Below are 258,767 nucleotides of genomic sequence, written 5' to 3' on the forward strand. Positions count from 1 at the left end.
TATTTTGTTCCACAAAGTTACAGGCCACAACAAAGGCATCTGCAGTTCCTGTGAAGTGACAATGCTGCCCATCGATAAACATTAAACATTTCTATAAGCTCAGGTAGCATCCTGACCCCACTGTGCTGTAGCGTGCAGCTAATCTCATTTAAAGGAGCAGTTGGGCATGTATGCATATTTGCTTTCTTGCAGTGAGTTGGCTGAGCCGTCAAGCAAGCCTAATTAAAGCTTAATATCCTAATGTGTGCATCCTAATATATTACATCCCAGAGTATGTTATTATAACTTGAGGCACACAGAGAGTTTATGGAGAACATGCATGACCGAGATACTCCAGTCTGCTTTCCCCCTACACAACAGGCTGAACAGGTTTAATGTCACTTTTCCTTTTTATTACTATCTGACTGGTGTTGGCGAATATGGATGACATTCTGCTAAAATTTGAATTTGTGGAAATTGCAAGAAGAGAAGAAAAGCTTCACATAAATATTTAATGTATAGTCATGAGAGAGTTCTCAGTTATCTCAGATTTAGTCAAGGAAATCAGTAAGCATATCACAAAATGTCAAAATAGTCTTTTCACCTTTAACTATCATGTCTCTAATTCCAGGACAGTTGTTTATGCTTTTCAAGCATAACCTGGAGAGAACTGAAAGCTTCTCCTTTTTTTACCATTGCAGTCATTTCACAGGAAGTCACTTTGGTTTGCATTGTAAAACCTGGAATCCAGTTTGCCTGGAATCCATTATCTAAAGAATTAGACTCATTTGAAACTCTTTAATTGTTGTTCAGAGTGCAGGCAGTCGCAGGAGAGCTACAGTCATGGAACAAAGAAAGCACAAAGAAAGCACAAACTCTGTCAATTCTAAGGTTTTACATATCAGGACATAACAAAAACAAATCTGGTCCTCAGCAGGTCTTAAAATTAAGTTACTATAACCTCAGATGAACAACAAAATATGACACATTACACTGTTAGTATGTGTTTAGGAGGAAGTAAGAACATCAGCCATGATTTTAGATAAGCAGTTGTTGTGCTGCGCATCAACCAGGGGAGAGCTATAAGGTTATTTCTGAATATTAAAGCCTACAGTGAGAAAGATTATTCAAAAGTGGAAAATGTCCAACATAGTTGCCAGTCGTTCCCAGGATTGGAAGTCCCAGAAAATTCTCCTAAAGGTTAGGTAATATGCAATGCTCAGAGAAAATGGAAAAGCCCAAGAGCTACATCTCTATAGGCCTCACTTAGCATGTTAATAATGAAAGTCCAATGAGAAAACAACAGGACATCTATGGCTTGTTTGGAAAGGTTGCATGGTGAAAGCCGCTTCTTTCTAAAATGAGCTTGGCAGCAGATTGGCAGCAAGAGAGTAAAGTGGAGATGTTTGGCCATAATGCACAAAGCCATATTTAGATAAAGCCAACTGTCAAACATGATGGTGGAGGGCCAATGATTTTGGGTTGTTTTGCAACCACAGAACCTGGGCACCTTGCAGTCACTGAGTCAAATACGAACTTCTTTGTATACCAAAGTATTCTAAAGTCAAATATGAAGCTATTTGTACGACAGCTAAAGCTTGGCTGAAACTGGGTGATGTAACAGGGCAACAATCCCAAGCACAGAAGTAAATCTATAACAGAATGACAAAAAAAAAGAAAATAATCATGGTGTCGTAATGGTCCGGTCCAGTTTAAGAAGCACGCGAATAAACAAGTGCCCACAAACTTCAATGATCTGAAGCAACATTGTAAAGAAGAGTGAGAAAAAATTTGTCCACAATGACATGAGAAATATTGATAAAGTTCTAAACTGGTGCTAAGGGTGGTCCTACAAGCTATTAAATCATGGAGCGTACTATATTTACACACACTGCTTCTGCATTTTGGCTCAGTATTTGTTAAGCAAATAATGACACAGTGTAATATGTCATGTGTTCCGTTCATCAACGGTTACAATTACCTAATTCTAAGCCCTGAAAAGGACAACATTTTTTAATGTCCATACATGTATGATCGTAGAACAGACAGAGGGTGTACTTTTCTTTTTTTTTTTCACCATGACTGTACATTCAAGCAGATCATTTTCACAGAAATTCAGTACCTTAGAGCTTCAGGCAAGCTTCATTCACTGACAAAGGGTTTTCTGAAACACACAATGCAACACTTCAACCACTTCCTTTTTTGTCATTTCTCTTTATGCCCCAGTAACCTAGTTTTATCTAACTTTGCTTCAAACACAGCGCTACCCCACTCCAGTCCGTTTTGCTTGTCCAACCTGTTTTTTCAACGTAATCTGGGTGCTGTTAGTTCTAGTTAAATGAGCCGCCATAAATCTGACGTTTAAAAAAACAATAATAATAATGATTGAAGTTATGCCAAAAGCATGAGCAATTTTGTTTGCATTTATAATAACACTCTTAAAATAACACTCTCACTCATTTTTTTTAATATTAGAATGACAACACTATTTTCATAGTCACCAGGAAATGTGATTGATTAAATTCCAGTTGGCTTATTCCACCCTTTGGCTATACTGACTCCACTACAACAACATTTCATATTATCCCCAAGTTTTACTGATAAAAGTGCAACGTTTCAGTGTTATCTTTCCTTCTATATGGTCTCTTTAAAATGCATTTCATTATTTTTCATCCTTAACGGGAGGTGCGGGCCGTGCTTTTCCGCAGTATGTGCTACAGCTTCTTTTTTGCGGAGCTTCTTACACCTCATAATGATACTAAAAGAGGTTTCTATGTGTTACAGTGCACGCTGTTAAAAACCATCTTACTCTGGCCCTGAAACTCACCCACTCAGCACATGCAGAAGCAAGCAAAAGAAGAAGCTGGAGACCAAAGCTGAACCAAGAATATGTAAAGAGGAAATATGCAAAGGAGGGCTGCTGACATGGCAGTGCAAGTACATCAGTTACTGGTGGGTGAATCTTCATGCGATTTGAATGTATCTATATGTAAAACATAGTGCACAATAAACACAGTATGGGTTCTTGTGTCACGTGTTTGGTGATGTCAGAAAAAATCTGACCTTCCAAGCAAGTTCCAGCAGGCTGGGGAATTTGTCGAAACTTGGCTCAGGTAGTCAAAATAAGCCTGTATGTGTATCTTTCACTTAAATAAACACCAGGGTACATCTTCTTGGCAACCTGTCTTTGTCACTGCTGCATCTCTTGCATGGTAGATACACCAATTTTTATATACTCTTGCATTTTATGTTCCTCTTTAACTGTTGCATCATATATTACCGTAATTTGATCAATGTGTGAGGCCTGTGACCAATCAGATGCTGGTTGGCTGCTATGATTACTAACTAATGCTTCTCTGCACTTAAAAAAGAAAAGCTAGCATTTGACTAATTTCTTGCTATTCTAACTTTGCCTTCTGTGGGTGTGGAAACACTTAGACTTATTTAAACGACTAATTTCTGTATTTTGAGTGCACTGATCAAGGACTGGAGCAGAATTAACATAGGAAGAGAATAGCATGGTTAATGCTTTTAAGGTCCTTTCTTTCTTTCTTTTTCTGTTTTGCATCGAAACATTAGCTTACCCTAAACTTATTTGAATTACAGCTTCCAACGAAAGTGTGTGGGTGCTTCTGAGTGTCAAAGGATGTGCTTTAAAAGCTCTCATTTTGCAACACTGAACCTGTCACTTCCCTTCTCAGTTATACTGCATGCAGCTCGCACTTTCTTTCTCTCTTTCTTTCTGTGTGCCTTTATGTGTGTGTGTGTGTGTGTGTGTGTGTGTGTGTGTAGCTTTTAAAGAAAGCCTTGCACTGAGAAGGAAAAAAAAGGCTCAATGTCTGGATCTACTGTGCAATGTAGGCTAATGTTTGAGATAATTAACTAATTTAGTGGCGTGTACTTGCAGTCAAATGGAATTGAGGACTGAATAATTGTGCAATACATTTTATTACCAGGTAGTGACACTAAAGAGTCCAGTCTGTTATTGCCAAAGTTTGATTGCACTTTCACTCCATTCCATACATCTCCACACAGACTTGTTAGAAACCCATTACTCTGCTATATATATATATATATATATATATATATATATATATATATATATATATATATATATATATATATATATATATATATAAGAGCCTTCATCAGGAACTCAATGGGGATGTGGCGTACAACACTAGAGGCCAACTCCAAGCCCATAGCACAAGTCACCATCAAGTGCGGGATCTACCAAGGAGATGCTCTGTCCCCACTGCTGTTCTGCATAGGCCTGAACCCCCTCAGTGAGATCATTAACAAGACTGGCTACGGATACCGACTACGGAACGGAGCAGTTGTCAGCCACCTCCTGTACATGGATGACATCAAGCTGTATGCCAAGAGTGAACGAGACATCGATTCACTGATCCACACTACCAGGCTATACAGCAATGACATTGGAATGTCGTTCGGACTGGAGAAGTGTAGTCGGATGGTAACAAAGAGAGGGAAGGTAGTCAGAACTGAGGGGATTGAACTACCAGAAGGCAACATTGCAGACATAGAGGACAGTTACAAGTACTTGGGGATCCCGCAGGCAAATGGGAACCATGAAGAGGCCGCTAGAAAGGCTGCAACCACCAAGTACCTGCAGAGGGTCAGGCAAGTCCTGAGGAGTCAGCTGAATGGTAAGAACAAGATCCGGGCCATCAACACGTACGCCCTGCCCGTGATCAGGTACCCTGCTGGGGTAATAGGCTGGCCAAAGGAGGAGATAGAAGCCACTGACATAAAGACAAGAAAGCTCCTTACCATGCATGGAGGGTTTCACCCCAAGTCCAGCACCCTGAGGCTGTACGCTAAGCGGAAGGAAGGGGGCCGGGGACTGGTGAGTGTCAGCACCACAGTCCAGGATGAGACAACGAACATCCAAGAATACATTGGGAAGATGGCCCCAACTGACCGAGTGCTCAGTGAATACCTCAGGCAGCAGAAACCCAAGAAAGAGGAGGGAGACGAGGAACCATCATGGAAGGACAGGCCCCTGCACGGTATGTACCACCGGCAGATAGAGGAGGTGGCTGATATCCAGAAATCCTACCAGTGGCTGGACAAAGCTGGACTGAAAGACAGCACAGAGGCACTAATCATGGCAGCACAAGAACAAGCTCTGAGTACAAGATCCATAGAGGCTGGGGTCTATCACACCAGGCAAGACCCCAGGTGCAGGCTGTGTAAAGATGCCCCAGAGACAATCCAGCACATAACAGCAGGGTGCAAGATGCTAGCAGGCAAGGCATACATGGAACGCCATAACCAAGTGGCCGGCATAGTGTACAGGAACATCTGTGCCGAGTATAACCTGGAAGTCCCGAGGTCAAAATGGGAGATGCCCCCAAGGGTGGTGGAGAATGACCGAGCTAAGATCCTGTGGGACTTCCAGATACAGACGGACAAAATGGTGGTGGCTAACCAACCGGACATAGTGGTGGTAGACAAACAGAAGAAGACGGCCGTAGTGATCGATGTAGCGGTTCCGAATGACAGCAATATCAGGAAGAAGGAACACGAGAAGCTGGAGAAATACCAAGGGCTCAGAGAAGAGCTCGAGAGGATGTGGAGGGTGAAGGTAACGGTGGTCCCCGTGGTAATCGGAGCACTAGGTGCGGTGACTCCCAAGCTAGGCGAGTGGCTCCAGCAGATCCCGGGAACAACATCGGAGATCTCTGTCCAGAAGAGCGCAGTCCTGGGAACAGCTAAGATACTGCGCAGGACCCTCAAGCTCCCAGGCCTCTGGTAGAGGACCCGAGCTTGAAGGATAAACCGCCCGCAGGGGCGTGCTGGGTGTTTTTTTTTATATGATTACCTCTCATTTAGCTCTCCTTTTTTCTAATTTGCAGTTAAGAAAAAAACCCTACCATGTCATATTTAACCTGCTCATGTGCCCGCAAATGAGCACCTTTAATAGATGGCTGTGTGACAAATGACATCCAGTCACAATAATCCTCTGTATCTTTTTGCTTCCTGGTACCTCTTGGGTGTTAAATCTAAGCATTTACAAATACTTCATAGCTGAAAGGTTTCAATCGTAGAATTTGCTGGGATATTATTTAATGAAATCCAACTGCAAAATGCAGCTGAGAGAAGCCAGGACTCATAGCATGTGTGTGCTTGTTCACACCACTGTGTGCTCACATGTGCTGTAGTCTGCAGTCTGCCCTAAAGCCACATTGTAAAAATAACAGTGGCCATAAATGCCAAAGTGTTTTCATGAAATAAACTGTAAAGCCAATAACACAGGCTAAACCTTTCAGCTTTTTCCACTTACTAGGTTTGCTAAAGAGACAGCTCAAGGTTCAACTGTATCCTGTCAGAATAAATATAAAACGAGAGTGCAGAAGCTGTAAATGGGAGATGAACTGTGCCAGGGGCTCAACAACTGGCTGGACCAGACATGCAAGTGTTCATCAGAAAAGCAGTGTCACTGGATTAAAAAGGAGCGCGTAGCAGGTGAAATGTTTTACATATTACCATTTTTAAGATTTGTAACAACAAAGCAATGAGTGGGTGCACCATTTTTAATTATCTGCAGCTTTGTTTTAAAATTTAATTTCCTGTTTCAAAGGGAAAGTTAACTGAAGCCACATGAAAATCAGATTTCACTTTCGGAGTGTGTGTTTTTGTGCAAATAGATGTCTGCAAAATGTGTCCACTTCCACTTTACGCTTCAAGTAGGGGTAATTTTAGACACAAGAAGAGGCATTATCAGCAATTCTACAATAGGAATATCAAAGCATTTGCTTTTCTAAATTGTTGAGGACCTTTTATTCATATGAGCATGTGATTCATTTTGTATGCAGTCTGCGAGACGGTCTCCCACATTCAGTGCTTTGCCAACCTCTTTTATCAAAGCCCCCTTGCTGTGTGTGAGTCATTCAAATTTACAGCACCTTTGGAAACATCTAGTCATCATTGGAAGAAGAGTCTGCATCTTATAATAGAGTATAATAGATGCTGCGGGAAACCAGGCCAGAGACACATTAAATGAGTAACAATCAATTGTTGACCCATTTTTCTTTATAACTTTTCTAAAGCTGTCAAGCCTTGTCAGTGCTTTAACGTTCTGCTTGAATAGCAAAATAGTTGTGAAGGTAAAAGTAATAAAGAACAGAGCCGAATTTTATAAAAGGCTGACTGCACTCATAAACTATATTTAAACAGCTATCATTAGAAGTGGAGGGTTATACTTTTAAGTTGCTGACAAGACCACAGCCAAGATTTTCAGTTAATAGATTAATGTATGTTAAACAAACAGGATGTTGAGGTTTTGCAGAGATGTGACCACTAACCATGTGAAGTTAACTTGTTAACATTTTGGACCTGTATTGATAATGGTGACAACGTTGGATCAAGTTAATAAGGCCCAGTCACACAAGCCTAGAGACAAATATACAGGCATTTGGCAACCTCCAGTTATGAGGTTTGGCAGGATGGGCTTTAGATTCTGTTTTTCTTTTTTTTGTGTGTTAACGTATCTGCTTTTAGCCTCAGGTGGAGTTACTGGATTGGCACTGTGCCTGTGAGTGGAAGTCTTCCCCCCTGGCTGTTCTCCCCCCACTTGTCTCCTACTGTTTAATCAAGCTGGGTATTTCCAGGCAGATGGGTGCCACAGTTCTCTGCCAGATCATCCTCGCTAACGCTCAGGGCTCCAAAGTTTTCAGTAGTTTCTTGTGCTTACCCCTGTTTAACCTCCTTGCGATTACTTTGGTTCCAAGCAGACAGCCACAGAAACCTGTAATTTGCATGTATGACGTCAACTAGTCTATAAACTCTCACCAGCTACTCTCCGAGCAATTGCAAGACTGTAGAAAGTGAGGGACAAAACGTAATGTCTGCAGTTCTGAGGCACAATTTTCACTTTGATGGTGAAGGTTCTCTATTTCCAATTTGCGATGCACTTTTTCAAATTCTACTGCCGTTTGGAGAGTAGTTGGCAAGTGTTTGCAGACATTACAGGCAATTTGCCAGTGACCAGAGCAATCACAAGCAGGTTTTTTGCTGCAGCGCCCTCTTTGCAACTCATTTTACCTAGTAACAGTTAGCAACCTTCAGGAACCACTCACCACTCATTGTCTAATTGTTAGGTGATATTTATAGCTCAAAAAACATCATTCAAGCTTTCCATAGGTTTTAGGCAACATGATTGATATGTTTTTTTCATTACTTATACTTTCTTTAGCAGCAGAAAAACAAAAACAAACTTTAAACAGAGCAATTAGCCAAGACTATAAGTCGAACATTAAGCTGAAGTGACTGTAAAACAACTAATCACTCCCTAATAAAGAGTCTCCTCAGCTTATCCAATTTAACACCAGTTAGTGAACGCAGAAGAGGTTTAACAGTGTAGTTCCCACTCACTCTGACCTCTTTAACCCTTTAAAGCCGGTGGTGTTGTGCGCATGCGCTGCGTCTGCGCAGAAACATTGGGTAGGATGTTTTCTCAGATAGGAGGGATTCCCAGAACACCGGAACCACGTAAGGTAGCGCAATAATATTTTTTGCATATAAAACCAGAGGAGTTGTACTTACATCTTATGCCATCAGCTTGTCCTAAGTCACAGTTTCCTTCCACATATAGCTTTGCAAAAATTGCATAAAAAGCGCTTGCAGGAACAAAAACATAATTTTCCAGAGACACGCTTTGCCGACCCGATCAGCTGTTTGTAACACTTCCTAGTTGGAATAGACATCAGCGCGAACTATCGCATGTCTGCCAGTACCTGCCTGAAACCGGAAGTGACGTCATTTTCGCGGAAAATGTAGTTTTTTACTTGTAGGCCGCATAAGCCTTTACTGGTGTTTTTAAAAGTCATGTTTGACATTATGCTTTTCTGAATAGTTTCTGGGATGCTTAGAACTCAAATTGCACTGCTTTAAATAGTTTATTTTGATGCACATGCTGTTTTCTTTGCAAATTTGCATTCTAGGATTGTTTTTAGTTTTTTCTGCAGTATATAAAAATTGGTGTATCTCAAAAATAAAAATATGAAGACACTCAAAATAAATTTCCTGTTGTTGTAAACAATTTTGTGCAACTTTTTTGTATTTAAAGTTTTGAGGGATAAAGCTCTTAAATTTCTCTAAGTAGAAATATATGTAAAAGACAAAACAAAAACAATTTTCAATTTTTTTGTAGTTTATTGCACTTTTTTGCAATTTATGTAGTTACTATGGACTTAATGCATACATATTATTAAAATTTGGGCTATAACAGATGTATTGATGTATAGCAACTTGAAATGCTCCCAAAAATGGCACTACAGCATGTAAAAATATAAAGTAAGCTCTGGCGGACTTGGTTCTATGGTAGGTCTTAAAGGGTTAACTACTATAGGTCGAAGCATTGTTTTGTTCATTAATGCCAAAAACTTGTCACAGACCAAGCTTTAAAAACTCAGATGCACTATATGTATGTATGTATACTATATGCTTGTTTCATACAGAGATTAGTGTGCTTGTATGTGTATGAAAAGACTCAAGTAAAAATGGCAAACTACAACAAATGTCCTGAGCAGGTGGAAGATGAAAGTGTGCACCTGCTCATCTGTCAGTGAAAACAAACTAGCGCTTTGATCTGTTACACCGTCATCCCACAGTTCCCCGCTGCATCGGATGTGTATGTTTGTCTGCTAATGCGGGCATTACAGTGTGAGTTTTGTTCGGCCCAGCGATGCTTATGGTATCAGATCAAGTAACATGTTTAGATGTACAAATTCGCCTTATTAACTTTGAAATTGTGAAGTGTTTTATCCTTCCAGCCAGAGAGTGTGCGTATTATGGGTATTGTGGGGAAATTGTACTATTGGGTATCTGCATAATAAATCATAAATCAATGTAAAGGTTAAGACATTTAAGTTTAAGTAAAAGCTAGTGAAGCAGTATTTATGCTTTGGAGCACGTCATGGAATGTAAGTGGCTGTAATGGCTCCCGATGTGATGGAAACATGACTGTGTGCGCGCGTGTGTGTGTGCACGCATGCGCATTACTGCAGTGAAAACCTTTGGAGCATAAAGGCCCTTTTATCAGTGCTTGGATGAGAGACTGGTACTGTCTGCTTAGTGTGCATGTGTGTGTATGACAGCAATGTACAAAGCGAGAGGTCAGTACTGCCTGGTACTCAGCTGCTGAAGCCCTATCTTTGTGTGTGTGTGTGTGTGTGTGTGTGTGTGTGTGTGTGTGTGTGTGTGTGTGTGTGTGTGTGTGTGTGTGTGTGAGAGAGAGAGAGAGAGCGCGCGCGAGAGAGAGAAAGAGACAGACAGAGAGAGAAAAAGAGATGGGATGAGAGCATGAACAAATGACTAATGGCACAAAAACAATGCATAATGACAAAGTGTCACATCACAGCTGATTTTAGGTTTTTTGGAGTTTGAATCAAGTCTTAGGTCATTTAAGACAAGCCCAAGATAAGCTTCAAATGAGGTCTCAAGCATTGTCTCAATTAACTGTTTGCTGTGAGTGGAAGCAAACAGCCTGCTTTGTTATTGTTGCATTGTCTTTCACAGTTTCCATGCCCACATGGCTCACTTGCAGGCTCCTTGATTCCAGATAAGATTAAACAAAAGCAGCTTCCTGTGTCTTGCTGAGACTTGCCAACTAAAATGTCAGCTGTTGCTGACAAATTTTATGCACTGTAGCTTGCTGGAGATGAGCTTATATTAGCAATATACATTGGTTAATAAATTGCTAAAGTGTTTATAAGTACTGAGGTTAAAACCGATGTCGTATAAGGTGCTTGCCGTTGACATTACGTTGAGCCCACTTGTCTTTGTGCTCCTTTTTTGCGCAGGAGCACTTAGATGCATGAACAGAAGGAGCATTGCAAACCCCGAGTCAAAGATACATCCCATAATGCACCGGGACACATATTCAGTGTTGAATGTTTGGGGTCTTTCAACATCATGTAACCTCACTCAGCCAAGCCAGCCAGGGTTGATCAAGTCCTGGCTTGTGTTCCAGCAGCACTGGCCCACAGACCATTCCCCCTGATTCAAAGCCATCTGGAAGCCCTCCATGGCAGACTCGATTGCTTTCCTTTTTGTAGCCCTTGAGATCCCAAGTAGCTCATAGACCTTGCACAGAGGCTTACAAGAAAAGCCTCTGCACACCACTTCGATAGGCTCACACCATGCCTTCCAGATTCTCCTTCAATACAGGGAGAAGCCTCCTGTTATTAGTGGGCTGATACCCCTTAAACCACAGCCAGTCACTGGCATCACATCATAATTGGACAATCCCTATGTGGTTGAGATTTCACAGTATCCATAGTAGTCTGCAGTGAGCATTTCTTGAGAATAAACAAAATATTATTTCAATTTTGCATTAGTATTGTTAACTATTAATTATCTATTAGTAAATGTTCAGATAAGATGTCCCATGCTTTTTTAGAGGGCACAATACCACCTGGACCCAAACCCAGACTTAAACCTTTAGTTTGTGGATCACTGCTTTGAAGACTTTAGATTACATTTTAGCCATCTTGGGTTTTTTTGGAGGAAGAGACATGCCTACTTGGAAGACAGTGAAGTGTTAAATTATCAGTTAATATCAGTAAACTTGGTGAGAAAGGGCATCAATATGGATGCATTAGTGGTGAGGAACATTCAAATAAAATAGTGGAGTTTCACTCTCAAAAGTACAAAGTACAGAAGGACTGTTAGTGCAGTTAACTACACAGCATGCCGTAATGTTTGACCGATAGTTGCATGCTTCTCGAGGCACCAGCACTATAACCACAGTCAGGAGGTACAGTTCAATGATTTGAATTACCTTAAGTCATGCTCAGATGCCAGCATGATGATGAAAACCAATTCTTTCAAACTCCTTGCACCAGAAGTAATGAGGCATTTTTCTGTTGTTTATGTATGGCCTGTAAACTCATATCTTCTTGTAATTTTGTATCACATGTGCATTGCCTTTTTTTCTAATGGTTTGAACTATTTTTCCACCTAGCTTGAGTTAGTCAAATCAATCTCTCCCTAGGGTAACTTTGGTGTAGTTCAACTTTTTCCAGCTGGGTACATAGAGGTGTATTCAAAGTAGCCTCCCCAACACTGCTAAGACTGTAGATGGCATTAGTTGCCTCCATACATGTGTGTGTCCTCGTTCACGTACACAGGACGTCCCAAACAAGGACACTTTCATAGAAAAATTGCTTCAGAATGCTAAGTTTGCACCATGCTGCCATTTTAACATATTTACTTATGTTTTTCCTGCATTGCCTTAACCAAGATCTTGCAGGATAATTTTAGAAAGTGCACACTGCTTCTTTTTGTTTACAGCTTGCATATAAAAAGAAAGTCGGTAGTGCTCTCTAAAATGCCTCCCATTGCATTCCCAGTAAAGGGCTCACAGAAACAATTCATACCTTAACTCCTCATTATGAGTGTCATGCCTGCAGCTCTAAGTAGATTTAAAACACCACATGGTCCTTCAAGGGTTTCTGAGGGCGAACACTATTCACCCTGGTCCATGTGGTGTGTGTATCACTTTTACCTTGACAAGTAACATGACTCATTTTTCATCCAATTTAAATGGTTGCGTGCAAATCACAACAGAAATCTGCTTGGATGCTATAAATAAAATACATTCCATTAAAAGTATTCCAGTTCCGGGCACTGAAGTCTTTTAGCTCCCATTCAGTGTTTTGCACGGTATTGTAAGTGATTCACAACAAGTCAAGTCGGGTCAAGTCAGTCTTATCTATCTAATCCACTATCACATATCGCATTTGCCTTAAGGTGGTTTAGAATGTGTACAAAATTCAGCCCTCTTTTGTAATTCTATTATGAATTTGGAAAGGGAAGTAAATACCTCTAAAATACTCTGGGGAGGAGCACAGATCCCACTTTAAGTAAAGAAAGCAACACCTTCATACAGCATTGTTTACAGTCAAGCTAAACTGCTACACGAAGAGCTAAAGCAGCACAAAGCTCTGGGATTACTGAAGCAAAATGAAACACATGAGCTTAAGCGCTAACTGCTCTTTAGTTCCCATTTGCACATTCAGTAGTTAACCTCCTTGTTGAAGGTTTGAACTCAAGAAGCTTCTCCATAAAGTGCCATTTTATCTTTACAGTGAAACACTATTTTTGAGAGGGATTACACATTTAGCTGCTGGTCAAAAACCCACTGTAGGTCTCTGTAAACCATGGCAGTAAGTAAAGATTTTAGCCCATAAGTGGAACTATTTTGTCTCCACAGCAGGTATTATTTTAAGCAAGAACTGGGTTAAAGTCAGCGTGCTCTCTAGCTGGCACAGTCCAAAGACTCTCTGTTTCTAGGAACCGAAGAATGAAAAGGTTTGGCTGAGTAATGAGATGTCTCGTGTAAACAGTGGTTTCTAGGAACGATTACGGAATTTTAAAAAAACTTGTGGGCACAACAGTTGGCTTTTAACCTCTCATTTACGGATTAACTTGGAATCTATTACTTAAATGGGCCAACAAACTTCACATAAGTCAAGTAGCCCATTTCAGGCTGTTAAATAATTACTATTCATCTCCAAATCCCTTAAAGACGACAGATGTTTAATTCTGGAAAACCACAGAAGCAAAAATAATTCCTCGGACAGTGTCAGCTGAGATTAGTACAGTTCCTGGAAGCTGAAAGCAGCAAACTAAAAAAGAAGTGAAAGGGAAGATATTTCTGCTTTTAACCGCACTGACACATATCTAAAATTTGAGAGGAAAAGCTCTGTAGCAAAGATATATTGCATAATAATTCTAGTAAGCTGCTTATCTTTAATGCTGACACAACCATTCAGTGGTTGTATTGTCCTTTTATTTTAATTAAATGTCATCTGATTTATCTCTGGTGTTAGTTTCAGTTTCAAGCATGTTAGTGTGGCGACTGCTCCTAAAGGACATCTTTGTTTACAACGTCAGGCTATTTTTCGTTTCATGATGTGCCAAATGTTTGCAGTTGGTGAAAGGTCAGGACTGCAGACAGTCACTTTCTCCTATGAAGCCATGCTGCTGTAACAGATGCAGTTACATTAGCATTATCTTGCTGAAATATGCAAGGTTTTCCCTAAAAAGGAGAGCCTGGATGGGAGTGAATGTTGCTCTAAAACCTGTATCTGCCTTTCAGCACTCATTTTGCCTTTCCAGTGCAAGATGCTAATTCCATATGGTTTTGAACTGAAGGCGGGTCTCTCTCATCTTTAGTCTTGAATTTGCCTCAGTTGATTTTATTGAGCTTTGGCCCACAGACATTTCTGGATGATGTTCATGTACGGCCTCCTCTGTGCATGATAGCGCTTTGTAGATGGCGCGATAAACTGTGTTGATATACAGTGATTACTCAAAGTGCTGTGATTTTGATCAAAGAATCATCCCTGTTTTCGATGTAGTGCTACCTGAGGACTGAAGATCACGGCTATGCAATATATATTTTTTGCCTTTGAGCACAGAGATTTGGCCACATTATTTTGATGATATTAGGTACTGTAGATGCTGTGTTCAAACTCTTTTCATTATTTTACACTTAAAAATGTTCATCTTGTTCCACAAATTACAGAAAGGTTTTTGCAGTCTTGTGAACTAACTTCTATCTTTACTTCTGAGAAACCTGGATGCGTTTTTATATCCAATCATGTTAATAACCTGTAACCAATTAATCTAATTAGTTCAAAAGGTAGGCAGCACGGTGGCACGGTGGTTAGCACTGTTGCCGCACAGCAAGAAGGTCCTGAGTTCAATTCCAACATCAGGCCGGGGTCTTTCTGTGTGGAGTTTGCATGTTCTCCCCGTGTTTGCGTGGGTTCTCTCCGGGTACTCCGGCTTCCTCCCACCGTCCAAAGACATGCAGCTTGTGGGGATAGGTTAATTGGATAATCCAAATTGTCACTAGGTGTGAGTGTGCAAATGAATGTGAGTGCGAATGGTTGTCTGTCCCTGTGTGTTGGCCCTGCGACAGACTGGCGACCTGTCCAGGGTGTACCCCGCCTCTCGCCCTATGACAGCTGGGATAGGCTCCAGCGCCCCCCGCGACCCTGAAAAGGACAAGCGGAAGCGAATGGATGGATGGATGGATAGTTCAAAAGGTTCCTACAGCTCTTTCTTTTTAGTAGCACTTACTTACCAACCTTTTATTGTCTGGTCTCAACCTTTTTTTTAGATCTGTTGTTCAAAATGATTGAAAATTTTCCATGAAACAGTAAAATATCTCAGTTTTTTTGTATTGCTACATTGTTTCTGAATTTGCTGTGTGCTATGTTCTCTCACTTCACACAATGAAACTCTTCCCTTCTGAGATTTTTGAGGATTTGTGTTTAGAGCAGTTTATTTAGTTATTTTTGACCTTGAATGTTAATGTCTTTAAAAAAAGAGAGAAGAAAACACTTGCTTTGTTGAGTTAAATACGTATGAGTGAGAAAGAAAGAGAAGTAAAATAACAACAGATCATAAGTTTGTGCCGTTGCTGTATTTGTTTATGGAGGGTTATTTTTGGTGCCTTTTTCAGTTCCTGTATTTCTCAGTCAAGCTCTAACAGAGGCCATTAAATTATGTACTATAATAAACCTGTTTTTTTACATTATAAAAGTTTTGTTGTTCTAGTCCTAAATGGTCGCCAGCTAGTGTATCTTTGGATCTGAACAGATACTAATGGGTAACATATCGAGAGTAATCTGTAAGCCAGCTGGGCTAAATTTAAAGTCAGAATTTTTCAGTGTAAGTTTTTCTTGACTAGAGTTTAAAATGGGCTGGGACTGTCACATTTTGAATGATTCTTTTATTTACAGTATGTTTTAGGTACTATATAGATGGATTTAGATTTAGCACAGATTAGAAAGCTGGCCTGTTTATTTGTTGGATATTTATCTGGCAACAATATTTTAATATGTCTGGGCTATTGGATGGAGTCACACCTAAATTTACACAAAAGTCTTTAATATTTAAATGATCATAAAAATTGTAGCTGCCTGTAAAAAACAACAACCCCAAAACAAATTCTAACCAATAAAAAGTGTCAGGCTGGAGAATGATTAACAGAGAGCTAAGACGTAAGTTGCACCTTTGGGTGATAATCTTTTTAGGGTTGTCATTAGACTTGTCATTTGTTGTAACATAAAGCTGCTTTTAAAGCTTCACAGTTAACCAACAAAAAAAAATCACTGTCAATGTCAATAAATGACTCATTTGTATTCATTTAAATGAATAAAAATGCGATTTTAAGTCAACTACAGTCAATCACCTGTTAGCTAACATAGCAGCTAGCTGGCTAAACTTAGCTTATTTTTTTGCTAACATTGTCACCAGCAAGGTATTACCTCATGTCACATAATTATTAACTATGTGGAGTTTGTAATGTAATTTTTGTTGTATTTCTTTACTGACGTCACTAATTAGTAGACTCACTTTATCATTTTGTCAAGTCATTATAAGTCGTTGTTTATGTTTCTTACTTTAAGTGTTGTAGGTGGGGAGAGGAGGTGAATTATGTAAAGGGACTCTGATGTTATGTGGTAAAATAGGCTGAATGGAAATCAATACACAGGCTGTTAGAGGCAACCAAAACAGTTGTGGAAAGCCTAATATTTCTTAAGTGGTATGAAAAATGTTACAAAGTTAACCTTGAGAGTAGCAAAGCATTTCACTCATCAATAGTAGTCTGCAGCCAAGCAGATAGTTTTGGTATAACGTGTCCAGTTTTTGAGATAGCTGCATGTTGAAATTATATGGCCTGTGTCCACATAATATACACTCAACAAAAATATAAACGCAACACCTTTGTTACTGCTCCCATTCCCCATGGGATGGACGTAGAGACCTAAAATTCATTCCAGATACACAATATAACCATCCCTCCCAAACAGTGGTCACAAATCAGTCCAAATGTGTGGTAGTGGGCACATCTGCTATATTGAGATAATCCATCCCACCTCACAGGTGTGCCACATCAGGATGCTGATCTGACATCATGAGTAGTGCACAGGTGTACCTCAGACTGCCCACAACAAAAGGCCACCCTGGAATGTGCAGTTTTATCTCACAGCAAAATGCCACAGATGCAACAAGCAATGAGGGAGCGTGCAATTGGCATGCTGACAGCAGAAATGTCAACCAGATCTGTCGCCCGTGCATTGAATGTTCATTTCTCAACCATAAGCCGTCTCCACAGGCGTTCCAGAGAATATGGCAGCACATCCAACCGGCCTCACAACCGCAGACCTCGTGTAACCACACCAGCCCAGGACCTCCACATCCAGCAGGTTCACCTCCAAGATCGTCTGAGACCAGCCACCCAGACAGCTGCTGGAACAATTGGTTTGCACAACCAAACAATTTCTGCACAAACTGTCAGAAACCGTCTCAGGGACACTCAACTGCATGCCCGTCGTCCTCATCGGGGTCTTGACCTGACTCCAGCTCGTCACCGTAACAGACTTGTGTGGGCAAATGCTCACATTCGATGGCGTCTGGCACGTTGGAGAGGTGTGCGCTTCACGGATGAATCATGGTTCACATTGTTCAGGGCAGATGGCAGCTGAGAATGTCCCAGTTCTTGCATGGCCAGCATACTCACCGGACATGTCACCCATTGAGCATGTTCGGGATGTGCTTGACCGGCGTATACGACAGCGTGTACCAGTTCCCACGAATATCCAACAACCTCGCACAGCCATTGAAGTGGAGTGGACCAACATTCCACAGGCCACAATTGACAATCTGATAGACTCCATGCGACGATGTGTTGCACTGCATGAGGCAAATGGTGGTCACACCAGATACTGACCGGTTCTGGGTCCCCAGACCCCCAATAGCGCAAAAAACTGCACATTCCAGGGTGGCCTTTTGTTGTGGGCAGTCTGAGGTACACCTGTGCACTACTCATGATGTCAGATCAGCATCCTGATGTGGCACACCTGTGAGGTGGGATGGATTATCTCAATATAGCAGATGTGCCCACTACCACACATTTGGACTGATTTGTGACCACTGTTTGGGAGGGATGGTTATATTGTGTATCTGGAATGAATTTTAGGTCTCTACGTCCATCCCATGGGGAATGGGAGCAGCAACAAAGGTGTTGCGTTTATATTTTTGTTGAGTGTAGTATGGAGCATAGTTTCACAGAGCCTGGGCTCCTTGAATTTAAAAAGCTCCAAACTCCCAACAATGAAGCCTCAGTGCTTTACTGGGAGCACACCTGACCTCAGTTAATTTGACAGAAATACAGCAATGCGTTTGTTGTGCAAACAGGCACAAATAGACACACAAAATATGTATTTGTTTTCGAGCCTTTTAGAATTTTTTAATAGATTAAAGGAGAGAATACTGGCAAAAAAAAAAAGACAGTGGGAAACTGAAAGAGTGCAAAGCGAGAGTCAGGCACAGGGAGAGAGACCAGGGTAGGCTGAATAAGCTGTTTGTTTGTCCCTCTGTTGTCCACCCTGGGCTTGCCTTGTGCCTGGCGTCCAGGGTGATTTCCCTTCACAACGACCACTGCCGCTCTTGCATTAGTATTTTCACTGCTGTGAGAGTAGCATTCAAGGGTGTACTGTGTTTAGTTGCTTGCTCCTCAACGGGCCTCATTATGCAGGGAATGGGAAAGACCGAGAGAGGAGAGCAGGGCCGAGACATCGACCTGACATCGCTGAGATCCACCATGCCAGCCAGCGGGCCCCTTCAGGTTAGTATATTTAAAAAGGCAGAAAAACTTATAAATAACTATAGATGAATTGCTTATTTTATTAAGCAAAAGCATTGCCTTCCTATCTGCCTTCCTTTTATTTCACCCTCTTCCTTAGTTCCTATTTCCCTCACTCTTTAATCTGACTTTTTTCTTAGTCCTGAGAGTTTGTTACTCTGAATCATTGCTTCTATCTTGGCTTTACCACAAAGCTGTGGTATGTTCTGCCTGTGTGAGAGCTGAGGATCAAAAGGCTGCCCTGTGGTTCTCTTGGTTAGGTTAAGTGCCTGTACTCGATCCCAAGACTAAGACACAACTACAGCATCCATCAAATATCAATTAGGGCCTGGGTGCAAAGGTTAATAATACCTTTTAAAGTAGCTGTGGGTCAAAGAAACAGGTATGCACGAATATAGAGATAGAAAAGGGGTCGTAGTATAATTGGAGTTTTTAGAGGTTGCATTTATTTTTTGATATTCCCATACTTTACACACGAATTTAAGCTACATTTAGTTTATTCACAAATATTTTGGATTTTATTCAAAAAGATTGAAGCTTCTTTTTTCAAATAATCATCTGCCTCAATTTCACAGAAGTTATAGATATTTACATAACTGTTCCTGGTGTCTTCTGCTGGTCTGTAATAGAGGTAACAGGGTTCCTCCACATCAACCAGCAGAGCTATCAGTTACTGGCACAGTATTTTTAGCTACACAGTCTCCAGTGAACAAAGTGGGATTACTTAAGACAAGCTGTGTGTGTTTGTGTGCGTGAGTGTGTGTGAGACAGTGATAGATGTGGAAGACAGGGTATTCGCTCAGTTCATCAGCATATGTAAATGTCCATATTACATATAAATTTATTGTATATACATCATTTTGGTATGTAAATGATGTGTGTAAAATTCTCAATGAGATAAGCAGAATTCTGGATCTTAAATAAAGTGCTGTTTGCTTCTTTTTGTACATACATTTTTGGAAATGCATGCTTTTTCAACGCAGACAGTAAATGTCCTTTTCGGTGACCCCCTACTGTTATCACATTAGCGACAACTTTATTCTATCTCATAGGTTATCTGCCCGCTAACCACATCCAAATGTAGCATGAATGCTTGTACTGTTTATTCATAAAACTGAGATTCATAACACACTCTTTGACTTTTCACCAGTTCTGTTTTGATAAGTCGTAATCTGATAACAGTTAAACAGAGAACAATGTTACAGTTTATTGAAATGGTATTCAGCATATCTGTAGCACGGGTTATGAATATGAATGAATGTGAATATATTAGCAGCAACTAATAAGACAGGAAGGCTTGAAGAGAGAGAAGAAAAAGACTTGTTTGGATAAGCTGAGAACCTGTACAGTACCATTTGGCCACGTTCTGCCACTATAGTGACTCCAGTGATAATAACATCACTTTAATGTATATCTGCAGATGTCAAGTCCTCCCCGGAACTATTCATTTGAACCATAGTGGCATAATTATATGATGACAGACACAAGGAGGGAAATGTGGGATCTTCAGTAAAGCAGAAACAAGTTTACCAAAGCATGCGTGCACATGAATGCGTGTTTAAGGAAGCGTGTGTTTAAGAACTCACTCTTTCAGCACAATATGCATCCCGTATGTTATGCCAGCTCAAACTTGTGGTCTGTGTGTATATGACTAATGCTAATGCCTTTATTCATGTCATATGTATTTGTTGTGTTGTGCCAACAGCCAGTTTAAAATCAAAACACTTGCATCAAGGTACTTTATACTTTACAGTATTCTAGTAAATACCCCAACAATCAGATTAAATTTTCTGTGCAAGCACTTTGTGACTGTGGGAAAGAAAAGCTCTCTTTTAACAGGGGAAAATAACCAGCGAAACCAGGCTCAGCGAGTTGCAGTCATCAGCAGCGACAAGAGCAAAAAATTGCATCATTGAATTGAATAATGAAAAATGTTGGCAAATAAGGGTTGTCAGATATACACACAGTGCTTTTAGTGTTTACGGAGCAAACATCTGACCATCATCTGAATTTGTCTCAAGACACACTCAGAATATCTTTGTCATGTGATTAAAAAAATAGCTATAAATTGAGCTTGATATAGGCAGTAGGTGGTCATCCATGTAGTCACCTGTCCAGGCTTTACCTCACCTCCTGCTCAGTGTCATCTAGAATAATAATAATGTATACTTTATTGATCCCCGTGGGGAAATTACTTGTTTTTCTCTGCATTTGACCCATTCACTCAGTGAAGCAGTGGGCAGCCACTAAGCAAGCGCCCGGGGAGCAGTGAGTAGGGACGGTACCTTGCTCAGGGTAGCCGTTCAGTGGATTCGAACCCCCGACCTTCCAATCATGGAGAAACTACTCTACCTACTGACCTATCCCTGCTCCTAGAATAGGCTCCAGGCCTCCATAATGTTATCCACAATAAGGTAGTAGAGCTGAGGAATTGCTGGGATCTTTTTGGTTGAGATTTAGATTCATATATGCTACTGTGGAATAAAACAGGACTGTTGATACAGAATTATTACCCAGAAGGATTTCTTGGTCTTTGAGTTCATGACATCGTCACAATATCCTGATATAATGCAGTAGCATAGCTTCAGAGTGAGAGCTTCCCCAAAGAGAAGCATATTATTTTCTGAAATTAGATCTATGAGGCTTTCATTCAGTGTCTCTGTGAGCCTGTCATGATGAATCTATTTCCATGGTGTGAAAGCTTTACACCTCTAAGTCACTCTCTATGTATAGAGCACAGCAAGAGGGTGTGGAGCGCCAATACAGAATTAGGAGGAATCACACGGCCTCTCCAAGCTTGGCACTCATGTTTCAAAGAAAGAGAATGACCACACTGTTCGAGGAGGATGGTCACAGTATGTTTAGTGATTAGAAAAAACCCTCTTATTTTTAGTGTTTGATTGTGAACAAGCTCTTAAGATTACTTGGAGAAATCAATAAAGTGAAAATAACCTTAAAGCAGACATTAAAGACTAGAATTTGGTGTAAACACTTAAAATGTTGCTGTTCTTCCAACACCATGGATCTCCTTGGTTACCAACATTGCTAAATTTTACACTTATAGATTAAACCTTCCATGCTTTTTCAAGGATTTCTAGCTTATTCAGTGGTGACATTCAGCTTTCATAGTGTTTTTACAGACATAGAAATGGCATCAATATCTTAGTGTGAGGACATAATGCAAAAAGTGAAAATTGAAACACAGGCATAAGAATTATTTCAGAGAAGTGTAAAATCATCTGAGCAAGCCTGAGCTGGCCATCAACTGACTTTGGTAGATGTCAGGAAAGAAAGGTCACTTCAGAGCAAGTCTTGCACGCCAATCACAGAAAATAGTAGTAATATACATATTAGTTTACCAAAGATTAAATATAATAAGGGAGGTCTGCATGTGTCTTATATAGTACTATGAAAAATTCTTGAGTCACCCTAGTAGGTGCGACAGTTTATTAAAACATGCAAACGTACATAAAATACATTATCTAAGGCAAAAACAGGTTTTACAACTAGCTTGAAAGTCAATATTTGGTATGATCACCTTTATTCTTCAACTCAGCCTTGCCTCTTCTAGGCAAGCCTCCTTTGATTTCTTGAAGTAGTCTTCAGAAGTGATTCTCCAGACTTCTTGAACATCTTTCAAAGGTCTTTTTTGGACGTTGGCTTCCTTTTGTTCCATTCTCTGCCGAGATGATCTGACACTGCTTACACAATGTCGAGGTCCAGGCTCAACATTATTCACATGGCTGATAGGATTCCCTTGTGTGTTCTTCTGTCCAGGTGCGACTTTACTGCCCTGGCAGTGTGCTTGGGGTCATTATCATGCTGAAAAAGGAACATCCTGCCAATCAGACACTTTCAGATACTTTCCATGATATTGCGTGGTGAATCGAATTCTGACCATATTCTTCTGCATTCAGTCCAGGTTTTGTAACTTGGCATACCTCAGCTTTTTCTCCCTGTTTCTTTTCCTTAAGAATGGCCTCTTGGCAACCACCCTTCTACTGAGACCTTTTCTGAGGCTGTGGTAGATGAATCATCTGAAGGGTCAGATGCATCTCTCAAGTCCTGTGTCAGGTCTTTGCTGGATTTCCCCCCCCTATTTCTTAAGGACATGACTTTCAGATACGGTTCATCTGCTGTAGATTTTTTTTTTAGGCCTGTCACCTCTTCTTTTGTCCTCCACTTGACTAGTTTGCTTAAGTCCTAGACAATAACTCTTTGGGAAAACTCCTTGTTGACTCATAAATACTGTTTTACACCTGTCAGACTGTGTTATCTTGAGATTTTTAGATTCAACTAAAGAAAAAAAATTGTGACAGGCTATTAACAAAGTTCCTGAAGATAAAGTTCTTTGTTAGATAAGTTGCTTCATTAGGTTGTCTGTTACACTGGTTTAGTAAACACAAAATCATTCATCTGACAATGATCAGGTCCAAGAACTGGACTGAAAACGCGTGGAAAAGCAGCAAATATATATATAAAAAAGATGAGAGCTATTGCTCAAGACCACATTAAAAATTCCAGGAAAGTCTGGCTTCTTCAAAACAAAATATGCAGAGTGTACATTACTGTAGTGTCTATATAACAAGGACTATATCACAAAACTTTGTTTTTGATGCATGTTTATGCTTTGTCTTTCTTGTTTCTTGAGCTATGCATCACATCAGTTCAATTTTATTTATATAGTGCTAAATCACAGCAATAACTTATTGGGGAGATCTACATTTATTTGCACAAGTGTCTTCCTTATGGGCTCAAAAAGCAAGAACCCATCATAGTTGGGTTAAAGCTAGGTTAAATACTACGAGTACACAGTTGATTAGAAATGTAAATCAGTATAATGGCCTCTAAAGTTATGGAAACACAAGTCTGTGTGCATGTCTGTGATTGTGCGTGTAACCACCTCTTGGCCCCTACATGGCAAATGTTACATTCTGAGTGTAGGTGTGAAGTATGAGAGTGCATGCATGTCTCTGTAATTCTAGGAACCGTCATCTGACGCCCGGCCGAGCCTCATCTTTAACTGAAATGGAATGACTGTTGTTGTTTAATGACTCGTGTTGTGTAATAGGTGTAACCAAACTGTGGGTCACATTCTTTTCCATTGTATATGTGTGCAAGTAGAAAGAGTTGTGTAATTTACCAGATATGTACAATAGAGTGTGAGTAGCTTGTAATTACATGGTACAGCACAGAATATGTGACAACTTTGTCCAAAGCGACTTGTTTTTAAAAAGCTTATTACATGGTGCATCAGCAACGATTTGTCAGTTGCAATAGGGTAGATAACAGATAGAAGATAACAGATCAGGAAATTTTTTTAGCAAGATAATTTTTATAAACCACATTTTTTGAAGTTTAAATGGCATTGTCATAGATGAAGGTTAGTCTATAAATGAACTATACCACCAGTTTCAGAGATGACACGCAATCATTGTTTTTGTCGTCATAACCTTGAATATCCAGGCCTCTCTTATCTCTTGCTACTTATTATCAGAGACCTTTTCTGGGAGACATAAAAAAATCTAAATTTAGTTATAAAACTGTAGAATTAAATGTGAACGTGAAAGCGTTTGTTAATCACAGACATCTAACCAAAAACCCAATTTAAAAACTCTCTTTAAAATAAGGGAACTAGAGGTGAAAAATTCTAATGTCTGGGTTCAAACATGGCCGTTTTGGTAGTTTGCTGGTTTGGGTGTCAGACTATGCAATGCTCAGAACATTTTTAAAATAAGATCTCAGATTTTACAGATCTTACTTAGCATGATAATTGTTAAAGTTCATGACCAAACAAGTAGAAAAAACTGAACAAGTATGGCTTGTTTTAAAGGGTTACCAGGGGAATGCCTCTCCTCTCTTAAAAAGACAGGACTTTGCGAAGCTGCATCTGAGCAAATCACAAGACCTCAGTTACAGTATTCTTGGCCATAATGCACAGCATTACAAACACAGCATATCAGCAGAAACAACTCTTACCACCTGTCAGCATGGTGTGATGATTTGAGGGGTGATGATAGCCACAGGACCTGGGCTCCTTGCAGTCATTGAGTCAACCATGTGAGGACATTTGTTCAGCTGCTAAAGCAGTCAAATGATATCCTACAATAACAGGGAAAAATAACTCATTGTTTATTTACTTTACCAGAACAAGATCAAACCCAGTTCAAAAAGAGACTCCTGTAGAAGCCAATGGTTTATTCAGTGTTTTCATGCAGGACCATTTCCAAAATTGCTTCTGTTACAAGGATATATTCCTTCTCCAAGGTCAAGGAAAAAACGTGCGGCTAAGCAGAGCTTCCGGTGCTGTTTGTCTATCTGTCAGCACGATTGTGCAACAACTATTAAGCCAAATTTTTATTAAATTTGGCAGTAATGGAACTTGGACAAAGAGAGAACTAATTAAATTCTGATGCAGATCTAGATTGCATTTATATGTTATGTTCTTCTGTGTGGAGTTTGTATGTTCTCCCAGTGCTTGTGTGGGTTCTCTCTGGGTACTCCTGCTTCCCACAGTCCAAAGGCATTCTTGTTAACTGGTTATTCTAAATTAGCTGCAGGTGTGAATGTGGATGTGAATTGTTGTTGACGTGTCCAGGGTTATCCCTCTTCTTAAAATATGACAGCTGGGAAAGACTCCAGCCGCTCCCCCTCCTGCATGGACCAGAATTGGAGAAGTGGTTAAGAAGATGGATGGATGGATGGATGGATGGATGGATTGACCTTGATAGAAGATATGAAGAAATGCAACAGACCAATTTTATATTTCACTGTAGTTTAACAGTAATAATAGTACACACTGAATCCTTGGTTATGGGTTTCAAACTAGTGTCGGAAAATCATAAAATAAATTAATCTAATTGGTCTTCATTTCCTCAGATACCAGGTGTACTAGAAAATGCTGGTGTTTGCTCTTGTCACATTTGGCTGAGACTAGATTAGCAGCATGGCCTGGACACAAAACAGTGAAGCAGCTGTATTATGCAAATGTCTTACATAGTTGGTAGCCTTCAGGGGTAACTAAACATGTAATCACTCGTATTGTATAAGCCCCGATTCCAATAAGTTGAGACATTGTGAAAATATAAAGAAAAAAGAATGCAATGATTTGCAGCTCTCATAGACCAATGCTTTAGTTTACACAGCAAGCCAACCCGATTTACTTTAGTTAAGACAAAGACTGTTATTAAGACACTTAAAATACAAAAAGTATATTTTAAACTTGAGTAAATTTTAACCACTTTTTATTACAGTCCTAGTACTTCTACTTTGGAAGCCAAACCATCTTGTGTCTCACCAATTTCTCATATGCAGGAAAAAGTGATGCAAATAAGCTGTTTATAAAATGGCATTGCAAACGATTCAGCAGCCGTGTTTTTTGTTCGTGAGAGTAATACCTTTGGCGTTGACATTAGCCTTTGTGACTTTGCTATATAAAACACTATAAGAAAGAGAAACAACCTGAAAGCAGGATATGGGCCCATTATCTGCATATCTGCTTTGATCGTCTACCACTGAAAATATTATTTGAATTAGAAAATACATCATACTTGTCCTTGTCTGTGTGATTTACCACCATCCTTTTCTGTCTTTCCCTCATCTTTTTCTTCCATTTTTCCTTGTTACCCTATTCCTCCTTTCATTTCTCTCTATTCTTGTTCTTCCTCTCTTCTCTGTCCAGGGGGGATACTGTGTTTTCTTTTCATTTTGCAGGGGAAATGACAGATAACTCAGTTTGAATCTAAAACAGTTCTAAAAGGAGCCATGCCCAATTTTTGTGTGCGAGCGTGCATGTGTGCATGAGTTCGTTTGTGTGTGTGTGTGAGAAAAGGTTCTCTCAAAAGCGTTAAAGAGAGTATGTGTACAAAAAAAAGGGCAAGATGAGTGATACCAGATGAAACTTTAGATCCTACTGCATATAAACAATTAAATTATCACACAAGGACCAGTTGGTCTGTCTCCTGTTTTGTTCTATTCCCTAAACCCACAATTATAGTGTCACACTGAAAAAAGGCAGATGTACGGCACAAGTGTTCTCATGACACACACAAGTCCACCGTTTTACTTCCACTTCAGTGGGATTTAAAGTCTTTGTATATTAGGACTCGTCTGTTTTGACATATTTCATGAAGACATTGTTTGTCAAAGTAACCAACAAGCATCTTTAAAAATTTGAGCAGATTTTTACATGAGAAATAAATCATTAATAGGAGCTTTAAGGCCAAGAGTTTCGTGACAGACTTTTGTTCTTCATCCACTTGTTCCAGTCATAGTTGCCAAGAAAAAGCAGGAAACCCCCCCCCCCCCCCCCCCCCCCCCCCAATGCCGAGGGTTCCCTGCAGGGACAGTAACTCACAACACTTAAGTCATGCATGCACACACAGAGATGAACATAAATCAGAGATGAACACCAGGCTTATAAATCCGTACGCCAGTCTTCTCACAGGCTCTGTGTACACACCCTTCTCATAAAAACATTTTCGAGGAATTATGTATTGCTTCTCTGCAGCATTTACAACTATATTCAACTATATTTGAGCTGCCTGCAGCCTGCACGATGTGTACTGTGCTCAAATTGTTGCCACATAAATATAGAGATACCCACATATGCACAGATCTGTGAAAAAGCATTAACGTAAAAATAGGCATAAAAACAACATATGCAATACTTAAGAGGCTGCATGTGGTAGGGATTGTGATGAACAAAGCCTTTGTGTTTATTGATGCACAGTGAACCAGAACCTTTCATCTAATTCTCGCAGAAGATTGCGAATAAACATATTTCCCCAAAAGGCTGAGCTATTTCTTTAAGAGAGGGAAGTGATAGAAAACACATGAGAAAGCAAGAAGTAGGACCGAAGGGCGATGCAGCTTGGCATGTAGAGAAAAAGAAAAAGTAATTCGGGCCATGCAAACACACATAGAGAATCTGATTTCATCTTGATGAAATGCATGGCTGTGTGCCGGGCTGCTGGCCAGGGCGGCGCATGTGTCTGCATGAGCATGTGTGTGTTTATGTTAATTGGGGGTTGAAGTAGAGGTAAATACAGACCTCTCTTTATCTGTGTTTTCCTTTCCTCCAGCATGAGTAGTAGGTCACTGGACTGGACAAAGTTTGTGTGGGAAAAACACCCAGCCCTGAATGTTTCTGGTCAAGCTTGTATGGCTGCCAGTTTGTTTGTGTTCATACGTGCTACTGTCAGAGGTGTGTGCAGAGTTAAGAGTCCCAGTGAGATAGGGTTCTTTGTCTGCACTTATTTGCATCAAAACAATGGAAAAATACAACTCTAAAGTGACTCTTAATAAACATTTCAATTGAGGATAGATCAGACGTTTAATAACTCTGTACTTCACCTCCTCCTCTTCAGCTATATTAGGGTTTAGTTGTCTTCTAACCCACCTTTCAGATTATAAATCCTGCAACTTTATTGTTATTCGTTTTCTCATTGCTCACCTTGCATAGGCACTACCACGTCTTCAAATATGAAACTGGCATTTTTTTTTGGGCTTGTTTGTTTTTCTTTGTTAGAATTAGCTAATTTTGCAGCGTCCTTGGAAATGCGACTTGATAAATATCTTGGATATTCAAAGCGTGACAGAAACAATGAACCCATGGAATTCTATAATTGCACAGTATAGATACGAAAGATTCTTTTGAATCTATAGTACAAAAGTTTATTTTGCCTGCTCTATTATTTACAAGAGGACACCACAGTTCATACAATTGATTTAACGCCAAAGGAATTTGTGTCTCCTCCAGGGACCGAATTGGGAATCTTGTCAGTCAATTGTAAACCATACATTAAGAAAAACAAAACATCTTTTAAGAAACTCACAAAAATAGTTGAAGCTGAGTTAAAAGGCTTGAGCACTGTGTAAAATTGTTAACCAACACAGGGCAATTAAAAATATCAATGAAAAAGAAAGATGTTGTATTAACAAAATTGATGGATAAACTTACACTCAGTCAACCAAGTGATTTCTTATACATGATAATCTGAAAATGCTGGTTGAGTCTGCACCTATTCAACTTGCCTGTTTTCTTCAGCTGGACACAGCAGGACAATAATGTTTGATGGGAGACAAACATGAAAATCGACCTGTGCTACAGACTTTAGTGGAATCCAAGGCAAGCAAAGTTAATTCTGCTTCCAGAGGTCAGAGCCAATTGTTGCCACAAGGTAGCTGTAATCTAGAGGATGTAACAAACAGGCAACGAAAGAAGCTTACGGAACAGAAAACTCATTAAGAATGAGGATGAGAGATCACTTTCATTGTATTTTTAAGTCATGTCTAGATTTCAATGGACAAGCACTGCTCATCTTGCTTGCCCCAGTGGAACACTGTCAGGGCAAAGCAAGGCAAACAATAGCAGTCATGCATTAATAGGCAACACACAAACCTCCACCTCTAGTATATTGTTCATTTATTTCTCAACTGTAGAGTGCTATGTACCCAGCACCAAATGACAGACAGACAGAGCTGCCACTTATTGGTGGACATACTGTAGTAGTTAGTTTCTAAAGGGTGAGCTACTTTTGCCAAGCATAGAGGTCAAAAACAGCATACATGTAGAGTTAAGGTTATTAAATGAATCAAAGCAAATAAGTTCTTATGTTGCTCTGCATCTTTGAATAGTTACATAGTCAACAATTTACCTGGATTAGCTAGTCCAGCGGTCTCAAACCCCCGGGCCACGGACTGGTGCCGGTCCATGAGTCATTTGGTACCGGGCCGCGAGAGTTGAGGCTCGGGTGTGACATGTATAGTTTTCAGGGTTTTTATCATTAACTCGGTTTCCCTGGGTCTTTTCCCGTGTAGTAGTTGTGTGTCTTATTTTGAAAGAAATATTTACACGTTACCATAGCGACCAGAGAGCATTAAGGGGCAAAGAGGAGGATGTTACTCTCAATGCTGTTGTCGTATTTCAGGAGGACGCTGCAAATAAAGTTACACAACTACACAGTGAATTCACGTTTATTATTATATTTACAAAATACCACCGTTTTTATCTTGGTCATATCATTTTATTTTGTTGTATTTATCCGCAATCCGGTCTGTGAAAATATTGTCTGACATTAAACTTGTCCATGGTACAAAAAAGTTCGGGGACTGCTGAGCTAGTTTACATTTCGTCCAAGTGGGAAAATGGTTCTGAGGACAGGAGGTGACTTCATTTTTTTTGTTTAGATTTGTTTATGTTTGGTTGATTTTTCAATTGTACACAAATTTGGTGATTTGATAGGATATTAGGACGACTTCAAGCTCTGTTTAAACAACTCTTGTTTTAGTTTGTAATGCAGTACATTGTTGTGAGGTCATATAATTATCTGTGCTTAAAGAAAAAAACTGGGGGCAGGAAAGCAGTGATTCAGGGAAAGAACGAAAGTGCAGGCGGCAGGCAAGGGTCAGTCTTACCTCATCCAGGCTCTGTCACTGATGCCCCTTGGTGTATGTGGTGCTCATGGGACTATTGTTGAGCTCAGCCCTATGAGATCATGCTAAGTGTGAAACAAAGGCACCCACTTAATAACTGTTGTCTGTGTAAAGCCACGAGTCAATGCAACCCATTTTTGTTTACACACAAACTGTTATGATATTCTCTTACCGCTAGGAAAACTGTTTTTTATTAAGCAGTTATGTAGTTTTCCCAAAAATATTCCACATTTAAATGTTTTAAAGCTGCAGACTTTAGGTTTTACTGTTAACAAATTAGTTATACACATGTTGATTTTATGCTCCTTTAAAGCATACAATGTAGGCATTTTCTTCCACTCTAAACTGTTTTAACAAGCACATTGCTGTGCTCCTATTTGTTTTATTAAAAAAAAAATGCTCATAACCACACACATTAGATTTCCTGGGATATTTATTGTTTTTTTTCTCCACATAAGTTTACTCTGAACAAACATATATATCACATTTATGATCCTTAGAGGACCTAAATAAATTCCCAGACTGGTGTTTGGTCACTTATGTGTGTGTGTGTGTGTGTGTGTGTGTGTGTGTGTGTGTGTGTGTGTGTGTGTGTGTGTGTGTGTGTGTGTGTGTGTGTTGCTTGTTCAGGAATATCCTTCAAAACCAACTGAAATTTTGACCTCTTCACTGACAGCAAACATCCATAACTTCTTGAACCCAGCCATAAATCCTCTTCACACACACACACACACACACACACACACACACACACACACACACACACACACAGAGAGAGAGAGAGAGTTTAAAAAAAGGGCTACAGTTTAAAAAAATGTATAAAACATTCCAAGGAATAAAACTGTGAGATTTCTTTGTTCACTTTTGATTAGGGGCCGGGATATTCAAACTGAAGGAGACAATAGAAAGTATGTTGTCTCACTGTGCATGAAACATTTAATAGGTAAAACAGAGTCCTGTTCTTTTTGTTGTGTTACAGCAATGCCAATCAGTGAAACCCTCTATCCCATTTATAATTCAAGAAAAACTCTCCAGTATTGTAATAAGGACTGGGCGGACACTCAACATTATCAGTATTGTAGTCTTTCCAAGAGCAAAGCACTTTATATCTTGGCTTGCCAAAGACGTTATAAAATTGAATGAAAACTAGTCACTTTGTTTCACTTTGTGTATTATGCTTCAAGTCTGTTTGCAAGTCAAGTCAAGTCAAAAGTTTGGCAGTGAAAGAGCAAAATGATGTCTATACATATTCATTTCCAGGAGTGGCAGTGGGACATCACATTCTTGTGGTTATGGGAAATTATACAAGTGCTTATTGAGAAAGCTTTAGTCAGAGAGTTCTTAAATGTATGATGATCATTCCCACATTGCAACTGCGATACAAACCCTTTTTGTAATGAGATAGCTAGACTTTCTTTCAGGCTGATAATGATTGCACATAAACTCTGTAAAAGTTGTTCTCCACTGTGGCTGGACTGGTATCAAAAGTTTCTTGACTTCTTTAAGTTGCTTGAAGACGTTTCACCTCTCATCCGAAAAACCTCTTCAGTTCTAGGGTCAAATGGTGGAGAGTCCCAGATTTAATCCCTGTGGGAGTGTCCCCCCAAGAGAACATGGACCCCCTAATGATCCTCTATCTAATCACACGAGCCCAGGTGTGAAAACGGGTGTAGGTCACAATCAGCCAAGGTTTCAGGTGAGCTCATTGTGAAACCTAGCCCCACCCTATCGTGATTTCATGTGTGGGTCCATTTGGCCTCTCGGGGGGTTACTCCCACGGGGATTAAATCTGGGACTCTCCACCATTTGACCCTAGAACTGAAGAAGCTTCTGGGATGAGAGGTTCAAGCAACTTAAAGAAGTCCTGACACTTTTCTTTCCAAGCTCCTTAAACTACGATGACCTGGATGACTGAGAACCTTCACAGATGTATCAAAAGTTATTGCGCTGAAGTGCACCTTAATGACTTAGCTGCAACAGGAAATCCATTCTTTCACTTAATGTGTGTAAAATGGCTGTTGTAGAGTAAACCAATGTATCCACACAGTCCTGGGGCATTTGTAACTGCTCCTGCAAGTTTTCTTTTATATTACCTACATCGCGTAATGCATGACTTAGACACACTGTGCCTGTTGAATCTTGGCAATGTCAAATAAGGAAGTTTTTCATCATAATCTTATACTTCCACGTAGTAATTAGCCATTGTTGCTTTTCCTTACACACATGCCTAACTTGTGTTTTTAGCTCATCAAACATCCGGATAGAAAATAAAGTCAAGTGCAGGTTCAAGTGCTATGTATATACACAGAACCAAAGAGACCGTGACCGTGCCACGTGTTAAGTCATGTTTGACTGGTTGAGCAGGTATTAGGTTGCAAGCACCAACTGTATAACGTTCAGCTTCAGTAGATTTCCACTTGTCACATCTTGAGTAAAATGTTGACAGGGTTATAATTAACTCGCTAACTTAAAAGAAACCCAGTGGTGTTTACTGCCAGTCAGGTTGGAAAACAGAGGAAAAACACTTAATGCGTCAATAGCACGACTAGGTATGGACTTTTGCATGTTAGCACTGAAAAGGTGTTAAAGCAAAAGAGGTTGAACAATGACCCTTGTTGATTACTTAAAATGTCTAAGCCCAAGTCATTTGTGTATGAATATTAGTAGAGTAGAGCAGCTGGTTGTACACAGAGTGAAAACAGGGTTAAAGGTAAATACATGAAAATTAAGAGAAAGAATCATATTAATTAGGACAGGATGTGGGACTAGCGATTAACCCAAGAAGGGATCTGCTGATGAGAGATGTTTGAAAATATAACTAAACTTAAGTATAGCATGTTCTAAAATGGTATAATGAAAAAACTGGGTGTATTTTGGTTTTGTCCATGGTGATCTTCCTGTCTAGTCAGTCCATTTTCTCTCTCTTCACACTTCACACTGTTATTCTGGTACAGTTATGATTGCTCTAGTCAACAGCTTGCTGTACTTTCATGACTACATTGATATTATTGTGTAAAAAGTGCTCATTTAGACATATGTCCAATACTTAACTCTGCTTATAGTTTCTTACAAGGTATTTATTGTCTGTTATGCTGTCCCTTTATGACTAATGAAAGACCTTTACACAGTTTTAATATTATAGTGCCACAAAGTGTAAGTAATCTCTCCATAAAATCCTTTTCAGACACAGAATAAGTTATATTACTGGGTTTATCCAGCTCGTAAAGTGATGGCATTTTTTTCATTCAGACACGGCTCATTTTTAGCTCATTTCGGCAAGGAACTCAAATACTTACATTTGATGGTTCTGGGTATGACTGTACGTGAGCCTCCTTGGCTTCTCGGTACAATTTAATTGTCATTAGTTTATGCAATACAGCCAACCAATGACAAGAAAACATATTACTTTCTCTTGTTACATCACACATTACAGTAACTTGTAGTATGTGATGGATCGTGAGCCAGATGAGCTTTAATGTTAATGACATTCTGGTTTGTAGAGACCTACTTGTGATGGGGAGAGGCGTGGTATGTGTGCAGTTCTTGCCGTAAAAACAAGACATATTTATGGCAAAGTGAAGGCTGAATGTGCTTTCTAAATATTCTTTTTTCTCATTAAGAGAATGGTCTGTATCTATGCTGTGCTGGTGCTGCAGCGAGTAATATTCAAGCCCATTCCCTCACACATGGGCTCAGGATTGAGCATGCGCTCTATTAAATTGGGAATACTGAAAATGCACGATAGGCAAATATTTACTGGATATCGTAAATAGAGCTGAAAAAGATAAACCGTTATCACTGATGTTAATTGAATTCTACCAAAACATGTTTATCAGTTAACTCAGTAATGTGTGCGTCAGTCAACACACGCGGCCACATGGTTCACCTCAAGTAAGACTTTTAAAATGACCAGACAAGAAGTAACATTTTCAAAATGCTGTGAGATTAACAGAAAGCACTCCCTGTGTTTCAGTTATGTTTTGTTTTTTATGCATATATTTAATTTTCAACACCGTCTCTATCTGACTGCCTGTCTCTTTAAATGTGTCATGTAATGGGATGCAGTTTCAGTGCATAACAGCGGCATTCGTGGAACTCAGGAAGTAGGAATACCAACATACACGCATGCACAGAGGAAGGAAGTGTGTGTTGCGGACAGCGATGAAGGCCGGGTCATTAAATCCAGGAAGTTGCAGTGAGGAATGTCCTGCGATGTCACACATGGCATGAAAGCTTGCAGGCCTGAGGGGGATTTAAAGACCAAACATCTGCGGAAAAAAACATCTCTTCAGAATAAGTGAAGAGAAAAAAAATTGTCTTCAAGTGTCACCTATTCACGTTAGGAGTTTTCTTTTTATTACACCTGTTCACATCACATCTTAGGCCCCGAGCCAACATTAACAATATACAGTATTGTACGCAATCACGCAGAAATGTATTAGTGAGCCTTTCCCGCAGTCCTAAGTGCGTGTAAGTTAGCGTTACATCAATAGAAACTGACAGAGAATAATAGCATGAAGAGCAAAGCTGGAAGGACTTGTCTGTCTGTCTCTCTCAGTCATCTGGACCAACCTGTCCACAATCACAGCCTCTTAGAAGATTTGCTACTGGTTGGGGAATTTGTAGCCGAGCGATGCGTCAGGGGTTGTCATATAAAATGTAAGTGCTTTCCCCCTGAGTAATTTAATCACAGACTTTTATGGAGGCATCAGGCAGCACATTGAAAGACAGAGTGAAAGATCTGTAATTGGCATTCTTTCATTCAAAGTAATATATGGAATATGTGGTATAATTACAGCTCCGGTAATGGTCTGAGGATGACTTTAACAGACTTAAAAACTCCTTTGTCCCACACGCCATCAGACTGTTTAACTCCTCTCTGGAGGGGAGAGGGAGGGGAAACAGGAGGACAAAGGAGGGGGGAACAACTAAGCTGTAGTGCCTCTTCACCTCACTGTGCAATACCTTTTGTGCAATACTTTTGTAAATAGTCAACGGTGCAATAGACTCAATACTTGAAATGTGCAATTCACTTGTATTTTTATTTTTATTCCTATTTATTCTATTTATCCCCTTCGTATATTTTATTTATATTGTCTCTGTATTTATATATATGTGTGTGTGTATAACTCTGTAACTTCTGTCGGTGCTGTGCTTTTTTGGAAATCGAATTTCCCAGAGGAACCCACCCGAGGGATTAATAAAGTTCTATCTTATCTATCTTATCTCTTATCTCTTATCCTCTCCCCATGTTTGTTTTGGATACAAGCAGTCTGGTGTGGTTTTAAGTCAAAATCAAATTGTGGAAAATTACCTGCTTGGGTCAATGAATTATAATTGCTCAAAACCACAACCACAGTTAGGACGCACTATGTAACCGCAATATAGTCACTGTAAGGCTTATATGACTCATAAGTCTGATGTTTGGTGCTGTTTTTGATCGTTTAATGGTTTTTGTACTCGTGCCTACAATGTGCCAAGAGCACACAAGCACAAACTGCACACATGCAAGCACAGTGTGGATTTTGGAGGAAAATATTGCATTGCTCAATAGTTGTATAATATCAGGAGCAGTACGTGATTGAAGGTTTTCACTGCTAGATGAAACACTGTTTTTGTTCTCTGTGCATGCATGTCGTTGGAATTTCAAGATGCTAGTTTTTCTTTCGAGACCAGGGCCACATTTTAGATCTTCCATTCTCAGATTAAGAAAGGTCGTAAATCTCAATGAGGGGATTGTATATTCTACTGCCATTATAGTCAGTGCACACCCATGGTTAACATTATAACTGCCATTACAAATAGTTTTATATATGAAAAGTTTTTATATATGAAAAGTGCATATGCCCCACACATCTACTGTACATACTTCTACCTTGCACATTACCTTTGGGAATTGGGACTGCTTTTTTTTTTAGTCTAAATCTAAATTATGTATTTTGTAAGGAGCAACAATGTAGAAATGACAATTTTGGACTACTCTTTAATTATTAAGATTTATTTTATAAACTCAAAACTTTAGTGGTATTGGTGAGTAAAAAAAGGGTGACCTGCCTCTTTAAATTCTCACACAGACATCTATAGGGTTTACTGAGAACTGTCCGAAAAAGAGAAAATATAGGATAATGGCCAGACTGCTTGAAACTCATAGGAAGGCAACAGTAACTCAAATAACTCATTATAATCAAGGAATACAGAAGAGCACCTCTGAATGCATAAAATGATAAAGCTTGAAGCAGATGGTCTACAGCAGCAGAAGACCTCACCAGACTTTCAGCCCCTTAGTACCAAATGAGCATAGTTTCAAGGTCACAGCTTAACTGAGTGTTGTTGCATCCATCCATGCACCCATCCACACCCACAGTATCTTCTGGTGCAGCAGGATAACCCACCATGTCACAATGTCCAATCATCTCAAAGTGGTTTCCACAGTTTCAGTATAATAGAGCACCTGTGGGATGTGGTGGAAAAGGAGATTCACTACATGGATGTCGAGAAGACAAATCAACATTAACTGCATGATGGGTGCCCAACACAGCACTAGCAAGGCACAACAACCCCCATTCTCTTGGACTGGTTCATTTGTGGGAGGAAATCAGACAGTGTGTATGTCAGGAATCGCTGTGCGGCAGGCAGGAGTTGGACCCAAAATGCAGGACTCACAGACTCGGGGAGGTGAACTCAAAACACAGCTTTATTTGCTGGGAGAACAAACACACAAACTAGACTAAACTGGGAAACCATAAACTAAGAACTCACAGGGAGACACAGGGAGATCCACACACAGCATGAGGGACGACGTCACGCCGAACAGAGGGAGACGCAGACAGAAATACACAGAGGGTAAACGAGGAAAGTGGGAACACACGGGGAACACAGGTGACACTGATAATCATAACGAGACAGGGCGGGGTGAACTGAACATGACATGTACGGGCGTGAGAGTCACAAAGTAAACAGGAAGTGCACAGAGGTTCAGACAGGAGGAGAGAGAGCACGGGGAAAACACAGACATAACGGGCTGGGGAAACATGAAACAACCACAAAGGGAGACGAGGGCTCATAAATACACAGGGCACACAGGGGGGAGAGAGAGAGCACGGGGAGAACTTGGACATAATGGGCAGGGGAAACATGGAATAAAACATAAGGAGAGACGAGGGCTCACAGATACACAGAGGGGCACACAGGGGGTAAAAGCCATGAAGGGAAAACACTTAGGGAACAACACAACAGGGCAACTCAGAAAACATGGCCTAAATAAGGAACAAAATACAAACATACAAGAAAACTAAGAACACTGGGCCAACATGGCCCAGGACCATGACAGTGTAGGGAGAGCTCCATACAGAAAGGCCCCAGGAAGATCTGAATCCAACAGCTGTGGTGCTAAATATAGCGTACTATTCAGATCTGATTGCAAGATGTCCTCCAGTTTAGTTTTTAAATTCAGATTCTTTCTAGAGATAATTGAGCAGGTGCTGAGCATTGGTAGAGTCATGTCCCTAAGAATTTATGGCTGCAGCTCAGTCTTTCACACATACGCAAGAGAAGATTTTGCATGTTTGCAGCTTAAAATAACCTCTTGGTCATGACTGCAGAATGTCCTACAGTAGCACTGGTGTGAGAACTATTTGCAAATTTCAAGTTTAAAGGAAATGGAGGTATATTTGTTTTCTGAGAAATGTTTAAGTCTGTCACACGAACATTGTTTCATGGAGCATTTCCCTTTCAAATGACTGATGTGCTGCTGCTGCAGCAGTGGCGTGGCACGATGTTTACAGACAGCATTCCTCCAACAAAGGTCTTTAGCCTGCTCCCATAAGAGCAAACAATTTCACCATAAAGAGTCTTTGTCCAACTTGCTCTTTACCCCTAACCTCTTTGAAGGTGTTGACAACTCAAAAAGCAATTTAAAATGGTATAATCTACCAAGAAAAACAAATGGTATTTGCGATTCCCTGGTTAAGCGAGTGCATATATATATAACTGCAAAGCTCTTTTTATGACAGGTTAAACACTGCAGAGATGGACAAGGAATTCCAGCTATTGCTGCCATTGCTGTGCTCACAAAGACTCGCTGACATCAGGCTGACAACTTTCCAAACATGCCTTCCTTGTAATAGCAACTTCAAGCAAACTCTTAACAATGAGTAGGATACTTTTGCAACTCAACAAATCATGGTGGACGTTACTGTTACCAAGGTTCTTTTAACACGGCATTGTGTGAGGTACATGTGTATGATTTAGTGTATATGTGCGTTTACGTGCATTTAAAGACATAAATGTGTTTCCACAGCGTGTGGACCCGCCTGGAGACAAATGAATGTCACCATCATGCAAATCATGTGTGTTTGAGTGCGTGTGTGTTAATCCTCAAACACACAACCTGGTGGCACGCTATTTTAATGTTATCTTTTTAGCCTCTATTGCCTTTCCTGTATGCACGGGACACATTTCATCAGTCAAACCAAAATCGTAACACACAAAATGAAAACTTGTCTGGAATTGATGATTCCTTTCGCCCTGTTGTTGATTCTTCTTGGATCAGAGCCTAAAAATTTGGAATTGGCTTCGCTTTTTCAAATCTGCTTTGCTTGACTTAACTTGGAGAAAATCTGACTGATTTTTTTAAAAATCCCTCCCGCTGTTTGGAAAATAATGAATAAATGAGATGCCATATGTTACCTCTAATTTATGCGTAAAGCAGTTGCTGCTTGTCTGAACTGAGCTACGGTGCAAATTCTTTCTTCTGTAACGTGGAAAGCTGCACTATATGGTTATGTGAACCTCACATAAATCTTATGTAATTTTTATGGGCCCATAGGAGATCTCCTTGGTCCTAGTCCAACAGAGTTACCTCATTTTTTCATAACAAAGGTTAACTCTGCTGCTGCATGCTTGTCATTCACACTCTCCATCTCTGAACTTCACTGCAGAGAAAACACTTTGGAGACAATAAGAACATTTCTGTTTATTTGTGTGTTTGTTATGTTGCCATGCCAGCGTGTAATTTATCAGAACGCACCGATGGTGCACATACTCCTGGCATGTGATGCACTCCCATATCCATCTGACACACACACACACACACACACACACACACACACACACACACACACATCTGCTGCACGCTTCTTCAAAGGTATGTAGCATTCCAGATGATCCTTTAATACTAAGAAAAACACACCTACCTCTTGTGAAACAATCTTATAGTGTGACTGCCCTCAGAGGAGAAACACTTATTTTTGGATTCGCACACACACACTTAAAAACATAGGTACAGACCAGCACCTTGAGCTATGATCAGAATGTGTCTTTGCATGCTTTAACGGGTTACCCTTTCTTCTTATATTGTGACTAACTGTAAATTGGGTCTAATTTTTGTAGTTTTTGTGGATATTAAAACATCAGATCTTGTCAGTCTGCATCAACGACTCCAAATCATCTGCAATGCATCTTTCCAATAGGGGATTCGACTCAGCTCGTTGCGAAATGGTTGTATTCTGGTTATAGTCCTGCATAAAAGCAAAGGAGCCAAGTGCCTATGTCAGCTGTTGGACTCTGAATGTAAGTAGATGATGTGAATTTCTGCATAAGTCAACAGCAACAGGTTTGTGATCGTCACCTGTTTGGCAGAGTTACTCATGAGATCATCACAAACAGATTGCATGTAATTGCCAACTTGTCCCCATTCAGTTGCAAACTGATAGCAGACTGATGACCATTTTATCACCAACTTGACACACTGTAAATGACTGCAAGTGGTTATAGACTTGGTCCCTGTCTTCAAGGCAACCGTTTTAAAGGCAATAAGATTACATACGATTGCAATAACGCTGCTTGGTCTCAAACCACTGTTTGTGAGATTGTAGCATTAGACACATGAATTAAATCAGACTGTTGGTCAGAGACAAAAAACTGTCTTTTCTCACAAAAATTGTGAATTCAGTTCAGATGAGCTGATATGTGTCTAACTTATTATTATTACTGCAACAAGACGATCCAGTTTTTATAAACTTTTATTCTTTAATGTTATTTTCCTGAATTAAATGAAACCTTAAATAAACAGCAATTAAATTCCCCAGGACCCAATAGGAGGTCACACCATGCCTCTGGTTAGGTTAAGGCAGGAACAGCACTTTGGCAGACTTAAGCCTAGATTAAGACTTAAGTGTGGTCACAAGAATAACTCTCGCGCTAAGCATCTGATGCCAAAATTTGCGTCATTTTTTAGGAATAGGTCGTTTAGTTGAGTGTAAATGAGTGACTGTTCTTGAACATTTATTCTAAGAAATGGACTCAAATTTTGCAGAAAACGTGTCTTTACAGTGAACACAAAACCAATCAGCAATTTACATGTATAGATGTTTCTATAAGACTACTGACCTCGGATGCCCCCCTGCAGAGCTGGAGGGGCCAGCTGGCTGAGTCACTGATATGAGACACTATGTCAGACCATGTGGTTATAGTGAGGAATGCTGAGAGTCAAATGATATTATATCACTGACACGCTTGTTCTCCTCCGTCCAGATGGCAAATGGAGGCTTAAAAGGTTAAAGGACTTTGAGTCATCAACAATGTTAAAAAAAAAAAAGAAAGAAAAGAAAGAAGGAATAAAGAGCTCTGTCATAGCCGTTTTCAAAATGACATTATTACATACTGGATTTCTGGATTTTCATAACAGATGCAGAAACATTAAGTATTTTAACGATGTAGTTGGATGGAGATGGAGCTCATTTTAATGGCTTAATGCAATGTGTGGTTATAAAATAATCACAGTAGTACTTTGCTATACTTGTTGTTTAATAGCCACACTTTATATGACCAGGCAACATAAATAATCCCTAATGTGTGTCTACCTTAAAACTATTTGAGAACAGCACCTAAGAGAGTCTGTTTATTTCAATCAATTACTGTATTCTCTTGGTTAAATAACCAGTTGTTTCCCTCTATTAGTGATTTTTACAGCAAACAACATGATCAAAAATTGCTTTGAAACATGATTATGCTTCTATACTTGTGAGGACCACTCTCTGATACATTTTATTTGCTTTCCCCTCACCTTTACCTTCACACCCCTACTGATCCTAGCCCTAAAGTTCAGAGCTTTTTAAAGGGTAGGTTTTTTTGCGCTCAAGTTGTAAACTCACAAAGCACCTATATTCAGATGAACATCATGTTTAATTATAGAAGCAGCTATCCTCCTACTTGTTTTGCTACTAGGAAAATTGATTTTGATCACCACAAAGAGGCGGGGGAGGAGAAGGGGATCAGACAGCATCAGCTGGTGCTGACGTGAAAGGGTTTTATTTATGATCCATGAATGTTTGTAAGAAATTAAGATTTCTGCTGGTTTGATACAAATATAATACTTTTCTGTCTGACTGTCAAAGAAAGTAGAGCTGGAAAGAAAGAGGTGATTTATGTGATAGATAATGAGGGTAGAATACAAGAAGAAGGAAAAGGTCAAATGGTCATATCTGGGGTATTAAATTGACTTGTGGGACTTTCCATAGATAGCAAAGTAGGGGATATCTTAATTAGGGAACATCTTTTGTTTTTGTTTTGGTGTCTGTGGGAACATGTGGTCCACTACATGTAAAGACCAGCCTCATGCTCATATTATGTGCTGTTGCTGACTATTTACACTGTTTTTCCGTGCACTTTTTTGTTAGCTAACTGGGGGAAAGGTCAAGGGTCACACTCTCTCAAGTTGCAAACCTACAGCATGTATTGTGACTGAGAGATAAATGTTGTGTGTCTGTGTGTGCGTGTATAGATAACAGCCTATTTCCTGTCTTTTCAATGTCAAAGTTCAGTGGGTTGTGTGCACGTGTGCGAGTTTATCTTCTTTTTGTTTGCTTCTGGACTTGAGTCGTGTTCACTGGCAATATCCCCTGTCCAATTCTCACAAACACACAAACTAAACGACCTGAAATGAAGCATTTCATGTGTTTCGTATGCTAACCCGAGCCCCCAAAGGAAACAAGCCCAGAAAATGAGAAAAGGGCTCATTAACTGGCACTTAGCAGTCAGCTGACTTCTAAGAGTTTTTATGATTCAAAATTAGTTTTCAGTGTTTGCCCTGAAAATTGGTATTTTTTAAAGTAATTCTGTATTGAAGTTAAACACATTATATAAATTATGAACTGATAAAGTTGAGAAACAGATGAGCACATATAACTACTGAGAATAACTACTGTATTTACTTCCTCTTCTGCAACTTCTTAGCTCTTTCTCTGATATTTCATATCATTGTTATGCAGATGATATTCAGCTATATATCTCTTTGAGCCCACCTGATGTTTCTAAGCTCCAAATCTTGGAGTCCTGCTTAGATTCCGTTAGAGATTGGATGGCTGGTAATTACCTTCAACTAAATGCTGATAAAACGGAAGTCATTGTCTTTGCTCCTGAGAAATTTGTTCCCCTCGTGGTTAAAAATCTAGGCCCTCTTGCTTCTTACATTAAATCCTCCATCAGGAACCTTGGTGTTACATTTGATCCAGCTCTGATGCTGGACACACGTTAAATCTTTGGTTCGCTCTTGTTTTTACCATTTAAGAAATATCGCTGAGTCCCATTGTGTCACGTTCCGAATTGGAAATGATTATTCATGTTTTTGTTTCATCTCGCTTAGAGTATTGTAATTCCTTGTTTACTTGCTTAAGTAATGCCTCCCTGGAACAACTGCAAGGTGTTCAAAATGCTGCTGCTAGGCTTCTGATAAAGCATCACAAATACTCCCATGCCACTCCCCTGCTGATTCAACTGCATTAGTTCCCTGTCAAGTTCAGGGTCCATTTTAAGATCATAATCATGACTTATAGGGCCCTACATGGTGTAGCTCCAACTTACATAAGTGATCTTCTTCTTCCTTATCACTCCAGCAGGTCCCTGAGGTCTTGTGACCAGGGGTTGCTGGTTGTCCAGCATACAAGGTTAAAAACAAAAGGTGACAGAGCGTTTGTATCAGTGGCTCCCAGACTCTGGAACTCGCTCCCTTTGAGTTTGAGATCTGTGGACTCAGTCATGTCTTTTAAAAAGCAGTTAAAAACGTATCTGTTTAAACTTGCTTTCGGTTGACTTTGTTTTGTTTGAGATTTTAATGTCTGTTTTCTGCCTTTGTAAAGCACTTTGTGATTTTATCTTGAAAGGTGCTATATAAATAAAATTTTACTTTACTTACTTTACTACATCCCATCATTACCTGTCATCTGGAGCAGATGGCAAATGTGGCAGCCTTCAAGTTAAAATCAAAATCCATAATGGATTTGAAGGGTGACAGGTGGGTACACCCTTGGCAGGTTACCAGTATAGGATAAAACGTCACATCTTACACCCTTAATCTGGAGTCATTTGTCTCATTTTTGTTTGGTTGTTACCACGCCTCAGATAAAGAAACGTCACTTTAGCTGCTAGATGCTCCTGTTTGGTTTACCAGACCATAGACTGTATATAACAGATGGAAATAGCCACTGTGACTCACTGATTTGTTGACTTCTATTTCAAACTCTTGAGACCCTGTGTCCTCATAAGGAGACATTACATTTGGACTTTTCTGCACCTTCATACAGTGTTTGATGCTTTGTGACTCAATAGTGCTTTTAATAGTTTTAAATTTACACCAAAACTTAATAGTTTTCCCAACCACTGTGGCCTGGCACAGAGGTGTGCTGTGAGAAATGATCAGGTGTGCCGCGGAAGATTATCTGGTTCCACCTAATTAGTACTCTAAGTGACCGGCATGAGTAACGGGTAGAGCAATTACATTCTCTTGCTCTAGAGGGCAGTAAAACTACCTGCTCTAATTAAATGGGTTGCCAACTGGCAGTAAAACAGAAGAAGTGAGACAATGCTGCAAGTAATAGCGATAGATAATTACTGAAATGAAAAAGTGGTCAATCTAACCTGGGTCTTGGAGAAAATTCTGACCCAGATGAAGGCCCTAGCATGAGTAGTGGTCAGAAAAAGGAAAAAAGGTATACTGGGGACTAACCAAACCAATTCCGCTATCCTTTCTTTAAGTGATGACGTGATGAACCCTGCTTCCGGGCCCAAAGTTGTCTGAATTTAATAAGGCTGTTGTGTTTTTAACATGTTTTAATGCTTTGTATCTTGTTCTATTTAATCTCAACAAGCCCCTAAAAACAGTCAGTGATCACTTTCAGGCCTCTCTCGGTTTTTATTACTGCTAATCACTTTAAAGCTCAGTTTTTAAACCCTTACAATGTAACTACAGCCCAGCCCATGCAGCAGTATATTAATGACTAACCTCGTATTTTGGATTGATTATCTCGGTGGTTCTCCTGACTGACGTTTGGTCTGTTTACAGCATCCTGCCATGCGATTGTATTTGCCCTTAACCATTAGGAACCCTCACGTTTGAAAAAAGTACTCCGTTCGTTAGCGTTCGTCCTACAGCTTTACTGTTTATATAATGCTAACATAGCTTTGTCGCGCTATCGATCACGTAGCATATCATTATATACCAGCTAACTAAACTTCAGTAACCCTACAAACGTCACTGCTGTTTACTTTCCTGTCTTCGTTTTTGTTGGAAGTGATAGCAGAGCTGTACGTTTTACCGTAATTGTCGGACTATAAGCCGCTACTTTTTGCACAAGCTTTGAACCCTGCGGCTTTTAGTCAGGTGCGGCTTTTCTATGGATTTTCCATGATTTTTGTGATATCGTAAGACGATTTGTTTTGTTTGTTCCGCTGTTGTACGGCACTACGTTGCCTGGCGGAAGGATCGGGGTTCAAGAGTGGTATGTTAGTCACATGTCCGTCCGCCAGGCAACGTAGTGCCGTACGAAGTAGCGCGAAAAACAAACTTCAAAGTAGCGCTACGCATTCAGCGGGAGGCGTGGATGACGAGCGGCGATAAACTTGCGAAAAGCAAGTTATGCTCAACTCCACCGGTGGATTCTGACAGCGTGGAAAAGTGCGAAAACATCCACGATCACCAACGGATTTTGAAGGGCTGGACTGCTGCATGATGGAGAGGAGGACACCGCCACGGCCCTTCTGAGGGTGTTCGACTCTGACACTGACAACGAGGATTTCTTTGGTTTTGAAAGTGACAACGAAGGAGAGAAGCGGAGAGTGGATGACGAAGCCATCCTGAGCCTGTTCGTATCCGACATTGGAGAAGAGGACTTTGGTGGTTTTAGAGCGCAGGAAGAAGAGAAAGATGGTGAATGACTGACTTTTCTTCTTGTTAAAGCCGTGTCACTGCACCTGAGCCTAAAAGGTAGTCCGAATCTATTTTTCTGGTGTGCTGTAGGTTACTGTTATGTACTACATGTGCAAATATGTACCCATAACTTGTTTTTCAAAATATTAATAAAAGGGGTGTGTCTCCAAACAGCCATCTCTTTCCTGACAATTCCCTTTGTGCATATTCTCTTACATATGATAAGTCAACATTGAAACACCTGCGGCTTTTAGTCAGGTGCGGCTAATGTATGTACAAAACAGGATTTCCCCCTGATTTTAGCTTGTGCGGCTAATATTCAGGTGCGCTTTGTAGTCCGGGAAATACGGTAATTTGTTTCATAAATCCCTCAGTCAGAACATGGTATATTATATTTAAATGGAAGCTAGCGAGCTAACTCCCTGCTAACTTCCAACTCCGTTAAATATTATAAATTCTGTTTTCATGGATGCCTGGATGTTAAACTTAATTGTTACACCTGGTAGAGCAGCCACACTGATCATTTTATTACAGATGAAAGAATTTAGACAGTTTTTCAACTCTCAGTGATGCCGCAGTGATCATTCCACTTAAGGACTTGCAGCAGAATTTGGGCCCAGACACGGCTAATGACGTCAGACTTAAAGACCAGGTATCCGGTTCTTAAAAATGATTAATATGCTTTTTGTGGCATTTTTGTTTGGTGGTGTGCTGTGTGATTTTTCTAATGTGAAATAGCATATCGACGGTGATGCAAATTTGGACTAGCAATAAAAAAAAGTATAAAATGAGTCACTTTTAGCTGGAAAAGGGGGTCCAACTTGTTACACTCATGCCCCGAATAACCTAATAATTATAGAGTCTTACAAACCTTCCATCAAATGGGTGAGCCATGCTAAAAAATTCAGTTGTCATGAAGAACTTGTGTGTGTGTGTGTGGGGGGGGGGGTGTCAGTCCTTGCCTCTTTGGGGAAAGAAGCCATGGTCTAAGACCACTTAACATTGCGGTACTGTACTTATATGCTTAACACAGAGGAAAGATGGTCAACAACATTGTCGGACATTACTCATAACAGGTAATGTACACACACAAGCTTTTTCCTTCACATCACAAAGGTGCATATTGTTTCTTCCGAATTCTTGCATGTAAGCATTTTCTTAGACTATCATAGGTCTCATGACTTTATGCAGGTAATAGGTCTGATCAGAGATCAACAACCTGTGACTGTGTTTTGGAAATTCTTTGAAGAAAACTATACGTTTGACATGACACATCTTCTTCCAATCTCATGCTTTATTTCAGGGTGGGATACAACCTAATCTAGGTAAGTCTTAACTAGAGACAATACTCTGCTGCCACTCAGCCAGTGAAAGGAAACACATCTTGTCTTACTGCCTTTCTGCCTCCATTTTTGATGACTATTTCTCTTTCTGTCTGTTTCTTTTCAGGTACTTTTCTGCTTTCTTCCAACTCCCTCACCTTAAATGGCAGTTAAAATAAACAGAAAGATGTTGCCTTTAGGCATTGAGAGCCTTGGAAGAAAGAAGAACAAGAAAGTCAAGCAAGTACATTTACACTGAGTCAGATACTCCGTAAAATTAAGATAGTAAAGGAACACCGGAGGTCCACTCCTAGTTGGGTTTCCCTTTTCATTGGCCCTCACAGTGACCAATAAGAGTACAGGGGTGGAGCACTTCCTTTGAAGATGAGGGGGGCCTCCCATGTGGTTTGGTGTGTATGTGCGTGTGCATTCACAGTGTAAAGATGTACAGTTTTGTAAGCATGTTTTTGCGTGTATTATTGGAACAAATGTGCTTGCCAATACACGTGGGGCAACATATTTTTGTATGTGCCTCATAGTATATGCATAAGGCAAGTATGCATTATTTGTCTTATACAGGGTTTGTGTGTTTGGGTGTGGATTGTGTACACTATGTGATATGGCACAGTGCCTATGGTTAAGGTTCAGTGATGGGGGGGGAATGGGTTTTACAGGGGCTCTGTGGTTCTGGGAAAAGTTTACTATATAAATCCAATTTTCAAAACCACAAGAGGAAATAGATCTTCTGTGTGCAGAAATTTAAATTTTCTTCCCACCGTAGTGTCATGATAGGGAACCATTAACTTATATAAGAATATTATTTTACTCTACACTATTTCATAGTAAACATACTAAATTATGGTTACTTTGCATCTAGTAAATTCTTTTGGACATTATGTATAAGAATTTCTGGAGTGGGATCACGCCTCTGTCTAACCACGCTCCTTCCGGTTCTTATCTGTATAGGTTCCACTATTTCTGCAAGCTGTTCATTCTCGTTTACGTACCCCACCCTCCCTCCCCTTTTCAATTCTTTAACTTCTTCACTTCTATTTAGTACACGGGGATCTGCCAGGCCGGGGAGCCGTTGCCAGTCCCCTTCGAGGCCTTTCCCAAACCGCAGCTCAATTCATGTCCAAGTATCACCTTTACCTCCTAAAACGCTGTCAAACCTAAAATGAGGACGTGGGCCCAGCTAGTGAAATTGTTATTTATGGCTCACAATGAATACAAGAATATTCTTCGAGATCCACAAAACAGCCAAAATTCTGTTTTTCATTAAAATGTCATAGGAAATGTTTGATGAAATAACTTGAATATTTTTATTGTAGTAACTCTGGTAAACTTCTTCTTCTGTATCATCATGCCAAGTTTTTACTCGGCCACATTATTAGGTAGGCAAATATCTAATCAAGCAATCACATGACAGCAAATCAGTGCATTTAGGCTTGGAGACAACTTTCTGAATTAAAACTGAACATAGACCATGGAGAAGAAAGATGTTTTCACCATCCATTTTATTACACTTATCCTTATTAGGGCAATGGGAGGGGGCTGGAGCTACCTTAGGGTGAGAGGCAGGGTAAATCTAGGTACACAGACACACATTTACACTTATGAGCAATTTGGAATTACCAATTACCCAGCCCCGCTAACAGAAAGGTGCCAGCAGTGGAGTCGAACTCAGGACCTTCTTTCAAACACTGCTGATCTGCTGGGATATTCAATAGTAATTCAAATAGCCACTCACTACAACCAAAGTATGCAGAAGAGCAGTTTTGAGCACACACCATGTTGAAACTTGAAGCAGATGGGCAGCAGCAGAAGTCCACACTGAGTAACATTCTTGTCAGCTAACAGGAACCAAGGCTACAATTCGCATAGACCAGGCTTGGCCAATTCCAGACCTCAAGGGCCGGTGTCCTGCAGGTTTTAGATATCACCCTGGGTCTACACACCTAAATCAAATGATTAGTTTAAATCAGCTGTGATGGATCAAGGACAAATGGAAAACCTGCAGGACTCTCGAGGCCTGGGTTTGGACATCACTGGTATAGACAAACCACCCAAACTGTACAACAGAAGACTGGAATAAACTGACTCGTCTGATGAGCCTCAGTTTCTGTTAGTGTAAACAAAATTCAAGCTTGATCCTGCAACAGTTCAGGCTGGTAGTGGCAGTGTAATGGTGTTTTAGTATTTTTTTCAATAATTCTGCATGAAAAAAAGAAAAAAAATCTTGGTTCTTCATGATGAAGCTCGTCTCAGATCAGCTTTACAGCCTAAATGTGTGCAACTGTCCTAACCTCATCGAACTGCTTCTCCTAAACCTTGCTGCAAATAAGGACTTCTCTCCGTGTGTGAAACAACAGTTAAAAGAACTGTCTATCATTCAGTGTTAATAAATAAAGATAACTGCAGATTAAGAATGATAAAAGTGCAGTCAGTACATTTAGAGAGACATTACACTAAATGAACACACATGGTAAGTAAATCTGTATAGCCCACTCCAATGTTTTGGTTGTGGTGTGCGTCTATGTGTGTGTGTGTTTGTGTGTGTGTGGGTGTGTGTGTTTTGGCAGCACTCCCAAGGCTGATGTTGATAAAGTGCGACCACGAGTCCCCAAAGGAGAAAAAAATGGAAAAATGCCAGTGTACAGGCATATTTTTTCCCCATCTCGCTCTTTCCAATGCTGCATATTTTTTCTCACTTCCTCACTACCCACCCTGTGCTTCTCTCTCTTTCTGTGCTCTCTCTCCTAACTCTTACCAAGTTTCTGTCTCTCTCTCTCTCTCTCTTACACACACACTTAAACACAGAAAAGCTGCGGTACATGTGCTCATGGTGTTTTGACAGTCTTACAGTTCTGGGAATTGCCGAGTAGTTTCTCGGAGATCTACGCAGTCTGGATGAAAATGTACCAGAGGATGAAATCAAGCTTTGAGCACTAAAGTACACCACAGGCACTATTTTGATGAAAATCACAACATTATGACAGATAAACTGCCAACCACAGAAACATTTCAAGACTTTATATCCTGGGATTGGTAAACATCTGGATAAAGTGCAATGTAAAGTATATTCAAAAATACCGAGTAAAAACAGAGCTACTTTTTCCTCATTGGTGAAAGGACAGTTTGTTTTGGTTTGCGGCACTTGAACCGAAATGTCAGCATCAACAGCTTGCTCGAGAAACTGCAGCAGCACAGTTATGAGAAGCCACAGACCTCATATGAACAGTGTCAGTGAAAGCTATTTGCTACCAAAGCGCACCTTGCAAATCGCCGTCTCCATGCAGAAGGAACACATCCAGAACTTGTGGAGTGAAAGGAAAGGAAGAGGATGTAAACACAATGGCTACGCTAGCAGCAGTTGTGGTCAGAATGCAAGGAAGACACCTAAACATGTGACCTTTAAGAACGCTGTGTTTACATCCTTCAGAGTGCACCTACTCTACAACTTCTGGAGCGTTTCCATATGTTCACTGAGCCAGCAAACTGGCAAAACAGCGTGATAGCGACTGCTGCCAGGCTTTTACGATCATCCAAACATTTCTGTGTTCTGACCACCTCATCAAAAGCGGACAAATCTGAAACCAGCTTCACTTATTTTAAAGGTGTGTTGAAAGAGAGAGTAAGCAATGTGAGCCCTGCTTACTTTTGCACGGCAGCACATCTGGCAAAGGCCTGTGTGGTGTGGGTGTGCTGGCTCTTGGCTTTTGCAGAGCTACAAACATTTCAGTTCAGAAGATTGCTTTGTTCAGATTCATTGTCGGGTTTAAGATAATAAACAAGTGGTTACGTTTATGGAATTATGTTTTAAAAAGGACAGGCTATTAACAGCTTTCTCTTGGGTTGAAGTCCAATGCTGCAGGGCATTCACCCCCCCCCCCCCCTCCCCCGAGCCTAAATTATGCCATTACTTATAAAAATAGGAACAGGTTTTGCTATTGTTATGATTTCCACATGATTTATTATGTATTTTGTGGCATGGCAACAAAACACACCACATTTATTCAATAACAGATAATTTCCACTAGAGGGTGTCAAAACCACAGTGTTTATTACTGCATAGCATTACAGCACTGGGTTTGTGGCTTGACCGTGGCCATGTCATGCTTTACCATGATCTATGCAATAGTTTTTGCCTGTGATAGATTATAATAGTAATATCATCCTGAGAGGAAGAGATGAGCCTGATGAAGATGGTTTATATATATAACCAACAAAAGATCATCACATTGAAGACTAACTGCTTCCTAAAAGCATTCGTTCAACACATTGCTCAGAGGTTTTGGTCCATATTGACATGATGTTATCACACAGCTGCTACTACAGGTAGCATACATGATACAAGCCAGGATCAAGCACCGCTTGCATGTTGTTTACATCAGCAGAAATACATCAGCAGAAACTGACACTCATCCAACCACTTAATATTTTTCAAATCTTCTGCTGTCCCAGTTTTGGTGGATTGTCCTTGCACACTGTAGCCTCGGCTTCCTTTTTTTTAGTTCACTCTGTGTGGTCTTCTGCTGCTGTAGCCTATCTGCTAGAGTTGGTCTCTGTCTCGAGACCACTTTTACGTGGTCTTGGTCTTGTCTTGGTCTCGGATCCCTCGGTCTTGGTCTTGGTCTCGCTGTCTCGGTCTTGCTGTCTCAGAGCGACATAGTGGTCGGGAGATTTGGAGTCAACAGTATCCATGACACACAGCATAACGTTCGATAATGTGTCATGCGCAAAAGCATCAGCTCTAAGAGCCGTGCTTAGAGAGTGCTTTGTAGTGAATCAGAAGAGTCGACTCCCATTGAGCGAGAGCCGGCTCCTCACTTAATTTCCTTTCGCTGCTCAGCTCTCACACAGTGGCTCAGCTATGCTCCAATTCCTCCATATTGTGGCCAATCACATGCGAGGATATAGGATAATATCATTATGTCAAAAACAGAGAGGGTGAGAGACGCGACAGTCAAGTGGAGCGTGCGTCTGTCCTCTCAGTAAGTGAGTGACTCAGTAGACAGCGGTGAGGAGGGCTGTGCGAGTGCATCGCAAAAACACATAAATATGCCTGACACCCGTAAACGAAGCAGCATCTGGCTGCAGTTTAAAGACTTTTAAGTCTCTGTCTCAGTCTTGGTCTCATCTCGACTTTGTCTTGGTCTTGACTCCGACTGTCTTGGTCTTGGTTTAGGCAGTCTTGACTACTGTCTGCTTCAAGGTTCAACATTGTGTGAGTGTTCAGAGATGCTCTTCCGCATACCGTGGTTGTAACGAGTGGTTATTTGAGTTACTGTTGCCTTTCTGTAAGTCACTACCATGTAACTTGCTGGTTGCATTAAAGGCCATTTAAACCTAATGAAAGGCCTTGTGAGTGTGTCTATAAAGTCAGATACTTGCTATAACCCTTCTTAATGCACATGTATATGGAATATACATGGCTTAAAAGCTGAAATTAATATCAGTCGCAATTGGTTGGTGATTATAAAAACAGACGCGGCGCAAACAGAGGAGCTGAAGTGTTAACAATTGCTGCACATGTACAATGTCAGCGCTGTTTATTTTGGAGCAGCAAAGCACATTAAAGCACAGTGAGGTCATGAGGTGCAATGTGCCCTTAGTGTGAATATGACTGACTTCATTTATGTGATCTATGTCTTCCCTAAGTGCATTTCTCTTTCTATGCAGGCTGAAGAAAAACAGATTTATGGTACACATGCATACACACAGCCATCCATTTGCGAACAGAGCACTTTAGTATATAGATAAGTCTTATGTAATCCAATATGTGCATCTGCAGTCTGTGTTCTATAGCAGGACAATTAGATCTAGAAAATTTTAGCCCTTTATATGTGCTGTGAGTCATACAGTAACGTAATGATGCCTCATGTTTTCATTTCTTCTCATCTCACTGCACACGCTCACTATTGCTACCTTTATAAAGATGGTAATGCACATTCTAAGCTCTCCAAATAGTGTAATAGTGTAATTAAAACCTGAACCTTAAAACCAAATCCAAACCTCTGAATAGTCCTTTAAAGGAAAGGAAAGACCACTCAATCTGTCCTCGCCTTAATGGTTTAAATCTCAAATAGGTCCTCATAGCAATGATTATTCAAGTAAACACAGACACACACACAGACACACACACACACACACACACACCGTTTTTATTGCCAAATTGCCAAAACCACGAAACCAGGCCGATTCTTCCTTTTCTAGTCAAACTCATCTCCTGCTGCTCTACCAAATCATTGTCCTGGGGAGATAAGAAGATTTGCAGTAACACAGAAGCACAGAAAACCGTACATCAACACACATGCACACAATTTCAATTTATGAAACATGAGCCACAAACTGCCTAATGCTCTTCTTCTCTTGCAGTTCTCAAACAGTTAATTTGTCTGTTAATAGATTGCATAGAGTATCAGATGAACTCAATATACCAACTTTCCCACTCATCATATCTCTGGTTTTCCTTTGGTTGCAAATATTGAATATGATAAATAATATAATAGATTATTCTGTAACCGTATCCTTGGTCTGTACTGCCCTCTTGTGGCCAGTTACTTGTTAGAGAAAATGATGTTCAGTACAGTATTTGTCTTAGCTCTTTATATTTGTTGATTAATTGTTTGGGGGTGAGATGAGTGTTTGAACGCTACTGAGTTAAAGTTTTAATAATTTCTGATAACTTTAAAAGAAGATCATTTTAAGGAATCCAATTCAGTGTTGTTTAAATAGCACCAATTCATGACAACAGTTATCTGAAAACGTTTTGTATTACAAGGTAAGATCCCTGCTGCATTATAATGGATGGAATGAGTTTAAATGTAGTTTGTAAAAAGCATGGCTTGGTATTTAATAACCAAATGACTGAATATTTGGGACTGCATTTTGCCATCAGTATCTTACACTCTTATACTTCTACTTACTTGAAAAGAAGTGTGTGGATACAAATTGTATGATAACCCACTTGAAATCTGTGTCTCTCTATTGCAGGGTGGTTCAGCCTCCAACCTGAACATGAACCTGTATGCTACTAAGAAAACAGCAGCTGAAGGCATGCTGGACATCGCCTTGTTCCTGGCTAACATTACACACATGAAGACAGTCATTGAACAGGGTGCAGGCTACAGGTACAATATATGTACATATGAAGAAGGCAAAACCGTAACTGTTTACCTGTGAGCTGTTTCTCAATGATCACATTTATGTTTGCCAAAGATATTATCTATTCACTATCCTTTTGTTTGCATTGCATTTCCTTTTCGTTTCTAGGTATTACGCCGCTGTTCTGACGCTCATTTCCTTTTCCCTGGCTCTTCAGATAGTGGCTGGAATCCTGATCATCATAATCGGTAGGCATTATAGATTTAGGCTGGACATCTTCTGACTCAGAAATCCATCTTCCATGTTTTTAACCCATCATATTAACACACTAATTTACTGACACTTGTTTGTAGTCAAATACAGCTAGTGCAGGTTTAAAGGTAGTGGCTTTAGGTATAAAATCCATAAGCAATCTATTGCATTTTATATGCAGGAACTACAGAAACACGATGGTTCCCTGCACTTTATGCTCTCGTTTTGTTGCTATTTTTGGTATGTGTTTGTATATGTGCATTGCAGCCCGGCGAGACCTCAATGAAGAAGCCAACCAGAAGCGCCTGGACAGCCTGAACAACACCCTAACCATCACCATCTTCCTCGTCTTTGTCACCAACATCTTCATCACTGTCTTCGGGATGGAACGCACTGGCCTCTTTGCCAGGATGCATTTCTGACTGTGTAACGTAGGCAATGGTTCTAGTATGTACACCTGTTTAGAAAGTAAGAACAGATTCTGACCCACATAACTAGGTTGTGGTCACACAAGCACACAATCATAACACATGCCAGTGTAACCTATTGTCCAACTCACTAACTAATCAACTATATTACTATTGTATTGTTTAGTTCAGTATGGATGGATTGGGCCAGCGGACCAACTAGATGTGTGTGTCTGTCTCTGTTTTTTCTGTCTGCATGGTTGTGTTCTGGTTATGTGTGTGTGCAATGTATGTATGCATTTTCCATTTGTGTGTATGTGTGAGTGCAGCTCGACTGGAGCTGACCCGCCTCCCTTCTTGTCAGCGGTGCTTGAACTTCTTGAACAATCTAATTACCGGCATCATCTGCCTCACTTTCATTATCAACATTATTAAATCGGCCTTTGGGACACAGCGCAGCTGCTTGCTGCGATGGTTATTTCAGCGCTTTATTCTATGAGACAGATTAAGCAGACAAATGTATGTACATTGATAAACATAAACATTTGATTAATGTTGCTGATGAAATGTTGAACTTTGCACACACCAAATTTGGCCACAAAGTAGTCCCCTTTAACATTCATTCATCCACAGCCACTGAACAAACAGCTATTACTGTAGCATAATAACTGTTTGTTCAGTAGCTGTGGATGAATGAATGTTTTTAAAAGGTATACACACTTTACACTCAAAGATTGCTTCAACATTCAGTCTTAGAGCTAAGTGGGAGCAAGCTCTCAGTCATGCCAGTAAAATTAAGTTGATTTTTAAATATACTCATTAGCTTACTTGCTAGCAGTGAGCAGCTTCTGTTCGAAGGAGCAGGGCTAACTTTTCCCTCCTGCGCAATCTTTGAGCTCTATCCTTTGCGGTTTACCATTATAAAACACACAGATTTATGGTATATATATTAAAATAAGCTGCTTGCACAGACTATATATAAAAGGTGGGTGTAAAAAACCTAAGTGACTTATTTGTTAGACAAAAATAAGTTGAGAAAGTGGAGCACTAAGATGCTAGCCAATGCGAGCAAGTTTGGCTAGCTAGCTGGTTCTGTAAGCCCAGTCTTTTTTTTACATTTTTCCTGTGATCGATAATTTCCTGATAGTCACGGACTGGTCTCTAAGACTATGTGACTGAGAGCTTATTCATTCGACCCTACCTTGTCACACTTTCAAAATGGAGACAAATGACATCACATGGTTTGCTGTTAAGTTCAATGCAAAACCTCAGTAGAGCCCAAACGTTATTTTGTTACCAGGACGTACATTGGGCATTTTAACAAGGAAGTCTTACAGGACTGGTGTACTTTTTGAGCTAGCGTCACAGTGCCAGTTTCTGCAATGGGCACAACACAGAGCTTGCTCATCAATCCAAACTTTGGTTTAATCCTGTTCAGTTTTTATGTTTTACAGTGAAATCTGAACCAGTCAAACTCACATAGACTACAAAGAGGATGGAGGGCAGCATGAGTGATGAGCCAACAATATTGCCGTTGTTTGGATTACTGAACGTTTGTATGTATGGGTTAACTGTGAGAGTGGTGGTTGTGTTTGAAATGTTTGAAATTGTGTGTTTGTGTGTCTGTCTGTGTGCATGTGTGTGCATGTTGCAGCCCGCAGGGACCTTAACGTGGTGTCCAATCAGAAACGACTCGACTACCTGAACAACGTTGCTACAGGCATCATCTTCGCCACCACAGTGATTAACTTCTTCATCAGCTTCTTCGGCTCCAAGAGGACCGGATTCTTCCGCTGGCTGTTGGCTCGACTCCACTTTTGAGACACACAAAACTATGAAAATATATCCAAGTCATGCACAGACCCACCAACATGCTTTGCAGCAGTATTTCATCTGTGCAGTAGCATGACACATTGGCCTAAGACAAAGTTGGAAAACAATCCCATGTGTTCAAACATTGCATCTTAATTCCTATTCAGACACTTGTCAAATTTCTCACACTGTAATCGAACTAAAATATTTTTAACTTTAACCAGCTGTCATTTAAACATGCATGGTTTTATTTGCTCCAATGACATGCTTGTGCAAATATTGTACTTTTTTATTGTAGATGTCTCTACTTTTTCTGTGCATTTTACATGTATTCTTCCCTTCTTTTATGTGCCTAATCGGTAAAAGTGTAAAGCTTGTTTTGATTTTAAATATACATCTTATTTTAAAACATCTTTGACATCAGAAAAATAGAAAAAAAAATATGAAATGGATAAATATCTTTGTGAATAAAAAGCTAAATAAAACGAGTGATTATAAAGAAAGCTATACTTGGCTTATTGTATTTTTACTGAACATTGTTATTTTGGGCCTGCATCTATACTATTCTTTTGGCAGATTAAAAATATATATAAGGCATTTTGGTCAAAAGAAATGTGTCATCATCTGGTCTCATGCCTGTTTTTCCTCTATTGTGTTTGTGTGCGTGTGTGTGCGACACAGGCCGTCGGAACCTGAACAATTCCACTCTACAAAAGCGTCTGGACTACCTGAACAACATAACCACCATTATAGTCTTCATCACCTCAGGCATCAATTTGTTCATCAGTACTTTTGCCATGAAGAGCACTGGATACTTCCCGTGGCTTATGATGCGCATTCACTGATATACACATGCACATGTGTAAACTATTGCACTTTTAGAGTTGCGCCACCATAAAAGCATGCTTGCAACAGCTTAAAATGTACGTTTGTTCATACTAGAGAGTTTTTCATGCAGGTTTTGGGCATTTCATGGGTAACTGACTGCGCACACATCCATTTTAACAGATTTGTATGCATTCCTTACATGTAACATGTATAGTCCCCAGTTTGTTGAGCTCTAACTCTAGCAGAACACACAAGACTCATTCTTCTTTGTCATGTTTCTAAACAGTGAAATCAAAATATGTGAAAACAATTTCCCTCTCAGTGACTTACACTAAAGATCACACTTTATTTGAATGCAATAAAAGCTCTAATTTACTGTTTGGGCTCTTTTTTTCCACAATGCCTTCATCTAATGGGGCCAGCTAGTGACCAGACGGGGGAAATGGACAAGGGAATATATTTCCAGATGTTATCAGATATGTAAAACAGGTTTATGGAGCTTTCTTAAGAAGATAATAAAGTCTGATTATATGTGTGCAATACTAGCACGGCAGGTGTTTCTTGGTTTTAGTAACTTTTTCCAGGAAAAGGTGACCGGAAGCTATCTTCTTCTTGCCCTTATTCTTCTTGTTTCAGTTCTTCCCTTTAGGAGCAGATCATCTGCTTCCATATTACCCTATGCCTTGCACACTCCTCTCTCTATCAGCTTTTTGCATCCCTTTCACCACATCTATGAATTTTCTCTATGGTATTCCTTTTTCTCCTGCCTGGCAGCTCCATGTTAAAGATCCTTTGCCTAATATAGCAAAGATATCTCCTCTGCACATTTCCAAACCATCTCTACCTTTTGTCCAGACCGCTCAACTTGTGCTGTCCCTCTGATATACTCATGTCTAATTTTGTCAACCCTGGTCACTCCCAAAGTGGCCATGTATCTTCTACTCTGCTACCTCCAGCCCCACCTCCTGTCTTTTTGTAAATCCCGTTGTCTCTAAACAATAGTTACCTTTCACTCTTGCTGCTATCCTTCTGTCACAAATCACCCCAACAGTCATCACCATCCACTACACCCTAGTTGCTCTCATTTCTTCACCTCTTTTGTGCATTGTCCATTGCTTTGGTAGGTTGACCACAGGGTTTTAAACTCATCTATCATTCCCCAGAAATTAAATTATTTGCAAGACTCTCCAGAAGTTGGCTGCAGCTCAGCCGAGCTGGTAATGGACAGAAGATGAGATGAGAAAGTGAGACAGGAGGTGGTGGAAATGGGAGTACAGTACACAAAAAGGAGAACAACAGTAAGATGGTTCACTCTCAGAGAAGGCTGTTTAATTTACTGGCTATCAAAAGAAAATTGAAAGGGAGAATATGGACTGATTTTGAAATGGCCCAGATTCAGGTGAAGTCACAGGTGCTATTGGATCATTGTTATCTCCCTGTAAGGACTGTCCACCCTAATGGAGTCAACTTGCATGTAAGCCTGATTAATGATGTAAAAAGGTATCATCTCAGGAAAAAGCACAATGGTGCCAGCAACTCAAATGATTGAAAATGTTGTAGGAGTAATAAGGCAAAATGCCTCAAAGTCACCCCTGATGGTGAAAAATGACAATTGCTATCTAAAACTGCTTTCTAAAGTACCTGATATCTGAATTGCAAAACTTTGGCACGTTTGCACTGTGCAAAGGCATCCAATGATGTCGTGGAGAACAGAAATATGGAAAATGTGACAGAAGCAAGGCTCAAGTTGCTGGAACCACTGAGGGCAGTGCTCCTCATCGAGGTAAGAGAGCAGCCAGTAGAACTGTCAACGATACTCTTTACTTTTTTAGAATAAATAAAAAACCTGAAATTAGTTTTTGGCACCATAAGTCTGTAGCCTATAGATTAACAACCAATCTCAAAATACTTGATGATCAGTCAGGCTGACAGTTTACACAGTGTGTGCAGTGTCTGATCATTTCAGTTTGTGATTTTCTACAGGAATTTTTTGCTGTATCACTGTTTTAGTCAGTTCAAGTGTGAATCTGCAGTGACACCATCTTATAAACAATTATGTTGGTCAGTTCAACAAGAATGCCTCTTTCATTTGACTGTACCCGTGCTAGGCATCCGGCATAAAATCTTTATCTTTGCCAAATAAAGCAGATGAAGGTGGTCAACTTGGCTCTGGCAATTTTGGCAGGTGCTACCGTTATTGAAATCTTCCCCTTCTGAATATCATTTTTTAATGCTGTTAGTTACAATGTAAATGTAGTCATGCTTTAAAATGTTTGTTTTTTAAAACCAAAATCATCCTGTGATTTATCTGTCTGCATGACTTCAACGATCCTGTCTATACTCCATATGGACACAACTACAAGATTTGTATCACAGAGTTCTGACACAGCAGTGATGTGACAAGTCTTCCCTCTGCAATTATCCCACTAGACAGGAAAGCCGGGCTTGAGAATGTAACATCAGAAAGAAAAGAATTAGAATAGACTAAATCCAGGGATGTGTAGGCACAGCACTGGTTTATCCCTGGAGTTCGGTTTATTTTTTATGCTTGAGTTACTCGTATGTCAGTGTTAGCTTAACAAAGAAAAACAAAACACACAAAACACACACACACACACACACACACACAAAACCCTTCAACACAAGGACTGGACTGAAAAACATTTTAAAACTATTGCTCAAGACCACTTTTAAAAAATTCCTAAGAAAGTCTGTCTCTTTAGAAGTAAAATATAAAGAAATTAGGGGTTGTTATGCAAAAATAAATAAATAAACAATTTTCTTTTTAAAAAAACCCAACCCTATTTCCTTCGGAGACTGCGCATTAACTGATGGATGATGAAATGGGAAATGAAACTGCACGCCTAATGTGAAAAAGCTGCATTTTGTTTTAAACCTCAACGCTACATTTGGGCAGGTAAGCTTTGACATTTTTTTAATCTTGTGTAATTTCTTTTAAAACACTCCGCAAAGATAGTTGAAACGCCGACGTGATACGGTCAAAACTGGGCGAGGTACGACGGCAGAAATGTGAACCCATCCCCGGACTTTGACGTTGTTTCCGCGTAGAGCTGAGCTCTTAGACGGTCTCTGATAAAGTTAGAAATATAGATTTCTTTTATGCTCGTCTTCTTTTTTTTGGCAACTAGTATAGTTAGGTCATGGTTGTGAACAAACGTCCACACAACGTCGTCTTTTCGACGTACACAGCCTCGTGTTAGCGATGTGCCAAACGCTAATCCGCAAAGTCAGTCAACTTCAACAAATCTCAGGGTTTTGTGGTTGTGCTTTATGAATGTGTGTGTGTGTGCAGTAAGTCACAAGCAGAACACTTTGCTAAAGCTAGTACGATAGGCAAAGAGCAGCAAACTTATTTTTTAAAAACTGTTTGTCTTTTAATAACATGTAACTTTGACTTTCCGGATCTCCACCATGGGATAAGTTCCGTATTTTGCCAGCATAGACTAGAATAGGTTGCTACTTGCCTTGATTTTGTTCTTAAAGTTTCAGTGGAGAAATAATGAATGTGCATATAAGCATATCTTACAACTTACAACATCTTTGTTTACTGGTTTTGACCCTATTTCTATTTATGTCTTACACATCAAGCTCTTTTTTCTTCCATGAATAACCTGTTTTAAGCAGAGATAATTCTCAAATGAAATATCAAAACAAAACAAACCACATTTACAATCTGATAATACCAGAAGTATCACTTATACATGCACTGGCCAATACATTAGTTACACATTACTGGGCTGGGTTAGCAGCAATGCTCAGGTAGGCTGTGGCGTTTAAATGATGCTCAGTTGGCATTAAGGTGCCCGAAGTGTGACAAGAAAATATCCCCCACACCATTATCCAGCCATCATCAGCCTGAGCTTGATGCAAGACAGCATGGATCCATGCCTTCATGTTGTATATACCAAGACACATCTTCCAATCTTCTGTTGTTCAATTTTGATGAGCATATGTGAATGGCAGCCCAGTTTCCCATTCTTTGTAAATGGGAGTAACGCCTAGTATGGTCTTCTGCTGCTGTAGCCCATCTGCTACAGGGTTCAAGATGCTCTTCCAAGTGCCTTGGCTGTGTAGCCACTGTATAGCATCAACAAGGAATTATCACCCAGAAAACTGGCTTCCTCAGGATATTTCGTCTTTTTCAGACCATTCTCTGTAAACCCTAGAGATGGTCGTGCAGGAAAATCTCAGCAAATCAGCTGTTTGTAAAATACTCAAACCAAACCTTCTGGTACAAACAACCATACCACATTCAAAGTCACTTAAATCACCTTTAATTTTCATTCTGATGCTCAGTTTGAACTTCAGCAGCTCATCTTGACCATGTTGATATGCTTAAATGCACTGAGCTTCCTCCATGTGATTGTCTGATCAGATATTTGCATTAATAAGCAGTTTGAACGGGTGTCCCTAATGAAGTGGCTGGTGAGTGTATGTAGCATATTGTAGTAATTCAGTAAATGTCTTAATTAAATTTTTTGGTTTTGGTTTTATATAAGACGGTGCTATAATGTTTAAAGTTACTACTAAAGTGTAGAAGAGCTGACCTGTTGATTTTTGTTTTTACAAATAAGGAATTTAACAAAAAACCCCAAATAATTATATGATATCCAGAATGTTGTTTTCAGTTGTGTTTTCACTAAAGTAAAATATTAGGTCAAACAGATTAATCTCAGCGTTGCTAGCCATATATATGTATAAGTTTTACCTTGAAAGACACTTTTTTATATACAATTTAATGTTTTGTCTGTTTGAAATTCTAAGTCGTCTTCATTCTTTGTTCGTTTGTTTTTTAGTCATGGCCTCAGCCAGCAGCTTGCTGTGTGAGGAACAGTTCCTCTGTTCAATCTGCCTTAACACATTTACTGATCCTGTCACTACTCCATGTGGACACAACTACTGCAAGACTTGTATCACAGAGTACTGGGACAGCAGTGATGTAACGCAATGTCCCCTCTGCAAGAAGAGGTTCCGCCGCAGACCTCAGCTTCAGGTCAACACAGAGTTCAGAGATATGATGGAGTGCTTCAACAGCATGAGAGTAAAGGATGGAGAGGTTCTTGCTAAACCGGGGGAGGTGCCCTGTGATGTCTGTATCGGACCAAAGCGAAAGGCCCACAAGACGTGCCTGGTGTGTTTGACCTCATATTGCCAGGCCGACCTGGAGCCTCATCAGAGAGTTGCAAGCCTAAAGAAGCACAAGCTGATCGACCCCGTATCAAACCTGAAGGGCAGGGTGTGTCAGAAGCATGACAAGATGTTGGAGCTCTTCTGCTGCACAGATCAGGTGTGTATTTGTTTCATGTGCTTGAAAGACGACCACGTGACACACGTAACCATCCCCTCCGAACGTGCTTTCAGAGAGGGGAAAGCCTGGCTTGAGAGCTTAACATCAGAAATGAAAGCAATGGAAAAGACCAAATCCAGTCATGTGAAGGAAGCCAAACGCTCGGCTCGGCAAAACAAGGACGAATCAGAACGAGAGGTAGCAGATATTGCTGTGGTTTTAGGAGCTCTGGTGGCCTCTCTGCTAAAAAACCAGGACGAGCTAATTAAGCTAATCCAAGAGAAGCACAAAGCAGTAGAAACACAAGCTGAAACCCACATAGCTCTGCTGGAAGAAGAAGTAGATGAGTTAAGAAGGGGGATAGCTGAACTGGAAGAGTTTTTACAGACAGAAGACCATCTCCATTTCCTGCACAGCTGCTCGTCCCTCCACTACGTTGCATTCAATAAGGACGTATTTAAACCTCTGTCCCACGGTGTGCCTCCTTTTACAGACAGCCTTTCTAAAATGAGTCAACAGATATATTTGGGGATGGTGAAGAAGTACAGTGCTCAGATAGAAAAGATACTCAGTAAAGAAGTGGGCATGCTTGTTTATGAGCTCAATTCGTCTGATGGCTGTGATGCTGCTGAACAGGCTGCTACAGCAGAACCACTAATGAGAGACAATTTTATTGAAGGAGAAGGGATATCAAGAGAATATGATTTTGAAGAGGAGTGGAGACCACCTCGGGACAAGCTAATGATGATCCAGCTGTGTAATTCGATGACTCTAACTTTTGATCCCCATGTAGCCCATCCAATACTCAAGGTGTACGAGGGTGGCAAAAAACTAACACTTAATATACGTTTACGGCCTTACTCTCCTCTTTTTGAGCGACCATTTTTAAATCAACCCTATGTCCTTGCGACTGAAGGATTCTCCTCAGGCAGATTCTACTATGAGGTTTGTGTCAGCAAGAGTAAAGTCTGGACTTTAGGAGTGGTCAAAGAGTCTGTGAACAAGCACATGGGTTTTCCTCCCACCCCCAAAGATGGAGCCTGGACATTAAGCGCACGGTACACTGGATGGGATGTGCAATATTTTGCCTGTGATTCCGAGATTCTTCTTTTGCATGTGAGACAGACACCCAAAACAGTTGGTGTGTTTGTCGATTACGAGAAAGGAGAGGTCTCGTTCTATGACGTGGATACCAGAACCCTGATGTACTCCTTCACAGGATGTACCTTCACTGAGAAACCATCAACATTAAAAGCTCTTCTGTATTATCTGCTTGGCTTTCGTTTAAGTAACAGGTGCAAGCTGTATCCTATTTTTGGAATCTTTCCGATAGGTAATAATTTTGCCAACCAAATATCCATCACAACTTAACTGTGGACCTCACAACTTAAAGTGCCACGTGTCATTAAGTTGTTATCACTGAGGAAGAGGCTACGTGCTTTTGAATACATAGTGCTAAACATGTTCTGAAGCCAAGACCTCATAACAATTTAGAAGCAGCAGACGTAGTAGTATGACATAGTAACGGAGGACGGATTCATGTACAAAGTAGTTATAAACATAAATGGTTGCATTACCTGTATTTAGCCAGTAGGTAGCACCATTGTTTAGCCATTGTGCTGATGTGCTGCCTTACAAATAAAGGGCCTTGAGGGTGGCATCATGGGAAATTAACTGCATTTATAGTCAAAAATGCTTATATACATATTTTATGCACATGTTAGTTTTGGACTCATTGTCTACAATTTTGCTTTTGACATCACTGACTGTCAACATTTTTACTGTCTTGTGTAATTCAGTCAACAATATTACTTTTCTTTCAACTTATCATCAGTGCATCCAAAAGCAGAGCTGAAGGTTCTGAGTTTTCTGTACAGAGTTTACATGTTCTTCCAGTGAGTGTGTGGGTTTCCCGATGGACTGACGACCTCTCTGAAGTATAACCTCTCCCTTTACAGCTGAGAGCATTTATGAAAATGACTAGATGGATTTACAAAATGCCAAAAACCATCATCTGACGACAAGCTGGGTTTTTGGGGGGGTTTTTGTATGTTGTATTATACTGCTATTAAAAATCTATTTCTTAGAAATTTCTTCTGGACCTTTTTTTTTCTGTAACTTCAGATTATATTCACCTATGCCTTGTTTATGAATGCCCAACACATGGAGAATGTTAAAAAAAAAACTTTAAAAATGCTCACAGTTGAAGTTTGCAAACACAGTTTACAAAACCGTGTTGGTCCACCTCTCTCAGGGGGAACTTTAGCCAGCAGACTATTTATACCTTAGTTGTCTGACTGACTGGCGCCGAGGGAACTGGGACACTGTAAATGTGTGTCTGTGTGCATGCGTACTTACTTAGCATCTAGTTGGAAATATTTCTTTAGGATCAGGTGTTAATAGTGCATTAGAGAGACAGATAATGCAATACACTGACTGGTCACCTTTTGCCTGCAGAACTGACTTAATTCTTGGTGGCATACATTCAAAAAGGCGCTGGAAACTTTAATCGGAGGTTTTGGTCCATATTCTGACCCTAACATGTGAGTGTCAGAGCAGAAATCAAGATGCCGAGCTGACAGTAGTGGCAAACAGTGTGGCCTTCTGCTGCCTTAGCCCATCTTCTTCAAGCATTCGGAGATGCTCTTCTGCACACCTTTTTTGTAATGTTAGCCTGAAGCAATCTGGCCATTGTCATTTGACCTCCAGCATTTACAAGGCATTTTTACCTAAATGACTTCTGCTCTCTTGATATTTTCTCCTTTTTGAACCAATCTCTGAAAACCTTAAAGATTGTTGTGTTTAAAAATTTCTAGTAGATCAACAGTTTGTGAAATACTTCCACAACCATGCCACATTCAAAGTCGCTTAAATCACTTGTCTTCCTGATTCTTAGTTTGAACTTTGTCTAAAAGCCTCAATGATTTGCTGCCAATGTGATTGACTGATTAGATATTTGAATTAGCAAGCAGTTGAACTGGTGCATCTAACGAAGTGGCCAGTGAATGTAGAGCAAGAAGATGAGGATAACCTTATGGGAAATCTGCAAACATACTGTATGCATGCTGTATTCCAGTCATTTACTCATCAAGCAGCTAGCTCCAGGAGTGCCATAAATCTGAAGTATAACTTACGAGCATCACACTAAAAAGCTGACAGGCCCATTCAGTAAAAGCACAGAAATAAATTAGTAAAATTGATCTTACTACAAATCAAATGTGCTGACTGTCATATGGTATGGAATAAAGAATAACGCAAGACCGACGTAGCTACATTTTTTTGTTGAGAATTTTTGTCACGGCGTGGTGCGCCGGTGTGTTTTTTGAAACAGGACCCAAAAGCAGATGTGGACGAGGTGTTGCAGGTTTAAACAGAAAGCGATCCTTTATTTGGATGATTGCAGGGGTTAAACAAGGAACCCTAAGCAAACTAAATAACACTAAGAAACAAATACTATGAAGTTCTATGACTATGGTGGGGATAACAGACGCCCCGACAATGACATTCAGAAAACAGAGGACTTAAATACACACATGAGGTGATCAGGGGAAGTGGAGACACATGAGGAAACAGCTGACTAGGATAAACATAATGATGCACAGGCAAGAGTAAAACTAACCACATGAACAAAGAACACAAGACCCTTTTCAAAATAAAACAGGAAACATGCAGACTTAGACACGACAACACAACTTAACAGGCCTAACACACATAACAGACTAGACAAGGAACCAAACATAACCACACATGACGCATGAACCAGGGAAACTTAGTACAGGGGAGATGACATAACTAAGAAACAGGACTACACAGTAATCTAGAAATTAACTAGGTGAACTAAGCTAAGGCACAAATAAATACAAAAGATACATAAACTCAAACACTGGGTCGCTCGACCCAGGACCATGACAATTTTGTTAAAACATAAAAATACTGTAGACTTTTATGATGAATCTGGCTATTACTGATCTAAAGAAACTAAGGTTTTCATCCAAACGGCCTTCTCACATTCAAGTTAAAATAGTACTCATCCTCAAATCCATCATCTGATAAAATCAATAAAGATCCATTAGTGTGGAGGAAGAAAATCACATAGCCAAAGGTTTACTTTATAAATCCTCTGTGACTGATAGGATAAAGGTTAACTTTACTGGTATTGCCTTCCTTCAGATAAATCCTTGTGCCGTCCTTTTAATGGCCGAGCTTTTTTTCTCATCTTAATATAGATTATTTATGTTTTGGGATGTTTTTTTACCTGCAGAAAAGAACATCAATACAGGGCAGCATCTAATAACATTAGTTACATTTGTGTTTTACAAGTCAGAGGGGCTATTTGTTCTGTCAACAAAAGAACAGGTGATCACCTTGAGTCAGTGTATTAGGTAGTTAACTAATCATACCACATTTATTTTTAAGTCACATTAAACACCTGTACGGACAAATAACATATAAAATTTTGCTTTACTGTTTTTTAAGAGTAAGTAAGTTCACATGGACAGAAGATAAATTAAAGGACAAGCCTGAACCCTTGACCACTACAACAACAGGATCTGGTGGCTCTGTTGGCATGGTTTGCTGCCATCGAGAGAAGAGTGAGTGTAAATTAACACTGCTGATTTGTTGAGGATGATTATGATATGACTCATGCGCTACGGCCTTCACAGTCACCAGATCTCACTCCAGTTGAACACTTATATGAAATTCTGGACTAACGTGTTAGACCGCACTTTCCACCAGCATCATGAAAACATGAATCAGGGGAATATTTTTGGGAGAAACACATTTCCAAAAGGTTTGGACAGGGACATGTTTACCACTATGCAGCATCCCCCCTTTATTTTACAACAGTCTTTAAACATCTGGGAAAATCTGAGAGATCAGCTGCTGGACTGTTGGGAGAGCACCGTTGTCCCATTGTTGTCTGATATATGATTCTAAATGCTCAGCAGTCCTTCTTTGTCATATTTTTTTAATGTTTTGTTTCATGATATGTCAAATGTGTCCTACAGGCAGGCCAGCTCAGCACCCAAACTCTTCTAGCGTGAACTATTCAACCATCTATCACAAAATAGATGCAGTATGTGGTTTAGGTTTCATCACTGATGGTGTCTTTCCAAAAGTGCAAGCTGACAGTTCACCCTCCTACCATCATCCTTTTAAACGAGCTTTGGCCCGGGGAGATCCACACCACCGCTGGCTGAAAAGTGTCCCAGTCCATGATAGTAGGTCGTTTACAGGTTGCTGTAGACACTCACTGTTGCACTTCTCTCGTTACCTCCTCTGTATTTGTTGATTACAATTTGAACCAAAAAATTTAAGTTTGGATTCATCATCCCGTAATTTTCAGTCCATTTCTTGTGTATTTTGGCATACCTCATCCTTTTCTCCTTGTTTTTCCCTTTTTTAATATTTCTTAAGGAGAAATCTGCTGTAGAATTTTTATTAGGCCTGAAACTTCTTTTGTCTGCCACACAGTTTGCTTGATTTTTTTAAGGATCTCAAATTTTTGGGTAATAGCTTTTTGGGACTAGCCTTGTTGGCACAAAAATAAATAAATAAATTTTATGCAAGCTAAACAAGTGGTAGACATACCACTGGTTCATCCCTTGAGTTAGGTGGCTTTTTTATGTTTTTATGCTTACCACTGACCTTATTAGGTCTAAAAAAGAAAGGAAAAGAAAACAAAATTCCTGTGACTATGATTAGGTAAAGGGATTGGACTAAAAATGAGTGAAAATGGAGCCAATGTCCAAAGAAAAACTTTGACCTTCAGAAGCCTGGAGTACTATTGCTCAAGGCCACTCTTTAAGAAATAATAAAAACAATAAGTCTGGCTCCTTGGAAACAGAATATATAGAAATGAGGGGTGGCTCAAGACTTTTGCACAGCAGTGTATGGATGACAGAACTAAAGGAAACCACAATAGGTTCATAGGATCAAACCCAATTTCTATTTGTCGGCAAATTCGGGAAATATAGTATTCTCAGGTATATTTAAATGAAAAAGCAGCGATTTAAAAAAAAAAAAGTGACACATCACCACGTGATAAATGGATAATAATCATGAGGTGTTTTGTCATTGCGACTTTTAATGAGGATGGTTTGACGTGCACGAGGGAGAGGGAGGGAGAGCGGGATGGAGAGGTGGAAAGGGGAGGGGGCGGGGTACGTGTCGGAGGCGCGCGCTCCACCGTCGTGACGTCACGGGAGCGCCCGAGCAGAGCGGTGGGGAAGCCACCAGTGGTAGAGCTGGCAAAGACGGAAAAGAGGGAAAGATAGAGGAGATAGACAAGAGACGGAGAGGAAACGGGAACACAGCCCGAGACAGAGCGTTTCACCGTCCGCCACCACACGCCACTTTAACCCCTGACAGCAGCAGAATAACTGAAGAGTGTATGTGACTGGCTTTTTTTCCCCCTTCTCTTTTCTTATTTCACAACCGAGGGCAGGGACGTTAACACAGCCGCAGTGAGTACTGGAAGTTCCTTGCCACTCTTGAGTGTGTGCGTATGTACACACATGCATGCTTTATAACACAGGCCTTTGTGTATCTCTGTGTTTATTTGTTGTGTGTGTGTGTGTGTGTGTTGTAGTCATATTGGCCACTTATTGGGTCAACCCCACATGTGTGGTGTCTTTCTGCGTGTGTGTGTTTGTTTGGATTTGAGAAATAACAGGAACACGGGCACTAACATAATTAAATAATTAATATTTGATGGTCTCCTTTAAGCGAAGCAGCAGCAGAGGCGGCAGCAGTTTTGGGTCAGCTGGGTCTCCGTGCGTGCTTGACTGTCATTGTGGTACAACGACAGTGTGAGCTCCCCCCCCCCCCCCCCCCGCTTTTTTATTGTTCAGTAAAGCAGTTGTAGCTGTGCAGCCTGTAGACTTACAACACTACGTCTTGTATTGTACCTCCAAATGCGATTATCAGTCTGCTCGGCGTGTTGCAGGCGGCAGATGAAGCTGACAGCCCTTCTCAAATCCACGCTATGTGGCTATAATATTTCTGTAACATCACAGCGCCCATTTACTGACATTACTGTCTCGGGTTTATCTCATGTGGTATCGCTGATACGCCCTGGGGCACTTGAAGTGTAGGAAGTCGATCGCTTGAGTTAGTGTTTCGTCTCTTCCCCATAATAATCCCGTGGAGACTTTTTTTTTTAGTTGTGTTGCAATATTTCCAACAGGATGCTTCAGCTCTTTGTCAGCTGACAGATTGCACGCACTGATTTTGCAAAACCAGTGACAACAGCATCTTTGCAAACTTTAGCAAAAACATAGATTTGATATGATCGTGTTGATAAAGACAGGACGGTGGGTGGTGGTGGGGAGTGGGGGACGCTCACAGCTCCATTTCTTTGCACCGCCCCTTCTCCGGGAACATCCACTCAGGGAACTGAGCTGCTTCCTTCCATTGAGTTTATTGTAAACACTGGACATTTTTAAAAGCCCAGGCTCCACACACCTTAGTCTGACGAGGCCTTGATGTCATTCTAGCACTCCCTTCTTAGAGTTAGGTTTAGTAGCAATACTAATATGTTTTCTTTTAGCTTAGCATGGCCTGGCTGCAAACTTTTGACACCGACTGAACAATTTCCACACCCCTTAACAGTGTCTCGGTCTCCCTACATCAAAGGTAAAAAAAAAAAAGGGTTTGTCTTGAGGGCCTGAGGCTTTGCAGCAACACCAGCATGTGACACAGAAAGCAGCTCTTCTTATCACAGACTTTGCTTTTACCTTAAGACCGTATAATCTTTGGTGGTTTGTTTGTTTTTTTAATCACTCTGGCAGGGTGAGGCTGTTCCTAGATGGGAAGATGGGTCACCCTCTCCTCTCGCTTTTACTCTTGTTTAGCCTGGCAAGCTGATGATCACATTCTTCTTTAAAGGAGAGCCTGGGGGAGTTGCACGCTCACTTTCTCTTCCATTACACACTCCCAAATTAGTTTTGTTCTTCCCTGGCTTGCGTTAATTGTCTCATCGGTACATTTTCCATATTTGTTATGTAGGCAGAAGCCAAGATTAGATAAGCGCGGTGTGTTGCTGCGTCCGTATGACATCAGTGTATATTTTTTGTGCACGATGTGGATGTGTGTGCTTGTGTACGAGTTATAGTGCATGTATGCATGTATGTTTGCCCAGCCCGCATCTTAGATTAATTTCCTGTGGTACACAATAGCCTGGAGCTGATTGTATCTGTCCCTTATCAGTTTTGGGCTTTCCAGTGACTAAGCCATATTATATGTGTTACAAATAGGACCAGTGGCACGGACCAAAGTTGCAAATTTTATATCTGTATCATGCCAAGATATCTACTGCCTAACACTGAATTCACTGTTTACATAAAGGCCTCTTTCAAGGCATTTCAGAAAATAATCTATAGCTGATCCTAAATAGACTGTCTGAAGTGATAAAGGTGGGCTTTTTTTTTTTTTTACTAAAATCACACAGAAAAGTGTTACAGGTGTTAAAAATATGTTTAAATGCATTAATCAGTATGGATGATGGTTTCTTTTTGTGGCATCAAGTCAGATATCCCTAATAATGCATTGCTTAAATACAAACAGCATCATGGGATTAGCTATGAAGTGCACAGTTGTCATAAATGAACCCCAGTAATCTTAAATACATTGTGATGTAGTGAGCAACAATACTGGGAGTGACCTTTGGCCTAAATCTATCAAGCTGCTCAAATAGAAAATGGACTTGTGTGAAAGATAAAAGCTATTATCCTTCACCTGGGTTAGGGTTAGGGTTAACCCTTACCTGCAAACCATTTAAAAAAAGCTTTTAGTCTGACTTGCGTGAGTCCTAGGTGCCTTCTTGGTAAGGTGTTTCAAGTTTGTTCAACTGTGATGCACACCAGAGGGAAGACCCTCTGGTGTGCATAGACTGGCACTGTCATAACCTGGATGGACCCAGATAAGCAGCAGAAAATGTATGTATGGATGGATAAATTAGAGCTATAGTGTCATTACAGCACTTGTAGCTTAAAAATGAGAGTAACCACTAAGCCACAAAGGTTGGATAAATGTTGGATAAATCAAAATGTGAGTCAAAATGTGCGCAAACGTAACTACTCTTGAAAAAGAGCAGTCGGCTTTTCAAAGGAGTAATCCTGTTGCAGGTTTAAAAAAACCCTAGTGAACAGCCGGCATCTCTTTAAATCTTGCGTTCGGAAACGAGTACGTCTCTCCCCTTCAGCGGGGCTGTCGAGATGACTTTCAGTGTGATGTGTAACCCCGGACAGCACCAGTGAGTCCTTTCCAGCCACATCAAATCACAACGAGCCTGACAGGAACAGAGAGTAATGGAGAAATAGTAATATTCAACATGAACATAATGTGTTTTTATGAGCCCCAGTCCTCAGGCGGGAGTCGAACTTTGTCAAAATTGTCTCCCACACTGAAATACCAGCCGGCTAAGTATAGGTTGAGTGGTGTGTGTGTTTTTGTGTCGCACTGTGCGGTGTGACGGACGGATGTGTGGTTGCCACATAAATAGAACATGCTGAACACCTTCAGGAATGCTGATGGTAAAAGAGAGAGGCAGTGAGAGGAAGCGAAAGCATCAGGGAGACAAGGGAGAGTCAGAGAGGGAAAGGAGGCATTATAGGAATGAGTGTGATGAGAGAAAACAAGACATTCAAGTCTAGGTATTCTAACCAAGCACCATCTGCCGCTCATATTAGGTAACAAAATCAAAAAAGCCTTCTTTCTCGACCAGATTTTCTGTTTGAGCCATCTAGGATGTCTGCCTGGTCCTATCACAAACTCTGCATTTGTATCTGCATCATTAGAGCTAATTAAAACTACTATAATCAATAGTCTTTTTTTATCTTGGCTGAAGATTACATGACTGCTTCTATGTGTTTAAGATAATCAGCTGAGCTGCAGAGCTTTGTATCACATTATAGGTAGTTTTGATTTTACAGCATACATTTTTATCCACTCATAGCACTGTTTTCAGCTGCAGCAGGGAGCTGTTTATTAGCATAAAATCTCTAAAAACCCAGCTCAACACTACTTACCAGTCACTAACTGCTAGACAGCAATGCTAGTAATTATATGGTAAATACCCTGGAGCCTTTAGCATCTAAAAACCCTTCTGTTTCCATCAGAAACTGGTGTAAAACAGCCAGAAATAGTGAGGATTGGATATGTATTTATTAGCTAGGGAAAAGTAAAATTTTGATATGAAGTATAACATTGTTCTGTAGGTCCTACATATCTTGTTGTCTCCTAACAAGTTAACTTTAGTGAAGTGTAGTTATACTGTTATTGTATAGAAAGCTTCTTTTTTTTTTTTTTTTACTGAAAATGCCCAAAAGTTATTTATTTGTCTGGGATTAGATTTTGACTTACACATTGATCTGTGGTTATTTTGTAATACAAAAATAACTGGGGGTTTTCCACTCTCAATGTACATAATGGATGTCTACACTCAAAATTTAAGTGCTTGCCGTTCAACCATAAATACTTCTATGATTGTTATAGTTTCAGCATCTAAGGGTGCACGAAATTGTTACCGGATTATCAGGTCAGAGCAAATCTTTGGGGAGCCTTTCCATTTTTGTTAAAGGCCTGAAAATCTCTCAGTGAGCTCCTGACAACCAAGGTCACTGGTTGGCAAGTGGTCACCGGGAGCTGCTTTGGTTGCTATCAAATTGCCATACTCATTCGTAGTATCGTGTATGGAAGACATCTTTTTTGGATGTACAATTTTGGTCCACTGAAGGGGTTGTTTTGTTTCTTTTTTTCTACGTCTAATGAACGTCTAGTGTTGATGTCCGTAGGAACTCTAAGTACGGGTTATTTATAATCCAAATGCGCTCATTGTGGACGTCTTTTCAATGTCAAACCTAGACTCATTTTAGATGTAGTTTTTATGATGCTTCTATAGGCTCTGTTGTCCAATATTTCCAGAAGGTGGAGGACACGTTTTCTTTACAGAAACAGATATCTCAGTGGCGGCGCAGGCTCTTGAGGCTAAAACAAAAGTGAGCAGCTGCACGGTGGATTTCGAGCAGAAATGTCCCCAGCTTCTCGTAGGTAGTTTGCATAATGTGCGTATCAACAAAGACCGTCGAGCAGATAGTCCCGTTCATACACACACACTTGCACAAACTTCTTGTACTTTCTGTCGCAACTTCTCTACGTCCTGCTGAAACACTGTTGAACCATGTGTGAAATAAATAAAGAAATGAAATGAATCACAACCACATTTACAACCGCATTAGCTGGGGAATACACAGATTGCTAGGAAGTCGCTAACTGGTGTTTAGACCTGCGTGACTGAAGCCTTAATCCCATTGTACTCAGATTGTCTATAATTCACTTAAAGGGCACTCACATAACAGCTAAATTGTCAAAATAGTTTTTTTTTAGACCTGTTATAGACAAAATGATCAGTTTTAATAGTCACAAAAACATTACTGATGATATGTATGGAATAATAATAAGCTTTTCTCACAAAGAAGCTTGCCCATAAGACATCCTGGTAATCCATGTTGATTGGACAGTTGAAAATTTATGACATGGCATGCTCCAAACAATAGATGAAAGGTGCATAGTTACATCAAACTTCTTCTATCAAAAAAAGAAAAAAGAAAAGTGAAACTGGAAGTTCCAAGAGTGGGAGTTCTTAGAGACTGTCTTTTCTTGCACCTTCTGATTCCTTGCTATTATGTTACCAATCCTTGGTAGTTTAGTTGGGTATTTTAGAGGTTCAAGAAAACATTAACAAAGCAAGTGTTGCAACTTGCAGCCATCTTTGATGCCCGTATCTAATGAACAGACAGAATCAGTCACCTTATTTCAGTGATCACTGGTAAAGGTATAGTATAGTCAGATCCAGTAAAAGTTTCTAAAAGGTTTATCAGTTTTTCCCAAAAAAATAATGTTCAGAAAGCTTCCCCCCCACGAGCCTTACTTCTATTACACTTGAGCACAGTGCACAACATTAGCGATCAGTGTGTCAAAGTTCCAACTTGAACAGCAGCTCCAGTTGAAATGGCCGTGAACCTCAGTTATATGGATGTGTCAGTAGAACAGCATAATAAGCTAAAATGTTTCCCGTGTTGCGTGTCATTGTTCTAGAATTCTCTGGATTTTCAAAAGACATTGTGGCTTTAGCAGAGCACCACAGAGAGCTACATCAGCACCAATACTGAAAACTGCTCAAACAATATTTCTAATCGAATAAGGCAAAAAAATAAAAATAAATTTACTGTTTAATCGTTCACACTGATTTTCCCAGTGTCTTCAAGTGCAGCAAACTCCAGCTGCTGATGAATACTGAAAGACGGAAAAGCTCTGATCTGATTTAAGCCAGTGAATAGACCTTAGGTGTAGTTTTACTGTTTCCAAGGTCAAGAATGACCTCATTGAACTTTCAGTGTAGCATTGTTTAATAGATGTTTCTTAAGGCTGAGCAATATTGCCCTTTTTACATTTGTGAGAAATGGCGTGAGGAAGGGCAAGCCTCTTGACAGATGGGTCTTTGAGAGTCATATGCTAGTGCTCATTTGATCTCATGATACCAGCTGCATCATAGGTGGGTTTGTGTGAGTTGTTGTTGGTGTTTTTGTTGTGTATTTTTGGACCTCTGGCTCTGGCTATCAAACCAACACAAGCCTCAACCTGTGAGATACACTGGTGGTTTATTCATGTGACCCTCAGACTTGAACATCAGAAAACACAACACAGGCAGTGCTGTGTTTTCCATGAGGTCCTCAAGGAAATAAAAGTAAAGAGAGTCTGTGTGTGTGATAGATTCTGACTGTACGTTGTGTACCCTGCCTCTTGTCCAATATCTTATTGCCACAACCACTCAGTGCCCAATGTAGTTTGTCAGTCATAGCAATTTGAAAATCAGCCTTGTATGTGCCCACAAATGCTTAAATAAAACCTAAAAAAGACTTTGACTCTGTAGATTTTTCTGTTAAAGCAAGAATTGGGACGTGAACACTTGGATTATCTACAGGTCATCAGATCTTTAGGGAAGGAGGAAGAAAGCCCCCAATCCACCCTTTCTGTCTCCATCTCCACAGACTCATGTTCAAATCAAGCGTTAGATGTATCTGTGTTTTTAATGACACGATCACTCACTGCGGAAACTTGAAATGTTTCTATTTGGATTTTTTTCTGTATGGATGGATTCAGCTCTCCGTATATATTCATTTTACTCAGTTTTGATCTGTGTGAATGTGCATGTCCATACTGTATGCCAGTGTGTGCATGCGTGGGTGTGTGCCTGTGCTAGAGGGAGGTCTTTGGCCTGTTTCTATCCAGGTGTGTGTTTTTGGCCCGTGGGGGGATAGAGCAGATGGTCCCTGTTTTTGTTTCAGAGTGTATGAGTGTGTGTGGCTGTAACTGACTGGCTGTCAGTAACGTTTCCCTGGCCAAAGATCTGTGCCTAGCAGAGCATCACTGGGGAGTATACGCCTGTTTAAAGCCAGGCTCGGGTGAAGGGAAATTCAGATTGTTTGACTGAGGGGCTGCACAACTCACATACTCAGGGAAACTAATTAAATAATAAAACTAAGGAATGGACTTTTTTTTGTTTACATCTAACTTTTATTGCTAATATTATTCTTTTTATTTTGAATTGATGCCCCAAAGTAAATGCAACAATTTAGATATGACCTTGCAGATAAACATCAGCTTCAAGATAAAACAGCTATATGTAAGTAGAGGGTAAATATTTCTGCATTTTCTGTAAGTATTATTGTTTAATAGTGAAAAGGCAAGGCGCAAGAAAAACAAGTTTCCATTCTTGTGTGCGCTGACTGTATCTGAAGCTGCACTTCTTGTAAGAGATATGGATCGGATGACCAGTGTGGGTGTCCATTGGGTCCACTGACCTGAAGATAACATCACTGGCTTAAAGAGTAGCCAAACAATGAGAAATTCTGAAATTCTATACCGACGAGTATACAGACCAAATTGTTTTAGAGTTTGAAATATACTCTGTATACTAAAGATGGGTGTCAGCACAGGAAAATAACTAAGTCGCTCTAAATAAAAGACTAATAAGATATGGAAACATCCTCCAGACTGAAGCACTGATTTGTTGGATGGTGTGAAAGAGAAAGTTTTCACAGGTCTCTGCAGAGTCCTGTGAAAAATCCACTCCATGATTCAGTAGCTTGTGGAATAACCTTTAGGAACAGTAACTTGAAGTAATCGTTTTCTGCATGACTTCATCATTCTCTGTTGTGGAGGAATTTCGGCCCGTTCTTTACACCAGAAACAGCGTTTCAGTTGCTTTTTGGGCGATTGCAACACCTTAATTCTTTTCTTTTTTTCATCTTCGGATCTCACATTTTTTTCTCTTTTCATCAGCCACAGTGTTGTAGATTCGCAGCTGTTTCTAGGATCGTCACCAACATCGCCAAAAAACATATTCGAGGGCTCTTTTGTAGTGAAACAAACTTATAGAAGCTGTGAACATGCTGTTAAGTTGGGAATTTTAACACAAGAGTCTGCATTTACTCACTTTTACCATTTTCCACCCCTAGACATTGGTGCTCAGTCTGTAACTTAGTCCACTCGATTCATAATTAGTGGGTTTCACATACTACATACAGTTTTGAAACCCTGGAAGCTTATAGCCTTCATGAAAGGAAGTTTGAAATTTCAGAAACCTGAAAGACATTTATCACAAACATGTGAGCCCAGGCTCATAAATCATGTTCAAAATATTTGGGATTACTCCTTTAAATTGATTACACAGGCGAGCGCAGCCGGGATGGCGTGTTTCATTTTTAGCACCACAATAAAAAAATTTAAAAGAACTGTTTGATGTGACTGACTGATCAATTTTAGTAAGTTATTTTTTATCCAACACACACTCGCACGCACAATTACCACTGTAACTGATCTCTTTATTGAGGCTTTAATAGAAATACAGACTGCTGGAAATTTATTCATCATCTTTTTTAAACACGATTTTTTTCTTGGCATCTTATTGCATAATTAAATTGAATTAAATGAAACAAACAAGCAAACAAACAAAAAAAATGTAACTGACTGAAATGAACAGAGGCAAAGCAAAGCTTGTTCCAAATATGAAGTCAGCTGATTGAATGTTATCTGATGCTGCACAGCTCTAGGACATGGTGCACGGTGTGATTAAGAACAAGGCATAACGGGTGGTGGAGAGACAAAGCAGCCTTTGTAGAAAAAGAAATCAGCCTTAATTTTTTTTGCTGTGAGTGTGCATATACTGTAGCTCAGTGTAATACTCTTGCCAGTAAGGTCGTCCTTTAACCTGCTGTTAATTTATGCTGACATCTGTGGCAGCTTTACGCCTGGCTGCTAAGTGTGCCTTAAGTGTCTTTGTGGACACAGTTTTGTGGCCACTGCTGCAGTGCAAATGCTGCAGCAATGACTGTCTGAAATAGTCAAGCTTCCATCTAGAAACTCAAGAGGCATTTTCAGTCACATTTTGTCTTGTTAGCAGATTAACATAAAAAAAAGTCATTCAAAATAAAAACAAGTAACGAAACCGTTGCTATGACCGGCAAATGTTGTGCAATTTATTTCACATCAGATCGCTTTTGTATTTGCTAGCTACACTCAGAGATGTGATTACCCAGCTACTGTGCTGAACCAAACCACAGCCTAGTAAAAATCGTATTCCTTTGTGCCTTAAGTGCAGCTTGTCTTTGTCCAGTAATCAAGTCTCTTCATCTCTTTTCTTTTTAGGTGATCCCATCATCCAAGCCCTTGTTGACTGCCTCGCTTGCTTTATCCAGAGGGATGCCCTATTGATTCCTACTTTCTAACAAAGCCCATGGATTACAGCAAGGGTGTTGAAAAGGCCTTGATCACAGCTGCATCACCACTATGACATATTTCAAGTCAAAAAGAGCCCAAGTTGAAGACTGACTGATTTTCTTTTTGTGGGGGACATCCATCTAACTTTTTTTTTTTTTTTTAATTTTGAGCATGTTTTTCTTTGATTAAGTTGATTTACTTGTTCGATCACACACATCTCTGTAGTGCACGCCACTCTTCCTGTCACCATGTACGGCAGTTCCCGTTCCGTCTCAAAGCTGGATGTTGTTGGATCCAATGGGAACGGGTCAGCATCTGGGAGTCCCGGTCGCTCCCCACGCCTGTCTCGCTCCCCACGTTTAGGACACCGGCGAAACAGCAGCAGCAGCTCCACTGGAGGACTTACAGGCACTGGTAAAACCTTATCCATGGAGAATATTCAGTCTATTAATGCTGCCTATGCAACTGGTGCCATGTACTTCACTGACACAGCTGAAGACCCGGTCGGCGTTGGGAGTCTGAGCAGTGGGTTGAATCCCTCGCTGCCCAAAAGCACCATGACCCTGGGGAGGGCTGGGGCCAGGGTCCCCTATGGGGTCAGAGCGGCTGTAATGGGGAGTAGTCCTAATATAAACTCTGGAGGAGGAGGAGGAGGAGGTGGAAGTGGAGCGCTTGTACCCAGTGATGCAATAGCGTTTGGTGGGGAAATGCAAAACCAGTCTCCACAGGCGGCTACTGTGCCTCACTCTATGAGACAGGTAAAGTGCTGAATTTTCTTATTTTCAGGACAGAATTTTGTATATAGCATATATGACATACCTAAAGTGTGGTAGAAGGGAAAACATTTTCAAAAGGTGCTGTATTATGTAAATACCCAATGGTGATTTTTCTAGTTCAGCTTTTTGGTTTTGAGATGTCAAAATTCACTTTTCTCTCAATTTAAGCAAAATACAGAAATCTGAAACAAGCATTAAAAAAGAGAGAAGTGTCGGTGATAAATCTCAAACTCATTTTACATCATGAGCCACATGGGACCACTTTGGTCTTAACTGACCAGTTAGACTCCTTTTTCTGTCAGAGTAAAGAAGTATAGAAAAATTTTAATATCAAAAAGAAATTTCAGCAATAAATGTCAGTTTTTCTGCATAGAAAAGAAACGCTGCTTTGAGCTTAAATTGTAAAATTATAGAAAAAGTTGTGCTAACTCACTGTGCTGACTGTCCTGCAATTATAAAATGGATAATTTTTGTTAATTGATAGAATGCCCTCTTTTTTTTTTGCGATCCTACTGCAGTAATCATGGATTTCATTAGTAAATAGTGAATAAACAGGACCCTCCTGTCATTTAATTGTTTATCTGTTACTTATTTACTTTGGTGTAGTATGAAGTGCCATGAGGAAGGTCCGTATCAGTAAGAAAAGCTGTAAAACTAATGAAAATACAGTTAAAAAGTCTAAAATTTATGCGCTTCTTCAAAAGCATTTTCCAAAGCAATCCAGTTGGGCACTTTGGAGTTTTAGGCTGATCAATTATGGCCCTGTGCCTCATGTTTAACACCCGTGGTCTAGATGCAGCATGTGGGATTTTTGAGTTGAATGGTTAATTTTTCCTCTTAAGTCCGCCCTACACCAAATGAAACAACAAAAGTGTGGGCATTCACACAGTGTGTTTAAATAGACTAAGGTCTGCCGTCCTACTCCCTCTGCACTATTAGTCATAACCTGCTAGCTCATCTCTGAAGAGTTAGCTCGCCTCCTCCACTTGTTTCTTATTTCTTTAAAAAAGCAGCAAAAATAAAATTTATCTCTTCAGCTGTAATTACTGTTACAGGGTTTTCTATTCTGCATTTCACACGCATGTTTTCCTTAACCTGGTCTACTTTTGCACTTGCAAAACTGGCTCTGCGCACAGCCTAGAAACCTCAAATAAGTTTTTCAAAGCCAAAGCAGAGTCTGTTTGTTAAAAATGAATCTGAGTTCTGTTTAATTCTTAATAGAGTCGTTCTGGTGGTATCATGAATGAAACATTGATATTTTAAACATTTTCTCATTCCTGGTGAAATGTTTTATGTAGTATATGAAGGGAATTTAAGCAGTTATTCATGACCTGCTAAAATACACTCAGTGGCCTCTGTATTAGGTACACCTCGCCAGCACTAGGTATTTCCTTCATAATTGCCTTAACTCTTCATGGCATAGATTCAACGAAGTGCTAAAACTATTCTTCAGAAATTTTGGTCTATACTGATGTGATGGCATCACACAGTTGCTGCAGATCGATCAGGTGTACATCCACAATGCACCTGTTCTACCAGACTGTGCTATATTGAATTGAAATCTGGTGACTGTGGAAGCCATCTGAGTGCAGTGAACTAATTGTCATGTTCAAGAATCTGTTTGAAGTGATTTTAGCTTTGTAACATGGTGTGATATCCTGCTGGAAACAGTGTCCTCATCAGGAGATGGGTACACTTTGGTCATAAAGGGATGGATATCGTCAGCAACAGTGCTCAAATCGGCTGTGACAGTTAAGCAATGCACATTGTGAACTATGGGGCCCAACCCCTGGCAAGGAAATATGTTCCATACTATTACACCATCACCATCATCCTGAACCATTGATACAAAGCATGTCCACATACCTAAATGCAAAGTCGCTGCCATATGATTGGCTGATTAGATATACAAGCAGTTAAACACATGCACCTAATGAAGGGGCTGATGGGTGTATATCTCGAATACCCTGTTCTGATCTTCTAGCGATTAATTATTTGCCTTGTTAGACTTTAAAGGCAGTAACTCTCCCAAATGGCTGCGCATGTTTGTTTTTTCAGATTTGTGTGGAATTTCAGCGTCAGCTGTTGCTTTTGCACAGAGTGCTTCATGTTCAGTGTTGTCGTCCAAGATCACTTCACAAACTGCGAGCAGTGGCAGCTTCAAACAGAAAAAATGAAAATGATACGGATGAGCAGAAACTTTTAACATTAATGGTGAAAAACATAGTGGACTAATATTGTTTGTGTGTGTGTGTGTTCTCAGGTGAGAGAAGGTGCAATGTCAGACCTTCAGACTCAGTTGAGAGAAGTGCTGAGGGAGAACGAACTGCTGCGCAGAGACGTAAGAACACTTGTACTCGTACACCCACGGCTATGAAGATAAATTCATTTATAATGCAACATATGATATCTTCTGTTTGTTTCATTGTGACCTCCTGTGGGAATTGCTGTTGTAAGATTATAGCTATAAGGAGAATTTACTTATGCAAACAAATAAACACATTTATTAACATGAAGTCACTGTGCTTGATTTTGTATTCCAACAGCTAGAGGCCAAAGAGTCCAAGTTGAGTTCTTCTATGAACTCCATTAAGACGTTCTGGAGTCCAGAGCTGAAGAAAGAGAGAGCGCTGAGGAAGGATGAGGCCACAAAGATGGCTGTCTGGAAGGAACAGTACAGAGTCGTACAGGAAGAGACACAGGTAGGGAAATGATGTGTGCGTCTGTGTGTGCTTGTTTATGTCTCTGTGTGTTTCTGTGTTGCAAAATCTAATACAGTGATTCATTGTTTATATCCCTGGACTGTCTTAGCTCACTGCTCAGCTGAAGAACAAATTAAGACATGGACAGAGCAGTATGTCAACTTTAATATCCTGTTTAGACTTCAGTTATTTCCCCCATCATTTCAGCTCATCCTGGATTTGTAGAAAGTCTTTATAGCTGTTGCTTTAGACAGCTTTTAGCCTCAACTAGCTCTGGCATAGCTCTTCCTCTCAATTTAGCCCCATTTTTTAAATGCAAAAATGCTAAAGAAATGATATCCTGATAATTTTTCTGGACTGTTCTGGTGGATTTGTCTTGCTGCTGCAAGGCATCAGCAAAGATGAGTAAACAGATGAAATAGGCTGCTTGGTTGGGGACTCCCAGCTGTCTGTTGTTGTTGAAGCCATCTGGATAAGAAAGCGATGCAGCAGGCTGAAATATTACACAAGTGATGACACGCAGACATGTGCACTTGCAGTCACTCACACTAAGTAACACAGCATGGAAGATGCTAGCAGCAAAGGGCCAGCAGTTTAGAGGTACTTCACAATGTGACTAACTGAGAAGATACGAAGACGCAGTTTCCCCTGTTGCCTTCTCCCTTTCTCGCTCTCTCACTTTCTTAAGCTTTGGAAGCGTTTGTTGCACTTAAGGGAACACAATGTGTTGTTGTCAACTCACTTAATATTTTTACTTTACCTATCTCTGTCGGCTTTACTCCACAGGAAGAGGAGGTGAACTCAAAGGGAAAGGAGAAACTAGCACAAGCATAAATGACGACGCTAAGCAATGACTCTAAACTGAACTGAAAACAGAGTAGTGAAAATAAATAGGACAAATAATGCAAAATTGATTTTTTTTTCTTTTGTTGTTTATTTATCTTGATACTCTTGTCCAATTCAGTGCATTTATAGACTTGCATGTCCAAGCCCAGTGTAAAAAAAAGAAAAATATGTAAATAAAAAATAAAAACAGAATGCAATGATTTTCAAATCTTATAACAGAAGCTGTCAGCTGATTTTAATTCGATGGGAGCAACATGTGTCAAAGATATGAGAGATGGAACAAAAAAAAATATGGCAAAAGAAGCAGCGGTAAGAACATTTTGAAACTAATTATGTTAAATGGCAATAGATAGAATGCAATTATCTGGAATAAAATGCATCTGTAATTTCAGAATAATGTTCCTCATCTTAGAATTGCCACGACTATGAATAATTGAAAATCTAGAGAAATCTCTGTGCGCAGGGACGGAGGACAATACTTAATTTTGTATGCCTGTGGCATTCAGGCCCTCAGATAGCACTGAATGAAATAACAGCCATGATTCTGATGGGGAGACCACTGCACAGGGTCAGGAAGACTTTTAGAAATCACCGTAAGTGAACATAGTTCACCGTGCCATCTACAAATATAGGTCATGCGAACAAAGTAGCAGCCAAGTGTGGATGTGACGGAAACACTGCTCTCTGGGTCAAAGCTCATTTAAAATGGACTGAGGCAAAGTAGTCAGACAAATAAAAATGTGAAATACATTTAGGAAAAAATGGACATTGCATCCTATGAGGTAAAAAGGAGCGACACCATCTGGCTTCTTATACGATACAATTTTATTTATATATCACGTTTAAAGCCAGGGGGTACACCAAAGTGCTTCACAGTAAAAATAACAGTAAATGATTACACTAAACAGTAAGTCATTAAAACAAGGTAAAATAGAGAAAGTAGAGAACACAAACAAACAGCATTAGTAAGTAGAGATAGGGAGAGATCATGATTATCCAGAGAAATGAGTAGCGATACAGCAATTAATGAGCGGTGAGAATTAGTTGGAAAAGCCAAGTTTTCAAGCTTTTCAAGGATTGAATGGAGTCAGAGGCACAAATGGTAGCAGGAAGACTATTCCAGAGGTTTGGTGCTATAGAGGCAAAAGCACGATCACTCCTAGTCTTCAGGCAGTGCCTGGGCTGGGCCAGAAGTAACTGACCGGAAGATCGTAAAGAACGGCTGGGAGTATAGAGACTGAGGAGGTCGGTGAGATAGTCAGAGGCAAGGTTGTTTAGGCATTTGAAAGTAAGCAACAGAACTTTAAAATCAATACGAAATGTAATAGGCAGCCAATGTAAGTCAGAGAGCACTGGAGTAATAGAGACAAACTTTCTAGTTCCGGTTAGGAGACGAGCTGCAGTATTCTGAACGAGCTGTAATCTTTGGAGGTGAGCAAGTTGGAGTCCAGAGTAGAGCGAGTTACAATAATCGAATCTGGAATTCACAAAGGCCTGTATCACTTTTTCAAGATCAGATATTAAGTGTTTGACCTTTGAAATTTGGCGCAATTGGAAGAAGCCAGATTTAACCACTGAGGAAACCTGTTTATCCAGCTTAAATGAACTATCCAGACAAACACTTAGATTACTTACAGTATCTGTAAGAAAGCCAGCAAAGGGACCAAATCGGGCAGCTAGCTGGTCTCGTGGAGTGTGACTATCAAACACCATAATCTCAGTTTTCTTCTCATTTAAAATGAGAGAAAGGGCTGACAGCCGCTCTGTAACCTCTTTCAAGCAGTCAGACAAACGATTCAATGAAGCTGGCAGGTCATTAGACAATTGGAAATAGATTTGAATGTTGTCAGCGTTATAGCACTCGTTTCTCTAATGGTATGGGGGACTATGGGTGCTGAAGAGAATATACACATTTTAGAGCAACATGTGCCATCCAGATGATGTCTTTTAACTGAAATCCTTGCAAATTTCAGTAAGACAACGCTAAACTGCATACTGTATCCAATACAACGATATGGCTTTGTAGTAGAAGAGTCCGAGTGCTGAACTGGCCTGCCTTCATCCCAGACCTTTCACCAGCTGAAAACATTTGGCCTATCATGAAACGAAACACAGGTTAAAGAAGACGAAGGACTGTTGAGCAGCTAGAATCAAGAATAGGACAACATTCCCAAATGTCCAGCAACTCTGTCCAGCACCTGGAGCCCATTCTTCGTACGTCGCTTACTACATCCAAGATCAAATGACACATCCAAGACCAAATCATCGCGCTAACCGTGAGCTCGCTAATCCGGTTCTCCGAACACACCTGCTGTTGACGATTAGTACAGCTGGATGAAGTAATGTGAGATCACTGGGTGTCGTAACAGGGGCTACGCATCGATAGTAGAAACATTGATCGGCAACCCTTTGATTGGTCGGTGAAAATGTCGAAGGAGCGCGTTCGGTATTTTTCGGCAGCAGAGCAAGAACTCTTGAGTGAGGGATTTCAGGAGTTTCAGAGTTTAATCAGAACGCAAGGGAACACTGCAAAGGCTGCAAAAGCAAGGAGAGAGGGCTGGCAGAAAGTTGCTGACAAATTAAACTCGTAAGTAATTTCATATCACACTATATTATCCAATATTATATTACATTATATTATATTATGTTATATTATATCCCCTTTCACATTAGAGCCACAACAGGACCCACTAGAACATGGGAACAAGTAAAAGTGCAATATAAGAATATTCTACAGAATGGTAATATTTACCACTTATATTGCTTTTCGTCTCTTGGAAAGAGACCCTGGAATACTCTGTTTGTTTGTTCATAACAGCAACCAAGAAAAGGGCAGAGCAGAAGAAGACAGGTGGTGGTCCTGCACCCCCTCGTCAACAAGTTGGTTAAGTGAATAATACCCTCACGGGAAAATCAATATCTCTCAATGAGCACACTGTCGCGCTGAGCTAAAGGATCCTGTCTATCCCGCAATATATGCTGAATTCTGAAAACTCTCCTTATCAATCTTGCACCTTCCGCAATGGGCTGCTCGCGTAAACGGACAGGATATGACTGCGACAGACTTCCCAAATCCACCTTCGCTTTTATAGCCGTGGTCTCCCATCTTGATTACACGAAGTAATTTACAATTACTACTCTGAAATATGAATTACATCTGTAATAATCACATACATGTAATAGAATGTTAATAGTACATTTCCCTTTTTTAGGAAATGACCTGTATGTATCTGTGTGACATCAATAAAAGGATCAGGTGCTGCATTATCTTTAGTTACATTGATGTTATTTATTTATGGTGAAACAGTGGTGGAATATCGCTGTTGCTTTCGTATAAATGAAGCGGACATACCTGCGTGGCCGCGATCTAATCCTGTTTACATAAAGTAAACCTGCTCCCGAGCAGGTTTACGCTTACGGCTCTGTTGCTACGACAGCAAGTCCCGGATGAGCTTCGGGGAACCGAACGATCCAGGATCACGCGAAATCGTCAACAATCAAATCCAGCTAACTTACTTAGCGAGGTACGAAGAACGGGCCCCTGGTCTCCTCAGTTTTCAGATGTTTGCAGACTGTTACGAACTTTTTGAGATGTGCTGCTTCAATAACGTTGCTTCAAGATGATCTTATTTGTTCCTTATAATGGTACATTTTCCAGGTTATATATGTTTTTGTGTTCAATTATTAACAGATTAAGGGGTTATGAGATTTATAAATTGTTGCATTCTGTTGTTTGTTTACATTTTATGTAGAATCCAATGTTTTGGAATTGGGGTTGTATTTGTTGGAAGAAGGTGATGGTATGTCTAGGTGGAGTTAAACGGTGTCTTATGATGTTTTTAAGTGTAAATGAGTCATTCCAGGATTTGGTGGTGGCAGCAGACACCTAAAGCTTCTAAAGATCGTTGCAGCCGTACTTAATGTGAAGACAAGGCTTTATGCTTGATTGGCGAGCTAACAGATGATGTCACATTTCTGTCAGAGTGGTGTCACCAGTTCCTATAACATTTTACACATAAACCTGAACTGATCGTGTCATCCACTTTTGCTGATACAACCATGTCACTGGCCCATGTACTAGTTTGTCACATTGGCAATTTAACACCTGCTCTGATCTCTGCATGCGTGTGTGTTTGTGTGTGTGTGTGTGACAGGCTTTGATGTTTAAATGCGGAAAAAAAGTGGGAAAGGATTTCAGGTTGTGAAATTACATCACCAAATATTAAATCAGTGTAAGAGAAATTGCAGCCAGTTTCACAGGTGTTGGAACATGCGCGGTGTCTGCGTGGCTCCTGATATGCTGAGTTCAGATGTGTGTTTTGCGTGTCCGCATTAATTCAAAGTGGTTCAGTGTGTGAGAATAGATCAAACAAAGGAGCACATGATAAGTTGATTAATCTATCATGTACTTGGCCAGCTGCCAGCCATACACTAATCCTCAGCTGCCTTCACACACACACACACATGCACACACTGCTTTGTGCGTGTGCATAACAGTGAGTGAATGCACATGCCAAGGCATGATCTCTCTTATTGGAAAATATGTTCTGTACGCTCACCCCCCCTCTCCTTTCACTTTCATTCCCATTCTTTCCTCCAGATAAATCACACCCATTTAACACAATCCGTTTCACTGCCTGCTCTCGCCGTCCTGCCACTTTCTCTTTTTCTGTCTAATTCTTTCAGTGTTTTCTGGCTTTTTGTTTTCCTCCCACTCCCATTTTTCTCCCCTCTTAGTCATTCTCCTTCTCTTCTATTTCTGTCATCACATGCTAAGTCAGCTTTCACATTCTCTTTCCACCCTCCCTCCTGCCGCTCTCTGTCTTCGCCATCATCTTCGCGTTAGAAATCAAATTAAGTTACCTCCCAGTAATTTTGGGATATGTGAGTTCGGAGACGCACGCACACACATGCACAGTGGCTCACGCCCCTGCTGAGGAATGCTCATCTCTTCTCCACCCTCTGTCTTTCCTTTCCCTCCTTTCCTCCTTACTTATTCACCTCCTCCTACATGCTCAGCCTACTATCTTTACCTCTGTTCCACCAGTTTCTTTCTTTATCTTTTCCTCTTTTTTTCTCTCCGGACTTCCTTGTGTCTTTCCTTTCCTCACAAGTACATTCAGTGTCTCATTGTAAAAGCCAGGAAGACAGGCAGCCTTGATCTCATATGTATAGAGGCAAGATCCAATTAATAATATAGCTTGAACATATATATTTTGAACATGTGTACTTTATTTAGTCTTAAATCATGCAAAACTTCACATCTCATTTAATTCGATGAGTGTTTTTACTGCTTTCTTAAATTAAATTGACTTATGATTGGAAAAAAATAGAGCAAAAATACAAAAAAATAAGCAAAAATCTTTTTAATAGTCTTCACTGAGGCTTTTTGTGTGATGATGGACTTAAAGGGGTTCGTTTAGTGTGGCATTCTTAAAGATTGTTGAAGTTAGGATTTTATTAGTATAATATGAATACCGATGCTCTTGGTACTAGGGCTGTCGAGATGCCAATAACAGTAGAAATACACGATTCTTGGTAGTCAGTTCAATACCAGAACAAAATGCTTATCCTGTGTTCTTAAGCATAAACCCTGCTATTATGCCTAGCACCTGTGGCTAAGCTAGCAATGGCTACTCAGCAAAAAGTGCTTAAACCAGCATGACTCTCCTGTAATGAGGTAAATCTTTCAAAGACTGTTTTCCTGTCTAGCGATTGAGAAACACACAGCAATGTTAAACAAACTCGCCTAAAACCGGAAGTCAACGATGTTATAGGAGGGATAAAACTTTGTTTGTCCTGGCTTCTATCTGTACCTTGGTTCTGGTACAGGTACCAATTTAGTACGGGTTCTCAACACCAATCCCTAGTCGCTCCAGAGCTCTGACAAACTCACAGAGGTTTTATGTGTCTTTCAGATGAAAACAAAAACAAATAATTTGGGCAAATACAGGAAATTTGCCAGGTTCTCAGTTGAATCAAATGAGAGGCTTTTGTAAATGGCCTGTATTTATATAGCGCTTTACTAGTCCCTAAGGACCCCAAAGCGCTTTACATATCCAGTCATCCACCCATTCACACACACACACACACACACACACTGACATGACACATTTTGTGTCATGTCCATGCTGAGGTTTAGATTATTATTCTCCTGCTGTACTCTCATTTGCTTTATATTGTTTAATTTTCTTCTACTTGTTATCAAGTTATTCCTCCGCCTGCTTATTGCCGACTCCCTCTCCATCTCTTCTTCGATAGCCTCACCATTTCACTCCTAGTATGGGACTCCTCTTCTCACTCTTCACCCGTGGAAAAGAATAGACACACCATAGTCTCACAAATCTATTGATCTGCATACACACGTCCACTCTGTTCAGTGTTGTCTGTCTTACTTCTCACGTTTAGTGCACGGCCTTGCTTCACTTTCTAAAATGTGTTTGAGTGTGCGTGTTTGAGTGCGCTCACCCGATTTGTTCCACCCCTTTGATCACAGTAGGTAAGTACAATGTTTCGTGCAGGAGGAGGGGAGGGTGGGGGAAAAAAAATGATGAAGGAATGTTTGGAACGCACAAGGGAAGCATCACTTTCCCTACTTTCTCCCCATCCTTTCCCTCTCTTTGTTAATTTGTTTCATAAACAAAGCAGTTTTATCTTTTTGTATCTCCTCTCTCCGTCACGCTTCCTTCAGTTTCCTTTAAAAAATATGTGACTTCACACACTCACAATAGCAGTTAGTATTTATGGCGTCCAGCAACTCAGCATCATAGTTTCCATTTGTTGGTGTTCTCTCCCAAAAATAAATCTGTGCACGACAGAAGAAGTAAAAAAAAACAGAGCATGCTGCTATTTGGTCTGCAATCCAACCTAAATAATCAGATTAAAGTGTAATGCGATATGCAGGTTGTGCTACACGTTGTAATTGTTAACAGGTTTTCCTCATTTTAAGTATAGGAGTCTTACTGCCTGTTCTACGCAGTTTGTCCCAGCGTTGAATCACCCCGTCTGAACAATGACCGCTCTGCCCATTTCTGGAGCTGCTAGATGCAATCTGTCATGTACTGTACTCGCGGCGAGTCATGTGACGTCAGAAGCAACATGTGTGAGAATGTGTGTGAAAGACACTCAGAGAGAGAGAGCGACAGTGTGTCTGTATGAAATAGGAGTTTTCGACCTGCTTGTTTTCTGATAGCAGCCTCATGCATGTGTCAGGAGTGGTTGTGATTATGTAAATGTGTGCGTGCATGTATGTGCTGTGCTCTCTATATTTATGCGGGGTGTGTTTGTGTGCATTGTCATTTGAATGTATGCATCTTTTGTTGTGTTTGTTTGCTGGATGTGAAAGAGAGTACCATGAGGGAATCTGTGTCCTTGTTGGCAGGCTTATGTGCACGTCAGTACAATTGGGCTTTTGTGTGCACATGTGTGTGTGTGTCTGTATTTGTGTGTCTGCGGGGGCACAAAATGTGTATTGTTGTGTATTTGTATTTGCATATGGGTTAAGCGTGTATACAAATCACGCACATAGACACAGACTTGCAGGTGCATATCTTGCAGAGAACGTCTACGTACTCTGTACTTACTATTTTTATTTTGTGCATATGTCTCTACTTGCATGCAAAAATTTGTGGATTTTAAAGAATTGGAAGGCACATGTCAGTGTTGTGATGTTTGTGGGATTGTGGGAGTGTGCATGCACGCTCACCCATGCGTGTCCTTTTGTTTTGGCTGCCAATCGCTTTTGTACTGCTGCACTGTTTTCATTCTTTTCAGTTATTTAGCTTCATAGTTAAGGTGCTGATGGGAAATAAAACTCTGTGTGTGTGTGTGTGTGTGTGTGTGTGTGTGTGTGTGTGTGTGTGTGTGTGTGAGTGTCACTGTAGAGAGGCAGAAAGTGTTTTTCTCCCATCATAATATATGAATTTGTTGGCATTCCTCTTCTTACAATTCATTTAAAGTTGTCTACGCATTGCATGTACTGCATATTGGTCTAACTTGAAGCCATAGGTGCTGTTTTCTGTTTATTTTTGGAGAAATGAATCTGTGAAAGTGTGAATGAGGCTGGATAAGTAAGAGGGTAATTCAAACAGGCAGTTGTGCACAGTTCCCGACACACCTGGGCGACATTTTCCCTTCAGGTGGAGGAATAGAGGAGATAAACACAGAGGAGAAACAGAGAAGATAGTCTTTCTTTCGTGTTTCTTCTGTCATTTTTCCTTTTCTCTTTTGCCCTGAGCAGCAAAGTTGGATAGATAGAAACACAAACTGGCACTTGAGTGTATTTTCCACTTCATGAACATGGCAGTAAATCAGGCCTTCAGGTTAATGTGTAAATGGATGGTGCCACCAGAGCCGAGGTCTCTTCCCTCACTGCGGTGGAAATGTTTTTCTGAATCATCAATAAAATACATTTATGAATTGAGAGATCACTAAATAGAGAACAAGGCACAGTTTGAATTAAAGGTAAAACATCAAACTAAGAGAAATCCTTTGGACTTTAGCTTCTGTGCTGACTGATTCAAAACTTATGTTGTAATCATTCCTCAGCACTTAATGTTATTACACCTAGATTTAAGTTTTAATTTCATTACGCCGAGCTGGCACTAAGATTGTCCTCATAAGCTCAAATGAGTTCAAATCCAATAGAATCTGACGTCGTCAATTGTTTCCTGTGTTAGATTTCCATTCACTGCACAGAAAAGAAAAATGTTTCCAGTAAGAGTTTCTGTGCCAGCTGGCTGTGAAAATGCTTCGCCTGGCAATCTGTATGCTGCCGTAGATTTAAAAAAAGACGGGGGTGGATAGTGAAGAATAGATCAGGAAGAGTGGATTTGAGTAAAGATGTATAAAATGTAGCGAGTCAGAGGGAGGAAATCACGAGAATGGAGGATAGATCAGCGTGGAAGCAGGGGGGTGAGTGGTGAAAGGAGAGATGAATAGCACAGACAAATTGGGCTTAAGATTGCAGATGAAATGTAGAGAAAGACTGATGGGTGTCGATGTGACAGGAGAGAAAGAAAGACCGGACTTAAAAGTAGGTGATGAAAAAGAACGTCGGGATGTGGAAAAATGAAGGGAAATACATGTGCATGAATAAAAAGTAAAATAAGATGCTATAGAAATAGTTGCACTGTACTACTTTCCTGTCATTACTGGCCCTTGATAAATATTTCTCAATAAACTAGACACCTGAGTCTTAACCACATGTAGCTCTCTGAGATGGGGGGGCAGATAAAACAGAAGAAGAGGAGAAATTACGGAATTATGGAAAGAGTCAAAGAGAAAAAGCAGAGCTTGAAGACAGATTTACTCTGTAAAGATTTTGTCCAGGAGTCCCACCTGCAGCCCTTCAGCCCTGTAATCTCCGGTGTCTCTTTTTCTGTTCGCTGATTCAGTCAGTCAGCTGAGTACAATGGGTAATTCTGTTTGGTTAGAAATAAAAACAGAATTACTTGTTGATAAGCCGATGAAATTTCTTCCTCCTATAATTAGCTTATGGGGCGATTGTGGCTCAAGAGTTGGCAGTTTATCTTGTAATCGGAAGGTTGCCGGTTCGAGCCCCGGCTCTGACAATTTTTGTCGTTGTATCCTTGGGCAAGACACTTCACCCATTGTCTACTGGTGGTGGTGAGAGGGTCTGGTGGCGCCAGTGTCCGGCAGCCTCGCCTCTGTCAGTGCGTCCCAGGGCAGCTGTGGCTACAATGTAGCTTGCTATTACCAGTGTGTGAATGTGTGTGTGAACGGGTAAATGACTGAATGTAGTGTAAAACTTTGGGGTCCATAGGGACTAAGTAAAGCACTATACAAATACAGGCCATTTATTATTTGGTTACTTTTGGTTTCAGCTCTATTTGTTATGGTAACATTGAACTATAAAGGCAATTTCTGTGATCTGGAAATATCAATACAGCAAAATCGGATGATTGAAGAGGTTATAATGAAGCCAGGGCTTTAACCAGATTAAATCGAGCGTAGCGTTTGTTCAAGCATGACATCAGGTCAAGCTCAGTTGCAATCCCAGAAGATCATCTCAACTCAGTGCTAGCTGATTTCAGCGGATGGCTCAGCTGCTACCCTTCTACACATGCTATTGGTAAACCTCACATAAATCATGGTTTTGGTCATGTTGTGCCCAAATAATAATGTCACCCACGACTCACGCGCATTTATACTCGTATTCGCCTGCATAGTAGGTTTTGCCACTCGTCCAAAATCTCTGCAGTAGTGCTGGTAACGAAATTGAACCGTGATCTGGGAATCTTTGAGCTTCTGCACTGATATGTCATTGAAAAGCCAGTAAAAGCTGCCGGAGTCATATACCCCTGTCTTCAGCCATGCCACCCACATGAGGTTATAAAAATTTATAGGGACACAATCGGCCAAAATTACACCAAAGCATGATTTGTGCCTCTTCTGAGGACATAGTATAAATGTCTCTTTAGCCTGCCAACAGATGTTGTGCATCTGTGAGCTGCTTTGCAACCCACCTCTAGCCCCACTTTTCCTTCCCTGCTGTCTCACAGTCAGTGGCATATCTGATTGGATCCAAAATGCCACAGGGAGAGTGCTACCATGAACTACAAAGAGAGATTATATTTCTACAGTATTAACTACTCTTCACTGGCACTCTATTAAATCCAGAATTAAATTTATAATCCTTCTCCTCACATACAAAGACTTGAATGATCAGACCCATCGTATCTTAAAGACCTTTTAGTACAGTCTTACTTGCAGTCCCTAGAGTTTCTAAAAGCACATTGTGTGGCAGAGCCTTGAGCTGTCAGGCCCGATCAGGCAACCCTGAACCATCCCATAATTATTCTGTTATTGGCTCACGCTGCGGGGGAGACTTCACATGATGCACTAAATTTTTCTTCTCCACTCCTCACTCCCCCATGTGTTTATTTGCCACTACTGCATGTCATTAACTTTTGTGTTCTCTCATCTATAGTTTGTGTTTTGTCCTCGTCTCTCTGCAATCTCCTTTTTTTTCTCTCTTCCCCCTCACCTCCCAACCGGTCATGGCAGAGGGCTGCCCCTCCTTGAGCCTTTTTCCTTTGTTTGGAGGGCTTTTCCTGTTAAAAGGGAATTCTTCCTTTTCATAATCTCCAGGAGAATGCTCAGAGTAGATTGTTGAACTTTTTTTTCTAACATTGCAAAATAAAGCTCCATAACTGTTGTTTTGATTTGGTGCTTTATGAATAAAACTGACTTGAACTGATCATCTGTTCTGCTCCGTTCTCACTGCCTTACGCTTGCCATTTATAGACATAGAAGGGGACATGTGTTGCAGATGGAAATATCAATCTCTTTTTCACTATAGTGGTTGATATTGAAAGCTGTTCATTTGGAAATAAGCACAGCTAGTGTAAATGCAGTAGAATTTCATAATAAAAGCAGTATGTTAAATTGGGTTTCATAGCTGATCTCATAGTTTTCCTTTGGTTTATATTCCAAATAGTTTTGTGCAGTTTAAGGGACTGCATTTAACCATATGTCTGATTTTTTGGGGCGATCGTGGCTCAAGAGTTGGGTGTTCGTCTTGTAATCGGAAGGTTGCCAGTTCGAGCTCCGACACTCTCGGTCGTTGTGTCCTTGGGCAAGATACTTCACCTGTTGCCCACTGGTGGTGGTCAGAGGGCCCGGTGGCGCCAGTGTCCGGCAGCCTCGTCTCTGTCAGTGCGCCCCAGGGTGGCTGTGGCTACACTGTAGCTTGCCATCACCAGTGTGTGGATGATTGTGTATAGTGTAAAGCGCTTTGGGGTCCTTAGGACCAAGTAAAGCGCTATACAAATACAGACCATTTACTATTTTTTGTGTCTTTAATTTAACAAGTACAATATACATTTTGCAGTTTCAAGAACATTATTACAGATGGTCAAAAACTAAGACGTTGCTTCTGGAAGATTTTCTTTAAACACAGTGGGGAGATTGATGCTTGACTGAGACTGAGAGGATCTGTGATACAGGGTCCTTGTGGAGAAGACAGCAGGCAGGGCCAGTAAAGTTTTAAAAAGTCACTTCTCCACATGCAGTGATGATGATATCTTTGTTCTCTATCCTCTCTCCTTCTGTTGTTTGCAGTCTGTGCCTTTTTCCATCCTCTGCATGTGGACTCATGACTCATTATTACTGTTTTTTTTTCTATGTGTGTGTGTGTCTGTGTATGCATGCTGTCATTTTGCATGTGCAGGTTTATGTACTTGTGTCAGACGGTCGCACCTTCTACCTTTTGAAGTCAAATAAATAAAACACTATTGCTGCAGTTATCCCAGCATTTGTGTGTCCTCCAATTATTGTGGTGGGAGAATTTTGTGTGTGTGTGTTTTCACACACAAATGCTCATCAGTAACAGATGGTCCCCAAACCTGTGTGTTTATTTAGTGAGGATGGAGAGATAGGTGAGAGAGAGGGATGAAAGGAAGAGGGAATAAAGTAAATACAGAGAGTGATAGCAGGGCACCAAAAAACAGATGGACAGAGAAGAGGACGACAAAGGTGACAAAGTGTGGGCTAGAAAGCACAAGAAGGGTTTATATGCATGTAGAGAGTAAACTGTAACTGAAAAGAGAGCAAGACAAGCGAGAGAGAAAAGGGAGGAGACTTGTACACGCAGGAGTGTTATAAAACTTTAACTTCAACGCAGAGACATGGTGAAACAGCACTCTTTCCCCATGGTTTTCTTTTCAGAAAGACCCAGTGTTCGTTTTACAGTGGAAAGACAGAACGATCTGAAACTGAAAAGAAGCACAGGGTCAGTTTTCGCTGCTTTCACACAAGGCTGTTATTTTGCGAATTTTCCCTCTCACTTACTCTCTCTGCGTTTTTGTGTATGTGTGTCCCTGCGGTAGCCATGGCTTTCCTTATAAGGAGTGAGTTTGGGAGAAGTTGATGGGGGAATGGACAGAATTACAGTACAGTCACTCCCCCCCATGTTTTCTTCTGCTGCTTGTCTTTTTTCCCTTCAGTCTGCCTCTAAAGTCCTATATGATTGAGCTTCGCTTCTCTTCTCTTCTCTTCTCTTCTCTTCTCTTCTCTTCTCTTCTCTTCTCTTCTCTTCTCTTCTCTTCTCTTCTCAGAAGCTACTGATTAGGGTCAACATATAACACATATATATACTCCTGCCTTTTCTGTCTTTTCTGTCACATACACTTATTTCCGTCCTCATTTTTTCCTTTTTCTTTTTTTAATAGATGCATGTAATAATGCTGTTTTTGCATTCTCGTGTGTCTTCCAGCCATTCTTCTTCTTTGCATTTTATTTCATCCTCTTCATTATGTTCCACCACCTTTATCCTCAGAGAAAGAAGAGAGGGAGTGTGTTAATCTGCCTGTTGTCTAATGCCTGAGTGGGCGATTCTTTCAAACTGCTCACGGTCATTACACACACACGCATGCACACAAACACACACACATACACACAGCATGACCGCTGCCTCCAACATTATGTTGTCTCCTGCATATGTGTGTATCTCTGCGTGTGGGCATTATCATGCGTCCATCCTAATGTGTGTGTGTGTGTGTGTGTGTGTGTCGTGTATACATGTTTCTGTCACAGTGTGTCTTTTTGTTAAGGGGGAAGCATGACTCACCCAATGAGTGCAAAATAAGCGAGGGATGAGACGGAGGAGTAATAACGAAGGGATGGTTAATATTGAACGACAGATGAGCGGTGGCCGGAGGGAGGGATGACGTTGGATGGAAAAATTGTGACTATGCGCACAAATGGATTTTCTTTTCTCCTCTAACCATGAATAGGAATTATGTAGACTGCTCATTAGATTACAAGACATCGTTAATTTATTTGTCTATGATTTTTTTTAATCGACTCATTCATGTTCTGTTTTAAGCAATAAATGATATTTCAGTATGCAAACATACAGCAGCAGTGTATCCTACTAAATGTTACTTTCTTTTTCAAAAATTTGGTTCCAGTAATTTTTCTAGTGTTTGGAAATTTGGTCTCTACCTTGCTACAAGTGCCCTCTGTCATTTGTGTCATGGGAGGGGTCACCCTCACCAGTTATGCTAGTGGTCCCATGCAATCTTGAAGACCTCATATTACCATATCCCCCTCATAGAGTATTTGAAAGTAAAATGGGAAGCAGAGTCTTCAGCTTTCAGGACCAGCTCCCAGTTTGGATTCAGGAGACAGAAATCCTCTGCTTTTAAAATTGGGTTAAAACTTCCTTTTTAGACAAATCTTATAATTTGGGCTGGATCAGGTGACCCTGAACCACTCTAGCAGGCCTAGGTTGCTGGGGGCTTTGGACGATGAACTGAGTGTTTCTTCTTCACTTACCTCTTTTCAGTTCTCTATGCCTTTACACACCACTTTGCATTTAATCATTTTTCCTGTCTCTTTCTCCTCAACCCCAACTGGTCGCAGCAGATGGGTGGCACTCACCTAGTCTGGTGCTTTCTTCCTGTTAAAATGAATTTTTCTTTCCCACTGTTACCAAGTGCTTGCTCATAGGGGGGCTTGTCTGATATATGTTATTTTATGGTCTTTACCTTACAATATAAGGCACCTTGAGGCGACTGTTGTGATTTGGTGTTATACAAATAAATTCAAATAGAATAGAATTGAACATTTTGATATTTTTGCAAAAAAAAAATACATAATCTGACATCCTTGGATCTGGTAAAAGAGCAAATGAAAATCACAGGTGATAGTCTATGTTCTGCTTAGAACATACCCTGTGTGTTTAATCTATGCCGTTATATTTTTTAGAGGTTGTGATTTTATGTAAATTTGGCTTTTTGAGTAACAGGTGCTGATGTGCATGTAAATGCAGTCATGACAGCCTCTATAGATAATATTTACAGTAATCATGACATTTAAGGAGTTGACTACTCTCACACTAAACATTTCAAACCACTGTCCTCCAATGTAGGGCTGTGCGATATGACCAAAATCTCATATCCCGATATAAGAATTCTATCGTAGATAACGATATAAATCACAAAAACGTAACATTTTCTGTAAAGTCTGTGAATCTCGGGCAGCTCGTCTTGCGGGAAGTGTTTCCAGCTGCGTCATGTACCTGGAGTCCAGTGTTTTAACCGATGCATGAAACGATACATTTTTAGACACAAGTTGTAACGGCCGCCGTTTTCTTTGTGAGTATTTATTACACGGCGAGCTGCGGGGAAAAGCCTGTTCTAACGTTTGACTCTAAGGTTTATTTTTTAGCACCTGCCGGCTCTTTTTTACTTCTCCGTAAATAATCTACTCTTTCACGTGATTCAGTTTATTTTGAAAAGTCTCAACAGGATCTTGAGCTTTATTGTGAAAGGTTTATGTGGAACATAAACAAGCGGACACGCGATGCTGTTACCGTCATTGTTGCTAACGACAACGCATAAAAACAGGCGCTTGTCCGTCCATAGTGTGGTTATATTAAATATAAGAGAAAGCGAAAACTTTAAGAAATGAATATAGCCACTACAGTGACCATCAAAACGATGAAAAAATATTGTCGTAAACAGTTTACTTTGCGACACCACGAAACAAACGATAGCATAAAATGAAACGATAGACGTTTTTATATCGTCATCCGAGATATATCGTTATATCGAACAGCCCTACTCCAATGTGTTCACATAAGTGGATTCTATCTGATTCATACATTTCATATGCAGCTTCAGCTCCTCTGAGGTAGAGATTTATCATCTTGATTTGTCATCTCATGTTTTTTGTCCCCGTTTAGATTTTCTTCTTTTCTTCGCTCTTAGGTGAGGTGTTTTTGCAAAGAAGAAAGAAAGAAAACTGATGCAAAGTGAAAGTAAAAAATTTCCTTATTTTCAGTAGCCATGCCGTGTTGCTTTGAGTAAAGTTTCTTTTACTTCGTGATTCTGACCATACGCTCAAACCGAGTCGGTGTACATGTATGCATGTTTGGTGCATACGCCCCCATTCCCATGAGAAATCAGGAAATATTTGACAGGGTCAAAGGTGATAGCCACAGATGACTCAGCAGAAACTGAGAAGAAAAACAGAACTTTCTCTCTCTCCTCCTTCTGTTTCTAACACAGACAGTTAACACTGTTTTCTCCCTTTTCCCTTTCTCCTTATCTCCCACTCTGCTTGCTTTATTTTCTTCTTGCTTCCTATAATATTTTCCTCCTTTCTCCCTCCTTTTTTCCTGTTCTGGCATTTCTCAGCACTACATTCCAGCTGTGTGTGCGTTAGGGGGAAGGCAGTAACACAAACTCTGCGCGCATGTGTGTGAGTGTGTGCACGCTCTGTTTCTGAATTGTTTGTGTGTAAACTTTGTGCTTCTGTATGTTCATGCTGCATATGGTTGACTTTGATGGAGAGGCACATGGATTCGCATTTGCGTGAGGATGACTGTTTCCATGACTCTGACATGCTTCTGGGTGCTTGATGTGAGGGTGTGTATGTGTGTGTACGTGTGTGTGAATGTGATGCATGGGTTCATTTTATTAATGCGTGAATAGCACATGAAACACAGTACATACTATTCAGTATTATAATAATGAGCATAGTTATTTGTGTTTCTCTCTTTTATTCCTTTTGGCATGCCAGCTTTCCCCTGTATTCTTAATGTTGCCCCCAAGTAGTTATCCTGTCATAAGATACACTCAAATGGATTTATTAGGAACACTGTGGCCCTTTTTCCTTCTGAACTGCCATAATTCTGAATGACATAGATTTTTCTCTGTATTGATACAGTAGCATCACACAGTTGCTGCAGATTTGTTGGTTGCATATCTATAATGCAAGTCAGCTGTTCCACCACATCCCAGAGGCACTCTCTGGGTCTGAGACCTGGTGACAGTGGGGGCCATTTGAGTACAGTGAACTCAATGATATGAGTTTGGAGGCGTGGGACATTATCCTGCTGGAAGCAATCATCAGAAGATGGGTACACTGTGGTGATAAAGGAGTGGACATGGTTAACAACAATATTGCAGCCTGACTTGCTGATGCAAGGCAGGATGGTGGTGTAGATGTTTACTCTAAATTCTGACCTTACCATCTGAATCTCGCAAGAGTAATCAAGACTCATCACACCAGGCAGTGTTCCTCCAGTCTCCAGCGTGTGCAAAAAGCCACCGTTTCCTGTTCTTAGCTGATAGAAATGGCACTCAGTGTGGTCTTCTGCAGCTGTAGCCATGCTTCAAGGTTGTGTTGCATACCTTGGCTGCATTTAGTAGTTATTTAAGTTACTGTTAACTTCCTATTAGCTGGAAGCAGTCTGGCCATTCTCCTCTTACCTCTGACGTCAACAAGGTATTTTTACCCAGAGGACCACCGCTCACCGCTCTTTTTCTGATCTCCGTAAACCCTAAAGATGGCTGTATGGAAATTTGTGTTAACATGCAGCTGAACAGGTGTACCTAATGAAGTGACCAGTGAGTGTATATATCAGTTAATTTGTAGGTTACCATCAGTGTTGGGAAGGTTACTTTTAAAATGTATTCCATTACAGAATACAGAATACATGCCCCAAAATGTATTCTGTAAAGTATTCCGTTACGTTACTCAATGACAGTAACGTATTCTGAATACTTTGGATTACTTAATATATTATCATGCTTTTTACAACAACGTGAATGTACTATTGCTGTGTGATTTATTACTATTACTGAAGGTCCGCGACTCCGAACTGTAGTAAAGGGACCTCTGACTAATACGGCGGGGTCCCTGTCGGCTTGTAGCCGAAAACTAGCTCTACTTTGTTGTGTGGGTCAACTTTTCTTGCGAGAGACAGAGAGAGGCGTTGAAAGGCTGCTCCAACGGAACTTATTGTTTCGGAGGAAAACACGAACACGGTGTACAGTCGAGTCTTAATAGCTTACTTACAACTGGGCTCGTCAGGCACTCTTCTTGGCTGAAGTGGTTATTATTATATTTACATGCTTCCAGCTCCCGTTTTTCCTTGATGACAACACGTACCTTTCCACTCCCCTTTTTCTCCCTCCTCGCGTCCATTCTCCCTGCAACACGGACTACACTGCCCATGATGCTACATTCTTTAGAGCTATGCTTGTAGCATTCTGCCTGTTAGCTTAGCACAACAACAACAACGAAAAGGCGCTCTCTCACCCAGGAAACACACAGTCGCAGAGAGAGAGAGAGAGCGTCGCCCTGTAACCATGGCAACCGTAACGCTGCCGCCTGGAACAACAGATCGTAGCTGTCAAACAAAACCCAAACAGTCCTGACCCGCGACAAAATGAAACAGGAAAGTACCGCAGTGTAATCCATTTATTTCAACAAAGTAACTGTATTCTGAATACCACCTTTTTAAACGGTAACTGTAACGGAATACAGTTACTCATATTTTGTATTTTAAATACGTAACGGCGGTACATGTATTCCGTTACTCCCCAACACTGGTTACCATTATTTGCCAAAGCAATTTATATGGCAGAATTAAATCACTAAGGTGTTTAAGATATGATAATTAAAAATTGTTATGTGTCTTTTGAGCAACTAATCAATCAGTTAACTTAGTGTGAACCCTTTATTTAAAGCAGTTGAAGCTACGGTGCATTTTTATTGGATATGGGTGGGTCATTGTTTGCATGTCAGAGGTAGGAATTAGAGTTGGGTTGGAGGAAGGAGGATTAAACCAGAGAAAGAATATTTGAGTGAGGAAAGGGATGCTTTCTGTCACTCTCTGTCTGGCTCTAAATCTTCAGGGGAGTCCTAGAAATGTCAGCCTCAGCCGTCAGATTTGTGTGCATGTGAGGAGCTTTTGTATGAGTCAGCAAACCGACCCACACATGGCGATACGATAAAGAGAGAAAATGATCAAGACAATAAAGATGTTCACCATCTTTAATTTGGTTCAATACAAATGCATAAATTTGAAACAAACCAGAAGAGATGCTGCGCTGGCTCTCGTGTGACATAAAGCAGAGTACAGACAGTTGCTACAGTATTATCTCATTACCTTTTATCCAATTTTTTGTGTCTGTTTATACGAGCATACACTATGTTTGTGATCACTATCAGCTCCTATTTCCTTTTCCTTTCTTCTTTCTCATCTTTTATATCTAAGGATTGTTTCTTTTTGTCTCCTCACTAATCATTTTTTCCTTTTTGCTTGAATCGTTTCCCTTTTCTTCGTCAGTGTTCAGCAATCATAGCTGCAGGGGAGCGATAGCATCTCATCTTTTCTTCTTTTTTAATAACCTCTCCTGTTTACTTCTGCTCTCACTCATGTGCATCTCTCTCAGCGCTTTGGTACCTGTATTATTTTTATCTCTGGAAATACTCCATGACTAGTGTTGCGATGACCTGGCCGCTGTTCAGGTTGTTTGTGACGCATTTTAAAACAGCCTGGGGACATCAGTGTGACATCACACACACACACACACACACACACACACACACACACACACACACACACACACACACACACACACACACACACACACACACACTTTTATAATGTGCTGCTTTTGTGTGACTAAGAGGTAGCCATGTCACATCATCTCCTGTCATGATGGCTGTGATACTTACCTGACGGGAAACTTTTAGAACACATTACAGAGATGACACACATATGCTACCTCAGTTGGTCTGTCAGCTACTCACATGTTGGATAAGCTCGATCTTGACCTATTTTGTGCATGATTTTGAATAAAATCTAATGATTTACTTTGGGATTTCTTCATTTGACTCTCTGCAGTTTATTAATTACAGATACATTTTTGAAGATGTTAAAGGTCCACCCACACTTTTAGCATGAAGAACTTATTATTTCATTGATGCATTTCAGCCCATGGCCTCCATCAGAGACACTAATAAAGTCGATCCTTACACTACAAGTGCTGCTGACGCTTTAAGCTCGTCAGACTTTATGCTCTTCTCTTTGAAGAAGGTGAAGTGTTGCTAGAAGCCTCTTCTCTGTTTCTAAGATACACTTTTTCAAACCTTCTATGCTCCTCCGAAAACTGTAAACACACAATTTTCAGAGTACATCTGCAAAACATTGGACTCTTTTGGTAAAACTTAACAATCAAATTATAACTTGGTTGATTTATCCTCAAAGGATCACACACAGCCTGTAAAAGCAATAAACTACTGAGCATTCATTACACAAAATACCAGAAAAAATGTAAAAACAGCACCACAGAAAAAACGCTCACACACACACATATCCATCCATCCATCCACCTATCCCTCTTGTTCTCCTTATCAGTTGGGTTGCTGTGACAGCAGGCTTAGCAGGTTATTCTACCTGCCCTTCTACCCAGCCACACTTTCCAGTTTCTCCTAGGGGATCCTGAATTATTTCCAGAGATAATCAGTATAATCTGCAGGTTGTGTCTTCTCCCAGCTAAGTGCACCTGGAAGACTACCAAAGGAAGGTGACCAGTAAACGTCCTTGTCAAGAGACCTGAATCACCTCAAATGCTCCTTTTGACATGTAGGAGCAGTGGGCATTCAGACATCTCTCTGGATGTCCGAGCTCCACCTCATCGCATCTCTAAGGCTGAGCACAGCCATCCTACAGAGGAAGCTCTGCTGATATTCACAACCTGATTTTTTGCAGTCATTTTTAGATTTAATAACCACAAGACAGGCTTGGGACACATATGAACTGGTAAATTGAAAGCTTTCCCTCTCAGCTCAGTGCTCCCTTAGACGCGACAATCTTGCAATCTAATCTTGCAATTCTACAAAAATAACATACACATGCACGCAGGATACACAAAATATTCAAGACTGTGGTAAATCTGCTGAGACTGGGTCTTATTATTTGTCCTGCTTTACTCATACTCATGGAAAAATATAAAATGAAATAGTCCATATTCAGGTTTCACATGCATTTTAGGGCTCATAAGACCCATCCATGTCTATTATTGTGAATGAATGAATGTGTTTGTTTTGACATTTTTCTCACACAGCATAATTTTGCATAAAGAATTCAATGAATGCTGTAAACATTACAGAATGTTGCATGAGAAAGATGTGAAAGTAGCTTCTGCTATGAGTAAGAAGAAGCTACTTTCAGCTGCTCCTTTATTCACGAGGGGTTTTCACAGCCAGTAGCTCTGCATCTTTTATTTGGCAGATTTTTAAACCAGATGCCCTTCCTGACACAACCCCAAAGGGATTCATGTCTCCTCTCAGGGCTGTAAACCACTACACTATGGAGCCACACCACAATCACAATATGTCATCCATCGCCATTCCAAGAACAGGAACACAGCCTGTCACCGCGGCTCAAATGTTAGCTCCTCTGCTTCTCAGATTATTTCCAGCCATTCTTGTTATAGATTCTTATCTCACCTTGCTGACTGTGCACAGGCACATAATTGGTAAGTGACATCACAAGTAAGAAGGAATAGTGTGAGGTAGTTGTGTTTAAGAAATGAAATCACTGTGCAAAATCTTTTTAACTGAGTTTAGAGTTTTGCAGTAAGTGTGAAAATGATGTGATTATTTAATATATTTATTAAGTTATTTAACTGCACAAGGAATGGTGCATTTCAGTTCCAGTTCAGAGAATTATATTTTTGGGTTGTTTTATTAACAGTTTAGAAAACTTGTAATATGCCTTTAAAAATGAGCAATCCCATTAGGGATTCATTAATTCAGCTTTTCTTTACCTTTTAATTCCTAATCCCTCACTGATTACATTGAGTTAAACAAAACACGAAGCAACATTTTACTATAGGACTACTGCTTGTGCATTTCTGATTGGTGTATTCCTGCTGACGATCTTGACGCAAACAACTAAAAACTTTAGCAAACAGCAAAGGTCCACAGTCTGGTTAAAACTGCCTGCTCTGTTGCATTTTTTTATCCTTATCAGACTTGCAATGACAACAGGATGAGCACAGCAGGCCAAAGGTCTTTGCTTTGCACTGGTGAGCCCCAAGAGCTCCTGGGTCACCCTGGAGATACTGTATAATCCCTTCCAGCATGTTTAAGGCATGAGGTCAGACTTCTTAAAAAGGAGGTGGAAAAACAACACTGAGCTGCTGATAAAAAAATCAGTGTTACAGCAGCAGATGTCCCAGTAACCTCAAATTACCACACACACCATTTGGCACACAGTGAACCAAGAGCCATTGGGAGATCTGGAGGAAAAGGACCTGCGTTGTTGTGGATTGTTTTACACTGTGTGGTGTTAAAGAAATCCCTGTTCCAAAGGTTACTGTATAGATGTGCTTATTGGTATTCTGGTGTACAGTGAGATTATAGAGACAGAGTGAGTTGGTGAAGTAAGCTGACCAAGACGTGTGACACTTACATACAAAGATGCACAAAAGGAAGGGACGGTATAGAAAATTTAGCAACTTGTAGCAATGACTTATAAAATTACCATTAGTGAAGCTAAGAAAGCAGGTACCAAGTTAAACTTATCTCAACTTTGGACTGAGCAAGCGAAGTGACTAGCAATAGGTGTAAAGGATTATAGGTGACATTAGACAGTTGCTATGATGGACATTGCACGGTCTGGAATATCCATTATAGTAATCGCTCACTCTTTCATTCGTAAGCTGAACATCCCTGTTTCCCTCCCACCAGCATCTTCAATGCACCATCCAGGCTTTGCAAGATGAGCTCAGAATCCAGCGCGATCTCAACCAGCTCTTCCAATCCGATTACTCCGGCCTCGGAAGCCAGCCCATTTCCCCTCAAGAAATGACAGAGGAGAACTTTTTGCGCCTCCATGCCGAGTATGAGAGGCAAGCCAAAGAGCTCTTCCTCCTGAGGAAGACTGTTGAAGAAATGGAGTTGAGGATAGACACACAGAAACACACACTAACTGCCAGGTAAAGATTAAAAAAAGACAGTTTAAATGTAATTTGTTAAGGTATGATTTCAGTGACCTTGTCTAAAGCATGCTATTAACTTCCTTGTTTTCTTGTTTACAGGGACGAGTCAATCAAGAAGTTACTGGAAATGTTGCAGAGTAAAGGCCTGTCATCTCGGGCAACCGAGGAGGATCATGAGCGAACGAGGCGACTCGCCGATGCTGAGATGACCATCCACCAATTGGAGGGTCTGCTTGAGCAAAAAGACAAGGAGATGCTACAACTCAGAGAGGTGCGTGTGTGTGTTTGTGTATGTGTATGTGTGTCACTGGCAAAGAAGAAACAATATGCAATCAAGTATTACCATGTGTGCAGGGGAGAGTCTTTGTGCATATCCAGATGTGAATGTGTTCACATCAGAGTGTATCATATCCAGGCAAAGCCCTTGGCTTCTTCCAGTCTTAAGTGTACACTTTATCCCAGTTTCTCCACTCACGTTTCTTTTTTCTCTCCTTCTGCTGGTTTAATGTTACATTCACTTTCTTAATACAAAAGCCCCCCCTAGTGGCAAAATGCTGTCAGTGTACTACATCCATCCTTCCAGCACATACTGCCAATTTCAGTGTGGCAAATAGTCAAAATATACTCTTGTGCATCTTTTAAGCTGCATTTTCAGGAATAATTCACAAATATTTTGACTGACCTATATGTCTTCTTGAAGATTAAGAGATCTGTGATCCACAAAATTCTGCTTTTTCTGACATTACAGATTTGCACTTGTTCATATCTGACAATAGTAATAATAATAGTTATATCAACTTGATTTATGTAGCACCTTTAAAGACAGAGATTGCACATGCTTCAACGGGTGAACAAAGGCAGAATGCTCATAAGGTAAATTAAAACAAAAAAACAGGAGAAACTTGCAAAAATGCAAACCACCAATTGTCAGTATAAATGATAACAATAAATAACAATAAAATTCTGTTTAGGTGATTCTAAATTGCACATAGGTGTGTGACTGTGAATGGCTGTCTGTCTCTCTGTTAGTCCTGCAACACAGAGGACTCAGATTGGTGACCCATCCAGGGTGTAACCTCCCTCTTGCCCTATGGTAGTTGGGATAGGCCATTCTCCCATGACTCTGATAAGGATTAGCTGAAGACAATGGTTGGATGGATAGAACAATAAAAGAAAATATAAACAGTAAAACAATAAAAAAACAACATATGAAAGGCAACATATAAGCAAACAGGTGGTAAAAACATGGAAACATACAAATAATCAAAATATAGAAGTCAGCTAAAACATGAACAAAAAAATGCACAACAAAAACATATCAGTATACTAATGCATTAGCCAGGGTGACGAATGCACAAATGCAGCATAATGTTAGAGGGGTGATATAAAGTCATACTTCAGTAAATGAATCACAGCAAATGATAAGACCATAAGAAAGAACAACTGGGAGTCTCTGCATATTTTCTGGCTGATTTTTCATCTCACTGCATCAGTACACTGGACAGAGTTTTTGTTTCGAAGATGTTAAATACAAAGCTGGAACCAACCGAGAGAATGAGAAAAACATTTTGCAGTATCTGAAGTAAAGATTCATTATAGAGTTTAGTGAATGTTACAGTGCTAAATAATGCAAATTTCTATTGAGCAAGTCTTGCTAACTTCCTGATTCTGTGCTGACACTTCCTTTCGGGATATTGTTCATTTTGCTAATTAACAAACTAGACTGTAATGTCCTGCAGCACAATTTTCATACCCTTCAACAATGTCCCTCATGGGGATGCTGCTGTGCAGTTATTAAATAATCCTCTGCTTAAAGTACATGCAGCCTTTTAATCTAACCTCCTGGATTCTTGATTGTAAAATGCCACTTAATCACATAAAGTAATTAATCAGCAAAATCACCAAATATAGAACCTAAAAATATTCCTCCCTTCCTTCCTTTTGTTCAGACTTTTGAAAACATGAACTAATTTTAAAGTGCTCTTTTTAGGACACAGAAAGATCTTCCCTTCATGGTTACTGAATGTCAAAGGGTTTAGGAATTTTTCTCAAAATTTGTTTATGCCATTTGCATATATCCATATTAAATGTGACGTAGTGTGCACTAGATTTTTGTTTATTGGCTCAACAGGTGTAGTGTTGGACTAGAACTGCTGGAGTCCAAGTCTGAGACACAAAAGTTGACCATTTTGTGCAAAATTTTCAGTGACTTTTTTCAGCAAACTAATGGCCATGGCTGTTTTACCAGGCTGGTTTTTTGAGTAAAAGGAAAAGGGAAAGAGATATCCATGTCTGGTACTTGGGGGGATATAACTGTGCAAAAGATAATGTGTTGTCATTATATATGCCATTTATTTATCTGTTTTTTGTTTTTAAATTAGTTTTAGCTATTGATAAAAATTACTGCTGTAGCCAGCACACTTTAAAAAGTGTAGCTTTAATGTAACCCTGGCAATTATTTCATGGTTCAGGCTTTAAGATGAGAAAAGATGGCATATAATTCAATAATTAGCTGATTGTTTGGTGTGATAAATTTAAGTTTCAGTTCAGTTTCAGTTTTATTTGTCATATGCAGAGATGGGCAGTAACTGTAATGTGATTACTTTTTTCAGGTAACGAGTAAAGTAAGGGATTACTGTTGCAAAAACGGTAATTAGATTACCGTTACTTTCCCGTAGGAACACTGCGTTACTAAAACCGTGATTTTTTTTGCAAGAATGTCTCATGACAGTGACGTAAGCGAGTGCGACGTTGGTGACAACAGCTGTGTGCAGATCAACAGTGCATCATATATCGAGTGCGGGAGAGAGTATGAGCGTGCAGCGTTTAAAGCGTGGAAGTACTGACCTTACTTTGAGTTTGATTCCATAAAAAGTGACAAAAACATTAGTGTCCGTTGTGCGTGGGAAGAAAACTTCTTTTTAAAGCGAAACCCCCCTAAACACACCGAGTGCGCTATGACGTAATGGGAAACTCACAGAGAAACTCGCGGATTCTTCCACTGACCGCTGCGGCACACCTGCACCAGGGTAAACCTCCGCCTATGCCACTCCTGGTTTACAGGTGAAAATAGAGCAACAGAACCGCTAGTCTTTGATTTTATTTATTTTCTTCTGTGTTTTACTTGCATCTATTTGAAAGAGTGAGTGTAAACACACACAAAAAATATATTTTATGTGCTGGAATGTGCAGAAAATAGGTTTAAATGTTAAACAAATTTCTTCCAGTCAGAGAATGTTGCATATAATAAAATTTTTGCTTGATGCATAAAGTTAAAACTAATAAAACAAGCTTTAAAAAGAGACTTTTCCATTTGATTACATTTTGTATGATGGATTATGCAGAAAAGTAGAATTGGGCTGAAAGATCTATCGCTTTATCACCTCTTCAGGTTGTAAATCGTGTTTTTAAAATGTAACTAGGTAACTAAGTAACTAAGTAATTAATTACTTTTGAAAATAAGTAATTAGTAAAGTAACGGGATTACTTTTTGGGGGGAGTAATCGGTAATTAGTTACTGATTACTTTTTTCAAGTAACTTGACCAACACTGGTCATATGCAAGTTACCATAGGGTCAACATTGCAATGAAATGTGTTTGACGAGCAGCAGTCACTCAGCAGCATGGTACAGTAGAAGAAAATATAATAAAATATAATAAAATAAAATAAAATAATAAAGAAATAGAAAAATAGTAAAGAGCAAAATATTAGAGAGACGTGGTAAAAGAGAAAAGATGACTAAATATATATGTATCTATAAATATAAATATATGTACACTAGTGATTAAATAAGAAAATCTTGAAAAGAAATATGACGGGAGGGCAGATGGGATATTGCACAGGAATGAGCAGCAGAAAATTTAATTGCAATGCCGTAATATGACAGGCAGTATTTAGGCAGCATTGGCTATTAAGAAACGAGTCCTCGTGTGCCAATGTACTTTTATATAATTAAAGCAACAAAAAATACCTTCGAAATGGAAAAAATAATTATATAACACGAGTGATGTCAGGTGACTTGTGCATGCAAAGACCTCGGACACAGGTTTGACAGTCAGTTAAGCTACAACTCCTCTAAATGACCCAGAAAAGAGGTGTTAGGTTAAGATGAGGGTGCTGTAATCTCTAAAGTAAATAACGATGGAGGCAATTTTTCAGCAGTGGTTAAATTTTACAGTTATGTTTTCTGACATTTCATAATTAAAGCTGTAATTATGTTCTTGTTTTTGCAATTGCTGTATCAGTACTTTTTCAGTGAATACCACAGTGTGTGTGTGTGAGTGTGTGTGTGTGTGGGCATCTGTACCATCCTTGTCATCGCCTCTAGCAATGGCCTCCTACTATCCCTTTCACTCACATGTTTTTATGCTTTCTGGCTTATGCATTAGCTCTCTTTGTGTGTGTCCTTCAAAGAAAAGCAGTGATGCATACACAGCTGTGTCCTCCCCTTTGCTTTGTGCCCTTCCAACTGCACTCCCCCTACTTTCGTCTCACTTCATTTGACTAGAAGACTAGTGATGAAGTAACAGCTGCTAGACATTTTACTGCATTTTTCTTAGTAAATTGGAGTAGTGAGATAGCATGTTTTTGAGAATTTTGATGATTTTAGAGAAAAAACACTCTGGACTTTGGGTTAATTTGGACTTTTAAACCATTTTATATTTTTCTTAATCCATGGATACTGAAGCTTGGGAACTAATTCATTGAATTAACACAATTCCAGGCTGTCAGATTTGATCATTAAAATCTAAACACAGGCTAAACACAGTTAGCGTCGTTAGTGCTGTTTCAAGTAGTTCAAATGATGTGGGATGGCCGGATTGATCCAAGGAGGCTAAAAGCCAGTGCTTCTCCTAGAGGGAAACCTCTAGCTGAATCTCTCTCCTTTCCTGTTTCTCCCTCGATCCCTATTCCCCCTCCTTTCCATGTGTCACCCCCTTTCCAGCCCTCTCCTGCTTTCTCCCCATCACGGCATCACCTTTTGCATTCGTCTCCCTCCTTCCCTGTCCCTTCCCCTCCTTCTCACCGGCACTACAACCATCCGGTTGCCACCCCCTCCTCTTGTCCTCCCCACTTTCCCTCTTTCTTTGTTGCCTCTTCTGTCCACCCTTCCGCTCATCCGTCCCTCCAGCACTCGCCATCCTTTCCTGCACCTGCTCCTCGTCCTACACCAACGGTTCAGCCTTCACTCCATCCCTTCCCATCAGTTGCTCTCGTCTCGCCTCCTGGCCCTCGACCTTCTCCTCTCTTGCCCCATCCCTCGCTCCATCCCGCTGTGTCTCCCTCTCTGTCATCTGCTGATCGTGCTGTTTGTGCCTCTCAGGAGCTGCACAGGAGATACGAAGCAGCTCCAGAATCAACAAAGACCAAGGCCCTGCAGACAGTCATCGAAATGAAGGTAAACAAATGCTAATGTAATTTAGAAATGTGTTTGTATATATCTATATACAGGGATTTAAATTTATGTCTACATTTATAGAGGATTATTTTGACCCCAACAATACAAATTGTTAAAAAAAATGATCTGAAATGCTGCTAATTCTGTAGTGGTGTATTTAATGTGCATATTATGTGGATATTATAGCTATTAATGACATAGGATTGCTAGAGCATGAATGAATTACACAGTCCAAATACTTGGGACTATCACTGGTCTTCATCAATGTCTAAATGCACTGAGTTGCTGCTGTATTATTTGCTGATTATTAATAGTGTTAATGAAAAGTTTAATGAGTGTACATGTGGTTGCTGGGTAAATATGATGGAAAATAAGGTAAAGAATAGACACAAATACACCATGAAGTGCAGTTTCACTAAACAAGACTTTAAATATCCCATATTAATATATTTGTTGCATTGGATAACATTTTAGACTCAAAAGAAGAAAACAAATAATTTTTCAGACTCTCAGTCGGAGGTTTATCCAACACACAGCATGAACTGGACATTAGTGTTTCTGACCTCTAAATGCGTTCTACTACCTGCTGGAAAAACATACCTAAAGCATCTTTTTTGTTACGTTCTGTTGAAAGTCTTTCTGTCTTTGCAGTTAATATTGACAAGATAAAGTTGGCCAACTGCTATGTCTGTTGGGCTTCACTGATTATTATTGAGATACAGATTCAAGTATTTTAAAAACATAATGGATTATTAGATAAAGTCTTTAAGCATTCAACAATAGTTACATTTACATTATTTTCACGTAGACTTCCTTTAATTGCATTTCCACCTGTGCTCCTATTTCACCCCATTTTATTATCACCGTATATTTGTTTATGGTCTGATTAGTTAGATGTGTTTGTCTCCTGTCAGGATGCAAAAATCAGCTCGTTGGAGCGTGGCATGAGAGAGCTGGAAGAGGAGGTGATGGTGCTGAAATCCAATGGCGCTCTGAGCAGTGAAGAGAGGGAGGAGGAGATCAAACAGATGGAGGTCTACAGATCCCACTCCAAGTTCATGAAGAACAAGGTGATAAATCAGAATCAGAATCAGAATCAGAAACTTTATTGTCATTGTCATGAGAACAACGAAATTAAGAATGGTCCCCGATCATTGCATCTTCCCTAGCAATATCAAAATATAAATAAAACAATAAAATTCAATAAATAAAATAGATAGAATACTTAATACTACATTTTTTTGTAGTATTCAGATGTGTTATTGCAGTTGGATAACAGCTGTGTTTGAGTCTATTAGTCCTTGCTCTGATTGCCCTGTACCGTCTGCCTGAGGGCAACAGTTCGAACAGGGAGTGGCCAGGATGTGAGGTGTCTTTTATGATGTTTTGGGCCTTTTTAAAACAGTGGGCGTTGTGTAGAACTTCCAGTGTGGGGAGAGGGCAGCCAGTGATCTTTTGGGCAGTGTTAATGATCCCTTGGAGTGCTTTCCTCTGAGCCCCTGTGCAGCTAGTGTACCAGATGCATATGCAGTAAGTTAGAACACTCTCAATGGTGGCTCTGTAGAAGGACACCAGCAGTCTCTGTGTGATGTTATTCCTCCTGAGAATTCTCAGGAAGTACAGTCTCTGTTGGGCCTTTTTCAGCAGCTCGGAGGTGTTCACACTCCAGGAAAGGTTCTCCTCTATATTGACTCCCAGGAAGCGGAAGCTTGCCACCCTTTCTACACAGTCCCCATTTATGAATAGTGGTTGGATCTCTGCCTTTTTCCTTCTGAAGTCTATTATGAGTTCTTTGGTTTTTGAAGTGTTGAGGAGGAGGTTATTGGCCTTACACCATGACGTCAGCTGCTCCACCTCGTCTCTGTACGTAGACTCGTCTCCCTTGGAAATGAGCCCCACCACTGTGGTGTCATCTGCAAATTTCACAAAGATGTTGCTGTGGTGGCGAGGAGTGCAGTCGTGTGTGTAGAGAGAGTAGAGCAGTGGACTGAGCACACAGCCCTGGGGTGAGCCAGTGCTGAGACTCAGGGCTGAGGATGTGTGATGGCCAACTCTGACTCTCTGTCTACGGCCCGAGAGGAAGCTATTGATCCACATGCAGGTGCTGTATGGAAGCCCCAGGTCTTGTAGCTTGGCCACCAGTTGTGTGGAAGGATGGTGTTAAAAGCTGAGCAGTAATCCACGAAGAGCATCCGCACATAGCTACCATGCTCTTCCAGGTGAGTTAATGCAGCATGGAGTGCTGTGGCTACAGCGTCTTCCGTGGATCGGTTTGCTCTGTAGGCAAACTGGTGTGGATCCAGGCTGCGGGGCAGGGCTGCTGTGATGTGTCTGCGGACCAGCTTCTCAAAGCATTTCATTACCACTGGGGTGAGTGCCACCGGTCTGTAGTCATTCAGGCCGGTGATGTGGGGCTTCTTAGGCAAGGGGACTATGGTGGAGGACTTCAGGCAGAGTGGGACAGTCGCCTGTGCGAGGGATTTGTTGAAAATCCTGGTGAAGATCCCAGCCAGCCGTCCTGCACAATCCCTCAATATTCGACCTGGCACACCATCAGGACCCGCCGCCTTCCTCGGGTTAACAGCCTGCAGCATGCGCCTCACCTCGTGCTCTTCCAGGGTGAGGGTGGTGCTGCTATGGGTGGCGTGTTGCTGCTGTGGCTCCAATACCTCCGGTACCCTGGTCTCAAAGCGGGCAAAGAAGATATTCAGCTCCTCTGCCAGCTCCAGGTCACCGTCCGCAGCTCCGAGATTGATAAATGTACAAACACATACAGTCCAGACAGTAACTGAAACATAATAATAGATACAGCATTAAACTGATTAAGAGTTGAGAATAGTTGTTAAGTTTGAGGACAAATTGCCTGTAAATAGAGTAATGAGGCCACCGTGCAAGTCTGAAAGGTAGCAGTGGGGCTCAAACAGCTGATAAAGTCTCACAACACAGGAATTCCCTGGAAGTCATAGGAACTAAAAGAGCTTCACAAAGATTTATATAGACTGATATCTCAAACTAACAGCCAAACCTCGTACAGACATTCATTCAGTTCTTTACTGCCTCAAGTGAGATTAAATTACATTTAAATTGACACACTTTTCAAACTAAGTCAGAAATATTCAAACTTTAAAATCTTTAAAAAATGATACAAACCTTATAATAATTTAGGGAAATACGAAACCGTTTCATCTCTCAAACATGGCAGTGGTTCTGTCAGCAACAAGGTTGCAGCAGTGAAGGCAAAGCATCAAATAAACATATAAACAATAATAAGAATATATCCTTATATCTATCAAAGGACTCTAAATAGAATAGTTAGCATGTAGGATTTGTTTGACCTTGTGTATTTACTTCCTTTTAAGTCCCAGTATGATTTAAAAGGGCTACACTGCTCTATCTTGTCAAATTTTAGTCAATGTGCTGGAGACTATAAAAAAAAGTGTTTTTGCTCCATTATTGCCTGTCTGGCTGTATTTGCTTGTCTCACCATTTTTTCCCTTTGTGTTTTGAACAATATCTGGATTTTCTTGCTTAGCTGAGAATAAATTTGCTTTTTCACACTCACTACCTTGACGGATACAACTTCACTGTCAGGAATAAAAAGTGTCTGGGAGCCGTGCTCATTAAAACGGAAACTCCGTATACGTCTGTCGTGTGGGGAGGCGATCCAGTTTGGAAATTCAGCAGACTTTTTGTGTGCGCGAGCTGATATATTCTTGTTTTTCTCTGTAGTGGATTTGTGTCTCAAAACTGGAAGGAAGTAATTTACATGGTGTACCTTTTTATAGTCGGATTTCATTGCTGTTGGCATGCATATCTGTGGTAATACACTAGATGCATTCTTGTTTTGGACATTATTAGCTTTAACGTGTATTTAATCGAAGGTGTAAAGCTCTCCTCAATCAGAGCTTTTAATAATAGCAACAAAGAGCCATTTCATTTGTTAATCAAAATAAAGATAATGCACGCTTCTTCACATGTTCAGAAATGCTCCAGTAAGAAGTCTTCAAAGGACACAGTACTGTAAAACAATGTAGGGGTTATATACATTATTTAAGCATGCCAGATGCAACTGTGGCAACATACTTGTTATGGCCCGGTGTGCTCTCCATTTTGCTAATTAGATGTTTGCCCTTCTTCAAAGCTCTGCCACTCACTCCAAAATTGATTCAAGAAACACCATTATCTGGAGTTTTTAATCCTTTTAATGCATTTTTTGGAATCTAAGCTGGAAGAGCAGATGCTCCCAGCAAAAGCTTTCGGTCAACATGTGCTTATCTAGTGGTCAGCTGATCTGATGGGGCAGTAAAAGGAGCAGGCAGGCTGTTGTGGAAACAGTTCAGTATAACACGGTATTATTTATAATACTGTAGGCAAAACGCACACAACAGGAACGGAGGTACCTGCAGAGGCTGTAAAGTTACTTATGTTAATACTAGTAATGATAAGATAAACTGCAGGCTGTTGCTGCCCTCACACCTCTGACTTATTGGAAGCAGGTTAGAGGCAAGGAAGAAACACAAGTAAGGGAAGCAAGAAGCAAAGCTTGGCTAATGGGAAGCACCCATGTTGATGCCCTCCTCTCCTGCCAGGTTGAGCAGCTGAAGGAAGAGCTAACTCACAGCGAGTCAGAGAAGGAGGAACTAAGGCAACGAGCCAATGAGCTTCAGCAGGAGGTGTCGGCAGTAAGAGACACACCTCTGTGTCTGTTTGCGCATCCTTTCTTTCTTTCTTTCTTTCTTTCTTTCTTTCTTTCTTTCTTTCTTTGACTGGCTAACGTAGTTCTAGTAGATTTCCAATAGATTCCCAGTAGCATGCTGTGTGTTCAGACAGCAGTAAGCAACTATAACATTCAAATGTCAAAACTATGCACACCAGCTGCATCGTGGACCGTTCACTCAATATCCACTCATGAGGTGTACTTATTTTTCTCATGTAGTTATTTCATCATATTGCCATTAACATGGTCCATTTTGCATATATCTGCATCCTATAACTGTTTTGAACCAGTTCAAGACATGAGGAATTACAGAGGTTAAGTTTAAAGCCAGTCTAAAATGAATTGAGCCATTCTTCAAAACCTGGGTTAGCAAATGTGTTTTCTACACTTTGCTAAATACACCAGGAGAAAGCATTTTCTATTCTTTTGGTGAGCTGACAAAGTTAGTCTCTATAAACAGCTCAGGAATTTCAGTTCTCTTTGTGTGTGAGATCAGTGGCTTTTGATAGTAATAGTCGTACGCAGCAGTCTGATCGATACGGCTACAGAATTCCAGCAGAGTCCAGTTGTGCTGTGCTGCAGTGTCTGTATCACTAACACACTTCTCTTTGTCCTTGCATGAGGTTTCAGTCCATTTGTAGTTTAGACCACTTTGCTCCTGGGTTTGCTTTGCTTTTATATGACTGATTTACTGTATGGTTTGGGTCCATTCTTGTACTGTGTCATGTTAAATTCACCCCTAATCACAACACCTGCAAACTGAATTTCATGTTAAAAGGAGTGAAATTGTAATACGCAACTTCTCCAAATGTGGCAGTTTACTGTATTTGATTCCTGAGCTTTGGCCAGGTGAAAGAATTGACCCTGACCCATTAGTTGAAGTGTATAGCTAAGAGCAAAATAGATTAATACTGCACTGACTTCCATGTATGTCTAACTTTTGTTTGCTTTTCAGGAGAAGAACTAAAATAAATGGCCGTTCTTTTCTTCTAAGGTCCTCATTGTGTCAAGATATATTTGATCATAGTCACAGCTTTAGGAGATAAACTGACACACTAACCTTTGTAAGAGGGATGAGTTTAAAACCACGGTCTGTTCTTGTTTTTCACTTTTTATGTGGATGAGGTAGCAGTCTTGTACCTCTCTCCATCACCGCAACCATCATCTCTTTTTACTCGTAAAGGGTAGACGTGTCTGCAGGCCTTAATAAAATATCTGCAATCTTCCGTAACAAGTTCTTTCCCCTCTGAATAAAGCAGTAAAGTTGTGCATTTAAAAAAAGATTTGTATCTTAAAAGCATTATCAGTCAGCTGCGAGCACTTCTTATTATTGTACCTGTTTCTTCTTTAACAGTTGGTCTTCTGCAGAGTAATGGCTAAAACTAACATTAGGACTGAGTGCTTACTTTGCAAAGCTTGTAGTACATTTTAATGCTTATATATGATATTAGAAAGCATATCGTCCTCTCCAGTACACACCTTTACACGCTCTTTTTTATCTGTCTGTCCCTTTTATATTTTGTGTTATTCAGATGGAACAGGCCAAGCAAGAGCTGAGCCGTAAGGACAGCGAGCTGCTGGCTCTCAGGACCAAACTGGACACTCTGAACAATCAGTTTTCTGACAGCAAACAACATGTGGATGTACTCAAAGAGTCACTAACCGCCAAGGAACAGAGAGCTGCCATACTACAGACTGAGGTTTAGCTACACCCTCATTACAACCTTTCTGCTTCTTCACCGTTGATATTTGGTGTGTGAATGTTTATTTGCACTTTTGCGTACCTACTTGTGGGTTCACAGGTGGATGCCTTGCGTCTCCGACTGGAGGAAAAGGAGTCGCTCCTCTCTAAAAAGAGTCAGCAGATCTCAGAGCTGACGGAGGAGAAAAGCACTCAGCAAGGAGAGATCACTGACCTCAAAGACATGATGGACGTCAAGGAACGCAAAGTTAATGTTCTACAGAAGAAGGTGAGAACACACAAAATGCACTCCATTAATATAGACACATAAAGCAAAGTTGAAGTCCTTGTGATCCCTGTTTTAGGTCTGAGCTAACCAGTAATTGTAGAGTCCTGGGTTAATGCACTGCATCTGTTATGGTTTAAAATGTTACAGGGTGAGCATTTATGGAGTGTTATCCTTAATTTAGTACACATTTAAAGTACACTGCCTCAATAGGCAGTGTACTTTTTTTCTTTTAGCTGATTCTGGTCATGTTGCCCTCATAGTACTAGCTTACTTCCAAATAAACCAGCATCACCATTACCTCTAATATCGTCAGTTTCATCTCTTTGTGTCCAGAGGAAAACTGCGATATTCAGACTTTTTGGATAATGGATAACATGCATTAGAGCTGAAGCAGACACACCTTTACTCCTTTTCATGCTGATAGAAATTGATGTTCTGAGAATATGCCAACATTTAATACTATGACCACTAGATGGGGCTCTAACACAGCATGTAGCATGCAAGCAGACGTTGACAGACAAACAGTCAGACAGACAGGTGAGCAGAAAGACACAGCTGCACACAGACAGGCCGTTTAGGCAAAACTGAAGTCTCTGGTGTTTTCTGCATACTTTTTCCTGGTCTTCACTATGTAGTTTTTGTGAGTATCTCTGCGGTAATGCTGTCAGTTAGATGGATGGGCCAGAGTGACCCCTTGTCTTGGCTGTCTACACACACACATATACAGACACACACATTCACCCTGCTATCCTAAAAACTCTTGTGCTTGTCAGATATGTTGGTGGAACTTTTGGAATAAGACAATTTAAGCAAACTACTATAACAGCCATTGTAGTGGTTTTGAATGGGGATATCTAAAGGAGGATTCTTGCAGTCATCTAGGCCACTGCATCTAACACAGTAAGTGCAAAGCTTACAGAGAAGCCAGTGTGAGGTTGCATTCCTCCATCATCAGTCTTTTGTGTCTTTTCTGCGTCTTAATTTTCTCCCTCACCCAGTCGCAGCATTTGTGTCCTGTAGAAAAAAATGCAGAAATGGAGACTGTGTGCAGATAATTGATACAGACAATCAAGCAGACAGACATAAAGCAAGACAGGGAGGGGGAGGAGAGAGACAGAGTGTGTTTAAAATCATTAGATGCATACTAATGAGTTCCTCTTGATTAATAAATGATGACCTCTGCCATCTTCAAATGGAAAACAGTTCAGAGCCTGATAGGGAGGCAGAGATGCTGCTGATTCCTTCTTGATATCATCTGAAAAAAGTATGAATTTGGTCTCCTTTTTTCATGTGAAAACACAAAAAATACCTTCTTTCCGTTTTGTGGCCCTCCGCCTCGTGTTTTAATAGTACATAGATGATTTCTGCTGCGAGGAACATTGTGACATAGCTGATCATTGTTTTTGTATTGGGTCATTATCACAGATGACTTGGGAACTAAAATAGGACAAGAGAGAAGCAGTGAGTGAGTGTGTGTGTATGTCAGGTTCAGGAAATGCAGATCAAAGGCTCTCACTGCCTCTCAATGTCAAGTGTGTGTTCACATATGTGTGTATGTGCATGTGTGAGACAGGAGACAGAGAGGAGGAGGAGGTGGAGAACGTGTCAGTCAACCTGTCAGGTCAACAGTTGATTAATGAGGTGCTGGAAATGTTTTACTGTATGAACACACAAGCACACACACACATGCTCGCAATTTTTGTAGTGCTGCGTGTGTGTGTGTGTGTCTCACCTGCAGTGATGTCAATCTGACTCCAGTCTTTTTTTGTGAGAGTTTGCCAATCATTTGATTAACTTTCTCTCTGGCAAGGGGAAGGCAAGAGAAGCATAAAGAGGGGGAGATTGAAATTGTGCAATAATCCCACCCAAGTTCACTCATATGAAGACATTACATAAGCTTTCAAGCTCTATTTTCCTCCTGATTCTGTTATTTCTGTATGGTTCAACCTTTTGTTCCATCCATTTCTTAATGAAGACCACAAAGTTGACATAACTTCTTATCTTTGTCTGTGATCACTCTCTGTCCCGCCTTCCTTTTTCTCACACAGAGAGCTTCACATGTGCTGGCACTTCTAGCTTTGCGAGGACCCTCATTTACATAATGGTTTCCCTGTGTAGTCACATCTAAACTATCCCTAACCCCAGCCTACAGTAATTCTAACCTTCACCCTGCAGTTTAACCTGAACCTTCAAAGAGCCTCAGACTTGCCTGAAGCTCAAGTTGTTGCTTATGTAGATTGATACATGTGCACACACACATACACACACTTTGTCCACATGTTTAAGATGTGCTGCTATATTTGCATTTCTTCTGCAGAAGTTCAGTTTCCTGTGGACTTAAAAGCACCTGCTACAGTACTTCACTTTGGCTGAGTCTTAGAGCCAATAGAGCTGCCAACAAAATCTCACTGAGTGGTCAATGCGCAAATTATTCTTGAAAACCCCACAGAATTATTCTCTCCTTTTCTTTCTGCAGATAGAGAACCTCCAGGATCAACTGAGGGACAAAGAAAAACAGCTGAGTGGCTTGAAAGACAGAGTCAAGTCTCTGCAGACAGACACCTCAAACACAGACACTGCACTGGGAACGCTGGAGGAGGCTCTGGCTGAGAAGGTATACACACATGCACGTACACGCTCACCCGACCGTTTAACTCTTGAGCAAGGTTGCATTAATAAAATCTTGATGAGCAAAACTGCAGACCACCCACAGGATGACCAGATGGCTCTGGATAAATGGAAATCGACCAATAATCACACTGGCTGTTTCATTATTAAATCATCCAGAGCTTGTGTTCATAAAAGATTAGGAACTGTCCAATGTGCAGCCACATGGCTCAAAGTAGTTCATTGGTCACTCTTTGGGTTTGGACATTCAGGTACTTTAGCCACAGAGCCGACTGTTTTATGACTCTGCTCTCAGTGGGGATTTAACCCTGATTCTGGGAATCTAACCAGCGACATTTAGAGCGGCAGAACACTTTAAAGTGTTTGATGAGAATATATTTTTGCGGTGTTATGCACGATTATGTTACCAACTCAATCTCCTTTGCATTTGCACGCGCACAGGAAACAGGCCTATTAATTGTCCAGTGACTAATATTGAGGGTGTCAGTTAGACGTGTGAGTGTTGGCAGGATGATGTGGCCGACGACTCCTGCTTCACTTGCACGGCTTTCACAAGCTTTTTTCCTCTCATTTTCATTCTGCTGGCGCCTTTCATTTTTAGCTTTCTTCCTTTCTGCATCCATTTTTATCTCCTTGCCCTGCTTTCGTTTCTTCTTCTGCTTCTGAGATGAATTATGTTGCATTTTAACTTTCCAGTGCTTGAGTTTTATGCACAATATTACTCATGTTTGATGGTGTTTGCAGCTATATTCTGTATTTTTTGTCTCTGTAAACGGTAGAAACAACCATGACTGAAATATTTGCATCCCTCATTCTGTTATCATAATTATTTTGAAGAATGTTGATGTTACAGTGGTATTCTTCACGAAAACCAATAAACCCAGAATTAATTAATTAATTAAAGTCTTGACTAAGGAAGACCCTCATTGGTTTGTCTTTACAAACTATTGAGTTTAACCATTAAAGTGCAAGGTGCAAAATATGAAAAAATAGAGGTGGTAGAGAATTAGATGGAAGAGAAATATAAGAGTGATGATATAGTAACTATTTAATTCTTTAATTGCTTAATTCTTCATAGCATTGCTACAATATGGCGAAAGTAATATTCCAGGATCACAGAGATTTGTCAGCTGGATGTCCGTGATGTGACTCTGAAGGCTATTTGAGTACAGCGAACTCATTGTCATGTTCAGGAAACCATACGAATGTCGTGGCAGAAATTGCGACTCATCAGACCAGGCACTGTTTTTCCAATCTTCTTTTTTCTATGCAAACTATAGCCTCAGTTGCCCGTTAGCTGACAGGAGAGGCACCCACTGTGGTCTGCTGGTGCTGTAGCTTATCTGCTTCAAGGGTCGACGTGTTGCACATTTAGACATGCTGTTCTGCATACCTTGGTTGTAACAAGTGGTTTTATAAGTATCTGTTCCCTTCCCATAAGCTTGGGGTTTTCTGGCCATTCTCCTCTGACCTCCAGGCATCAAAACGGCATTTTTATCCAGAGAAATGTCACTCTCTGGATATTTTCTCTTTTTCATACTATTTTCTATAATGATTGTGTGGCAAAATCCCAATAGATTAACAAGTGTTGAAACACACACTAGCCTGTCTGGCACCTACAACCATGCCACATTCAAAGTCACTTAGATCACATGTCTTCCCCATTCTAATGCTTGGCTTGAATTTCAACAGGTAATTGTGACCATGTCTGTATATCTAAATATATTGTGTTGCTGCCATGTGATTATCTGATTAAGTTTTTGTGTTAATGAGCAGTTGAGCAGGTGTATCTAAGATCCAAGTGGCTGCTTAGAAACCATGATAATATTCAAGCTTTGAGGATTTCAATGAGATGCTGTTGTTGTGAAATTATAAAAATGCAATGCTTTTATAGTGTTACAGATGCATAAATGATAAAAAGGGTCATGTTATCTCATTCAACAGGTCAATGTTAGGCAATATGGTGAGATCATAGTATCTGATGTACGTAAGAACATTCAAGATGTATCTGTGTGCCAGGTTTGATAGCTCAACTCCTGATAATATAGGATGAGAGTTAGAGATTGAATTTATTGCAGTAAGATTTAACACTACTTCTAAAGTCAACCTTAAACTAACCTTTAGCCAAAGTGCCACCGCTTTTATTTTGTACAAGTCAAATGAGGACCCATAATAATAATATTTTAATAAAACACACTGCAGACCCAGTATACACTCTTTGCACTGCTTTTGCACGTGTGAACTTTTGTACTTTGACTTGAACGGGCCGCTATGTTCTTCTCAAGCTATAGAGATCGGTTATTGTATTTTAGTGGTTGTGAATTTTACATCTTCTGCCAAAACATATTATGGGCCTAAAATCGCTGTTGGCTGTTAGATCCTGTCAAAGCTGCCATGTACATAAAGTTTAATATGACTGTTATTAGTATAGAAACTTGATATTGAGTGACTGTGAATGACTGTTGGAGGGTATGAGGTGATTTTTTTTCCTCTCTTATTTTCCATCACTTCTTCTACCTCGACTACCTTCTTTCACTCCAATCTCCTTCCTTCTCTCTCCCTTTCTCTCTTTTCACTCCAGGAGCGAATCATCGAGCGGTTGAAGGAGCAGCGGGAAAGGGAGGAGCGGGAAAAGGGGGAGGAAGTGGAGACCATCAAGAAGGAGCTGAAAGAGCTGAGGGAGAAAGTCTCCCAGCTGCAGGCTGAACTGGCTGACCGTGAGGTAGAAGACACACTCAGGAATTTAAAAACACACGTCCATATTTGTGCTAAAAGTCAAAAAAACACATTCTCTCTCCTTCCTCACTGTGTTCCTGTCAAGAAAATGTGATTGATCTATCACTGTAGAGCAGACCTTGAATCCTCCCAGAGTTCTTTCGCTGAAGGACAACGATGAAACAGTCATGTTTCCCTGACAGCAAAATCCAAGGCCCACAACCAAAAGAAACAATGATCAGAGCTGAATTTTTCTGCCTGTGACCTTTGTGATTTGTACAAAACACCTCAGCAGAGGCAAAGACAGAGAGATGCAGAGAATGACAAAGCATTCTCAGACTCTGTTTTCTCTTTATTCACCCTGCAGCACAACAGAATAAAAGTTACTATTAGCCAATTCATGAAGTTGAGATTAGAAGGGGACCTGTTATGCCGATTTTGAGCTCTATAAACCCACCTAGATCATTTAAGCAAAACTATTCCAAGGTGATGTCATGAGTCTGAAGCATAACATTTATACATATTTTATATTAAGCTTATACATCAGACATGCAAGATCTACTTTAAGGAAAATAAATATTTTAACATAGATTTTCTGTTATGAAAGCCTATCGCAGTGTAACTGACGGTCCTGCTTTAAAGCCAAAAGGCAAGAAAGCAAATTAAGAAGTAACACAACTATCAGAAGGGACACCGTCAAAACTAAACTATTGTTTACTGCAGGATTTGCAGTAAGAGCAAATTTAACTATGTGCCTTAGTTATTTCACTAAGGCATATAAGGCTCTAATCCAGTGAGCGACTGGGGCCTTTCTGGGTAGACTTTGCATGTTCTCCCTGTAACTTTCTGGGTTTTCTCTCGGTACTTCGGCTTCCTCCCACAGTCCAGAGAAATGAATGTCAAGTTAATTGTTGATTCTGAATTGAAATTTAGAGAGCAATACATGTAGAAATGCAGTTTTCTGTTGTAAAGGATTTTCTTCAATTTCAGTTCTGTTTTATTTAATGCAGAATCACAACAGGAGTCCCCTGAAGGCACTGTGTATTGTAACATAGCTACAATAATACAGAGAAAACCCCAACAATCAAATGACCCACTTTAAGCAAGCACTTGGCGACAGTAGGAAGGAAAAAACCTTTAAAGGGAAGAAACCAATAGCAAAACAAGACTCAGGGAGGAGCAGCCATCTGCAATGATGGGTTGATGAGATTTCCTTATGCATATATGGAAAACACAAGGTGGGAATATTCCAGTACAAAAACAGTGAAGGGATCAGACATGGCATTGATAAAGTTAGATGCAGCATGAAAATGAGGAGCTGGGGTTGAGGTGGGTTGCAAAGCTGCTTGCAGAGGGAGCAAGAATTGTAAGCAGGGTAAAGCAATCACATTTGGATGTGTAGAATGATATCGGCTGTGTCACAATTAGGCTGTGTGCAGGCAGGAATTGGACCCAAACGCAAACTCACGGGAAACAGGACTGAACTCAAAATACTTTATTGCTGACAGAAGTTAAAGGCGATACAAAATAATATAAAACTAAACTGGGAGATTCTAAAGGAACTGACTCACGAGGAAACACACGGCAGGACACACAGTCATGTGGGACAACACAACACAGAACTGAGGGAGACGCGGACATAAATACGCAGATGGTTAATGAGGGAAGTAGGAGCACACGGGGAACACAGGTGACACTGATAATCGTAACGAGACACGGCAGGAGTAAACACAACAATGGCGTACACAGACGGGAGACTATCAAAGTAAAACAGGAAGTACACAGAGACGCAGACCAGAGAGGAAGAGAACACAGACATAGCGGACCAGGGAAAGCGTGAAATAAAACACAAGGAGGAGAAACAAGGCATGGGGACTCAGACACGTGGAGGGGGACCCTGGGGGTAAAGACACGACGGCAAATCTAGTAAACTAAACTGAACAACCTAGGAACCATGGAATGAATAAAGAACAAAATACAAAAACATAAGAAACCTAAGAACACTGGGTCAAAATGACCCAGGACCATGACAGGCTGGCTAGCATAGAGGTACTGTATTCTTGATATGAAGACTCCTATTGATCTTTTTCAACAAGAAATTGATTAGGTAAAGTTACCAAACTCGGGCTGTTCCTTTAAAAGGGCAGTTTTCTACTTGTTACTGTAAAAAGTTCTCTGTACCCTGTCTGACTGTACTGTATTCCTTAAACTAATTTTAGTGATTGTGGGGTCATAAAACCTGTCACAGTCCTATAATATAATTTCAGAAATACATGGGAAACTCTCAGAGAAAACAAGCATTCCTCTCTCTGCTGCTGAAGGCAGATGTGGGGTTTGTCTGACAACAGGAGTATATATGCGTACCTAAATATAATCAGAGTAAGGTTTCTTTGACCAAAGCCCAGTCAAACATGATGATCCGGAGTCTAGAGTTGTTATTGTCAGTCATGGGTAAAATTACATGTCTGACAGTCTCTCCTTCTGGTCTCATTGGTTTCTGTTTCACTGCGCCTACCAAAAGAGGAAATCCCAAGAAAAGAAAGAAAAAGAGAGACTTCACAGACAGACGGATTGAGCCTGAGAGTGCGAAAAGAGACAGGTCACAGGAAATGCAATGACAAACAGAGTGCATGACCGAAGGGTTTAAGAAGGGCTTGCAGATTATTATCACTTTAAATCTGTTTGTCTAATATCACATATTATGAATAAGAATTTCTTTCTGTAATATAATCAGAAGCACACAAATGTTTTTTCCCTACCTCATAATAATTATTTTTGCTAAATATAACATTATTGTTATAGGTTGGAAAAAATAAAAAAATTTAATTAATCCATTGTTGTTTTCTAATGGGTGTGGAGAATAAGCTAAATAAGTAATAACTATTAAGGAGCTGTCTCCAATGTTTTTTCCTCCACCCAGACATCAGTGTTGGATCTCAAGGAGAAGGCTTCCTCTTTGGCCTCCTCGACTCTCAAGAAGGACAACAGGCTGAAAAGTTTGGAAATAAACCTGGAGCAGAAGAAAGAGGAGTGCATCAAGCTGGAGAACCAACTAAAGAAGGTTAGCTGAAAAGGCTGTAAATATAAAGTAAATGGCAAATTATTCATAGAGCTATGAAAGCAAAAACGCTGATGCCTTCAAAGAGAGAACGAGGGATTTTATGTCACCTGTTGTAGGCCGCATTTAGACAAAAGCAGGTGGAATTTTCTTGGCTCATTCCTGACGACTACAAGATTATCTACTGCATGAAACTCAGAGGTGAAAAGCTGTTTAGAGTAGCTACAGTTAAAGCATGGAAAACAGCAGAAAACTAAACCTAACCTCTCATTTCTTTTTGCGCCTTCCTAGGAAGGCAGAGAGTGTGTACGTGCACGTGTGTGTGTGCATATCACATACGTATTCTCTCCCACACAGCAGCCCAGAAAATGTTGTGTGTGTGACAGCTTGCTGACACTTTCACAGACTGGTGAAGACAGCACACCATCACATGCCGAATGTGTATCCAGAGCTGTGTGTGTTTCTGGATGCATGTGTGTTGTTATATGTGTGTGAGAGAAAAGGGGGAATGTGTGGTGTTTTACTCATCAGACTTGATTTCAGTCTCTTCCTTTTACTGTAACGCGGATGGAAAAATTGTGAATGTGACATTGTGTGCGTGATGTTTCTTTCTTCCTTTATTTGTCTTTCTCTGTCTCTGCTCCACCCAGATCTTCTCAAACATTTCCTCTCCACATAAAGACTTATGAAAACTGTTGTACACTTCCAAAACTAATAGGGTTTATGTATTGTAGGAGCAAGGCATTCGCACATACACACACACATACTAAGTCCATCCCAAGAGCAACATTTACTTCTGGGAAATATACACAGCTGTTCTAACCTCTAAGCTGGTTATAACTTGTTGTATTTGTCTTTGTTTTTTTTCTTTCTTCTTCTCACATTTTCTGTGTCTTAAGTTTAGATGAACAGAGCAGAAGAAAGAAGAGAGCCACTAAAACTTAGATGCTTTTTAAATTTATTCACCTTTTCTCATCGTTCATACTAATATTTACCAGAAACTTAGCTTGTGGTTTTGTCTTTTTTTGTTAATGTTATATGTGTGCCAATTTGCGAGTGTGTGAAACACATATGCCTAATACTTTCATTTATATTATATTCTCCTCATCATCTCTTTCTCCTTACTATGGGGAAACAGATATTTCAGAGCAGTTAGGGCAGAGGGTGGTTTAAAAGTATCGTCTGACATGGGGGTAAAAATGAAGACACAATTCACCAAATCTAAGAAAGATGTCATCTAATAAACGTCTGTTTATTAGATGACATCTTTCTTAGATTTGGTGAATTGTGTCAAACATGTGGCATTCTTAAAAGTCATTACTTTAAATATTAATTTGATACAAATATAAGCTTTTAGCATCGGAACCACACCTGTCTAGTCTTGAAAATCTTACAATTTAAAATCTAAAATCTATAAAAGTTTATAAGAGGCGATCATAGATTTGTTAGAGACATGTGGACCAAAAAAAAGAAAAAATACAGTAAGCTGACTGAGAAATTAAAGTCCCCCAAACAATCAGCTAAAACTAGAATGAAGCCATTGCAATACAAATGGTTAATGAAAATTTATATTATGCCACAAAACCTGTGTTGTTTGTCCCCTGGCATCCCAGACGCCTGTTGGAAATGTTCAGAAGAAAACAGTATTGTGTTTCGCTGAGTATGAGACTGCTCAGAACTGAAGAAATACTGTTGTTCAGACTTTATCTGCTAAATTAAGGTGAAGGATGTGCACATACATTCAGCACAGGTCTTCACATTTCTCGCTAGTAATAAACAGAAATTTTTTTTTTGAGTTTTTTGGAGTGGAAAACATGGAAAAAAACACTAGGAATATTTGGAAACAATTAGAGCCCTTTAAAAAAATGTGTAACATGCTTTGTACATAATTTCTACAATACTGGGGTGTCTATTTCAACAGTTTGCTTTATATGCTACTGTAAATGCAGTATCTAAAACCTGACATATACAAATCTTGTATCTTACCGCTAAAGCCTGATGTTTAGAGCTAAATGTCATTTTATTTAAGAGGAACACTTCCACTAAAAATTTTCTAAAAGCATGCATCTTTTTGAAATCCATCCAGCTCACCCTCCACACATGTTGTTACTGGCACGTCCTTTTTTGGTTTGAGCTTATCGTTTCAATCGCGTGATGGTCACCTCATTTTGAAAGCTAACACTTGGTTTATTTTTAATAATTAAATCCTGTTCCAGGCTCAGAGTGCAGCGGCAGAGTCTCAGGCCAACGCTGAACTCTCTGAGCGGATCTCCAGCCTTGAGCAGGAAGTGACCCGGTGCAAAGAGGAGGCTGGGAAGGCCCAATCTGAGGTGGAACGACTTCTCGAGATCCTCAGGGAGATGGAGAATGAAAAGAATGACAAGGAGAAAAAGATTCATGAACTAGAGAGGTAAGAAAGGATGATAAATATGGTAGATTAAACAATTATCGACACTGAGCAGTTTTCTTTTAATACTTGTGTATCTCTTTCCTTTAACCTAAATCAATGGATAAATTGTGTTTATTGGTGAAATGATTGTTTATCTAAGGCTCAGTCACACAGGCCTAGAGATCGGTCCCGATGGAAAAATTTGTATTCCTCCACTGGCTGTAAGGGGCTACTGGAGTTTGCTGGCTGTGACTGTGAAATCAGTTGCTAAAGCCTCATTCATTCATTCAGGGTGTCACTGACCTGTCTCTAGGTTGTGTGAAAGACTGTGTCTCAGATTCCACTTTACCACCCATTATTTTTATTTTCTGACTGAATCTGAAGCCGATTAGAGTCATTGGTGATCTTTCCTGTAAGACGAACTCATTAGTTGTTGCAGGCTCATTCCTCTCCCTCTTTTTCTTCCCATTTCCTCCTACCATTTTCTCCTTTATTTCTTGCACCCTAATTCATCTCTCCATCCATTCCCCTTCTTATTCCCATGTTTATACACAAATATGTGTATATTCACATTGGTTCGCATTGGTGTGAGTGCATTTATGGTTTTTTTTGTGTGTGTTTGCGCTCATAACATCCCGTAACATCCCAGAAATCCTGCTGCCTCTCATCTGTGGCGTTCTCAGCAGTCGCGAAAACAGGCCCCTGCCCCGGCTGCCTCTCAGCAGCCAATGGGGGGGCTAGTATGGGACTACCTGGGCACGTGAGTGGCTGACAGCTCTGTCAGTCAGTTATTTGTCTGACCACTGCACGAAAGAAACTCACTTTGCTTGTCAGAAGAGCACTGTGATAATAACCCCCACCCATGTGGAAAAGGCTATGAAGCATTAGCCACAGGGTAAGAAGTTTGGATTTTAGATGAAAAACATGCAAAACAAATTCATAAATCTGGATTATTAGATAAAAAATAATGACCGACAGCATCTTACACATATACTTCATTCATCATAGGTTGTGTATAACACTGAAAAAGATCTTCTCTCGTCAGGTTTTCTTGTATTTGCCAGCCTTTCCACATGGGACAGAGCTGAGTATGTTCACTAATAATCACCATCAAAGAGTTGCGGCATTGGATCACTACTTGCTGAGTTTCTCTGTTATGGTGTACTTGTACTGTTCTCTCTCCCACGTCCAGAAATTGGAGCTAGTTGTACTCTTACATATCTAGGCATGAGCACAAAGTCTTAGTCGCCTGTTACTGCAGTATGACAAGCCAAACAGCTCCCCAAAGTTTGTAAAATGAGGGCACAGTTTGGCACCGAAGTTGCTGTACAGCACCGAAACTCTTTGAGCCTCTGTTCCTGTCAATGATGCAACTCTTTCATTTAGTGGCTCTGTTTTCTCGCTTCACTTTTGCTTCACTTTCAGCAGAGGATGCTTGACTTGCAGAGTTTACCACAATCGTTTTCTTTTTCAGACTCTTTTTCAGATGTTTCTATCCACTTTTCCACCTTGCTGTGCAATTTTGGATTAACCTTTCTCTCAACCTTTCTTGCCTGTGTCCACCATGTCTACCTCATTAGCTATTCTTATTCTGCCTTTCCTTTCTGCTTATATCTGCTTATTTCTCTGCCTGTAGCTTCTGTCTGCCTGCATGCCTCCCTAACTCTGTGTTTACCTGAATACCTGTTTGATGTTGTGCCTCTGTGTCTGTTTAGCCCCAGTACGTAAAGAAATTATATTACGGACAGCAGTTCGATATTAGTGGTTTGAGTTTTTTAAGGGTGTGTTTGGTGCATTTTTAGTTGGTGCTGTTGAATAATGGAGAATGCATTGCTCTTGTGAAATTAGAGTTCATCTTCATTGGTTAAATGGGCCAGATGGTGTCTATAGCCCGCCTGTCTTCCTCTCTCTGTATGGCTTTTTATGCCTTTGATTTCTGAACTTTCTTATGCCATCTGTCAGCGCCTACTCGCTTGCTGTCTCTTGAATCTTTTACTTCAGTTTCTTTCTTGGACAGAATCTCCACCCATCCTAACTCTAGATTCGCCTCCTTTTCTCTGTCTGTGCATTTAGCAACGTGACTGCGAGATTTATGGTTGTTAATGATTTCAGGGAGATTCACTGCATCTCTCTTTGGCCAGTAGAAACACAGGACTATTAATAATTCATCACCGAATAACTTCAAACATGTGTGTTTTAAGTGTGTCTGTGTGATGTTTAGTCTGCCAGTAGCCACAGATGCAGATTTACAGCAGTACTAAGTTTACAGACAACATTATACAGTAACTTTATAAGCAATTAAAATTGCAGATTGGTTTTATATGGAAAGATGTTTCATTATCCCAGTAGGGTACAATAAAATAAAAGCATCTTAAAAGTGAAATTTAATATCTGGAGTTTGAAAGCTGCTCTTTGGTAAGTGGAAAAGTGTTACATTTAGACTTAGAAAAGTGTCCTTTAATACAAAATTTTAGATTAAGTATGAGTAAATTTAACTTGCTCTTAAAGTAATTGCTGTGAAGTGAAGTGTTGTACAGCAGTCATATCAGAGGATATGCAGTTCTTTGTACATCTTATCATGTAGCAGATTCATTTAGCTGTTAGGGGTGTGATGAGGGAAACTATCCATGGCTAATTTCAGTGATTACGCCATACAATCTCTTTGATAAGATGGTGCAACAGGCTTAGAGGTACATTTTCTGTAGGTTGGAGTGCACTGCTCCTTTACTGTGGCAGTGTTGTATATACAGGTTTCCGCAAATTACTAGACATAGCTCAAAAAGGTATGTCAGGATATCCTTTTTATTACTTTTGTTTCGATTAAATATCATGTGGATTGCAGTGATAGTGGTAGCGGATTTGCCTCTTAAAACGTTAATCCTTCGATTTCATATAAAATAGTTCCACTTGTCAATTCTAAAGTTGATTTTTTTCCGTCTTGGGACAGAGCTGCTTATGCTACCCTGCTCTGACGTCATCAAGTCAGATGGTGAATGCACCAACTGACTTGTTGCAGCGGTGCCATCCTATTATTGTACCACGCTCTAATTCAGCCAGCACTTTAGAATAACCAGTTCTTTTACAAATGTTTGTAAAAAGGAGACTGCATGGCTGAAAGAATAACATTTTTGTCTTTATAGTCTACTTTTCAAAATTTGACTGGAGAAGTCTGATAACTGCCATGTTAAGGATTATTATGATGTTTCTGGTTATGGCTGCTTATATCTGATAGGACATAAATCATTGAAGTTGAAGGATAGTATTGACCATATAGGTCAAGATACCAGTGAGCTGTTTTAGCATAGCTGCTGGTCTAAACAGATAGATGGTTAAAATTAGCTTGCAGTCCCTGCTTGAGATAGCAACCTTATATTCTGTAACAAGGCTTTTGTGAAACCTTATATGTACAAATGCTGATTTTATCCTCAAGCTGCCTAAGCCTGCTGTGAATTATACGACTTTGTCTGGATACTAACAGGTATGTCAGAGGAGAATACATTTGCCACAGGCCAACTCTTAGCTTGGCACCGGGGCTAACCTTGGGCTACAAGTGAGCAGCGGGAGCATTACTAATGAAAAGATCAGATGTGGGTTAAACAAGGGTAAGAATCAAGCCTCTCTGTTTCCCCTGTAGTGTAAATCCAGCTGCAATGGCACCAGGTTATTTATTTCAGTAACAAGGACAGTAATTGGAGCAGACTGAGTGACTTCACACTGAGGGGAAATGGGGCTGAAAATCTGCCCTGATGGCCAAAATAAAGGATTTGGATGGAAGAGTGGAAAACGTAGAGAGGACAGAAAAAGGAAAGGGAAAGAAACGTGGTGGAAGAAGAAAAACAGCGAGAAAGAACAGAATAACGAGAGGAGACGTACAGAGAAGGGAAAGAACGGGCTGCGTCGCAGGGAGAGGGAAACAGAAAACAGAACTCACGGAAAAGACAGAAATGGGAAAAGGATAAGAGAGAAATATGAGAAAACGGGAGGAGGTTTGGCGAGAAGCAGAGTGTAGACCTGAGTAGTGAGAAATTAGAGAAGTTTATTGTTATATTCCTCAGTAATGGACAATTTGTCTCTGGCATGCTCAGTCAAAGTTCAGTTATGAGGAGTTATTGCATGGAAAACGTTTTGGGTATGCCAGTTTAGGAAATGAATTTTCTTTAAGATTTCATGTCTTAATGATTGCATGCTGGTTACCCTTTGCTTGAGATTTTGCAAATCCACAACCGGTGAACTGTTTAAGTGGCCCCAGTGGGAAGCAAAAGAAGTCATCCACAAAATCTGAACCATTGAAGAAATATTTCATAGAGAGCTTGCCCTCAGCTTCTGCTTTGATTGGCTAATTGCTCACTTTCCATGGTTTGTCATTGTGCCCTTAAATGTTTGTAGGGGTCATTTGAGTTGAGCGGGCCTCTCATAGCCCTCAGTGTTGTACTGAAAGGAGAAAAGCCTGAGTCTAACCTGTTTTTATGAGACTGTCTGCCTGCCTAACTGTTTGCTTGGTCATGCCTGTCTTCTTGTCTTAGTGTCCGCCTGCTGTCTCTCTTTGGGTAATTATGTCTCTCGGTCTGTTCTTTTGTCTCTTACGTCTTTCCTGTGCTTTGAAGATTGATCAAGCTGGCTAACCTAGCTCTCAACTCCTGTTTCCCCTCTCACCTTTCCCTCTCCTTCTCTCTCTTTCCCTTTCTTTTAACTTTCCAATGGAACTTTGTCTCCCGCTCTACTCAGTCTTGCCTCAAGGTTAGTACAGCATGCCTATTTTTCTTCCTTCGTCATTCTCCCTGTATTTCTCTCATCTCTCTCCTTTATTGTCATACTGCGTGTCCTTGCATCAAGACACTTACTTCACTCTGTCATAAACTCTGATTTTAATAATTCTCATCATATCTGTCTGTCTTTGAAGGAGGCACCTTGACTTTCACTTCACTCTTGCTGTCACATTGGTGCCGCTTTGAAGAGGAAACATTGTTTCTTCCTTTCACTTTCCATTATAACACCCTGCCAGAGTCTTCACCACACTAGCAGTTAAACTTTGATACCAGAGCTTCATTTAATAACTTCAGATTTGAGGCTACCACAGCAAACGAGCAAAATGTATCTCCATAATTAACTTGGACAGCTGTGAACTTTTGCTCAGAGGTCTTTTTATCTCTGTTGGATTTCTGTCTGTGTGGCTCTTCTAAAGAAATTACTCCACTTTTCACATGTTCTTGACACCACTACTGAAAGTCTTAAAACTTGCCTCTAATAAGTATCACACATATAATGATAAAGAACTTAAACACTGAAACGTATAAATGTTTAACTGAAACTAAAGATTTTAAACCGTAAAAAGTAAATGGAAGTAAGCAAGTGAAACACCTTGACTCTTTTTTTTAATCCATTCTGCTGGCGTGCTTGGGATCATTGTGCTTTTGCATGATCGAGTTTCAGCAAAGCTTTAGATAGATGTCCTCAAATTAGCCTCAAAACACTTTGGCATACAGAGGAGTTTATGTCTGGACTGGACAATGACTGGACAGTGTCATGAAATGCTTACCCTCTTAATTCCTATGCACACACTAAGGATGTACTTAGCTATTTACAGGAGAACAGAGGCCTTTGAAAACTTTCTTTTTTACGTGACTATTCATGGGGATTGTTTATCCAGCACTGGCATTAACTGGGTCAGAGAAATAGAGATTTCCACATTGGTGCTTTTTTCTCCAGAATCAAGCATAGACCATACAATAGTAGCTCTCCTAAATGCTACATTTGCTACTAGGACTGTGCGATATGACCAAAATCTCATATCCCAATATAAGAATTCTATCGTCCGATAACGATATAAATCACAACAATGTACCATTTTCTGTAAATTCTGTGAATCTCGGGCAGCTCGTCTTGCGGGAAGTGTTTCCAGCTGCGCGTCATGTACCTGGAGTCGAGTGTTTTAACCGATGCATGAAACGATACATTTTTAGACATAAGTTGTAACGGCCGCCGTTTTCTCTTTGAGTATTTATTACACGGCGTGCTGAGGGGAAAAGCCTGTTCTAACGTTTGAGTCCAAGGTTGTTGTTTTTTTTAGCTCTTTTTTACTTCTCATCCGTAAATAATCTGCTCTTTCACGTGATTCAGTTTATTTTCAAAAGTCTCAACAGGATCTTGAGCTTTATTTTGAAAGGTTTATGTGGAACATAAACAAGCGGACACGCGATGCTGTTACCGTCGTTGTTGCAAACGACAACGCATAAAAACAGGCGCTTGTCCGTCAGTAGTGTGGTTATATTAAATATAAGAGAAAGAGAGAACTTTAAGAAATGAATATAGCCACTACAGTGACCATCAAAACGATGAAAAAATATTGCCATAAACAGTTTATTTTGCGACACCACGAAACAAACGATAGCGTAAAATGAAACGATAGGCGTTTTTATGTCGTCATCCGATATATATCGTTATATCGAACTATTTGCTACCCATACATGATAAGAATGGTAATTGGACCACTATTTATATTGTGCTTTCCTGCTGTTACTTCACCTATTCGCACTCACATGCTTGAATTCGGTGTTTTAATCTATTCACTTTTAGTACATTTTTAACTGTTAAGAAAGCACTTCAATAGGATGCATTGTGAGCAGTTTAGGGAAACGTCAGGTGAACTGGAGGAGCAGAGACTGAACGACCTTTAAATGACAGAGAACCTGCTCTACCTTCCTTCCTCAGTCTCTGTGTACAACTCTCAATTCTCGTTCAACACAACAAAAAGAAGGAAGGCACCACCTTGTGGCACTATAACCGACTGAACTTTACGGAGGAGAGTCATCAAAGAGACAGTCCTTTGAAAAAGCAAAACAATAAAAAAAAAGTAATGCAAAAATTGGCCAATTAAAATCAACTGCTGAGGGATTTGACTGGCATATGCATCCAGTCCTACAAGCAATACTGGGGTTTGGCAGGTGACTGGCTTAAACAAATACATGGAAAATGACCCGGTCTAACACGCATCTTTTTGATTTTCCAAAACATTTAACTATCCAATTTAGAGTTTCATTGTCCAAACTTTCCAAACTTGTTTAACTTTTAAATATTCCTGTCCCCACTCAAGACGTCATAATGTAATGAGATTCCAGCATGCAGAAACCAAAATCCTGAATTCGCCTTTTTTTTTGTAAACCGACATATCAAAGTCATATTGAGATTTGTCCGACATACGCATTGTGATCAACCACATAATAACCACTTCTTCCTTCTGTTTCCTGCATAAATCTGGTGGTCTGTTTTGTGTGCTCAGCTCTGCTGTTAAGGTCTCCCCAGTACCAGCACTTTCTTTGCTTTCTTTCTTTTTCAACTTCTAGAGCCACTGTTCCCCCTGCCGACTTGTCAGCTTTTTCATTGCTGTTATTTTGTTTTTTTGTGATCCAACTCTTCAGGGGGAGAAAAAAAACAAAAGAAAAGACAGTACTGCCTTGGTGTCTGGTAGACGACAGAAGACATCTTTTCGTCTTCTGTCCTTTTTTGTGCTTTTTTGTTTTGTTTTTTTCCACATATTGCCTTTTTTATTTTTTTTTCACGGGTTGTTTTCATGTGGAGCTAAGGAACTCCTCATCCACTGCCAAATGTCTGACATCAAGGTTTGTGGAGCTTAAAAAGGAATTTCTTTGGTCTGTGTGTTTGTGTGTGTATCTGTTTGAGGTCCTGAGCATTGAGGTGGTGCAGGGATTTGTCAGCTAATGGCTGACAACGCGCAAACACACACACGCACACTATCACAGACCATGCACATTTTCTTCTTTTGTTGCTGTTGTTGTTTTCTCTTTCACACACTTGCACATACGCATACACACACAAGTAGGAATTTGCCTGCTAATAGGTGACAGCGATACTGTAGGGATTGCTGCTGAGAGTTATCTAATTAAAAACCCTGCAGTCACATTGAAGCCCAATCTATAACAAAATCTGTGAATTAAAAAAAAAAAAGAATTCACAGATCTGATTTTTAACTACCACTTAAATAATCCGAACTGGTCTAAGTGGCTAAAAAAAATTTATTTTAATAGAATATATGGGGAGAGTAGCACATTCAGTAGCACATTGTGTTGCAAGTTTAGCCGTTTAGGAGGCAGATCTTTAAAAAAACCCTCTTCTTCAAAAATCCCCCATCTTAAAATTGCTATTCTGATTAAAATAGTAAAGAAAAAACGAGACCAAAGAATAGCTAAAATAGCCAAAAAGACAAAAAACTGTATAATGCAATGTGTCTACATGTCTCTCCACAGAACAGAGCAAACTGTGAAATCCTAGTAGAGAAGTAGGAGAACTCAGTATGCAACTGTAAATACATCCTAGTGTCTAGTTTAAAAAAATACAGGTACTTGATCACATTACACCTTACCAGGAGCTGCTCAGTTATGGAAGTCCATGCCATGAAGTTCCCAGGGTGCAGTTTTCGTGCAGATGTTAATCCCCGAGGTGGTTTATTGTGTCAGCAGACCACTGGCAACTTTTAGACATGGTGCGCCTCACCAACCGTGCTCTGTGACTTTACGTGGTCTGCCACTTTGTGGCTGAGTTACTAAATGCTTCCACTTTTCAATAATACCGCTTACGGTTCAAACAGTTGGAATATCTAGGAGGAAAGACATTTTCCAGTCAGAATTTCCCATCCACTCATTCCGTCAGAAATGTTTGTAAAGGCAGACTGCTGTGGCCCGATATCTTTGTCCTATAGTGTAGCTCCTCTGGTGGATGTGAGGATAGTACCTGTCATTATAAGGTACTCATAAGATAAAGATTGTCCTACGTCATTCACAAGTATGTATAGTATAGTATGAAATCTTGCATTTTGGCTTTTTCTAAATGGAGGCACCATCACTCAACCCAAACCAAATCCTTCTCTAATCAACACAAAGGCTTTCGGCTGTGTTTTTCAGCTGGATCAATGAGCTTTTTCAATCACTTAGCTTATCAACACAACATTTAACAACAGAACAAATTTAGCTAAAAATGGCCGCTTTCATTGATGTTCCGCTTGTAATCAATCAATATTTATGAATAATTACATTGTTCAATTAATTGTTTATTGTCATTTAAATTTTGTTTAAGAGCTTGTTTGTTTAAGACTCACAAGCCTATAGTACAGTTAACAGTAGATACTCAGGTAGCACTTTATAACAATGTCATACTTTTAAGCAATAGTAATGTAAAACATTGTCAACTATTTTATTCATCATTTATATATCATTACTCCTCCTTAGTATGCCATTTATAAATACTGATGTTTATCCACCCATCCATTACACCATGTACAGCTAACACTGCTACTACATCACAACTAATAGTAATTATAATCGTAGTCATAGTAAAATATCTCTATTTATAAATGGCATACTAAGGAGGCTTAATGTGACATAAATGATGAATTTGTCACTAGTGTGACATTATCATAAAGTGCTACCGATACTCAGTGTAATGTATGTTTTTCCTCATACTGTGCTTTGTAAGGTTGTTTTAGAAAAGGAATGCAACTCTATTTCCCTTCCCTGTATGGTTATGTTTTATGCACCGAGTTAAAAGCACCGTTAAGATACAGAGCTAAATGCGAGTCGACTCATCTATAATAAAATCTCAGTTTGGATCAGTTAAGTTCATCAAAAGATGAATATGAGACTTAGAAACAGAGCGTCAGTATTTAATTCCGGGACCTCACGGTTCACCATGTTAAACAAAGACACTGCCAAGATCAACTCTGGCTCTCTGTCACATGCTTACACTGTTACTATTACCAAAACATTTTGGTTTAGATATACCCTTTAAATATGATTTATCTTCATAAGGACAGATGCGATTTCTTTCTGTTTGTATCACAGTGTTTTTACAGTTAGTTTCCAGTAACTCACACTGTGAAGGTTTGTAGACACATGCACACGGGTCTTAGCTGCCTTTACTCCTTATTTACTTCACAAATTTACTTACCTGAGGGATTTTCTAGAGTTGTTTCTCAAGTCATAAAATAACTACCTCCTTCTTTATTCCTCCAAAATGTTTTTCTACCACATCGACAGCAGGAAAGACTCAACTATTATGTTTTTGCTGTTTTTTTTTCTTCTTTTCTGTATTTTATAGTTTTTATGGGCTCAGTGAAGCAGACCAATGTTTCCTGTATTTTCAAAGGAAATACTGAATTCCAAATACTTAAAAGGAAATCCTTGATGTTAATGTTGGGCGAACTATGTGCAGTAAACATACATGAGGCCCGCGAGCATTTCTGATCAAATATTTATACAGGACTCCAAATGTAATATTAATACTACCTTAATGTGGGTCCCTGAATATCAGCAACATGCTAATGAGGGAGGTTGAAAAGTTTTTCTTTTTTTTAAGGGTTTGAGGTTTACTGAAGTTTGTGAGATTGTCTGTGTGCATGTGTGTTTTCCTTTTTCCTGCTAATTATCACCAATATTCAGTATATGATTTTTGTACAACTCTAAGGTTTAATGAAGGCTTGACTGCGTTGTACATTTGTGTTTATATGATTAGATGTGTGTGCGTGTGTATGGTCAGTGCTTGGGGATATTTTGGGTGGGGGTTAGAAGAATTAGGGAAGTTCAAAATCCTGTCAACAAGTATATCAGTGTGTGTGTATGAATGTTAACACATAATATCTATTTACCTTGTGTGTCATCGTGTTTGTTTACGTGCATTTATGTGGGAATGTTGTAAAATGGGTGCTTGTTGTTGTGTTACGCGATGCTGCGCTCACAGCTCTGTATGTACACAACTGCTTGTGGGTGCTTCAAATATTTGTGTGTGGTCCGAGCCGGAGATTTGATCTAATACAAAGCAGGTTGTGTTTGGAACACGACCCCGTGTATAACTGCGTATGTGCGTATTTTGTGTGTGTGCGGACGTGGTTTCACTGCACATTTGTATGTCGTGTTTACAGCGCTGTGGGTAGTGAGCTCTCCTGTGATTCCGCCTCCTCCTCCTTCAGCGGTTTGCAGCAGTTGTTGAAAATGATTTCAGAGGGAGGGAAAAGGAAGTATTTTACATATTAAAACAACTTGGAATGGCACTGAGCCTCCGCTGAGCCGAGGCAGAAAGTTCACCGAGCAACGAGTGAAGTGTTCTGCTTTTTACTTAAACGTGTGAAATGCAAACTACAGTTTTTTAAACAGTACATTCATATTACCCCCAGTTTGTTATTCAATACAGAGAGAGGAGAAATATAAAGAAAGAAATGAACTGACACATTTTTGTTAGATATATATACACTGGCCACTTCATTAGATACACCTTGTTTGAACTGCCTTTTGCCGTCCTTGATTTTTCATGGCATAGATTCAATAAACTGCTGACAACATTCCCCAGAGATTTTGTTTTATACTAACGTGACAGCATCACACAGTTGCTGCACATTTGTCAGCAGCACATACATGATGGTAATCTCCCAATCCACCATATCCTAAAGGTCTTCTGTTAGATTGAGATCTGATGACGGTGGAAGCCATTTGATTCTATCAACTGTATTCCCGTTTATGGTGCCTTTACCTTTAACTAACCTACCAGATAAAAGATCTACTGTACTGTGTCTGTTTTGTTTTGTTTTGTTTAGTTTTAATGAACTGCAGATTATTCAGTCAAGATTGACAGTAACTATTAGTTCCAGGCATAACTTATTTTGTTACTTTGTCTTGTCTGATAAAGAGGTTTTCAGCTGTTCTCTTATTCACAAAGGGGTCACCACAGCAGGTAGCTCCACATGGTTGATTTGGCAGATTTTTATGCTCCTGACACAACCCCAAAGACATTTGATCTTTATAAATTACATCTAAAACCATTTAGAGGGACTATAACATACAGGTGCAGCGTACTTGTGAGGATGAATTTCATATTAAGTATGATTTATATTCACATGATAATCATTATAGCATAAAAGCTTGTTTTGGCTCCTTCAAGGAGTTTGGAAAGAAAGGAAAGCACTAGATATGGAAATGACAAAAGAGGGAGATTCAAGAGCTAGGGAGAGGAAGAGAATATAGAAATGGTCTATGGTCTGATGAAAGCATTTTATCCAAAGGAAAAAGTTATGTTGCATTTGGAAAGGAACCCCGAAAGGAAAGAGAAGCGGTATATTTGTTCTCCAACATTGGCTCAGTGCAAATAAATAATTGCTTTGCATGCATGTAATTATAATGCGACATGCAAAATATTGGCATGTAAGTGGGAGGAAATGGATTTTGCAAGCAAGAAAATTTCAATGAGAGAGGAGAAGAGGAGGAGGAGGATGAAGTTGGTACGGTTTGATGTGAATGTGTGATAGTTACAAATGCAAATGACCTACATGCTAAAAAGCAAGCAAAGCAAATGTTTAGCATTAGAAAAAGTGAAAAGACAGGGGACCGAGTGTTGAGTCATTAGGAAACGCCAAAAAATAAAAGTCTATTTCCACATGCGCGTACTCTCACATATGTACAGTAAATGCAGCATGAAGGTCAGAAACCTCAGAAAGCTTCCTGGAAATCCTCCAATAGGAACATTCCTGCCTGTTTATGACCTGTTACACACACATGGGCGTATAGCACAAAAAAATCATTCCCAAACATATTCATACAACTTTATCTCCCAATCATGGTGCAAAGTTAAAGGAAAAACATAGATAATGCATGCTTACTACATCTGCCTTCTGTTTAATATTTGAACCCCTAAACGCACATGAGGCACACATGCATGCTCTTTAACATACACGCATATCTTAGCACACTAATGGTTATTCAGTGAGTGCTAAACAGCCAGGTGCAGCAGCATAATGTTGGCTCTATCATTAGATTTAGTCTTTTTTATTACAACTTTACAAATTTCTCTGGACAGTTTGGAATCAGGCCTCCTGGACCTTTTAGCAAACACATAGAGGATTTTATAATACCTTCTACTGCCAATAACATTTCTCAGCCTTTCTGGCAATGATATTTGATGGATTACTCTCATTATTTTTAGCTAGTTTAAATTAGAATAGCAGCTAGTTTGTAGCTTAAAGAGACATGAAAGATGAGAACGATGAAGGAAAGGTTGCAATTGAATGCAGACTATAATGTGTGTACTACTCTATATGTAAACAAATAAACCTGAACTCATTAATTCAGACAGATGTTTCTAACTAAAGTAAACTGTGGGATCGCAGCAGTGCAGATGTGCAGAGTTAAGCTTGGAGATTTGTGGTGCACAGACTAAGGTCAAAGGTCATGTGAACCTGTTTACACCTTCGGAAACAAAGTATGCAGTTTATGGCTGGTAAAAAGGATTTACAATGAGAGCAAACGCTCTGGATTCCCCTCACTGGAGGTCTTTTTTACTGGCAGCTGCAGCCACAGATATGACGATTTATCTACAAGCCTGTAAAAACTTAGAACAGGAACACACACATATGCATAAACATTTGTACAGTGAAGGCACGCCTACTGTGCAAAATGTAAACATAAAAATGAGTCAAGGACATATATAGTATGAGAACAATGACTTTTATTGAGTTTGATCACCTTCTTTTGTGCTGGTCAGCGCTTTAGTTTTGTCTTTGTTGGACGTGTGCTGGTTTCATGGAAATGTCAGTGTGTATGCGCTGGCAAATCTATGCTTACACATTCACCCTTCTTGTTTGACTTATCTTTCATCTATGTCATGATTCAGTAGACCTTGTTAAACCTTACTGGCATTAGCTTGAGTTACTCCACATCTGTGTATGTCTGCAGCATGAAAGGTATGAAAGGTCCAGATCAAGTCAAGCTGGTGTGATAGCCGATAGTTCTGTGACACAGTCACAAAGGCTTGCAGAAAGCTTAAACAGGGATTAAACTCTTCGAACCATTCTTCTCCCAGGAGGAATTACTCTCTGCTGTTTCTCCGTCTTTCACTATCGCTCTGTCTCCTTTCATTTCCCAGATGATGATTTAGACTCTGCTTCCCGACACACGGTAATCCCTCTGTGAAAAGACCCCCGTGCTTCCCACCGTGCAGAAATCAAAAATGTCATCTTGTCATTGATTCATAGCTTTTCATTGAATTTCTTTACTGATCTGATCTGTTATAGAAGCCCAAGGGAATTTTATTACTACATTGTACTGCAAAGAATCGCACAGTCTTACTGTATCACCCAGACTTCTTGCCTTTAACTGTAAACACCGGCATATTCAGGCTGTCTGTATACATGTGGGTATGATCTGGCTGAGAGAGTTTTTAAGATCTGTTAAAGTACAAAGCTGGAATTTCGTACTTGCGCCTATTTGCACCTGTTTTGAAATTACATAATTCTAAACAGCAATTTCTCAGTGTGATGCCATGAAGCTTTTCTAATTTGGGCTTTGGGTTTGTAACGACGTATGGTCAGTAATGCTACCCTTTTCAGCAAAGTATATTTTAGGTAGTCTTTATTTTAGGGGAATTAGTGCAAAAGGATGGTCTTGAACTTGTGGATCTTCAACTTACATTATCAGGATCTTAGAGACAGGTAAAGAAGTTCTTATGATTTACTACAGCCAAGCCACGTTTCTGATTTTTTGTAATATCACTTAGATTTTACATTTTATTTGGACATGCTCTGGAAACTAAAGAAGCATCACTGTAGTGATCAACTGAAGCTAAGGTGGCAATAATCCTCTCTGCCTTAAGTCTTGTGACTCCCGTGTTCAGACATGTTTTTCTTAACCATGGAAATAATTGTGTCATCTCCCTCCACGGAGGAGGTTATTTGTTTTGGCAGTGTTTGCGTGCGTGTCATTTTGTCTAAAAATACGATCGTTTGCAAAGTTTTGAATGAATTCTGAGAGGACTGCTCTCACGTTAAAATTCCATCTGCCTTTCTTTCAAATTGACCCCACAATGTCAATCTTTAAAGAAAGAGAGAGAAATGGCTGCCTACTGTAGTCAGTTAGAGAACTGTTGTTGATAATATGATATAATAAGCTCAAGTTATTAATTACAAATAGATACTTATTATTCATTATCTATTTCTACATAATATTCCTGTAATCAAAATAAACTTGTCATGCAGCCCTTTGCCGGTTGTTACTACACTGCAAACATCTTAAAGGACATTTAAAAAGAATAAAGAAAACAAAGTGATATACAAATATACAAAATACAATACTACTCACTTAAAAGTAAATATGGAGTTTTGCGCTCTTGAAGAGCTTCTTGTTGATTTGTCATGAAATACCAAGAACAGGCCTCATCTGACCATGAAAAGCTTGTCAGTCAATTGTCCAATTATTTTAGAGCCTCTGAAAACGGGGCACTATGAATAAAAATGCCTCTATCCATCCATCCATCCATTCGCTTCCGCTTATCCTTTTCAGGGTCGTGGGGGGCGCTGGAGCCTATCCCAGCTGTCATAGGGCGAGAGGCGGGGTACACCCTGGACAGGTCGCCAGTCTGTCGCAGGGCCAACACACAGGGACAGACAACCATTCACAGTCACATTCATACCTAGTGACAATTTGGATTATCCAATTAACCTATCCCCACAAGCTGCATGTCTTTGGACGGTGGGAGGAAGCCGGAGTAGCCGGAGGGAACCCACGCAAACACGGGGAGAACATGCAAACTCCACACAGAAAGACCCCGGCCTGATGTTGGAATTGAACTCAGGACCTTCTTGCTGTGCGGCAACAGTGCTAACCACCGTGCCACCGAGCTGCAATAATGCCTCTAATTTCTAAAAATTTAATGCAGAACTTTTATAAAACCCCTTGAATTAAAGCTGAAGTTCTGTGCTTTCTGCATATTGATTGGTTGATTTAAAATCAACTGAGGTATTGTACAGAGCCCAAATTACAAATCTCATTTCTATTTTTAGCCTATTTTTTTTAGAGTGGTGACTGTGGGTTTATTTTGTATTTTTCTGTGTCTATACAGACAGATGAAGGACCAATCAAAGAAGGTGGCCAACCTGAAGCACAAGGAGCAGCTGGAAAAGAGCAGGAATGCCCAGATGATGGAAGAGGCCAAGAAGAGAGAGGACAATCTGAACGAAAGCTCGCTGCAGATAAAGGTATGCAGGGGGAGGATGAGGAAGCAGGAAGGAGGAGAAAGAGAGCTGTAGAAAGTTGGAGGGGTGAAATGAGAGGGTGAAAAAGTTTTCCCCCTTCTCGGTGTCCTTTGAATATTTTGTGCTATAACAACACTGTATCATCATAATGTGACAAGGAGCAGCCTAAGGCAATGTCAAACTTTTTCTCAAACACACACACACATGATGCAGCTTTCAGTCGGGAGTGTGTGAGAGGGATAACTGAAGAGGATAATTGACAGGGAGAGCAGATAGAAGATGGAGAGAGAAGAGGTGAGGAGATAACAAATGTGGGAAGAGGGGAAAAAGTTTGATAAAATAGGTGGAGAGGTGATTAGAGGAGGAAGAAGAGAGCTGCCAAATGAGTGCTGTGGGCTTTTAAAATGGTTCCCGGGATCTGGAAGCTACCCCACCCCCCAACTGTGCTGGGCATGTCAGATGAACATATGTGGGGTGATTACTCTAACTTTGGTTTTCTTCATATATCTGCAGAATGTAATTTTTCTTTCAATTCACTTTTCTCTCTTTATAATTTCATCCTTTCTTCCTACCATTCCCACACTCCCCCCCCCTCCTGTCCATCTTCCTCCTCCTCCTCCACTTCCAGTAATTGTTTACCTCAGTGGCCTCTCTGATTATAGGCAGATGAAAATACTCAATGCATATGCGTATGCACCCTCTAGCTATGATTGATCTTTGGTTAAAGGAGTTCAAAAGTTGTCATTCATGTGTATGCGTGTGGTTAGGAGATGAGCTGATGGTTATGTGAGTCATTCAGACATATGAGACCGCAGTGGTTACAACCATAACTGGTGTGTGTCAGTGCTAAGTCATTATGCACAGCTCAAACAGCACTGCAGACTGTAAATGGAATCTGAGAGTAATTCAGACAATAAATTTCATTTAATACAAATAAGAAGTTTTGAATTAAAGTCCATCTCAGTCTGCATAGTTAGACACCAAGTAATGTTGGAACACTGACGACTAAGATTTTCAGCACATGTGTTGGAGATGTTCTGGAGGTTTGTTCATGGCCACTGTAATGTCCCCTCCCTCTCACCCCGTTCCCACTAGTTATTCATTCAGCTTTAATTTAACCAGCAAAGTCAGTTGGCTGGCAAGAAGAAAAATAAATCTTATTTTTGGGGAATTGGTGGGAAGTTCATGTTGTCATTTTATAAGAAACAGCTTCATGTGTGATCACAATCGTCTGAGGGAGATGGAAATCAGACTTTCTTGTTTCTGAGTCTTTTATTCTGGTTCTGCAAACGTGAATGGGAGGGGGTGTCCAGGGTGTTTTAATCTAGGGGCATGCTAAGCAGCTGCTTTTACAGAAAATTCAGAGCACGTTGTAATTATATGATGGATGTCAAACAAAACCAGATGAGTTAGCCATGTCATTTACTCACACATACAAAATTACTAAAAGACATTTGTAGGTACGTTGTGATGCGAAGAAACTTCTGAGTTAAGAAAAGTTATGATGTATATTAATCGACAACCTGCCTAAAAGTGTGGTGCCCATGCAGCTCTGACCCACTGGAGAATGGATCTTTGGGTCCTGCTTGTTGTGGGGTCAGACCTCCACGGGTTCTGCTTGTTCCAATTATCCTAGGCCACATGAGCACTTCAGAGGCTTTTTTAAACCTCGCTCAAGCAATTTCTGAGCAGTTTTTGCATCATCTTTCGCCTCAGCCTCATCCCATGGGGACATGGCATTTTGACTTTTCTTGCACATCATTTAGTACGTAACAACTGCATGTTCAAAGATGAAGCTTAGCTTTTATACTTATTAGATCCAACTACTCCAAAATAGCTTGGAGAAATTAAAAACACAATCACACAGGCATCTTTGTGAGCCACAGAGATTGCTCTAAACACTCCATTTAATTTCTTTTTAATATGATTCAGTTGTTACTCTTGGCTCTGTGTGAAAGTGAGACTTTTATATGGTCATCTCGAGGCACAGTCAGAGCACTGATGCCTCATCTGCCTGCCTCTCAAATCTTGTGTTAGTGAGAAACAGCCGGTCAGAATGAAAATTAGCTTAAGGGACAGTGAAGTAGAAACAGCTTGATTTAGGCATAGGATGGCTAAAGGGTTGCACTAATTCCCAATATAAGACAAATACGATGTATTGTGAACTAATAATAATAACAAATGCAGAACATAGGTATGTGAAAATTGTGAAAATCTTAATTTTAAAGCACATATATCTGGTTTTATATATGCCCATCACTCACACATAGAATAGATTTCTATATATATATATATATTCTGCATTTAACATTAAGGGTCCCCAGATGATGAATCCCACTAAGTTTAGTGACTTTATTCTCTATTCCCATCATAGCTACATTTGCAGTTTTGACTGAAAAGTTGCTGTAACTTTTTAATGGATTTGCACAAATTTGGTTCAGACGTTCACGTCTGAGACAAGATTATTTGTTCTAACTTTTGGGATCCCTTTTTTCATCTACTAATACTCTTTTCTTCCATACGTTTGCTTTGTAGGACTCTCTCCGTCAGAAGGAGGAGCGCATTGAGGAGCTGGAGGAAGCGCTGAGAGAAAGCGTTCAGATCACAGCCGAGAGGGAGGTGGTGCTCGCCCAGGAGGAGCAGGCACGCACACAGGCCGAGAAGCAAGTACGGTCTCTCTCAGTTGCTCACGCACGCATGAAACTGCATGTATAAGGACCCAAACCTTTCCTTAAACTCAACCCCTATCAGTTATTTTCTCAAACAGACACAGATGTCCTCACTTCTGAGGATTTTCCTCATTCATTCCTTTGCTTTGCGGCACATTTGGACATATGATGAAAAAACATATGGGCAAACATATTTAAAGCTACATAAAAACTCTTTTTGACATAGATAAACATCGCAGTGCCAAAAGTAGCTAATGGCAGTAGCTGTACACTTGCCAACTGAGCTCATTCAGGTGTGGCTCTGTGTGTGTGTGTGTGTGTGTGTGTGTGTGCGCGTGTTTGTCCAGTCACTCTTCATTTGCAGGGGAGGTAAATACATCTCTATTTAAAGAACAGCTTGCATTTTGTCCACTTTAGCCTGCAACACACAAACAGCTTTTTCAAATGAAGCGCAAGCTGACCACTCCAATTTGTAATGTGTTTTATCTATATTGAGGCACTAAGGAAAGCTCGTACCGGTGTTAAGGGAGGCTCAGAACGGAAGGGTTTTTGGTGAATTCAACCTCAGACCACAGGGAGTGTGCATATGTGTTGTTCCCCTGGGTACCAGTGACTTAACGAGGCCATAGAGATGGGAAATGTTCCTCAGTGCCTGGATGCGTTTTGACAAGTGGGAGAAAAAAAACTGTGTGGGCTGTACGGATGAAAACTGCCCTGAGAAAACACGGTCGGCTGTAGCTGTTGGCAATACGGCTGGACTCCATTGTTATTACTCCTGCTAAATGTTGGCTGCCTGTTCTGGCTTTTACTTACCGGACTACTTCTGGACCGACATGTAAAGACGGGCATGCAAACAGATGTTTTACTTTTGAGGTATTTTGCTGACATCCTTGCCCACAGTCAATGTTAATGAGCACCAGAGCCAAACAAGTAGCAGGCAGAGAGATGGAACAGAGCAAAGACAGATCATGGGCAAAGTCAAGCAGATAGACGACACCGGCCTGGGGGACACACGATAGGTTATTATCCGGAATAGTAATTACAGGTGAAATAAGACTTAGCTCTTTCAGATCCATGTGCAAACAAGAAGTGTTGTTTTTATGTTTCAGATTCTAGTCAGGATCGGGAAGTTTTCAAAGGTGCTTAGTGCAACAGGAAAATATGTTTAAGATGATCTGCACGACAGGTTGAATTTGCCTTTTGATGTAATGATGCAACCAAGAAGAAATAGCATTCTGCATTTAGATATTTAACTCTCTGGGATTTTGTTGCAAGAAACGAACATGTGTGAATATCTGATATTCTAATTAGGAAATGTAGTTTATTGAGTTTTATTCTAAAACCATTAGCTGGAGCATGGCTCAGGTAGTTGACATTTATTTGCTTTCCCAGCAGTGTAGATGCCTTTTGTGGTGTTTGAACATTAATAAATCTTCATTTTGTATTTTACCATCATGTTATCATACTTGCCAGTCAAATACTGGCTCTTCTGTGTGTTATCCGTAAGGTCTTTTCCATTCTTTGACACACTGGCCATGGCAACACTGAATGGTAATCAACTCATCACACAAAGTAAAGAAATCTGTATTTTGTGGAACACCAGCGTGAAGTTGCCCTATGCCACGGCCCCATCCGGATCACCCGCTGTAGCAGGGTGCTAGCAGCTGCTGCTAATCAGGTGCCAATCAGCCACCTGATTAGCAGCACCAGGGGTACCAGAAGCTCAAAACAAGAGTCAATAGCAGAATAAGATGTTTGGTTTGTTTGATGGAGAAGTTTTGGGAAGTTTTCCATGACCACAACCCACAAATACATTTTCCCCGTAGATATGGCACCAGTTAAGGGGAAATAAACAGGCTTTCCAATGGTATAAGACTTACTGCCAAGAAAATTGTTACAACAAATAAATAATCGACCAAAAACATTTCCTTAGTTTTCGTGATAAGTTTAGATACCAGCCTGCTTTTAAGGAATGTAAATGTCCACATTCAGGGGTTGGTTGGATGAATGGCGATGGGTTGAATCATCATATGTTAAAGTTTCATTGACTGCACTGATTTATTGATGTTTCTTCATTTTGGACTTGCTTTTTAGTTTTGCTTTCATTCCTTTAATCAAGATTTAAGCACTAAAAGCTGCATGGTTAGATTTAGCAAAAGATTGTGGGTTTATTATTATTATTATTATTGTTATTGTTATTATTATTTTCAGGAGAGACCTAGCCTAGAGGGCGGTAGAAGTTACAGCACAAACAAAAATTAACTCTGCATGTTTAAAAAAAACTTATATGCTGTGTTTGAGTGCGTGACAGGCGGGTCTCACTGGTGAGGAAAGCTTTTTAAAATGCCAAAACAGCAATATTTAATGGCTGTTTTTAACTGTAGGAATTTTTAAAGCCCTCAGGAACCTTACATTAGTTTTAAACAAAGCTAAGAAATTTTTTTAATTTAGCTCTTTTCAGTGCAGTCTTTTCACGAACCACAAGAAAAGCCCAAAGCAAAGTTCCTTGGCTAGATTTTGCAAAGCTAATCATCACTCATTGGTCAAACACAATCCTCGCTGCTGTTATTAGTTGGCTGGACTTCGTTCACACAGTGAGGAAGCACCGAAAGCCACAAGTATTAATATTCGGTCAATGGTTTGACGTTTCATCTAAGCAGAGAGCTACAGAGAGAGATGAAGATGGTGAACAAGAAAAGCAAACACATTTTTTCTTTTTTTACAGCAGCAGCATTGCTACGTGGGAGACAGGAGTTCTTTCTTTTTAATCTTGATGTGTTTCTTTTATGATTTAATAATTCTTTTATTTAAATTTGTCTTAAAATTGAGCCCCAAAGAAAGTCCCAGAGTCCTGAGTTTAATGGTTGCCTATTTCCTGGAGCAAAAAAAAAAATTGAAAAAAAAATTGCTGCTTAATGTCTTTACTGTAATTTTGCTAAGCTATCACAGTTCATTTGGCTGGAAAAACTTCAAAATGCTACAAGTGACAGCTTTAATTAGATAGAACAGAGGCCATTTAGGCCAGGACAGGGTCCTGGAGAGTGTCCTCGTGTTAAAATGCTTCAGTCGAGAAGGAAGGAGCAAAAAGCGTCAGCGTGTGGTGAATGAGTGGAGATGGCAGCCAAACACTCCTGGCAGCCCTCTCCCAATAGCACTAACTCAACCTTTCAGCACAGACATACATGCACATGTGGATGTGGCACTCGCAGACAGTGCAAGTAATATGCAAGACGCCGGACCACATACATGCATACTTATTTCTTTAAATGCACACGCACAAACACGGCAGAAAGAAGTGCTAACTGCTATTTAAACAGTACGCCGGCGCTGCACAACGTTGCATTCAGCAGGAGCCAGATGGACCCAAGTTTGGTTTTGGAACTGGAAACTCGCCTCTGTCCCCACAAGTAAATTGTAAATAAATATTTTGGTGTTTCTGTTTTTTACAACTGCGTCACTGCAATTAACCTTTCACATAATAAATTATAAAATGATGACAGAGGCAGACAATTTCCTCCCTTAATGAGGCCGGCCTGTTCAAAGGCACACACACATCACTTATTATGGGGTTGGCACACATGCGTACACACGCATATGCAAATGCAGCCAAACCAGGGACATTTATACTCGCATCTTGACTCCATATTGGGAGCCATACACACAACTTTTATGTCCAGCTATACAGACAACACGTGTTTGCATAGTTGTAGGTGTGTGTGTGTGTGTGTGTGTGTGTGTGTGTGTGTGTGTGTGTGTGATGAACAGGGTTTTTCCGGCATAAACACCACATAAAAATATTGTTAACTTTTTCTGCAAGACATTAGTCACTACTGTATTTATGATCGCTGAAGGAAGCTGCGTTTTTGTGTGTGTGTTGTGTGTGTGTGTGGGTGACAGAGAAATGAGTCAACAGAATGACACACCATGTCCGTCTCTTCCGAAACCAAAGACAGACGTCCTCTTCTCCTGCTTCCCGTCTTTTATTAACCACACAATTTCAATTCTTGAACTCAGTGCACCTTCTTCTTTCATTCATACTTTCCTATGCTTAAAATAAAGGCTGAAATCACCCTTATTCACACACGGAAACACTCTCAGAACACTGAAGGGGTTGCTGTCCATTCCCAGCCAGACCTTGTCTCTCCTCGCCCCCTCCCACCATCCCCCCATCCACTAATCGTTTTTTAATGATGATCACGCTTCTCTCTCTTCCTCTCTCTTAACTCCAGGTTGGTATCATGTCCCATCTTTTCCTTCTTACCCCCAACAAACAACCCTCTTCTATTGTCCACTATCTTTCTGTCTTGTCTGAACTAGGGCTGTGCGATATGACCAAAATCTCATATCCCGATATAAGAATTCTATCGTCCTGATAACGATATGAATCACAAAAATGTAACATTTTCTGTAAATTCTTTGAGTTTGAGTCTAAGGTTTATTTTTTAGCACCTGGCGGCTCTTTTTTACTTCTCATCCGTAAATAATCTGCTCTTTCACGTGATTCAGATTATTTTAAAAAGTCTCAACAGGATCTTGAGCTTTATTGTGAAAGGTTTATGTGGAACATAAACAAGCGGACACGCGATGGCGTTACCGTCGTTGTTGCTAACCACAACCCATAAAAACAGGCGCTTGTCCGTCTGTAGTGTGGTTATATTACATATAAGAGAAAGAGAGAACTTTAAGAAATGAATATAGCCACTACGGTGACCATCAAAACGATGAAAAAATATTGCCGTAAACAGTTTATTTTGCGACACCACGAAACAAACGATAGCGTAAAATGAAACGATAGATGTTTTTATATCGTCATCCGATATATATCGTTATATCGAACAGCCCTAGTCTGAACTGTATTTCATGTTGCTGCCTGTCAGTGTCTTCCTTCTTGTGCATTTTCCTCTGTCTGGTTGCTTCTCTTTCATCAGCTTAGCATTTGCTTATTTTGCATTTTTCCTCCCTTTCTTTTGACATCTCTCACCACAAACAATCACTTTTCTTTGCTTCCTTCTTTTTCTTCCTTCGGCTTCCTTGATTTGTCTTTGCGCCTATCTTTTCATTACCCTTTGTATTCTCCGCAATTCCTCTAGCAATTCCTTTTACATCCTTATGTCCGTCTCCACCTCCTTCACTGTTGTCATTCCCGCTTCTCACATCTCTTTCTCTGTTATTTTGTATGCAGCTCTCTCACATTCCAATGCATGAGTTCATCACAAGCGGATTTAGGTGGTCAAAGGTAACAAACAATCATCCCATACCTTGCTCGTCTGCTTTTTACATTTGTTCATCTTTTAATTTTAATTTTTTTTATTATATTTCCTTAATTTTTTACAGTAAGTTGTAAATAATTAAAAAAAAAAAAAAAAGCCATTTAACAAAAGCTTTTATTGGATCTGTTCATTTTGATCAGTTAACAGATGCAACTTTGATGGAAAGTGAAAAAAGTAGAATTGTATTGATAAGATTTTGATTTGTTAATTGGTAGAAATGTTTTGGGGCATGCATACGGTACACTATGAATTAGTTTTCTTTTTTCAGTGGCCTTATATGGGTTTGGATATAAAGAGACATATTTCAGTCAGGGCCACTTCAGTCAAAAGAAGTTTGTCATTTCCTTCTAATGTGGGGGAATTATGTTGTACTGGCATACGTGGAAAGCCATTTAGGCATAATGCAGGGAATGGATTGGGAGGGTGCTGCTGAAGGTGCGTCAGCTAATGTGCTGGGACTGCAGCTGAGCTTGACTTTGTGGCCTGCCTGAACTAACACTATGCCTTTTCTTTTTTCTCTGTTTTTCTGTTTTTTTGTCTCAGTTCCCGTCTTATTTTTCCGTTCTCATTCCATCACCAGTGTGTTCTTAATTGCAAATTAAATCTTAATGTACTTATGCAAAGCTTTTCACTACAAGTCCTTCATACTACAAACCAGAAACACTATCACAAACCTGCACATCGATGACACATACAGCCTTTAAGTCTGTATCTTTCCCAAGGACAGGAATAAAACCACAGACTTTGATTACCTTTGTTTCGATCTCCTGAGCCTGACACCGGTGTACACAAATGTATCACAATATTAATGAGAAAACAACAGAGAACAACTTTTTGAACTCTGCCTTTCTGCATCACCGTCAGTGCTCTGGAGAGAGACGAAAGGAGAGAATGAGCCAGAAATTAAGATCATAGTGGTGGTGGAGAAGATGCTGAATCCCATTATAAATATCAGTCATAACACGCATTTCTTTATGGTGACTTGTTTGCAGAAATGTTTGAGACATCTTTCTTTACAAGCTAATCTGACGTTCAGAATCCATGTATGCAACCTAAACCATTCATACACATCTACAAATAAACATCTGTAGCCGAAACAGGCACGTTCATTCATCTTGTGAAAGCAACACTTTGTTTGGCTGTCTGTGTGTATGCGTGGCTCCATAGATTTAGCAAAGATATCCAAACATGTAAAGATCGGATGTGTATACATAACATGGTAATCCAAATAAAACTAAGGGGAAATAAGAAGAGAAGATCTCAATGTCTTTGTGGTTCAGGTCAGAAGAACTTCTTCCACATGGCATGTAATATTGTCTGAGCTCAGCAGTGTTTAAAGTACTACCCAGGGTGCCGTATCTGACTGTAAAGCTGTAAGTTGTGTTTTGCAAAATAAATAAATATGTTATTAAATTACAATCTCAGTATAAAGCAGGGACTGCACATTAATTTGGCTGTAAGGTCTCAGCGACAATGCTTCAAGTTCACCGTTTGTCTTTAAGCATTCAGAAAAACAGCGATGCAAGATGAATTTATGCTAATTTAAAACTTTAGAGGTGTGTAGTATATAACTAGGAAAGGAAAGAAAAAGGTTTCCAAAGAGAAAATGTGTGTGCTTGTGTGTGTGTAGTGGTTATGTCGTTGAGAGAAATCCACACTGACCTCACTCACATTAAACTGACAAACTGATATATGCCCAGTGAGAGAGTGGGACACAGAATATGTATCAGAGAAGAGCGGGAGAAAGAGAAACAACTGAGACAGGGGAAGGAAAACAAGGAGGAGGAAAATCAACACACAGTAGGTCACATATGCACCGTAATAGACGACACGCTCGCAGACATAAAGACTAATATGTGCAAAAAAAAAAAAAAAGGAAAGGCGAGGAAAAAAAAATGAGCCAAAATATTTACACTGTGTTAACTTGTATGTGTCAGGTGGAGGACCTGCTGGTTGCTATGGAGAAGGTGAAACAGGAACTGGAGGTGATGAAAGCCAAGCTGTCATCAACTCAACTCTCACTGGCTGAGAAGGAAGGTCACCTGACTTCGCTGCGGGCCGAGAGGCGGAAGCACCTGGAAGAGGTCCTGGAGATGAAGTAAGAAGAAGTCTTTCTCTCCATCTAACTGAAAAAAATTTAAGCTGTTACATTTGGTTACATTTCGTGTTTCTGTCCTTTCACGCGGCGTACGTAAACGTGCACAATGCCTCATAAAATCTATGTTCATTCAGTTTCATTCATTTACGTTTTCAGCCGTCTCATGTGGCTGCGTTATAGTTTCATCAAAACAGCAAAAAATAACAATATAATGGAAAAATAGTTAATTTCCCTCTAAAACTGTAAAAATGTGACCACAACATGAATGAATGGCGAAAATGATTGTGTGGATATTTCTCAGCTTGCACCACCTTATCACATTGTTAAAAATGTCTAAATACATTGTTGTCCCATTGAGCTTTTAAGGCATATTTTACAGTGTGCTCTCCAATCATGTCCCTGATCTTGAAAAGCGATGAAAGAGTTCGAAATATTGTCCATCCATCCATCTGCTTCCGCTTATCCTTTTCAGGAGAGAACCAATCGCACTTACATTCACTCCCACATTCACACCTATGGGCAATTTAGTGTTTCCAATTAACCTATCCCCACTAACTGCATGTCTTTGGACTGTGGGAGGAAGCCGGAGTACCTGGGGAGAACCCACGCGAACATGGGGAGACCCCGGCCTGATGGTGGAATTGAACTCAGGACCTTCTTGCCACCGTGCTGCCCCCCATTGGGTTCATTTAAATTTATATTAATTCTTTTACATGAACATACTCTGCATGGCTTTAGTTTCTGTGCGGGTTAGTGCTCCTATCTACTTGGTTGTGTGCCGACTGCCATCCACTGTTGGCAACACACTGACCAGAACCTCATACAAACTCTTGAGTATAAATCATTTACCCAGTGAAATGTAAAGTCTTAGTATGCTTTGTGGGAAGCCAGACTGGGAAACCTGCTGCTTTTAGACATATCTCAACATTTTAAAATATTTTTTGGACTACATCGTTATTTAATAAAAGCGTGGGTGATGTCTCAAATGTCCTAGAAAATATTGATTGCTGTATCATACGTCAATATCCGGTCTGAAAGTACAATTCCTAGAGATGTGATTTGTGGTACATTTTGCACACAGCCGTGCTATGTTATTCTCTTTAATGCAGAGGTTAACGTGAAAAGGCTGCATTCAGTTTTAGTTTAACAGTATAAAGTTTCCAAAGTTTCTCATTTATTCTCACTGCTTAGAATTTAAATACAGAACAATCATCTCTTGATATCTCCAGGGGTCTCTTCTGCTGCTTCAGTTTCTATGACTGGTCACATTGACATGATCTTCACCCGGCACCTCATTAACTCTCTCCTCTTATTCCTCCCCCTCTTTCTCCTTTTATCTTCTCTCTCTTTCTCTCCACACTTTAAAATGATATACTTAAGTACTGTGATAATGCAATAACCATGTACCGCTATAAAGCTCTCGTAATATGATTGATTACATTAACAGACACCTACACAGTCTAACTCAAGGTACGGTTTAATAGATGGGTTTGTAGCTTAAATGCAGCAAAGAGGAGTCCCTTCTGCTATTTTATATCCTCACTGAGACCTTACAACAAGGTCCAGTTTAGTGGAACAGTGCACTGGGCTGAAAGAGATGCCAAAGAGACTGTCAGCATGCCCTGTCTATTTAAACAGATTGTGGGACAGTCAACTGTTGGATCATGGGAAATGAGGGCTTCCATTGTGATTTAGTTTTCCTGAACTCCAAGTTTGCATTTTTATTTTTGTTCTTTTTTAGGGAGACAGTGTGTGTGTAAGTCTGTGCATGTCCATTCACAGTCCAGGTGAGCAGAGTTACGGACCGTTTTATTGGTGTAGCAATGACTCGTGTGATTATTGCAGGCGTCAGTGAATCAGAATGTGTGGTGTTGTGTTTGCATGAAATTGCGTTTGTGTGTGCGCGCACGTGTGCAAGCGCACTCTTGATTGATTTACCGATGTCAAGCCCTGTCTAGCATTTCTTTTATACATACAATGACTTCATGATGAATATTTACGTAACAGGCACAGACGTGAATAGACACACACACACATGCTTCTTATATCCTGTACACAGAGTTACAAACAGAGAACACACAAACACATATTAACGTCATATAAACACACACATACACGCTGACCACCCCATAAGTATAGAGTACCAGGAGTTTTTCACGGTTCAGAATCGTACTTCTGGGCATGACTACACACAGCAGTAACAGCATGATGACTGACTGCTGAAAGTTAAAAAAAGAAGTTTCCATTTTACTTGTTCAACGGTAAAAAACAAACAAACAAAAAGAATTTCCAAAAGTTTATTCTGTTCATCTGGACGTAGCGTTTTGTGGGAGAAATGTTTCGTCACTCATCCAAGTGACTTCTTCAGTCTCAGCTGACTGCAGGTTTCCCCAATCTCATAAACAGTACATTTCCATAATGACTGAAACCAGCCCAGTGAAGGAACAATGGGCTGGGAGGTCAGTTCCTTAATCTTAATTATGCAAATTCTCATGACCATTGATCAACAACCACTGACCAAAGCCCACTGATCAATGGCCTTGAGTCCCATTCACAGAGAGTTGGGGAATGGCTGCAATCACAGCATTGTAAGATGGCGAAAGATGTACCCTTAGGCCCCCTCCTCGATTCAGAGATGGTCTTTCCCTTTTCACGTAAATGGCCTCCTTGACTCTGCGCTCAAACCAGCGTTCCTCCCTGTCCAAGATGTGTACATCCTCATCCTTGAAAGAGTGTCCACTGGCCTGTAGGTGTAAATAGACTGCAGAGCCTCGGTCTTAAAGGTGCACCCTGTTTATGTATTTTCGGTAAACCATACAGACTTGGTGTAGACTCCCCTGGGTATAGCCTGCGGTATGAGGTCCGGTCAATAGGCTTGTCTTGTTCTAACTGCTTCAGACAGTCTATCGCCCTCTTCCTGTAGCCACTTCCTGGGTCTCGTTTCAGGGGCTCATAAGTATTTTCATCACTGAGTAGTGACAAAATTTTCTCATGATAGTCTTTCTGGTTTAGCAATACTGTGCACCTCCCCTTGTCTGCCGGAAGGATGATAATGTTGTTGTCATCACTAAGTGATGTGAGTGCCTTCCTCTCCTCCATGGTGATGTTGGATGCTGGGGGCTTTGCATTGCTGAGACAGGCCGAAACTTTCGTCCGTAGTTGTTCTGCTTCCACTTCTGCAATATTGTTGTTACGAATTGCTGTTTCTGTGGCTGTGATCAGCTCCACCAAACGCTACGTCCAGATGAACGGAATCAACTTTTGGAGATTTACTTACCTGAATGACTGAGCATGCATCAAGACAACAAAAAGAATTACTGTTAATCAGAGGCTTTAAAGATAAAGATTCCTTTATTTTTGCTATAATATAGGGAAAATCCTTTCTTCCAAAATCCAATGCTCACTTTTGAAATTCACCAGGTTATTGAGACCAGGGATGTCCAACTCATTATACATCGTGAACCACATGCAACCCACTTTGATCTTAAGTGAGCCGGACCAAAGAAACTCGCCTTTCCATCACTATAAGGACGTTTAACTGCGCATTAATTACCTTTTGTGAAAAAACTGAAATTTCTATTGTAGAAAAACAGGAACTTTTCTGTCATGTTTTTTTTTTATTATTCGATTTTTATTAGTAGAAAAAGTTGGCACACATGTACCAGAAAAACATCACAGCTGAGGAGGGGGAACTTCAATACAAATTGCCAGCCAGATTTTAAAAGAAAGAGCTGGCAAGATCATAAGTAATGGCACCGTCACATTTCCCCTTTAACGTAAGTCTGACATATAACCTATGGATATATTTGTATTAAATACTGTCCAGTGTATCAGTATAGGAATTTTTTGCTGCAGCAGCCACAAGAATCCATTATCGGTCAGACTCTAATTAACAATCTCAAGCAGCCAGTTTAGTCTGTGCATCATTTAACATCCCTCTCCTACCAGCTGATTGTATGTGTGAATGTGTGTATAAATATAGCATGATTCCCATGATTAAGCTCCTGTCGCCATTTTGTTCCAGCTTGCAACCTGAACTGTGAGGTGACTGCGTGTTTCCATACACAGATCAAACCTACTCTACATTAAACCAAATATTTACTCTGCTGATAACCTCTGCTGTTTCTGGAGCAGATAAATAAAGTTCAGTGTGACGAATCAGTGAATTATACATTCATTATGTGTCTGCAAATAATGACTCCCCCCCCCCCCCCCCCCCCTTTTTTTTTTTCTCTCTTGCCCTTGGCCTCAATCTTTAACACATATTCTAACTCAGCAGTGAGTTTTACTATTAATGTTTCTTTGTGTTGTTTCCACACATAAGAAACGTCAAGACAAATTTATAATTATCATCAAACTCTTCTTTTTGGTGTAGAATTTTCCTAACAATGAAACATTATGTTTGTATAACATACTGATAGATCAACAAGTCCTATTTTAATTAATAAAACGTCAGACAGACGTCTTTACATTTATCTCCTTCAAAAATACTGATTATAGTTGGCACAGTAGTATGCACTGGGCTGTATTTTGTTTGTCTTTTGGCTGAGTCTACTGTTTTCAGTTGGTATCTGTTTTGGAGCAACCTTATCAAATCTCTAAAAACCCTCCATGAATTGCCTTCAGGGGCTTATGTAATTTATTTGAGTATCCAACAACGCTGGATTTTAGAGCTCTTATATTTTTCATGGCGTTGCAGGTCTCTCCACACATTTGGGATAATGCATATCTGTGTCTGTTCCTCCTTAGTGAAAAATTTAGACATTTCAGGTAGCTGGTACTTGCCTCTCAGTGAGTTATGCCCATGACGCCATTGCTCATATTTTTCACAAGACATCAGAGTACGGTCAGCAAACACGTCATTTGTTTCTAGCTTTCTCCCACACGTGAAACATGAGATGTTTAAGGTGGCGGCGTCCCTTGTGTTCATATATCTCAATGTATTGCACATGAAGCTGTCTCTGCGCACACAGGCCGCTCTAACTCTTGGGGGTTTGATGTCTGATTTGCTGCCCAGTTTTACATCGGTGTAAGGTTTAATGTTGCTGTAAGACATGATATATGATACAGCATGTTTCAGTGGTTTCTTGGGCAAACACACACAAACACTCACTCCCATGCGGCAACATATACCAAATACAGCTGAGCGAATGTACATACTGACGTTCTGTCTCGCTCTCTCACCTTCTCTTGTTTCCTCCCTCCACACACACACACACCGATGTGAAGTTGTGAGGCTTTAAGTCTATCTTTGTGCTGTAGTTCTCAGCAGCTGGTACTATATGTCTTTACAGACTTTAATGCACACACACACAAGTACAAATACACAAAAAGAGCCACGCACATCTGCCCTGCAGGGTTCCAACACGTGACTTATTTTCTTCGGGGTTTATGCACATGCTCATTTTCTTCCAGTCTCCTTTGGGTTGATGTGCATGCGCGCTGTCATGTGTTTCTATAGTTTGGCATATGCAGGTGTGTTTGTGCGACTGTGTGTCGCAGCCAGCTGCAGGAATGTGCTGACAGTGTGTGCGTAACAGCAGGGTGTCAGGTCTGAAATCTCAATCTAAATGAATTAAAACCTATTTTGCTTTCTGCTGTTCAGCTTAACTGACATTTAACACACATCCCTCGCTCTGTCTTTCCCTCATTTCTATTCATCAGTTTCATACAAAGTCAAACACACACATCCGTGTCCATCTTTTATGGTTGCTGTATGTGTTGGGACAGTTTCTAGCTCCCAGTAAGCTAGAAACCCAGTACATGTGATGTGTTTGGTAATGTTTCAGTTGATGCAGCTGTTTTCGTTGTCCAAGACGAAGAGACAGTAAATCCAGCAGAACCATAACTTTAACATCTCCATCAGGACTCGATGGATGGAAGTCATCTCAAAAAGAGGTTCTTTTCCTTAAAAGGCTTTACAGTATGGACAGCAACGCCCTTTATGCCTTTATTTTTCACAGGAAAAAGTCTGCCAAGAAAACCTTTAATGCGAGGCTGTAATTTTACGATTTTTACTGTGATGACGAGTTGCTACATATTTCACCCCTTAACTCATTCAGCATGATAAGACCAGATTCTGTCAACACAGAAACACCCAGATTACAGTTAAACATGCCAAAGCAGTTGAACTTCTCATTCATCCATGCATTTTCTTGACTGCTTATCCAATGGGAGTTGCGGTGGAGATGAAGCCTCTCTTTGTTGACACTGAGCAAGAAGCAGAATACAATGTGGACAGGTCGCAAGGGCTACCACAAAAAGATAGACAACCACATACTAACAACTGTGGTCAATTTAGAAGCAACAGTTTACCCAAGGCCCAGAGGAAGCCTACGCAAGAAAAGCATGTAAACTCGTGCAGGTTTCAGTCATCCAGGTCATGGTAGTCCTGAGTGCTGAGAAAATAAAGCAGCTCGGCTTCTTTAAGTCCCCGAAGGTGTATTAGCCACATCCAAGAGGCTTTTTTGATGATGGAGATTGGATCATCTCTGATGGAGAATCACTGGGACTTCACCTCTTGTGGTTGTCCCCCTGGAGGTGGTCCTGAGCGTCAATGACCCACTATTAATCATATAATGAACAAAAATGTGGGTCATTACCATCACTGGGGCCAAGGTGTGATACCTCTAAGCCCCACACCACCATCATGTGAGTTCTCGTCACCATCAGTTGTTTTAGAGCTCAAGAAGCCTCTTGGATGAGACGCGAAACATCTTTACAAACCTCCAGTTGCTGTCTTTTGAAGGACTCGACAAAAAAATGGAAGCTGCTACGGCAAAGACTCGGCCAACCAACAGGCTCAGCCACAGAACCTTGTTGCTGTCATGTGACAGCGATAACCACCATGTTGTGCTGGAAATCTGACACGGTTTGTGTCAAATCCACTTTTTATCAGATTAAATATTCTCAAATTTAAAGATTTGGTTGACCTCAGAACTGCACAAACAATGTACAAAGCAGCAAATAAATCTTCACATCACAACATTCAGAACTTGTTCCAAAAAAGACCAAATACTCATGACCTGAGAGGAATCCTTATGTTCAGCAAGCCTCTAGTAAGGACAAATGTAAATATGACAGCATTACAGTCAGAGGAGTTAGTGTGTGGAACACCTGTACAGATGAAATCAAGAAAAGTACATCAATACAAAAATTCACACAATTGTTCAAAAAGAATAAATTGCATGAATATAGGAAATCTTCCTCTCAGTGACTGAGTTGTCTCATTGTGTCCTCATTTTTTATAGATCAAGGGCAGAGTAACCCAAGCTTAAGTGTTCATTAAGGTGTTTGTCACACAAATATAAAATAAGCTCAGAGATTAAGCGGGTGTTAAACACAGCGTGATTAGTTTATGTAAAAATGTAGTTTGTTGTTGTTCTGGTTTACGTGCTGAAAATGGTTTTATTTGTGTATGTTCAACGTGTTAGACTTGTACATAGTTAAACATATATTGATCAAATAATGTTGAATCCTGGATATGGATTTGTAAGCAATGAAATTTGAAATAAGGGGGTAGAAACAGGAAAACTTCATCCTACTCCTTTTCGAGCACACACATTCTGTAGACATAGATATATACACGAAAACTTAATGATTTTTAAGTTGTTTTTTTCTCTTGTTATTTCAATTATATTTGCATGTTCAAAATAAAATTCTGTCTGTCTGTCTGTCTGTCTATCTGTCTATCTATCTATCTATCTATCTATCTATCTATCTATCTATCTATCTATCTATCTATCTATCTATCTATCTATCTATCGATAGTAGTGACCACATTTTCATATGACATTTCCATTCCAACAGAACTGGGTTTGTTGAGGTGTAAACTCTGGTTTCTTAATTCTGAGATTTTGGGTTCTAATTATGTTGCTCTCATAAAGGGCTAGAACACGATACATCATGGTATAATGATTAAAGCGTACACATGTCTCCATGATTGTTTTCTCCTCCTAGACGACTGGTATCTATAAATATCATTTCTTTTCTTGAAATCAAAAGCCTTGGTTTTTTATTTAAATTATTTTATAATGTGTCAAATGTTAATTTACCTAATTAAAAAGTGATAAGAGGAGAGGAGATGTGCAGGAGAGAACGAGGGGCTCACAGAGGAAGCAGCGGAAAAGACAGTAAAGAGGTCAGGGCAGGAAGTATAAGTCGCTTTAGGGGGGAAGGAGTAAGAGGATAAATTAAATGAAAGAAAGAAAAGCAGAAAATGTCTTTTTGGCAGAGAGAAAAGGAGAAAGACAGCTGTCCTACAACAACTTACAACATATCCATGTCAACTTATGTCAACTAATTTATTGATCATATTTTTACCAGACAAGAAAAATTCACTTAACATTTTATGAACCTCAGAAATCATCTGTTGCACCAAATGTTGTAAACAGGTCATCAGAAAAAAAAAAACACTGAAGAAACTCAAAGAAGAGAAGAAATCAGGGCGACGATGCACGACGTCAAGGTTTTCAGCAACAGGCAAACAAAGTCACTGGCAGCACTGGCAGTTATTTCCTTTCTGCAGAGAAAGACGCAGAACATTTTAGTTATTTAATCTGTGTGTGGGATGCTGCCTCGGGTTGAGAAAGTAGTGATAATCTCGTATTAGGAGGTGATTCACTGAGAATTTTTTTCCTTCAAATTCCCAGCAACACCAAACTCCATCTGGATATAATAGACCTGGATCTCCTGTGCGCACAACAGACTGGACAGATTTTAACCCACTAAGATGAAGCTTTTTAGTAGATTGAGAGTCCGTTTGAGGAAAAAAAATATCACATTTGTCTTTTTCACTTGTGCACACAAAGACTAGATTTTGAGCCTCGTGTACAATTAGGCCATAAAGAAAGTCTGCAGACACACGAAGCGGCTTCGCTGTCTTCAGTCTCCTGCAGTGAGAACCTTGGCCGATGCCTCAAGGTGAATGCTATAAATTCAATTTATTTCTCCTTAGCTGCTCTGTTCTCTGTTTTATCCCCCTACCAGACTCCTTCTCCTTCCCCCTGCGCCCTTTCCGCCATCCCTCCCTTCATTCCTGTCGTCCCTCCTTTACTTCATCTTTCAACCTGAAATAACTTCTCTCAGTCCATTCCATCCTCCTTTTTTGTCTCCTCCCTTGCATCCTCCCTTCCACTTTTCTTCATCTCTTTCCATTCATCTCTCCATTGCCATCCCTTCTTTTAAGCCTACACCTGTCTGGCAAAGTCATTATTGCCTGATTTCTGTTTGGCAAGCTGTATATCTCCCACCGTCCGTGTCTTCACCGTTGTCACTACATACTGAAACTAATCGATGACGTGTCGGGCTCTCTTTTTGCGCTTTTGCGTGTGTGTGTAGTCGAAGATCTCATTTTCGAAGGCTCTGTCAATGGAATGACATCTCTGCTTTTTACAGCTGTCACTAACAATATGGCTGCATGTGTAAGACACACACACACACACACACACACACACACACACACACACACACACACAGTCGTTTACAAAAAAAAAGAAACAGACAGCAAGACTGCTGAGAAGCTTTCCCTCCCAGAGGAATGCTTGGAGATGTATACAAACACATACGCACAGACGCATAAAAATACATCCTCCCACACGAATGCATGTACACATGATGCTCGTGGCAGCACACCAAGCACAGAGATGCGCTTTGATCCCCTCAGACAGCAATGAGATTAATCCACAGTGTGCCAAAGCAAGTCTGTGTTTGTGTGTGTGTGTGTGTAACAGACATGTTCAGAGCTTAGTATGACAAAAAGGGGCACGCAGTTTTGACACTTAGTCTTACAAGCTCAAATCAGGGCGCCACGCTTTATGTCTCGCTCTCTTCTCTCCACTTTTTTGTGCGCTCTGTATTTCCCTTTTGTCTTTCGCTCTGGCTCTGCCTCTGTTCTGATGCTTTTTTACTTTTTGTAGGAATCTGAAACATTTGAATCGGTAAACTAGAGACAATAAAAGACACGCTTCACTCAGAAGTTGTGTTCTTTTGTTTTTGTTTTTATTTGATTTTCTAAAAACAAAAGAATCCTTGTAAACCAGTGAATGTTTACTTTCATGTCGCTGGCATCATGTACGCTTTGTTACTACATTTTTTCGGACATGTAGCCCAATTCTTTGAATTAAACTCAGTTGGGGGGGGGGGGGGTTATATTTATAACAGGGAGATTACAGCTAAAAGAAACAAGTGGAGAGGAAAAACAGATAAAGGAAAAAAGGATGCGGCAAAACCTAAAGTTGCCTCTTTTCCTCAGGCTGATTACAGGTTGCGTGTGCCAGGCCATCAAACAGATCATTAAACAGCAATTAAAGAGAGAGAGGGAGTGATGAAGAGAGAAAACGTATCGAAAAACAGAAAACAAAACGTGGATTCTTTCAAAGCCTCTGATTGTATGTTGGAAGTGCCAGACGATTTCATTTCTATTCTGGGAATAATAAAAGTGCAGTATAAGACCGGCAGAGGAGAACCGAACAAACCAGTGACAAACCAGTCAGCTTCAGATGAAGCTAAAAATTGACCAAAATAGTTTGATGATTCAACTTTGTAATCAGGGTTAAACTATAGGTATAATGAATATTTGTAATGTAATGATAACATTTTCTTTTCAGACTTTTCCCTCCTTTTTGGCAAAGCTGGCTCGCAGTAAAGTGATTGTTAACTGAAATAAAATGATGGAAATGGGAACAATGGGTTATATTTCAAAGTGAAATAGCTTTAATCATTGTTTGAGTTTTGCCTTTTCTTAGTTTTGTGAGCAAGATTCACATTGAAAGATGATAAAAAAAAATTTTTAATTTGATTCTAATGTAAAGAAATAGCAGCTGTGTTTAGTGTTGCGCCGCATAAATCTAAAAATAGCGTTTTTGCTTCTGTAGAAAGTAAAGTTCAGTCACAAATATGAAGTATTAGCCTCTACATGTTATATATACTGTTGTCAAACTAAATAGACACATTAATTCACTGTAGTTCACTGTAATGAGCACAGTTTTTTGTCTACTAAACCAAAACATCAGCAATGTTGTAGCTGAGAAACAAAGTGATGCATTCTTGTCACTGGCTGGCTTTTTTTGCACAAATTAATGAGAATTGAAATCCACTGAGAAATCATGGAGGCTCTTAAACAGTCATAACCAGGAAAACAGTCAGTCTCCTTTCACTAACCAATGCTCTAAAACAGGGGTCTGAAAATCGAATGAGCTGTGGGCCACTGCTGGCGCTGTCATCTCATTGGAGGGCCACTTTAGTGTTCAAGTAGTACAAAAAACAAACAAACAAGAAAACACCCACAAATATTTCTGAAAATGTAGTAGGTAGTAGTAGTTTTTTTTTTCCAATTTCAAATATTGTATAATAAGAAAAAGCTGCAAATGTATAATTATAATTTTATATAGTGCTATCATTTTTTCGTATTTAACAAATTAAAGAATGCAGACATAAGTGTGCACATTTTTCACTGCTAGTTAAAATAGTTTTCTTTACAAAGAATTCTCACTGCATTAATTATCTTATGGCCCTGAGTGAGCTGTTTAGGAAAAGGGACTTCACTAAAACAGGGATGACAGTGTAGTAACCATCATGTGATGTTGATTAGGCAGCATGGATGCTATCTTTAGAAAATGAAGATCAATATCAAAATCAATAAAATTGCCCATAATCGTGCTGATGAATGAAGATAGGCACCATGAAATGAAGGGCAAAGGTTTGATGCAAAACAAAAAAAGAACAGCCATGTGTGTGTTTTTGTGCACGGTGCGCCACAAGAGAGTTTAATGTGCTACACGGCCGGCGTTCAAGCTCTACAGCCAGTGATGGAGTTTAACTGAATGCTTGTTACGCTCTAATTACAACATGGGTTGTCTGCTGAAGGGCAGGCTCCCTCTGTGTGCAGCAGGTGTCAGCTCAGTCGTCACTTGTCTGTAAATATCTATGAATGTCGGCGTGATTTGAAGATCAGGGTATTTTGGTTTTTAAGGTGTTATTAGAAGATGAGTATTCTAAGTGTGGTCTATTGGCCAATGACCACCTCTGATAGCACATTATGTTGCCCATAAAGTACTGTAATATATTTAGCCCAAGCATAGTTGATGTAGTGAAATGGCAAAGAAAAAGTGCACAGACAATTACATCAAGGGTCAGGAAATGTATCAGTCTTCTCACTAACGATTCAAAATCTTCAAACCAGTCCAAAGAGGACAATTAGCAACATTAACCACCCGCCTCTGGACAATAAAGTGTTCGACATGCACATTTTTCCTGTAAAGCCCTCCATCACAAGCTAGCTTCCAGAAGTGGTAGTCATTCATCAAACCTTCGAGAGCCATGGATTAGAAGATGTGAAAGTTGCATCCAACCTCCGTCTACTTCCCCTTAATCCACTGACACGCAGTAGCGTTGTATGACGCCGATAAAGATCAGCCGAAAGATTTCAGTTACTCTTACGTAGTCATAAGATAAATTGCACTTCAGTGAACATGTGGGACTCACAGGTGTCCATTACTTTCACTGGTTAATATGGCAGGAGTGAGTTTGTGCTGACAGATTGTAAGCAGATGTCTTGGTCTCAGTAGCTAAGCATAGAAATGGATTTACTGTAAAGAACCACAGTGAGCACAAAGCTGCAGCTTTGTCACACTTCTTTGTGTGTTTCTGTGTTTGTGTGTGTGTGTGTGTGTGTGTGTGTGTGTGTGTGTGTGTGTGTGTGTGTGTGTGTGTGTGTGTGTGGTCTCATGGGAAGAGCAAACTCCCGCACACCATAGATAATGCATTTTTACACTTTTCTTATTAGTCACAGTGTGTGTTTTTAAGTGTGTGTGTGCGAGCGTCTGAGCGACAGACAAAGAGAAAGAGAGGTGAGGGAGCGGGAGAAGTTTTTTTAGAGGGAAAAAAGGGAGCGAGAAAAAGGGGGGAATATGTCAAGAACAGATCCTCATTCTGTCATGCAGTAGTCCCACCTGCCCTTCTCTCCGTCTTGCTCTCTCTTCCCCTCTTACTTCCTTTGTCTCTCTACCTCCCTTTCCTGTGTCTGCTTCCCTGCCTCTCCTTCTTCACGTCTCTTTGATTTGTTTTCCCTCCAAATCCTCCAGTTATTTTATTCCCTTCCCTGTCAATGCTGTGTATGTGTGTGTGTGAGTGTGTTTGCCATCTCGCTGTCTTTTTTTTTAAGCCTCTCTGATGTACAACAGCTCCTTGAGGGGAGCTTTTCTCTCCCTCTCAAACACTCAAGCACACACACACACAGATATCCTATGCACCAGCTTTAACCTATTTCCCTAACACTTGCCTCAGATGGTCTCTCATCCCGTCTTCTCTCTCCATGCTAAATTATTCATGTCCAGCATCTCTGACCCACTTCCATTATAGTTTAAGACACAGACTCTGCTCTCAAAAAGTTCTTGCCCAAAAAATCCTGCTGTTCTCACTGTGTTGTTATACATCGGGCTACTTTAATCTAGGCAGCGTCAGTCAAACATAAAACAAAGTCTCTACCAAATCAGGCTCTGGCTGCTGTGCTGACGGCAAGCGGATAATTTTTTCACTCATTATTATTTTTCTCAGTTTTTATAGGCTTGATAAAAACGTATGTTTTCCAGATCAGTAAACAGGATTTGGATTTTGGCATTGAATTAAAGCTTCGAGGCCATTCTCAGCTGTAATTCCCGATAATCATTTTATCATTCTTCTGCCTTTTCAGCATAGCGTTATCCCTTTGATGTGTTTATTGCAGCCCTAGAGAACTGTTTCAAAGTTTTGATCGCACATTACCACGTCGGTAGGTGTCGATAATTTTCCCTAATAACCTCAGTTGTATAATGTGGTGAAGTGAAACTTTGTGTTGGCCCTTCTGCAGGAGAGCGCTACAGTAAATAGTTTACTATAAACCAGAGATTTATTGGCTTAACTTTGATGGTCCACACATGGCAGGCCAGTAGTAACAAATGTTTCATAAAACCTGCTCCGATGTGTGCGTTCGTTGCACTGTGTTTTCTCTTGTAGGGTTATAAAGCAGAGTGTTTGTGTTTGGGAGTTTGTGTAGTGTACTGCAGTGCAGTCTAAGAGCAGAGGGCAAAGTGGAGCAAAGGCTTGCGTTACAGGAACTATTAACTCCATGTCAGATATAAATCTGGCTGTATATATTTAATGTATGGTGTGTGTGTGTGTGTGTGTGTGTGTGTGTGTGTGTGTGTGTGTGTGTGTGTGTGTGTGTGTGTGTGTGTGTGTGTGTGTAAGAGAGAGAGGCAGAGAAAGTGAGGGAGCTGGGCTTGAAGCAGATGAGTTGTCTACTTGCTGGTTGTCCGCCGCAGGACAGAAGTTGTCAGCTGGGAGAGAAATACTACCCACTCAGGAGACCCAGAAACTGTGTGTGTGTGTGTGTGTGTGTGTGTGTGTGTGTGTGTGTGTGTGTGTGTGAGAGAGAGAGAGAGAGAGAGAAAGAGGAGAAATCTATTAATTTTACATCCTCACGTACAATTAGATTATGCACAGTCATCAGCAGCAGAACCAACCAAAGAGATGTGCTTATGCATGCGAGGATTGTCGGAAACAGAGCTAAAAGCGTATCAGCAAAGGTTTAAAAAACAAAAACGAGGAAGTCTTTTTTTTCCTTTCTCTATCGCAGATTTCTCCAATCAACATCTTAGCACTACCTCTGTTTCTGTGTGTCTGTTTGCACAATATGTGTGAGTTCACGTGTTGTTAGCCACAACTGACAGACAGCTTTATTCTTCTCATTTCTACTTTGCACTCTCCTCTTTGTAAAAAATTATCTTTTAGCTGACATTAAACAAAAATATCACAGCCAATCTTTTGCCCCTTCGCTGCTTCCCTGTTTCTTCCTCATGCACAAACAGCCCATTCTCACTCCCGAGGCGTAACATGCCGACGTTTTGTCACGTCCCGCGGTGTTCCTGAGGAACGCGAAAGGAGACCTTCGGCGTTGTATTCCAGCCCTAAACCTAACCTTATCTCTAGGCCTAACCATAACCTTTTTCCTGACCTTAACCAGGACTGTAATGATGTTAAATAGCGTGTTTCTAAGCGATTTGAAGAAAAAGAGCGAACATGTGTAGATTGAGTCCATACGGTTCTCATATTTCCTCATTTTTCCGAGGTCGTCATTTAGGAACGTGGTGGGTAGCCGAAAACGTAATATGTTGACGATTTGTCACCTAGCGTAAAATTTTACGCTTTGGGAGTGAGAACGGGTTGGCACAAAAGAGAAAAAGCAGGAAACTGGATTTTTTATCATTAGTTAATGGTATGCCTGTTCACACAATTTCCAAATTTCATGTGTCAATTTTTCTCTAAAGTCACCTTCAAGCTAAGTTGGTAAGGTCTGAAATTTTTTTAACCCTGGAGAACCAATGGGGTCGGCTCTGACCCCATTGGTTCTCCAGGGTTAATTTATGTTCTTCAGTGTGATGTGTCTAAGTGTGATCTAAGCCTATCCAATTAGTACCTTATACGTGTCTGTTAAAAACAAAATATCCATAGCACTTGATTGTCTTAATTCCTTATCCAATACAGGATCACAGGGAAGCTGGAGCCTACCCCAGTAGGATATAGCCTGTTCACGTCAGCAGTCTATTACAGGGCTAAAACAGAGAGACAGACTACCATTCACATCTACAGCAAGTTTATAATCACCAGTCAACCTAACATGTGTTGTTGGACTGCTGGAGTACCCAGGGACAACATACAAAACTACACACAGAAAGGCGCCCTAGTCTTTTTCAGTAGCCACTGTCACCTCATAGCAAGATGGTCCTGGGTTCAAACTACCTACAAGCAGGACCTTGCTGTGAAACTACACTGTTCATCACTGCAGTGCCCTCTTTTTACAGCAGGGCTCAAAATGAGCACATTTACACATTTTATGCCCTGACACATAGACCACAATAAGGAAAATTTGAGAAAAAGAACACCTGATAAAGGTTTGATCATATATTTCTTTTTCCCCAGACAAATTTGTATCGAAGCTGAAGTAAGAAGTTGAAGTTTTATAGCAATGCTGTCGACTTTAGTTTGCCAGCTTTTGCTCTAGTTTATCTGGAGCATCTAAATTGGTTCCTTTGGCCTGATCGACTCATCTTATTGGTTGGTTAGATAAAAAACCAAAAAAAGCTCCGTTCTATGCAATGCAGTTGGATATATTTTAAGGCATCTCTTCAGCCTATAAAACAGAAACCAGCTCACAAATTTGTAATTCTCTAACTTCTTTCATCTTCTGGTGAAGCAGCTCAGAAGTGGCATGGGCAGATCTACAGGGTTAATGGAGAGCAGACACAGTCCTTTAACTGCTACATAAATTCTATAAATAATAAGAATTATCTCAGTTTGTGGAGATTGGAATGAGTTTGATTTTCTTTGTTTCGCTGTTTTCAAAACTTTCCTGTCTGCTTTTGTTTAAAGAGAACCAAAGCACTGATGGTTAACGTGATTATAGAGTGTAATTAACATATTTTTCCGAATCCCCAGTCGCCAGCTAAGTGAATTTGCTGTTTTTGCTTACCTCGAAACTCACTTATTTCTCAACACTGGTCAAGTAGGGGTCGAGCTGGTTTTGCGGGGAGTACTATGCACCAGGGGGAGAAAAAACTAAAAACTATATCAAAGTTTAAGTGCGATTAAAAAGTCTTAACAATTCATGAATATTGTTTTTTTTTTTTAAAGAAAACGTCCCATCACAGTGCTTGACACGCACCGCGTAATACAGGGGTTAACTCTGGCGTCCCGCAAGCAGCCTCGAGGGTAACCAGAGCAGACAGTGTCACAGAAAACAATGGAGAGCTTTTTTGTTCAGTCGGAAACAGAGAACAGAGAACGGGGATTATTTCTAAAATAGCTCTGTGTTTGTCTTTGAAAGAGACTGGCCAGTATCACACTGCACTGAATCTACTTTACAGACACAGGGGCACACACACATACACACACTTCAGTCATATAGACACTAATGCAAGGAATAAGGCTTTGAATACACACAGAGAGCCTGTGAGCATGCACATACACCCTTACACAAAATACCAATGCAGTAGTATAGGCACAAACACACATATACACATGGCAGATTGCATTAAAGGGCAACAGCATGAAGAGATAATGCAGCGTACATGGGAAGCTGCTTTAGTGTGTGTGTAGAAAAATGCGAGTGATCTAAGACCAGGCATTAGGGTTTGTGATAAAGTGAGGGGCCTTAAGTGGTTTTAGAAAGGAGAGAGCCCCTGTGTGTGTTTGTGTGTGTGTTGGGGCTGGGGTCAGGTGCCTGGTGCATTTGTGTATATCTGCTTACTGTCTGCCTTGTCGCCACAGCGATGACATCATGGCACACGACCGCCAAATGACGGAAAGAATTCCTCCAGTCTTCTTTACAGACAGAGAGATAGCACGAGTGGTGAAGGATGAGGGAAAGGAAATGATGGAAACGAGAGCTGCAGTGTGGGTGGGGAGTACTGATAGAGAATAAGTGAGAGAAATTTTAGATGGAAACTTGTTAATAACTTGTAAAAAGCTTAAATGAAAACATATGGACTGTTTGTAGGACTGGAATCTTTAGTCAGCATTTCCTGGCCAATGAATTACACCGATAGTTGACAATTCCCAACAGTTTACATCCCTTTATGATAAGAAGGCTGTCCAATATAGCGAGGTGGTGGATAAGGGTGGTGGTCATTGTCACAAGCAACCTCAATCTGGTTGCAAAGCCTGCATGCCATCACGCAGCTGCAGTTGTTGGAGTAATAAATATATTTTCCTACTCCAGCCTGTCTTGCATATATCATGTATTTAATTTTTTCCCATTGTTATATGTCTCTAACTTTAACCATGATTTATTTTCCATGACCATAAATTTACACATAAAATTATATTGAAGTGACCACTGGCAAATGTTTTTTGAGAAGACAGTAAATCAGTTCCTGGACTAGACCGAAGCTCTTTGGCACTGAAAGCTACTGTCGGGATTTACAGAGTGAAAAGGTAGTGATGGAAAGGTGTGGACAGAAGTTATTTTTGTGGCTTGTGTTTGTGAGAGTTTCAGGCTAAATCTGGGGAGAGGGGATTTAGGTGAATTATACGTCATCATCTGCAGTAAGAAATATTGATAAAGTGTGTAAGTGTATGTGTGTGTGTATACAATTCCTGATGGTGTAAAAGAAAAAACAATAAGAAAACATAGAAGTAGAGCAAATGTAGGCTACCAGTCAGATTCAGGTTTATGGTATTCTATAAATGTGACATCTACTTTGTGCATCTCCTTACTGTTCATGCTGTCTTATAAATTTCGTCAATGGAATACACGTTCCCCTGTAGACTCCATTTACCTTGCCCTCACTGACCTCAGTGAATTTCAGATATTCCTTCTGTGAGCAGAATGGACATTGCAATTATGAGGTTTTTTTGTTTTTTTTTAGCAGCAGTTGCTATTTACTTCCTCCACTGACACCTGCAATTTCTACCACAGAAAACATCTCATTCTTCTGCCTCTCTGTGGTCTGCGCTGTCATGTTTTTTTCCCCCAAGAAAACATAAATACAGCTCCTACGTTATATTTGTCCGAGTACAAGTTCCAAGCTGTGTCATCATTTTGCACATTAGTAGATGAGCCCCAGAACTTTCCATTGAAATCTGTGCTTTTTTTGTTTCCAGTTACAGTCTCACCCTCATTTTTTTCTGCTTAGTAAATCTGATCCCTTGTCTGGCGATAGGATGTGGGGGGAAAAACGGGCAGGTGGACCAGTATGTGTGAATTTACGATGACAACTCAGTAAACTTATCATTGGAATAGTTTTTAGTGTTTTTCAGTGTTTCTCATGTCATGTGGAAAAGAAAGTAATCATGGGACCAGACTAATCAGACTTTACTGGTAGGAATTTAAGAATCTAAGTAACAGCCAGGTGCTCCTAATCAAATGCACTTCATTAATCAATTAACAGCAAATGCCAGCACCTCTATACAAGCATTCGTTTTGGCAATTTGCTGATCTGGAGCATTTAGGAGTATATTAATACAATTGCAGGAGTGGACGTCCCAGCAAATTCACCCCAAGGTCAGACCGTGCAATGCTCAGACGAACTGCAGAAAAAACCCAAAAGCTACATCTCAGACTTTACTGGCCTCAGTTAGCATGTTAAATGTTGAAGTTCATAACGGTACAATTAAAGAAAAGAATGAACAAATATGCTTAGAAAGTTTCCAAGAGATCTTCACTCTAAAACCCTTCACTCTAAAAAGTTTACACCAGAGAACTTCCGGAACAATGTTCTTTGGACAGATGTGACCAAAGTGCAGATGATTGGCCATAATGCACAGCATCACATTTAGCAAATACCAAACACAGTGTATCAGCACAAACACTTGATATTAAATGGTGGTGGACGGGTGATGATTTAGGCTTGTTTGGTCACCTTGCAGTCACTGAGTCTGTCACGGTCCTGGGTCTCCTGACCCAGCGTTTTTAGTTCTTTGTGATTTTCGTATTATTGTACTTGTGTGTGATTTTATTTTATGGCTTCTAGTTTTGATCCCTTGCCCTTCATGTCTCCCTGTGTGCCCCTCTGTGTATCTGTGAGCCCTCGTCTCTCCTTATGTTTTATTCCATGCTTCCCCTGCCCATTATGTCTAAGTTCTCCCCGTGCTCTCTCTTCCCCCTGTGTGCCCTCTATGTATTTATGAGCCCTCGTCCCCTTTCGTGTTTATTCCGTGTCTCCCCTGCCCGTTACGTTGGTGTTCTACTCGTGCTCTCTCTCCTCTGTACTTCCTGTTTCACCTCTCCCGTCAGTGTTCAGTTCACCCTACCCTGTCTCGTTATGATTATCAGTGTCACCTGTGTTCCCACTCCCCTCGTTAACCCTCTGTGTATTTCTGTCTGCGTCTCCCTCTGTTCAGCGTGACGTCGTCCCTCATGTTGTGTGGATCTCCCTGTGTCTCTGCGTATGTTAGTTTACTTTTCCCAGTTTAGTTTTGTATTTCCTATGTTCGGCCACTCCAGCATTAAAGCTGTGATTTTGAGTTCATCTCCGTGTCTGTGAGTTTTGCGTTTGGGTCCTCCTCCTGCCTGCCACACAGCCGAGCCTTGACAGAGTCAGCTATGAACTCCTCTGTATTTCAAAGTATCCTCAGTTGTGTCAAATGAGAGGCCAGCTGTCCAAAGCTTGGCCTGTTAAGGTGCTTCAGCAAGCTAATGAATTATGGGATGGAGCTTATTCCATCCAACAATAATCTTTCAGGAATCTAGCTGTGAGAATATTATTAAGTTGTCTCATCAGCATGTTATATATGATGTTATTTCAATGGCAAATCTTTTTTGGTTCACCCACTGCACCATCACAGCAGTGATATTGAAATAAATAACAAGGAATGTGTTTTTCTGATACAGTGCTTTTGTTGGCTTAACAGACAGAGAAAAGAGCTCATCAACACAAAATCCTATGACAGATACCGTGTGTATATATACACTACTGCCAACACAACGTCAAGTAGTCACTGAGACGTTTAGTGTAAAATTACCATAGGATTTAATCCAAAAGGTGTATTCCAAAATGGAAAACTTACAGTATTAAAGAACTAACCTCTTTAACAAGATATTATTCTTTGTTAGCAGACCTTCCTCCATCCTGTTGCTTCGGAAAGACTTGAAAGGGGAGTTACAGATCTAAGGCTGCACGTCCACTGGGACCCTTTCCTCCACAATGTGCTGGCTCCGTTGTCTTTGTTATTTTTAATGATAAGGACAGATTGCCAACAGTGGCAAGAGCGTACTATGTTTTAAGTGCCCCTTCACAGTAGAATCATCCAAAGATTCGGCAAAAGAGTGCTGCACTCGAAACAGTTGTCTTTAACAATTACATAGCAATAGCAGTAGCCACAACCATCAGTTGTCATAAGCATGTGCTTAGCTGGGAATGTCAAGCATAGAGTGTGTGTGTGTGTGTGTGTGTGTGTGTGTCAGACGGAGAAGAAGGGAGAGCCACAGAGAGGCCCAGAATGAGACAAGTGCATCTGGAATAAATATCATTTTATCACCAGGGGTTTATAAGCGCCTTGTGCTGGCAGGTAACCCTCAGATATGGTATAAAACTAGACGCACTGTTAGCTTTAACAAGAGTAATGTTCCATTAGCCTCTCTGCATACGTGTGAGTCAGAATCTGTGTACCGGTGTTTGTATAAAAGGAAAGGGGAAAGACTGTGAGACTGTTCCAGTGTCTCACAGTCTGGAATGAAAAAGTCCATGTGCTAATGTTTGTATAAAAAGTATTTAATTGATTGGCTCACAGACGAAGAAAAAGACCATTCTTAGTAATAGCAAGGAAAAGTATTTCATAGAGTTAAAGACGCTTATTTTTTTGATTGCATGATGCGTAGTGTGGTATAAAAACCTTAAACTCCTAGGACCTGGCATCCACATATGTGGATATCACATTTTGGGTTGTCTAGACCAAAATACTAAATATTGCTATACTTACGAGGACGTTATACTACCACTGTTCTATCGAAATTTAAAGCGAGTGTCCTCATATGTGCATCTAATTTTTCTCAGAAACAAAAATCAGGTTAAAAAAAACCAAAAAACATAATTCTTTGTTTTTACATTCATCAGGCCCCAATCAGCCCAAATAGCAAAGAGAAATTAAAAATACATGCCATGAAAGAGTGCGGGTCTTAGGAGGATAAAGAAAAGCAATACATTAATGTTTAACTGGCATAAATGGGACTAAATATCAATCTCATATAGTTCACTGATTGCTCTTTATTTTAAATTTCATATCATAATAAGAATTTTAGTTATTTCTAATATCAGCAGGTCTTCTCATGGCTCATAACATAAAATGAAACACTAATACATGCAAATGACATTTTTACTTACAGAGTTATCAGTAAATATGCTGCAAATAATTAAGGCATCAAACATATCCAAATGATATTTGTCCCTAGTTTGTAGTGTTTGATCTTCACCTGTAGGTCTTTGATCTCCCTCCCTCCCTCTATCACTAAAAACAAAAAAAACCCCCAAAATATTCAAATAACTCATTTTATTATTAAACACTGGGATACCTGACAGCACCTAATTTGGCCAGGAAATTAATCTACCGACCCATGTCCCAGCTTCCCCTGTCAGTTTAGATGCATGATAGGACATTTGTACACTGACAGTTTGGTCCATGAGGTTGACCAAAGAATCTGTGGGTCTTCACACAGTCTAAACATGTAATCTGTCTTCATTTAGACACCCTCATCACTGCATTCCTTGTTGCACCGCTGTATCTCTCTGTGTGTATGTGACAGGGTGAGAGGGAGGGTTTAATTGCGTGTTGAGTAAAGAGAAAAAGCGCTCAGAAATGGAATCTAAAAAATGCTAATAAATTATACCTCTGTCTGCATCAGCGTGGATTTCTGTGCTTTGGCTCAAACATTATGAACATCTCTGCCAAATATGCTGTTACTTTTTCACGTGTTGCCAAAAAAGCTCTGAACTGCTAAACGATGGACTCTATAAGACCACTAAAGGTGCCCTGTGGAATCTGGAAAAAGCTGGAGCTGCCGTTTTCTAGCACATCCCTCAGAAAACCAATTACCAATTTCACTTCAAGTCTAATACAGGGAGTGCAGAATTATTAGGCAAATGAGTATTTTGTCCACTTCATCCTCTTCATGCATGTTGTCTTACTCCAAGCTGTATAGGCTCAAAAGCCTACTACCAATTAAGCATATTAGGTGATGTGCATCGCTGTAATGAGAAGGGGTGTGGTCTAATAACATCAACAGCCTATATCAGGTGTGCATAATTATTAGGCAACGTCCTTTCCTTTGGCAAAATGGGTCAAAAGAAGGACTTTACAGGCTCAGAAAAGTCAAAAATAGTGAGATATCTTGCAGAGGGATGCAGCAGTCTCAAAATTGCAAAGCTTCTGAAGCGTGATCATCGAACAATCAAGCGTTTCATTCAAAATAGTCAACAGGGTCGCAAGAAGCGTGTGGAAAAACCAAGGCGCAAAATAACTGCCCATGAACTGAGAAAAGTCAAGCGTGCAGCTGCCAAGATGCCACTTGCCACCAGTTTGGCCATATTTCAGAGCTGCAACATCACTGGAGTGCCCAAAAGCACAAGGTGTGCAATACTCAGAGACATGGCCAAGGTAAGAAAGGCTGAAAGACGACCACCACTGAACAAGACACACAAGCTGAAACGTCAAGACTGGGCCAAGAAATATCTCAAGACTGATTTGTCTAAGGTTTTATGGACTGATGAAATGAGAGTGAGTCTTGATGGGCTAGATGGATGGGCCCGTGGCTGGATTGGTAAAGGGCAGAGAGCTCCAGTCCGACTCAGACGCCAGCAAGGTGGAGGTGGAGTACTGGTTTGGGCTGGTATCATCAAAGATGAGCTTGTGGGGCCTTTTCGGGTTGGGGATGGAGTCAAGCTCAACTCCCAGTCCTACTGCCAGTTCCTGGAAGACACCTTCTTCAAGCAGTGGTACAGGAAGAAGTCTGCATCCTTCAAGAAAAACTTGAGTGTCCTTGCAAAGAAAGGTGGCTATATTGGTCGCTGATTTGTTTTTGTTTTGTTTTTGAATGCCAGAAATGTATATTTGTGAATGTGGAGATGTTATATTGGTGTCACTGGTAAAAATAAATAATTGAAATGGGTATATATTTGTTTTTTGTTAAGTTGCCTAATAATTATGCACAGTAATAGTCACCTGCACACACAGATATCCCCCTAAAATAGCTAAAACTAAAAACTACTTCCAAAAACATTCAGCTTTGATATTAATGAGTTTTTGGGTTCATTGAGAACATGGTTGTTGTTCAATAATAAAATTATTCCTCAAAAATACAACTTGCCTAATAATTCCGCACTCCCTGTATATCCAAACCCTTGACATTTTTTGCCTAATTCGTGAGTTGTTGATGCATTCTGGGTTCTTCTTTTTGAGTTTACTTTAACATTTAAATGTCTTAAAACTGTATTTGCAAAAAGACACTTTTACAAAAAGTAAAGTGAAAAGTGAATGTGTTCCACTTTTTACATGTTTTTTTTTTTTGCAACGTTGCATTTTTTTATGTGTTCATGTGCTTGTTTGATTGTGTGTGGCAAGTCTTTATAGGAGCATTATGGGATTGTGGAAAAAACAGCAGCGATTTAGACTGAAAACAGATAGAATTTTGAGAATTCTTAACGTTGGGTGTCCTTGAATGTGGTTCTGTCCAATCTGTGGCTGATGGGATGAATGGGATGTGGCTTGGTGCTTCTCGACCACATGGAATGCTATCTATCTGTCAACCAGATCATCCAGGCAGGAGGGAAAGATAGACGGAGTCAAAATGGCTGGAAATGGAGACAGGGACTAGAGAATTGTATGGAAACGGAGGGAGAGAGAGGCATATAGAGACTTGAAAATACATTTTTACATAATTGCTAATTGCAGATAATATCAAATATGTGCTCTTAGCCCTTCTTGGAATACTGGGGACTTGGGAGTTTTGTGTTTACAACCAAGTTAGAAAATATGCACTTTCACGATTGTCCCTATTTTCTCCCTAGTTTTTCATCATTGTCATGTATCTTCTTATTTTAAAACTGTTTATGCAGGAAGAGCCAATCAAAAAGTGCAAAAAGTTAGATGAGTAAAATAAAGACATATCAGATAAGAACCAATGGGAAGTAGACTCACTTGGCACTTTGTAAGGAACATATTGTTTGTTAGGCACCCTTTTACCTCCACAAGTGCCTAAAATCTTTGTGGCATAGATTCAGCAAAGTGCTGGAAACACTGATGCATCTATGAGAGTATGAATGTGTATGAATGTTAGATAGAAAGCAGTTACGTTGAAAAAGCATAGAAAAAAAGTCCTTCTATGAATTTGTAAATGAAGCTGAATGAAGTTATCGCTATACAAGAACCAGACCATTTACCATTTCCAGCATCACACAGTTCTTCCAGGATGTAAATCTCCCATTGCACCACATCTCAAAGGTGCTCTATTGGACTATGACTTGGTGGCTGTGTGGGTCATTTGAAAACTCATTGTCATTTTTAAGAAACCAGTTTGAGATTATATGAGCTTTGTAATGTAGTTCATTATCCTGATGGAAGATGGGTACACTGTGGTCATAAAGGGATAGACATGGTAGACACTCAAGTAGGCTCCAGTGCCTAAATGATGCATTCAGTGTGTGGTCCCCTGCTGCTGTAGCCCATCTGCTTTAAGCTTTGATGTGTTGATGCTCTTCAACATACCTTGATTGCAACAAGTGGTTATTTGAGTTCCTGATTGATGCCATTCTCCTCTGGCATTTTTGTACAGAGAACCACTGCTCACTGAATATTTTATCTTTTCGTGAACATTCTTAAGTAAACCCTGTGCAGGAAAATCCCAGTAGGTAAGCAGTTTCTCATGTCAGCCCGTCTAGCACAAACAACCATACAAAGTCACTTCGATCACCTTCATTCCCCATTCTGATGGTTGGTTTGCACAGCAAGTCGTGTTGACTGTGTCTACATGCCTAAATGCACAGAGTTGCTGTCATATGATTGGTTGATTAGATATTTGCATTAATGAGCGTCTGGTATTTTGGTGAGTCTAAGCAACAATACTGTAAAACTCTTGTTTGCATGCTCTGCATCATAGTCACCATCAAGAGTCTTCCTGTTTTTTCATAATATATAGAGCTTAAGTGTGGTTAAGATGAGTGCGCTCTTCTGGTTGACACATCATGGGTTCGCCATAAAATTAAAGAGTTGCTTCACCCAAATTAGTCTACAACCACGCCGTTGGTTATAGTTGTACTGGTTCAGAGTTTAAGGTGATCTATTCCTGCAATTTCTACATTCAAACAGAAACAGGTGGAAAAGACTGGGCTTTAATCTGTGTTGACACAAAGAGGCATCTTGTGTCCAATGCTAGATTAACCACAGATAGTTTCAACTTTAAGTAATGTCATTGTAACTTTTCAGTGTCATTAACACCACAACTAGACCAGGAGCTGCACTACTGCTGAAACATTCTTAGTGAAAAATTATTTCATAATATTTTTTATGGCGAGGAGCGTTATTAAATGCTTTTAAGAATGTGTGTGAAGCAACAGTTTTCCTTTCTTTTGATGTAATTTTAATAAAAATGAATGCTTTACTAATCACAATTGGTCTCTGCGCAGGCAAGAGGCACTCCTGGCAGCGATAAGTGAGAAAGACGCCAATATCGCCCTGCTGGAGCTCTCCTCGTCCAAGAAGAAGAAAACCCAGGAAGAGGTCGCAGCTCTGAAGAGGGAGAAGGATAGTCTGGTTCAACAGCTCAAACAGCAGGTAAGACTCAAACACTGACATCCAAGGAAAAACCAGGAAAGCTTTTTGAGAGGAATGCAGGTTCCAAATCTGGAAAAAAATGTAAATAAAAGCAGGGGGAACACAGGTGAGGTGACAGTGACAAGAGTAGTAAAGAAAAACAAGACTGGCAGAGAGAAACTGAGTCCAGATGTAACCGCAGCACTCCAACCACAAAGGGTAAATTTAGGATTAACCTACCACTCCTACTCTCACCACATGCACACACAGAGTTCTGAACTTCAGCAGAGTTCTGGTGACAACATTTTCTTATGAACTGGTATTTATGTAAATGTTCTGTCCGCAGACACATGCACACTAACACACACAAAACCTTGCATGTCACCTTACTGGCACGGTTAGATGTTAATAAGTTCAAGCACACAAATGCTCACACCAATGTGTACACATTCCCTCAGGCCAAAAACAAGGATATAAACATGACCAAATGCCTCTGTGGTTCCACACAGAGGTCTATTCATACACACACACACTCCCACACACACACTCCATAACGCAGTTAAGGTTCTCGTGGGTCTTTTGAAATAACCAACTCCTTAGTGAATGAGCCTACTGGGAGTTTGGTGGATTTCTTCTTTACTGTTCTCTCCTCTGTATGTCTCATCATTTCTCTGGATGTGATATTACTTTTATTAACTTGCTTAGCCAACGAAGTATACGATGAGGTGCTCTATACTTTTTAGTGGAGCTTAAGTTTAATGTCACAGTAGTAAATGTAGATAACTTTCAGTATTAAATTAATATACACCTTAACTTTTGTTTATGGTAGGCCATAAACCATAAGCCATCCTTCTACCAAGGAAGGTTGTGATAGACAGTGGCTAAGAAGCATATTTCTTATTCCACAAGGTCAGAAAACATATTAAGTCTCTTCAGGAAGTTCTGGATGTCCCCTCAGTTGGGTCTGCCTGTAAATCCTCCAAAGGTCGGTGCCCAGGAGGCACCCTAACCGGATCTCTGACGAGACAGCTGTGGCTTAGGGGTGTCTACTAATCCCCTGTGTCTACAAGATTCTTCATTTTGCCCTTGATACATTAATACATTAATTAAGAGTGTCAGAATATTAGATCAAAGTTCTGTAAAAAGCAATGTATGAATGAGTATATTTGGGTCGACAGACGGATTCGTGCTGCGGCTGCAGTGATACGGACGCTGTACTGGTCTGTTGTGGTGAAGAGAAAGCTGAGTGTAAAACCGCAGCTCTCAATTTACTTGGTCGATCTACGTCTCTACCCTGACCTATGGTCATGAGCTGTGGGTGGTGACCGAAAGAACGAGATCGCGGGTACAAGCGGCAGAAATGGGCTTCCTCCGAAGGGTGGCTAGCCTCTGCCTTAGAGATAGGGTGGAAGTTCGGCCATCTGGGAGGGGCTCAGAGTAGAGCCGCTGCTCCTCCACATTGAAAGGAGCCAGTTGAGGTGGTTCAGGCATCTGACAAGGATGCTCCCTGGGCGCCTCCTGGGTGAGCTGTTTCGGGCATTTCCCACTGGGAGGAGGCCCCGGGGCAGACCCAGGACGCGCTGGAGAGATTATATCTCTCAGCTGGCCTGGAAACGCCTTGGTGTTCCCCCGGAGAAGCTAGAGGAGGTGGCTGGGGAGAGGGAGGTCTGCTTGGGCTGCTGCCCCCGCGACCTGGCCCCGGATAAGCGGAAGAAGATGGATGGATGGATGGATGGATTTTGGCTTATCTCTTTATTACCAGTCCAGTCCAACGCCTGTGCTCCTTCTAATGCCACAACAATCCACCTCATGTTCCACTTCCTGATTAAGATTCTTGATGTTTGAAAGCATTTGCTTGGGACAGTTATTCCCTCAAACCAAAGGGAGCCAGAGCACTCCACCACTTCCTGGCAAAGAACCATGGCCTCAGACTTGGAGGTGCTGTCTTTCATTCAGGCTGTTTCACACTTAGATGCAAACCACTCCATTGCATGCTGAAGATTACGCGCCAGTGAAACCAACAGAACCACATCGTCTGCAAAAAGCAAGGATACTATTCTGAGGTTTCCATAATGGACACCCGATTCACTCTGGCTAGGTCATGAGATACTGTCCATGAATATCACAAATATGAGCAGAGACCAGGGGCAACAAAGTGTGGAGTCCAAATCGATAGAAAACATGCTTCACGTTGACAAAGGAACTTGTAGCAAATAACCCCAAACAGAGAGTTATGATGCTCAAGATGAGTCTACTTCTATCATAGCCAAAGCTTGATTTTTAGCAGCTAATAAAAGCAGAGACTGTCAGGCTTAACTGTCAGGCTTGTAGCATCATTCACAAGCCCGTTCATAATTACAGCCGAACAGATGTTTTCTGTCAAGTACATTTGGGATTAGTTTTCACCAACTTTGCTGTCAGCTTTGTGGAAGAACTCAAATACTAAAGGTGTTACGTTTCATACATTATACATAATAACAACCCCAGGACTGATCTTAACAAAATTCAGCTGTTAAATTATACACGCAAGTGTGAAAAAACAGGAAAATTACTGTACAGGGAATCCCTTTCTAACTTTTCTCCTTCCCTTTCTTTTTGCACTGTTTTTCTACATTTTACTTTTTTTTTTTTATTTGACCTTTGACCTTTGTTATCTGTTGCACTATCCAACCAGGCTTTCCATTTTATGTTTTGCTCAATTACTGCCAATACATCCCAGACAAAGGAACCCTACAGAAATACCATCCAAGTTTTTTTTTTTTTAATTTGATAGTTGCACGAAATGTAACTTTCACTGGTGGAACAGTCTGTTAAACTCGCTTAGATCATATAAAAATGTATTATCTAAGCATACTCTGTGTGTAATCAGCAATCTCGTGAGCACAGTGCACACCAGGCATACAGATATGATAACGACACATGGTAAATCATAACTAAGCAAAAATCGTAGAGCTTTACACTCACTTTAAAACCCCATGGTTCAGATTAACTTGTCATAAAGACCCCTAGAATACAAATGCTATCACAAGACTTTCGTGTTCAATGTTGCCAAAAGTTGACTTAATGTATGGAAGCTCCGAGGTTTCAAAAAGACAAGCATTGGCTATGCAAAAGAAAAGCAACATTTGCACGCCACAGTGTTTGAATAGATGTTTAAGAGAGAAGTGCAAGGTGTTAGAAAGTAGTGTCAAATGAAGTCAGAGTAACAGTCCTCACCCTCTCTCTTTTTTCCTTCCTCATCCCTCCATCTCCTCTCCGTCTCCGCGTTCTATTTGAAGTCATTTATGACACTTCAGGGTCTCGAAGGTGGTTACTGACAACACAGAGACTCAACTGTCTGCAGCTATGAGTGTGCGCATGCATGCAAGGGTGTGTAACGTTTTGCACAGCTCCAAGTCTCTCACTCTCTCTCTCGCTCCCATTCTCTCTGTAGAGCCATAATGTTCAGTCTCCAGTGATGGATCACAGCGGAGACTTCCTCAGTATTCCTGTGTGTACACATGCATCTGTTTGCAATGTTATCAAGTAAGCTGAGGCTTATGTAGCATTTTCTTGTGTCACGGATCGACTTTTAGATGCTTATAAATTAACTGACAAGTGGACAGAGGCAGAGTGATAGCATAAAATTAAAACTGAGTTTTTTGATGAAGAGTAAACTCTGTTTGTCGTAAGGCCTCATGTGGCAGGTAGTGTTTCAGTTAGCAAGCTAACTTTGGGTTAATACTCTGGGTTTGCAGTTTTATGAATGCTGTTCACTTATGCGTGTGTTAGAAACGTTGTTTGAAAAGTTTTTGAAGTTTGTTTTTTGACGACGACCACTCTTCAGTGAGTCACAGGTCAGAGTTGGGGTGTTTTTTGATGGAGTGCTTAAATACTGTTTCCAGTCTGGTCTGAATTTGGGTTTCACACAGCACAGTAACCTATGCCGCAGAGCTGTCAGACCCCACTACAGAGCAGGTTAAATTCAGAGAATTACATTTCTCGTGCCATGGAGCTGTTTGTGTAGTAACAGGCATGTAGAATTGATCGTACCCTATCTATTATGAGATTTATTATGAATTGAAACTATTTCAGTTAATCCATTGCAAGGTATTAATGCTGTGTACTAATGATATGGCGATTGTAAGCACATTTAGTCAGAACAGACTAATAAACCAGTGAATACAAGCAAAGAAGATTTGTATTTGTTGTGCTTATGCTGCATACGTTAAAACGCACCTGTGTCCCTGAAAGCTTTTCCTGCATGTTAACCTTTGACCCCCAGCTGCAGGAGGCTGTAGATCAAGGTAACTTCAGCTCTCTTCACTCTCCTGTGTATCCCACAGTCTCCTTCCTCTTCCCTCTAAAGCAGTTTTCACACATCTGCTGAAGCCCTAAACATTTCTCAACATACCTGCCGTAAGTGCATGTGACAACCCAAATATATGATACAACTGGATTGGTCTTGCCTGCCTAGCACAAAATCCACCTGTGCCAATGTGAGAAATCCAATGCAATGGTAAATTTCTGATGAATTTACAGCAAATCACTGGTATTCATGGATCCTGGACTGTGCAGTGTATTTCAAATATTAACAACTGATTTTTCCTGACACATATTATGTGTTAAATGCATAGAGTGTATATGAAAGATGCAGTCAGCCTTTGGTTTAACATCACATCTTTGGAGGCTCTACTTTGCATTTTACGGCTGTCACCATCTTGATTTTCCAAAGCCAGTAGTGACCACATTTATACCGTAGACTGAATCTAACATGTAAAAGTAAAACGTTACCATGCTTCTCACCTCATTTTTGACCTCCATAGGCATTTTTCTAGCATACTTTTTTTTTTTTTATCTGGGATGGCTGTGGGTCAGAAGGTAAATCATTTCATCTGGTAATTGCAAGGTTGTTGATTTGATCCATGATCGCTCCAGTCCATGTCCCAAAGTATCCTTGGGCAAGATACAGAATCCCACAGTACAGGAAAAGGAAGTACACAAGAAAAAAGTGCTTGTGTGAAAGAGACATGTAGTATAAAATGCTTTGGGTGCTGGAGTAGAAAGCTGTTGTATAAGAATCAGTCCATTTATCATTTATGGCTTTAGTTGCTAGTTTGAGGTCTTATCCAACACACCATAGTGTTCATTTTGTAAATTATGGTCCAGCTTGTAACAAATTAAGGAAAAAGCAGTTGGTGTGGCTACCTTGACAAGTCACTGTCATATTATCTTGCAGTGTACTTGGTTTCTTTGTGAACTCCATCTGTGCCACGCACTCAATTTCAAAAGCAAAGAAAAAATAATATTTGTAATATTTTATGAAATGTTACAATAGAAAGAAGAGGGTGGAGGTGAGGAATTAGCAGGATCTCTCCTTTAGCAGACACATGTTTAACAGTTACAGGTCAGGGATGTATGTGTGGCTATGGTCCTCGGTCCAAACCTCTATGGCTGTAATATGGACATTTTTAAGACTTTTGGCTCTTCGTGTGATGATATTGTATTTCCAGCAGACCTGAATGAGATCTGTCCGCATCCATAATGTGGTCCATAAAGGGTCAAAACATATTTAAATAAATCTTTAATCTTTAAATCTTTACATAAATTATTTTTTACACAACAAATATTTGCATTCTTAGAACATATGTCCTGACATTCTAGATTTCCTATTTTGGTTTTGCAAATTAAATTATCTCCATTTTATTTGTGAACTAAAAACATCTTTAATACTATAACGCCCCTGTTCTTCTTTTCTGAATCACAGTTCATAGTGTTCATGCTTTGTTTTCCCACTAAACTCTTCATCACTTCTTGTTTGTAGTTATGATGACCTCCCGTGTTACTGGCAAGTGAAAAAATGTGGATCTAATCAAATTTATAACACCGCCGAGACTTACTGCAATGAAATAATCTCCACAGCACTCAGCTCAAACACGATTCATTATCATTTGTATTTTTCCACTTATTAACAATTTTCTTTTCTTGATATAAAATGGGTTAAGAGTAATCTAATTTCTTATCATGATGAAATAGTTCTTGTCAAACCGTGACTCAGCAACTTTTCATTGTTGATAATTGCACAGATATCTACAAAGGCGCTTCTATTGCCACCGGAGAGAAAGGCGAAACAATAATCTCATGTAATGTTCCCCAGAGCGTTATCGTAATGAAATAATTTTCTTCCAAGCGTGGCTCAGCAGCCCCCCCACCCCCTCACTTCACCTCGTTTTCATTTGTTTCTCATTCTTTCGATTGTTAGCGAGTTACAGCCGAGCTGTATGAAGGATGTGTGGGGGAGAAGCGGAGGGGAGGGAAGAAGACGTAGAGAAGCTTGAGGGAGGAGGAGTGAAATAATGGTGTGATGATTAGATTAAGTGAGAAAGAGAGTTGGCACAAGAACAAATGAGCTGAAGTCAGCATTCCTGACAGTTAGCGAAAGAGGAGAAATGTAAAGAAAGGCCAAAGTGGAAAATGAGGACACTTCTTCAGCCATACTTTCTTCTTTGTCTTTCCACCTCACCGATTTGCATCAACTTCATTTTTAGGATTTTTTTTTTCCTCTTGCATGTTGCTCTCTAGATTTTCCATCATTTAAAGACAGATTTTTACTAAAGACTAATAAAAATCTTCTTTTTAGAATTTTGGCCATAGTCATTTTTAAAAGCTTTTAGAAACAAAATTACCACAATTGGACGAGACGGCAGAACTGCACTTTTAGATTAATTAGAAAAGCTGCTTCACATAGACATGAAGACTTGCTTATGAGTATCGATGTAAATAAGTAAGGTACGAATGTAATAGGATGGGGCTGATTGTTCAATTAACCACACTGTAACTCATACTATTTGTCATATTATTGCATTAATAATGTGCCAAAAGGCACAAATATTCTCAGGTGATCCACTTCATGCCTTAAATTGCGATTAAAAAAGAACAAAGACTTTTGCTTATCTTAAAAGACCAAATTCATTTTGTAGCAACCTGTAAACATGTTTATTTCTGCAGCATTTAATATCAGTATTTAAGGTGCCAAAGTCAATCTATTGGGATTGACTTGGTTTTGGAGCCAGCCTCAAGTGGCTCTTCAAGAAATAAACAATAAATAAATAAACAAAATGAACTCGAAATAGTGGACTAGACATGAAAACAAGAAGAGAGAAAGAGGACATGTTGCAAGCAGAAGGAAGGAAACAAACAGAAGCTGGAATTGGCCACAGATAAAATCAAGTTATGGAGCTCAAAATGAGAGAATGAAGCAGGGAAAAATGAAATACTATGTTTATAGATGGGAAGAAGACACTTAAAAAAGTGAGCTTCGATAACTACAGAAAGGAGTGCGTTAGGTATTTGGGTAAAAAGACTTAATCTTCAAAAGTATTATGTATGACAGAGGTGAGCAATGAAGACAGGAAGAGTGGGAGGAACTGGGGATTATTTTGATACAGAAAGCTCTAGGATGAGGAGAAAGAGGACAGGACACAGATAAAGTGTTTTTACAGAAAGGTAGGACAGAAGATACTAAAGAGATCAGAAATCAGGCACCCTCTTGACACAGCTTATCCTCTTCTTAACTGTCTTTCCTCCTTTTTGTTTCTTGCTTTCCAGATCCCAGAGCCTTTTTTGCAAGTGTTGGAGCAAATGTTTTTAATGTATGTTTACTTACGATCTCTTAACCTTTATGAAATAAACTTTCCTAAGGACAGAGGCACATCTGTCTGTTCAGCTTTATGTTCGTGTTCCATATGAACCTGGGGTTTTGGGTTATTATTATCTATTTTCATCTTTGAGGCAAACTCCTGGCATAAGTCATGTAGGCATATTTCTAGAAATTAACCGTAAGACTCCACACACGAGACCTCTTCCTCCATCTTTCAGTGTGACACAGTCCACTAAAGAGATGCTTACCTAAGATGGTCATTCAGAAGAACATAGAAACAAACAAAGACACCGGCTTTATTAATCCCACACTGGGGAAATTCACACGTTACAGCAACACAAGGGTCAGCAAGAAAAAGTGAATTAGAGATAATAATTGGAATAAATAAAAGAGAAAAACAATAGTGTACAAATAAAAAAATACACAATTTTACATATGTACATAAAGTGAAGTGGCAGTGATATATGTATTTATATATTTTTGCAGGCAACTATCACGTGTGTGTGTATTGTACAGTCTGGACCAAGTCTTACTTGCTCTTTTAATTTCATTAAATTTGCGTTTCCCAAGCCAGTGTCTGGTGCATATGAACTTTCCATATGTTACAACAACAGCATAAAGAAAAAAAAATCTGTGTAAGGACGGTTGCGGGGGAGGGCAGGTGGAAGTTGCGGTCAGATACTAATAAAGGTGACTTTACAGCTCTGCGCGTGTTTATCTTCAAACTTGTGTGGTGTGCAGATAAACTGTCTGCTCTGCGAGTTTGCTTTATAGGTGTTTTTAAGTGCGGCATGGGCTCGTTTGTGCAGGTCCAGATACTCACCAAGTGTAACACACTGTCAGACGCGTGATCGTTTTGCTCACATGCACACTCCTAAAAGTGCAGTCTTTCATTTAGCTTTCAAACAAATGCATATAAAAAATTTTTTTTTTACTTTTTGTCAAACACACACACACACACATATATATATATATATATATATATATATATATATATATATATATATATATATATATATATATATATATACATACACACACACACAAAACCTCAGTCTGTCCTGCTTAAGCTCCTGTTCCTTGCAGGGCTCAGTGTGAGGCTAAGGGGATTTAGAGTATACAAGACTTACAGATTTATACTGACTCCATCTCTTGCTTTTCATCTCTCACCCCTCACACTTTGCAGGCCTACTGTAAAACCTGAAGTATAACTATAACATGTGAAACAGATGGAGCAGCAAGACGAGGAGAGAAGACGAAAAGTGGGGGGGGGAATGTGACAGTAATCCGAGGAGCAAAAAGATGGTTGCAGAGAAAAGACAGGAGAAATGAGAATGGAGAAAAGAAAGATACGGAGGAGGAGGAGATGAAAGTGTTTTGGAGGCCTTTGTATGTGTACAGTCTAATATTTGTCTAAGTCTTTATGGATCTCCCCTCAAGTGGCAACTTAACAAGCCTGTTATTTTTCTGCGCCGGTTAACAAGCTACACAACAGGTTGCATGATGGTTGTGTGTGTTTGCAGTCTGAAATGTGCAAGATGAACCAACCCAGTTCTTGAAACTCAAATACAAATGGACAGTTGGGAAGCCCTCTGTTACTGTTTTCCTCTTGCGCACAAAAACACACACATATGCACACTTTTTCAGGCAAAGCTCATGGACTCACTCAAAAATCTACTTCTCTCCAAATTAACTTCACGCGCACACGTACACACACTGGTTTATGCTCCGTCTAAAACACGAATGTCATAATGATGATCGTGCTAAATTCCACCTAAAAACAAAAACGTGTTTCTAATGAGATATATTATTTTTGTCTCTGCAGACGCAGAACAGGATGAAGCTGATGGCGGACAACTATGAGGATGATCATTTGAAGGTTTCATCCCCAAACTCAGAGCAGCCCAACAATCACAAACCCTCCCCAGACCAGGTAAGATAACTGCCCCGGACGGTGTGCATTGGCCAAACCAGTGAAATCTTTATTTTCTTTAATAATATTTGAATGAAAGACTTTCCAGCAAGTCATATTGCCATTTCTGGGCTATTGGATGTTAGCTTATTTCTCTTCAAATTTACTAATTAAAGTTAACCATTTTTTAGCACTATTACTTGTTCTGCACTCTCTATATCTCTGTTAAGTTTCCCTTTTTTGCTAAACTAACTTCCTGTTTCTGAACTCACGCTGCGGCTGGACTGAACTAACCGATAGGACGATGAGGAGGGCATTTGGGCCTAGCCAATCACATGCCTTCTTCCTCACCCTCAGTCCATCATTGTGTACAGAAGGGTGAGCGTCTTCTCTGTCTGGATTTGATCATGGCCATCGTTTCATTCGTCTTCCTTTTCTTTAGTTTCATCCGTGACTTTGTGATCTCATTCTGGCATCATTGTCTGTCATTTCACTTTATTTGTGGCCTCATATCGTTTTTTATTTATTCAGTTTTCCTCCATTCTTTCTAACATTGAAATCCAATCTTGAAATGCATCTTTTATTCTGTGATTCATCTTTCCTTTCCTTTTCCCTTCAGCCATCAAATCTTGAATTGTGCTTCATTTGTTCAATTTCTCATCCTTAAATATAATTTCATCCTCTCATGATAAGGATTTCTTCCAGTTGGCATTCTCTGAACTCTTTTTTATGATTTATTTTTTTCCCTGTGCATTTTTATACCCATGATTTCATTATTTCAACCTTCATTAATCTTTTGGATGATTCCCTTGTTCCCCAAGTCTACTTGGGTCTTGCCTTTGGTTTGATATTGTAAGCTTCATGTGTCAATCATATGCCAACTGAGACCATATTCTTATTCAAATCAACTGAAATGTGTGATGTAGTGTTGGAAATGTGCACCTTTGCTAAACTGCTATGTAAAAAGTATATTTCTTCTGTCAGAAATGATGAAAAGAAGGTTTTTCCTTTGACCTTGCTCCTGTGTTGTTTTTTTAATCATACAATAGGGGCTTTCCAGTATTTCAAAAGCCCAAAGGTCATTAATTGTAGATGCGTAACAAGATTCAACTCAAGAAAAAACAAAAGACACCCAACCACAATACGTCTAATGTAGAGCAGTCTTTCTTAAGAAAAAAGAAAGAAACCTGAGCATTGAGTAGTGCAAGTGTTCAGGTTTCAACGCCAAACTGGCAAAGTCACTTGTTCCCATTAAACTCTTGAAACAAGTGAATTGGAAATTTTTACACATTTTAAGCAATTAATGGTTAAAAGGCTCTTCTAAGTTTAGTGGTTATTAAAAGGCATCCAAACGGTTGGATCTACTAAGACCACAGTGCAGAGACGGCACCACATATGAGCTGCACATGCTGCTTTTAGTGCAGCTCAGCTGCTCCAGATGGATTTCCCATTGGGATGCTAAAAGCCCAAAGGTTCACCATTGGATCTAAGTTTGACCCTGGTTATTAATTAGCGGTAGCACCTCCCTGCTGAGAGAGGCAGCACACACACAGCTTATACTCTATCTCCTTTTCTTTCTGTTTCCACCTCTCTGTATTTACATAGCCACATGAAAACACACTCTCTTGGTGTGTAAGATTGGTAATTTGCCATAGCACATTTCATCCGCACAGTGAGTGATTGTGTGTATTCTGTGAGGGGATTTTGTGCTGCAGCTGGACAATGAAATGCTTCAGAGACAACTGCTGCTGCACAGAAACACAGGGGAGCACTCTTAAGACACATCAGGCATTGTCAAGGCCACTTCATGGTATTTTGCTTTTTCAAATAGCTTTCAGATTTATTAGATGCATAACTACACAAAAAATAGTAGAAAATGTACATTTTATAAATTAGCAAGTGTCTTTTTCAGAGTTTTTTAATGTGTTTTAAAATCTGTCACCATTTCTATGGAAGTGAAAGTGATATTACATTTACATTACTTATTCCTGAGATGTTTTTTTGTAAGGTGGATTAAACAGTTTGACAATACAGTCTAAACATGTAATTGGTTCAGCTTGTTTGGCTGTTGGTTAACAATCTAGCATCCACAGTTTTAAAGACATCATGTTCAGATTTTGTGTGATGGTAGATACCAGAACAGCCCGAGATGATTTCATTTTGGTGAAATGGTCACGCTCTTCGGGGAGAGTTGTGCTCTGTGAGTGTTCTTGTTTTCCTTATCAAACAAAACAGTTTTTCACACGTCTTGCCATTTTTTTCCCCCATCTCACAAGCCCAAAACCCTCAAATTAATCCAGTTACAACAGCGGTCCCCAACCGCTGGGCCACGGACTGGGCCACGACCCAGTCCGTGAGTCGTTTGGTACTGGGCCACGAGAGTTGAGGTTCGGGTGTGAAATTTATGGTTTTCAGGGTTTTTATTGGTTTTTAGCATTAACTCGGGTTACCTGGGTCTTTTCCCGTGTGTTATGAATAAATCTTATTTTTTTCTGGTACCGGTGCTGGTTTTATTTTGTTGTATTTATCCACGACACCTTAAAGGCCAGTCCGTGAAAATATTGTTGGAAATAAACCAGTGAAATACGAATACAGAAGATCCAAGCTCCACAATGAACACCCGCGGACGACCAGCGGATTCAAACCCAGAACCTTAATGTGAGGCAAACACTAATGCTGTGCAGCCTCTTGTATAGTGTTTGCGTATTCCCCCCTGTCTGAATGGGTTCTGTCTGGGTACTCTGGCTTCCCCCTACAGTCCAAAGACATGTAGGAGTGAATGGTTGTCGGTCTCTCTGTCTTAGCTCTGCAACAAACTGACGAGCAGTTTTACAACCGGATGATACATTTGCTTGGCAGTTTAAGAGATCATCTACTAGCCAAGACTTCATCGGTTGGGTCACTGAGATAGCACTTACAGAGCAGTGAAAGCCTACACCCACTACTGATGCTGATGCTGGACAAATATGTGCATTTTTGCTGGTGTGTATTTGTCTCAGAGGGTTCTGCGGAGGAAGAAAAGTCTTGATTTCACCATATAATGTGGCCATAGAGGTTTTTTTTTAATACATCCCATCAGTGAGGCTAGCTGAATGTCTCTCTATGGAGTTCTTTCATAGAACAGTAAGAATCTGGTAGGCAGGCAGGGGAGTCTAATAAAGAAGCACAAACACACACACACTGACTCACAGTGCTGTATAAAGTTATTTCTCCTTTGGGATTGTTTCATACTACAGTAAGATACTGAGAAGCCCTGCGGACCCATTAACCACACACACACACACATTGCATATGTTGGCTATTGGAGGCTGTGTAATACAAGAAAAACATGTATACCTTAATGAAAGTCTTGCGAATACTTTCAGTGGTCTGTGTTCCTGTTCGTATTTTATCCCATAATTCCTCCTCCATTTTTCTTATAATAGAACTTAAAGAAAAGGAAACAACTCGTGTTATTTCTCTCCTAATGTCTTCCTCATATCGCCGTCATTCCTTCCATTCTTCGTGTCTGTTTCTCATTCGTCTTGTATTTGATCCGCAGAGCTCCACTGCAGGTCTGGAAAGTGTGGACAGTGATTTTTTTTTTTAAGCTTTCTGACAGAATAGTATGAATTACAAAGTGTGAGAGGACAGCTGTTACAAATATGTTAAGTATGTTTGTAGAGCAGTAAAGCCAAATTTGGAGAATTTTCTTCAGATATTGCCATATTACACATTAGTCTGGGAGAGATAACGGCCTCACTGCACATCTGCCATCAGCAAATATAACTCAGAGCCAAAGAAAGAGGGCTTGAAATGCCGAATGTGTAGAATCTCTTCAGCCTTTTAACTCCAAATGTTGTCGTTCCCTCTCTTTCCTTCTCGGTCTACCTCCCTTTCTCCTCCAGAGGGAAATGTTCAGTAATGTATTTTGTAATGGACTGTAACCTACTGGCAGGTCCTCCCTGGAAAATACTGTAACTGGAGCCATTTACAAAGCTGATAACCACCATGAATGAGTGTGAGTGTGTGTATGTATGTTTTTCTGTGTCGGAACCTATTTGTGTCTGCGTGTGTATGAGTGTATTGCGCTGACTTGTGCTACCACACATTTAAAAGTGTATATTTTATGTGTTTGTGTGTGTTAGGGTTAGGTTTAGCTGCTGGTGAGTATTGGCGATTCACTGGAAAAACACAAAATTGCTGAGACTTTTTCTGTCAGTTGTTTGTGCAGCAAATCAGGGAAGACTCAAAATCACAAGTGACAGCTCCTCTGATGTACTGTCACTTTTCATTGTTGCGTCAATGCCACTAAAGAATGGAGTACAATTTTTTTTCACAAAATCCCTCCATCCAATCTACTTTTGATGAACTTAACCTCAAAAGGATTCTCAAATGCCAGAGCAATTAAATTATGTTTTTGTCAGTGTTTAAGTGATAACCAAGTAAGTATTTTATAGTTAGAAAACATGCTAAAAGTGACTAGGACAAGTAGGCAACAGGTAAGCGACTGCTTAAAGCTGTACTCCAATGCTGACGCAAAGGTGCTCGGTAGCTCAAGCTGGAAAACATGGAGAATTTATTCCTAATAATTTTCAAAGTTTGTATTCTCTGTACATTTATTGTACTCTGCTACAACCCAGAATGTGCATTTGGCACAAACTTACAATTTAGACCCAATAGCTGGGTCAGATCAAGGGCACATTCTCACCATAAACAAACTACTCTGGAGTTCATTTGGAACCAGGCCTCCTCCAAAGGGTCTTGGTGCAGTTGATTTGGTTTTGGCCCTAGTGCAATTATCATGTTCATATCTGCACAGATGAATTGCACCAAGAGGAAAAACAAACCAGAGTTAACGGACTAAACAGGGCAGGGGTTAAAGCAACCTTGGAGGTGAACAACAAAAGGCGGGAAAGGAAACAGATTATCAATTCTACAATCAAAACCAAGATAATCTTAACTCAGACAATAATGTTGACTACTACTGGGAGATATAACCAAATGGACAATGTAGCAGATGTACTGCCTGGTACAAGATGAAGCTTTAAATGGGTGGGGGTATAGCAGTTTGAGTATACTCAATTGTACATTGCTGTAACACCAGGGTGATGGACAACTTTTCAGCAATAAAAAATGGAACAAGACACAGAGACATGGAGCACAAGTAAAGTCTAGACTTGACTAAGCCTGCATGTTGCAGAGAAAATACAGGTTTTCCTTACAGCTTGCTGCCTGGGGAATCTACAAACAGTAAAGCAACGGCAAAAGAAAATGAAGAAACCAGAACAAGATTACACTGCAATGACTCTCGCTGTACCATTACAATTAAGGCCTCAGTAAAGTTGTGCATTCCTGCTGCTGCTGCCAACGTGTTTCAAAAGGCACAACTTTTATTTTAAAGATGAATGGTCTCTGCATTCAGTTTGTGTCACACATTTTCAACTTTCATTATCGCTCAACAACTAGTTGGGGAGCGTTTGGAGATAGGTGGGCATCGTCCATGAAAACTAAGGTCGACTTCAACAATTCACAAGTGACCCAAGCAGGCACAAGGAGGTTTTTGGCGTAGCACCATGTACCTCTTTGTGACCAGTTTCACCCTAGCCAGTGATGGCTGACACCGTGTTGCCAGTTGTTTTAAGAACTTTGAGTATCTGGGATAGACACACACACACAGAGACAAGCAGAGAAAAATAAAAATAAATAATATGCAAAATAAAAATTAAGTGACACAAGATCAAATTGAGAAAAATATAAAAAAAATGTAAATGAAGTGTTTGGCAACACAAAAACAATTATTATTTTTCCTGCTATATTTATCTGATGATGTCATATCATCATTTATTTATTGATGTTCACCGACTTCACCAAATAACATTCTGTGTAAAATGAATGTATATAATCAAACCCCAAACCTGAGGCAAATTCACATCGATATTTGTAGTTCTTGTGTGTAAGAAGTGAAGACGTGACGAGGTTAAAAAGTGGAGGAAGAGTTTAGAGAGAAAGATGTTACTGCGCTGAGGATCCTGTCAATGAAACACATGGGTTGTGTTTGTGTGTGGGTATGCTGAGTGACGATGAGCACAGCTCGCAGAGTGTGGACAGACGCTGCTGGGATTAAATATACTTTACCCACACACACACTAACAGCCCTCTTAAAATGCTTCCTCTGCACTTAAATCGTAGTATTCCCCAAGGAGAACAGTGTGTGTCAGCACGCCTTATCTCTGTGTGTGTGTGTGTGTGTGTGTGTGTGTGTGTGTGTGTGTGTGTGTGTGTGTGTGTGCCCTGGGAGGTCTCATGTCATGCGCCCAGAATGCATGTATCTGTTTTGCTCATCTGCACTTATATAGTCAGACGTTCAACAAGAAATGATGCTTTTTAAAGAGAATCGGCTTTCTACTTCTGAGTTCATAATAGCCATTACCTGTGGATTGGTGGGGATTAATATGTTCTTCCAGTATTCTGTTTACTCGTGAGCATGACAGTCTACCAACAAAATATGTTTTTATATATATGTTCACCTCTTTCCTCTGTCTATTTTTCCATTAATTAATTCGTCTTTCATTAATCTAAATGTCTGAATTAGCCAAAACTAATTTTACTTTACACCGAGGTAAACTTTGCCCTAAACATACAGTCTGTGGTGTCTGAAATCATATTTTCAATTATATTATATTAAATTATATTTTCTTGTTTGCAATTTATTTGAACTCCTACTACTTCCAAGCACTTTGCAACTTGTGTGCCTTTGAGTTTTGGTATATATTTCTCCTGTTTGCTATTCATTCCTCCTGTCTACTATTTATATTTTATTCCGGCACAGTTGTACATGTACAATGACAATAAAGGGCTATTCTAGTCTATTCTATGAAATCTGTTTGTTTTTTGACCCTGTAAAAGCAATTTTCCAGTGTTAAAATTTCAGTTTTGTGAAAAAACAGCTACAAAAAATAAAAACAACTGATTTGTAGGGAAGTGATTTGAGAAGAGGTGTGCTATAAATCAAGTTCAACATAGCCAGGCTTTTTTTGTGTTTTTGTGCCAGGCTCAAAAAAACCCTTAAAACTCTTGTCAGAAAAGAGCAGCTCTCTTTTTTTACCTGGCTAAATCACCATGGTAACTATGCTGAACATGTTTTAAGCGTATTATAGGTTCTCTGCTGGGGGATTGTGTCTTATATGTGCAAATTGTTAAGCTGTACTTTACTAGAAACTGCTGAAAGAAGCACCGCATCATCAGGGGAATGTGTGTGCATTAACTTTTTGAAAGCAGTCTCAATTACACATCCATCAGTGCCTCATCAGGCAAGCTGTAAGAAGACTTTTACCAAGCTAACAAATACTTAAACTATGCATATATCACTGGTATTTTTATTTGATTTGATTACTTTTTTCAATTCATGAGATTATTTCAGTTAATTGGATTTTTTTTTATGTTTAGTTTTTAGTTTTGTTTCCATAAACTACAATAACCTTGGTGCTCACAGTGGATCAGCTGCTGTAGGTGCAGTGTTTGTGGAAACTGAGCACATTGTTTTTCTTTAAATGAACTACTTTAAATGGTTTTCTCGGCTGAAAACTGCCCATGAGGGTCTTCTTTCAGTCTCAGCTACAGCTGTGACAGTATGCAATTAAAAACAGTGCACTGATCCTCATTATTAGAAGCGCTTTCTCTGGCTTTCTCTCAGTGTGCCTCTGCTTCATTTTCTTTGTCTTACTCATCTTACATTTGCCCATCACTGCATGTCCATCTGGCCTAGTATTCTTGCAAAATCGTTATTATTATCGTTCATGTTTTTTGTTTTGCTATTTTTCATACAGTAAACACATAAAAGAATACATTTTCTGTTTTCCTCCTTCAGATTCTTTCTCCTCTCCTGGATCTTAATCAGAATCGCAGTAAGCTGAAGCTGTACATCAGTCACCTGACCTCACTGTGTCAGGAGCGAGACCCAATCATATTGCAAGATTTTGCCCCGCCCCCCGCCTATCACCGCTCTGACTCCGCCTCCTGGCATACGCAGCTGCACAGCATGACGCAGGAACAGGTGAGGACTCCTGGGTGTGTTCTGAGTGAGAGATGAGAGGAAGGAAAAAATGAAATGCAACGACATCAGTCATTCCTGCGGTTCAAAAAAAGTGTTTGTGTGTGTAAGAAAAAGGGGGAAAAAAGAGCGAGAGCGTGTTCTATTTTTGAGAAGCGTGGAGGGAAAAAAAGCGATAATATTTAGTCGCTCCTCATTTATCAATTCTTTAAAACTCTCCACTGTGTGTGTTTGTGTGCTTGCCTTTACATGCTGTATGTGTTGACATGCACGAGGTTGCATGCTTGTTCTTGCTGTGAGTGTGCAGATGTGTGTGTGTGTGTGTGTGTGTGTTTGCATGTAGGAGTAGGGGCACACACTTGGGCTTGCCTGGCAGGTTTTTGGCGCTGCTTTTGACATTATTGAAAAGATTTACTCCAGCAGGTCACCTGACGACAAGCGCCTGGCTGCGGAACAAAAACCGTTTCAGACATTTTATTTTACTGGGAGTAAACTCCGTTTCAAGCTTTTGGCAGCAGGGAAAGGGTTGGTTCATATACAGTGCAGAGTAAGGAGGGTAGAGAAGTATATTTATTTCACTGTCAAAAGAGTTGTCATCTTTGAGAGGGAGGAGAGCAACGGGAAGGGAATCAAGGATAACGAAAGAAAAGGTGAGGCTTCGAGAAAGTTACAGAACCACTGGCCAACCTTGCTTGCTTAGATGTTGCTGCATTATCATGGCAACCAGCTGTGTTTTCAGATATTCAATATAAACAGTATATTATTAAATTTAAAAAATTGTGGCCCTCTGCGGCTTCCCCTGTCTCCCTCTCTGTCTTTTTCTCCATATTGAAAACGTATCAGGCAATGCATGGTCGCTACATGTGGTATGCATTGAAGAACGTAACTTTAGACACACTCGCAGAGCTACGTGACAGAGTGTGTGGTTGGGGTACAGCGGGACTAGTTTTCTACAGTCTGTATGAAAGCCCTTTTTGTGTCTTAATGCAAGGAAATGTCTCCGTTAAGCACAAAGTGTTTCAAAAACGCTGCTGCGTGGTGTCGATTTAAATAAACTTTCGATATGTAAAATTAAATTCTCATTTAATCACAGGTACATTAAATGAACAAAGAAATGGTCTGGAGGCCTTTCGTGGACATTTTTCACCATCAGCCTGCTTTCATAAAAAAAAGCAGACTGTTCTGTGGTCTAGTGGCTGAAGATCTACATTTTCAAAAGAAAAACATAGTCTATTAAAACTGATTATGTGGGCAGCTGTGAAAGCTTATCTAACGAGGCTGAATGTAGCCTGCAGTATTTTATTCCTAACTTATATTTATAAAAACATTTTCAGAATATTGAAAACATTTGTACCAAACTGCGCTCACGGCCACATCCGAGTCAAATCTACAACAGAGGAAAAAAGAGCTTAATAGACCAACCTACCCAATTCACCGCAAATGACTTTTTTCCTTTTTCGCATTAACCATTTTCATGGCAGGGTGCAATGTTTTGATTTTTGTTATTTTGCTGCAGGGGCAAAATGAACTCCTAGAATAGAGTTACAAAAAAAATCGCTGTGCCTGTCTTTACTGTAGTCAAACTTATCCTTGCATTATTATAAAGTAGCTGTATATGTGGTGATTATCACATATACACGTGAGGTTACCAATCGTCATGTAACATAAAGCTGAAGAAGAAATTTAATACCTGATGTAACTGCCCTTGAAGTGGAACTTTGGTACTTATCCCTTATTTTCTGTCATACATATGTTGATGCTCAACAATGTGGCCAAAGTTTCAAATAATGGGGTCAGTATATCTTCACATAATCCACGCGAGCCACAATTTAGACTTCACTCTGCTATAAACACTCTGTTTTACACTGCTGGATGTGTAGTTGGTAAAGAGAGAGCGGATATTCTTAATATAGTCATCTCGGGCACACAGCTCTGGTTTGGCACAGAGGGCCCACACACCTGCTGCTCAAACCTTCTGTTTATGTGGATCAGCCAACCAGAACGAAGCTAAAGGAGAGGTGGAGGAGCTATATTAACTTTTTTCAGAACTAATTTAGTAACTAATAAGCTCTCCTTTAACCTGTTTGGATTTTTCCATAAAAAAACAATAAAGCCTTTACATGAATGTCTTTTAATTCCTGCACTGGGAAGTGAGGCTGGAGTTCATGAAAAGCTGAGCTAAAGGGCCCTATAGATGTTAACTCAGAGGTGGCTTAGACTAGTGACAGAGTCCTCTGTACACCACCACTGGAGATCAGTGTGTTTAGAAGTGGGTCAGCTGTTATCGCGAACATGTTTACAACTCTTTCAGAAAATACTAATGGTGACTAATGTGTGAGGTACAGATCTGTTAGAGGGACGTGGTATTTAATGCTAAAGAGTGACAGTGTTACTGTGAGCTCCTTTGAGGGTGTTTTACTCATAAAGGTGGGAAGACTGTTTTACTGTGGATGGACAATAACTGCTGTGCTTCTCCTTTGAGCCTCTTGGACACATCATTAAATTCATAGAGAAAAAGCCCTGAGTGTTTCACTCTCCTCTGTGTGTCCAGCGTGGTGAACTGTTGTGTGGTAGAGTTCATATCTGCTGTGCTTTCCATGCAGCCCCACAGATTTTTTTTATTTTATATTGGATTAAATTGCGGTTCTCTTGCTTTCCTTAGAAGTTAATTAAGTTATTTTTATGCTGTAGACAAGCCCAAAGGGTATTTATTCCTAAAAGCCTGTCTTTCTTTGACATCCTTAGTGATGTGTGGCTAACTGTTGAATAAGCAATTACACCCACTCCCAACCCTGTTTGGTCACTGGAAGCTTTAAGTTATGAATGATGCTCTGGTGTGTACTGAGGAAAGTGTTTCCACACTGAGTACAGCAGAGACCAGGGCTGGGGTTCACTGGACTTTAGTCTATATGTGAGGGTTACATGTTCTGTACAGTGGTCATCCGCTAAATGGATAGGTATAAAATTATGCACAGACTTTCGACCTTTCTCCTAGCACTGACAGCAGATTGGCAGATTTGGTTTGTGCTGTTTTAAAATAAATATGGGGTTCAAATGATTCATAAATCAGAGTCCCACTTTTTTTTTTTTAGAAATGCAGTTGTACTCATTAGTTATTTTATATACTATTTTTAGTGGGATGTTTCCATTAACAACATCACAGTTTGAATCTTTCTTCTTCTTCTTCCTCTCTTTTTCTGCAAACCCACCCATATTCAGGCACCACTTGGCGCCATGTGTTTTTTTTTTTATTGTTGTTTTTTTTTTTAAGACCCCAACCCTGCCTATGTACAATCGCACACACACACTGCCAGTCTTTCATTCAGACCCGTGTTTCTCGTTTTCCTTCATCATGTGTCAGCATCACCCTGACTGACCCTCTTAATGCGCACACAGACTCCCTCCAGACCACCATGTTCCAGTGTGCCAGCCTCTCTTCTCTGTCTTGTGGTGAGTGTGTGTGTTTTACAAGCCTCTCCCTGGCTCTGTTAAAATGCCTGGCACTCTGTAAACCCATTAGGCTCACACTAAAATAGCATGTAAAACCCATAGATGCAGACAAAATCTCACAGGCGGAAACCTACATGTCTGGCACCCACATATGGATTAACATGAATGCACAGCAATCATGAATGACCATTGGAGGCTTGTCTATCTTGCTGTGTGCTTCTGTAATGCGGCACAAACTCAAAACTTTTACTAACACTCTGCTGTGCCGCTTATCCCCAAAAAATGCACAATACAAATATGGAAAGAACACAACGATTTATAAATCTATAAACACTATATTTAATTTAAAATTGTAAAAAAACACAAAAAAAAACAGGTAAAAAGAAGGAAGTGTTTCAGCAATCATCAGCGAGGTTTAAGACAAACAATCACAGCATATAAAAGCCAGGTGAGATCCCATTACCAATCAGAACATAATGAAAAACACCGGCAGAAAAAACGTGCCAAAGGTAGCAGACGCGTGCCAACAATCGTAATCATAATACACTCCTACAGTTCTACAAAAATAGTATCAACACACAACCAGCAAACACAACAGTATTAAAACCACTGGAATAGGAAACGTAAACAGAAAAATGTGTTTCCACTAAAGTTATCAGACATCAAAAAATACATAAACAATCTGAAGAAAAGCCCGTACATGAAATATCACAAGAAAAACCAAATCACTAAAACAGCTGCACAATAGCTCTTGATTCAAGCTTTTAGGGGGTTTCAGTGTGTAGTGGTTGAATCCAGTCTGCAACCCTTTGTATTAAATGTTTGTATACTTTCTATACCTTGGAATTTATGGGAACTCCAATATGTCCAGCTGCATTAAAATGCTTTCATCAACATACATCTTATATCGCTTTTGTGCTCAGAGATTCTGACTTTTAGGTCACGAGTAAATCACAAATTAGGTTCTCTAAGAAACTAGATTTTTGAGTTTCTTTTTCCTTCCAGTGTAAGTGGTGTAGAAAAGCATCCTCTTTGAACACAGCAGTGGATACAATTTAACATGGGATTCGTGATCAAGCTTTATACAGGGAGTGCAGAATTATTAGGCAAATGAGTATTTTGTCCACATCATCCTCTTCATGCATGTTGTCTTACTCCAAGCTGTATAGGCTCAAAAGCCTACTACCAATTAAGCATATTAGGTGATGTGCATCTCTGTAATGAGAAGGGGTGTGGTCTAATGACATCAACAGCCTATATCAGGTGTGCATAATTATTAGGCAACGTCCTTTCCTTTGGCAAAATGGGTCAAAAGAAGGACTTGACAGGCTCAGAAAAGTCAAAAATAGTGAGATATCTTGCAGAGGGATGCAGCAGTCTCAAAATTGCAAAGCTTCTGAAGCGTGATCATCGAACAATCAAGCGTTTCATTCAAAATAGTCAACAGGGTCGCAAGAAGCGTGTGGACAAACCAAGGCGCAAAATAACTGCCCATGAACTGAGAAAAGTCAAGCGTGCAGCTGCCAAGATGCCACTTGCCACCAGTTTGGCCATATTTCAGAGCTGCAACATCACTGGAGTGCCCAAAAGCACAAGGTGTGCAATACTCAGAGACATGGCCAAGGTAAGAAAGGCTGAAAGACGACCACCACTGAACAAGACACACAAGCTGAAACGTCAAGACTGGGCCAAGAAATATCTCAAGACTGGTTTTTCTAAGGTTTTATGGACTGATGAAATGAGAGTGAGTCTTGATGGGCCAGATGGATGGGCCCGTGGCTGGATTGGTAAAGGGCAGAGAGCTCCAGTCCGACTCAGACGCCAGCAAGGTGGAGGTGGAGTACTGGTTTGGGCTGGTATCATCAAAGATGAGCTTGTGGGGCCTTTTCGGGTTGAGGATGGAGTCAAGCTCAACTCCCAGTCCTACTGCCAGTTTCTGGAAGACACCTTCTTCAAGCAGTGGTACAGGAAGAAGTCTGCATCCTTCAAGAAAAACATGATTTTCATGCAGGACAATGCTCCATCACACGCGTCCAAGTACTCCACAGCGTGGCTGGCAAGAAAGGGTATAAAAGAAGAAAAACTAATGACATGGCCACCTTGTTCACCTGATCTGAACCCCATTGAGAACCTGTGGTCCATCATCAAATGTGAGATTTACAAGGAGGGAAAACAGTACACCTCTCTGAACAGTGTCTGGGAGGCTGTGGTTGCTGCTGCACGCAATGTTGATGGTGAACAGATCAAAACACTGACAGAATGCATGGATGGCAGGCTTTTGAGTGTCCTTGCAAAGAAAGGTGGCTATATTGGTCGCTGATTTGTTTTTGTTTTGTTTTTGAATGTCAGAAATGTATATTTGTGAATGTGGAGATGTTATATTGGTTTCACTGGTAAAAAAATAAATAATTGAAATGGGTATATATTTGTTTTTTGTTAAGTTGCCTAATAATTATGCACAGTAATAGTCACCTGCACACACAGATATCCCCCTAAAATAGCTAAAACTAAAAACTACTTCCAAAAACATTCAGCTTTGATATTAATGAGTTTTTTGGGTTCCTTGAGAACATGGTTGTTGTTCAATAATAAAATTATTCCTCAAAAATACAACTTGCCTAATAATTCTGCACTCCCTGTAGTGACCGTTACTACAACGTAGAAAATTGTTTCGGCTAATTAATTTATGCTAAAGCTGAAATGCTGGGGGAGACAACATATTCTTTTCAGTGGGCTTAGTTTCATACTTTACCAAATCCAACCAGTGGTGACAGACTTAGACATTCATAAGTCTTTCAGGCAGGATCAGTGAGTGGTAAAGCTAAAGAGCAATAAGGTCAGCATATGAGGTAAGCAGAGATGAAAGGATGAAGTGGGTAATCAAGTATATATATTCACGCTTGTCTGGTGGAAGGAGAGAGTTGTAGAAAGAGGCTTCTTTTATTTCAAAATATGACATTTTGTGGGTTTTTTAATGTTCTGATTTTAGATGCATCTTGTGCGTTTCAGTGTGTCATCCTCTGGCATCACTGCTTTGATCAATCGACTGCATTTTTCAGATTTGACAAGTATGAAGGCTTTGTCAAAATCACTCCCTGTTTTCTACATAGTGGACTACATTTATTGTATTTATTTCAGCGTCTGTGTGAATTTTTCATTACACGGTGGCCAAAAATAATACACAGCAAGACTGAAACTTGTGTCCATGTCATAAATACTGCAGTTGCTGCCATTTAATGGACATGTAGTCGTTGGTGATGATGCAATTTCAAGATGAGAAGTGACAAACGTGTCTGAAATCTCAATTCACCTTCGAGACACAAGTTTTTATTTTGTGTCAAATAGCTCTTGTCTGACAGAAACTTACTGGACAAAAATACTTCTCAATATGTAAATACTTGATAAAAGTATTTGTCACTTTACACCTACAGGAGCTGCTTCCCTATGGAAAGAAGCTCTCAGTGCAGGCTTTATGTGCTGATGTTAATGACGGGGGACTCTTTTACCGGCGACTTTTACCCACTTAGCGCCTCAGGATTCAGAGAAAATGGTCATCCACTTTGAGGCTGAGCTGCTGTGGCTCCTAAACACTTCCACTTTGCAATGATACCACTTAAAGTTGATCATCTAGGAGGAAAGAAGTTTCAAAAACTGTCTCATTGTGACAGAAGCATTTTATTACAGTACCACACTCGAATTCAGTGAGTAAGTCTTAATCTTTCACAAATCTTTGTAAAGGCAGACAGCATGGTTAGGTGCTTGATTTTATACACTCGTGGCAATGAATGAAAACACCTGAATTCAAAGTTTAAGAGGCGTAACCCCGTACTTTTCACCATAACCTAATTTATTAAGAAGCTCAGAACAGCGGGAGATATATAGGGCATATAAATCTCATGCATGTGTTGAAGTAGTGTGGACTGATACATGTTATAAAATGAAAGAGCATTTGTTCCCTAAGATGTGCAAGTGATGTTTAAAATGGTTAAAAAATAACACACTTTAAGTTTTGTTTGTTCATTTTTAAAGCACAGCTGCTCTTTTTTACTTCAGTTGTGTTTTTGTGAGGTGTAAAAGCAGTAGAAGTAGATCTGTCCCTTAACTTTTAATACTTTATGTTTTAAAAAAAATACATTTTAGTGTTTTTTCTTTCTTTTAAGTGCAGGATTATGTCTTTTTGTGGCAGTTGTGCATTGCTTTTTTGTGCTTTTATATTGTTCTTTTTGTGGGCGATTTCTTCAGAACCTGTCAGTAAACCAATTTTCCCAGCAGGGACAACAAAATGACTGAACTGAACTGAACCGAAGAGCTTTTGCAAATGAGGCCATTCGTTTGAATTTGACATTTGAGTGACTGGGCCCTCTCTCGTATCCACTGTTCTGACATTTACTCAGTGAAAGTGTTAGACTAATGAAACTTAACATTATCCAGGTCAGCCTTTTACGTGTCATCTTTCAGCTAAGCTAAGCACAGTAGTGAGCTTTTAGCGAAAGGCCAGTTTCAGTAATGATGATGGATCTTCCGGAGACATTTATTTTGCTCTTCTGTTTCTATGTGTTTGTTTCCATCTCTCTCTTTAACCTCGGCTGAACTACAAAAGTAACAATGATTCCAATAGAGAGGTTTTACTAAAAGGGCTGTTTTCTGTGCCATAGTCATAATAATAACCTTTATGACTCAATGACGTCTCTAACAAGCACTGAAGAGAACTGGCGTCATATTCTTCCACACACTCGCGCGTGCACACACAGGAAGGCTTTCTCTCACGCGCTTCTCTCTGGCCTACGTCTGGCTATAAGAGTGAAGGTATAAGGATCTCTTGGCTGTGTTTGTTTATGGCTGTTTGTCTAACTGTTTGAGTATTTGAAAGAGCCGTCAAGGTCAAGTTTGTTGTATATTTGTTGAAAACTATGAGATTGTGTAAGTGTACGAGTCTTTTTAAGCCCATACTGAAGACATTTGCGCGCGTTAGGTCCTGTAAAAAAAAATGTATTAAGTGTTATTGGCCGAGTTGGACATTTTATCACTGCTCTTATGAATCCTGCTTGAATTGTCAGCCCATGACACTCTATCTGCTAAAACTCAAACGGCTCCCAGTGAGTGGCTGCGACTGTTTCTTAGCCAACTCAAACTAGAGAAACACCACGAAAACCGAGTCCTCATATTTACGACTCTACAACTCATTGTAATGAAAGAAAACACCGCACAATTACACACTTCAAATGTCTTTGTTGTTACAGTGTGATCTCCAAATAATAAGCTTGTCAGAGAGAAATGAGCTTTCTCTTTGCTTGTTTTTTAAGTTATACAACAAGTAATCTGTGAGGTTTCCACAGCCTCACAGTTGTTAAATCTACTAAAGTGACTCATGGCTTTTTAACAAACTTCCACTGCAATGGAGATGTACCATTCTGCTCCTGCAGCCCGAGACATGTCGCTTTTGTAAAGAAGAGAAAACTAAAGACTCTGTAGCTGTTATGTGGAGATAAGAGCAGTGAAATTAGTAGTTCTAAATATAACTGACAGTGTTATCTCTCAAATTAGGATTAATTGGCCCTTCTAAATGACTCTAAAGCTGTGCTAGATAACTTGGCCCTCTAGTGATTCTAAATGGTATTGCAGCAGTTTTTGTCGGTAAGACGCAAGTGCTTGACTGTCTTGTTTTCGGTTAACAGCATAGCTAACTCTCAGGATTGCTACTGTGCAAAACAATACAAAATCAAAAAAAGAAGAATCTACTTTCAGAGACTCCCCTATTCACAAGGGGTTACCACAGCGAGTAGCTTCACATGTTTGTAAGCTGGATACCAACAGGGACTGATGTCTCTTCCTGCGATCAAACCAAGGTTTGCTTGTTAGGAGGAATTAGTGGTACAGAAATGCAATACTGAATCTGTGTAGCATGTACTGACATTGCTTGGGAAGTTCACGTCAGGTTTCGCGGTAGGTTTTCAGAGGGGTTTGCGGTTATGACATAGAAGATGTTCGCTGGAGCAAACATCTGGTAAGAACTTTTACATATTGCTTATACTATTAGACTCTTGTGGAGAAAGCCGTGTTCAGCACATTGTGATTTACAAGTATTTGACTCCTTGGATAACAAGAAAAGGTTTGAAACTACAGTTTTGAGGGGTGTGCAATCTCATAAATTAAGAAAATGTGAGAAAATTAGAATAGAATAGAATAGAATAGAATACTTTTATTTGTCAATTTCTTCAAATGTACTTGCCATACAAAGGAATTGAAATTACGTTTCACACTGTCCCATGCGTAGACATTGACAACAATAAGGTGCAGATGCACAACAAAAACAGCCCTAACAATAAAGTAATAAATAGTAATATAATAATATAAATAGTGCTAAAAGAAATACTAAAAATATATATATAGTTGCAGGTGTGTGCAATTGCAATGCAAGTCAGGAATGTTTTCAGTTCTTGGTTCAGAGAGTGTTTCTTTGTTGGAGAGTGTGCGTGGGTGAGGGGGAGTAGAGTCCAATCTGTCTTCCTATACTTCTGCCAATCTGGTGATTACTGTGGCATTGCCTTCTGAAGATATGCTAATAGACTTACAGCTAACCTGGGTTTGTTTGTGCAGTTGCTGACATACTTCCCCTTTAGCATGGGAAAATTCCAGCACGGTGGCAGCACTAAAAGAAAGATTTATAGGCAACCAATCTAAACACTGATATTTCAGTGGAGATTTCATAATAAGTTAAAGAAAAAATGCTCTTTAACTAAAACTTTGAAGTCTGTTCAGAGGTACAAATTAGGTTTCAAATGCACACTATCATGTTTTTTCAGCTCTACACCCTGATGCCCTGTAGCAAATTGATGCCCTCTTCACAGACCACATGTGTCTGCTTTAGGACCCATCGTGGTTTTAAGGTCACTGATTGGAAGACTTTTGATGGACAGGACAGAAAAACAGGACAGGGTTGAGCTGGAACTTTAACATCACAACTGATAATGCAGAGCGTGACTACAGTACAACAATGGCAGTGATAGCCCAGTTGTGAGAATGTGTATCTGTTTATGCTGAATTTGAACATCCACTGTGAGTTTTTTTTAAAAGTGTACTTTGTAGACTGTAGGTGTGGTGATAGTTTTCCAGTGTAACTACTTTTCCTGTCTGCTTGTCGTTCTGTTTTGTGGCTTTGTCTTTCATAATAGTTTAGTGTGAATGTGCAGCCCCCAGCGAACAGTCACGGCTGGAGATTTTTTAAGCTGTTGTTTTCATGAATTCTCTTAAAAGCCCAGAGGTGGATTCTTTAAATTTTGCTCACTCAGCCTAAAGAATAAACCCGTTACTGTCACTGTAAACCTGGCCATTGTTTGTTTCAATCATATAAACTTTTACATACGCTATTATTCAAGTCTGGGTGGATAGGGTGTAAACTGCAACTTGATTCTATATATGGTGGAAGGATAGAAGCTGAACTTTGAGAGTTTCACAACTCAGAATTGTTATTTAGATTGCTGCAAGATTAGATTAGATTAGATTGAAGTAGATGGTTTAAATCTCCATTTACTTGGGAAGTTGTTTTGCTTGCGCCTTCATCTGAGCTTTTTGATTAATTAGCTATAAATCAAAGTGCATCTGTCTGTGTTTAAATGAAGTTGTAAGACGGGAGTTGAGTAGTAGATGAGAGAGAGGAGGAAGGGGTGGAGAGTAGGGCTGCCACGATTTGTCGACTAGTCACGATTACGTCGACTATCAAAATCGTCGACGACTGATTTAATAGTCGACGCGTCGTTTGAAGCTTTGTAAGATCCCAAAAGACGCAGGAATAAGTAGCAGGATTTAAGAGTGTAATAACGGACTGAAACAGAAGATGGCAGCACTGCATGTACAAGGATGCCAGCTACCGTTAAACCCCGAAGAAGAAGAAGAAGAAGAAGAAGAAGCAGCAGCTGTGTCCCAGAATTCATAGCGCGGCCCAGCGCAGTTTCCAACAATGGCGGCAGCTAGTTAGTTTTAATGTTACTCTTATTATTCTTTCTGGGTCACAAAATAAACGTTTAACATATTTTCAGGCGAGAATGTAGCTGTGTAAACCTCAAATATCTGCTCAGTTTATCAGGACACCACATATTTTCAAAAGCGCTCCGACGTTTTCGGAGACATCTGTTACCCACTAGCTCGTTAGCGAGCCGGGGGCTAGGCTCACTAGCACCGTGAGAACACCGGACTCCCCGCGAATCGTTTTCAAACCCACCGCTGTCTTTCGCTACTCAGGTTAAATATATATGAGTCACTTAGATAACTTAAAATGTTATTGTTTGGCTTTTTTTTTTTTAGTATTTTATTTGTTCCTGAGTAAATCAGTTTGTCTGAGATTAAAGTTATAGTTTTTGCACAGCTGAATAAACGTCAAGCAGACAGCTGATTATCAGAAGTGTGAGATGCTCCAGAATATACTCCAGTGTCCTGTTATATTTTAGATAGCAAGGAGTTTATTAAACTTCACCGAAACAATTGCAAATTTCATTAAAATTTAATAAACTATCATCTTGTCTTTATTTTTAGTTAGCACAGACCTTAAACACTTAAAGCTGTAAGCTAATGATAGTTATATAAGAGCAGATGCTGCTGGTGCAATAAGCTGTAGTTTTACGTCTAATGGATGATGATCTGATTAGTCGACTAATCGCAAAAATAATCGGTGACTAGTCGACTATCAAAATAATCGTTTGTGGCAGCCCTAGTGGAGAGGAGACGTTTGGGAGCTGAGCAGACATTAAGGCTCATCTATTTGTGTCGCATTGTGGTCTGGGGTCTCTCTAAGCTTTCATTAGGCAGCTCTGCTTCCTGCTCGAGGATGATTGTTTTTTCTCTAAACAGGACACTGAGGTCCTCAGCAATCATTACACACACACACACACACACACACACGAAGCTGTGTATGCATGACTTCAGAGGACAATGCATCACATTAACTTCATGCTAAATTACCATAACCATTACTTGACTTAAACCAAGTTTTCATACCAGGGAAGTTCCACAGTGTAACAGTATACACACTTTGATGTCCTCACAGTGTAAGTAAAGTGCACAGTATATACTTAGAAATACAGCTAAAAAGAGGCGCAGTGAGACATGCACATGTCCTCTGCACCTTTTTCACAGTCACACACACACATTGGCCTTCGTCGGTCATTACAGACAAGCTGCTGGTTTTTATGCAGATTTATTGAATGCAGTCTTAATGGCTTTACCAGTCGTTCTCTTTTTACATGCATTTGTCATTTCCTGTCTTTCACTTCTTTTACCCTTGATCTCCGCCTGTCTTTGGTTATCACTTTCTCCTCCCTCTTCTGTCTTTTTACTCTCCTCTCTTGCTTTTCACTGTTCTTTGAAATATTTTTTCCCACTCCACACTCTGCTATTGTCACTCACCCTTGCTGAGTCTCCACCACCTTTGTCTTTCTCTCTCTTACACCATTTTAGCTCTGCCTTCGATCTCTACCTCTCTTTTCCACTTTTATCTTTTTCTTTCTTCTCCCTTTTTCTTGATAAGAAGCAGCAGGTGAAGGTCAAAGATGTCAATTCAAACACAACAAGATATGCAAAGAAAACGCTTTCTACTCTAAGATTTTTTTTATTTCTATTTGAAGCATTTTGGGGTTTTTTTATTTTTTTTTATTTACTTTTTTTTTTACAGTGGCTGCTATTGTCGAAGTGCAGCTTAATGTATTTGTGCTGCTATTCCTTCACCAGCTTCCTTTTGATGCTCTATAGCCATGCTGCAGGAATTTATTTAAGTACAGCCATAAAAACATTTTACACAGATTTCTGTGGAACAATTAATTTTGTGCAGATGTCATACTTTCACTGCTTTATGCAAGCAGAGAAATATGTGTGTTTGTGTGTGTGTGTGTTTTTTTAAGGAAGAATTGTAAATGAAGTCTTGTACAGTGGAATATGATTGATGATTTTCCGGCATGGCATTGAGTGCCAAGATAGAATTTGTTGATAAAATTCAAAACTGATAGCTATGCAGTTTTTTTTAATCATTCAAGACACACACCTCCTCTTACTTCAGTTCTTACTTGTTCTCATTCAAAATGATATGTGGCTTTATATTTTTCCTTGTGTATTACTACAGATACATGTTGACATCATAAATAAAAAAACTTGACTTCCTAGGAGTTTTTAAGTGTTTGATGTAAGTTTGATGAGTCAGTCAGTATGCCATGCTATGAGCTGTAACACTAATTTAAAACTAAAGTAATATATTTAAAAAATTGCGCACCTATAGGTTTAAAAACAGCGAGTGTGAGTACCACACAGGTTCTTCACGTCTTTTTCTCAGCTCTGTTTTAAGATTTTTGCCTGGCCGCAGTCCTAGTGAGGGAAACTGCTCAATATAAAGCTTTTAGATATATTAATATAAATTGCCCAGCTTTTGAAAAGTGCTTTGGACCCTCCTTAGCTTGCTTGGTGTCTTTCTTCTTTAAAAGCATATTCATTTTTTTAAAACATCTAGGCTTATTTTTGTTGCACCTTTGCATTGCATGTAAAGTAGCACTTTCATTTTAACAAGAAAACTAAATCAAACCAAAGAATAAATAAATAAATAAATTCTTGTACAACCTTAGAACTGTGGATTATTTTATATTAAACTGCCATCTTTTCAGATTGGCCTTCTGGGAGGTTACACCTACAGTATATACAGTTAATGCTGCAGTCTGTTTCTGCTGCTTTTTTCTGCAGCCATTAGTGTTGTAAGTCCAGCCACATATAGTCACTCCTCTAGGGCCGATTAAGGTTTTAGGTCTCGCTCTGCAAGTTTGGTTCCCTTTAAAAGTATCCCACTGTTACAGTTACCACACATATATTCAAAAGCACCTTTAGCGGAAGGTTTGAGGGCTCCCAGATTTGAGTGTCCCTCCCAAGAAACTCCTCCCACACTTTGGGCTTGTAAATATGAATATGTTCCTGTAGTCAGTTTGGCTGATTATATAACCTAATAAAATAAAATTACCAAGTGATGCTGAATTGCCTGAAAAACACTTCCCATGATTTTTTTTTCTTAAGAAAACTGCGGTGCTTGAACGGTGCAGTGTTTTAGTCCTCAAGGAACAGTTTAAGGCACAAGTCCTCAAGCTCTATTCCCACTGCAGCTTGTTAGCTCGTGTTATTAGCTGAGCTGCCTGGGCAGGAAAGCACACACACACTTTGGTGCTTTTGGGCTTGGTGCAGTAAAGGCAGCCAACTTCTAAAGCAGTCTACATACAGTATAAGCCGGTTAGAGTATAATGGTTTAAATAGAGACGGGCAGAGCAACAGGGATTATGACCGTCTGTGTAGGCCTGTTATACTTTATCCCTTTGCTGTTCTTCATAAAGGAGTTTCTGTAGCACCACTCAGAGAAGCTCCATAAACCTTCTGTGATTGCATCTTTACTTCCTGCATTTATGCTCTTGCGGGATATCATTAGGCAAAAATTTGCTCACTAGCCTTTTTCTGTATCCCGACATCACCGATCACTCTCCAGTGTTGTTTCAAGCAGATTATATCATTAATGCAAAAACAACCGTTTCACCTTTTACCCTAAACATTTCCTGCTTTTTTGCAGCTGTACTTTTTTCTGTCAGTTGTAACATGTTAATGTTCTTGCAGTTTGTGTGTTTTATTGTTACACTTTATCAGCAAACTGTTAAGAATGAACTTTCTACTTTTGTTTTATAGCTCTAAATGTCCTGCCAGTCCTAGACATCCAATATCTGTAAAAAAAAGAAAGAAATATACAACACGATATAAAAACATAAAAAATATACAGAGGTTAACACATTTGTTAGATCAGCTGTTATAAAAACAAGAAAACTCAAATATTTTAGAAATCTGTCATAAACTAATTTAAAACTATAAAAATAATATTATTATTTATTATTTTAAAAAGCTACATTTACATTTTTATACCCAGATTTGAGCTGGCACACTGGACGTCTCTGAGAAGTCAGAAATTATTTAAATTAAATTAAATTAAATTAATCAAGCATAACAATCAACAGCTAAACCACAGAAAAAAATAAAATTTACAATTTTTTTCAGCTTTTTGTGTATAAAAATTAATGAAAATTGATGGAAAACAACAATAATTATATTTTAGCATTAAAATATGATGGATTAACCATTACAAAAACATTAAAAATAGGTTTTGGTAATCACCAATGCTGTTAATTTAAGACAGCTGTGGCATATGCCTTAGACTGTGTGGAGATCTAATAAATGTGTTAAGCACGGTATTTTTCTTTTTGTTTTAACTGCTCTGTTTGTTGTTGTTTTTTACTATATTAAGCACTAATTGGATTGTACATCGGCCTTTCTCTACCCTCGATTTTTCAACTGATTTTTATGTGAAGGATCTGTGTTGAATTTACCCAGAAATTCAATGAAAAGAAATTGAATAGTTTTTGCTTTCTCCATCTTAGCCCCTCTATTATGAAATTAAGACTGTTGATCACTAATGTCAGTAAACTACCAGTTCCTGACACAATAACGTCAAAAAAAGGCAACAAATAACAAAAACTGGCTCTAGATACGATTGTACTATATGTATAGTTCTTTTGAACTCCCCGGAATGAAGTGGAGTTCTTAATTGAGACGATCTAGTTAGAAGTTATCGGGTAACACCAAGTCGAGCTTAGTTAACAAGCTGCATCCATAGACTTCTGGCCTCATAATCATCTCTAACTTAAAAACTGTAGTAACAAAGCAGAAGATGCTGGTGTGTCTGCAGCAGGCAGTTGTTCTGCTTACAGATACTAATGCATTCTAGTTATATATTTGTTCTTCTGTCTTTTTGCCTTTTGCTGTTTGATCGTTTCTCTCTCTCCGTTAATCTCAGCACGCTATCTCTACGGTTCCTTTAGAAAATATAAGCATTCCTTTGCAGTGTGTGTCAAAGGGTCAGTGTGCACACACCGTACCTCACTCTGATTCTCATGCTGATAACCAGCGTCTGCGCTTCTGTGTGTGTGCGTGTGCATGATAGATAGTAATCCATCACCATAATGGAGCTTTAATGGCTGCAGTAAAAATCATCTTCGTCAAACTCTCTCTCTATTACACAAACACACAACTTACGTGTACCTCTGTCTACCTTGTCTACCTCTCTGTTTCCCACAATCCTCTCTGCCACTCCATAAATCAGACCTCAAGCTTACAGCGTTTGCTTTAGCCTCACGCTGTGCACTCACACACACACCTGGCATGTCAAAACCCAAACCACTGGATCACACACCAATTCACCAACACCTACACTTATAAACACACATACATGCATGTGCATACACACACTCACACACAAACACGCACGCAGTTACAAGAGTCATGAATCTGGCAAATTTTTCCCACTTTCATTATTTCGTCTGCATTTCTCTCTGACCACACACTGTGATTGCATGAGACACGATCCATGGGAGCTTACAACCAAAACATCCAAGCTAGTACCTCATACCTGGAAACTGTTTATATTTAATTTCTTTGGGTCATTAACGACTTTTGGATTATGTGTAGCAAGAGAGGAAGTCTATTGCTTGGCAACAAAGAGACTTTTTCTTCCCCTACCGAGTATTAAATTTTGATCATTTTCTAAAGAAAGCTGTGTTTTGTTTTTCTAGTTCTGGCCATCATTCATCATATCAGTCATGATATCAGTTATGAGAATATTTTTCTCCCTGGGTTAATTGTAACAATTTAAGAATGTTGCAACTCAGCTTTTTAATGGAGACCATTATACTTGCAGGCATGAAAAAAGGGGGGAAGCAAGAGGGGAATCAAGGTCATCACATTGGTTTTTGTTTTCATTACTGAAAAAGGGGATCATATTAGAGATTTCCTTACAGTCGGTCACGAAATAATTTCAGTCAGGGCCACTTTGGTCTAAAAGATGATTGTTATTCCATGTGCAGCAATTTACATTTGGCAGTACAGTTGTTTTGTTCTATGCAGAGAAAAGCGGTTAGACCTTTGGTACTGAACAGAGCAGACATCACAAAAATCTGAACATGATTGAGACACAATGAAAAGAAGAAACATGCAGACGTAGGTTGCAAAGCAGCTTGCGGAGGAAGCAGCAACTCTAGACAGGCTAAAGTGACTTAAATAACCTATCCTATATGACTTTTGCCAATAGGCACCGTGGGTTATCAATGACATCAACCCTATTAGCTAGTGTACGAGGGACCTTAATTATAAATCTGTTAATATAATTAAACTTAGTAGCTATATCCTCAATCATCCATCTCACGATAGTGCTTGACTCAAAGGCAACTGGATTTCTTTTAGGTTCTTTAAGATGACCTCTTAAAGAACCTCTTTAAGACCTCTTGAAAGCCTTCTATAGTTTTAAAAGCTGGCGAGGAGTCCCAGGTATTTAACCTCTAGTGGGACATGTCAGGACATCTTTGTGAATCATTGCCCACCCTATAGCCATGTAAGTTGTTAAAGTCAAATGGCTGAGGGTGGACTGGCAGTTGGAGGCTCTCTTGGTGTCGTAGGCCATCACCTCTCTCCAGTCATCTGTTTTCTCTGCTTCACGGCACAGCATGCACAACACTGCACAACTTGCAGTGAGGTTTGCCAGGACCTATAATAAGAGGACCAAACAATCACTCCACAGGTCTTATGGTATATCATAGGAGAAACTGCTCTTACATTGTAGATCACAGGTGTCAAACTCCAGGCGTCGAGGGTCGATGTCCTCCAGGTTTTAGATGTGTCCTTGATCCAACACCGCTGACTTAAATGGCTAAATTACCTCCTCAACATATCTTGAAGTTCTCCAGAGGCCTGGTAATGAACTACTCATGTGATTCAGGTGTGTTGACTCAGGGTGCGATCTAAAACCTGCAGGACACCGGCCCTCAAGGCCTGGAGTTTGACACCCCTGTTGTAGATGTTCACATCTTGGACAGGGAAGACAGATATTTTGACAGAGCTGTGCCTAACCGGATCAACCAATGTTGCGCAGAAGAGGTAGCCTCGTAGAGGTAGGTTGATCCGGTTAGGCACAGCTCTGTCAAAATATCTGTCTTCCCTGTCCAAGATGTGAACATCTTCAACAGGGGTGTCAAACTCCAGGCCTTGAGGGCCGGTGTCCTGCAGGTTTTAGATCTCACCAAAAAATGTATGCCCTTGTAAAAATTGTGCATACAATTTCAGATAGAGTGTAAGAAGACGCTGGTTATTGTAATTAGTCACAAACCCAAAAATTAAGGAACAGCCGATTTTCTAAACTTAGGGGGAACAAATGTTGCAGCATTGTAATGTTTTCTGTTAAATCACCAGTCCAATAATGACAGACTAAATTTTAAAAACAAGCTCCAGACTGCACACATCAAAATTTTCCTAAAGCTGGTTTTAAATAAAAGCTGCCAATGACCACAGAGTCGACTGTTCTGCATGATGTGATATGTTCTTATGGACACAAGAGGCATTGAATTTATAAAACTAAATGTGCAAATTATTACAGCGGTTCTGGTGTTCGTTAAGTAAGATGATTGAGGTGGTAGCCAACATGCTTTTTTTATTTCCTCAAGACATTACTGATCAATTTTATGCCTAAAAACACATGAGGATTGTGCTATAACGTAATCTCATAATAGCATGGCTCTTGTTTTTTTTTTAATCGTCATCCTGTTTTTAAGTTGCGTTTAACACATTAATTTCAGATTTTTAGGCACTTTTTGAAGTCTTTTTCCTCCGGTGTAGGTCAAGGTTGCCTGAGTCAGAAAGCAGATGCAGCAGACAGATACTAAACTATTTATCTCTTCTCAGTTGTCTTACACTCTTATCTTTACTGCTGTGTTTTTCTGGGTGATTGCAACTAAAATGCAAGGCCGTTAAGCTAAATCACCTGCAAACACCACCAGTGTAGAAAAGTGTAGCGGGGCTTTCTGATTCTTCCAACACGAGTGTGCAAGGACATTGGCCAGAGTAAGAATGAGGACAGCAAATCAGTGGAAATGATAAAAAAAAATCAAGGTGCAGATAATGAGGGCAGATAGAACAGAAAGAGAGATAAGTGATAAAAGTTGGACTATGTGCTCAAAAATCATCACTCTGTTTGACAGCTCATCACTTCCACGCAACCGTGATTCATCAGAGGCCTAAACGAACGTGTCAAAATTATTCCATAGACCTCCAAAGTTGTTGTTTTGCAAAGCATCTGTTTTCTGCTTACATCACCTGGAAAGACTGAATAAGTCATTAATTTTTTTGTTGTTGTTTTTGCTGTGGGGGGTTGTTCCCTGCTGTCTGAAACTAATGGGGCTTTCCGAATATGCCAATTTGAGCCAAACTTGCTCAGTCTCTCCAGTTCTGTCCCATTCTCTTCTTGCATATTACTTTGATTATCTTCTCCTATTATATTAATTCTTTGCCTGTCAGCATTTCTTTTTGGCTCTACAAAATCGTATGTTTTAGTTTAGGTAGCTTGGTTTCCTCTCAGCTTCTGGTTTCCAACTTGGAGTTTTGCATGTTCTCCTTGTGTCTGTGTGGTTTTTTTTCCATTCACTGCAGTTAAGTGAAAGTAGATAAGATGCAGTGATAGTAGGGAACAGGTAGAAGACAGCCTGGACAAATGAGGAATGAAATTCAGTAGAAGCGAGAGAAGAATACATGTGTGTGAATGAAAGAGAGGCAGGTGCAACAGTAAAGATGCAAGGAGTAGAGGTAGTGAAGGCAGGTGAGTGTAAATATATGAAGTCAGCCATACAAAGCAACAGACAGTGCACAAAAGAGCTAAAGAAGAGAGTGCAGACAGAGTGGAGTGGGTGGAGACAAGTGTCAGGGGTGATTTGTGACAGATGGATAGCAGCAGGACTGAAAGGCAAGGTTTACAAGATGGTGGTGAGACCTGCTGTGATGTATGGTTTGAAGCAAAAAGCCAGGAGGCAGAGCTGGTGGCAGAGTTGAAGATACTAGGTTTTTTTATTGAGTGACAAAGAGGGACAGGATGAGAAATAAGCATATCAAAGGGACAACTCAGGTTGAGAGGCAAGGCTGAGATGGTTTGGACAACAGCAGAGGTGGGATAGTGGCTATATCGTATAAAGGATGTTAAAGCTGGGGTTGCCAGGCAAGAGGAAAACTACAGAGAGGGTTCGTGATTATAGCAAAGAAGCACATGCAGAGGAGGGTTGGTGTGACAAACAAGGATACTGGGGAAAGGATGTGATGATGACAGATTATCTTCTGTGGTGACCCCTAAAAACAGAAGCAAAGGAATAAGATGATGAGCTATAGTTTCATTGCTGGCATGAATGGTTTTCTGTTTCTGTGACTGAGAAGTAACCACTAATATCATAGGCTCCACCAGGGAAAATGGATGGATCTACAGCTAATAAGATTCAATACAAACTTGGATTCATATTAAAAGAGGGTTGTTTTTTTTTTAACATCCTCGATGACATTTCAGCAGTTTACATTTTAACTTCCTGAAAGTTGGGGACTTGCATGCTAAACAAAAGGAGTTTCAAAACTGTGGTAAAGCGTTCAGCTCGTTGTCTTTCTGGTCCAAGTATTTAAACAAAATTCCCTGATGCACATCTTGCATTTTCCAAAATGCAACTTGATAGTGTCTTTGATTAGCACTTTCATTGTGCCTTTATACACAACTGTGGCCTATTTCCAATAATTAATATAACAGCATGATATATGGATAATGACTTTTCCAAGTAATTTATTAGATAGATTATCATTAATCATTAATAGTGTTATTACTTGCATCAGTTTTACACATAAAGAATAAAGCCACTGTGATATAAAATACCACTGAGATTTTCTGGATAACAGATGAGAGCAGAGGGAAGAGGTTAAGACTTAACAAGGGAATATTAGCCAATATTTGACCCAGGCCTCACACACACATATACTCACACACAGACAAACATAAATGTGGGCTTGTGTTACATGGCCGTTTCAGCGGCTCTCGTATTGATACAGATGTATTGGTCATTAAGTCAGTTAGGTTTGACGTCTCAGCCCAACTGCAGCCAAAGATAATAATATCAGCGCTCTCTCAGAGAAATTTTCCACTCTGTCCGAACAGAAAGAACTACAATTTGGTGTTTAAGATTGAAGTCTGATGCGTGTGTGTGTGTGTGTGTGTGTTTGTTTGTGTGTCCTAAACCCTGCTCAGTGATCATCCATTGGACTGTTTTTTTTCTTCTCATCAGTCAAAATACTAACAGAATAGTTGGTGTTCTTCTTAGACATAACTACCTGCTAGTTAGCTTAGCAAGATATAGGTGTAAACAGCTACCCTGATTCTTGTTCAGTTTAGTAGTTTATCAGCATATCACATTTGTGTTATCTCTGGAAATGTCAAATCATTATAACCAACCAAGAAGTCAGATGTTATTGATTGTTTAGAAATAATACATCTAATGGAAAATAAATTTGTTGCTCTCATTTAAAGCTAGCTGTTTGTTTTTGGTAAAAAGTAGATATAGCAAGCATAAAAACTTCACCCAGTGCTTTGTAATTCCCATTTTTATTCTTTTTTGTTTGTTTGTTTGTTAAGGGGGGGGGGGGGGGGGCATTTTGACTGTCTGGGAGCTAATTTATTTATTTATTTACACGAGAAGGTGAAATGCTAAGCTAGCATTTTATGCTAGCAAGTTCTGTTTATAGGTTGTATAGTTGTGCACTTTAAGATGTTTTTTAGTGCTGAATTAGAAATAAAATATCACAATTTGACTCAAAAGCTCAACAGACTGTTAGGACAACTATCTACAGAGCCAGCTGTATTATTGGTCAGATAACAAGATACTAACTTCACACCTTTTCAGTTCAGTGAATAACATTAGCTGAGGTGAAGCTCAGCTAACAGATGCTAACAGATTGTCATGGACAAACCTTTAGCTATGTTCACATGACGTCAGTGTGTTTTGGACACAACTTCTAGTGGATATTTGTGGAACTGCAGTTTTTGGCACTTAGCCTTGTTTTGATTTTTCAATCCAGGAAGTGGCACCCTGTTAGTTTTTACTCTGAGCTAAACGAACTGGCTGCATATTTATCCTACAGACCTGAACACCATCAGAGAGAAAGTTAATATGAACGTTTTTTCATGAAAGTATTTCTTTTTTTGGCTTTTAAAAAAAAGTCTAAATTTTCTCCTCTCTCTTTCCGGCCTTTTTTTCCTCAGTTGGAGGCGGAGTTAGCACTGTGCGAGAGGGAGGGGGCGGAGCTCCAGGAGTACGCCAATCAAGTCCTGCAGCAGATCGCCGACCGATGCCCTGACATTTTAGAGCAAGTTGTCAACGCCTTGGAGGACAGCTGCTGACACACTAATGCACACACTGGCAGAAAATGATTTTTTTTTTTAAAAAGCTTACATTCAAACATTTAGTCGTATTTAAAGTCAGAAGGCAAACATTTAACACAGCTTGGCCCCATAATTCCCCGATGCACAAATAAAATTAGTGCTGCACATGAATAGGAATACGTTCCCAGCCTTCAAAGAAAAGGGGAACTAAGACAAAAAATCAAATTATTACTGAAAACTGGGCTTTAGTTGCTTTAATTTTCTGTTTAGAGCACTATATCAGCATGCAAGTCAGCTAGAAATAATTGATAATCTACATTTATTTACATTACTACCCCAACACAGAAAGAGCCCTTACTGCACTGGCCATACGCGACACCTTATAGTGAGCTTCCCATGTCCTGGGATTCAACGGGAGGATTTGTATTCGTGACTTGGGGCAAAAAGTATTTTCAAACCTTAACAAAAAGTTGAACATAAGCTGAGCTTGCCAGGTTCTTACACGCTGTTGCCACATTATTGTATTAGTTCAGATTCAAAAATATGTTTATTTCAACTGCCTTTGGCTCTTTACATCATTTGCTGCTATCTTTGTAATTTTTAGGTTCCTTTTTTTTCCACTTTCTTTGTTTTTGTCTGATGAAATGTCCTAACATGCAGTTTCTTTCAGCAGTATTCTCTAGATAGTTGTGTAAATTGTAAAGGGAGCGGTTTAATTAACACATACACAACTTTCGTCAGGGGTAACATGACACTTTAATCTATTGTTTCCCATTATCAAATCAAATCAAATCAAATCAAATCACTTTTTATTGTCACATCACATGTGCAGGCACACTGGCACAGCACATGCGAGTGAAATTCTTGTGTGCGAGCCCCACAAGCAACAGAGATGTGCAAACACAACACATTATTGATGAAAGGTACAAACTACAGTAAATAACTCGCAAAACTCCCTTTATGAAGACACACTGGCATGGATGGTCTGACTTTCTGTTTCACCACAGAAAATCACACGTCTCCTTCATTTATGGCGCCCATGCCAAAATTAGGTTCAGATAAGAAAACCCCTTTTATGACAATCCCTTTAGCGTTAACATGAGGTGTCAAGTCTGAACTTTACTCATTTACCTTTAGTCAAACGTCTTTTTTTCTTTGTTTTGGGAGGGGAGAAAATATAAAGTAAATGTTATATATATTTTTTTGCTTTTGGTAATATATATTAAACACTAATCTTGTTTAACTGAAAGTGTCGTCATCTGTTGGTTGGTATGCTAGCATATGGTAATGCGTCAAAGTCTTTTCTTTTTTTTCCTTGGACACTGTTATTGGGAACGTGTATTGCACCTACAGAAGGCTTTGTGTCCACCGGGAATGTTTTCTCAGACTCAGTTTCTTGTTCTTGTTGTCTACAGTGGAAATGACACTGCATGTCTCCCACAGCGCTGACAGCCTTAGCATGATTTAAACTTTTACGGCAGTGAGCACTAGAGGTTCAAATTGTTTCAGCTTGAAGCAAAATTTCCTTCTTTTCCCCCCCCATCCCTTATACTGTATTGAGTGATGAGGCCATGACGGGAACTGTTTAGCGCTGCTTCCTGGTAAGAAACACCTGGTGGACACAAAATCTAAAGACACAGATTCACATTACGCTCTCAAATCTGACTGGGGACGCTCATGAGAAAAAAGGAAAAAACAGCTTTTGTTTGTTGGCACCTGAGCAGCGTTTTAAAAAGCTTAAAGTCACAGGGGTGCAAACGAGAAGCTTCATTTCAAAGATACCTGAAATCTCACGCTGCTTTGGGTTGAAGGTTCCTCAGATGTCTTTTTTTTTGTGGTTGTGTTTTAAGAGGGGACCCCAGCAGATCTGAGTGTGTTGTAAGTTCAGTATTTGTTGTCTGTTTTATACTGATAATGTTTGTCACTGGGGGTGATGATGACTGGGACTCACTTTAAATTTCTTGTGGATTAAAAATCAGATTGAGAGAGAATGTAATAAAATATGGATTTATCTTTATTTCTCATGTCATGCCTGTTATTTTCTCTGGTTTGTTCGCTGTCAGATTCTCTGGGATATGTGACAAGTGAAACGAAGAAAACGCTGCTTGATTGTGCCCCCTGATCAATTTTAATCAAATGTAAAAAGTATCCTGTGTTCTAGGGCTGTTCGATATAACGATATATATCGGATGACGATATAAAAACGTCTATCGTTTCATTTTACGCTATCGTTTGTTTCGTGGTGTCGCAAAATAAACCGTTTACGGCAATATTTTTCATCGTTTTGGTGGTCACTGTAGTGGCTATATTAATTTCTTAAAGTTCTCTCTTTCTCTTATATTTAATATAACCACACTACAGACAGACAAGCGCATGTTTTTATGCGTTGTGGTTAGCAACAACGACGGTAACAGCATCGGGTGTCCGCATGTTTATGTTCCACATAAACCTTTCACAATAAAGCTCAAGATCCTGTTGAGACTTTTCAAAATAAACTGGATCACGTGAAAGAGCAGATTATTTACGGACGAGAAGTAAAAAAGAGCCGCCAGGTGCTAAAAAATAAACCTTAGACTCAAACGTTAGAACAGGCTTTTCCCCGCAGCACGCCGTGTAATAAATACTCACAACTTATGTCTAAAAATGTATAGTTTCATGCATCGGTTAAAACACTCGACTCCAGCTACATGACGCGCAGCTGGAAACACTTCCCGCAAGTCGAGCTGCCTGAGATTCACAGAATTTACAGAAAATGTTACATTTTTGTGATTTATATCGTTATCAGGATGATAGAATTCTTATATCGGGATATGAGATTTTGGTCATATCACACAGCCCTACTGTGTTCCACTACTATAAAAAACTCATAAAAGCTAACTTTCTTTCACAGCAGCTAGCGAGCATACTTAGGTAGATCTGTCCTTTTTTTCTGACTTCAGCTTTCCATTCCCTTTGCCTCCTTCATTCTGCCGTGTTTTTCATGTGTACACTGAACTATTTCTCTTATCTTGTGAAATAAACTAAATTTTGATTTGATTTGTTTGAACTACATTTTCATACTAGAAGAGAATGGTTAGTCTGCTAATAGGAAGGCAACAGTAACTCAAATAACCACTTCTTAAAACCAAGGTATGCAGAGGAGCTTCTCTGACCACACAACACATTGAACGTTGAAGCAGATGGGCTACAGCAGCAGAAGACCACACTGGGTGTCAGAACAGGAAATTGAGGCTATAAATTTATACAGACTCACCAAAAGTTGGACAGTAGAAGATTAAAAATAACATTGACTCGCTTGATGAGTCTCCATTTCTGCTGCAACGTTTGGAAGGTGGGGGTCCGAATTTGGAATTCTGCCTTGTATCAACGGCTCAGGCTCGTGTTGATGGTGTATTAATCTGTAACTTTTGGCCTCTAAATAGCAACTGAGTACAGTATAAATGTCAAAGCTTACCTGAGTATTACTGCTGACCATGTCCGTCCCTTCGTGACCACGTTACATCCATCTTCTGATGGTTAATGCTACATATCACAAAGCTCAAATCATCAACTGGTTTCTTGAACTTGACAGTTCGTTGTACTCAAATGACCTCCACAGTCACCAGATTACCAAGAATATTTCCAGCACCTTGTTGAATCTGCGCCATAAAGAAACAAAGCAGTTCTGAATTAGGACTGTGCGATATGACCAAAATCTCATATCACGATATAGGACATTTCTCGTCCCGATAATGATATATAATCACAAAATAGTGCTTTTTCTGTAAATTCTGTGAATCTTGGGAAACTCTACTTGTGTGAGGTGTTTTCAGCTGGGCGTCATGTACCTAGAGTCCGATGCATGAAACTATATAACTCTTTCCATACTCTTTCACGTGATTCTTGCGTAGGTGGTAGAAGAGGTTTGTCATGTTTGAGTCTGTGGTGGGGACCGGTTTGCAGCATAATTTGCATAGTACAGTTTTCTGGTTTGTGTCACACTTTTTATAACCAAACCAAGTCCATGCTACAAAGGTAGCCCCTCGTTTAGGAATAAGGCCCTTGATTTGTTTTGACTGGTCCTTCTGTTTGCAGCTACCTGATTCTTCCTCATCTTCACTGGCTATGCTGGTATTCTCTGTGCCCTGATGCAAAAATATTGCTGTAAACAGTGTATTTTGCAACACCACGAAACAAACCATAGCGTATAATTTGAAACGATGTTTTCATTTTGTCATCGGATATATTTCGTCATATCGCACAGCCCTATTCTGAATGTAAAGGGAGATCCAACCTAGTACTACTAAGGTATACCTAATAAAGTGTCCGGTAAGTGTATATGAGTAATTGTAGCTAATTTTCTGAAAATGACACAGTAGTTAAATTTAAACTAACACAAAAAGATGACTCAGATGTTTAAAGGAGTTGTTAGACTCATTCGGCTGGAAAATTTGGTTTAACAGACCTGCCCAGCTCGCCTGACCTTGAACCTCGACCCTCACCTGACATTTGCCCTCACTTGTGAAGAATTTCTATTTAGGGATCAAAGCGCCATCCTGTTATTATGGCCATTCTGGTTTTCACACAACACTCAGAGAACCAACTCCTGGCAGTCTGTAAATGTAGCATACATGCTGGTGCTTAGCTTCACATAAGGCAACGCTTTGTACGTGTGTTAGTGTGTGTCGAGGATCTGCTCTGCTTTCTCTATCTACTGTCCCAATAAAAGCCAGTGAAGGGAGACAGGAGGGATGGACAGAGCGAGAAAGAGGAGGAGAAAGAGATACGCCTTAGTGACTCCCTGATTTATGTGATGGAGAAAAAGAGGAAGGGGGAGGGAGGTAGAAATGAGTGGAAACATGGCCCATTGAACACTTCATCCCATCTCTTCTACAGCTCTAACTTTGCACAATGTACTTCTACCTGCCCTGTGCACAAAAGTGCATGTCTAAACATCAGAAATATGCACTAAAGAAGGATATATTTTTATATTAAAGTTGTCTAAATGTTCACTTTTCAAATATAGATATTAAGATTATTTTCAAAAGGCTTGCATGTGATATTCCTCACTTGAGGAAAAAGAAAAGCTGCAATCATTATGATTCCACATCATTTTACTTTTAAGGAACAATTACAGCTACATTCACCTGCAAGTTCGCATAAGTCTAAATCTGTGCTCCAGTCCAACAAATCTGTGCTCTTTAAATATGCGCATGTGTGCATTCAGGCTGGAAAACTGAGGCTGTGCGCGACAGAAAGCACAAGCATCACAGGAAACACAATGCTCCAAGTACTTCAACACTAAATGCTAAATCCCCTTGATTCTTGACTGCTGCTCATGTGCAGTATTGTCCCACATCGCCACGGACAAAGGAATCTGGAGAGCTGTTAAAGCTGGCAAAGAAAGAAAAACAAACTGTGAAACAGCTCCAGAGAAGCAGAGCACAGGGCCAATCCCACACAACCAGGGGTGAACCCTTCAGAGGCCTAAAGACAAATCATAGAAATGGAGTTGCATTCATTAACTACAGTTACTCTGGCAGCATCATTCTCTACAGACCTCACAGTGTACTTTCACATGACAGGTATGCTTATGTGTGCAAGTGATAAGACCGACTAACCATAAACAGTTGATGATTTGTCCTTCAGCAATTTAAAAATGTTAACATTTTGTTTCTGTGCCACTGCAATGATGTTAATGGTCTCAGTCTGGCCAACTCTGTAACAAAACAGGTTTTGCCAGTCCATACGTCAAGTTATATAAGGAAAAAATAATAATCACAACATTCTAGTTCAAAATCTGTATAAAGTGGCGGTAAATTGTATTTGATATACAATCCTATGAAAAACTAAGTTCACTCTTACTGCTTCCATAGGACTTAAGATAGTAAGCAGCAGCCTGGTATCGTTTGCAAGTGTGAGCACCTCTATAAAAGCAGAAGTGTTGTTCTGGATCATTCACTCAACATAATGGCTCAATATTCACCAGGAGTGGATATTCCAGCAAATTCATCCCAATGATCAGAGAAAGTACAAAAACCCTAAGAGCTACTTCTCAGACTCTACAGGCCTCAGTTAGCATGTTAGTTAAAAGTTAGAAAAAGGCTGGACAAGTTTTGCTTGTTTGGAGGGTTGCCAGAAAAAGCATCCTCTCTCTGAAAACTACATGTGGCACAGCTTAACTTTGCAAAGTGGCATTTGAAAAAGCCACAACACTTCTGGAACAATGTGGTTCATTTGTCAGAGACCAAAGTGGAGCTGTTTGGTTATGGTACACAGCTTCACATTTGGTGGAAACCAAACACAGCATACCAACTCATCACTTCATACCAACTGTTAAGCACGGTGGTGGAGGGGTGATGATTTGGGCTTGTTCTGCAGCCTCTGAGTCAGCCATCGGTGCACCTGTGAGGACATCTCTCTGACAGCTAAAGCTTGGCTGACACTGGGTCATGAAACAGGACATTGGCCCAAACTGTGCATATGGACTATGGTCTATATAGATTTGAGCAGATGAAGCTCAATGACCAACCACAAATTTTGTCACAAGGGTAACTCTGCATGTTTTACACCCGCTGCTTTTCCTGATGCAATCCTAAAGTTCTGTCCAGCTGGAATCAAACGACCGACCTTTCACCTCACCAAGCAAATGTTGTAACCATGGAAACACCAGCAGAACAAAAGGCTGAAAAAGAAAAGAATTAAGGTACTGTAATGGGCCAAAGTCAAGACCTCTGCCCAACTTCAAGTCCTGTGGTGGGACCCTAAGAGTGCTGTGCAATCGATTGCTTGCAAACCTCAATGAACTAAAGAAAACCTTGTAAAGAAGAGTGGACCAAAATTCCTCCGTGACCATGTGAGAGACTGATAAAGTCATACAGAAAATAAATACTGGAAGTTAATGCTGCTGAATGTGTTCTACAAGCTACTGAATCGTGGGGTGTGCTTGGTTTTTCACATGACTGCACAGAGTCCTGTGAAAACCTTCTTTTTCACATGACTGTAGAGAGTCAGCGGGACACAGAAGTTGTGTTTGTTTTATCCTGCTGGGAGCACCAGAGGGGAGGAGCTTGCCACACAAGAGTCCGACAGCTCAAAATTACTGTGCTTTGGAAACTTCTTTCTTCTTCTTCTTTTTTTTTTATTGCTCTGATGCAGTTATAAAAACGGAGTAATCGGTTTGTGTTTGGGATTTGCAGCGATCCTTTATCTCTTCTCCTGTTTGGATTTGTTTCTCTATCTTTTGTCACTCTCACGCGCCGCACCTTTCTTTACAGAGATTATGTGTGGATAAGATGCTGCTGATACTGGTGGTTCACAGCACCCCAAAAAAAACAACCCAGATGTCCTTGAGATAACACGCGAACACGTGTAATCCACGCAGCGCTCCCGCCTTTCCACATACGAGATAGACGAGGGAGGAAGGAGGCACACGAGGAAAGTAGGAGGAGAAATAAGAAGTGAGTGACTGCAGAGGAAATGAGGAGGGCTTGCACTGGCTTCGGGACAATGTGGTTTCAATCATCACACATCATATCGCACATGACTGAGAAGAAAATGATTGAAAGGGTGACTGAGAGAAGGAGAAAGCAGAGAGGAGAGAAAGGGTTGACACCAAAACAAACAGCAGCCCAACTTCAAACACACTCAGGATATATATTTTAGGTTTTCATGCTCAATAATTAATGTTCTCACTTGTGGTTTGCTTGTTGCTTCAGTCTTTTGTTCATTTTTTTTGTGCTCCTTGCAGATGTGGCATTGTTGTCTCTAATAAATGGTTTGTAAAGTAAATAAGCAGTAGGTGAAATGAATGGAGAAAAGAAGGAAGGGAGGAGTAGATGGAGAGAGCTGGCTCGGCATAAGGGACAGGAGGAGGTAGTGAGCGGTAGGAAAAACCTTGGAAAGGAAATAAAAACAATGTGAGCGGAGTGTAGCTCCTAAAATAAGCTGTTAGCCGCTGACAGCCCAAACATACTCCAACACCGATGACATTTTCCTTCTCTCCTCTTTTCCTTCCCTGCCTGTCCACTTGTGTTTCTTTTCATTTGTCCGGGTTCTTGGTTTCACGTGACTACCTCTGCCACCTCTTTAACAGAGCTCTGTTTCACTTTGTTCACCTTTAAACCATCTGCTGTCAGGCTGGCAACCTGTTCAAGATGTACTATGCCTCTCGCCCTATGACAGCTGGTTTAGGCTTCAGACCCCCACCCACCCACGAGCCCGAATTGGATAAGTGGACGAAAATGGACGGATGGTTGGATGGATGGATTTCTCTGTATTATTGTAGGCTCTTCGCATTTCAATATAAAGTGCTTTGAGGTGACTATTGATGTGACTTGGCGCCAAATAAATAAAATTAAATGGATGGATGGATCTTTTTTTAATCACACCCACAGAAACAATGAAGGGAAAATGTGATAATCTTAGATAACTGAAGCATTATACTGATTAAAATGCCCGGTTCATGCTGCGGTTTGATATACTGCATCTGTGTTCCATGCCTTTTTTATATGCTGAAGGTAAAAACACTTCTGTAAAGGATACATACAGTGCATCTGGAAAGTATTCACAGCGCTTCAGTTGTTCCACATTTCTTCACATTACAGCCTTATTCCAAAATGGATTAAATCACTGGGTCAAAGACCCAAAATGTTGAGTTTTGTTCTGGATTTATTTATGATTTATTTGTTATTTTTTTCTTTGAAAGTATAAGATAAATTATGTTCTAGTTCCTGAGTATTCTATTTTCTACTTTTAGTTCCTTGTTCCAGTCTGTCTTAGTCTTGTCTCCATGTCTTATCTTCAGTGTTTCAGTATTTGTCATCCTTTCTATCTCCCTGGTCCTGTCCCATGTGTGTGTGTGGTCTCTCTGGTTCTGTCTAGTTCCCATGTTTGTCCTGCTCCCTATATTTATCCCTTCTTGTTTTTGTTTTTCATCCTTTTGTGTCCCCCTGTGGTCTGTCATGTCTCCATATTTTTGTCTTGGTCAGATTTGCGTCGTAGTCTGGATGTCAGTGTGTGTTTTAGTTTCTGTTTTATCTTAACAGTCCCTCATTTTGTGTTCTTAATGTTCAGCTTTGCTTCCACTGTCTCTTCAGTTAGATTTGGTTCAGCTGTGTCCCCCAGTTGTGTCCACCCTTCCCTGGTCTCGTCCTGTGCATATACCGTTCGTCTGTCCTTCTTGCCAGTGTAAATAAATCTGTGATTTTAAGTTTACTCTGCCTGCCACACGCCCGAACATGAAAAAATTCATTTTACGCACAGTCTCCCAAAACGATAAACTGAAAAAAGGTAAGTTGCCAGTTCATGGTCTTCCGTTTAATGACTGTTGATATGCACATGTACACCAATCACAATGACCATGATTATCACTCACAGAGAATTAAGCAATGGCTGCAACCACAAAGCAATAAAAGATGGTAAATTCACTCCCTTTTTACATAAATGGCCAGTAAAATGACCTTACAAACACTGTCTCATAATTACCATCTAACAATAAGAACCCTGGACTACAGTCTCACACAACAACAATTTCTCTTGTGGGATCAGTAAAGTATCTGTAAACAACCACTGTTGAACAGAGGTGGTGGCTTCAACACCAGCCATCAGTCACCCTTCTCAATCTCCACTCACATCTTATAGCTGGTGAATATGATAGGCTGGGGCAGGTTCCCCAGTGGCTTTACCAGAATACCCACAGGCAGTAAACTGTTGTAATGCGGAAATGCTGTTATACAGTAAGAAGAGATGAGTAACGCTCTCGGATTGGCTACTTTCAAACCTTCCCCCTCTGAGTACAGGGCTATTTCACCATCCTCAAAAAAATGCGAGGAATATTTGCAACTTTGCGCGAACAATTATTTGTTAGGATCGAAGGAAAAACACGACTAAGGCCGCGATTTCGCGTGGGTACACTTTACATTTCTTAGTGACAACAACTAATTGTACAACGAGACAAAAACCAGCCAATCCCTTAAAGATTTTCTTCTTTTACGCTTTTGTGTCGCAACAACCAAAACAGAGTCAAAAAAAAAAGACGCTACTTGTGTCTTACTTCTCACCTTTGTATTCTCCAGGCTGACTCTGTAGCCTTCCCAGGTGTCCGTTGTCAGGATGGGCGAGCGGTCTAAGTTGCGGCCACTCAAGGTCCAACTCCCGGGTGGAGGCGTGGGTTCAAATCCCGCTCCTGACTTGACACTTTACATTTATTTATACTACAGGTCATGGTGGATAATAACACGATAGCCCGGCAAATATCTTGATTATAGTTGAAGAGTTCGAATAGGTTTTCCAAAGCCATGTTTTGTATATAAATCTGAAATGAAAAATACAAAACACAGAAATCCCAACATTTTTTTCCCGTCATTCCTCCTTTTTTAGAGCGAAGTTTTCAGCCAATTCGCATTCACCCAGCACATAGCGTCATGGCTTCCGAGCTGCTTATTACCCAGCATACAGTTGGGCAGTGTCAGTGTGTGCATGTTTCACAGATTGTGGTGCAGGGTGTTTTGGTTCCACATAAAAATTTGGGTGATGGTGTCTGTCCTGTTGAAAAGAGTTAGTTGTTGTTGATTATTGTCTTGACGGTGACTAGACTTTTGATTTGAACCGTGAGTGAGAATAGCATGTGTGTTTCTTTAGTGTAGTGGTTACCGCGCCGCGACGGCCAGTGGAATTAAGCTCATTCTTATTGTTAATTGCAAACGCAAGGTCACGTGAAAGTTAATCTGAGGTTAACTCATTCACTGCCATTGACGTCTATAGCCGTCAATGGCAGTGAATGAGTCAATGGGTTTAACTCATTCACTGCCAATGGCTGGCAGTGAATGAGTTAAGTCATACGCAAATCTCTACACAAGTCTTGTAAGAAGGGGTTTAGTTGTGTGAATGCTTCATGTAGACCAGGGGTGCCCAATCGAGAGCTACCGTCCTGCAGCTTTTAGATGCATCCTTGTTCCCACACACCCGAATCAAATGAATGGCTTGTTATCAGGCCTTTGCCAAACACGATGGCATGCTGAAGAGGTAATCAAACCATTTGATTCAGCTGTGTTGGAGTAGGGATGCATCTAAAAGCTGCAGGATAGTAGCTCTCGAGGACTGGGATTGGGCAGCCCTGATGTAGACCGTGTCCTCATGAAATGACACAAAGCAATCACTGTCATCTGCATAGAATCAAATAAAACCATACGCTAGATAAAGGTTGCTTGTAGGTATGTGTAATTTGCCTAACCAAAGGTTTCATGCCCAAGAATGGATTTATTCTTTATTCTTTTATTGTGTATATTTCCAGTTTTTGTGTTTTTATCTGTTGTACAGTGTCCTTGGGTGCTTTGAAAGGCGCTATTTTTAAATAAAATGTATTATTATTATTATTATTAAGAATGGATTTACTCAGTTAAATGCAGTGCATGTCTGGATACTATAAAGATTGTTTCTATTGTGAAGATTGGAACCAAAGGTGAATCCAGTGTTTTGATGGTGATTTGCAACATGTGTAATGCCTTTAAAGAAAACTTCAGAAAAAGTAAAAAGGCATAAAAATGAATTTGTTTACCGACGTTTGACTTCAAATGCATTGCACGGCCTGACATAGCTTTACCTGCCAGGTTGAATTTGGAAGAATTTTGCTTGCATGTTTGCAGGATGGGTGAGTAGATTAAGATGTGCTGCACAAATCCCAGTGACTAGGTGTGAGGTATTAGTCCAAAGCCTTCTCCTGACAGCAACTTTTACCTACAGCCCTTTAGGTAAGCAACAGTCACACACTCTGTCGGCGACTCTTATAATGTCTCGCCACATTATGTCAATTTTATTATTAGATGGCGACCATGAGGGTCTGTTCAAGTGTCTGCCTGTGCACCTTTTTTGTGAACATGGAAACTTGTCCCTGGAGAATTTACATTACAATGCACTAGCTGTGCAGGTGCCTTAGGCGATGGACTTCAAAGACGTATAAGAGGAGTGACTACTTGGCTGTCGGGTCTCCAGCCATCCATGTCTGTGTCACCAAGGGAGCATAATCAAGACCCAACTCCCTCTGTCTATCAGGCAAGTTTCCTCATCGCTTCCAAGCCACCATTGTTCAGCATGCTGTTGGGCAGTGTCATTTTCTTAATCACAAATAAATTATGATTAGATTATTAAAAAATATATATATATATATTTCAACAAATACCTGGATAATGATGGAAGAGTTTGAATCAGTGGTATAAATTCTTGTATTACCTATGATGTGTGGGTTTTTTAAAAAAAAATATGTAATAGTAAAGGTTCTTAAAATATACTCTGACGTCTTGTTTTCAGAATTTTGAGTTTAATTTTAGTGTTTTATTGGTCTACCGGGGTTGTCGGTTAAATAAAATAATTTGTGCTCTCCTTGATCTAAAAGCTGGAGCTGGTGACCTCCTCTTAGGTCTTTACTACAAAGCAATATTTAACGGGTTAGGGAGCAATCATAAGCTTAAAGTCAGATATTTCTGTTTCGTGAAAATGTTTTGAATGATGTCCAGCTATAAAGTTACAGCAAACTCTGCTCAAATTGTCACTAAATTTGTGTTTCTTCAGCTGGTGATATGGAAAATGTCTAAGCATTTTCTTGTCTTTCTATGTTTTTAGTCATCCAGGTCAAGGTACTCGTAAGCTTGATGAAAATAGGCGACTTGACTTCTTTAAGTCTTTCAAGATGTTTCATAACACTCATACTTTACAAAGCACAGTTGGCACAGTACATGAAAGGCAAAGAAAGACAACTTTGGAAATTACAAACACTGCAAATAAAAACTAAAGACAGACAGGATCGAACGGACTTCACTAAACGTGGAAAGGACGTGCTCGCCAGAGAGCTAATATCTCCACAACAGCTGCCCATAATGGATCTAAGAAATAATAAGCTAACACAAACGGAAGCAGAGCAAATCAGAATGAAAGTCCAATAAAAGTGCAAAAGTCCAACCTCACCATTCAAGAAAAGGAGCCTATTACATCCCCAAATAAAGACCAGAGCATCACCAGACTACCAGTCAGTGGGGAGGTGCACCATAGTTACTTGTGGGGTCTTCATATGGGAAGACCCCACAAGTAACTACAACTACAGCTACAACTTAAAAGGGAACAACCTTAGTACGGCTCTTACCCTGGCAATACCACACCCTGTATATATGGACTTCCGAAGACACATCATCCGCTGACTTCACCAACAAAGTCCACAAACTTATGCTGACTCCATACAAAGCCATAGTGTCCTTTGATGTTGCCTCACTTTTCACTTGTATACCTACAACCGAAGCAGTCAGAAAAACAACTACAGTAAGGCAGGTCCTTACACAGCAGAACCAGGTTCGAGTTAATACATTGTAATGTTGCTCTTTTATTCTAACATAACTGCTGCTCTGAATCATTAAACCTACTTACTTACTGTCTCATAGCCTAGTATAGGTCAGTAATCCATGCTAAAAAAAAATAGTTGATGCATTCATTACCACTAAGCTGCATTATTATAATTCATTATTGTCAGGTTGTTTTAAAATTCCCTGAAAAGTCTTCCGTTAATCCAAAATGCTGCAGTGGGCATACTAACAGGGACAAGAAATAGCTCATATTTCTCTTATACTGACCTCTCTTTATTGGACCCCTGCTAAATCTGTAATTCAATTTAAAATCTTTCTCCTGACATACAAGGTCCTAAATAATCAGTCCCATCATATCTTAAAGACCCCATAGTACTATATTACCCTAACTTCACTCTCACTTTCTTGCGATTCCTAGAGTTTCTAAAAGCAGAATGGGATGCGGAGCCTTCAGATATCAGGCCCCTCTGCTGTGGAACCAGCTTCCAGTTTGGATTTGTTACACAGACACCCTCTCTACTTTAAAGATTAGACTGTTTCCTCTTTGATAAACGATATAATTAACTCTCCTTTTGCTTTTCTTCAGAGAAAGTCACAGCAGATGGCCGGCCCTCCCTGAGCCCGACACTGCTGAAAGTTTCTTCCTGTTAAAAGGGAGTTTTTCCTTCCTGCCTTCAAAGTGAAATTAATTTGATTGACTGAATAGTTATATATGTGATATACATCCTGATCCAGTTTCTAATCTGTGCTCTACTATTCCAGCAGTATAAGAGACCCTTAGCAGCAGATTAGATCCAACATTTATTTATTTAAATATTTATATATTTTTTTTATATATTTGTATAAAATTAACATTTTGTTAATAAACATTAATAAACCTTCCCCCAGTCGACAATGCACACTTAAAACAGGCTGTAAATAAAAGAATCAGTGAAAATGTGGCGCTCTAAACTGAAACATAACCTGCTCCCGAGCAGGTTGAGTATGAGTAACCATGGTGATTTACCTCGGTAATAAGAGAACCACTTTCCTGACACAGACAACTCTGACTTTAAGTTAAAGATTGCTCACTAACCCCTCTGGTTTCACACGTTGCTTTGGGCTATGAATCTGTTTCGAATGTTGATTAGAACCATGAGTTAGAGGGACACACACACATCTTCTTGTAGCATGCTTTTTAGGTGGCGTATGTTAATGCACAGCTATATAATGGACTGTTGACCTGTCGAGGGGCTATCCTAGCTTTTGCTCTGTGACATTCTGTTATCTGCTAAAATAAAAGACCTGTTTTGTCTCTGGTACATTTGACCTTGGACGTCCTGGGCTCTGTACTGGGTAGCAAGTTCTTCTGTTAACTCGTTTTACTTACCCTAATGCTGGCAGTCAGGCCGACTGGTCACATGAACGTGGTTATTACCTGAATAAGTTAACCCAGGGTTTATCAGTTTAGTTGCAAGTCCATTCAGACGAATAGGGCAGTGTTGCAGCGGCTGACTAGTCACAGACATGGATAAGTCGACTGGCAGCAGAGCGGCTGATTTTACAAAAAAAGACTGAAGTTTATACTGTTTGAAGCAGGGAGACAAGGCCGCATGAAATGCTGACCGTGTGAGTTAAGGTTATATCTGGATGTGCATGATAAAGTTTGCATTCTTATTCTTTCATCTGCAACCCCAGTGGTGTTTAATGGTCTGAGAGCAAGTAAAGAATAAGTAGAACAAAATTAAAACATGGAATTATGCGCTTGAAAAATTTGATAGAAGGTCCACCGGCATAAGCCACGTTTTAGGATTATATATTGAGGCATATAGAATAATAGAGAGTTGTAAAATTGTTTGCAGGTACCAGGAGGAAAAATCAAGAAATAAAGCTGATAGTCTAAGAATTTACCCTTACCCCTACTTACCCTCTTACTAGATGTCTGACTAATCTTCCAGTAATTACGATGCAATTTTCCAGAGAACTGATTGGTCATCTCCAGACTTAACCTTCTCCAGAGCAGATTAGGTCTGCAGTATAAATGGGATAATCATGACAATGTATCCAGAGTGCCGTGCCAAAAAGTGTTTGCCTGTATTTAAACTGTTGTAAATGACTTGTTGGCCTATAATCTGTGAAGCATGTGTCAAACATATCTTTCATGATTGATATCGGGTCATTTTGAGCCACAAATAACATTCCTGTAGGAGCTGCCATCAGTTTGTTAAAAGCGACTTTTGTATAACCTTTATTTATCTTCTTCTTGGGCTTCCTCCGAAGGGTGGCTGGCCTCTCCCTTCTTCTCACCCAATTAGAGATGGGTGAGAAGTTCGGGCATTCAGGAGGGGCTCGGAGTAGAGCCGCTGCTCCTCCACAGTGCCTCTTGGGCACCTCATGGGTGAGGTTTTCCGAGCATGTCCCACTGGGAGGAGGCCCCGGGGCAGACCCAGGACATGCTGGAGAGATTATATCTCTCGGCTGGCCTGGGAACGCCTTGGTGTTCTCCTGGACAAGCTGGAGGAGGTGGCTGGGGAGAAGGAGGTCTGGGCTTCTCTGCTTGGGCTGCTGCCCCCCGCAACCCAGCCCCGGATAAGCGGAAGAAAATGGATGGATGGATTTATTTACCCAGGTAAAGAGTGTAATTGAAAGGTTAAAAATATCAAATTTTTAAAGAAAGATCTGACCAAGAGGGCAGCAGAAACTGTACAAACATAACAGTTCTAGAAAAATATTTCAAGTAGCCAAAAATTGACTTTTTAATTGTATTATAAAGCAGGTATAATAACTTTTATATATAGCTGTTTGTTGATAATAATCTATTTACCGTTATAAGCAGAGACATTACACAAAGAACACACAGATAAACATCGGCACAACACCTTTTATGCTATTAAATGTATTTTCCCGTAAGATAAAGCTGGATTTGGCGTGCTGCTATGTTTTCTACTTGTAGAAGTGCTTTCTTTATTCCTGCCTCTTAGTAAATAAAAATTATTTAAGATCGAAAATTACCAGAGTCCTGTGCCATCAAAAAATGACTTCATTAACAACCTGCGGTACTGCAAAAACTCTTGAGTCCGCTGCACAGATCGGGAGCTGATTTTCACTCAACTCTGTCGGGAGTTTGAAAAGCCGGGTGTTTTACATTGATTGATCAATCATTTTTTATTTGAAGTGACGTTAATGTTGTGCACACAGTCTGATAAAACACAGTCCTTTAAAATTGAAACGCAATCAGATAGCTGACCCAACAACAGTTTTCGCCCTATAAACTCACTGCAGTGAAGTTTATTTGTAAGAATATAGCGAGAGGGGCCAGACTCAGGGGTAAAAGCCCTGTTTTAAAGGCTATGAGTTTAATGGACTCCAAATGGAGACCCATTGGTTAAAAACACTCTCAAAGAGGCGAATCTTTCCTTCTCGTTCTGTGTAAAACGACCTCCTTTCCCTCTTTTACGCCTCTGTCTCCTTTTCTCCTCCGGTGGCCAGGCGGGCAGTTTTCACATAAGCGCAGTTGTTGAGGAGGGAGAGAGAGAGCGCGCTCTGGGCTCTATTGTTTCATTCCACTTCTCCTTCTGTTTCTCGACGCGTAAAAACTTTGCGGAGCACCCTCCCCTCTGCTTCCCTCCTCCCCACCACCACCTTCTCCTCCTCCTCCTCCTCCTCCCCCTTTCCCTGCGTGCGTAATTAGTTGGAGAGTGTTTGGAAACTTGTGATGGCCGTGAAAAAAATCTCACTTTATTTCTGACACCTGTTGCTGAGAGCACAGCTCACAGCGCAGCGAGTGCCACTCTTTTCTGTCGGGACTTCTGGATACTGTCAGTCGCAAACCTCTGTACATTCCCACAAATCAACTTTTTTCCTTTGTTCTTTTGCTCTTTCTTTATTCAAACAACGACTTTCGTGTGACATCGAGGAGTGAAAGTCAGACTGTGAAGCGTGCTGCTGTGGGATCTTCCCGAACGGGATATCTCCTTCCATTGAAAACAGCGATCTGTCTGCACTTTCCCAACCGGACAGAGAGTAACAATTTTCGGTCGTTAGCGCTTCTGATGGTGGGTGGAGAAAGTTTTCTTGGACAACCGATCAACGACGTTAATCCAGCACAACACACCAGGTAAGAGCATTCGTTTTAAATACTTTACGAGGTGATAACACAAAGTACACAATGGGAATGTTAGCGGTGGATTTCAGGTGTGTGATTTAACTTTTCAGTGATTGTGCCATGACTTCTGATAGTTTTACAGTGTCATGTTTCTTTTCTGACTTTGATCTTTGTCCCACAAGATGAGGAAACTTTAAAACTCAAACTTTGCAAGAGTGGATGTGGTTTTCAAATCATAGATCTGAACTTGAAATTTCGCCGTTCCTGCGCTCTCTGAACAGGACATCTGAAGTCAGTGTGAAAACATTTGGGACTTTGTTCCATTTGAACTTTTTGTCCCCTCGATGTTTCCGTTGTCACAGTCTACTTGCAGAATGGGCTTATTTCATTGAATTTGGCTTGCACATGACAGTGGTGAAATGCAGAGTGTGTCTGTTTCTGCGTTTGTGCGTGTGCCAACCCCATCGGCCCAAATGAAGGCAGCCCTCTCGCTTTGCGGTGCAGACCAGAACTATTTTGGTCGAAATGTTGCACAAATGTTTCTCTCAGTTTAGAGAAATTGCTCTGCCTTCATCTGGACCAGAGGACTGGATGGCATCTAAGTCCGACTGTAACTGTGAGGGAATGTTGGTTCACCATTTAATTTTGCTGCCCAGCGTAAAACTCATTGAACCAGGAGTCTCTCCCTATTTTGCGCGAAAGTCTTGGATGTAGCAGCTGGAATGTTATTTTTTTTCTTTTTCTTTTTTGACTGAATATCTACCTTATGATACAGTTTGTGGCCTCTGAATTTAGTGTCACAGCTGTATTTTCGAGACCAGCTGTGCAATCAGCAGGTAAAAATGCATGGAAATGGGAAACCATAGCAGACTATCCAAGTTTTGAATAAAAAATTATCTTTTTTGTGTCTATAAAGGGTGGATTGTTCATTAGTGAGATCTAAATGTTCCGTAGCACTATGAAAGTGTATTTAAATGTCTTGATAATATAGATTATTGTGTCCTTATGTAGAAGTTTCTGTGTGTGTTCATGTTAATGAGACACTCACTGACCTATGCACTTTCAAGTTTTTATGGTGACTGTTGACCACTAACAGTGGGAAAAGTAAACCATTTAACATAAAGAATAGCATCTGGGTTAACCTTATTGTCTAGTTCTTCACATACACTTTCATCCCAAATTCATGGATAACTTTAATATCCATTAAGTGTTCTCTCATAATAAACTCCTTAAACTTTAGCTGTATAGTCTAGCAGTGTTATTGAGGCTGATGTGTCTTTTTCATTCCTTACAAAACAGAAATAAATTCATACTCATATTTCAGCAGAATCAATTGTGGCACATTTCTGTTTAAAGGAAAAAGAGAGAGGATAAATCCTCAAACTCTCACATGTCCACCTTTGGGGTTGTGTCACGAAGGACATCCAGCCTAAAAAAATCTGCCAAATCAGACACATCCATCCGCTGTGGCGACCCCTTGTGAATAATGGAGCAGCCAAAAGCAGTTTATTATCATTTATAAAGACAAGTTAGATTAACTGGTGACAAATGCAGCTTGGTGTTGTAACCGAGACATGTTTGCAAGAAGGTGACCTAGCAGAGGATGATGAGGTTTTTTTTAACCGTCTGCCTGGGATCTGAAAGCGGGATCAGATCAGATTCATGTTCGACGATGTTATGGCTGCAGACGAGCTGAGAGAATGTCGAGGTCGTCTCTGGCAGTGACGTCTCCGGCTCACTTTGTGTTTCTCATGGTTTTAAAATCCGAAACCCACATGAAATGTGGCCCGAGCCGACAGCCGGGCTGATAAACCTTGCAAGAGGAGAGGGTGTGTGTGTGTGTGTGTGTGTGTGTGTGTGTGTGTTTTTCAGGATAGATAGTAACATTAGATGTGTAGATAGGGGTGCTGAAAAGTGTTGCTGTCAACAAGTTAGCCATTAGAGAGAGATAATCTCTCTTCCTCCGCCCTCCCGTCTCAGTCAACTTCTGTTCTTTCTCTTCCATCCCCCTCACTGTTTCACTCAGGACCTTCATTTTTCACGTGCCTCATCTATTCTTACTTTTCTTCATGTTCTCCACTTGGGTTTGGTTTGGGTTTGGTGAGCAGTGAACCAGACTTTTAGACTCACCCGATTTTATGCAACAGTAACATGTGGAAACTGTGGAGCAGTTAAAATATACTTGGGTGCCAGCAAATCTGTATTCTGAACATCTTCTCATTCATTTACCTCTCTCCGCCTGTCTGCCCTCTAACTGGTGAGAAAGACCTTTTTTTTAACTGAAGCGCCTCTTGAGTGTCTCATCCCCTGGGACTCGGTAATTAGGGAAGGGGAGTAAGTGAGTATGTGTATTTGTCTCCGCACTAGACATTTGAGAAGATGGCTTGTCTGCAAGCACAAATGGGTCCTCAAGGTCATTCAAGAAGGTCTGTGTGTGTTTGTGTGTGTCCCACGTGCTCAGAAGCAGTAGATTTGGGAATGAGTAATAGGAATTGGGAATATTTCATTAAAGTGGCTGTTCAAACATGTGATTCATGTAAAGTGAAAATAATCAAATTTAAGTTTTTGAATGGATTGTCTGCACTCAGTGTGTTATGTGACACACGTGTGTGTATTTCAGCCTTCCAGGAGCCATAATGACTAAGTTGGACTCTCTCTCACACACAGATGGTGGTCAGTTTGAAGAGGATGGCCTCTTCGGCTCTCTAGCTGAAGAGCTGCTGTTTTAAACTCTTATTTCTGATTGGCTGTATTGAATCTTTGGAATTCTTCTCAGTGTGTAACCCTCCAGTCCTCCCCTGATGTATTTTTGATTTCAGTGAAGAGGTTTGCAACTTACTCTTTTAAAATTTAAAAACGAATTGTGTCGCGAACCGAGCGACACATTTTTTTTTAACAAAGTTGCTTTGTTTTGTAAAATAAATGCCCTATAAAATATTAGCAAAAACTATTTTGTCATCCCAAAATTCCTCATTTATGAGAGGTGTGAAATGCAGATTAGCATGATTTGCCACATTAGCTGTGTGCACATGATCTCACGGAAGTACATGTTTTGCCATTGACTTGAGAAAAATCTTACGCCCAACGTGGGGCTCGAACCCACGACCCTGAGATTAAGAGTCTCATGCTCTACCGACTGAGCTAGCCGGGCTGCATGGATGATGCACAGACATGCTGTGACTGATTGTAATATGACATTACAGTGCTATTATTCACGAGCACATCGCATGATATCGGTCATGCGATGTGCTCAGGTATGGTTAAAAAAAAAAATCAATAAGCATAAAAGACGCGCAACTTCTAGGTCTGTTTAGTGAAGCCTACATTCTGTTTATTGGACACCAGGGGGCGACTCTTGTGCTTGCAAAAAGACCATTGAAAAACAGCCATTTATCTGTGACCTCAGTGAGTAATTTCCTGATGTATTTGCGCCCCCAGGCACTAGTTTCAGGTCATATCGTGCAGAAAATTCAAATGGTGACGGTGAGAAAACTTTAAAAACAGGACAGGAGGACCTTACCGTGGCTACATGCATCGTTTGCACTGCGGTACAGTGTTTTAAAAATTACTTATTAATGCTGTAGTTTTTAATAAGGCTGATGCTCCAAAAAGTTCTGTACTACAAGGTGAAGGCAGTGCGTGTGTGTGTGTGTGTGTGTGTGTGTGTGTGTTTGGCCCTTCTGAGTCGACGGTTCAGGATATGACATGATGTCATTCGGGGCAACAGGGTGGAGTGAGATGGGGTTAGAGCTTGGCTCAGATCCCGACTCCAGCAGCCCTAAAAATGTGTCTGACCAGCAAGTATGTGACTGGCCCCGCTTGTCTGTGCGCTCGTACGTGTGTGAGCATGTCAGCCTCAGTGTGTCAGCGTATGCGGATGTGTATGGTCAGTGGTCAGCAGCTGTATGCTAGCTGTGTCCTACACTAATAGTAAAAGTGGTTTATTGGGCACTTGACAGGGTCTGAAACCATTTTATAAATCCGGCGGCTGGTACAACGGAGAGAGACGCACACCATGCCGCCACAAGACACACAACACCAGAGGAGCTGCAGCTACTGAGCACTGTTGTGTCTTAACTAACTAGGAAAAGGAGAAAATGTCTCTCCTCACCATAGATTCACATGCTTTCAACCCATGACAATAGAATTTATGATGAGCCAACTATGAGTATAGACTATAACTCTTAGTATTAATTATCAGTTTATTTCACTTTTGAAGAGACTTCAACTTGCGGTCGAAAAATGAAAGCAACTCAGATGTGGCACAAACTGCAGTTCCTCTTATAGCCACTTGAGGCAGGCTCCAAAAGTGAACCAATGCCCATAAACTCAACAGTTAACATGAACACCTTGTGAAAATAGCATGTTTACAGCCTAGTACAAAGAATTAGCTAATTCCCCCCTTCATAATAACCGTGTGATTTGTTTAAAATTCACCTATTTTGATGATGCAGCTTAAAATCAGGGCGTGGGTGCTTTGATCGATTGATGTACTGTTACAAGCAGCTGTAGCGGACGGCTGTCTGCTAACTGTCACCTTTTGCTGGGTTGTGTGTAAATGTTTGCTTCAGTTTCGGTTGGTGAAACTAGTATTTACAAAACCAACAAGGCCAAAATGTTAACATGAAACCTTCAAAATGTAGAAACCATGGAGCCTCATCTCATTTAGAAGCCTTTCATTAAAATCCTCTATCATCAAAAGTATCATTTGTCAGTGTTGTGGTGCATAGTGTGTAAAAGTTGCCAACACTGTGCTGACTCAATAACTGCAGAGCTCCAAACCTCCTCTGGCATTAACATCAGCGCAAAACAGTGCGCTCGTAACTTCATGATGTGGGTTTCTGTGGCTGAACACCTCCTGCAAGTGTAATGTACACGAGCACTTCTTTCTGTACGGCATTTCATCATATCGACAATGTTTTATGTAATTATCTGGTAGGTGTTCATATTGTAATATTGTTCTTTGGGACACTCAAATGTCTAAGTCCGGTTGATGATGTTTAATGCCTGTGTATGGTTGTCGTGACTGGTTGCTGTACTGGAAACAGGAAACCAGAAGTTGTCTCCTTTATCTTCACTTTAAATTGACCAATTTCACCTTCATATATTTGTAGTTTTTTCATATGCAAATTAAATGCAAAAAAGTTTAAACTGACTGTGAAACTGTGTATTTTATAGTTCTGTGTAACTGAGAATTATCAGTGTTAGTTTACTTGAAAATACATCAAGACATCAGTGTTGGAAACATTACCCTGCCCTCAGTTTGGACCTGCAGTCTGCACACCTGAGAAAGTTTCTTGAAATAAAACTGTGTTACCGCACATACAGTAAATCTAAACAACACATTTTTCATTTTCCCTTCTCCTCAGTTGCCCTGATCCAGCACTGATAAAACTATCAGCAACACACCTGCACTGAGGTTGAAAGCCAGTCACACACATATGCGCAGGATATAGACAATACACAAACAAAAACTCAAACAAGCATTTTATTTAGCACATGCTCACTACAGTAGGTCTGTTCTCATTTCGTTTTAACTCTGTCCCGCTTTCCTAGTTTCCTCTTTGTTTGTTCTCTTCGTCTCCGTGTGCCTCGGTACTTCTTTGACTGAATAGTGATTCAGTACTATTTTGGCTGAAACCCTAATGAAGGCGTTTTCTATTTTTGTCAAAAAATGTACAACGAAGATTAAGACTGTCACACTCATGAGGCAGAGCAGTTTCCCTATTCCCATTTTTAATTAAAAAATATGTCAATGTACTGTTAAAAAAATGTCCGTCAGCATGTGTGGATAGTGATAGGACTGAGCATTAACCATAGGACTCTATCCAAGACCAGTTTGACATAGTAATAGTTGTTTGAACTCTTTCACCTCTTAATTGATTTATATTAACTTTTGTTTATAAAAGGGCATTGCAGTCAGTTCTGCTCTTTATTATTATGGCAGTCTTCTACTGTAATACATCATTACTGCTGGACTCGGTGTATGGAGAGGTGCTCTGCATTCTTAGAACCAAATGTCTGTTGTGCGGACGGCCCATCATTCTCACTTAATACTGTTTTTCAATTATTTGAAGTCTACTCTAAAAAGATTCTCGCCCAACATGGGGCTCGAACCCACGACCCTGAGATTAAGAGTCTCATGCTCTACCGACTGAGCTAGCCGGGCTGTAGCACCAGCTAATAGTAGGGAGTAGGGAGTTTTTCCTTGCCGCTGTCACCAAAGTGCTTGCTCTTAGGGAGTCATCTGATTGTTGTCATTTTCTCTGTATTATTGTAGGGTCTTTACCTTACATAAAATGACCTTACATTACAATATAAAGCCCCCGGGGTGTGTTGTTTTTGTGATTTGGTGCTAGATCATTAAAACTGAATTGAATAGAAGGATAGCAGCAAGAGTGATAGTGAAGAAAATGCTTTGTCAAGAGACTGCATGCCACCGATTGGTTAGTCAGTGGCGTCACTCGATGAGTCATAAGAGATGCTCCTTCACAAAAGTCAAAACCACCATTTTTGAAGCACAGCAATGGCAAAATGGCCACATAAAAACAAGCACCATGGTCCCTAAGTCTGACAAAAAGCCGCAGGAATACCATCGTTGCGACGTCTTCCATTGTTGTGTGTCTGTGGCATACATATGACATCACTTTTGGCCACGGCGCTATAACCATGCACATCAGGTGGTACCCAATTGAATGGAAAACGTTTGAAACTGAGTGAAAGCACAAGTGGAAAAGGCCTATTAGTTAGAGGGTTAGATGGCATGGACATGTGCAGGGGGTGTTGTGTTCTAAAATCTTGCGCCCAACTTGGGGCTCGAACCCACGACCCTTGTTGTTGTTGTTTAATGATAAGTTTTGTTTGACCAGTTTCTGAAAAGGTATAAATCGCCCTGTCCTTAATCGGCTTGGAACTTTTTATTCTGATGGAAGTGTTTAATAAACTCTCTTAGAAGAAACTTGCTTAGAGGTTTGATATGCCCCTTGTTGTGTCATTAAGATGTTTAAAAAAATCAAGTTTTTCACACTGATCTATTTTTTTGGCCATGTTACCTTAGATGACCAGACACAGTTCGTGTGTGTGTGTGTGTGTGTGTCTGGTGGGTCGCTTGTTTGTTGACCCTTTTTGGTCATCTCACTCTGGCTGCTGTCAGCCTGTCAAAACACAGCAATGAATGCATCTGTTCACATCAGCAGGGTTTTCCTTTGCACACACACAAACACGCACACCCCCCAACTTGACTCCCATTTGGAGGATGCGAGCTGGTTTACAGCAAATGCAAAACATTTTCATAAAATTGATAATGAGCACTGTTTCTGATGGATGTAAAGGGAGATGGATGAAAGAAAGGGCAGAGGAAAGCACAAGTCCAGATGAAGAGAAAGAAAGAGTGATGGTAATGAGTGAGGTTTAGTCAGTCAGATGAGAGGAAACTCTGCCTCTTACTGGTGAAGATCTGCTACTGCAGCACATCAAAGGAAACATGAAGGGAATAAAAACGAGAACACAAGAGTGTTGTATGACTTAATAATTGCAGCGCTGTGTTTTATGCATCACGGATTTGGATCACTTTGCAGTCACTGCGGTTTTCTTTGTGCTTTGCAGAATTGTAAAAAATATATAAACCGCGTGGAATAAAGAAAGTCAGCTAGAGAAATGGCAACAGATGAATTCAAATGATCCCTTCACCATCGTCGGGTTTCGCTTGTTTGTGAGTCTTACCGCATAATAAAACGCCGGCGTATGATCCACAAAGTCTCACAACAGTGAGTTTCAAGCTCTTACAACTAGAAAGGCTCCTCACTCTCCGTGTATGTAGGTGTTTTTTGAATTCTTGCTATTTTTCATCTTGTCTTTTGATTTTCTGTTTTATGCAAAAAATCATCCTTTATTTTCTGGTCTCTTTTCACTCTGTTGTGTATTTTCTTCCGTGTGTGTGTGTTGGAGGAGTGGTTACAATATAATGAGATTCCCAGTGCCCAGGTGTTCTTTCTAGATAATTACTGAGTGTGTTTTTCTGTAGCCAATCTCTGAACTGAGGCAATACCAAATCTGTCAACACACCCACACACACTCATGGGACGAGGGCGAGGGGTGGGGGATTAAATCAGAAATTTATTCCCACTATCTTGTTTCTGATGGCAAAACAAAAAAGAAAAAAAGAAAAAAGAAAGAAATGTCATTTTAGTCGTGAATCTTTGTTTTGTTCCCTCTTTCTACCTTTTTCTTCAAGAATTCCTTTATTTTCTTTTTTCCCAGTCTCTCTCCTCTGAGCATCCTCCTTGTGTTTATCGTACACTCTTGCCTGCAGTGTGTGTGTGTGTGTGTGCAGAAGGATCAACAAAACATTAGTGCATTGTCTGGTGGGAGGGGGAAAAATCACAGAGCGAGCACACGACATTGATTTACACACAAATACGTGCGCAATTTTTGTTTTTCAAAAACACATCCATCACTGATTGGCTGAAGTGATTTATTAGGAAGTGATTGTTGCTGAGGTTTTGTAGACTGGACAGACAGGAGCAGAGCACTGCATTGCGTTATAAAAAAAAAAGAAAAAAGAAAGAGGACACTGACTCTTTGCCAAATGAGCTTTCTGGATAACGAGGAGACTGTTTCACCTATGTTTGTCCACTTTCTTTGAGGTTTTATGACTCCGGGCTGCTTTATACCCCGCACTGAACATCAACAGAGGCCAGGGCCTGCAGTTAATTGAGTAAATTGTTCACCAACATCATTTCACAATGCTAAAATTAAAACACTGTCACTGTTTAATCCATTTCTTTAATGAGATTGTTAATGAAAAGAGGAAAAAAAAGAGTTTGAATTATCCTTTAAACGAAAATCAAGACAAAGCAATCTCTGCAAACGCTTTGTTAAAAAAGACAATTTAGTGACTGTACTTTGGAGTGCATTAACAAACTGCAGTGAAACAGTAACGATATCCTAGCACTGCTTCATAAAGCTGTTGGCAGTGGCTGTTTTGGGCAGCAGCTCACAAACCTTTTAAACCCTGCTAATCTTCGGGCATAAAGGGTTAAAACACTTAGCCCCTGAATTTTTTTATCCTGCATATTTTAACACATCCGGCAGCATATATTTCACATCAGCGTCTGCCACTGCTGAGCTGCCGCATTGTCTGTCAGGCGCACATGCTGCCTGAATCGAGATCAGAATTGTGTTTGTCATCACCTTCAGTTAATGTTCAGGGGTCTGTCGTGTCGTGGTGCAGTGACAGCAGGACCTCGGCTTAAAAAATGCCTTTATATGAAGCAGCCTCTTGCTAAACGGTCATTCATCACGTTTTACACTGTCACAAGTTGCTTTCTTGTCTGTAACATCTGAAGTTTATCACAATTTTATGGCGCTGTTTCGCTTTATAATTGTTTTTTATGTGGCTTTACGAGCCACAGCTGCCATAAATCACAACGCTCTAAAGCTACAGCACTCAAATGTTCACCGTCAGAGGACTTTCTGCTGGTTTACAGAGGCTGAAGTTTTCAAACGAGCTGCTGCTGCAGTAACGGTGAACGCAGACAGAGGGCACTGCATCACTGGGGCTCCTCTGTGATATACTGGACACCTAACAGAGCAGAAGAGAGGGAGGCTCAGGCAGGGGTGAGAGGTTAAAGGGGGAGATGAAAGGATACAGCAGGAGGGAAACTGAGGGAGATAGGAATGCGAGGACAGGAGATGGAGGAGATAATCAGTGCTACGAAGAGATGGCAGTTGAAGGCGGCATTTAAGCGCTGGTGTGAATCCTCCCCCACTCGCTTGCCCATCGTCCTCTGTGGATTTCCTTTTTGTCCTGGTCACTTTGATCAAATAAAAATCGCAAATCGCAGCTATTCTTCATACAACCTTTCTTTACTACATCTTCCTCTCTTTCACTCTACCACTGCCTGACCAGTATCCTCCTCCCCTTCTTCATTCCCATCATGCGTGGTTGGGTCCAGGCCATTTGCTTCCACTCCAGCAGGGCCGTACCATTAGTGACCAGCAGGGGAATTGCATTTCTCTGCATGCAGCTGGTTACAGGTGTGGTGATTCTCTCTCTGTCATTCAGTCTCTCTCCATTAGCATCAATTTAAGTGCAGTCGCCCGTACAGAATGCACATCAAACAGGAAATAAGATCAGTCAAGTTTAAGGAGCCCAAAACAAAGGTAGAAGGTGTTTCTGGCCGATGTTCAGCCTGTAAGTTTGGTTACTGTTTATCAAAGCCTTTCCTTATTATGTAATGTCACTATGGACATTTAAATCTGATGTAGTGTAGTCATCAGGAGCGCTACATTTACAATCAAACATCAAAACAATTAAATTATTGGTTATATCTGTAGAAGGGAGGTTAAACACAGAGGTCCAGAGCCCTTGGATGAAACAAAAAATTTCATTCTCTCATATGATTTCTTTTTTACTTCATCCACCTGCGGTCTGCCTGCCAGTTCCTCTGAATTGTCTTCAAATTTTCATGGTCCTGTTTTTTTAAATCTCATGAGTTATGGCTTGTTTTGATTTTGTTGTTGTTCTATTGAACTACAAACATTGGAAAAAACAAACAAACCACATATTCAGTACGAAAAGCGAAGACTGGCTGCAGTGAACCCTTTCTATTGTTTTTAACACTGAATTTCACTTCAGCTCTACTTAACTCTTCTCTGACAGAAAGGGCTCACAGACTGGTGGTGCCACACCTTTCTCTGCAGGTAGATTGGCCATCTTGGATGACAAAGGGCTTTTATGAGAATGTAAGGGAAAGAGGGATAAAGAGCGATGACAGTGAGCTCTAACTTTTTTGGGCTTAAAATAGCTCCGCCCAACGTGGGGCTCGAACCCACGACCCTGAGATTAAGAGTCTCATGCTCTACCGACTGAGCTAGCCGGGCTGTGTGCTTGATCTGTGTCTGAACATGAACATAGACAACTAAACTGGAGCAGTTACAAATTCAATCGCCTTTTATCCCCAGTGTTTCTCTGTCTCTATCATTGCAGTTTTTTGCTCCTTGTCTTCCCTCCTGTTTTCTTCACAGTTTCCACCTTTGCATTGTTTTCCCCACCTACTCATAGCTCATCCTTAATCAGAGAGATCCCCTGCTGTGCTGTCCACTCTGTGAGTTTCTGTGTTTTTCCAGTGTGGATTCTTTGTTTTTCCCTCTTTCTTCCTTTATGTGTTTTGGGAAATTTCTTCAGCCACAATAAAGGTTTGCTTTTGTTCAGTATTCAGTCTCCCCTTGTCCTCCATTTGGGTCCTCCGCAGCACATCCTGACAGAATGCCCATTATCAGTTGTTATCAGTCCCATACACATTGCCAGCTCAGTTGGAACAGCAGTGCTTATGTAGGAGATGGTAAATGTTGTAAGCCTGCTTGCATGCTTCACGTGGTAAAGGCATTTATTTTAACACTAAAAGCCGCTATTTCTTCATCTTAATAGCATCTGAAAACAAAAGTAAACAACTTAATGTGATAAAATATAATGTGAATAAAATGGCTCTTGAACCAATGTGTGATTGTCCAGCATCCAAAAATTAGAATTGTGTTGCTATTTTAACCTGGAAGTACCTATTTTATCCACAGAACAACCACCGCTGAGTGAGGTGATAACTACTTATTTGCAAGTGGAGGAGCCATCTACAGACTATATGAATGGGACTGATAGCAGCTGATAGCAACTGGTTATTCAGCACGCTGATAACATTCCAAATGTGTGCAATAGAAGTTAAATTAACAGCACTGCATGTTTCCCCCACTTTAATTTGGTAGCAGTTATTTCAGCCCACTCTCATTGCCAGAGCATGAAATACTGCAGTGTTGTCAGAGTTGCTGGAGTCTCACAAATACCTAAAAGGTGTTGGGATCCAAACTTAACAAGCAAGTAAAAGCAGAAGTAGAAGGTAAGTAAAAAAGTCAAACTTCATGTCTAGCAGGAGTTTGTTAAAGTAGAAAACCCAGAAATGGTAAATGCTGGATTGAAATTGACAGTCTGATGGGTTTAGGGCATGGCCTCAAGAGGATTTTTTTTTTGTATATCTCAGGATGTTACATGTGTGTACCAAATGTCATATATCGGCATCAAACACAGCAGTTGGTTTCCTCCATAGCAATTTGCCCATTTTGCTCCCCCCCATGTATGAAATCCATAAAACCTGTACATTTTCTGTATATTTTCCTGATACGTGTGTAAAATCTCCTGACTTTTCCTTTTGTAAACAATATTAAATTGAGCAGTAATTGTTTTTGGTATCTGTACAATCGTTGCCTGGCTGTTGGAGGGTTCCAGGGCTACCCTTTGTCACCAATTCTGTTCATAATCTTTACATTTCTAGGCAAAGCCAAAGGTGGCAGAAACCTCAGGATTTTATCTCTGCTCTTTGCAGATGATGTGGTTCTGTTGGCTTCATCACAAACCCACACCTATGGTTACACGGTCGGGAGTGAGAGACAGAACAAAATCTCAGATGCAAGTGGCAGAAATGAGCTTTCCCCAAAGGGTGGCTGCCCTCTCCCTTAGAGACAGGGTGAGGACTAATCGGCCTCTATATCGCCACATCGATAGGAACCAACTGATGAAAGCGGTAGTGCCGCCCCCACAGCATCAAAATGAGAAGAGGCAAAGCTGAGATAGCTTGGACATGATTGGCTAGTGATATATTAGCAAAGGGCATTAATGCCAATGACAGGGGGTTGTTGTGAGGATACAAGGGATGGGGGGTGATAGTGGTGATATGGTCCAACTCAAATTAATTTTGTTCTAAAACAGATGCGCCCAACGTGGGGCTCGAACCCACGACCCTGAGATTAAGAGTCTCATGCTCTACCGACTGAGCTAGCCAGGCTGTACAAGGCGCAACTCTAGGTAGTTCAGGCCTCAGACCGGGATGTCTCCGGGGGCTTCTAGGGTAAGGTGTTCCTGGCATGCCCTTCTGGGGAGCAGGTCTTGGGGCAGACCCAGGACACGATGGTGAGATTATATCTCTAAGCTACTTTGGGAACCCCTTGGTGTTTCCCTGGACAAGCTGGAGGAGGTGGCTGGGGAGAGGGAGGTCTGGGCTTCTCTGCTTAGGCTGCTAGCCTCCCAGTATGGACTTCATATCTCTTTAAAAGTGGACCGTCCTTTCTAGGTGTGCAATATTGCAGTAGCAAGTGAATCATGGCCGCATCTGACAGAACAGCAGCATGTGACTCCTTGGGATTGGAATATTTTGCTCATTTATGAGTTTTTTTCAAGTAATAGTCACTCCAAAAAATTTGACAATACCCACAAACTGTAATTGCAGCAGTTCTGAGACAGTTAATGGAATCGCCTCGCTTACATCACTAGATTTTCTTGGTGTTTGCTGAATTTGCTGCAGAAATCAAAGTATTTCTGACTAAATTAACCAATTAACAAAAAAAGACTGTAGATACAAATTTGAGATGTGTTGTAATAAATGCAGAGTGATTCTTTTGAAATATAGTTAAAACTTTTACTGTCGTTTGAAAAACACACACACTCACATTTTTCTGTTGAACACACGCCGAGTGCTGCACAGTAAACTCCAGCTAGCAAAGTGTGACTCATCAAAAATCATTTCTTCTTTCTCTGTCGTTGCCTCTTTTTTCTCTGCCTGTCAACAACTCCCCTCCTCCTTTCTTTTCAATCTTTCTTCCCTATCCACTTTCTCTGTCCCACCCCTCCCCCTATCCACATCATTCGATACATACAAACGCACACATGCGCACCCCTCCAGCTCTTCTTCAGTCCTGCCTAACTATTCTGTGGGCACGGTGCCCAGGAAGCAGCACGAGCAGGGCAGAGAGCTCCGGGCTGAGCCCCGCAGCCACACTGGCACCCTGTAAGCCTAGAAAGCAATAGGAGCAGAGAATGTGTAAAGCAGAAGCATTGCGAGAAAAGAGACGCAAGGAGCGGATTTTAAAGGAGGAGAGGGTGAAAAACGGGTAGAAAAGTAGAAGTGCAGAATCGGGCTGAGAAAGGATAAAGAGATAAGAGGATGCAATATCAGGGGAGACATGCAACAGAGGAGAGGATTAGAGATGGGGAAGACAAAAGGAGATTAGAAAAACAGATAGATCAATAGACAGAGAGACACAGAGAGAGGAGGAGGAAAGATGCAGGGAGGGAGAATGTGTGAAGCAAGAGAGAAAAAGAGAGCCGGGCAGACAGCCAGCACTCCCAGGAGAGATAGGTCAGAGCAACGGACATGTCTCCAGAGACTATGTGTGTGTGTGTGTGAGTGGTTTGTGTGAAAGACAGTGGCAAGAGATGGAGGGAGGAGGAGAGAAGAATGCAGAAGAGGAGGAAGAGGAGAGCAGCGGAGCGCATAGAGAAAGAGTGGGGGACTTGTATAAGATACTGTCGTGAATGTCTGAAATGCGACCTTGGAAATCTATATCTTTGCATTTGTGTCTGTGAGTTACAACTCGTTGCTGGCACTAGATCTCTAGTTACTGCTGGGTATTATTAGACAAAGGAAGCTATCTGAAGCACAGATTTTGCATACATTAGTACATTTTAACACATGTGTTTATTGATTGATTGACCTGTCGTTTGCATATCACAGTGCATTTGAGTCTGATGCTAGACGCTGGGCTGTACCACCCTGTAGTTTGCCTGTGAACGAGAAAATAAAGCACCCTGATCCACGTCTGGGTCGAAGCACAATATTTGAGTTGCAATATGAGAGAAGCTTCAAAATTTTAATTCATGTGTGTGACACAGAGAGACGGTTAGGGATGCTCAAGCTCATCTTTCTCGACCAGTTTGGGGGGAAAAGGCAATAGTTATATGAAACTGTAGAAAAAGGGAACAGAGGAGAGAGGCTCAGTGCATCATGGGAGCGCCCACAGCAACCCTGGACAACTCAAATCTAATGGAAAAATAATAAATCAGTGACCACAGCCAAAGGGATTCAAACTGAATTTTGGCAAATGTGTTTGCTGCAAGCAGCCTGCTCAAATGTGATTGGTCAGTAGTTCTCTTAGTAGTAGGATTTATTAATAAGATAATAGGTTACTCAAAAAAAAAAAGAAAAAAAAGAAAGGAGGCATCCCACCTGATGTGCTGAGTTGCTAACGTTGCACCCAGGTACAGATACAGATGCAAAAGGACCCCTTCTGTGTGTCTGGTATGCCAGTGGCTTTAGCTTATTAATTACACAGGCAGGTTTTTAAATGTTTTAACTACCAATAAGCAGAATATCCAATATCACCAGATAAAGAATTATTGTGTATGTATAAGTTGTCAACTACGCACAAAGTATCAGTATGAATGTTTTTAATGTCTAAAGATTGTGTATGCATGCAAGGCCAGTCCAGGTCATAGAATGTGCTGTATGTGTCAATAACAGTGAAGGCCGTGGGATTACATGACCTTGAATTCCACATGTCTTACACACACACACACACACACACACACACACACACACACAGTGTCAAACACAAAGCCCCATGAAATCCTCAAACTCCTAGGGGTCTTTATGAGGCTCTTGCTTTGGTCACGGAAGGACAGGAGGAAATAGGCTGATGGTCTGTGGTTTTAAAAAGAGCAAATATATCTTCAGCACAATACATTTACATGCTGCTATTATTGCTTGTTTCAAATAATATCCAAATTTCTGTCTGAATAACAGCCAAAGGGGAAGTGTGATTATTAAAAGTGTGTTTCCGGACACGTATCGAGAGAAAGTCTGCGTACATGAAAAGGAATAATAGAAGAAAGGTATTAATGAGTCTGAAAAAGCCTGGACATGTGTTTTGTAGACTCGCGTATTTACATTATCGTGCTTTTCCCCCCAGCAATTTTCAAAGCGAGATTCGGCCTTAGAGCGAGCTTCCCTTTGCTTCCTTTAGTTTCTGTAACTTTCAGGGGAAATGGGGTAAACACTGGCTCCTGCCACCCACCATGCTAATAGACCTTTTTTCCTAGCAGTCATTTTGACATGTAAACACAGGTGATACTAATGATGCTAACTGAGGCTCTGCACCTAACGAACAGAACCTTCATTAATGTCATTGGCAACACCTGTGTTTTCATGTTACTTTATGTCAAAGTCTAGATGAGCTTTCCTAATTACAGCAATGTCCAGTGTGGCTGCGTCAGACATTTGCATTTGCACCTGCACCTCTGTCGGGAAAGTCCTGGAAAGTTTAGGCCTGCAGTGCGCGCGTGTGTGTGTGAAATTAGCTTACGATTACGACTACTTAATATATGAAAATCATGAAGTTTTTGTAAAAATTTGTATATGTATTTTTAGAAGATCAGCCTAAGAGACGGGTGAGCAGTACAGAGATGTGAACCGGTAAAGAGGAGGGAAGAATTTAGGTGGTGGTTGGGCCCTGAGATCTCAGTTTCAACTGCTCCGTGTGTGTGTATGTGTGTGTGTGTTTGTGTGATATCCTGCATATCAGCTTGTTTTTTGGACACTGGAGTTTGTGCAAAAACTGTATGTTTGTGTCACATTAAAAAAGGAAGTGTTTGTGTGTGTGTATTTTTTATTGTAATCAGTATAGCCTATACACTTGCAGCGCATGTGTGTTATCTGCATAATACTGGTCTATATGTATATTCTTGCATTTGAGCTTGTGTATGTGTGGGCTGCTATCCCTTTTATGTGTGTGTGTTCGTGCGTGCATGTGTGTGTGCATGTGCCATGAGCCCCAGTGAGATGCAGCGAGCATGACGGAGAATGACAGCTTGATTTATGGCGAGGCTATAAGTAGAATGACTACTGGTAGAGGAAGAGAGTGTGAGTGTGTGAGGGGGGGAAACATGATAGAGAGAGGGGGAAAAGGGAAGATTGGAAAGGATAGATTGTGGATGGAAAGAAGGGGAGATGGGGGGGTGACAGGAGGCAAAGGGATGCAGGGACAGGGAGCGAGAGAAAGAGAGATGGTCTGAGCGACAAAGCTAAAAAGGCATTGGACGAGAGAGAAGATGAGTGATGGCGGGTTGCCTTTAAAAAAAAAAAAAGAAGGGAAAAACGGAAAAGGGTCAGAAAGGGACTGATTGGGATTTTGTGAGAGGCTCTGAGTTTCTATTTGCATATTGCTTAAGTATGGCAGAAAAAAAACTGAAAAAACATGACCCAATCTGCAAGCTGCATGAAAAGACACGTAGAAGAGAAGGAGAAACAGGAGGAGGGAAAGTTTAGCTCTTGTTTGCGAAGGGTTAGTACGTGTTGGTTTAATGACACAGTGCAGTTCACGCAGTGCAGCATGCTCGATAGCAAAAATACATTATCTTCACAATTACATTTACATCTTTAGACGTTTAGGGGATTTTGTTATGCAGAACGGCATATGCAGAGTGCAAATGAGCCTCAGTTCCCTGATCAATAACACTGCAAAGCGAACAATATCCAGGAGAATATTCAAGCGCGCCGATGATTACTGTGAATGTCATTGCAAGCTGTGAAATAAAAGATGTTATTATGTTACATTTTAGAGCTTTAATGCTTCATTATTAGTTTTGAAGATCCTCTGCTTGGCTGATGATTTTAAAAACCACGTTTTCTAATAGCATGGGAGTCGTTTCTGCAAGGGCTTTGAACGGATCTCATACAATTTAACCTATAAAATGTGTTCATTAAGCCACCGCAGGTTGGATAAGGGGGAAAAATGTGGCATGAAACTGAGTTGCATGAATGCCGGTGCCCTGATATTTGTATCACTCATAATTAACCTCTTAGCAACAACCAGGTGTCTGGTGACCCATCTAGAGTTGGGTTAAGGTTTGAGTGTGGTTCATGTCAAGATCTTTTTATAAAAATGTCACCTATTTAGAACTCCTAAATGTAAAGGTTTTTAACAAGAAAAAGGAAGGATGGAACTTCTTTTGAAATTAAACATCTTCTGGTGTCTGAAGATTAGCCAATTTTACACATGACTAAAACAAAACCCTAAAATTAGATGGGTCGTCAGTAAGATTATCTGCATCCTGATTTATTGTTAACGCTTGATAAAATTGTGGGAAAATATAAAGTGGGGCATGCCAGAAAAGGTTTGAAGACCCCTGTCCTAGCCATAATCCCTACAAACTAAGATGTTTTTATTTAAAAACTTTGGCACTCTCCACCCAGACAAGTATTCGGCACAGCTGCAAAAATATTCATGGTTGATGTAAACAAGATAGCACAGCATTAGTTGCACATAGAAAATGCTTGAGAAGACGAACATCAAGTACTGTGAGTAAGGAAAAGGTAACACCAGACATGTCTTTAAATGTAATTTCATTAAATCATTAGTTATTACATGACCAACCGGTCATGGCAGCTGGCCGCCCCTCCCTGAGCATGGTTCTTCTAGAGGATTCTTCCTGTTAAAAGGGAGTTTTTCCTTTCCACTGTTGCCAAGTTCTCGCTCATTGAGGGTTGATTCGATTCTGGGGGTTTTCTCTGTATTATCATAGGGTCTTTATCTTTTGTTTTGATTTGGCGCTATGCTTAGGCAGAAGATGAAGTTGGACTTTTACAAAAAACGAAAACACGTGTACGTGTCCCAACACTCTTTTGATCAAACTTTGATGACACTGCTACAGAGGAGGATTGGGGTCACTGACAAAAATCTCTTTATGGGTTGTCATTCAAAAAAAGTACTTGTAACATTTTATTATGTAATGGATTATGTTACTTTCTGAAGAAAGTCATTTGTTACACTATTTGTTACATTGCTTTCCCCTGGCGCCATATCAAGGGCTGGAACTGCGCCATGATTACTAGTTAGAAAACCTTAGGTTACCGTCCCACAAGCTGACACAAATCCCTACTCTAATGATGACACACGTTCGGTTAGTGTGAAAATAAAGCAATCCCCACTATGTGTCTACTGCAGAAACATGTTCAGGTCCATTACAGGCTACAATGCTAAAAGCCTGACTGCTCATCACTGCCTTTGTTGCTACTTTAAAATCAGTATCTGGCCTCTGGGCTGGGGTCAGCATACACTCAGCTTTGCAATCAATCTGTGTTCGTGGCTAGCTGTTAGCATCTGTTTGTGCAGATGTTGTTTTTTGTGCAATAAAAAAATAATGTCTACACCTCCACTCCTCAAAAGTTTCAGACTGCTCCACCATTTACCTCCTCCCTGCACACAAACCGAATTCAAGTAAGGCCATAATTGTAACTGTAAGGTAATTACTGAATTTAGTACAGCAATGCACTGTATTACTACACTACTGAAAAATGGACAGTGTTGGGTGTAACGTTTTCCAAAGCAATCCTGTGCTAGATTTAACCTCAACAGAAGAAGCCATGGGAATCGGAAAGGAGTACATACACAAATAGGAGGACATCACTGTGTGAGCCTTGCCTTAATTTTTGTGGCTGCCAAGATCGAATCAGGGAGTTTACAAGGGTGTCCCCGTAATTTCTTTCTAACAGCCTCAGCTTGTGCCCAAAGGCTAAAACCCAATCTGTGAGTTTTTTCAAACCAAAACTGGGTCAGCAGCATTTCTAGAAGTTTCTGTCTTATGTCTCCAAAAGATTTCTGGAGTAGTGCAGATGTTAGGTGTGAACAGAAGAAATTAGAAGAGCAGAAATTAAGACCTTAAAACAAAACAAAAAAGTCAGTGTTAATGTGTTCAAACTTTTAACCCTTTGATAACCTCAACTCCAAAACCAGGTGAAAAAAGTGAGGATTTTTGTGCGATTTCCCTTTTCTTTCTTTGTCTTCACATTGCACTTTATTGCTTTGGTCTTTTCATTGCTGTACTTTCTTTTTCTCTTTTTCCAGAGGAAAAGTTGTAATTTTCTACCCTCTGGTATAAAATAGAGGAGTGTTTTCAGGGCACAGAGCAGGGACGGGGAAGAAACGACTGTGAGAAATATGAGCAGGAGAGACAGATAGAGACAGAAAGAAAGAGAGAGCGCAGTCTTTGATCTATCTCTTGGTAGGAGCTGGTCTTGGCATGCAGCCAGAAAACCCCACAGCGCACATATACAGACACACACACACATATATGCACACACATTTAGGGCTCCAGGGCTTTGCTGATTATTTCTACTGGGAGGATCAAACACGCCTGCCCCCCCCCTCCCCTAACCACCCTCCCTTCTCCATCCTCCATCCATCTATCCATCCATCCTTCACCTATCTGTCTTTTTACGAGACCATCTGTCCAGGCATTCATCAGGTACCCCATCCATTCTTCTATCAGATGGAAAGATCTGATCTAAAAAAGCTAAAACACGTCACTTTCCTTACAGTGACTAATTATAACAGACTGCGAAACATATTAAGGGTCTCTGAGCTTTAAATCATCAGTGACTTTGCTGAGCCGTCAGCAGTGTGGGCGTCAGGATGGCCGAGTGGTCTAAGGCGCCAGATACAAGGATGCAGTCCTTCCTCACTCATGAGATTTTTGGTCTCCAAATGGAGGCGTGGGTTCAAATCCTGCTCCTGACAGTATTTTTGGCACTGAAGTTTTTTAACACATGTTGTTTATTGGAAAAAAAAAACTCATCCAACAAGTCTGCCACTCTGTTGCTTTGTATTCAGTTGATGACATGTAAAGCTTATTTATTCTTGTGAACTTTAAAGGTAAGAAAGCCTAAGTGATAAGCAGAGCCGATACTTGGATTTTTAAAAAATCTTTATCTATTTGATTTTCC

General features: G+C 40.2%; 4 protein-coding genes and 1 long non-coding RNA gene across 28 annotated transcripts in view; 4 read left to right on the forward strand and 1 right to left on the reverse strand.

Moving 5' to 3' along the window:
- The first annotated feature begins 15,992 nt into the window (after nucleotides 1-15,992).
- On the forward strand, nucleotides 15,993-57,415 carry LOC309692745 (ninjurin-2-like). 10 transcript variants are annotated; one of them, XM_082511541.1, is made up of 6 exons: nucleotides 15,993-16,025; nucleotides 18,566-18,655; nucleotides 53,630-53,766; nucleotides 53,909-53,988; nucleotides 54,729-54,918; nucleotides 56,054-56,121. In XM_082511541.1, exons 2-5 carry the CDS (start codon nucleotides 18,569-18,571, stop codon nucleotides 54,896-54,898), a joined length of 474 nt encoding a protein of 157 aa, XP_082367667.1. In that variant the 5' UTR covers nucleotides 15,993-16,025; nucleotides 18,566-18,568; the 3' UTR covers nucleotides 54,899-54,918; nucleotides 56,054-56,121. The 10 variants fall into 10 exon arrangements, with proteins under 10 accessions (XP_082367667.1, XP_082367663.1, XP_082367668.1 ...); XM_082511537.1 differs by lacking the exon at nucleotides 15,993-16,025 and having other exon boundaries at nucleotides 18,343-18,655; XM_082511542.1 differs by lacking the exons at nucleotides 15,993-16,025; nucleotides 54,729-54,918; nucleotides 56,054-56,121 and adding exons at nucleotides 54,260-54,439; nucleotides 56,893-57,415 and having other exon boundaries at nucleotides 18,347-18,655.
- Nucleotides 57,416-59,846: 2,431 nt separating this feature from the next.
- On the forward strand, nucleotides 59,847-64,437 carry LOC309692670 (E3 ubiquitin-protein ligase TRIM39-like). The gene is made up of 2 exons (XM_082511383.1): nucleotides 59,847-59,956; nucleotides 61,857-64,437. The coding sequence occupies exon 2, from the start codon at nucleotides 61,859-61,861 to the stop codon at nucleotides 63,716-63,718; it is 1,860 nt and encodes a 619-aa protein (XP_082367509.1). The 5' UTR covers nucleotides 59,847-59,956; nucleotides 61,857-61,858; the 3' UTR covers nucleotides 63,719-64,437.
- Nucleotides 64,438-68,528: 4,091 nt separating this feature from the next.
- On the forward strand, nucleotides 68,529-220,808 carry LOC309692481 (ELKS/Rab6-interacting/CAST family member 1-like). Of its 11 annotated transcripts, XM_082511039.1 has the most exons (24): nucleotides 68,530-68,814; nucleotides 78,059-78,544; nucleotides 78,623-78,888; nucleotides 81,170-81,247; nucleotides 81,453-81,608; nucleotides 104,976-105,223; nucleotides 105,326-105,497; nucleotides 110,551-110,625; nucleotides 111,540-111,695; nucleotides 115,215-115,307; nucleotides 116,875-117,042; nucleotides 117,145-117,312; nucleotides 119,789-119,926; nucleotides 122,522-122,662; nucleotides 125,576-125,716; nucleotides 127,930-128,123; nucleotides 143,991-144,126; nucleotides 146,659-146,790; nucleotides 151,975-152,028; nucleotides 154,000-154,160; nucleotides 180,311-180,458; nucleotides 189,902-190,009; nucleotides 197,838-198,023; nucleotides 220,633-220,808. In XM_082511039.1, exons 2-24 carry the CDS (start codon nucleotides 78,379-78,381, stop codon nucleotides 220,768-220,770), a joined length of 3,423 nt encoding a protein of 1,140 aa, XP_082367165.1. In that variant the 5' UTR covers nucleotides 68,530-68,814; nucleotides 78,059-78,378; the 3' UTR covers nucleotides 220,771-220,808. The 11 variants fall into 11 exon arrangements, with proteins under 11 accessions (XP_082367168.1, XP_082367165.1, XP_082367158.1 ...); XM_082511032.1 differs by having other exon boundaries at nucleotides 78,059-78,888; XM_082511036.1 differs by having other exon boundaries at nucleotides 78,059-78,888; nucleotides 115,215-115,298.
- Nucleotides 216,400-231,189, reverse strand: LOC309692482. Its single transcript, XR_014272321.1, has 3 exons — nucleotides 230,793-231,189; nucleotides 224,207-224,390; nucleotides 216,400-218,687 (listed from the first exon to the last, which is right to left on the reverse strand). It is a non-coding gene; the product is annotated as an uncharacterized lncRNA (long non-coding RNA).
- Nucleotides 231,190-237,564: 6,375 nt separating this feature from the next.
- wnt5b (wingless-type MMTV integration site family, member 5b) overlaps nucleotides 237,565-258,767 on the forward strand; it is an 88,260-nt gene continuing 67,057 nt past the window's right edge. For all 5 annotated transcript variants that reach the window (XM_082511328.1, XM_082511327.1, XM_082511330.1 and 2 more), the window contains exon 1: nucleotides 237,565-238,176. The gene's annotated coding sequence lies outside the window, so the exon portion shown is untranslated. The remainder of the gene's footprint in view (nucleotides 238,177-258,767) is intronic.

The sequence above is a fragment of the Aulonocara stuartgranti genome (genome assembly GCF_965226115.1).
Source record: "Aulonocara stuartgranti genome assembly, chromosome: 17".
Taxonomy (NCBI): domain Eukaryota; kingdom Metazoa; phylum Chordata; class Actinopteri; order Cichliformes; family Cichlidae; genus Aulonocara; species Aulonocara stuartgranti.

Excerpts from the sequence above, each read along its gene's own strand:
- LOC309692745 (XM_082511537.1), top strand. The coding sequence starts at position 18,560 with ATGCAGGGAATGGGAAAGACCGAGAGAGGAGAGCAGGGCCGAGACATC. Across the intron at positions 53,767-53,908 it reads GAACAGGGTGCAGGCTACAG|GTATTACGCCGCTGTTCTGA; the intron begins GTACAATATATG and ends TTTCGTTTCTAG. Across the intron at positions 53,989-54,728 it reads AATCCTGATCATCATAATCG|CTCGACTGGAGCTGACCCGC; the intron begins GTAGGCATTATA and ends GTGTGAGTGCAG.
- LOC309692670 (XM_082511383.1), top strand. The coding sequence starts at position 61,859 with ATGGCCTCAGCCAGCAGCTTGCTGTGTGAGGAACAGTTCCTCTGTTCA.
- LOC309692481 (XM_082511032.1), top strand. The coding sequence starts at position 78,379 with ATGTACGGCAGTTCCCGTTCCGTCTCAAAGCTGGATGTTGTTGGATCC. Across the intron at positions 81,609-104,975 it reads TCGTACAGGAAGAGACACAG|CATCTTCAATGCACCATCCA; the intron begins GTAGGGAAATGA and ends CCCTCCCACCAG. Across the intron at positions 190,010-197,837 it reads ACAAACCCTCCCCAGACCAG|ATTCTTTCTCCTCTCCTGGA; the intron begins GTAAGATAACTG and ends TTCCTCCTTCAG.